The sequence below is a fragment of the Barbus barbus genome, assembly GCF_936440315.1.
Source record: "Barbus barbus genome assembly, chromosome: 32".
NCBI lineage: Eukaryota > Metazoa > Chordata > Actinopteri > Cypriniformes > Cyprinidae > Barbus > Barbus barbus.
This window is the reverse complement of record NC_136760.1, coordinates 7,743,104-8,031,461: the sequence shown is the minus strand read 5'-3', so window position 1 is coordinate 8,031,461 and position 288,358 is coordinate 7,743,104. Positions and strand designations below refer to the sequence as shown.

The 288,358-nt window shown below is 38.6% G+C and overlaps 13 protein-coding genes across 25 annotated transcripts; 6 read left to right on the top strand and 7 right to left on the bottom strand.

Annotated features, from left to right (window-relative positions):
* Window positions 1-4,231: 4,231 nt before the first annotated feature.
* Window positions 4,232-8,038, bottom strand: LOC306852471 (5-hydroxytryptamine receptor 7-like; the record flags this gene model as incomplete). The annotated part of the gene is made up of 2 exons (XM_079389335.1): window positions 4,232-4,985; window positions 7,560-8,038. 2 exons carry the CDS (start codon window positions 8,036-8,038, stop codon window positions 4,232-4,234), a joined length of 1,233 nt encoding a protein of 410 aa, XP_079245461.1.
* Window positions 8,039-77,654: 69,616 nt separating this feature from the next.
* On the top strand, window positions 77,655-88,731 carry pank1b (pantothenate kinase 1b). Of its 3 annotated transcripts, XM_079389556.1 has the most exons (8): window positions 77,655-79,782; window positions 81,507-81,859; window positions 82,069-82,322; window positions 83,297-83,473; window positions 83,562-83,685; window positions 84,117-84,242; window positions 85,685-85,783; window positions 87,394-88,731. In XM_079389556.1, the coding sequence occupies exons 1-7, from the start codon at window positions 79,533-79,535 to the stop codon at window positions 85,742-85,744; spliced, it is 1,344 nt and encodes a 447-aa protein (XP_079245682.1). In that variant the 5' UTR covers window positions 77,655-79,532; the 3' UTR covers window positions 85,745-85,783; window positions 87,394-88,731. The 3 variants fall into 3 exon arrangements, with proteins under 3 accessions (XP_079245682.1, XP_079245681.1, XP_079245683.1); XM_079389555.1 differs by having other exon boundaries at window positions 85,685-88,731; XM_079389557.1 differs by lacking the exon at window positions 77,655-79,782 and adding an exon at window positions 80,481-80,634 and having other exon boundaries at window positions 85,685-88,731.
* A 2,348-nt stretch (window positions 88,732-91,079) lies between these two features.
* Window positions 91,080-100,580, top strand: slc16a12b (solute carrier family 16 member 12b). Of its 5 annotated transcripts, none has more exons than XM_079389317.1 (8): window positions 91,162-91,323; window positions 93,748-93,995; window positions 94,522-94,709; window positions 96,171-96,274; window positions 97,699-97,842; window positions 97,944-98,529; window positions 99,016-99,275; window positions 99,635-100,580. In XM_079389317.1, the coding sequence occupies exons 4-8, from the start codon at window positions 96,265-96,267 to the stop codon at window positions 99,871-99,873; spliced, it is 1,239 nt and encodes a 412-aa protein (XP_079245443.1). In that variant the 5' UTR covers window positions 91,162-91,323; window positions 93,748-93,995; window positions 94,522-94,709; window positions 96,171-96,264; the 3' UTR covers window positions 99,874-100,580. The 5 variants fall into 5 exon arrangements, with proteins under 5 accessions (XP_079245440.1, XP_079245443.1, XP_079245444.1 ...); XM_079389318.1 differs by having other exon boundaries at window positions 93,745-93,995; XM_079389314.1 differs by lacking the exon at window positions 94,522-94,709 and having other exon boundaries at window positions 91,080-91,323.
* Window positions 100,581-100,761: 181 nt separating this feature from the next.
* Window positions 100,762-106,549, bottom strand: LOC306852457 (interferon-induced protein with tetratricopeptide repeats 5-like). The gene is made up of 2 exons (XM_079389311.1): window positions 106,338-106,549; window positions 100,762-104,135 (listed from the first exon to the last, which is right to left on the bottom strand). The coding sequence occupies exons 1-2, from the start codon at window positions 106,349-106,351 to the stop codon at window positions 102,710-102,712; spliced, it is 1,440 nt and encodes a 479-aa protein (XP_079245437.1). The 5' UTR covers window positions 106,352-106,549; the 3' UTR covers window positions 100,762-102,709.
* Window positions 106,550-107,651: 1,102 nt separating this feature from the next.
* On the bottom strand, window positions 107,652-110,599 carry ifit10 (interferon-induced protein with tetratricopeptide repeats 10). Its single transcript, XM_079389312.1, has 2 exons — window positions 109,711-110,599; window positions 107,652-109,353 (listed from the first exon to the last, which is right to left on the bottom strand). Exon 2 carries the CDS (start codon window positions 109,349-109,351, stop codon window positions 107,924-107,926), a length of 1,428 nt encoding a protein of 475 aa, XP_079245438.1. The 5' UTR covers window positions 109,352-109,353; window positions 109,711-110,599; the 3' UTR covers window positions 107,652-107,923.
* ifit9 (interferon-induced protein with tetratricopeptide repeats 9) lies at window positions 110,421-112,905 on the bottom strand. Its single transcript, XM_079389313.1, has 2 exons — window positions 112,822-112,905; window positions 110,421-112,488 (listed from the first exon to the last, which is right to left on the bottom strand). The coding sequence occupies exons 1-2, from the start codon at window positions 112,824-112,826 to the stop codon at window positions 111,069-111,071; spliced, it is 1,425 nt and encodes a 474-aa protein (XP_079245439.1). The 5' UTR covers window positions 112,827-112,905; the 3' UTR covers window positions 110,421-111,068.
* A 1,816-nt stretch (window positions 112,906-114,721) lies between these two features.
* Window positions 114,722-115,850, top strand: LOC306852789 (cholesterol 25-hydroxylase-like protein). Its single transcript, XM_079389868.1, has one exon. The coding sequence runs from the start codon at window positions 114,740-114,742 to the stop codon at window positions 115,499-115,501; it is 762 nt and encodes a 253-aa protein (XP_079245994.1). The 5' UTR covers window positions 114,722-114,739; the 3' UTR covers window positions 115,502-115,850.
* Window positions 115,851-132,108: 16,258 nt separating this feature from the next.
* acta2 (actin alpha 2, smooth muscle) lies at window positions 132,109-144,392 on the top strand. Its single transcript, XM_079389581.1, has 10 exons — window positions 132,109-132,343; window positions 137,983-138,340; window positions 139,775-139,946; window positions 140,223-140,351; window positions 140,915-141,025; window positions 142,224-142,308; window positions 142,393-142,554; window positions 142,743-142,934; window positions 143,027-143,208; window positions 143,865-144,392. Exons 3-10 carry the CDS (start codon window positions 139,818-139,820, stop codon window positions 144,006-144,008), a joined length of 1,134 nt encoding a protein of 377 aa, XP_079245707.1. The 5' UTR covers window positions 132,109-132,343; window positions 137,983-138,340; window positions 139,775-139,817; the 3' UTR covers window positions 144,009-144,392.
* Window positions 144,393-144,993: 601 nt separating this feature from the next.
* On the bottom strand, window positions 144,994-157,157 carry stambpl1 (STAM binding protein-like 1). The gene is made up of 11 exons (XM_079389854.1): window positions 156,543-157,157; window positions 154,881-154,987; window positions 153,771-153,988; window positions 153,490-153,565; window positions 152,397-152,492; window positions 151,973-152,282; window positions 150,987-151,111; window positions 149,687-149,824; window positions 146,800-146,912; window positions 146,378-146,477; window positions 144,994-146,238 (listed from the first exon to the last, which is right to left on the bottom strand). The coding sequence occupies exons 2-11, from the start codon at window positions 154,908-154,910 to the stop codon at window positions 146,182-146,184; spliced, it is 1,263 nt and encodes a 420-aa protein (XP_079245980.1). The 5' UTR covers window positions 154,911-154,987; window positions 156,543-157,157; the 3' UTR covers window positions 144,994-146,181.
* Window positions 157,158-161,016: 3,859 nt separating this feature from the next.
* LOC306851915 (ankyrin repeat domain-containing protein 22-like) lies at window positions 161,017-163,750 on the top strand. 2 transcript variants are annotated; one of them, XM_079388423.1, is made up of 6 exons: window positions 161,017-161,198; window positions 161,840-162,031; window positions 162,236-162,343; window positions 162,598-162,675; window positions 162,774-162,887; window positions 163,284-163,694. In XM_079388423.1, the coding sequence occupies exons 1-6, from the start codon at window positions 161,178-161,180 to the stop codon at window positions 163,359-163,361; spliced, it is 591 nt and encodes a 196-aa protein (XP_079244549.1). In that variant the 5' UTR covers window positions 161,017-161,177; the 3' UTR covers window positions 163,362-163,694. The 2 variants fall into 2 exon arrangements, with proteins under 2 accessions (XP_079244549.1, XP_079244550.1); XM_079388424.1 differs by having other exon boundaries at window positions 161,025-161,198; window positions 162,789-162,887; window positions 163,284-163,750.
* Window positions 163,751-163,754: 4 nt separating this feature from the next.
* LOC306851908 (lysosomal acid lipase/cholesteryl ester hydrolase-like) lies at window positions 163,755-175,660 on the bottom strand. Its single transcript, XM_079388412.1, has 10 exons — window positions 175,536-175,660; window positions 174,533-174,644; window positions 171,424-171,541; window positions 167,954-168,164; window positions 167,412-167,521; window positions 166,507-166,643; window positions 166,044-166,190; window positions 165,885-165,956; window positions 164,838-164,906; window positions 163,755-164,424 (listed from the first exon to the last, which is right to left on the bottom strand). Exons 1-10 carry the CDS (start codon window positions 175,556-175,558, stop codon window positions 164,191-164,193), a joined length of 1,233 nt encoding a protein of 410 aa, XP_079244538.1. The 5' UTR covers window positions 175,559-175,660; the 3' UTR covers window positions 163,755-164,190.
* A 2,084-nt stretch (window positions 175,661-177,744) lies between these two features.
* Window positions 177,745-243,643, top strand: LOC306851914 (renalase-like). Of its 5 annotated transcripts, XM_079388420.1 has the most exons (6): window positions 177,745-177,849; window positions 179,055-179,193; window positions 180,370-180,529; window positions 211,956-212,129; window positions 222,335-222,516; window positions 242,235-243,573. In XM_079388420.1, exons 2-6 carry the CDS (start codon window positions 179,134-179,136, stop codon window positions 242,235-242,237), a joined length of 579 nt encoding a protein of 192 aa, XP_079244546.1. In that variant the 5' UTR covers window positions 177,745-177,849; window positions 179,055-179,133; the 3' UTR covers window positions 242,238-243,573. The 5 variants fall into 5 exon arrangements, with proteins under 5 accessions (XP_079244546.1, XP_079244547.1, XP_079244545.1 ...); XM_079388421.1 differs by lacking the exon at window positions 177,745-177,849 and having other exon boundaries at window positions 178,440-179,193; window positions 180,373-180,529; window positions 242,235-243,643; XM_079388419.1 differs by lacking the exon at window positions 177,745-177,849 and having other exon boundaries at window positions 178,656-179,193.
* A 27,418-nt stretch (window positions 243,644-271,061) lies between these two features.
* On the bottom strand, window positions 271,062-284,202 carry LOC306851907 (phosphatidylinositol 3,4,5-trisphosphate 3-phosphatase and dual-specificity protein phosphatase PTEN-like). 2 transcript variants are annotated; one of them, XM_079388410.1, is made up of 10 exons: window positions 283,501-284,202; window positions 279,080-279,164; window positions 276,983-277,027; window positions 276,661-276,704; window positions 276,307-276,545; window positions 275,251-275,392; window positions 273,881-273,949; window positions 273,354-273,520; window positions 272,187-272,408; window positions 271,062-272,048 (listed from the first exon to the last, which is right to left on the bottom strand). In XM_079388410.1, the coding sequence occupies exons 1-10, from the start codon at window positions 283,577-283,579 to the stop codon at window positions 271,872-271,874; spliced, it is 1,269 nt and encodes a 422-aa protein (XP_079244536.1). In that variant the 5' UTR covers window positions 283,580-284,202; the 3' UTR covers window positions 271,062-271,871. The 2 variants fall into 2 exon arrangements, with proteins under 2 accessions (XP_079244536.1, XP_079244537.1); XM_079388411.1 differs by lacking the exon at window positions 273,881-273,949 and having other exon boundaries at window positions 283,501-284,201.
* Window positions 284,203-288,358: the final 4,156 nt, after the last annotated feature.

Sequence of the window (288,358 nt, the reverse complement as noted above, 5' to 3'; positions counted from 1 at the left end):
TAATGATATAGTCTGATTGTATCAAAGGGCAATACTTTAACTGCCAGGACAGCTGGTCAATTACAGGGAAGGATATGTTCAGGCTCCTGCAAATAAAGCCTCAATGTCAGGCACCATGTAATGTTCAGATTTTTTTAAACGGCCAAAATAGGATGCACAGGTTGCTTAATGAGAATTTCTTGTTAGCCTGTACTTCCCGTTTGTGTGCCAGAGCCCCGATGATGTTGGGCTAATAATATCACCTCCTCTCGCTTTCAGTGCGTTTGGACTGTCCTTCAGGACTGTGTGATTTATTAGTCTTGAGACTTCTTTGTTTCAGAGGTAGGGGCGGAAATCATGTTCACATGGAGTGGCTTATTGTGGGGCCCGCGGTGTACTGAAGAACAGCAGACAGGGGGTCCGAACACTGACAGGGTCATTCTTACTTTCCTTTATAAGTTTAGATTGCAATTATAGTGATGCCAGGTGGAATTAGAGTCATTACCAAAGACATCAAACTGGCGGAGAGTGCTTATATCTATGATAAAACACACCAAAAAGAAACAAATAGTTTGGATGGATATATTGTTTTTGTATGGAATCTCTATTTGATCAGTAGGATGTAATGCATGAAGAATGTAGCTTCCAGAGCTGGATAGCCATACAGAAGATCGGTATCTTTATTATCTTTCCAGGCTGGAAACCATCACTCTTTCATCCTTTGTAAATGGTGTAGGTTGAAGGACGTGTCTGTCTTATTGAACTGATATGTGTGCCGGTGCTTCTGAAACTGGTGGCAATAGATTCACCTTGAAATCTTCCCTGCACTGATATACTGAAATAGATTTCTGAAATATTTATTTGCAGATGGCCAAATTTAAAAGGGTGTGTAATAGATGATTGGATTAAAATGTACAATATTTATAAAGTCTGTAATTAGTAATAATGCAATAATTAGTAAGTAAATCCTCGTTGATTGCACTCATTTTAAGAGAATCAATGTATTTTGAAAAATCCGTGCACTGTTGCCGTGCCAGTGTATGTGTGATAATATAAACCTCACCACAAAATAATGTTTAATACATCATCTTTACTGTGCAAAAAGACATACATTTCTTTTTTATTTAAACTGCATATTGAAACAAGATTTGCACTTCCGGAAGCAAATACCAGTGCTTGCAAGACAGCAAACGTGTTAAGAGTGTTAACAGTTTAAGTACGTTTTTAAGCTAAGTTTTTGTTAGGCTGTTGCCATGACACTCAGGACATTGTGCAAATTATTATATACTATGAATGGTTAAATGTATGCAAGGACAATACATGAAAAAGAATATCAGTTGTAATTCAGTATGTAAATAATACAACAAGGTTCCAACACTGTCAGTTACGATTTGAATTAACTGAACTTTTATTAACTTTTCTTAAACATCACATTAAAAAGAACAAGCCCTAACCTAAATGTTAGACACATATCAAGACAGCGATGCCTTGCAAACACTGCTATTGTTCAGATATTCATATTATTTTTGCCAGACTGCATGGAGAACATGAAAAACAATGGCATCAGCAGCAATAAACCATATCAAAGCTCATATAACAGTGATCACTGCAAGTGTTAAAGTTGACATTTTAAAACGATGCTATACATGTCTAGAATTAAACTACAGGACTACAGTCTCTAACCTCGTAATTTACAATATTAAACTGACAGTTGTCCTCTGTGATTAAAGTACACCGCTATTGCATATCACATTGAAGCCTTAAATCTGAATATATTTGCAGGTACATTGATTCCAAATATTCCCCTGGAAAATGGACAGGAACCAGCCCTCATGCTGTGCCACCGTAGAAGGAAGAACAAGACTGAAAGACTCAGCAGGGCAGCGTGTCACAGCATTCAGAAAGAGGTACAATTTACGGAACAGTCGTTCATGTTCAGTTCAGGTATAACATGAGAACAAAACCTCTTGACCAGTATAGATTCTCTGAAACACTTGGAAAAGATTTCTTGTTTTTCTTTGATTTTGCAATGTGGCCTAGCTAATAACGCCTATAACTTCCTTTGCTTTTTAGTCTTAGATGCTTGACACATTCTTGCTGATGGCATCCCTATTCATTTCCCTTTCTGTACAGAACAAAGTACAATATGTGTCCTCACCATGGATGCATTCAAAGCGTTTCTTTCAAATCCTTATACAATAAGTGTCAGGCCAATAATAAAAACATAATGTGGATTCATGCATGTAGAATAGTCCAAGTGTTCAAATACTAAATCACAAACAAATGTATTTTGTCCTTTTTTTAATTAATTGACCTCTGCAGTTTGTTTGTTGCCCTCGGCATTTTAATGACACACTCACATCATTTCTCTTTCAGGCTTATTATTATTATTATTATCATTTTATTTTATTTTTTTAGGTAGGAATGCATAGGGACAATATTGAGTATTGGTCAATATTCAAGTTTTTTTTTTTTATCTGTCAATGTTAACTATTTATTTGTCTAATTTCTTTATTTTAGATATCATGTCAACTCACGCTCATTTAGGTGAATTTACTTTTTTACCTATTATATTTTTACATCACATTATATATTTTATTATATATTTATTGCTTATTGGCCATGAAATGCAATGTTAACATTGATGCTACTTTGGTTTTATACTATGCATTTACCTTTACAATAGTTTAACTGACTTAGAGCAGTCTGCTATGTTTTCTCAGAGTTGGCCCAAATCTAATATTTTTGTTACCACATGCCTTTTAACAACCTATTTTAATCTCAACTCATCATTCATGTTCAGTACTTTTTCTTATAATATTAATTGTAACTTCATATGCATATAGACGCTTCATATCAAAGAACATCGAATCCGCAGGGCCACTAAGTACATGTTGATGTATTGTTTACCATCTGTTGGCCAAGCATGCTGACAGAAATTAAAGGCACCTGCTCACCCCTGTCTTTCTCACAGCTAGAAGACAATAAATGCCTTGCTTCTAATAATACGACTATTGGTGTGACACTCAGCTTGCTGTCACATTATTAGTGGCAATCACTGATGGTGATTTGGAGGGCAGAAGGGACGGGACTGCAACGAAGTGGAGTGTTCAAGACATCTTTATGTTTGCTTGTACACTGTATACTTTATTCTAGTGTTCTATTTCTCACCCTCTTGTTGTTCAAAACCTGTCAACTTTAAATATTTGTATATGATGTAAGTCAGTAGGATCCAATATGACTTTTGCGACTTACTGAGGAAGTCGTGGCCTAATGGTCGTGGCCTAATGGTTAGAGAGTCGGACTCGTAATCCAAAGGTTGTGGGTTCGAGTCTCGGGCCGGCAGGGATTGTAGGTGGGGGGAGTGAATGTCTAGCGCTCTCTCCACCCTCAATACCACGACTGAGGTGCCCTTGAGCAAGGCACCGAACCCCCAACTGCTCCCCGGGCGCCGCAGCATAAATGGCTGCCCACTGCTCCGGGTGTGTGTTCACGGTGTGTGTGTGTGTTCACTGCTGTGTGTGTGTGTGTGTGCACGTTGGATGGGTTAAATGCAGAGCACGAATTCCGAGTATGGGTCACCATACTTGGCTGAATGTCACTTCACGAAAGTCATACAGGTTTGCAATGACATGAGGGTGAGTAAATGGTGACAGAATTTAGGTTTATGTGTAAGCTATCCTTTTTAAAGTAATCTATGTCCAAAAAAAATATTTATTTCATGCCAACACAGGTTCGTGGTTATTAAGAAGTATTACATATACTGTATGTGATTCTGGAGCACAAAACCAGTCATAAGTAGCACGGGGATATTTGTAGCAATAGCCAACAACACATTGTATGGATCAAAATGATTGATTTTAATTGTATGCCAAAAAACATTAGGATATTAATTAAAGATCATGTTCCGTGAAGATATTTTGTAAATTTCCTATCGGAAAAATATCAAAACTTAATTTTTAACTTGTAATATGCATTGCTAAGGACATAATTTGGACAACTTTAAAGGAGATTTTCTCAGTATTTAGATTTTTTTTTTGCACCCTCAGATTACAAATTTTCAAATTGTTGTATTTTGGCTAAATATTGTCCTATTTACACAAACCATACATAAATGGTAAGCTTATTTATTCAGATATATAAATCTCAATTTGACTTTTATGACTGGTTTTGTAGTCTAGGGTCTCATATAATATAATCACAGAAATAAACAATAAAGAGTCCCTAGAGAGACATGAAGGGTACAGACAGCCTACAGCACCAGGTCAGGTCTCTCAGCTAGTTTCAAAGCCTCTTGCATGCTGGCTGCCGATAGCTTGCGGTTGATGTTCCGATAGCGGCAGCGGATGAGGTTATGGTACGTGGTCCTGAGGTCTCTGTTGAAGAATGCATAAATGAAGGGGTTGATGAGCGAGTTGGCATAGCCCAGCCAAAGCAGTGTCCTCTCCACCCACAAAGGCACGCAGCTACACTGCACCCCGCAGATGAATGGCCGCACTGTAGAAAGCAGGAAGAATGGCAGCCAGCATACGGCGAAAGCCCCCACAACAATCCCGAGGGTGGCCGCTGCCTTCTGCTCTCTTTTGAAGATGGAGATGTTTTTACGGTCATTTTTGAGAAGGCGAGAAAAGCTCACACACTCCTCTACCTCCCTCTGCAGCTTTAGCACCGCAGTCACGCAGTTCACGCTTTCCTCGTCTTCAGCTTTGGGAAAACCAGCAATTGTGTGTTTGGCAGCACTCACCTTTGCCACTCTGTATATCCGGTAGTACATAATGAGCATCACGGACATGGGAATGTAGAAGGCCACAGCGGTGGAGTAGATAGTGTAGCCCACGTCCTGGCTGATCAGACACACATTGTCATCGTTGACATTCTGAGCCCATCCAAACAGTGGGGGTAGGGTGATGGAGGCAGAGAGAAGCCATACAGACAGCACTATTTTGGCCATGCACTTTCCACTCTGTCTCATGGGATACGTCAACGGCTTAGTGATGCCCAGGTACCTGAGAAAATGGATTGGAGAATGGAAAAAATGAAAGAAGGGAAAAAAGGGGACTGTTAAAGTGCATCACTGTCAAAGAATGCATAAATGTGGGCACTTTGGTAGTGACTTTCTTTGTCCTTATTTGGAATAGTACAATCTAACCTTGAAATATCTCCTTGAAAAGAGACCAGAGCTAGTTGTCATAATGAATAAATAGCTATAAAATATGTAAATAGCACAGTAAGGTTTTTAGTCAAACAAGTTTTGTCCAGCAGTGTTTTTTTTACTATTTTTATTCTGTCCTTCAATCTATTATATATATATATTTGTTAGGTAAACAAGTGATTATAAAGGGAGATTTGAACTGCAAGGTTCTCATGAATTGTGTTTTTCAAAAATGATACACTGCAAAAAGTGGTAATCTTTAATTGAGATTTATCTTGAATAGATATATCTGCCTGATTTAACCCATAAAATTAAGTTTATAAGCTTGAAAATAACTTAATGTGTTTAAATTGAGTGATGTTAGATAACAATAATTTTTTATTTGAATAAAACCAGTTCATTTAGATGTTACTATGTTTTTAGTGTATGCTGTCATTTATATTTACTCTCTTTCTCGCTCTCTATATATATTAGATTAGATAAGATAATATTTGTACATCTAAGACAATTGTTAACATTTTTATGGAAAAAAGATTGACTAAAGTTTCAGACTTGGTTAATACTTAATCTAAAACATGGAGGTCAGTGGTGGACATTTGCAATCAGGCTGGTATTAAATCAGTCAGGATGGTTGAGCGGCTCATAGGTGGGTTGAAGGCAGCTCTTCCCTCCACACTCCTCCTGTTTATTAATTGATTTTTGTCCGGAGGGCCTTCTAGAGTGTCTTTTCCTAAGTTATTTGTGTCTCCTAAGGTTTGTGTTGAAGGTGGTCGGGAAGGAAAACTGTTGAAATTTAATAGATTACAAGAGCTTGATTTCCAGGCTGCTGGAAAGAGAGACGTCTATCAGATGTGTATTAAAATCAGCATATTAAAGACAGAAGTGGTCCAAAATGGAGAGGATTTTTAACAATACCTGCTGACCTTTCTCCTTCTTGGAGGCAATTTTATAAGAGTCCTCTACCTAAACGATGTGGGGATTTGCAGTGGAGGCTACTACACTGTGCACTGCCCACTAATTCTCACATTTCTAAATTTAATTTGAATGTTTCGCCATCATGTATCTTCTGTTCTTTACCGGAATCTGTTTTTCATGTTTTCACTGAGTGCTTTAGATTGGCTCCGTTATTTACATTGATAGAAGTTTTACTTGGGAACTTGGGTTTTGTTTTTAACAAGACAGTTTTTATCTATGGATGTAAGTATTCAAGAGCGCACAGACAGTAGTGCACTGTAGCAAACTTTGTAATCGGACAAGCCAAATTAGCCATTTGGAAGTCATGGAGACTGGCTGCTGAAGGACGAAATATAAATATTATTCAGCTTTTTACTGCTTTGGTGGAATCCAGAATAAGAGTGGAGCACAGATTCTTTCAAATGACAAATAACTTGCTTGAGTTTGAGTTTAAATGGTGTGCAAATGGTGCTTTACTGTCAATTTGTGAGGATGGGGAAATAATGTTTAATTGGTGATTTATGGTTGTCTTTTTGAGCAATGACTGTTTATTATTATTATTAGTTTTTTTTGTAAATATATGTATGTGTATGTATGGATGTATATATGTGTGTATAATATAACATATATGTGCCTCCTGAACACATTGCAATGTGATGTGTGGGGTATAATGTAGTGGTGGTTTTATTTGTTTTAATAAAGTGGGTTAAAAGTCAAAAGTCTCTCTCTCTATATATATATATATATATATACAGTACATATCGAGGGGTGAAAACCAGAAGGGTGTAAGTGACATTTTTTGGTGAAATGGAGATATATATATCAAATGAAAGCACTTAATGAGCTCTTTCTACTGGCAAAAGTACTGTCATCCATGAGTGTACAAATGTTTATTATAAACAATTGAAATCAGTACACAAAGTCAGATCAAACTATGGTAAAATTTTTGTTTTGGCTCTCCTGTAAAGTTGGTGAATTGTCACTTACGCCTTTCTGGTTCTCAACCCTCGATAAATGGTTTGACTAACGGTCTGATTAATTAAATTTTTTATAAAAAAAAAAAAAAAAAATTAAATTTTTCCTCGTTTTATAAATTGTTTTGTGTTTCATAATTATTTTAGTGTTTACATTTTCCAGATAATGTGTTTAAATTAGGCTGTTTATCGGCGTGTTCTAGGTATGACTCCACTAAAAGTAAATGTACCTGTATTTTTCTGGTCTATAATGGTGAAAATGTTCAGTAGCTTATTTGTAGTCACACTAAAATACGAGTCTATACAGCAACTGATTTTCAAAAATAAACCATGCTGAGAAATTTTAAATGGAGTAAAAAAAATGTGACAACTTACCCCGGTCTCCTGTACATATAATATACAGACTAAATTAAAGTGTACAGTCATCTACCATTGATCAGTTTAATCAAATTATGCTTGCATCTATTTTTAATAACAGCACCTACATCTGGGAGACCAACCTGTCTATGCTTATGACACATAGTGTCATTATTGAAGCGGTGCAGCACATCACGTCCATGGCGATAAAAACATTACAGAAAACACGACCAAAGATCCACTGTCCTCCTATGAGATCAGTGATGCTGACAAACGGCATTACGACCACCGCAACCGACAGGTCTGCAATGGCCAGAGAAACGATTAAGTAATTAGAAGGTTGCTTCAGTTTCTTCACAAAACATACTGATATGACCACCAACAAATTCCCGCAAACTGTTAAAAAGGTAAGCAAGGTCAGAACCCCTCCGATGAGCACTTTCTCAATATGTCCGTAACTCAGAATCGGCTCTCCGCATCTGGTCTCGTTATCCATGAAACTTGGCGCCGGCAAAGTTGTAGTGGTGTCGCGCATCTTATTAAGAAAACGCACGTCCATCACTTCAGATGTCAAACTAGTCATGAGTGCCTGCACGCGATCCTTCGTCAGCGTCGAAATCATATTGGCTGTTGAGAGCTGTCCTTGGTTCTGAAAAGATATTGCTCTCATTATCCATCAGATATCCAAGTCCCAGTTAAATGCATGATATGTAATAACTTCACACATATGCTGTACTGATGTTCTGGCTCTATCTGTAATAAAAGAAAGAACATCCCATCTACAAGCGAAGAGCCATTCAAGTTGTCGAGATAAGCTCACAGAACGAACCGCGCGTTCTTCACGGCATCTATTTTATTGGCGTCTTGACTGTGCGTAATGACGTGAGATGTTTATGGACGTGACTCTTTAAAAAATAAATGGGTGTGCAGTATTTTCACAGACTGTAGTAATGGGATGTCAAACAGGTCAATATCATCTGTGTAATCATCTATAGGCTAAGCATCACATACATTCAACTTCCATCTAAAAAATGCTGTGTTAAATACAACCCAGCGCTGGGTAAAATATGGACGACCCAGCGATTGGGTTGTTTACCCAGTGGTTGGGTTACTGCCCAGAAGGTTGGGTTAAACATTTAACCCAACTGTTGGCTGAAAACAACCCAGCATGTGTTCTATCCAGTATTTACCCAGCACTGGGTTGTATTTAACCCAGCATTTTTTAGAGTGTACATAGGAATTTTGGGCAAGTGTAAACAAAACAAAACAAAAAAAGCAAATATTTCCTGACACTTTACTTTAAAAAGTCTTTACTACCATCTCATGGCCTACCATAGAATTACAATGACTAATTCTTTGATAACAGTAGCCTAGTATCCATACACTAAAAATGTAAACCACTAAAAGTGAAAAGGTTTAATACTACCATAAGTAAGATACAATTTCATTGCACTTATTTGATCAGTTTGAATTTTAATCTTCTTTAAACTCATAAAATTAAGTAGAACATATTGTAGTTATAATAAGATGAATACTTTTTTTCGGGTAAAAAAAAAATGAAACCTGTGACCTGTGTATGACACACTGTATGAGATGTCTTAATGCAGGATAATTTCAGATAATCATTTAATCATTTAGATTTGCAGAGAAAGCCATAGTATTTGTGAATAATACAGGAGTATTTGTGAATAAGACTAAAACTGGAAGAACACTGAGGCACAGGAACAGTATTTGGCTTCTAGTCATCATTAACTCATGATAGTGTCTTCTGCCTCTACAGAATGACCTCAGCTTACACGATGAGGGAGAATGGCGGTCCCAAAAAACCTGCAGGAGAGAAATAGAGAGGTAAGGCCATGTATTATTCAAGAGGAGTAAAATAAAAAAACATTGGACAGCGAGGGACAGAGAGGACAGGTAAGAAAAAGAGAGGGATGAGTGGCTAGAGAGCAAGGAGAGGGGGAAGGAAACAAGGAAAGAGGCTGGAGAGTAAGTGGGAGGATAAAGAGAGTGACAGGAGATACGTCAAGGACAAGTTTAAATAGGTTCATTTGTGTATTTAAGTAGGCATTGTAGATTCATAATTTATCATGTAATGCCAAACTCAGATTTTAACAACAAATTATGTAGTATTGTGATAATCTATACTTCAGCACAATCAGAACACATTCATCTTTCAAATTAAATTGGGCAGTATTGTCCAAAAAATCACTGAAAAAAAATTATGTGATTGTTTGGTGAGGTTGATGCCAAGAAGTGACAGTATTTTGGTTGTGATGGGCATTATAGGCTCCTCAGCTTCTCTAGACTCTATGGCTCTACATACTTAAAAACTTAAAATATTAATAAACATTTAAATATTTTTAAATACAGCATTTTTTATTTTATTTTAAAAATAATTCCTTACTTCTGTCTTGCTAACGTTTTACACTGTTCACAGTTTACCAGTGGTGGACGAAGTACACAAATCAAGTACTTGAGTAAAAGTACAGATACGTATTATAAAATATTACTCCAGTAAAAGTAAAAGTACTTCTTTTTCAGTTTTACTCGAGTGAAAGTACAAAAGTACTTGATATTTTTAAGTACTTAAGTAACAAAAGTACTGATAGATAGATTTATTTTGCATTTTTATATAGACTGCTTAATTTAATTTTATGTTAGCACATATTTTTATAATCCTACTGCTCAAAATACCTGGGATTAGGACAATATAATTATATTTTCATAATTTGTTTTTTTCTTCACAAACCTTCTCTGTGGTGTTAAAACGCCCCTGGTCAAAGGCCACCAGAGGGCATCACTTCCCACTTATATAACCACTTATATAAGTGGGAAGTGATGCCCATCTGAGGGAAAAAGAAAGGATGTGATGTTCAGAACATGGTTACTAGTGTAGTTACCATATTCTGAACATCGCATCCTTTCTTTTCCCCTCAGATGTAATCTATCTAGGTGGTTGAATAAAAATATTTGGACTTTATATCTAAAAAAATCCCCAACTTAATACCAGCTAGCTTGTTAGCTAGACAGTTAGCATCAGCTAACAATATTTACATTTACATTTACATTTAGTCATTTGGCAGACGCTTTTATCCAAAGCGACTTACAATTGGGGAATACAAAAAGCGATTCATCTTGAAGAGGCAGTCAGACAGAGGAAGTGTTCGTAACACCAAGTCTCAGTCATTGTTCAAATAAGTACAAGCTAGTAGGTGAAGAGAAAGATAGAGGGAAAGTTTTTTTTTTTTTTGAGTTTAGGATGAAGTCAAGTACTGCCGAAAGAGATGAGTTTTCAGTTGTTGCTTGAAGGTTGCCAGGGATCCGGCGTTCCGGATAGGGGTGGGAAGATTATTCCACCAGCCAGGAATGGTGAACGAGAATGTTCTGGAGAGTGATTTTGAGCCTCTCTGTGATGGTACCACAAGGCGTCGCTCACTAGCAGATCTCAAACTTCTGGAGGGGATGTAGGTTCGTAATAGTGAGTGGAAGTAGGAGGGTGCAGAGCCTGTGGTAGATCTGTACGCAAGCATCAGTGACTTGAACTGGATGCGAGCTGCCACTGGTAGCCAGTGCAAGGAGATGAAGAGAGGTGTAACATGCGCTCTTTTGGGCTCGTTGAAGATCAGTCGTGCCGCTGCTTTCTGAATCATTTGTAGAGGTTTGATTGCGTTTGATGGCAGACCAGCCAGAAGAGCATTGCAGTAGTCCAGTCTAGAAACAACAAGGGCCTGGACAAGAAGTTGCGCAGCATGCTCTGTCAGAAAGGGCCTGATCTTTCTGATGTTGTGTAGAGCAAACCTGCAGGAACGAGCAGTCTTTGCAATGTGCTCTTTGAAGGTCAGCTGGTCATCAAAGATTACACCAAGATTTCAGACCGAAGTTGATGGGGTAATCATTGATGAGCCGAACTGAATCGTGAAGTCATGCCGTAGAGTCGGAGTGGCAGGGAAGACCAGAAGTTCCGTCTTTGCCAGGTTGAGCTGTAGGTGATGTTCTTTCATCCACGCCGAGATGTCCGCCAGGCAGCCTGAGATCCGTGCAGCTACCGTTGGGTCATCTGGTTGAAAAGAGAGATAGAGCTGTGTGTCATCGGCGTAGCAGTGATAGGAGAAGCCATGTGCATGTATGATGGGACCCAGCGATGTAGTGTACGTGGAGAAGAGGAGGGGTCCAAGAACCGATCCCTGAGGAACTCCAGTGACCAGTTGATGTGGTTTGGATACCTCCCCTCCCCAGGTCACCCTGAAGGATCTACCGGTGAGATAGGATTCAAACCAGCGAAGTGGAATTCCAGTGATGCCCAGTGATGAGAGTGCAGACAGGAGAATCTGATGATTGACAGTGTCAAAAGCAGCAGAGAGATCCAGCAGAATGAGGACTGACGATTTGGAATCAGCCTTTGCAGTTCGCAGGGCTTCAGTGACTGAGAGTAGCGCAGTCTCTGTTGAATGGCCACTCCTGAAACCTGACTGTTTAGCATCCAGCTTGTTGTACTGTGAAAAAAACCGCGAGAGCTGGTTGAAGACAGCTCGTTCGAGTGTTTTCCCTATGAATGGAAGGAGAGAGACAGGTCTGTAGTTATCTAAAAGAGAAGCATTTAATGTATTTTTTTTTTTGATCAGTGGGGTTACCCGAGCCTGCTTGAATGCTGTGGGGAAGATGCCTGTGAGGAGAGATGTGTTGATAATGTGTGTGAGTGCCGGTAAGAGTGTGGGAGAGATTGTTTGGAGAAGATGTGAGGAGATCGGGTCGAGAGGACATGTTGTAGGATGGCTGGAGAGGAGAAGTTTGGATACTTCTGCCTCGGTGAGGGGACAGAAGGAGAAGATGGGAGCTAGAGCGGTGGATGTGGTTGATCGGAGGTCCTGCGGAGTTGAGAACTGGTTGCTGATTGTTCTAGTTTTGTCTGTGAAAAAAGAGGCAAAGTCATCAGCGGTTATCAAAGTGGTGGGAGGTGGAGGAGGGGGACAGAGGAGAGAATTAAATGTTCTGAAGAGATTACGCATGTCTGGAGCGCTGGTGATCTTGTTGTGGAAATGTGAGGATTTGGCAGTGTGGACTTCAGTAGAGAAAGATGAAAGCAAAGACTGATACCTACTCAGGTCCGACGGATCGTTTGATTTGCGCCATTTTCTCTCTGCCGCTCTGAGTTTGGTCCGATTCTCTCGAAGAACATCGGATAACCAGGGGTTAGAAGGAGCAGCCCGTGCTGGCCTAGAGGAGAGAGGACAGATGTCGTCTAGACAAGAGGTTAAGGTAGAGCATAAAGTGTCAGTGGCTGCATTTACATCCAGAGAAGAGAAATGGGTAGGCGAGGGAAGAGAGGAGGATACTACAGAGGAAAGAAGGGAGGGGGAAAGGGAGCGTAGGTTGCGTCTGAAAGTAACCGGTAAGGGAGATGGTGGCACCTGAGTAGCAAAATGTAAAGTAAATGTAATGAAGAAATGGTCAGAGATATGGAGTGGTTGTACCAGAATGTTATCTGTAGAACAATTGCGTGTATAAATTAAGTCGAGTTGGTTACCAGATTTGTGCGTGCTAGTAGTGGTGAGGCGTTTGAGATCAAATGAAGCTAGGAGTGACTGGAAGTCTGTAGCATAAGGCCTGTCTAGGTGAATGTTGAAATCGCCGAAGACTAAGAGTGGAGTGCCATCCTCCATGAAAGACGACAGCAGTCCGTCCAGCTCGTCTAGGAAGGTTGGTGGTATTTGGCCTGGCGGACGATAGATTACCACAATCTGGAGTCTTATAGGAGCTGTCACAGTAACGGCATGCGATTCAAATGAGTTGAGATTGCCTAGGGGAGAGTGGGTAGAGTATTTCCAATTGTTAGAAATGAGCAAGCCAGTGCCCCCACCCCGGCCAACTTGCCTAGGGGTGTGAGAGAAAGAGAAATTGTGAGAGAGAGCAGCTGGGGTTGCCGTGTCTTCTGGACGGATCCAGGTCTCAGTCAAGCCCAGGATGCTGAGTGTGGAATGTAAGGAAAATGCAGAAATGAAGTCGGCTTTGTTGACAGCTGACTGGCAATTCCAAAGACCTACAGAGAAAGAAAGAGGTGCAGTGGAAGATGTAGAGATTATCTATCTATCTGTAGAGATAGAGTGCGCAGGTTAGCAGGGTTACGTGACCTTCTGCATGTATTTTTAGAGCGAGGTAGAGAGAGAACCGGAATTGTTTGGAAACACATGATAGAGGATAGGAAAGCGTGAGGGAAGATATAAACGATACTTAAGCGTGTGCTCGGTGTCGTTGCTCAGTCAAAGTCGCGCAGGAAAAAGTCGTCTGTCTTTACACTCGTTGGTCTTCACACGAGGGATCAACTAAATACAGTCTAAGAAACTAGAGTGAAAACAGCTGTTGCCGGCTTCTGATCAGCCCAGCCAATGAGGTTAAAGGACTGCTAAATAGCTCAAGACGAAACTAACACTTTGCACAATCACAAAGGCTCGTTCTCAGCTGAGGCGCAAATTATTCTAATTTCCAGTAAGTGCAATTAACAGAGAAAACAATGAAAATGCAGAGTAGAAATAGGTAGGAAACAAACTATTCCTTCCTAGTAGCAAGTAAATTATTTAAACAACAGAACTGCAACCAAGTTATTCACAAACACTTACGCAGCTGTAGTCCGTCTCTTCTGGTGACAAATCGGCTTTCCCCGATAAAATAATTTACTTATTTTCAGTATGGTTATGAATAAACATTCAAATCTGTCTACTCGGCTAGTTGATCTAAACAATATAAAAATTGATACTGATGATGAACAATACAAAAACAGACGTCACATAGGGCTAAATGCCTAGCATTTTAATAAAACTGCTAACTTTACAGCAGCGGGGAATATGAACGTGTAGCCTATGAGTTATTTGATTTAATCTATTATTTTAATGTTTCGTTTTTTGACCTAAAACAGAGATACTGACATGATCTGTGTGCATTCAAGCATTTCAGTGGGCTTAAATAGATCACCCTTTACAGCAGATTGAATTCACAAACAACCGACAGTTTTGACCTAAATATGATTTTCAGTTACAATAATTAAACGTAAAATTCGACATAGTAACGTACTTTTCGCAGCATTAGTTGCGCGGGCGGTTCTCCCGGTTCTTGTGAGTTCAGTTCACTGGAGACTCGCTCTAAACGGATGATTTGAATCAGTGAATTGTCGACTCGAGAACAGCTTTCAATCGGATCATTCCAATTCGTGAATGAATCGTTTGTTGCGATTGGCGAACCGATTTAACAGGTTCATTGAAAAGAATCAGTTTGTTCATGAATCAGACACCGCTTCTGTGTCTCGGACTCGGAGCACGTGATGTATTATTAGGAGTAACGATATGTTTTATGAAATGTAGTGAAGTAAAAAGTACGATCTTATGCTTTGGAATGTAGTGAAGTAAAAGTTACTCAAAATAAAACTACTCCAGTAAAGTACAGATACTTGAAAAATGTACTTAAGTACAGTAACGAAGTAAAATTTACTTCAAAATTTACTCAAGCTACTTCGTTACTGACCACCACTGCAATTTACCAGCCGTTACAAATTAATCCTGGGCAGGCCGGGTTTCAGAACCAGTTCGATGAGGGTAATTCTGAAACTGTATGCAAATTTAGACTGTACTAAAGCATAAAAATAGAATATGTTTGCAAATATTTAGGAAACAAGTTTACATCCAGTTCCACTTTTAAATGGGTGTTCTGTGTTGGAATATCTGTTTTTGTTTTGGTCTGCGTGATTTCACCCACTGCCAATTTACCCAAAAACCCAGGGTATCGAAATATCGAAATTATTGGGTAAAACAATGGATAGTATCCAGCTGCAGCACCACAGATTTCAGGACACATGAGCCAGGCCACCTGTCTGAGGCTGGAAGTGAGGGGCATAAAATAAAATAAAAATCATGGAGAGCACGGTGAGTCTGTAATGTAGTAAAAAGTTAATTTATATATTATGTGTTTATTCACCACACTTGCTTACTTTTTTTTTCATTTCAAATTTGTACATATCAGACCTGTACACACATAATTGTATATATTATATATTGTGTTTTTGCTGTTTTGTACATTGCCTATTTGGATATTTATATTATTCTTTATTATCTGTGTCCTGTCCTGTTGCTGTCTCTCTGTTGCACTGTGGAGCTTCTGGCCAATAAAGCTCATTTTGATTCTGATTCTGATTTATATTATAACTGTTGATTTTGTGCCTGTCTTTCATATTTTATTACTTAAGTTTAAAATTTGTGACATTAATATTCAGTATTGTTCTGAACAATTTGATTACGTTTTAGATTAGGTGTTGTACAACCTGAATTCTGGAAATGTTGGGACGTTTTTTTTATTATTATTATTTGAATAAAATGAAAACTAAATGAATTTCAAATCACATGAGCCAATATTTTATTCACAATCGAACATAGCAATATAACATAACAATTGTTTAAACTGAGAAATTATACAATTTTATGCACAAAATGAGCTCATTTCAAATTTGATGCCTGCTACAGGTCTCAAAATAGATGGGAAGAGGGCATGTTTACCACGGTGTAGCATCTCCTCTTCTTTTCAAAACAGTTTGAAGACGTCTTGGCATCGAGGTTATGAGTTTCTGGAGTTTTGGTGTTGGAATTTGGTCCCGTTCTTGCCTAATATAGGTTTCCAGCTGCTGAAGAGTTTGTGGTTGTCTTTGACGTATTTTTCGTTTAATGATGCGCCAAATGTTCTCTATAGGTGAAAGATCTGGACTGCAGGCAGGCCAATTCAGCACCTGGACTCTTCTACTACGAAGCCATGCTGTTGTAATAGCTGCAGTATGTGGTTTTGCATTGTCCTGCTGAAATACACGTCATCTGGAGGGGAGCATATGTTGCTCTAAAACCTTTATATACCTTTTAGCATTCATAGTGCCTTCCAAAACATGCAAGCTGCCCATACCGTATGCACTTATGCACCCCCATACCATCAGAGATGCTGACATTTGAACTGAATGCTGATGACACACTGGAAGGTCTCCCTCCTCTTTAGCCCGGAGGACAAGGCGTCCATGATTTCCAACAAGAATGTCAAATTTGGACTCGTCTGACCATAGAACACTTTTCCACTTTGAAACAGTCCATTTTAAACGAGTCTTGGCCCAAAGGACACGATGGCGCTTCTGGACCATGTTCACATATGGCTTCCTTTTTGTATGACAGAGCTTTAGTTGGCATCTGCAGATTGCACGCAGATTGTGTTTACAGAAAGTGGTTTCTGGAAGTATTCCTGGGCCCATTTAGTAATGTCAATGACAGAATCATGCCGATGAGTGATGCAGTGTTGTCTGAGGGCCCTAAGACCACGGGCATCCAACAAAGGTCTTCGGCCTTGTCCCTTACGTACAGAGATTTCTCCAGTTTCTCTGAAACTTTTGATGATGTTATGCACTGTAGATGATGGGATTTGCAAAGAAGCGGTGACCGCCAATGGCTGCCCGAGGTGGTGGTGCTGGAGCGATTGTGCAACAGGTGCGACGGAAGGCTCGCTACCATGCTCACGGGTCGAGGAGGGGTGGCTGCCATCCTAGAGGGAGCGGAGGAGTCGGCGCCGTTTGCCAGGAGGCCAGAACCTGCTGCCATCCGCCATGTTGGGGAGGAGCAGGGAACGGGGGACTCGCTGATGGCTGCCCACAAACCGGAGGAGACATCGCCGTCTGCCAGGAGGCAGAGGAGCAGCGAGTCATCCATCAAAGGCTGTCCAGTACCATCGCATGACACCACGAGTGAGAGCCCCTTAGCTGGTTGAGGACCGAGCGGCAGTGTGTCCGGGAACTGAACCAAGAGTTTTTTAGTAGAGTTTTCAGCAACCAGCTCCACCCACGTCCCGCCTTTTTGCCCATTTCTGATTATCCGGGAGTGACGTGCTGCCAAGATGCCGACGACCATCTCCGCGCACTTTGAGCTTCAAAAATGCTCTTCAGAAACCTATGGGTGACATCACGGACACTACGTCCATGTTTTTTCATAGTCTATGCTCTGTTCACGTCACTGAGGGGAAAAAGTTCCGCCCATTTGTGGCGCTCTCTGCCCTATTAGCATAAACACAGCACTGAGTGAGAAGCTGCAGTCCGCCATTACTGGAGACATACAATGCATAAAAAAGTAAATTCACATCTGTAAAGTAGAACGCAGGAGAAGAAGGTTCAACACTCTTCAGCAATAAAAAAACAATGAAGCACAATTTTTAGTTTATCTAAAGCAATTTTTGCTTATTAATATGGTTGAACTGGATCATCAAAGGTCAGCAGCAAAGACATTGGTTAATAAAATTGCAGGTTTGAGTCATATTCTGAGTTTACATTTCACTGTTTTAATTCATTTTGATGAATACTAAATCTGTTTTTTTATGAGTGGGATGAATTAATGCACATTCACATTTAGTCTAGAACTACAGTAACAGCATGTTCACACAGCGCACTGACAGTCAATAAATGGGAAAAAAGTAACTGCCGTTACTTTTACTGCTGTTACTTTTTTGAAAAATATTTTATATTTTTATATATAATATTTGATATTTTCTTGTAAATTAAAAAGTAATGCGTTACTTTACTAGTTACTTGAAAAAAGTAATATTATTACGTAACTCGCGTTACTTGTAATGCGTTACCCCCAACACTGCAGGTAAGAATGTGTTGGTTTGTGTTTTTGATATGCATCAACTCAATATTACAGGTTTTTAAATTAAAGTACCTTTTAAATACCTTGTTAGCTAACACTTCGTCTTGCTGTATTTTGTTAGTTTAGCCAAAGCATCTTCTGAAGTCTACTGAAGGTACAAATATTCATACATGCGTATAACTACAGTTGCAGTGCAGATGCACTGGCAACTTGCTCTCAAGTGTTCACGGACAAAACAAGGTTTTCAGTCATCCAGTGGTTTCTCACTTCTGTCCCTCTGCACAGACAGAAAATGTGGTGAAAAAACAAAGCATTTCCAGATTATAGAACTTACCAAACATTATCTGTGAAGACCATCCCACAGCTAAACAAAAGACCTGTACAGACACACCTTTAGCCCAAACCCAGGATGAGGCTAAACCCCTAGTGGAGTGGGTGCAAACACCTATAGGGATGTCCGCTCCTCAGGAAGCAGGGCTGCTGCTGGCCAAATGTGTGCCCTAAGAAGAATTATATTGTTGTGCCCCCTCCCCCAAATATTATGGATGTTAAAAAAACTACTATGGGATCAAAATAGAACTATATAGAAAAAATAGAAAAGTAAATAAATTGTAATTAAATTGTATTATTTACAAATTACAATTGTAGCTCTAGACCAGTGGTTTTCAAACCTGTCCTGCAAGCACCCCTGCCCTGCACATTTTGTATGTCTCCCTTATCAGACACACCTGATTCAACTCATCAGCTCGTTAGTAGAGACTGCAAGACCTGAATTGGATGTGTCTGACAAGGGAGACATACAAAATGTTCAGGGCAGGGGTGCTTGCAGGACAGGTTTGAAAACCACTGCTCTAGACAGTTACCTATAGCTATTATTTTATTAATACAGTTGTCTGATTGATTTTATAGTTGTCACATTTATGGTCTGTGTTGGTTTTGTTTTACGGCCAGGAGTGCCATTCCCAGCCCCTGACCAGAGTCCAGTGCAGGCTCCAGCCCCTGACCAGAGTCAAGTCATGATCCCTGAAGACATGTTTTAAAGTCTTGTTTTGTCCACAGGAACAGTTTTAATTCGCCTTGTCGGTCTTGCCTTTCCATGGAGACTCGTCTGGGGCATCGCTTCGCTTGTTGCAGATATGGAAGCGATTCATGAGTCCACCCTGTGAGGGCCCCTGACTCTACGTCCAACTCAAGGAGGGCTGTGGTGCTTCTGTCATGCCCAGTATGGGGCTCAGCTTCCGAGCCTAGCCCCTGAAGGGCTCCTGTTCCTGTGGATAGCCCGGGGAGGGCTCCGGAACCCCTATTGAGACCCCTAATTTTCCCCAATTATTATTTTTTTTTTTTGGGGGGGGGGCAACAGTATTGCCAGTAAGTTACTGTAAAATTCCTTTGAAATGTCTAACAGTGCACTATCCAGTGCAAAAACCTCTGCTTTGACAACAGATGGTTGTTCTTAGTGCCTCTGAAGCTAGTATCACGTAGTTATGGAATAACAGACCGGTGTGTAAACTCTCAAAAACTTTAGTTGATCCTGGTAAGCGCTCATTGTCACATTTGTAAGTATGGCGGGCTTTGTTCCTCCATGAAGTGGTTTGGCATCACACCATCTTTGTTTCCATGGTGGAACATTAAAGAACGTGACACACGTCTCCTGGAAATCCTGTATAATTCAACCAATCTGATGATGACTTCAAAACTCCTGAAGAGTTTCCAATTTTGTGTGCCATATGCATCAGACGATCAGCCAATGGTCTGTGAGTGTGACGTCTGAGGCGGAGGCTACTCTGAAGCAGACAAACAGCTGTTCTGACATGTGGAAGTGACTGGTTCTGTCCACATAAGCACACAGTGCATGAACAGGGTACAGTATAGTGAGTGCTTATCAGACCCTCCAGAATTTGTGTCAGGGAAAGCAAATGCTTGGAGGGTTATAGTCTTGTAACGATCGGCCTTATAGGAAGATGTTACAGTGATTAAAAGGGGTCAGATTATACTGTGTGAGGTAAAATAAGTGTTTTAAAAAAGATGAGACAACACCAAAAGTAGAATGAATAAATAGTGTATTTACATATTGCACAAGGAACTTAAAACACAATAAAACTAGAATAACTTAGGCTGTTAAAAGTAGATTGTCCATTTGAATCGTACCCTAAAATAGTCCTTAAGAATCCTAGTGTGTTGAAGTCCCAAGGTAAAAGTGTCCACCGGTGTATACAGTCCAAAGAAAGTGATAATCCAAGATGTGTGAAATACTGGAATGTTAAATTCATAAAATAGCTCCAACGTCCAGCATGTAGGTGTAGGTGGTCAGGGACCCTTTTTGTTTCTCATGCTGCTTGCTTTATACTGGTCTACTTCCTGATTCATGTCATGTGACTGATCACATGACAGGCAGACCCATGAACATTTAAAGACATCCACACATAAAATAATTAAGAGGATTAAAATGGCTAAGATAACATGTAAAACCATTAAAGGAACACTCCACTTTTTTTGGAAATAGGCTCATTTTACAACTCCCCTAGAGATAAACAGTTGAGTTTTACCGTTTTTGAATCCATTCAGCTGATCTCCATGTCTGGCGGTAGCACTTTTAGCTTAGCTTAGCATCGATCATTGAATCGGATTAGACCATTAGCATTTGGTCATCAAAAATGACTAAAGAGTTTTGATAATTTTCCCATTTAAAACTTGACTCTTCTGTAGTTACATCATGCACTAAGACCGACGTAAAATGAAAAGTTGCGATTTTCTAGGCTGATATGGCTAGGAACTGTAGTCTCCTTCCGGCGTAATAATCAAGGAAATTTGCTGCCATACCATGGGTACAGCAGGCACAGTGATATTGCGCAGCGCCTGAAGGTAGTCCCCAGATAGGTAACTAGTTATGATATAGCTGGGGACTGCTTTCAGGCGCTGCGTAATATCTTGTATCTCTGGTCTGTGTTGCCAAATGGTGTCCCTTGCCTGAAACTTAAGGTCCCTCCTCAGTGGAACTGGCCACAAAGGGGCTGCAGGCAGGTCCACTAGCTCCAGAAACCACAGCTGGTTGTGCGGTGCACAGCTTATGGAATGACTCAATGTCTGGGCCCTCCTCATCTAAAGACTTTAAGAGCCTATAGGGGTGCAGCCCAGACATAGCACACACTCATTGTGCAAGTCAGATAGCTTAATGGGCTCACTACAGATGCGCCATCCATGTAGTGACATTCCTCTTTTTGTCTTTTTGCCAGATTGTAGAAGAGGGTTGCTTCTTCTGGAATATCCATCAATCTGCGTTGAGCTATTTTGGTGCTATCAGCAAAAGGGTCACCCTCTCCTCCCTGATTTTGTGCAGCACTAGCCGAAGCGCATTTTAATTTCTTGGGCCAGCAGCTTGACACTACATCTCCCTTCAGGGGAGCATTTTTCAGAGAGAAGAAGAGAGGTCAGTGGATGTTCTCCTCTGACAGTGCGTTCACACCAGACGCGACTTGCGCGAATAAATCGCGCTATTCGCGCGTAGTTGGACGCTTGAACAGTTGGACGCTTGAACACTTGAACGCTTCATTCGTGCGTGAAATTCACTTCATTCGCGCATGAAATTCACTTCACAACAGATGTGAATTCGCGTCATGGGAGGGGCTTCTGCCAGGTGGCTCCAGTCTCGTTGCGAAATGGCTGACATAGATTTTGTTGAGAGGGTAGTTGCACTTTATGTGCTATGGAAACACTGGACGCGTGTATTTCAGCCGAGAATGTAGTTGTTTAAAACTCAAAACTCAAAAATTAACATGTAAATCACTCGCGCTTAATGCTTCATTCGCGTCTGGTGTGAACATACCATGAGGCAAAGAGGTCAATCTCCACTTCTCCTCAGAGGCTCCATATCAAACGCACCGTCTAATCTACACTCTCCATGCACAATGCCTTCCATGGACAGCATTTTCTCCCTGCTCTCTACGCATTCTGTGGGGTGCTGCCTTTTAGCCAATGCTGCAACGGTGCACAGCAGGTACAGCAGGTCAGGCCTATGTACAGCAGGTCTAAGCGGCAAAAGGAGGCTGCTGCTTCCATGAGTCCTAAGTATCTGAATCATTTTTAAGGGGCTGTCTTTTTCCAGTACAAATGTGGTCAGAACATTCACTATGGTCTGAAACAGTTCTGTTGACAGGCATGCGATCATAGAACGCTAATCCAGAACCATTCCCAGGAATGTGATGGACTGTTAAAGCCTGCTCTTCCACATGTTCACAGACAGGCCGATTTATGTAGTGCATTTATGTTGCTAGTGACTTGGAGATGTTGTTCTCCTGCCTGACCTCCATGAAATGAGAAACGAACCGAAAAAAAATAATAAAAAAAAAAAAAAAAAAAAAAATATATATATATATATATATATATATATATATATTAGTGCTGTCAATCGATAAAAAAATTAACAAATTAATCGCATATTTTTCTCAAATTAATCGCGATTAATCCCACCTAACATTAAAGTTTTTAAATATACTTTTATTTTGCAATAATTTCACATTCGATCTTCAAATGTACAATGTACAAACAACATAAAGACAGTATATTTTTTATATTTCTTTAATGGTATCTTTTTTATGATTGAAGGCCACACTGTAAAAAATACAACTTTCGAAAAGTTCTACTAACCAATGTAAAAAAGTAGCCTGAACAAAGAATTTTTAGTAGGAGAAGTCAGTTTAATTTTTTGTGTGAGCTGAACAAAAATACTCTAAGCATGTCGCTAACAAAAGTTGTTTTGTTTACCTTACTTAGATACTCAAGTATTTGTTGTAAGTATTCACAACATATCCAAATGTTCTCCCAACTTTTCAAATTGAGTCATCTGAACAAACAATTTTACATTGAACAACATTGCACAAGTTCCCAGCATGCATTGCAGCTTGAAAACATTTTATGTTAATTATTACTAAAATATTATAATTGTTTTACATTTTACTGGCTTAATTTATGCTCCTGCTGCTGTTGTCACTGTCAGTTAGCTGTCATGTGGATTAGAGTTCATATGTTTACTGATTTAAAATTTGTTGATCCTCACCATGGTTGAGAATCGTATGCTGAGGTACTGTATATGTGCATCTCATTGCAACTTGCTACTTACATTTGTCTATTGACATAAACCTTTGCCTTCAGTATGAAGAGACAAATGCTACCCATGATATGTAGAAAGCTTTGAAAATAAACATATATTTAAAAGAAAGAGGATTGTTAGAAAAGATTAGCATTGCTAAATGCTAAAACATCTTTGGTTGCTGTAACAGATCTTTTAACACTCAGTAAACTGACTTTTATTCATTAGATGAACTAAAGTTTTTAAGTTGTCGGTTGCTAGTTGAGTTAACTTAAAAAGTTGAATGTGATAGGTTGCCTTATTTTTGTGAGTTAGGTCAACTTTTTTTTTTTTTTACAGTGCAGCATCACTGATATCAATACTACTGATGTCTCTATAAAATTGTTTTTCCCCTTAATATTTAACCATTGACTGTAGCCATTCAGCATTACAGTATAATTGAGAGTTATCAGTTTTAACATTTATTAGACTTAACCTCTAATTTAAGTGAACTTAAAACGATCTTCACATGAACCCATTATAATAAATGACATATTTAGCTACCTGTGCCCTTCAGCAGAAATATACAGAAAATGAATACTTACCAAACACTAAATTCTAAATTAAATATAGATGAACCGCTTAAAGCGATAAAAGTTATTGATTTCCTCTTTTTTTCTTTTGTTTTTGGATTAATAGCCATCACAGCAGCAGCTGGTTATTAACTTATTTGCCTGATATTGCTTTAAAAGCTGCTGCTGCTGAACGTGACGCGGATCTGACAAGCATCTTATTTTCTCAAAAATCTCTTTACCTTTTCTGATCCACTTCAGGTCTTAAAGTCTCTAATGAGCGGATTAGTTGAATCGGGTGTTTTAGATGAGAGAGCCAGTGCTGGGATGCCTCAGGACAGTTTTTAAAACCATTTCAGATACATGTTCTTAAATGTGACGCATATATAACATATTGCATGCATGCACACAGTTTTAAGGTAGCTTTAATCGCCTTTTTGGTCCCTTCATGCCTTAACTGACGGCATAACTACGACATTGTATGCAAGTAGTTTCTTTCGCTGTTTGATATGAAATGATACAGGCTACAGCGCGTGCCGGCACCTTTGTACATGTATTTGAAGAGCGCGCGCTACGAGCACAGTGTCTTTTACAAGTTCGTTTGACTCACGCCTGGCGCGGAGGTGAGGTTAGAGCGTGCGTCTGAAACGTCTCCCTATTGATGTGGTCATAAAGACATTCTGCATCTAAATAGACGCAATCCTTTTCAAGAAAAAAAGAGACAGAGGCAGCAGTTGTGAATGGTGTGGCCAACCCTAACCCTGCCCCTGCGTTAATTGCGTTAAATATTTTTAGCGTTAATCTTAAAAAATTAATCGCATACCTTAACACGCTAATTTTTACACCACTAATATATATATTATATATATATATATTTATATATATCGCATGTCAAAGAAGGTGGAGTTCCAGAACACGCCCACCAATTGTGTAATCGCCATGGACTAATGGTAGCTCAAAAGTATTTAGGAGCCTAAATAAATCAGTGTCGCCAATTTAGCAATTTTGTTGCGAGATTTAGTGAATTCCCCACCCCTTTTGAGACTTTTTTCAAAAGTTTAGGGATAAATATATCAACTTCTTGGACAAACCTTATCATCTTGCCCACTGATCTACACTGACCAAAATTATAAATGCAACACTTTTGTTTTTGCCCCCATTTTTCATGAAAACTGCACATGCATTATCATGCTGCAACATGAGGTGATGGTCGTGGATGAGTGGCACAACAATGGGCCTCAGGATCTCGTCACGGTATCTCTGTGCATTCAAAATGCCATCAATAAAATGCACCTGTGTTCGTTGTCCATAACATACGCCTGCCCATACCATAACCCCACCGCCACCATGGACCACTCGATCCACAACGTTGACATCAGCAAACCGTACAGTGAAAATAGGGATTCATCATGAAGAGAACACCTCTCCAAATTTGCCCACTCAAGTCGATTACAACGACGAACTGCAGTCAGGTCGAGACCCCGATGAGGTCGACGAGCATGCAGATGAGCTTCCCTGAGCCAGTTTCTGACAATTTGTACAGAAATTCTTTGGTTATGCAAACCGATTGCTGCAGCAGCTGTCTGGGTGGCTGGTCTCAGACGATCTTGGAGGTGATGATGCTGGATGTGGAGGTCCTGGGCTGGTGTGGTTACACATGGTCTGCGGTTGTGAGGCCGGTTGGATGTACTGCTAAATTGTCTGAAACGCCTTTGGAGACGGCTTATGGTAGAGAAATTATCATTCAATTCACGGGCAACAGCTCTGGTGGACATTCCTGCAGTCTGCATGCCAATTGCACGCTCCCTCAAAACTTGCAACATCTGTGGCATTGTGCTGTGTGATAAAACTGCACATTTTAGAGTGGCCTTTTATTGTGGCCAGCCTAAGGCACACCTGTGCAATAATCATGCTGTCTAATCAGCATCTTGATATGCCACACCCGTGAGGTGGATGGATTATCTTGGCAAAGGAGAAGTGCTCACTAACACAGATTTAGACAGATTTGTGAACAATATTTGAGAGAAAAAGGTCTTTTGTGTACATAGAAAAGTCTTAGATATAGTTCAGCTCATGAATAATGGGGGCAAAAACAAAAGTGTTGTGTTTATAATTTTGGTCAGTGTATATTCATCTTTATATAGATCAGTGAATTTGCCATTATTATGTCATCTAGTAACATTTAGCTACCAGTTTTAGCTGCTTACAATTGAATGCAGTTGGCAACACTGAAACAAACTCCCCCAGAAAGTTTGCTTTGGTGAGCTGTTTCGAACTGCCTGATTTTGATCGAAATTACGTCATATTTGTTTGTTCTTCAATTTCGTTTGAAGTATATTGGGGCCTTTACTCTAGGAGAAAGCTATACATCAATTCTATGCAGTAATGCCGCCGGGTTCTCTGGGCCAGAGCTGATCTCAGATAGTCAAAAAGACAGTGGAAAGTTTTGCTGTACTCAGATGAGTCCACATTTCAACTTGTTTCTGGGAAAAATGGATTTTGAGTTCTCAGTCCCAAAGACCAAAGGGACCATCCAGACTTTCATCAGTGACAGCAAAAGCAATCATCTGTCATGGTATACAGTGCAAATAGCATGGGTGACTTGCAAGGTGTTTGAAGGTACCATTGACTTGGAGGCATATATTGGAGTTATACAGAGAAATATATTGCCGTCAAGATTATGTCTTTCATGGGAAGTCCATGGTTATTAGATCAAGACAATGCCAGCTCTCATTCTGCATGTGCTACAACAGTGTGGTTTCATAGAGACAGTGTGAATGTGTTAGACTGGTCTGCCTGCAGTCCAGATCTGACTCCTATTGAAAATGTATGACCAGTCATGAAAAGGAGAACCAGACAATGACAATCACAGACTGCTGAGCATCTGAAGCCTTGTTTCAAGAGAGACTGGACAAAAATTTTGTTTGCAAAACTTTAACAATTAGTATTCTTAATTCCCAAACAATGAAATACTGTAATTAAAAGGAAAGTTTATGTGACACAGTGTTAAACGTGCCTCTGTCCCAACGTTTTTGGAGTGTGTTGCTGCCATCAAAATCAAAATTTGTTAATATTTACACAATACATTTCTGTTGGTCATTCTTTGGAAATGTTTTCTTTGTACTTTTGTCAATTAAATAAAAGTTAAAGAGAATGAACAAATCACAGATTCTTGATTTTATTGCATTTTTACCAAACGTCCCAAGTTGGAATTGGGGTTGTATTATGCTTCAGTACATACATAATGACATTCATGTACATAATGACAGAAGCAGTTTTTCACTCCTTCCTACTAATTAAAACCTGATTACAGTATGTCTGTCCTCTCTGTAGGTGTATGCCTGAGACATAAAATGTGCAGCAAGTCATAAGGATACAATCAAATAAATGAAGGTGTGAAACTTTTTGTATACAACAAAAAGGCTGAACAGCATGAGCTCTAGACTACTTGAATAAACCAAATCATCAGGAGTCGCTAACAGCATACTCAAGCAGGGATCAGAATAGTCCCCATGAGGCATCCTTATGATGTTAAAACTTATAAACAGAATGAACTCTTAGTATCTATTCTAAAGTGCTAACTACTATAGTAATAGTCGACTAAACATTAGTCAACGAAAAGTTGACCAAAACTAAAATTTTATTGGTCAGTTAGTTGCAGAAAAAAATGGCCCATGTCTATGCAGACAGATCATTAATGACTTGTCCTTGAAGTAATTACAGTACTTTATACAGTAAATGTTCATCATTTATTGACCTAAAATATAGCTTATCATTAAGTAGCAGCAACTTTACGACAAAACATTGTGCTATTGTGAAATAAAAAAAAGCAAACAGCATGTGCTTTCTGTCATCTCAGCCACTGTGAACTGGAGCAAGTCACAAAAATGAACCGAAACTCAGCCTAAGGGGTTACTTGCTTTGCAGATATGAGAAATATATCTAGAGAAAGCTTGAAATGTCAACTTTTAAACAAATCAATTCAAATATAAAACAAAAATTCTCTCATTATATTATCCATATTGAAGGATAATTTCTCTCTTGTAAAGATCAGCCTAACAGGCTGGATTCAAAGTTTAAAATGGGGTAAGATTTTACTGTGGGAGAAGTTTGTAGGTGTTAAAAGAATGACATCAAAGAGAAATATGTTTCAAAAGAATGGTGTATTTACAGTATTCACATGAGACTTTAAAACAACACTATAAAGGCCCCGATATACTTCAAACAAAGTTTGTTTTCGTTCTTCGTTTTGGGGCAAAAAGAACTTTGAAAAGGCTGAGCGACGGTATACTGTTTTTGAACATTACAACACCCCCGCGCTGCTGGAGGCGGGCTGTAGATTAATGTAAACATGTGTTGCGACGCTGTAGCTTATGCCCTAAACACACCAACAATGCAATGATGGTGTATCTAGGTCTTTCATTAAACTGGATAAATTATTACACGTTTTTATATTTTATGTGTTGTCATAATTTGATCAAAACAAAGGTTTGTTATTGTATGTTCTTTTGGCATTTCATTAATTGTATACCTTTTAAATTAGCTTATTGATAGAACAACAACAGCAGCAGCAGTAGTATGGTGTAACATTTATTTGAAACACATGTATTTGGTACTTGCTACCTTTAATTCCTTTCTTTTCATGGCTTTAGAAAACGTGCATCTGATGTTTCTCTACGTCACTTTTTGCATAGCTCCGGGTCATCGACACCCAGCTTCGTTGCAATTTCTTTCTAGGAATTAAATGCTTTCTCTGACCCTTTAAAGTCTCCCCGTGAGCGATTGTACAGGTGCGGATATATTTGTGGCAGTTCAGTTATTCGACACAGTGCATTTATATTGCTAGTGACTTGGAGATGTTGTTCCCCTGCCTGACCTTTGTTAAATGAGACACGAACGGGAAAAAAATTGCACATCAAAGAAGGTGGAGTTCCAGAACACACTGAACGATTGCATAAATGCCATGGACCAATGGTAGCTTAAAGGTGTTTAGAAGCCAAAATGAACCCAAAAATAATAAAGAATACAGTATAATGGAAAACAAACAGAAAAGAACAGTATGTACAAAATAACAAAGTACCTTTCAATAATAAAAAAAACAAAAAAACAACAACATGGATAATAGATAGAAATAGATAGAAAATAAATGTAAGTACTTTAAATTTGGCAGAAAAAAAGAGAGATAGAGGCCATACCAATAAAGATACAAATATATTAAGGGAAAACGTCTCAGGTTACGTATGTAACCATGGTTCCCTGAGAGGGAACGAGACACTGCGTCCTCTAGAGGTCGCTATGGGGAACTCCATCTACGTGACCCGTGTCTGAAGCATATATATAAAAACACCAAATATTGGCCGGCGACAGCCTATGACGTCACTCCCGGTGCGACCACAGTATAAAAGGGCGAAAGCGTCATACACTTCTTCGTCTGAAGATGCATCCGAAGCATGGCCTAAAGTCTAGAGGACGCAGTGTCTCGTTCCCTCTCAGGGAACCATGGTTACATACGTAACCTGAGACGTTCCCTTTCAAGGGAACTTCGAACTGCGTCCTCTAGAGGTCGCTATGGGGAACGATATACCCACGCCGCCATGCTGAGGGGAGTGCATGCCATTCCACAAAGGCGAGCACTAAGCATCAACTCTACCAAAAGGATAAGGGAGTTGTCCCTGGGATGAATTGACGGCTGTCAGTGACATTATCCCCTTCGGCCAAAGGCCTGAGTTGCATACCCCGGAACTCACATGATAGAGGCCGGACCTCCTGGACCCAGGGTAGAGCTCAAGGCTTGGAATCAGAAAAGGGATTCCTTTAAGGGGATACGACCAAGCGCTTAGGATAGTAACTAAGCCTGGCCTGTCACCCAGGGGCTACTGCTTGCTCCTACAAGAGCTCGCTGAAGGAACTGTATCAACAGATCCTTGGTAGTAGCCCCTGTTCAAGTAGTATCACTGGGGATACATAGGTAGAGTGGGGCCCAAGGTGAAAATGGGCCTAACCGACTCAAAGAATGGGTACGAAGCCGCAGCGCGTAACCCATACCATACAGGATTTTAGAAAAGACCGCAAAACACTCGGTGTGCGATCTTACCACAGCGTGGCTTTCAGAAAGTGCACAAAGACTAGCGTGCGCACTTACCATAACATGGATTTGTAAACATCGTTCTTTTCAAATGCTCTGGAGAGAACAGCATGCTCAAAAGGTGACCCTCTATAGTGAGGGGAGCAATGCTAGCTCTACCAAGGCAGAGCTCTGGAGAGCGGAGAACTCAACTCTCAGCATGAGAGGAAACTCAGACGCACAAAAGGGAGCGGCATGCTCATAGGTGACCCTCTATAACGAGGGGAGCAATGCTAGCTCTACCAAGGCAGAGCTCTGGAGAGCGGAGAACTCAACTCTCAGCATGAGAGGAAACTCAGACGCTCAAAAGGGAGCGGCATGCTCATAGGTGACCCTCTATAGAGAGGGGAGCAATGCCAGCTCGACCAACCAGGAGAGCTTGTGAGGGAGCAGCATGCTCATAGGTGACCCTCTAAAATGAGGGGAGCAATGCTAGCTCTACCAAGACAGAGCTCTGGAGAGCAGAGAACTTAACTCTCAGCATGAGAGGAAACTCAGACGCTCAAAAGGGAGCGGCATGCTCATAGGTGACCCTCTATAGAGAGGGGAGCAATGCCAGCTCGACCAACAAGGAGAGCTCGTGAGGGAGCAGCATGCTCATAGGTGACCCTCTATAGTGAGGGGAGCAATGCTAGTTCCACCAAGGCAGAGCTCTGGAGAGCGGAGAACTCAACTCTCAGCATGAGAGGATACTCAGCACATACATAAGTAGAGTGGGGCCTAAGGTGAAAACCGAGGCCTGACCAACTCAAAGAATGGTACGAAGCCTCAGCCTGTAACCCATACCGTACAGGATTTTAGAAAAGACCGCAAAACACTTGGTGTGCAAAACACTTTCAGAAAGTGCACAGAGACTAGCGTGTGCACTTACCATCACATGGATTTTAATAATGTTTCTCACTATCAGATGCTCTCTGGGGGGAACAGCATGCTCATAGGTGACCCTCTCGAGAGGAGCAATGCCAGCTCGACCAACAAGGAGAGCTCGTGAGGGAGCAGCATGCTCATAAGAGACCCTCCATAGTGAGGGGACCAATGCTAGCTCTACCAAGAAAGAGCTCTGGAGAGCGGAGAACTTAACTCTCAGCATGAGAGGGAACTCAGACGCTCATAAGGGAGCGGCATGCTCAAAAGTGACCCTCTAAAAGAGGGGAGCAATGCTATCTCGACCAGCAAAGAGAGCTCCTGAGGGAGCAGCATGCTCACAGGCGACCCTCTAAAATGAGGGGAGCAATGCTAGCTCTACCAAGACAGAGAGGATACTCAGCACATATAAGTAGAGTGGGGCCCAAGGTGAAAAACGGGCCTAACCGACTCAAAAAATGGGCACGAAGCCTCAGCGCGTAACCCATACCATATAGGATTTTAGAAAAGACTGCAAAACACTCGGTGTGCGCTCTTACCACAGCGTGGTTTTTAGAAAAGCGCACAGAGACTAGCGTGCACACTTACCAAATATGGATTTTAGAAACCGTATTGTTCCGATGCTCTCTGGAGGGAGCAGCATGTTCATAGATGACCCTCTAAAATGAGGAGAGCAATGCTAACTCTACCAAGAAAAAGCTCTGGAGAGCGGAGAACTTAACTCTCAACATGAGAGGGAACTCAGACGCTCAGAAGGGAGCGACACGCTCATAAGTGACCCTCTAAATAAGGGGAGCGATGCCAGCTCAGCCAACAAAGAGAGCTCAAAAAGGGAGCAACATGCTCATAAATAACCCTCTAAAGTGAGGAGAGCAATGCTAGCTCTCTATGAGAGCAACCTGACAAGGAGGCCTAAAGACAGGCCTGACGTGCTGAGGTTTCTGAATAACAGAGCTCTGGGAGCGGAGACTCGACTCTCATATGAGAGGAAACTCGGACGCTCAGCAGGGAGCGGCATGCTCATAGGCAACCCTCTATAGTGAGGGGAGCAATGCCAGCTCAACTAACAGGGTAGAGCTCAGAGGGGTACAGCAGCAACGAGGAGCAGGTTGTTAAGTAACAAAGCTCTGGGAGCGGAACTCTACTTACAGCAAAAGAGGGAACTCACACGCTCATACGAGAGCAGTATACTCAAGGTGACCCTCAACAGTGAGGGGAGCAAAAACTAGCTCTACCATGATAAAGCTCTAGAGAGCGGAGAATCTACTCTCAGCATGAGAGCTCAGACACTCAGGAGAGAGCGGCATGCTCATAAATAACCCTCCACATTCTAGGCGAGGGGAGCAAAGCCAGCTCGACCTACAAACAGAGGGATACCTAACAACCCGAACAAGCTGCTGGAAATAGTATCAGGGTAATATGTAGCTGAACAGAAGGCAACAAGGGCTCAGGGAAACTGCTACTTAAAACCCTAATAAGGGTGGGCAGTTCTAAGCTAAACCTCTATGCACCTATTATGGCCTCGTTTGAAGAACAAAAGGGCCAGACTTAGAAAATGCTGCTCCTCAGAGCCAAAGCATTGTAATAAATTCGCTCAGCACCACACCTGATACCAGCCTGCTTTAGTACTGGAAGAAAGGTAGTTCGAATGGTATAAAACACACATACCAGCGAATCTGATAAAAATTGGATCGTACTCACCCATCCATGGATCCCGCGCAGAAGAACAGTCCAGTGTAGGGGCTGAAATAAGGGCACAGGAGGTTCTCACCTAACCTCGGTCAGGTGGTAGAAAACTGAGGTTGAAGGGGAATTAGAGAGGGGAAGATGAGGGCTTTAGATGTACAGGCCCCCTGAGGGAAGGAGAGATGTTCAACTCTTACCCTGGCCTGGGCGAGAGCGTTGCAACGCCCCGTCCGGACCACCTCCCTCAGGTCTTGCTACCTCTCTTTGACCCGCGCCACCCTTGAAGCCCTACCCGCAGGCGGGGAAGGGCACGAGTCGCGACACTAGCCTTCTGTGCCCATCTCTGATCCTCAGATCGGGATGGGCCAGGACCCCTGCGCTGTTTGGGCTCAAACCTGGACCTTCTCGTTTAAATGAAGGTTTTAAAAGCCGCTGAACACGCCTTTGCCTCCCTAAACTTTTGAACCACCGACTCAACGGAGGTACCAAAAAGTACAGAAGGCGAAACCGGAGCATTGAGAAGAAAGCCCTTCTCTCTCTTCCCAATATCTGCCAGGTTCACCCACAGATGTATCTCCGTTACCACCCTGGCCGCCATAGAACTGCCCATAGCAGAGGCGGCCTGCTTAGTGGCTCAAAGAGCTAAATCGGCGGTGCGGCACAGCTCAGCAACCTCGTCAGGTATATATTTTTTTACAAACCTTTTATCCAGGTCTTTCAACAGATCAGCCTGGTATGCCTGAAACACTGCCATAGTGTGTAATGAGGTGACAGCCTGACCTGCTGCTGCGTATGCATTGCCATTCCAGCGTTTTTTTTTTTTTCTCAGATGACGTCAGTGAAATCGCGTCATTGTCATCCAACAGCTCACCCTTGCTCGCGACTGACGAGCGCAAGAAGGAAAACCCCTTCTATAACTCATTGGCGAGAACCACCTGCAAACCCCATGAGCTCATTTTCCTCTGTGCTTCAGCAGCGGAGGGTCCTGAACCGCGGGAAGCAGACGGCTGCCCCTCTTTCCTCGAAAAGAGAGACAGACGAGAACAGAGCTTTTAGAAAAACGCTCGCAGTACGCGCAGCGCGCAAACAAAAGACGCAAAGATCATGTGAGTCATCAAGCATCAGATAACGTGGATACGGATGCACACATCTCTTAACGCCTTGCTAGTGCTCGCATTACAAAAGTAAACCATACTTATCTCGTAAGATGCACGCTTCAAACAAAACAGTCACTGAAGACGAAGAAGAGGATGACGCTTTGTCCCGGCGCCCTTTTATACTGTGGTCGCACCGGGAGTGACGTCATAGGCTGTCGCCGGCCAATATTTGGGCTGCGTCCGAAATCGCATACTTCCCTACTATATAGTATGCGAAAAACAGTATGCGAGGCGAGTAGTATGTCCAAATTCATAGTATTCGAAAAACAGTAGGCGAGAAGTACCCGGATGACCTACTACTTCCGCCCGAATTCTGTAGTAGGCATACGATGGACACTTTACTATCCCATGAGGCCACGCGAGAGGAGGCGTCATATTCGGAAAATGGCGGAAGGCGGCGACGCGGCTGTTTTCAAGTGCAAGTACCTCAGGGACAACGTTGTTTATTGTGGTTAAACTGCACTTGTTTAAAATAATCAAAGTAAACTGCTGATTTATTCAAGTTTAAACGTTGTAAATCGATGAGATTACTTCGTGAATCGGCTGTAAAAGGTTTTTGTTTCTATTCATTCTCTCTCTATATATATATATATGTATGTATGTGTATGCATTCATTCAAGTGTATTCATTGATTCATGCGTCTTTTGTTTGTCCTGTGTATTTTTATATGTATTCATTCATAACAATAAATTACTTTATTTCGTTGCTCCAAAATCAGCCTTTGTCACGGTGTTCATAGACGTGTTTTTATTCTGAGGTAAAACTTGCAAGCTAAATTGGTGATTATACTTGCATTATATGATAAATATTTTATAAGCTGTGGACGAAGGCATGATCTGCAAGAAGCTGACCTATGCCTCCTCTGAGCTGTTGATCCAGTCAACGTTAAAACGGCGATGAAAACGGTAAGAATTATGAGCAACATTGCCGAAGAGTGGGCTCTTTAAATTTCCGCGCTGTTGTGACGACACATGACACGTGACAACATGAACATGGCGGATGTAGTACGTCCGAATTCCATTCATACTACCCTCATTCATACTATATAGAACGTACTGTTTTAACGGTCGAGAAGTACGTTTGAATTCAAAAGTAGTACCTACACAAGTAGTATGCGATTTCGGACGCAGCCTTGGTGTTTTTATATATATATGCTTCAGACACGGGTCACGTAGATGGAGTTCCCCATAGCGACCTCTAGAGGACGCAGTTCGAAGTTCCCTTGAAAGGGAATCTTAAATTTAGCACAAATTCTTGAAGTTTTTAAAGCTTTCTTGTTAACAGACATTGATATTGTATTTAAATACAATTTCAGTTCTTGTTTAAAGATGTTAAAGTGGGGTTTACATTTAGTATATTTACATTTATGGACATAAAACTTTCCAATAAATAACAGAAGGTTTATACAAAAACTTGCATTAAATAGATTCTTATCTTTTGTGTGGCGAGAAATTATGCTTATAAATAAGTTTCCAAGCCAAAAGCATTTGCTGATGATAATTGGAAAGTTTGATAGGGAGTTTACTAATGGAAAAATTACACATTAATAAAAAATTAATTCCACCTAATTGTGAAAAGACATATCGAGGGATTACATTCCAAAAGTTTGCTATGGTGAGCTGTATAGAACTACCAAAACGAACTCAAAACGAACTTTGTTTTGACCTGATTTTGTTTGAAATGACATCTTATCAGTTTGCTCTTCGATTTCATTTGAAGTATATTGGGGCCTTAAAAACAGGAAAACTCAGACTGTTAAAAGCATACAGTCCATTGCACCATAACCTAAAACAGTTCAAGAGTCCTAGTGTGCTGAAATGTCCCAATGTGAGTGTCCACCAGTGTATATAAAGTCCATGAGAAGTGATAATCCAATTGGTTGCAAAGTAGTGACTGGAAAGGTAAGTCCACAGGTTGGTAACTTAGTGGATGCCTGTTTGTTTGGCATGCTGCTCTCTTTATATAAATATTTTCTGCTTCACATGACAGGCCAACCATACATTTCTTAAAGACATACACACTAAAATGTTAAGAGCAATAAAATGGACGTAAGAAAACACGCAAACCAGTTAAAACTCTACTACACATAAAATCATTGCAATAAATAGAGCGGTAAAACATGTCTCTTGTGTGTCAACTTCATCTATGCATCCGACTCTGACTCAGAAAACAGTAGTTTATTAAAAATAATCAAAATATCTCCTTTCTATTTTTTCCAACAAATTCATAGTCATTACGTTTGTGGGTGCTTTGTGGTAAGCTTTATGCATGCACTTGAGTGTTGAATAGGTTATTTATTAAAGGCCCCCAAGTATATATTTAAGCAATTAAATTAATATAAATGTGAGATTAATCGACTAATGGCTTAAATGAATGACTATTAATAGACTAAAAAAATATTTTGTTGGCGGCAGCCCTACTAACTACAGAGTCATTTTAACATCTTTTCTTAAGAGGAGGATAATTTAAGAGGCAAGTCTCAGGAATTGCTCTGGTCCACCTTCTCTGACAATTATCACTTCGACCTTTCTGACCTTTCCATCATCTCTGGGGATGGTTTTCATGCAGGCCACCCTTTAGAGTGGCTATCCTTCAACAAGACAACATCCTCGTCTTGCAGATTCACTGCAAAAAATGGCTCATCTTACTTAGTATTGTTGTCTTGTTTCTAGTCAAAATATCAACAACAAAAAAAAATCTTAAATCAAGATACTTTTACTTGATAAGCAAAATGACTTAAAATATTTAGTCTTATTTCCGGGGGGGGGGGGGGGATTTATTAAATACATTTAGCTTAAAATAAGTAAAATTATCTGCCAGTGGGGTAAGTAAAATGTTCTTATTCTTATCTTGATTTAAGAATTTTTAGATATTTTAACTAGAATCAAGACAAAAATTCTAAGTAAGCCATTTTTTGCAGTGTTTCCATAGCATAAGGGAAAGTTCAGCCATACAAATGGTCACAGTGAGGGAATACTACCATGCTCTTCATTTAAATGGGGAGTCATCTCGATTATCACCAGTGAAGTATGGAGTACCACAAGGATCTGTCCTAGGTCCTCTGCTATTTTCAATATACATGTTGCCCCTTGGTAATATTATTAGAAAATATGGGATTAGTTTTCATTGTTATGCTGATGATACTCAACTATATATCGCAACAAGACCAGATGAAACTTCTAAACTATCTAAGCTAATATATTGTGTAAAAAATGTAAAAGATTGGATGACCAGATAAGACAGAGATATTACTTATTTGATCAAAAATCAGTACACACAATCTCTTGGATTACAATTTGCAACTAGACGGATGTACTGTAACGTCCTCTAAAGTAAAAAATCTGGGTGTTATATTAGACAGCAACTGAAAATCATATTTCCCATGTTACAAAAACAGCATTCTTCCATCTTAGAAACATTGCCAAGCTTCGAAACATGCTACCTGTTTCTGATGCAGAAAAGCTAGTTCATGCATTCATGACCTCTAGACTGGACTATTGTAATGCACTGCTAGGTGGTTGTCCTGCATCTTCAATAAACAAGCTACAGATAGTCCAAAATGCAGCGGCTAGAGTTCTTACCAGGTCAAGAAAATATGATAATACAGGTCCTTCTCAAAAAATAAGCATATTGTGATAAAGTTCATTATTTTCTGTAATGTACTGATAAACATTAGACTTTCATATATTTTAGATTCATTACAACACAACTGAAGTAGTTCAAGCCTTTTATTGTTTTAATATTGATGATTTTGGCATACAGCTCATGAAAACCCAAAATTCCTATCTCAAAAAATTAGCATATCATGAAAAGGTTCTCTAAACGAGCTATTAACCTAATCATCTGAATCAACTAATTAACTCTAAACACCTGCAAAAGATTCCTGAGGCTTTTAAAAACTCCCAGCCTGGTTCATTACTCAAAACCGCAATCATGGGTAAGACTGCCGACCTCACTGCTGTCCAGAAGGCCATCATAGACACCCTCAAGCAAGAGGGTAAGACACAGAAAGAAATTTCTGAACGAATAGGCTGTTCCCAGAGTGCTGTATCAAGGCACCTCAGTGGGAAGTCTGTGGGAAGGAAAAAGTGTGGCAGAAAACGCAGCACAACGAGAAGAGGTGACCGGACCCTGAGGTAGATTGTGGAGAAGGACCGATTCCAGACCTTGGGGGACCTGCGGAAGCAGTGGACTGAGTCTGGAGTAGAAACATCCAGAGCCACCGTGTACAGGCGTGTGCAGGAAATGGGCTACAGGTGCCGCATTCCCCAGGTCAAGCCACTTTTGAACCAGAAACAGCGGCAGAAGCGCCTGACCTGGGCTACAGAGAAGCAGCACTGGACTGTTGCTCAGTGGTCCAAAGTACTTTTTTCGGATGAAAGCAAATTTTGCATGTCATTCGGAAATCTAGGTGCCAGAGTCTGGAGGAAGACTGGGGAGAGGGAAATGCCAAAATGCCTGAAGTCCAGTGTCAAGTACCCACAGTCAGTGATGCTGGTGTTGGTCCACTGTGTTTTATCAAGGGCAGGGTCAATGCAGCTAGCTATCAGGAGATTTTGGAGCACTTCATGCTTCCATCTGCTGAAAAGCTTTATGGAGATGAAGATTTCATTTTTCAGCACGACCTGGCACCTGCTCACAGTGCCAAAACCACTGGTAAATGGTTTACTGACCATGGTATTACTGTGCTCAATTGGCCTGCCAACTCTCCTGACCTGAACCCCATAGAGAATCTGTGGGATATTGTGAAGAGAAAGTTGAGAGACGCAAGACCCAACACTCTGGATGAGCTTAAGGCCGCTATCGAAGCATCCTGGGCCTCCATAACACCTCAGCAGTGCCACAGGCTGATTGCCTCCATGCCACGCCGCATTGAAGCAGTCATTTCTGCAAAAGGATTCCCGACCAAGTATTGAGTGCATAACTGAACATAATTATTTGAAGGTTGACTTTTTTTTGTATTAAAAACACTTTTCTTTTATTGGTCGGATGAAATATGCTAATTTTTTGAGATAGGAATTTTGGGTTTTCATGAGCTGTATGCCAAAATCATCAATATTAAAACAATAAAAGGCTTGAACTACTTCAGTTGTGTTGTAATGAATCTAAAATATATGAAAGTCTAATGTTTATCAGTACATTACAGAAAATAATGAACTTTATCACAATATGCTAATTTTTTGAGAAGGACCTGAATATTACCCCAATTTTACAGTCTCTGCACTGGCTACCTATTCAGTTCCGTATCATTTACAAAATATTATTACTTGCCTATAAGGCCCTAAATTTTCTCATATAATCAAGTCAAATAGTGCTCAACATATTCCATAAAAAGAAAATAAAACATTACATAAATTCAAAACAATATTAGAAGCATAAATGAGAACGTACCTGCATGAATAAAAGAACAGATCGTAACAAGCTTGAATCTGTGGCCTTCTTTCACATTTGTATCGTCAACTTGTGAAAGGGATTATTTTAACCACAAAGCTTGCATACTACTCATGCTTATGAACCCATGAATTCTCTCCAAAAATACATCATATTATTCACACAAACTGTATACATGCTTAAATAAGAGTAAAGTGCATTTTAGAACAAGATTACATGTATTATTACGATGAACAAACCCATATGATACTTTTTAGACGGAGCTTCAGAGCAACCCACCTCTCCTCAAATCGCGCTTCCCGCGAACTGAGGGAGAGCAGGCGGAACCGGAAAACAACACTTAAAGGAACCTCGTACCATAATCTCAATACACCAGCCACTTAAAACAAACGTAACTATGAAAACATGATATCTCAAATAAAATAAATTCAAAAGAATAACTTCGAGAATATAAAAATTAAATAAATATAAAACAATTGATAATTACAAGGAGAGAAATTTTGAGTGAAATTAATATGTCACCCGTTACATTCACCTCCCCTAATTTCACCAAAATTCTGCATGGCCATAAAGAGGATTCAACAGAATCACAATGCAAGAATATCACAGTTACAGCAATGAAAGCTATCTGCCCTAACAGATACAGAAGAATTTGAGGGTGATCAAGCCTCAACCCCTCTTAGTAAAGTATGTTGCCAAGTACACCACACCAACGTAGTCCTATGTATGAAATCCTCACTCACCTAAAATGACCTATGTGCAGCTTAACGGTGAAGAATATCACCCAAATTAGAAAAGGGTAAAGAAAATGGAATGTAAACTCATCTAAAAAAATTAGCATTAAAACAAACTTAAAACTGACTGAGACTTTTTAAGGAATCGGTTTGGCAAGTTTGGCATTTTAAATGGATTTTGGGCCATGGTCTCAATTAGACGGTTGACTCTCTTCACAACTCTACCAGCCCGTGTTGTAAGGTTGCCTCGTTCTTGACCTGGTATCGACACATCTTCACCGACTGAGTCATCCATACCTGGATTGGTATGATCAGGTGTTGCAGATAGACCGCCACCATCAGAAATACCAGAGCCCACTGCCTCATCAGAGAAAATCTGGCTTTGACTGTCTGAGATGGAATCACCACAGTAAGTGTCACCACTGCCATCCTCTTCTTGTTGTATCAGTTCATCAATAGACAGTATATTCTCTGAATTACCCTCATGTGATGCCCATGAACATGTTTTATTTCCAGAGTTATCATCCTCCAAGCAATCAGTGGAATTTGACGATAGGCTCTCACACTCTGAATCATCTGAGCACTCATCAGCCACCGATCCACATGATTTCTCCCCAGGAAGTGACACTGGTAAGAAACTGATGTCCAAGAGCATATTTCGATGAACCACTTTAGTGAGTCCTTTGTCATCCTCCACTTTGTATATGTGTGTTTTAGGGTGACTATCCACGATGGTATACACAGTAGGCTCCCACCTGTCTGCCAACTTCCATTTACCTCTTTCTCCTTTGTTGGCAATCAGCACTCTGTCTCCACGGTTTAAATGTACCCCTTTTATCTTGCGGTTATATATCTTGGTCTGCTTGTTTTGTTCTTGTACAGCATGTTTTTGAGCAATTGCAGCTGCTTCATGAAGATGAGACATCAATGTTGCAGCATAGCTACTATAATCAACTGTTGCAGAATCTCTCAAAACTTGTTTAAACATTACGTCCACGGGTAATCGTGGTACGCGCCCAAACATGAGTTGAAAAGGGGCATAGCCGGTTGTCTCATGTACTGTTGAATTGTAAGCAAAGGTCAAAGTCTGAATCTGTTGTGGCCACTTGTCCTTAGATCTCAAGGGCAATGAACGGAGCATATTTCCCAATGTTCGGTTGAACCGCTCCGTGATGCCATTGCCCATAGGATGATAGGCAGTCGTGCGAGATTTGGAGACCCCAGAAAGTGCCAGTAGTTCAGCAATAAGCTCGCTCTCGAAATTTGTGCCCCGATCCGTATGGATCCGCTCAGGGAACCCATACACACAGAACACTTGATCCCATAACTTCCGAGCAACTTGCTTAGCAGTTTGGTTAATGCAAGGAAAGGCATGTGCGAGCTTGGTGAAATGATCTGTCAAGACCAACACATCCACTGAACGCTGCTTGTTATCCTCTGCACTCCAAAAGTCAAGACAAACCAATTTCATCGGTACAGAAGTTTGGATACTTTCCAGCGGAGCTCGAGCTGCTGGCTCAGGTGTTTTTGCCAGAATACACCTTCTGCAGCACTTGACGTATTCTCTGATTTCATGTTCCATCTTGGGCCAGAAGAAGCGCTGTCTCGCCAAGTGAATCATTCTAGCCTGTCCTTGGTGACCAGCAAGATCATGAAGACCGGCTAAGGCCTTGTCCATCATACATTGAGGAAGAACATACTGGTGGCGTTTCTGTCTGCTAACTGGGTCCTTGGTCACTCTATACAAAACCCCATCCTGGACTTTCAGATGATCCCACTGCTTCATAAGTGCCAAAGCCCTGCAGTCAAACTTGTCTCTCTCTCGTCTAGAAGGGCGTTGTTTACGAAGTACAAAAGGGAGAACTTTCGAAATGGTAGAGTCAAGCTCTTGACTTCCTTGCAGCTCATCGTGAGAAAACCCAAGCAGAGAGACTAGGTTAGCAGCTGCAACCTGTTGAACCGACTGCACCAACTGGACTGCACGTGTAAATGTTGCCGTTTCCCAGTCATCTTGGACATGGCAAAGTGTCTTGACGGCTACTGAGTCACATGGCTGCACATAGCTAAACTGACACTCCACACAACCAGTGAGCTCGCGGCACTCAACCTTCAAGCGAAACACATCCTGAATACCCTCTGCCCTTAACGGCATCAGCTTCAGTGAGTAGACGCTTGTAACTCTCATTCATGAGTCTGTGACTAACAGTTCTCGCAAATGGATCTCTGCTTAAAGTGTCAGCCACAACATTCTTTGTCCCTGCGATATGTTTAATGTCAAAAGAGTAAGGGGCTAGTTTTGAGACCCACCGTTGTTCACAGGCATCAAGTTTTGGCTTAGACATGATGTAAGTAAGTGGATTGTTGTCAGTCCAAACTGTAAAGGTGTGCCCCTTGAGCCAGTGGCTGAACTTTTCGCACACGCTCCACTTCAAAGCCAAAAACTCAAGCCTGTGCGCAGGATAGTTTTTCTGTGATTCACTCAAGGTCTTGCTGGCAAAGGCAATGGGTCTCGCTATTTCTTCCCCTGCTGGAACTTGGGAAAGCACAGCGCCAAGTCCATCTAAAGATGCATCAATGGAGAGAATCAGTGGCTTTGAGAAATCAGGATGTGCAAGAACAACACAGTTCAACAACTTCTCCTTAAGCATGTTGAAAGCGACATCGCACTCCTCCACCCAGTCACCAGGATTCAGCTTCTGAAATGTGCCGACATGCTTCCCAGTTCTCACTTTACCTCTTCTCCTCTGACCCGCAGTTAGAGCAAAGAGGGGCTTGGCAATCGCAGAACAATTAGGAATGAAGTGTTGATAGTAAAAAATAATTCCTAAAAATGACTTGATCCTTCGTGCTGATGGGGTGCAACCATCGTCCTCCATAAGCTGTAACTTGGACATTTCGGATATAACATCTACCTTTGTGGAATCTACAGAAATGCCATTTCCAGAAATAATGTGGCCCAAGAATTTTACTGAATCACGCAAGAAGTGGCACTTCTTAGGGCTCAACTTTAGGCGATGCATCCTAAGCCTGTGGAAAACAATTTCCAGCCTGTTCAAAGCCTCTTCCTCTGTAGGCGCAAACACAAGTAAATCATCCAAATAGCAGAGTAAACTGCTAAAATTCATGTCCCCAAAAATGCTAAGCATCATCCGCATGAACGAAGCTGGACTGTTGCACAGACCCTGAGGCATTCGGTTGTACTCATGTAGCCCCATAGGAGTAACGAAAGCAGTATATTTTTTGTCTTGTTCCCGCATGGGCAAATTATAAAATCCAGAGGTTAAGTCCATTATTACCTCCTAAAGTAATTATTACCTCCTAAAGCAGCTAAACAATCAGACTGATGAGGGAGCGGGTGAGCATCTCTGAGTGTTCTTTCGTTAAGCCACCTGAAGTCCGTACAGATGCGGAGACTTCCATCTTTTTTCCATACAAGCACCAGTGGCGATGCATATTCGCTGACAGATTTTCTAATTATCCCTTGTACCTCCATTTCAGTTAACGCTTGGCGCAGCTTCTGGTAATGAGCAGGAGGGATCCTACGATATGGAAGTCGGAAAGGCCTCTCATCTGTAAGTCGGATACAGTGTTCAAATTCCTTAGCTTCCCCACAATCAAGAGAATGTTTAGAAAACAGATCATTGTAATTCACCAACAACTGTACAAGTTTCTCTTTGGATGCATCCGTGACTTTGCAGAGATCAATATCAATTTCGCCTAACCCAACGTCTTGCAATTTCAAATTTGAAGAACAGTCTGGATTAGCTTGTATCTCTGAACCAACCTCCTGAATCTGTCCAGTGACCTGCAAGACCGGAAAATCCTCAACAGCAAGGCAAGGTGAAACATCTGCCAATTTCCGATTTTTTCTTAGAGTGACAGGTTGGTCTGACAAATTGGTTATCTTCATAGGAACCCACCTGTCACCCCACATAGATGTTATCACCCGAGCTACCATGATGTTTCTTGGCATAGTCTTGGAGGTCGTTGGTTCAATCAAGATGGTGCTTCCTAGGGACAATGGAGTGTTGCTAGGCAGTCTTCCCCACACTAAATGTTCTTGTCTAGCAGCAAGAGTAACAGCATTCTGGAGCTTCACTGTCCCGATCTTGCAAGGGATCTCATCATGTCGCCAGCGTGTGAGATTCGACATCACATCCAAAAAGTGTTCACCCTCTGGTGATAACTGTGTGGCACGTTGTGATATGAAGTCCCAATACTCATCACTGTTCTTCATTTGGCTCACAATGTGCTTTATCAGGTTAGTTCCAAGAATCAAATCATCATGTTGACCTGGGACAACGAGAACAGGAACTCGACAGCGTATGCCATAAACTTTCATACTAACTTCATACACACATTTTGGTTGTGCAGTCCTGCCCCCAACACCCACAAGAATGATGTTCTCAGGAAGTGCTTTTTTGTCCAAGGCAGCATTGTCAGCCAACAACTTTTCTTCAGCTGCCTCACTTAGTGTACAAGACATAGAGCCAGTGTCAAGCATTCCTCTCAAGTGGAAGTGGTCATTTACAATCACAGAAGTATAGAATAAATCATCAAAAGCCATTATTTTCTGCATATTTTGTGCGTATATCACACAAGTACCATCAGACGCTGTATGGCATGCATTCTCATATATCTGCTGTTCCGGATCACTTACGAGGGTTCCATCGTTACCCACACATCCCCTCACCAAATGTGGGTCTAATGGTTTAACGCACCAGCTCCTTGTGACGAGTAGTTTACCTCCGGACTGTGCTGACAACTCCAGTTCGGGCACTCTCTCTTCCTATGTCCATGATCAAAACAAAAAAAGCACAAACCTTCTCTTCTGCAATGTGCTACTGTAGAATGATTCGTGGCTCTGCACACTTTGCAAAACTTCCTTCCTGCATTCTTTATACCTATAAGAATCTACAGGTACAGAGGGGGCTTGCATGTTTTGTTTCAGCACACGATCGAGCAAATTGATAAGCGACTGAGTGCAGCTGTCACTTGTCTGAACTAATGGTGTAAGTGGCAACCCACTTTGACCTGCTGCCACTTTCGGCTCATTCCCAGACATTCCATCATCTAAAAGTGATGCATGGGCATTAGCGGCTACAGTCTTCGCAAAGGTAGAATGGTTAGATTGTGCTTTCATTAGTGCTTTTCTTTCAGCTTGATATTCATCAAGACGTTCTTGTATTTCAGCTGCTGTCCATTTGTCCGCAGTCTTAAACTTTAAGATAGCAGAAAGAGAGTGATCAGGGCAATATTTAACAAACATCATTGTCACTTCACGGTTGGGATCTTCAATACTTCGTCCCTGTCTCCTCAAACACTCATCTGCAATATCGACAGCTTTATTGAGCCGAATCCAATATTCCATAGCAGTCTCTCCCAGAGCAGGTAAGGTACCATAGAAATCAGCTAGTGGCATTGAAGAATATGTCAAGTCGCTGAAATGCTGTTTGAGTATGTCTGTGACAACTTTCGGGTCTCTCTTTGGCTGCAGTGATGGATTGCTACGAAGAGTAATCCTTATTATATCTTTGGCTCTGCCCATTAAGTATGACATGATCTCATCAGCTTGTTCAGCTAGGGGAATACCTTTCTTCTTCAGATAAACATCCATGAGTTCCTCCCACTCATGTACTGTTAATTTGTCAGATCCATCCCCTCTGAAACAAGGAGGTGCCTTTACGTCAGGCTTCATCACCAGCTTCATACCAGTTAAATTGAGAGAAGGTGACTCAATGAGAACTTGGCTCGTTCCCATGCTCGGTGGTTGTTGATTATTGGGATACTCGTCCTTTTCACTCCCTCTTTTTAGCTGATCAGATATCGACTGACCTATTTGTTGAGCAAGCTGTGTGATCAAACTACTCAGGTCAGTGTTACTGTGCTCTCTATTGTGTGAATCAGAACCCTCATACCTATCAGCATCGTGCTCTCTATCGGGATTACGGGTGGAGTAAAAAGCAGGAGAACCAATATTAACTGTCCTTCTGAGTGGAGTATGTTCAAGTTCACCAAAGATACGCCCCCTAGCAAAACCCAATTCAAACCCATCACTAGTGGAGTCATCGGTCTTCTCAATATTTTGAGACATCTTAAGTAGTACCAATCAACAAAAGTAAACAGACCAGATAACAAAAAAAAAATAGTTCACATGAATACACTTCCTTCAAAAAATAATACACCAGAGAATCAAAGAACAATGTTATCACAAAGTCAACCTTGTCAGTCGTATTTTTTTTATTTTTTTTTTGTAAAATGAACTGTCAACCTTTCTTTCTTAATTATGTACAATCCAATGTCCAACCTTTTCCCCTTTTGGCACAGGTACAGGCAGAAGTTGGACGTTCCACAATGCAGCAAACCCCAGCGACCAAACTGGTGTTGATCAAGGAGGATCCATGATGAATCATCAATTAGAAGTCACGGCACCAATGTGACTGGTCTTCAATTAGCTCTGCGTTGTGTGTAGATGAATGGAATCAGGCGATATGAATTACTCAGGACACATTTTATTCTGCATGAATAAAAGAACAGATCGTAACAAGCTTGAATCTGTGGCCTTCTTTCACATTTGTATCGTCAACCTCTCCTCAATCGCGCTTCCCGCGAACTGCTGGCATTTTACAATTTTAACTTTTCTCATATAATCAAGTCAAATAGTGCTCAACATATTCCATAAAAAGAAAATAAAACATTACATAAATTCAAAACAATATTAGAAGCATAAATGAGAACGTACCTGCATGAATAAAAGAACAGATCGTAACAAGCTTGAATCTGTGGCCTTCTTTCACATTTGTATCGTCAACCTATCAGTGAAAGGGATTATTTTAACCACAAAGCTTGCATATTCATGCTTATGAACCCATGAATTCTCTCCAAAAATACATACTTCATATTATTCACACAAACTGTATACATGCTTAAATAAGAGTAAAGTGCATTTTAGAACAAGATTACATGTATTATTACGATGAACAAACCCATATGATACTTTTTAGACGGAGCTTCAGAGCAACCCACCTCTCCTCAATCGCGCTTCCCGCGAACTGAGGGAGAGCAGGCAGAACCGGAAAACAACACTTAAAGGAACCTCGTACCATAATCTCAATACACCAGTCACTTAAAACAAACGTAACTATGAAAACATGATATCTCAAATAAAATAAATTCAAAAGAATAACTTCGAGAATATAAAAATTAAATAAATATAAAACAATTGATAATTACAAGGAGAGAATTTTTTAGTGAAATTAATGTCACCCGTTACACTGATAACGTTCGGCGTTCAGATACACTTTCTCTGTTTAAATCTAGATTAAAGACACATCTCTTTAGCCAAGCATTCACATAATGCATCTTATAATCTTGTAATGCAGTTATATCTGATCAAATGTACATTATTATTATTTTTTAGCTTGGGTTGAACAAATAATTTTTTGCTTAGATGGAACAGCAGCTACGCTAATTATGTCTCTATTTGTTTCTCTGTTTCTGCCACGGTAACTATGAATTACAGAAGCTTCAGTCTGGATCCAACCCTTAAATGATCTGAGATGACCGAACACCTGAGAAAAGATAATGCCAACCCCTCAGAGGACCTCAGAAGATGCCACCGCTCAGACAACATACAGAATTACCAAATGTTGCCATAAGTTAAATATATTAAGGTTCTGCGATATATAAATATATTGTGGAAACTTAATTTCCTGTAGAGCTGCTTTGCAACGATTTGTATCGTAAAAAGCGCTATACAAATAAACTTGAACTTGAAATAAACTTGAACTCTTGTTTGCCTTCCTGGCCATTAATATGCAATTTAAAGTAATAGAATATGTAAGGAATAATTGACGACGGGCACACACTCCGCTTCGCGTCGTGGCCGCATCACCACCTCGGGTGTGCATTATTTTTCTAATAATTCAACGGTCCGGAGTCAATTATTCCGCTTATACTAGGGTTGCCACACCTCAAGACATCGATCAGATTATATATTTCAAGGGATTCGTCCGGTTTTTCTACTTAAATCGCTATTGTGAGTAGGATTATTTCTTCCGCATCTCATCCAACGACTCTTTTGCTAGTTCCAAAACGTCATTTTAAAGCTGGCAATGGAGGCTTGAGCCGTTGATAGCAGACTAATGCAGTTAATAATGAAGTTATTAGAAAGAGAGCGAGAGAGACAGAGACACAGAGAAAGAGAAACAGAGAGAGAGAGAGAGAGAGAGAGAGAGAGAGAGCTTGTATGAATTAGGCTACCTCTGTGTGTCCCTCAACAGTGTTCTGAAGCACCGTCTCTAAACTGTAAGTCTGCTTTAAGATGCAGCGCTGTTATTACCTCGCTAGTGAGAAATGTCATGTGTAGCCTTTAAGTTGCTACACTAGGCTAACTGATAAAATCGTCAGGGCAGCGCTGACAACGATGCGAAGTGATATGGAACTGTAATGCGGCCAAGAAAGCTGCCTGGAACTACGTTCGCCGTGCGTTTCCCTGAAAATAATTGCACACCTCAGAACGTTCGTCAGCCAATCAGATTCAAGCATTCAACGGCCCCGTAGTATAACTATAGACATTGTGAATGGCACATCCCTTATTTGATATTCTTCTTTGCTCTGGTACACTCCATTGAGCTGAGCCTTGTATGATGAATACTCTGAATTCCCTCTGATTAAATCTCTATGTGAACAGCAAGAAGGAATTTAGTCTTTGCATCATCTAGTTGTACTGCGCTTAAAGGCTTCTTGCATATATACCAACCATGGCAGGAAACATGTTTATGTGTGAAGGAATGAGCTATGTGTGTGTCATGCTACAGCTTTGCAGGCTGATGTCCAGCTTGAAAACCTTTCAAAGTGTGAACTTCTGAGGTCTGGTGTGGTAAAAGATGCGTTATGCATGTTGTTACCTCGGGTCGCAATTCTGCATCTGACGTAAAATGAATGAGTTCAACATCTTCCTCAAATAGTTGACAGATTTGTGGATATGAAATGTTGGACCACGGAGCCACACTGACATAGTAAGAGATAGTAAGATAGTAAGCTGTTCAATAATCATCTGCAATGAGATCAGTTTGAATCACTGATCAGTGCCACTGATGTTTCTGAGATGAGTGTCTGCAGCAATAGCTTTAATTGATGCATCACGATATATGCTAACTTTTATTTTCCTGAGCTTGTGAAAGAGAAATTAATATGTAAGGTCTTGAGATCATAACATAACATGCAGGGCTTTACTGTGGCAGTGACATACCTTCATGATAAACGACATTGATAAGAACTACATAACATTTATAAAATTATTGTTAAAAATAACACTTACAGACAATTCAGTTTCAAGCATAAATGAAGATTGGAGATGGATATCATCCATGTCTTCTCTCAAGTGCTACATGTCTGAACAGCATGTGCTCTACTTTAATAAACCAGATTATCACTAGAGGTCGCTAACAGCAAAATCAAGCAGGATCAGAATAGTACATGTATTTGTTCATATTGTACATCTAGCTAGATATACTGTATGCTGTATAAATACAAAATTAAATGCTAATAAACTATTAAATATTAAATTTAAAGTATATTTATTTATTAATTCATTCAATCAATAGTTTTTATTTATAAGGACAATAGACATTAATATTGGTGATATATAAATGTTCCATCAATGTCTGTGTCCCTGAATAAGGTTAGTGTACACCTAAATCTTAAACTGTTCACTAAACTGAAGAATAACATTCTGTACAGCATAATTCCATTCTATACCTGAAAGCGGGGGAACAAGAAACATCAAGAGTTAACCACGTAACCCCACTTCTAGATTACAAGTGTGAAATGTTCCTGGGGTTAAAAGGTGGGGTTTACAACAATGATAACCCGGGTGCAAAGTGCAAAGCCCAAGGGGTTGTTCCAGATGAGCGATCTGGTGACAAACACATGACAAAGGACTGAGGGAACTGAGGGCTATTATACATAAAAGGAGCAATCGATGGGAGGGAGAACAGGTGTGAAACTAAATCAGAAGCCATGGGAACAAATGAGTGGTGGGAAAACTGAGAACAGAGGAAACTAGGTCAAACTAAACATGGCAAAATGGAAACAGGGAGGACAAAACCAAAACACACTGAAAATAAACAGAACAGTGCCTGTAGCACAAAGCCGATTTCAGTTTTTACCCAGGTAAGATTTAATATAGTTTAAGCAATCTCTGAGTTTTCGGGCTTAAGAAGATGGGTTGGTTTTGAGTGGGTTCGTCTCCATGATAACTTGCGTTACACAGCTACCCTGCTCCGGAGCAGGTTGTATTCTGGGTTAGAGTTCTCAAGGGACATATCTGATGCAATGAAGCCTCCCCCGTATCTCTAGCTCCAAAGTAAAGCAGTTACAATTTTAGAGACAAAATTGCCAGATTTTTGTGGCTACTTATCATATTTATATTATATAAATTATAATTGTTTATAATTCATATAATATATTCATATAATTATTACATGAAGTGGCAATTAATTTTAAGCTTGTTAAAGCTTCGGCACTTCAGATTTTCTTTGTTTTCTGCATCGATGCTCCTTGGATTTTGCTGTGCATTGTTGGATTTTTTTTAAGGAGCAAATGTTCCTTAAATGTTCCTTAGTGCACTGGAAGGATTTTGTGATAGACTCCCTGACCCTTCACACACACACACAAAAAAGTTTCTTCAACGGTTCTTTGTGGTAGTTGAGGTGCTATATAGCACCGTTAAGTGGTTCTTTGGCTCGTAATCATAGGGGAACCTCAATCGTTTAGGAGCCTTTCTTGTCTACACCTGCTCCGATGTCGAAACTATGGCAGACTGTTGACAGCTCACTCAGGGTGGCTCTGTGATAAAACATCAGTGTCAATCAACAATCATGGGAGCGGCCTGGGTCTGTGTGACATCACACACCCAAGAATCTGAACGGCTTGATTTGAGAAAGGTGTTATCATTTATCAGGATTTAAAAAAAAAAACACTGGGTGGATTTTTATCATTATAGGGTGGTTGTGTACACACACTGCCAACACACATTTCAGTTCAAACAACATGTAAAAGTGAATTTTGCATTTGATGACCCCTTTAACAGAAAATCTGAAGTGCTGAACATACACTGTGTTCATTTAATAAACTTTGTGACTTGAGATTATATCCAATTATATGTCAACATAAACACATGAGGTTGTTTATATAATCTAGTTTATATTTCTGATTAAAATTTGGTATAACAAACTTTAAACAGCATAAAAATATTTAAAAATATATCAGTCCTGCAAATAAATTATATGTTGATAAATACCATTAATCCCAATGATAAACAGTGGTGATGTTTTATAATGTAAGTATAGTAGCATGTCGACAGAAATTTAGCAATCAGCGTTCTGATGTGTAGTGAGCCAGGGTGCTTACCAGTGGCTGAATTCTTGTGCAAAATACAACCTAGCAAGCTTGGGAGTTGATTGAATCACACCCACAATTGCCCTGCTCCTTTCAGAATCCCCACTTCAAAGACTCTGCTTTGGAGTAAGAACAGAGATGCTCACTTCCAGCTCACCCCAGTTAGACTGCTCATCTGGGTAAACTCAAACCGGTGTGGTGAACAATCAGGTCCAATACTTTTGTTGCTAGGCCTACAGTTTATAGGCTGTAGTGACTTTTTTCTCTGCATCATATCGGGGTTCTGAACACCCTGTCTTGATTTGTTGTGTAGTAATGAACACTTTGATGTTCTCACCTGTAATGCATCAAAGAATTGCCATGGAAGTATCAGCAGTTTCAAAAAGCAACACTAAGCGGTTGAAAAAAACATTAAATATTTAAACTCCTTTTGTCATATGAAATACAATGATGCCAGTCTTCACAAGGTCAATCATTTTCCCAGTCTGTTTAAATTTAGCATATGACCTTGGGAACATGGCTTGACACAACTACAAAAGTTTGGCATATAGATGTTTTGAAACAACTAGTATAATATGCTTGTTCAGTGGTTGTTTTATTCTTTGGATCATGCTTAATGTGATGTCTATGATGTTACTAACATGCTTGACCACATAATTGTTGCTTACATCTATATCTTAATTTAAATGTTTAGCCCTATTTTATTCTTCATAAATTTGCACTTGCCTTTGTAACTACTTCTACTTCTTGAGCTAAGCATGTGTATTCTTGAAGTAAGTTTGGTTGATTATATTCACGTCATCTGTTTGGTACTTGGTTGCATGTTCTTCAGTTCTGCCAAAGAGGCTTGAGACTATTTGCCATTTTCTTATTTCAAAGTCTAAAGATCTATTAGTGACCTCCTGTTTTGACCTTTATCTTAATCGAGCATTCAGAAAACATGCCTAACCATTTATAGTCAGCATTAAATAGCTTTCTTTTTCAATAATCTGTAAATCTGGATAATCTGATCATCTGAATGTACGTCGCAATACGAAAGAAAATATCTGTTGCTGCTTCCATTTCATTGCGACTTTATTTTTTTAATTACAAAAGTATAATTTAACACTGTTAATAAAAATTAAATGATCAGTTATGTAAATGTGATTGCCACCTTAACAAATAATTTCCAGATTGTTTGTGTTGTTGTGATTTGAAATCAGAGTAGTGCTTACCAATCAATGTCATTGGTGAAAGAAACTTATTTCCCTAATATATTTCTGCACAAAGATACTTGACTTCCAGACTAAATGCAGCAAAAACATAAGGCAGCAGACTGAATAAAATAACTTCAAAATAGTTAAAGCTGTGATCTAGACCTGCCATTTGAAGCTGCTTAACTCTCTAATGAATCTAGACATACAGAAATGAAAGCTTTGCTCGCAAGAAGATTTTTAAACTGTTTTTGACTAGCACTGGTCCTCATATACCTTTAACACACTTTTTTTTTTTTTAAATAGCTTATTTGTGTGATTCACAGAAAAAATACATGTTAGACTTGATAGAAACAGCAAAAGAAAGTCTATAAGATAGAAATGAAATAAATTTAATAATGATGACACCAGACACTTCTCTGATACTCAGTTTTAAGACTTATACACAGATACACACCCCAGTCAACACATATATCGTACATTTTTATTCTTTTGCACTTTTATTCCCTTATTTCATACTCTGTGAGATTGTTTTACGGGTGAGACAGTGGCTGTCCTCTACATCAAAAGATAGAAACATCTGAACATCAGGAATTTTACACATATGGGAACTAGCACTTTGGACAGAGACCATCACTCTTAGAAAACCAGAGGAAAATGGTTTTGATTTCATTGCTAATTGAGGTCTCTCAGTTGTTTTATTTAATAAAAATATTTCTCTTAATAACTTATGAGATATAAAAATGTTCTGCTGGGAAACCTGGCATTTATGTGGATGCCAGCTATCCTAAAGATTGCTGCAGACCACGTACGCCCTTTCAAGCCAATGGTGGTCCCTAATGGTACTGGCCTCTTTCAGCAGGATAATGCACCCTGCCACACTCTAAAAATTGTTCAGGAATGGTTCGAGAAACATGGCAGTGATGAGTTCACTGTGCCTGAGTTCACTGTAATGTCTTGGTGCCAGAAACCACAGTATACATTCAGCAGAGCTGTTCTGGCAGCACCTCCACGATATTTTGGCTACAGGTTATTATATTTATATAATATTGTGGCTGGTCAGTGTATGGTTGCAACTGACTGAAGATTACTTCTATCGCGATCATAGCGCCATCTTGAGGCAATGCCACACAATGTTAAAGGTTTACTTTTCACGCTGGTGCTATTGCTTTATTTAGCTTTTTTATTTAAAATGTCTCTTCCAAAATTATGTCAGATTTAAAATAAAAAAATTATGTAAAATTTACTTTGAAAAATAAGTTATTAGAATTACACTAAAAGGCCTTTTACTTTATATAAAAAAGTATAAACCATCAGAAGGCAAGAAGACATGTAGATGTTTTTCAGAAAAGTTTGGATGATGTTAATCATTTATTTATATAATTTACTTAAAAATTGTGTATCAAATATGAGACAGTAGGTTTATAGGGTTAAAGACGTGTTTACATTAGTTTTAACAGGACAAAACAAACAGAATGTCTCATACCATTTAAAAATTATTTTAAGGCTTTGGGTAAATATAAAGTTGAGTTGTTCTTCTCTCAGGTCTTTGCTGAAGGTGTGGAATCCTGGAGTCATCGCGACCTTTATAAAAATATATATTTGTTTCTTCTTGAATAATTTGGCTATTAATCAAAGTTACATTTATGCATGTTAGAAAATAATAAAAAAGTTGAATATGGCTTTAGTCTGCCTTTTTACTCTCTAAACTGCTCTCATTGTGTGTGTGTGTGTGTGTGTGTGTGTGTGTGTGTGTGTGTATGTGTGTGTGTGTGTGTGTGTGTGTGTGTGTGTGTGTGTGTGTGTGTGTAGTTAAATATGATAAGATTCAGGGCAGAGCCCGGCAACCTTGAAGTACAGATAAGTGTTCTCTGCGTATCTGTGTGAATGTCTATCTTTGCGGCTAGATGCAGAGAGAGCCGTCATTTGCCGTCACCCAGATGTTCAGGGTATTCGATATACATCTCTGGAGAGACCTATTGCGTCTTAACACTGATCACTTGTCACCAAAATAATCACTAGAAGATATTCCCTCGAGTTTTACGTCCATGTGTGGAGATTTTCTTAGTTTATCTATGTTTCGACCAACCATAATCTTTCTTACCTATGTATTGATGCAATTAGTGACCTCTGTTAAGAGTATAATTACTGGTGAACTCCATCGCGAGTATTGAAGCTGACTTCTGCTGATGAAACTGTAAACTATTTTCTTCAATAATTTTTTCTTTAATTGGTCGCATCTCTGACTCCTGGTCTTCATTCAACACACCTGGTCATTGGGTCTTAACTGTAAATTCCCCTAGAGCCCTGCACGGGCCTCAAATTTAGGCCCTAGCCCGGCCCTGGCCCGAGACGCTCAGGCCCTAGCCCGGCCCACGTCCGACAGCTTATCAGAATTACCGGCCCGAGTCCGACCCGAGCCCGTCTTTTTTTTCCCCCTTCTCCTAAAACAGTTTATACTACTGTTTCGGCTATTAAAATAGTTCAGTTTTGTGTGTAATGGCAAAATTATTATATTTCGTTTTGTTTTTTTATGAAGTTAATTTAGAAAAACGTTTGGGGCATTTTTGTTCGTTAAACAGCCTATACGTTTTTGTTTTTTTAAAGTAATGACCAAGCGGCCAGCGGCATGAGCTGATCATAGCCTATGTTTGATCAATTTAGCCTTCTCATATCATCACGACTTGCCTAAAATAAAACCTATAGATATACTAAAACAGTTCAAGTATATAACAATGTTTAAACGTTAAACCTTGAGCCCCGTAAAATGGGGAAAGCCGATTAGTCACCAGAAGAGACGGACGACAGCTCACGTAAGTGTTTTGAATAACTTGGTCGCAGTTCTGTTGTTTAAATAATTTACTTGTTACTAGGAAGGAATAGTTTGTTTCCTACCTATTTCTACTCTGCATTTTCGTAGTTTTTTCTGTTTGATTGCACTTACTGGTAATTAGAATAATTTGCGCCTCAGCTGAGAACGAGCCTGTGTGATTGTGCAAAGTGTTTCGTCTTGAGCTATTAGCAGTCCTACCTTATTGGCTGGGCTGATCAGAAGCAGGCAACAGCTGTTTTCACTCTAGTTTCTTAGACTGTATTTATTTGATGGAAGCGTTCAGCCTCCTCGTGTAAAGACCAACGAGTGTAAAGACAGACGACTTTCTCCTGCGCGACTTTGACCGAGCAACGACACCGAGCGCACACTTAAGTATCCTTTTTATCTTCCCTCACGCTTCCCTATCCTCTATCATGTGTTTCCAAACCATTCCGGTTCTCTCTCTACCTCGCTCTAAAAATACATGCAGAAGGTTACGTAACCCTGCTAACCTGCGCACTATCTCTACATCTTCCACTGCACCTCTTTCTTTCTCTGTAGGTCTTTGGAATTGCCAGTCAGCTGTCAACAAAGCCGACTTCATTTCTGCATTTTCCTTACATTCCACACTCAGCATCCTGGGCTTGACTGAGACCTGGATTCGTCCAGAAGACACGGCAACCCCAGCTGCTCTCTCTCTCAATTTCTCTTTCTCTCACACCCCTAGGCAAGTTGGCCGGGGTGGGGGCACTGGCTTGCTCATTTCTAACAATTGGAAATACTCTACTCACTGTCCCCTAGGCAATCTCAACTCATTTGAATCGCATGCCGTTACTGTGACAGCTGCTATAAGACTCCAGATTGTGGTAATCTATCATCCACCGGGCCAAATACCACCAACCTTCCTAGATGACCTGGACGGACTGCTGTCCTCTTTCATGGAGGATGGCACTCCACTCTTGGTCTTTGGCGATTTCAACATTCACCTAGACAGGCCTTATGCTACAGACTTCCAGTCACTCCTAGCTTCATTTGATCTCAAACGCCTCACCACTACTAGCACGCACAAATCAGGTAACCAACTCAACTTAATTTACACACGCAATTGTAGTACAGATAACATTCTGGTACAACCACTACATATCTCTGACCATTTCTTCATTACATTTACTTTACATTTTGCTACCCAGGTGCCACCATCTCCCTTACCGGTTACTTTCAGACGCAACTTTCCCCCTCCCTTCTTTCCTCTATAGTATCCTCCTCTCTTCCCTCGTCTACCCATTTCTCTTCTCTGGATGTAAATGCAGCCACTGACACTTTATGCTCTACCTTAACCTCTTGTCTAGACGACATCTGTCCTCTCTCCTCTAGGCCAGCACGGGCTGCTCCTTCTAACCCCTGGTTATCCGATGTTCTTCGTGAGAATCGGACTAAACTCAGAGCGGCAGAGAGAAAATGGCGCAAATCAAACAATCCGTCGGACCTGAGTAGGTATCAGTCTTTGCTTTCATCTTTCTCTACTGAAGTCCACACTGCCAAATCCTCACATTTCCACAACAAGATCACCAGCGCTCCAGACATGCGTAATCTCTTCAGAACATTTAATTCTCTCCTCTGTCCCCCTCCTCCTCCTCCCACCACTTTGATAACCGCTGATGACTTTGCCTCTTTTTTCACAGACAAAACTAGAACAATCAGTAACCAGTTCTCAACTCCACAGGACCTCCAATCAACCACATCCACTGCTCGAACTCCCATCTTCTCCTTCTGTCCCCTCACCGAGGCAGAAGTATCCAAACTTCTCCTCTCCAGCCATCCTACAACATGTCCTCTCGACCCGATCCCCTCACACCTTCTCCAAACAATCTCTCCCACACTCTTACCGGCACTCACACACATTATCAACACATCTCTCCTCACAGGCATCTTCCCCACAGCATTCAAGCAGGCTCAGGTAACCCCACTGATAAAAAAACCTACATTAAACACTTCTCTTTTAGATAACTACAGACCTGTCTCTCTCCTTCCTTTCATAGGGAAAACACTCGAACGAGTTGTCTTCAACCAGCTCTCGCGGTTTCTTTCACAGTACAACAAACTGGATGCTAAACAGTCAGGTTTCAGGAGTGGCCATTCAACAGAGACTGTGCTACACTCAGTCACTGAAGCCCTGCGAACTGCAAAGGTTGATTCCAAATCGTCAGTCCTCATTCTGCTGGATCTTTCTGCTGCTTTTGACACTGTCAATCATCAGATTCTCCTGTCTACACTCTCATCACTGGGCATCACTGGGATTCCACTTCACTGGTTTGAATCCTATCTCACCGGTAGATCCTTCAGGGTGGCCTGGGGAGGGGAGGTATCCAAACCACATCAACTGGTCACTGGAGTTCCTCAGGGATCGGTTCTTGGACCCCTCCTCTTCTCCACATACACCACATCGCTGGGTCCCATCATACATGCACATGGCTTCTCCTATCACTGCTATGCCGATGACACACAGCTCTATCTCTCTTTTCAACCAGATGACCCAACGGTAGCTGCACGGATCTCAGGCTGCCTGGCGGACATCTCGGCGTGGATGAAAGAACATCACCTACAGCTCAACCTGGCAAAGACGGAACTTCTGGTCTTCCCTGCCACTCCGACTCTACAGCATGACTTCATGATTCAGTTAGGCTCATCAATGATTACCCCATCAACTTCGGTCAGAAATCTTGGTGTAATCTTCGATGACCAGCTGACCTTCAAAGAGCACATTGCAAAGACTGTTCGATCCTGCAGGTTTGCACTACACAACATCAGAAAGATCAGGCCCTTTCTGACAGAGCATGCTGCGCAACTTCTTGTCCAGGCCCTTGTTGTTTCTAGACTGGACTACTGCAATGCTCTTCTGGCTGATCTGCCATCAAACACAATCAAACCTCTACAAATGATTCAGAATGCAGTCGCAGCTCGCATCCAGTTCAAGACACTGATGCTTGCGTATAGAACTACCACAGGCTCAGCACCCTCCTACTTCCACTCACTATTACGAACCTACATCCCCTCCAGAAGTTTGAGATCTGCTAGTGAGCGATGCCTTGTGGTACCATCACAGAGAGGCTCAAAATCACTCTCCAGAACATTCTCGTTCACCATTCCTGGCTGGTGGAATAATCTTCCCACCCCTATCCGGAACGCCGGATCCCTGGCAATCTTCAAGCAACAACTGAAAACTCATCTCTTTCGGCAGTACTTGACTTCATCCTGAACTCAAAAAAAAAAAAAAACTCTTTCCCTCTATCTTTCTGTCCGCTTACTAGCTTGTACTTATTTGAACAATGACTGAGACTTGGTGTTACGAGCACTTCCTCTGTCTGATTGCCTCTTCAAGATTAATCGCTTTTTGTATTCCCCAATTGTAAGTCGCTTTGGATAAAAGCGTCTGCCAAATGACTAAATGTAAATGTAAATGTAAACCTGCGCTATAATAATAATGTGCGCTATATCTAAGTTTGTGCGGAGAGTGGAAGCTAAAGCGCGCTCTGCAGGACATGGAGGCACCAGCAAACACTTGCATTGTTTTCAGTGGAAACAAATTAAAATAGCCTACGCCGTCTTTTTTTTTTTTTTTTTTTGATAAAGGTAAAAGTAATACATCATTCAGACCTGTAAAGGGTCTACTTGTATTTGTGTGCATTCACAATACCAACAAAATGTAGTTATTTTATAAAACAAAGAAAACAAACATGATGCGCTTTCTGCCATCTTGAACAGGAGGGCTTCACAAAAATTAACCGAAGCTGAGCGAATACATGCCTCACAGACATGATAAATATATCTATAGAAAGCTTTAAATTATTACTTAACGAAATTAAAAAATCGAAAACAAAAACTCTTTTATTATAACTTTAATCATAATCAATAAAGATGCATTTCTCTCTAAAGGTGCGTCTAATGAGGAGACGGCAAGCCAGGATCAGCAACTTCATCCTTGCGACACAGACTCAGAAAACATTAGTTTATTAGTAAATAATTCAAATATCCCCTTACTATTTCCCGCAGACACATTCATGGTTATGTTTGCTGGGGTTTTGCAGCAAGCTTTAGCCTATTGCATGAATTTGAACGCAGAAGTATTCAGCGGTGCTGAAGTCACTTGCGCTCGCTGCTGCTGCGGGAAACTAAACACCATCGAGCTGCTCTCAGTCGCGGCAGCACGGTCTCATGTTGTTTCCACCAGCGCGGCAATTTTTTTCATCACTAATCGATGGATGTCTACAATATAAAAATAAGGAGAAACCCAAAACAGGCCCAAGGCACGGCCCGCGTCTGAACTATGATGTGAAAATTGGCCCGAAGCCCGGCCCTAGAGGCGCAAAAAAGTCGGGGCCCGACGGGCCGGGGCCGAAATGCAGGGCTCTAAATTCCCCTACATTGCATCCTCAGTACACATTTACTTAAATTAACTGAAGAATATACGAAGTGCCAACCCAAGATTTAATTTAGATGACCATGTCCATTCGGAATACATCTGCACTGAATACTCAAGTACTAAATACTAATAAATGTGAATTACAGAATTCCCCCTATGTCATCCCAACTAGTCAAACATAGTTGTCTGAACAAAGAATTTCACACTGAACAATATTGAGGTCCCAGCATGCATTACAGCATGAATAACTTGTGTAGTTACTATAATATGATTATTGTTCCCCTTCAATTCGGTCACTCTACATTGCTATGGGAAATACCTTTTCCTCGAATACTACTGAAGCCTTATTGAATCACGCCAGTGAAACTGGCCAATGACATTTAAGCCTGTGAAATATGAGCGGGAATCCCACTCTATATAAGGCAGTGCTTGTACATCAATTCAGAATCTTTTCCTTCAGCCAACCTTCTACGAGAAGCAAGAAGCCTGTCAACAAGACTACTCACTGTGATCTACACGCTGCAGCGGACACGCCTTCTCTTCCCCTGCTGTGTTCAGGTGAGCTTCGGAAGCAAAGATGACTCGCGATTGCCTATCCTGTGCGGAGTTAATCGAATCTTCTGATGGCCACGAATCATGCGTCTTCTGCCTGGGTCGCGCCCACACAGAGGCAGTGCTTGGGGGGTCGGACTGCCCCCAATGCGGAGATATGAGTCTCAGGCTCCATGTGGCCATCGTCCAAGGTGATGAACTCGCCCAACTAGCTCTGCAGCGCTCTTCCTCTGCAGCCTCTTTCGAGCCAAGGAGCAAAGTGCCTAGAGTTTCTGATGCGGATCTGTCAGGATCAGGTGACGAGCCGGCACCGGCTCAGTGCCAACACGCTCCTCACCCCCCTGCTGCAGGTCCCCTTCCAGTGCGCTTCATGACCGCTGATCTCCACCCCTCCCCGAGGCTCAAGATGTGGTGTCTTTGAGGTGGCACTGAAGAGGAGGATGATGCCATTTTGGTGGCAGTGTCTGCGAGAGAGGAATGGTCCAACAGCTCGCTGAATTACACTGCTCCCCACGGCAGCGACGCGGGGGACCTCCATCACAGTGATCTCGAGCTCCTAAGCGTCCTGTCCAAGGCAGTGGATGAGCTCGGTTTGGAGAAGCCATCTGGACGAGTGGTACCTCCAGTCGGATCGCAGCCGAAAAGACACCCCGCGGAGACCAGGCCCCTTTTTCCCCGAGGTGCACAATGAGATAAAAAAGTTGTGGAACCAGTCAGGTGCATAACCCGTGATCCACCCTCTTCTGTGGATGGAGCTGACCAAGTGGGTTATGTCAAACTTGCTCAAGTCTCTGGATGAGGACGGGCCGGACTCTGAAGTGTTCAAAGAGCTCCGACGCGCCACAGATCTGGCCCTCAGAGCGACGAAGGTGACAGCGCAAGCGATTAGTCACTTCCTGCCAAAGCGCACTGGCGTGAAACCTCCTGCGCATTCCCGCTCCTCCTCAGCGCAGCGCGGGAAGACCGCACGCATCTTCTGCTGCACCTCGGCGCGAACATGAGCTGGCGGTGAGGTCAAGATAACCGTGGCCGAAGTGCCATCAGGGCTCGAAGTGCCAGAGACCCCGCCCTGACAGAAACGGCGGGCCACCGCTCCGCTGTGTGTGCTCACCACGCCTGTTGCGGGTGGCGAGAGCAATTGTCATGTTTGTGTTTGGAATGTTCAACTATGCAGTGCAATAAAGTCTAAAAAAATACAAAACTTGCCTCAATATCAGGGCAATTTTCCTCCTCTCACTCCCCTCTCCCTCATCACTCACTCTCACACTCGTGTGGTATTAAACTCCCCGCCCCTCAATGGTGAGTTATCCCTCATGGTGTGCAGTCCGCCTCGCCTGCTGTAACAGTTCACAGAAGCGTGGCGGGCACTGCCAGGGGTATCAGAGTGGGTTATGAAATCAATAAAGAATGGCTACATGCTTCAGTTCTTCCGCAGACCGGCCCGTTTCAACGGTGTGTTAATGTCCACTGTACGGGAGCGGAATGCCTCAGTTCTGTGAGAGGAAATACACAATCTTCTCGCAAAGCGCGTTGTAGAGGCAGTGCCCCTCACAGACCGCGGGAGCGGCTTCTACAGTCGTTATTTTCTGGTGCCAAAAAAGACGGCGGACTCCGCCCAGTCTTGGACCTGAGACCACTGAATCGTGCGCTTTCAAAGCGCTCGTTCAAAATGATTACGCTGAGACAAATCCTCTCACATATCAGGCCGGGAGATTGGTTTATCACCATGGATTTAAAGGATGCTTATTTTCACAATCCGGTAACCCCACGCCTCAGGACGCTTCCTGAGATTTGCATTCGAGGGGATAGCGTAGCAGTTCATGGTCCTGCCCTTCGGCTTATCCCTGGCCCCTCGTGCATTTATGAAATGCATGGATGGTGCTCTCTCTCCTCTGAAGCAGAGTGGAATGCGCATCCTGAACGGATCTCAACGAATGGTTAGTCTTAACCCAATCAGAGAGCACGCTGCTCAGCGACAAGCTCAGACTCCTCGCTCATATTCAGAGCTTAGGGCTGACTGTAAATATACAAAAGAGCATGATGTGACTGAGCCAGAACATCTCCTTTTTAGGAGTGGAGCTGAACTTAATCAATATGCGAGTGCGTCTGTCGGAGGAGCACTCACAAAAACTGATCAGCTCTCTCGCAGTCTTTAAACAAGTGCGCTATCTCCCGCTAAAATGCTTTCAGAGGATGCTCGGCCAGATGGCTACTGCCTCGACAGTGTGCAATCTAGGGCTCCTACATATACGACTGCTTCAGTTCTGGATAAAGAGCCGGGTGCCACAGAACGCATGGCGCACGGGCACCTTGCGCATCAAAGTGACACATGACTGTTTGCATACGCTGACCCCTTGCCGCAATATGACTCTGTATCGCCGGGGTGTTCGTATTGGCCAAGTGATCAGGAGAAAGAATGTTACGACAGATGCATCGAGCACGGGCTGGGGAGCCGTATGTGATGGCAGACCAGCCTTCGAGACATGGTCAGAAACAGAGAAGTCATGGCACATAAACTGTCTGGAGCTCCGTGCTGTACACCTAGCGCTCGAGTGCTTTCTCCCAGACATTCTTCACCATCACGTTCTCATCAGGACGGACAGCATGACAGTGGTAGCATTTATAAATCACCAAGGCGGTGTGAACTCGCGACCACTGCTGTGGCTGGCGAGGGAACTCCTTCTGTGGGCAGATTGACACCTCCTCTCCATCCGTGCGGTACATGTCCCCGGATGCCTGAACTACGGTGCGGATTTACTGTCGAGGGGCAGAGTAATCCATGGGGAGTGGAGATTACACCCTCTGATTTGGAATGTGTTCGGCAGGGCGGAGGTGGATCTCTTCGCATCAGCGGAGAACACTCACTGCCCGCTGTTTTATTTACTGATTCACTCTCCCCTGGGAGTGGATGCGCTAGCTCACAGCTGACCGAAAGTTCGCCAGTATGCCTTTCCTCCAGTGAAACTTCTGCCTCGTGTGCTTTGCAAAATCAGAGAGGAAAAGGAGTCTGTTTTGTTAGTGGCATCGAAATGGCCCAATCAGCTGTGGTTCCCAGAACTGGTGTAGATGCTGGTAGCCCCCCTGTGGACTATCGCACTGAAGAGAGACCTCCTCTCTCAAGCACAAGGAACGATATGGCACCCAAATCCGGAGTCATGGAGCCTTCATGTCTGGCCGCTCGACAGAGCGTTCCAGTAACAGATGCACTTCCTCACCATGTGTTGAACACTATTTCTGAGGCTAGAGCTCCTTCCACGAGGCGTCTTTACGCACATAAATGGAGAGTTTTTTTAAATTGGTGCGTATCGTGGGGCCAAGACCCAGTCAACTGCCCAATACCAATAATTCTTGCCTTCCTCCAAGAGCTATTTGATAGTGATCGTATGCCATCCACATTGAAAGTGTATGTGGCCGCTATAACAGCCTTTCATGCGCACGTCAAAAATTGTCCGATCGGCAGAAATGACCTAATCATGCGATTTTTTTTTTTTTTTAAAGAAGCAAGAAGGCTGAACCCTCCTCGCCCTTCTACGCTACCCACTTGGGACTTGGCACTTGTGGTTGATGCTCTCACGGGACCCCCGCTCGAGCCTATACAATCAGCAAGTTTGCGAGCGCTCTCTCTCAAGGCAGTGCTCCTGCTCACGCTGGCCTCTGTTAAGCGAGTTGGAGACCTGCAGGAGCTTTCAATTGACGGCTCGTGCATTGAATTCGGGCCAGGTGATTGCAGACTCACCTTGAAGCCTAGAAAAGGTTATGTGCCTAAAGTGTTTTCGACTCCATTTAAAGAGCAGGTCATAACACTATCTGCTTTCCACCCCGAAACACCGACTGGGACGGAGCCGCTTAATACACTCCTGCTGTGCCCTGTACGTGCGGTGTGCACTTATATCTAGTGCTCTAGACAGTTCAGACTTTCGGAGCAGCTTTTTGTATGTTTTGGTGGACTCACAAAAGAACTGCCTGTGTCCAAGCAAAGGCTGTCACACTGGATCGTCAACGCAATTGCATTAGCTCTAAGGGCGGAATGTCCTATAGGATTTCGGGCCCACTCAACCCGTGGACTCGCATCCTCCTGGGCCTGGGCAAATGGCATATATATATATATATATATATATATATATATATATATATATATTGTGACGAGTCGGCTGCCTCCCCCCTGTCCATCATCACCACCCCGTCCCATATTCGCCGCCCTTCACCAGGCTCCCGACAGGAGTGGGTGTGTGAGAGAGGAGGGGCGCTGAAACAGCCAGGGCTGGCGGCGTGTGATGAGGCGCACCTGACGTGAATAGAGCCTCATCACCGCCGCCGTTAAATGCCGAACGCGCCTCTCCTCGGGAGACCGGTCTCTTCCCGTGCATGCACGCTGGTGTCCTCGTGGGTCCAGGAAGGGAGCGTCGAGGAGGACTGCCGCACCCATTAGGCGGCTGACGGGCTAGGATGCCGAGCCGCCGAGTCCCCCAGAAGTGCCGGGATCCCGAAGATGGACGAAGCCGCGCCAGAGACGCCGCCGCCACTCGCTCCCGGCCCCGAGAGGGGAGCGCGTGCGGCCACCGGACTCCGCCCCTTCCCTGGACCCTTCCCTCCTGAACACTGCCCTCCTGCACAGCCCCGCAGCACGACGAGGACACCAGATCCCCGTTTATTTTGGACACTTTTCCCCCTTTGGACACTTTATTTTGATATATTGTTTAATAAAAACCTCTCCGAGGCTTGACGCCACGCCCACTGTGTCTGTCGTTGGCGCCTCCCGCCACAGTGGTGGAGAATGCGGGCAGGCGGAGCCTAGACAGCGCAGTTGGGCAACATCTGATGACGTCATCCCCTCTCGCTCGCAAAAAGCCGTGGAACCCGCACGGGGACAGAGGAACGACGGGGACAGCCTCCCAGCCACCGAAGGGGTAAGTGACGTTCTTTCTATTGGTCATTTACCCTGTGGCTGGTTGAGGCTGACAACTAATACCCGGTTTCTCTGTCCCGGTTCCGGCGCGGTGCGAGAGGGAGCGTTGCCCGGAGAGGAATCCCTGCCCCGCCCACTCCGACCGCTGGAGCCTGGTTGAGGAAGGTAGCACTCCTGCGTGGGCAGCGACCCTAGGACGGGGATGTCGCTTGGGGGGGGGAATGTGACGAGTCGGCTGCCTCCCCCCTGTCCATCATCACCACCCCGTCCCATATTCGCCGCCCTTCACCAGGCTCCCGACAGGAGTGGGTGTGTGAGAGAGGAGGGGCGCTGAAACAGCCAGGGCTGGCGGCGTGTGATGAGGCGCACCTGACGTGAATAGAGCCTCATCACCGCCGCCGTTAAATGCCGAACGCGCCTCTCCTCGGGAGACCGGTCTCTTCCCGTGCATGCACGCTGGTGTCCTCGTGGGTCCAGGAAGGGAGCGTCGAGGAGGACTGCCGCACCCGTTAGGCGGCTGACGGGCTAGGATGCCGAGCCGCCGAGTCCCCCAGAAGTGCCGGGATCCCGAAGATGGACGAAGCCGCGCCAGAGACGCCGCCGCCACTCGCTCCCAGCCCCGAGAGGGGAGCGCGTGCGGCCACCGGACTCCGCCCCTTCCCTGGACCCTTCCCTCCTGAACACTGCCCTCCTGCACAGCCCCGCAGCACGACGAGGACACCAGATCCCCGTTTATTTTGGACACTTTTCCCCCTTTGGACACTTTATTTTGATATATTGTTTAATAAAAACCTCTCCGAGGCTTGACGCCACGCCCACTGTGTCTGTCGTTGGCTCCTCCCGCCACAATATATATATATATATATAAATATATATATATATATGTATATATATATATATATATATATATATATATATATATATATATAGATATATAGATATAGTTCACCATGTCTTTTAGGACTTGATCACCATCATACTCTGCTTATTGAGCACAGGCACGACCGTGCATCATAATTGAAAATCCATTGAAATTAAACAAATCTATATGTGAAAGCGCCGAAGCCGCTGCCATTTCACATTCTCTGTTTCATCAGAGTTAACTCCGCCCCTGGTGTGACGCGGCATCGTCTAGCTGCCAAACCCACCCCCCCCCCCCCCCCCCCCCGGCTTTTGCATTGTTGTGAATTAATTAGAATAGAAATGTTTAATTAATCATCTTTAATAATAACAGAAACAGTTTAGTCATTTATAAGGTTGTTCAGCTTTAAGAAAAGTCTACCCATAATGCATAGTGGGCGAGAGCGTGCAGATAGAAAAAAGATAGAGAAGAGAAGTGAGATTGACTCTGTATCTGTGTAACCCTGTTCAAAAACCTTAGTAAGCAGTTCATTTATTTTAATTCAAGTCGTCAGTGGTCATTACTGCTTGTTAAGGAAGAAAAGACACGACAATCTTTGGTGCCGAAACCCGGGATAACTTGCAGACAACATCCGAAATGTCGGAGCGACTTGAAAGACTACTCAGAAAACGGAGAGCTGTACGCGGTTCCACGACGAGACTTTTGCAAGACATAGAAACAGAGATTGGCAAAGATGATCCGATTGTTGACAGATTAAGTGAACTGTTAGCCCTGTTATCTGCAAAAGAGGAAACGCTGCTGGAGTTAGATCGCGAAATAGAGGAGTGTACAGAAATTGATGATTTGGAAAATGAAGTTGTTAATGCGGAGGAGTATGGAGAGCGAGTCATCAGCGCGAAGGCTCGCGTTCAGCGCGTGATGCAGAGAATCCGGGAAAGCACCAACAGCAGGCCGTGTGACGCAGTGCCATTGCAACGCGGACAAACAGTTAAGTTACCCAAGTTAATTATCAGCAAGTTCAGCGGTGAAATTAGCTTGTGGCAAGACTTTTGGAATCAGTTTGAAACCGCTATTCACAGAAACGACGCGCTGAGCAAAACAGAGAAGTTTAATTATTTAAAGACATATGTAACCGGCACTGCTTCAAAGGCAATAGCGGGACTGATGTTGACAGACGGAAATTACGATCATGCGATTGATCTGCTTCAGAATCGGTTCGGAAGGAAGGATCTGCTTATTAATGCGCATATGACCAAGTTGTTGAATCTCTGCCCAGTAAAGAAATCACACGATGTCAGTGCTCTGAGACAACTTTACGATGAATGTGAAGTACAGATCCGTAGCTTAGACTCGCTGGGTGTTGCATCAGAGGCATACGGCAGTCTGCTATGCCCTGTTCTGCTACAGATGATTCCAGACGACATTGCTCTTCAGTACAGTCGCCAAAGAGGAACCAGTGATGAATGGAAGGTCTCAGAAGTTATGGAATTTCTACAGAAAGAGATTCTGAGCAGAGAAAGAGCCATGCAACTGATTAAGCCAGGCAATTCCAAAGACAGCCAGAGCTATCATAAACCATTTAAAAGACCAGACACATCAATTGAAATGAAGCAGAAAAAGCATCACATGCCGTCAGCTGCAGTACTGCAAACCACCAGTCAAAGAATACAGAACTGTCTTTTCTGTGACAGTGCAGCACACAAAACAGAACTGTGTCCAGAAACTGATATTGCTGCACGAAAAGTAAAATTGATGAAACTGGGACTATGCTTTGTTTGTCTTGGTCCAAAGCACATTGCAAGATTCTGTAAAGCCAAGGTGTGCTGTAATGTGTGTGGAGGCAGACATCATAGTGCTGTGTGTGAGAAAGGAGAAACAAACACTTCAGACACTGACTACAAAGATGATGTAGTTTCTTCATTTGCTTCACATTCTGTTAAGATCCAGCCCAATAAACAGAACACTGTGCTTCTTCAGACTGTAAGAGCATGGGCAGAAGGACCTGGTGGACGTAAAAGCATTCGCTGCTTACTGGATGGGGGCAGTCAGAGGAGCTTCATCAGTGAGAACACAGTAAGAGCTTTAAAATTGCCTGTGACGAAGCAAGAAACGTTCACTCTTCATACTTTTGGCTCTGCAGCACCAGTAACATCAAAGCGCAACACAGTTAAAGTCATTCTGCAAAGCATCTGGAACAAAGAGCAGAAGGTGGAAGTAGAAGCACTCGAGACCCCTCAAGTGTGCAGTGCTGTGATGAAGGTTCCAGGTGAGCACATCCAAGCAGAGTTGAAACGAAAAGGCTTGCAGTTGGCAGACTATACAGACCCCAGCACTTGTGATACAGAGTTGTCTATGCTGATTGGTGCAGACTATTATTGGCATATAGTGTCAGGCCAAGTGGAAAGAATCACAGATGCTCTTGTGGCCATTGAGAGCATTTTTGGATGGTCAGTGCAGGGCCCAGTCACAATGTCCAGTCTTTCTGACACAGCATGCATGCACATACAAATTAATGAAGACACGCTGGTCTCAGAACGTCTGAAAGCCTTCTGGGAAATAGAGTCCCTTGGCATTACCATGCAGCAGGCAGACCGCCCTGAAGAAGAGGAGGCTCTTAACATGTTTGAAAAAACAACTCAGTACAAAAACGGGCGATATGAAGTTGAGCTGCCATGGCGACCTGACAAACCAGAACTCCCAGATAACTACAGAATCGCAAGGAAAAGATTTGAAGGGCTTAACAGAAAGTTGCAGTCAGATGTAGTGCTGTATTACAGATATAATGAAGTTGTGAATGATTACCTTGAGCAAGGCATTGTCGAAGACGTGATGGTGTGATGATGGTGTGGGGTGGTGATGGCGCAGTGGATAAGACACGTGCCTTTGGTGTGAGAGACCCGGGTTCGAATCCACTGTGAGACACCAATGTGTCCCTGAGCAAGACACTTAACCCCTAGTTGCTCCAGAGGCGTCTGACATATATAGCAATTGTAAGTCGCTTTGGATAAAAGCGTCAGCTAAATGAATAAATGTAAAATGTAAATTTGATGGAGGATGGATCATCTCCAAACGCTGTAAAGTATTGCATGCCTCATCATGCTGTTCTTCGAGAAGACAAGGTAACAACAAAGCTCAGAGTAGTGTTTGTTGCTTCATCACATGACATTGGCTTTCCATCACTAAATGACTGTCTACTTACTGGTCCTAACCTGAATCCAGATCTGCTCAGCATACTAATAAAATTCAGACTGAATGAGATTGCATTTACCGCAGACATCAAGAAGGCTTTCTTGCAGATTTCTCTTGCTGAGAAGGACAGAGATGCAGTGCGGTTCCTCTGGCTCTCTAAACCACCCCATGAAGACGCAGCTGAGAAGTTGCGTGTGCTACGGATGACTAGAGTGGTGTTTGGAGTGTCCCCCAGCCCATTCCTCCTGGCAGCTACAGTGAGAAAGCATCTGAAGGAATACGAAGACCAACTTCCTGAGGTAGTAAAGATAATAAAAGAATCACTTTATGTTGATGACTTAATCTCGAGTGCAAGTGATGTCGAAAATACCTTCTCCATAACTACTGGTGCAAGGGAGATTATGTATGCAGCTGGCATGGACCTTTGCAAGTGGACAACCAACTGTGCTGCATTGAAGGAGAAATGGAAGACCACAATGAGTGAGTTTGCAGAGGAGACCAAAACGCATGGATCAGTGCTGAAGGTACTAGGCTTGGTATGGAGAACTAAAACAGATGAATTCGTCTTTGACCTGACTGCATTGCTGGTTGCTGTAGCTAAAAGAAAGAATACTAAAAGAAGTGTTCTAAAGCTCTCGACCCAATAGGCTTTCTTACCCCATTCACTGTGCGAGTAAAATGCCTTTTCCAAGAGATGTGGATACGAGGCCTCGGCTGGGATGAGGAGCTCCCCACAGATCTTGCACAAGAATGGCAAGGATGGTGTTCGGAACTTCCACAGATCCACCACATACACATTCCTCGCTGGTATGGAATAAAATCAGTGCACAGACACGTTGCACATCAACTCCACGTGTTTTGTGATGCAAGCGAGAAAGCTTATAGTACTGTCGCTTACCTGCTACGAGTAGCTGATGATGGAGCAAAGACCACATGCCTTGTTGCTTCAAAGTCCAGGGTAGTCTTGAGCTGATGGGAGCAGTGATTGGAGCAAGACTAGGAAACAGTCTGTTAAAGCCTCTGAATATGGAGCTCCATGAAGTTCATATGTGGACAGATTCGATGATTGTGCTGCAGTGGATTCGCAGTCCAGCTCACAAATTAATAGCTCACAAATTCTCGTTTGGCTCTGTTCGAAGGCGGTCGCATTTTTCTTCCCTCCCTCCCTCCTGAACTTCCCTGCTTGCTCTCTAGTATTGTCCTGTCCTTCTTAAGAGACTCTCGCTGCACTATTTACAAAACCGAAATTATGGATCTGATCAACTGGTCTCTCAACGCAATTGACACCATCTTCTCGACTAGGAAAGCGGGATCTGGAGAACCGGAATGTCCCGCTGGGACGTTTGCTGCTGGCTACACGATGGACGCATGGGAGAGATGGCGGGTCGTGTGTCTGGCGGCTCTCTCCGTGGAGGACATTGAAGACATCTTCTTATTCGGAACAATGATAACTGGGTTTCTGCTATTTGGATTAGGCGTTGCCCTAAATTATCAGAAAATTAAGGAGACGGGACTGGCTATCCAAAACCTCTCAAGGCTGCCCGTCATGATGGAGTCTGTAGGCAGAGCGGTCGCCTCTGAAACAGAGGCGATTAACCGCAATATGGGTTCGATCACGGCTAGGCTCTCGGCTTTGGAAAGGAAAATTGATGGACAAGGAGATCAGAATGGACAATGAGAATAGCTGTGAAACTGGAAGACAGCTGTTCGCCCAAAGACAAAACAATCTTATCTCTTTCCGGCTTCCCACAACAGAACGGCTTGGCAAGGCCGCTCTGGTATCAACTCTCCTGTGAATACTGCAGGGAGACGCTCTTTCTTCCATTCCCTCCCCCTATCAAAACACCTTGTTATTGTCGGGCGCTTGTGCTCTGTCCAAGGTCGTTTCCATGGCAATTGCTATGTCGCATCACAACCTGCGAACTGAGTCGACTGGTTTGGAGTGCTGGCGAAACGGATTTCAAGGCATACAAACTCACACGAACTTACACATACACACACTCATACACCTCCCTACCCCCATCCCACGCCTTCGTCGCTTCATCCTGTCAGGTGATAACGGGTCCATGTGTTTGCGCTGAATGGCTGCTGGCCGGATGGCTGTTTCGTCTGAACTAGGATTACTATGCAAGTTATGTTCCTGTGTTGACTGTGCTCCATGCTGAGGTTTTTGTCTGTTCTCACACTGCACTCTCGTTCCGGAACGTAGTGTGAGGACAATTTTTTTCTCCTCTCTTACCTCATGTTATGCTGTATTTCTTCTTCTTCATTGCATTTCGTTGCCTTGTACCTACATGTGCAATGACAATAAATTGAATCCAATCCAATCCAATCCAATCCAAAATGGAAACAGTTTGTGTCAAACCGAGTGTCAGAAATCCAGTCTTTAACCAATCCTGCAATGTGGTCTCACTGTAAAGGCAAGTTCAATCCTGCAGACCTTCCCACCAGAGGTCAGACTGCAGCTAACCTGAAGGAAAGTGAACTGTGGTGGAAAGGACCTTCATTTCTGACTGCATCGAATCTATTGGAAGAGAGCGATGAAGATCAAAGCGATGAAGATGTGACTGAGCTAAAGCAAGGTCAGCAGATCATTGTGCAACTCAGTAGCGGCAGTGATGAAAAGAGAATGGAACCTGTGCTGGATTTACTGAAGTACAGTAAGCTGAAGCGAGTTCTGCGAATCACCGCTTGGATCAAGCGGTTTGTGCACAATGCAAGTTCAAGCTCCAAGATGCGAGGTGAGTTGACTGCTGAGGAAATGTTTGAGGCCGAGAAGTACTGGATAAAGTTGACACAAGATAGCAGCTTTAGTCATGAAATCAATTTGCTGAAAGCTGGTAAGACCCTGAACCCAGATTCAAAAATCAGAGACCTAAAACCTTTCCTTGACAAAGATGAATTGCTCTGTGTTGGAGGCAGACTGCATCAGTCAGACTTCAGTTACAGAGAAAAACATCCATGGATTCTGCCCAACAAAGACAGATATTGTGAGTTGCTGGTTCAGCACAATCATAAATTTATCATGCATTCTGGTCTGAGAGACACACTAGTACAAATTAGAAGTAGATACTGGATTTTGCGAGCCAGACACATTGTGAAAACTATTCTGTCAAAATGTACTGTGTGCAAAAGATTTAAAGCAAAGCCCACACAGCAGGACACTGCTCCATTACCACGAGACAGAATATCAGAGAACCCCCCATTTGAAGTAACTGGCATAGACTTTGCAGGTCCACTGTATGTGAAGAATGATCGTGCACTATGCAAGGCTTATGTTGCTCTGCTCACATGTGCTGTCACGAGAGCAGTGCATTTGGAGCTGGTTTCAAGTCAGTCAACAGAAAGTTTGTTGTTAGCACTTAAGCGATTTGTTTCCAGAAGAGGGCTGTGCAGGGTCATCTATTCGGTCAATGCCAAAACCTTTAAAAGAGCAAACCAAGACCTTAGTGAGCTGTGGAAAGCCATCAAAGATCCACAAATTCTGGAATAATTCTCAGAGAAGGGCATCACTTGGCGTTTCATTGTAGAACGAGCAGCATGGTGGGGTGGATTTTGGGAGAGGCTTGTAAGGTCTGTGAAAACGAGCCTGAGGAAGGTGCTAGGAAAGGCATCACTCACCTTTGAAGAAATGTCTACACTCCTTGCAGAAGTAGAGGCCACACTGAATTCCAGACCCCTCACCTTTGTCAATGAGCTCGACGAGCCGCAGCCACTAACACCAGCACACTTCTTGGTGGGTGAACGACTCACTTCACTGCCTCCAAAATCATTTCTGGCAGACTATGATCATCCCACTGTGAGTAAAGAGGATATGACAAAAAGGTGGAGATACAGAAACCGACTCATGACCAACCTATGGAATCGCTGGAGGAAGGACTATCTACTGGACCTGAAATCTGCACATTCCTGCAACACACAGAAACCTACTGAGTTGAAGATGGGTGACATTGTTCTCATAGGAGATGCCAACATGCCGAGACAAACCTGGAAATTAGGAAAAATTGAAGAGCTGTTCCCAGGCCGAGATGGCAAAGTTAGATCCTGTGCTGTTCGCACATCCACAGGGACTGTGTTAAAGAGACCCATTCAATTGCTTTACGCATTAGAGATTTAAATTGATGAACAGTTGTTCATGGGGGGAGGATGTTGTGAATTAATTAGAATAGAAATGTTTAATTAATCATCTTTAATAATAACAGAAACAGTTTAGTCATTTATAAGGTTGTTCAGCTTTAAGAAAAGTCTACCCATAATGCATAGTGGGCGAGAGCGCGCAGATAGAAAAAAGATAGAGAAGAGAAGTGAGATTGACTCCATGTGTGTGCGCTGTATCTGTGTAATCCTGTTCAAAAACCTCAGTAAACAGTTAATTTATTTTAATTCAAGTCGTCAGTGGTCATTACTGCTTGTTAAGGAAGAAAAGACACGACATGCATGGTTTCAACTAGGTCCTGCAGACCTGAGATGTGTTTACCAAGCGCACCAAATATCATTGCCGCTCTCATTACGGCTCCGAATGTGAAACTTGACATACTTAGTCGAGCAAGGCTCCATCGGGATTTTATACGTTCCCATAGCAATGTAGAGTGACCGAATTGAAGGGGAACGCTCTCGGTTACTCACATAACCTCGGTTCCCCGAAATGAGGGAACGAGACATTGCTCTTATTGCCGTGTCAGTGAGCTCAGGATCTTAGAATGCCAAGTTGCTTCAGTCAAAGATTCTGAAAGAATGACGTACAAGCACTGCCTTATATAGAGTGGGATTCCTGCTCATATTTCGCGCGCTTGAACGCCATTGGCCAGTTTCACTGGCGTGATTCAATAAGGCTTCAGTAGTATTCGAGGTTACCTGAGTAACCGTGAGTAACCATAGTCCTACATCACAAGTGAAATAGTCTGTAAAACTATATAGCCTATGGTTATCAAAATAATAGCTTAATTTATTGTTATTGTTAATAACTTTACTGTAACACACTGTACTTTCACCAAATTCAGTTCACACATCACGGCTCTCCTGCTGGTTATACTACAACACACATTTTGAAAGTAATTGCTTTGGCACATTTTTTATGAATTTTTATTATGAAAAATTAATAACTTTACTGTAACACACTGTACTTTCACCATATTCAGTCAACACATCACTGCCTTCCTGATGGTTATACTACAACACTCATTTGTAAAGTAATTGCTTTGGCATATTTTTTTATGAATTTTTAGTATGAAATATTGTTAATAACTTTACTGTAACACACTGTACTTTCACTAAGTTCAGTTCACACATCACTGCTCTCCTGCTAGTTATACTACAACACTCATTTGTAAAGTAATTGATTTGGCATATTTTTTATGAATTTTATTATGAAAAATTAATAACTTTACTGTAACACACTGTACTTTCACCATATTCAGTCAACACATCACTGCCTTCCTGAAGGTTATACTACAACACTCATTTGTAAAGTAATTGCTTTGGCATATTTTTTAATGAATTTTTAGTATGAAATATTGTTAATAACTTTACTGTAACACACTGTACTTTCACTAAGTTCAGTTCACACATCACTGCTCTCCTGCTAGTTATACTACAACACTCATTTGTAAAGTAATTGATTTGGCACATTTTTTATAAATTAGCATTTTGACAAATTAATAATAACTTTACTGTAACACACTGTACTTTCACCATATTCAGTCCACACATCACTGCTCTCCTGCTGTTTATACTACAACACTCATTTGTAAAGTAATTGCTTTGGCATATTTTGTATTAATTTTTATTATGAAATATTGTTAATACCTTTACTGTAACACACTGTACTTTCACCAAATTCAGTTCACACATCACTGCTCTCCTGCTGGTTATACTACAACACACATTTTGAAAGTAATCGCTTTGGCACATTTTTTATAAATTTTTATTATGAAAAATTGTTAATAAATTTACTGTAACACACTGTACTTTCAACCAATTCAGTTCACACATCACTGCTCTCCTGCTGGTTGTACTTCAAGATTTATTTAGAAAATAAATGTTTTTGCATATTTTCTATAATTGTTCATTAAGAAAAAAATGGTAATAACTTCGTAACAACATAACTTCATGATGTAATAAAATTACTTAAGTTATTAGCTTTGGTTCCACACAGTAGAAAGATGTTATTTCAACTCAGATACCTAATGCAGGATGTACATAACTGAATTGAGTCAACTCAACTAAATTTAAACATTGATATAACTACTTTGAATTAATTTACTAACTGTAGGATGTAGTAGCACATAATGAAAATAAGAATTTAAGAGTTTACCAAAATTATGTTGTTGCCCACTTAACATATTAGAACATTTCACAGTGCCATTAAGCTTGGACTTTGTCTTGTGTTTGCACCTTTCCCTGCCTGTGCTCATTGCCATGGTCACTGATTTGATGCCATTTTATTTAGCTGTGGTGACTTTTATGAGCTGTAAGCTCTGATCATCAAAATAAAATAAAAAAAATGTTTTGAAGTGTTTTACTTTACATGTAATGAATCTAAAATATATGAAAGTTTTACTTTTTGAAATAAGTTGCAAGAAAAAAAAATCACCATATTCTAATTTTCTGAGATGTACCTTCATATATATCATTTAGGACTCGTTTTGTGTTTCTATTTGCTTCTGATTAATCGTAAGCCTCATTTATCCGAAAGTAGGCACCTCAGTTTTTTGAGTGAAAAAAGCATTTTTTAGGAATAATTTTCATAATATGAAATAAAAAATTATGAAAATTTGCACTGTTTCTCACACTAGTGTGATTTTAAATGCTTTTATTTTGTACAAAATTGCACAAAGTCACACTTCAATGGCTGGCCATTGAAAGTGAATTGGGACAAATTAAAGAAACACCTAGTGTTCAGGAGCATATTGTGCTTGCAAACAAAGTCCTTGGACCTGTGCATGTGTGGATGCATTTATACTCAAGCTATCACACACACACCCATCCATCCATTCATACAAACTATTGTATTACACCTATTTCATCCTACCCTGAACTGCATGCAATATGCTTTTATGAATCTGACTTAACTCTCTCTCTCTCTTTCTCTCTCTCTCTCTCTCTCACTCACACACACACACACACATGCTCAAACTGCCTTGTCTTTAGCCTGCATTGACCTCAAAAAGAATCTTTTCTTTCACCACATATTCTAGACAAAACATTATGACAATATGTTTTGAGGCTTTCGTGTTCTCTCAAAGTAAACGAAAGTTTACAATTAAATGCTAGAGCATACAAATGCCTCACAGTGCCTTGCTTGTCATTTACACGAGGAAGAGACAACTGAAGAAGAATTTTACAGTGAAGATGCATTGCAAGATATATTGGAAGAGATAAATATCACTGGACAAGCTGAAAATTTTGCAACAACTGAAAAGGAGCAATCTTCTGATTTTGAGGACCCAGCTGAAGTTGATGTAACGTTCTGGTCGAAGGATGGAAAAAAAAAGATTATTTTGAAGTCAATGCAGGCCAAAGACAAGGCAGTTTGAGCATTTGTGTGCATGTGTGTGTGTGAGAGAGAGAGAGAGAGAGAGAGAGAGAGTTATAATATCAGATTCATAAAAGCATATTGCATACAGTTCAGTGTAGGATGAAATAAGTGTAATATGTGTGTGTGTGTGTGTGTGTGTGTGTGTGTGATAGCGTGAGTATACATGCACCCACTGGTCCAAGGCATTTATGTTTGCAAGCACAACATGCTCCTGAAAACTAGTTGTTTCTCTTACTTTCATTCTTCCCCATTCACTTTCAATGGCCGGCCATTTTTGACAAGTGTGACTTTTTGCAATTTTGTACAAAATAAAAGCATTTAAAAGAAAACTTCCTGATTAAACATTAAAGTACACTAGTGTGAGAAACAGTGCAAATTTTTATAATTTTTTGTTTAATATTGTGAAAATTATTCATAAAAAATGATTTTTTTCACTCAAAAAATGAGGTACCTACTCTCAGATAAATGAGGCCTACGATTAATCAGAAGCAAATAGAAACACAAAACCAGTCCTAAATGAAAGAAAACAAGTTGACAAAAAGATTGAATCCAATATTTGGTGATAATATAGCATAATGACTTTATAAGCAGTTGTTTGGAGTCACAACGAACACAACCAGAGGGTTAATTTGAGACAACAGTTGAGAAAACCTAAAAGGGTGTAGCCGGCTGAAATAACACCATTGTTTGCATGCTTCTATTGATCATAAACTTGTTTTACTTTCTTATGTTGGAATTGTGGAGCATAATAAAATATTAAGTAAACCACAAGAATCATAATGATGAATCATTTTACAAATATGGAGTTATTATTTTAATTGTTATTAGTAATTATGTTGTTATTGTTTTCCTTTTTGGGGGGATGTGATTGTGCCTTGTAGCAGTTCATGATATTATTAGTCCCCCCTATAATGGTTATTTTGGTATCTTCCTTTTCTATTGAGCATTTGTGACCCTGGACCACAAAACCAGTCTTAAGTCGCTGGGCTATATTTGTAGCAATAGCCAAAAATACATTGTATGGGTCAAAATTATTGATTTTTCTTTTATGCCAAAAATCATTAGGACATTAAGTAAAGATCATTGTAACATAAGCTCCCAGACACAGAGGGTAATAAAAGAGTGTTCATGTTTATTGAACAGGTGAGTAACTTAGGCAGTGCAGTGGTGACTGGATGTGAGTGGTAGAATACTGAAGTCGTTGCTTGATAGAGGTGAGTGGTCTAATGAGCCTGTTCCTTTCATCCACAGATATAGAGTTCAGACAGCACGGGGGAGATTCCTGGAGCACACAGATCACGAAGACGCTCAATCTGGCAGGAGAGGAACACACAGGAGGAAGACACAGGAGGTAAGTAGCAGAGGGTACGTTTCATAAGAATATACTCAACGAGACGATGTCTGGAGAGAAGTCCACTTCGTTGTATACGAGATCGGACGCTGGAGTGAATGTAGAGTGTGCTTAAATACTGGGATACTTGATGAGGGTTCCAATGACGTGCAGGTGTGCTCAATGATTAGCGGAGGTGGAATCAGGTGCAGGTGAAAGTGGAGACGGGCCATTCTGTGACAATCATGTTCTGTGAAGATATTTTGTAAATTTCCTACTGTAAATATATTAAAACTTAATTTTTGATTAGTAATATGCATTGCTAAGAACTTATTTGGACAATTTTAAAGGCGATTTTCTCAATATTTCGATTTTTTTGCACCCTCAGATTCCAGATATTCAAATAGTTTTATCTCGGCCAAATATTGTCCTGTACATCAATGGAAAGCTTATTTATTCAGCTTTCAGGTGATGTATAAATCTAAATGTTTAAAAAATGTACCCTTATGACTCGTTTTGTGGTCCAGGGTCACATTTGATTAAATCTACACCTGTGATCAATTTTGTATCTGGCACATTCTGAGGAAGGCAGGCTGGCCGAAATGCATCAGTGTGCAGTGTTTTAGCTAAAAAAAAATTATGTTTCTAGAGTGAACCATGTTTGAATAAAGGCTTTTTAACATTTTGTAAAGATACATTTTTGAACCCAAACAAAGAGCATCTTCTGGGATCATTAAACGGAGGTCCTTTCAGCTCCTAGATTTTTTTCTTCGAATGATTAAGTAAACTTAATCACATAATGTGAGCCAATATAAGAACGTCGATGATCCATGAAAAACTTTCTTTTGTTAGCGCTTGAAAACATTTTCCACCCACACATTAGAAAGAATCTTGCTCTGAATATGAAATCAATTCATAAACTGAATAGGAATTTTTCACATATTCATTAGAATCTGCCAGTGTTGTATGTTTTTTCCTATTACCCACGTAGGTTATTAAGTTATATTGTTCCTCCAGTTTTATTTAATAACTGGTTTAACAACACAGACAAAGTGTATTCATTCATCTTTATGAATAGCTAAAAAAAATCCACGTGAGTGGTGCAAGTGAGACAATATACAGTCTGCGTCCCAATGTGCACACTATCCATCCTAAATTCTATGTGATATTAGTCCTTTTCAGTACTATTTAGGGCAGATAGGGTGGATATAGTATGCACATTGAGACGCAGGGTCAGTTTAAAGTTGCATTTGAACAAGACTTTATTACCAGGTGGCCTAAATATTACTTAAATAAACGTAGGAATTGCAAAAACTTTGTAAGTTTATAAATACCTGTAGGAAACGGTAATAGTAGATCCAAGTAGCCTAGATGCCATTTCTAAGTAGGCGGCTCTAAAACATGACGTTTCATCAAGAGGGCGAGGAGGTGACGTCGCATCTACCGGCTGTTTGACTCGGAAACAGCCACAGATTGTGAAGAAGAAATGACCGACAGTGACCTCAAATAAGATGTTGAAGACCTGTCTACTCTCTTCATCTCTTTATAACACTTAAGCATTTATGTAGAACTCTGATAAAACAATTGTGAATTTGAAGGGCCTTCGAAACGTCGAGTCGGTACGCATCTTTCTGTCTTCCGAGCGTTTTTATTTGCTGCGTAAAATAATGGAAAATGCTGAAACATCCGATCAAAACGGAACGACGCACTACACAAACGGATTTCACACCCTGCAGTCCGATAACAGGGAGGGTATTTCATCTAACCGAGGTGGTCTGGGTGCTAGTGACAGTAGCGGTGGCCATAATGGTATTGAAAATATCCACCATCTTCATCAGGATGTACACAACAATGGTTCGCCTGCGAAGCGCTGCAGACTCCGGAGACGCGTGGATTCGGGAAAGAAGAACAGACCGCGTAAGTCCAGTTTGCAGTGTTTAATTAATGTATTCAATTGAACAATGACAATTATCACAACATACTGTAAATAGCTATTTTAGAGGTAAGGTTCATTTAAAAAGATCCATAGTTTGAGCAGCTAAAGAAACGATTCCAGCGCATTAAACATTTTGTTTTTATTTATTTTGTACAATAAAATCTTGACAGACATTATTTTAGTCATTCGTCATTATAAATAACTGTTATCACTGTACATTACAATCTCCTTTTTTCTATTGGTCAGTGTTTATAGCAAAGAATCTCTTTTTTTCCGCATTTCGTATTTATATTTGTGCCAAGAACGTGAAAAATTAGATTTTTAGTGTCATTAAGTCCCGGAAGTGAACCATTTTGTGTTTTATTTGACTGTTGTTCGCAATTAAAAAATAAATATGAGGCATATTTTAAGAGGAAACGCTGGAATTGTAAACACATTTCACGCTTGGCTGTGTTAAGAGGTTTATTTGTTTTCAAATACCGGGTTATTTAGTGTTGTGAAATCAATGTGATGTTCGCTGTGCGGATTTCATTGGCCAGATGAGAATATGAGGGCGTGGCCAAAACACGCCAGCTATGATGGACATGCGATTTCATCCAATGAGAGGAAAGAATCACATAAAGGGGTGGGGAATCGAACTGGTAGACTTTACAGTAGTTGTGTAATTAACATAAGATTTACTGTTTACACCTGTGAAGTGAGATGAGGACGTTTATTCTTCTGACAGCAGCATTTGAATGATATATACATGTATTGATTAGATCGTTCGTTGCTGTCTTCAATATCCTTTCTGTCTCAACTGCAAAGTATGAAATTAATTGTGAAGAAATCAGGTAAGGTCCTGCGTAATATTATTTAATCAATAAAAGCCGTAAAAACGACATAAAAACTCGGAAATAATTGCGTTTTGTTGGTATTAATTATTCTGCATCTTTTTATCAAGTAGTTGAAGTAATAGCAATCTCCAGAATCTGATAAAGTATTTATAGTTATTCATTATTGATTTTAAATACTGTTTTTGAATATTAATATAAATCTGTCTTAAATGTATATTCCATTGCTTTACTACATTTTGGGTTGTTGGCTGCAAACTGCCGTAACTTCACTTTTTGTCCATTAACTGTTGTAAAGTCACTGGATTCCTGGTGGCTTTGGAGTACTTTGCACTCTGAGACAACACCTTTCGCCTACATGTACATCTGCCAGCTACATTATCATCACTCCCTTTAACTAATCAATGACATAAGAAACTGTTTTCTCCCAAACGCTGCAAAGATATTTCACCGATTCACTATTATAGAAAATACTGAGGTTGTATCAGTAAGATCTAAATGGTTTTTAGTACCCAGAGATTATATTGTACGTTAGACAGATTGTGTGAACCCGATGTGTAACTTTTATTTTGAAGACCACTGTTACCATGGCAACAAAAGGGCCCACAAGTTGCAGTGTGAATAGACAAAAATACTTTTTTTTTTCACTACCAAAGCAGTCATAATCATTCATTAGTCATTAAAATACTTATTGTACTAAATTCTTAAAAACGCCAAAAAAGTATTATATTTTAATTATTACATTGGACATTATAATTTTTTTCACACCTATTTCCCTCACATTCATCAGTACCACACAGTAAGATGCAGGTAATGCTTGTCAAGAAAGAACATGAAAATTTCCCTTTCTAAAACTTGATCTTTTTTTCCAGCTTTTCCATGGTTTGGAATGGATATCGGAGGCACCCTGGTAAAGCTGGTTTACTTTGAGCCCAAGGACATAACTGCTGAAGAAGAACAAGAGGAAGTGGAGAGCCTGAAGAGCATTCGCCGATATCTGACCTCCAACGTGGCCTATGGAAACACAGGTATCCGTGATGTTCACCTGGAATTGAAGAACCTCACCATGTGTGGCAGGAAAGGCAACCTGCACTTCATTCGTTTCCCCACACAAGACATGCACCGCTTCATCCAAATGGGCAGAGACAAGAACTTCTCCAGTCTGCACACCACACTGTGCGCCACGGGTGGGGGCGCATACAAATTTGAGGATGACTTCAGAACGGTATGTGAATGACGATGACATAATGGAATTTATTAAATTTGATTGAATGTAAAAACAATATGTTGCTCTCTAGCAGGCTAGTGTTTTGTTGACATACTATAATGTCTTATCTTACTGCCACTTATCCTGTTACTGCTATCAGGACAATGAATGGCTAACGTTAGCTATACCTATCACATTTATGATTGTGTATTTGCTTCTTCCTGCAGGTGGCTGGTTTGGAGCTGCAGAAGCTGGATGAACTGGACTGTCTTATTCAAGGTCTGCTGTACGTTGACTCAGTTGGGTTCAATGGCCTTCCCGAGTGTTATTTTTTCCAGAATCCCTCCGACCCTGAAAACTGTGTCAAGAGGCCATTTAGCCTGGAGAACCCCTTCCCTATGTTGCTGGTAAACATTGGCTCGGGTGTTAGCATCCTGGCTGTCTATTCCAAGGATGATTACAAGCGAGTCACAGGCACCAGGTGAATTCCGGCATCATGTTTATTCTTGTAGTTAAGCAAACAGGTTCATTTTAGGTTTATGCCTAATTCCATCAATTACATAAGTAAATAAAAGAAGATCTGGCTAATGGCAGATATGCATCTTACTGACCAGATGGCACATTTATCAGATATGTTATCAGAGAACCACAGATGCAGCTTAAACCTGATGATTTATGCACACAGCAGAGAATTGCCAAAGTATGGAGTCCTGCACATGACATGCACATGGTTGTACAAGATATCGTGGCCACAAATGAAAAATTTGTTGCCATGACTTATGAATTACTTTTTTCATTTTAATTACATACTAAATTATTCCCATTTTTAATTAAATGTGACCTAATTTTTTAAAACTAAATTACAATGAGTGAACTAATTAATACAATGTGGCTACAATTGAACTTAAACTAAGGAAATCATTAATAAAATGTGGCCATGAATTAAGTAATAGGAAGAAATTATTGATTTGTGGCTACATTGTTTTTTTTATTATTTCAGGTCATGTGATATTTTTACCAAAATGCAACTGATAAAAAAATTTAATAATATTCTATTCTAACTTGCAATTTTATGTTTGAACCACAGATGGTGATAAAGAGCCTAAAGTTCTATAGTACTATAACTGTAAACTAAATATTATAAATAAAAACCTATTGTACAGTGTAGTTGAGTATAGGTCGATGCCATATCCGCCTAGAAAATCACAACTTTTCATTTTCCGTCAGTCTTAGTACACGATGTACCTACAGAAGAGTCCATTTAATTTAAATAATTAAAAATTACTTATTTTTAATGTAATTTACATTTTTATTATTTTAAAAATATAATTTTTGTATTATTTTGAAATGAAAATTGTTAAATATGTTGTAGAAATAGGATCTGTAATCTACCTACAGTAATGCGACATTTTTTAAATACACCGCCATTCATTTGCTGCATTGGTTGTGATTCAGTTTAGGTGGTGGTACGTTTCTAGGCCTGTGTTGTTTGCTGACTGGCTGTGAGACATTTGAGGAGGCCTTAGAGATGGCAGCTAAAGGGGACAGCACAAATGTGGACAAACTAGTGAAGGACATCTATGGAGGCGATTACGAGCGCTTTGGTCTCCAGGGTTCTGCCGTTGCATCCAGGTATAGACAGATTTGCCGTCATTTTTATGTCATCAAAAATTAAAGAATTAATTAAAGAAGAGTTTTTTTTTTTCCTTTCATTTGTTAGTTTTGGTCATATGATGAGCAAGGAGAAACGTGATAGTATAAGTAAAGAGGACCTGGCCAGGGCCACTCTTGTCACCATCACAAACAACACTGGTTCCATCGCCCGCATGTGTGCGGTGAACGAGGTTTGAAAACATTTTCTCTTAATGCTAAAGCTCATCTGAAGAACTGTTTTTGCGGTTTCTCTTCATATTTCCATTTAGAATAATTGAGTTTTGTTTAGAATACACAAGTTAAATTCAGTGGCCATTACCCTGTGAAATAAACAATATAAAGACCAAGTCTATGGTGCTAAAGATGACCTTGAACTCTGTGTGCTCTGAGCTTCTTTACAGTGTTGTCTTGTGGCATGGAGATCAAGCAGCATTGTACAGGGCTATCACAGCACACTGAACAGCCACAAGATGGATAAATGTTTTGTTTTCTTTTCCTAAAATACTCTGGTGTAAAGTCGAGAACAAGTGGAATGTAGCTATTTCCTCTTTTCTCTTCTTCAGAATTAAAATAGAGCAATATTACTCTTTATTCTAACCGTCTGTTTTTTAATTTTCTTCAGAATATCGATAAAGTGGTTTTTGTTGGGAATTTCCTTCGAATCAACACAGTATCAACTAAGCTGCTAGCCTATGCTATGGACTTCTGGTCTAACGGACAACTGAAAGCCCTTTTCTTAGAACATGAAGTAAGTCTTTTTCCTTTTTAGCACTTGTAATTCCTTACCAGTGCTGGAATCAGTTGGATTGATTATGTTTGTAATATTCTTCTTTATAACCTTCTTTATAGTGGTCAGTCAATATATCAGCCAAGCAAGTATATGTTAAGTATATTTTTAAATGATTGGCTTCAGCCAATAAACACGCCCATATCATTAATGTTTTAATACACATTTTTCTAAATGGTGGTAATATCAACAAAATTACAATTAGGTGCTTTTAAATAGCCAATAAAATCAAAATTTTATTTTTGTGGCTTTCAGCTAACTTTCATACAAAAATATCAATGGTACCAGAAAGGAGTGTGGTGTGAGGATGTAAATATTAGGGAGAAAGATGAAAATGAGCACCTGTTGCATGATGATTTATTAAAAAAAAAAAAATACAACAGGATTGGCCTCCTTTTCTAATTGCGAGTTATTTATGGGTCTATAACAAATGAGAAATATTTTTTAAAAATTAAAAGTAAACAAGGTGCAAGTCCTGTTTATACTGTACATGTCTATTCTGTGATGGTCAGCGGCTGTCACTGCATGACCACTTTGCAGATTAAGTCTTTTAGCTCCCCCTTGTGTCAGTTCCAAAATCTACCCTCTGACCTGTCAAAGGATAATGTTGATTTCTGTTGTCAACTTATTTATCAGAAAATATTAATTAGAAAGTAGTATGTAAAAAAAAAAAAAAGTTGTGTACATCTCTTAAGAGATTTTGTGCATTCAAAGGTTTGGGGTTGGTAAGATTTTTTAAAATGTTTTAAAGGTTTCTTTTGTGCTCACCAAGGCTGTTTGTGAGCGTTTATTTGATCCAAAATACAGAAAATGGTCATATTGTGAAATGTTATTACAGTTTAAAATGACTGTTTTCTATATAAATACACACACACATACATGCATATGTATGTGTATTAATTTAATAAAATAATTTTCTTTACAAAACATTTGAAGAGTAGTGCATAATATGAAGTGAAGTGAAGTGAAGTGACATACTGCCAAGTATGGTGACCCATACTCGGAATTCGTGCTCTGCATTTAACCCATCCAACGTGCACACACACAGCAGTGACCACACACACACCGTGAACACACACCCGGAGCAGTGGGCAGCCATTAATGCTGCGGCGCCCGGGGAGCAGTTGGGGGTTTGGTGCCTTGCTCAAGGGCACCTCAGTCGTGGTATTGAGGGTGGAGAGAGCGCTGTACATTCACTCCCCCCACCTACAATTCCTGCCGGCCGGAGACTCGAACCCGCAACCTTCGGATTACGAGTCCGACTCTCTAACCATTAGGCCACGACTTCCCCCTGTGATATCAGTCACAGATTGCTCATTAGGCCATCATATCACATGAAAGGATATTTATCATTTAAATATATTTATTTAAATATAATGAAATGCTCTGCTTTTTTACTGCAGGGTTATTTTGGAGCTGTTGGTGCCTTCCTAGAGCTACTGAAGATGACTGAAGACTCCTGAGACACTGAGGAAACCCCAACCTTTAATCCAGAAGCTGCTGTAAGATTTCAGGAAAGCCACATCCCCTAATAAGGAAAACCCATTTACTAATGTGACGAGTTTTCATTTCCCTTCAAATCATCTACATGCTGGCCCTTCTATGCTCGTGACAGGAGCAGGTAATCAAGAGGTTGTGATGCAAAAGTGCACCGTTTTCAGTGGTGATAAACTGCACCTCGTGCTAACTGTTCCTTGTCACCATTGCCATAATCCCAGCACAGCTTTGCCTTTGCCGTGTATTGATGATTTGATTGGAAGATGATTTAGGACACTAATGCTTGTGTACTCCCTCTACTCCCTGTTTGTGAGCTTTATGAAAACAATTGTAACACATGAAATGGGTTTGGAGGGGAGTATTATGTGTATTAGGCCTGCTGTATAAAACAGCCTTCCCCAATCCCCTCTGAACAAATCATGCTTTGAACCACAAATCAGATTTATGTTTACACATAGATGAGCAGTCCGTAAGAGTACTCCATTTATACGAGACTTTGCTCTCCCGGTTCTAGTCACATATGAGCATTTATAATACCTGTATTACATTAAAAGTGCTAAGTTGTATTACTAAACTTAAAGTCATTTTGGACACTAAAGCGCGAGGCCAGATTCATAATTCTGACTTTTTTTTTTTTTTTTTTTTTACAATAATACATCAAATACCAATTGAATATCAGTACTTTTCAATTAGATAACGCTTGCATTTGAACACTTTGACAGAATTAGCAAAATGTTGTTTTATCTGCATTGGGCCTTGTATGATTAGTGGATTGTTGACATGAGTAGCTGTTTCTAAGATATCTTTACCTCCTTTTAACCAGTCTGTGTAATGAACAGAGAACATATGCACCTGAGCTGACACTGATTGTGTTGGGACCAAATTGTCTATATTGACTGGAAAACAGCATCTTCTTCAGATGGAGAATTCTCATAGCGCACTACATTCAGTAGAGCAAGTCCTTTCTTACCCTGATAATGATTTATATTCAGTTTTGCAGTCCCAAATGCTGAGATTTCTCTGATCTGAAGGTGTTAACAGTTTACCCTGTGTATATACACTGTAGTGTGCAATGTTTTGTTTTTATTTAATTTGCACAAACCATCTCTTGTCATATTCATGCCATTATGCAGTAATGTCTTAGTTTTCATTTGAGACAGCTAACCAAGACATACATTTAGTCAAACCTCCTCACAAATGCCTTCATCCTTTTAAACCTTTTCAGCTTAAACATCATTTATTACTGAAAATAGTTTGCCTTTTTTTCTCATGTATCAACATGAGAATCTCTAACTATATGCCTAAACACCTTTTAACTCTCTGTATTAATCCTGGACAGCTGGGTCTGACTGTGAACGCTCCAGGTTGTTGTTCAGAACCAGATATATGTTAAACATGTGCTCCTAAAGCTGGAATCCGAAATTCCAAGGCACTATAATCTGTTTAAATATGTAAGATCAGAAACACAAGCACTTCTAAGAGAAAAATGTATTGTCTTTCCCTCCCTATGATCCACACAGCATGACAGCAATTGCATTTGTACCAAATTTTCTAATTTTGCCTCAACACTGTAAATATGAACTAAAAAGTTCATTTAATCCTTTATTTTTAACAGCACCGAGACATTGTGTTGATCATCATGAATGCAAGCAAGACCAAAACTCCTAAAAGGAGGTAATATGAGGAATATTATCATAATACAATTTCTTTTAGAGGATTGTGTCTTTTGTGTCAAAAATAATCACCTATTGTGAGTGTGCTGAACCTACTAAATGCTTAACAAGAGACCTGCGCAGACATTAAAGTGTCTTCTAGCTGCTGGTAAGATCTGTAACAGCACATTAAGCGCACTGCCTCTACATCTGTTCCTTCTGTCTGTTGATTCATGCTTTACTTCCTCTGCTCAGTCCTTAGAATTGCCTTATGCAGCGGGGTGCCATTTTGTCTTTGGATGTCTGGATTATTCACAATGGCACCCCAATATCTCTCTGAGCCACAAAAGTAACTTTCGAGTGTTACGGGGTGCCTTTTACTGATAGAGACGAGGCTTTATCTCTGTATCCTCTGTATTGTTGCTAATGCTGAATCCAGATGTCACTGTATACATGAATCCTTAACAGTATATTTGAGGTGTTTTCTTTTTCTATTTTGAGGGGGTATTGCTTTACCTATGCCACAGCAGACTGAATGCATGTGTCGGTACATTGTATTTTAACTGAGCCAATGCAAAGCATGTAAGCGATTTCTGAACAGGTATGTCATTTCCTTGGACTTGGATGGATAGCTCTATCTAATGTAGTCGAATTGCCTTTCTATCAGGTTTTGTTCTTGTAAACCAGCATAACGCTTGGATCGTATGCAAGCGCATGTTCTTTTCATTGCGCTATATGTTAAATTGTATGAAACCTTTCTCTCCTTTCATAAATGTATTCTGTCTGTCCCAAACTGTATGTGGTTGTTGCCCTGTTTTCAGGAAGCATGTTCTAAATTACCAATGCTGAAGCGCCATTATAAGCATTTTCTAGAGCTAAATTGTGTCTTTCTAAATTCTCATTTTAGATAATTAGATATTAATTTTCCTTGTTAATACTCCTCATTAATGACCTGTCTCCTGACAAACTTGTCTAATGTATGTGATCTGAGTGAATATGTGTAATTCCATACTGAAAATTGTTTTAACTTAAGTTTATTCAGTGTTCAGACAATCATATGAATCTCAAACTGTATCACTACACAAATTTTAAGTGTATTTCTTATGATATAACATTTGATGATGGTCATAGAGAAATCCTTGATTTACTTATGCCTCCTAGGGAATGAAGAAATCATATTGCTGGCTGAAAAATGTCACTAAGAAGTTTTTATATTGGTTTTGATTTACCATGTGAAAAGCTAACTTCATTTGTCAAACTATTTTGTAAATATCTAATAAACGTGTTAATTATGGAAATTGTTTTGCTGTTGTGGCTACTTTTTCATTTCTTTCTTTTCATCAACACTTAGACCAGTTTACTGCATATTCACAAACGAGAGACACATCTATCATTACATAATTATATACACATATCAATTCATTCAAACTACTTTTTCATTTAATATTTTTATTACTTACTATCCCAGTTTTGACGTGCAACTATTCAACTCTTACTGGAAACAAATAGCAATTTCAAGAGGAAAAAGATTTAAAAAATGGTAGACCCTACTGTTTATTCAGGATAAGAAATGTGAAAATTATGCTAGGTGTTTAAATGGTTACGAACCCCAGATCTCTATAGAATTTAATGACAAAATGTGCAATTTGTTAAAAAAAAAATTAATAAATACTTGACACGTGAGAACAGACATGGTTTTTGCAGAAGCAGAAATGTTTGTGTGACACAAAAACAAACCGATTTTTATTTATTTATTTATTTTAACTACTACAATGTCCTTATGGACTGTTTGAATCATAGTTTGGACAGAAATCTCTCAGGTTTAATAAAAATATATCCAGTTTGGAAGATTAATGAAAGTTTGAAAAGTAAATGACAGAATTTTTCATTTTTGAATTAACACTATTTCAGATTGGTCACCCAAGGAATTCAGCTGTTTCATATTTCACTGACAAAAAATTATGTAGGGTTTTGTTTACATAGTATATGTGTGTGTGCTGTGTATATTTAAAATGTAGGCTATATATAAATACACACATGCATGTATATATTTCAGAAAAATATGTTGTTTATATATTTATATATATTATAGAATATGTAAGGTCCACCCATTTGGCCCAAAGAAGGTATCCGATGGTGGAGACGGTTTCCTGCGTGTTCGGTCTTTCCAGTGTGCAAAGTTCTTCAATTTAAGTTAAACTCTATAATCTGACTTCATTTTATTATTTAATCTGACTCCATTTTATTATGACCTCATATTTAGCTTGAAATACAAATTGATTGCTTGTCTATTTCTAATTAGTATTCTTCTGATATTTGATTATTCTAGTTAACTCTTGACTTTATATTTACTCTTTCATTCGGTTGCTCATGTCTCTAACAAGGATGCAACGTAATCTACTAGAGTCAATAATTACAGAGTAAGACAGAATAAGGTCAAATGTAACAATTTATTATCAGTCAGGTAAATACTGTATGTATATGTCAATTACACAGCAATTCAAAGAGATCAAATCATATCAATGCAAAACATCGAATTCTCAAAGATGAATCTATGAGTAAAGGATGCATACCTGACTTTATAGAAATACATAGTGTGAGTATTGAGACACACCACACTATGGGCTTCTGGCTACAGATTCGCCCCGATCCTTTTGCAACATTTCCTTAAGTACTTCAGACCAAGACCAATACCCCCCGAGGTGGAGACAGGAACTAAGAATTGTAATTTGCAATTTAATCAAGTCGAGTAAGCACCTTTTGGGACAGAAGGTAATTTGCATGAAAACCACTAGGAACTGACCCACCCTCTACAGTGAGCAAAATATCTCTGAACTCTTACGGTCTGTATTACCTTTTAGTTTACTTCTTATAAGAATGAGACCATTGTACCAGTCGCCCTGAGACAATTCAAATGATACCAAACATGACTGTAAATATCACTTGCATTAATGCAGAACATTACATTCTACTATTGACCATTCTGAGTGAGTTGAGTGAAGGGAAGGATGGCTGAGGGGAAGAGGGGATGAAAAGGAACTGATGCATATTTCAGAGAGGCGTTTTCCTGCATTTTCTCTCAGTGGTATGTGGAGACAGATGTCTGTATGTTAATGCACTGTGTGTGTGTTGTCCATCTCAGGCGTTCAAAGTGTCTGAGGTTCTGTAATTCTTACAATATAAATATGAAGTAAATATTTTCAAAATATATACGTGCATTTATATATATATAGACAGTGCACGCACATTATGTAGGCTAAACAAAAACTTTTATTTGGGATGCGATTAATCGTTCGACAGCACTACAAGAAATGCCAAGAAACACATTGAATTAAACTTGAAAATTTGATGAAAGACTGAAATGGTATTTTCTTGAAAAAGTGGACCAATAAGCTAATCTTTCATTTAGATCGTGTGCATTATCCCTACACGTCTATTGAATAGTTACAGTATTCTAAATGTATTTATCAGAAATGAAAAACAGGTTGATAGAGTTAGTACTTATGAAATTATAAATTGCTGTATGCTGAGCACGTTTATTAACTGAAACTAGGGCATCTCCCAAGCACATAGTTTTGCAGGCTTGAGAGGGAAATCCACACTTATGCCCTGCCATGCTAAGGCTATTTGCATAATTTTCTTTTCACGTGTACGGGGTGTGCAGTCAAAGGTGAATAGGTTCACAGCTCGCTTGTCTAAACATGTCAGTGTACTCTGGTCTTGATGTTCCCAGTCCGACAACTGCAAACTTCGCTGGTGGAAGCCGCAGGATGTTGATGAACATCATGCAACAACTCAATTAAACGAATGTGCAGAAGAGTTTCAAACGTCTGGACCGGCTCATGTGATTTCAGAGGAGTTGAATGGGGAAAGTTTGGTCGTTTTATACAATGGTAAGTGCCTTTATTTTGTAGCACTTTGAGTGGTTTTTCAAACATCTGGTTTCATCAAGCGAATGACGTGCACTGGTGAATTTATATTGTTAAAAGAAAAACAACACGACATGAAACTTTCTCAGTTTTCTTACTTTAATTATTAGAAGTAATTATTATGCATCTCTAATAACAACAACAATATTAATATATCGTGTTTTAACTATGCCAAACGTAATAATTTGCGATTATTTTTAATCTTCTAAAAACTCTCTAAGGTAACCTGTTTGATAATTAGGCAAATTCATGACAAGATTTGCAGGTGCAAAATGTAATAATAATATAGGCTACTAATAATAATGGGGGACCTTTGGTTGTGGTTCTTTCTACACACATACAATTATTACTGGCATAAAGTTGGCTTGACGTTGGACGTTCGATATTCGCATATTTAGGGACCGTCTCCAAAGTTACATGCGATATTGGTATACATTTTTCTAACTTCAATAGCATATGAGCAGAATAACTTACAGTCATGAAAACAACTGTACACTGTTCATCTAGGTGTCAACTATAATGCACACCTTTTACATTTTTTTTATTTATTAAAATCTACTGTAAATCATATGCAAAAAAAATGCTATTTTTCTGTACCGAATGGGCTCAAGCGCAAATTTAAAGCTCAATAGCATTTGAGGAGAATGGCTTACAGTCATAAAACAAACTATAAACTGTTCATCTAGGTGTCAACTATAATGCACACCTTTTACATTTTTTTTATTTATTAAAATCTACTGTAAATCATATGTAAAATTTCCTATTTTTCACTACCGAATGGCCTCAAGCTCAAATTTAAAGCTCAATAGCATTTGAGGAGAATGGCTTACAGTCATAAAACAAACTATACACTGTTCATCTCGGTGTCAACTATAATGCACACCTTTTACATTTTTTTAAAATGTATTAAAATCTACTGTAAATCATATGTAAAAATTGCTATTTTTCACTTCCGAATGGCCTCAAACGCAAAATATGCCATAATGTAAAGCTCAATAGCATTTCAGCAGAATGACTTACAGTCATAAAAACAGTCGTACACTGTTCATCTAGGTGTCAACTATAATGCACACCTTTTACATTTTTGATATTTATTAAAATCTACTGTAAATCATATGTAAAAATTCCTATTTTTCACAACCGAATGGCCTCAAACGCAAATTTAAAACTCAATAGCATTTGAGGAGAATGGCTTACAGTCATAAAACAAACTATAAACTGTTCATCTACGTGTTAGTTATAATGCACACCGTTTACATTTTTTTTAATTTATTAAAATCTACTGTAAATCATATGTAAAAATTCCTATTTTTCACAACCAAATGGGCTCAAACGCAAATTTAAAGCTCAATAGCATTTCAGCAGAATGACTTAGTCATAAAACAAACAAGTTTACAGTTTGTTTTATGACTGTAAGTCATTCTCCTCAAATGCTATTGAGCTTTAAATTTGCGCTTGAGCCCATTCGGTACAGAAAAATAGCATTTTATTTTGCATATGATTTACAGTAGATTGTAATAAATATCAAAAATGTAAAAGGTGTGCATTATAGTTGTCACCTAGATGAACAGTGTACAGTTGTTTTCATGACTGTAAGTCATTCTGCTCATATGCTATTGAAGTTAGAAAAATGTATACTAATATCGCATGTAACTTTGGAGACGGTCCCTAAATATGCGAATATCGAACGTCCAACGTCAAGCCAACTTTATGCCAGTACAATACTTTGCTATGTACTGACGAAGCATTCTTTAAATATAGGAAGAGGAGAGTAAATAATCCCACAAATTAACAGTTAGACAAGCCTAGAAACAATTAGACAAGCCTAGAAATCTGTTGAGTTGTTTTTCATGTTGCATTGAAATAATGTGCAATTGGTGCTGTTCCCACAGTCGACTGATATCTAGTCATAAACTATACAGTACAAGTTCAGTTGTATAATAAGAGGGGGAAAAACTGCCATCGTCTTATCCTGACAGTGTACATTGTGTACTGTTCATGGCCACATCTTAATGTTTTTACTGTAGCTCCTCATGGCTTCGAAAACTGGATGGTATTTAGAGGAAATAAGCATCTTTTTAATTGGGAAAGAGGGGTCAGAAGGGTCAGGAAGGCAGACTGCAAGGTCTCAACTTAATATGGCAACTCGTCAGCTTAACTGTGGGCTCTCTCTCATAAACACTTTCCATGAATACATTCATGCATCATTTCACTTTTCACTGTGAATCATTTATAAGAGCAAAAAGGAGCCCCAAACCCTGGAAGATGTCTCATTTTCTAAGTACTTACAGAACATGTCCATCACCCTTTGTGCCTGTTAATCATTTTAGCTGAGCTCGTTACTCATTCCAGTCTGTTTTGCTGTCTGTGTCATCTTGCGCTCAGCAGAGTCACTGACCAGGCCTCACATCAGCAGAAGGAATTCCATGACCGGTGTTAGTGTGGCGGCAGAGAGGTGCAACGTGTGTTTGGGACTAGGAGTTTTGGAGTTTGAGGGAAATAAAAGCGTTGGGAAGGACAGACTCCATGGCTCAGGAAAAGAAGAAAGGAGGGGTCCTTCCTCCTGATGGAGGTTGGGGATGGATGATCGTGGCTTGCTGCTTTGTGGTAACTGTTTGCACAAGAGCTGTTACTAGGTAAGCTTTTTGGAAGGTCTATGCTGTTGTACATACCGGTGTAGAACTAGAACAGTTTTAAGCTAACTTTATCGATAGGTGGGGTTTTTCAGCTATAGCTAAACCAAAAGGTTTAACATGATGTTCAGTACCAAATATTGTCATGGATAGTTTCTCAAATGGGTTTAACCTGTTTAATTTGTTTAGTACAGTACATGAGGCACAACTATATTTAGTTAATTCCACGCTGAGAATTACCTAGAATGAGTCACTGGTTCACAAAGTGACAAGTGTGATGTTTCTGAGGCAGCCTTTGAGGTCAGGTTACATTTGACAGACATGTAAACAACTTTCAGGCCTTCACACATGGATATAGATAACACAGTGTTGTTTTTACATCTAATGGCCTGCAACTCTTGGGTGTTTTTACTTATTTGGTTGTTAACCCACTTGTGATATTTTTCTGTAATATGTTTTGAAATTATTTCCTTTTATGCATCTTTGAACAAGCTGTTCTATTCAGCAGTATTTTGCCTTTACCCCTCAGGCAAGGAACGTGCTGAACTGACTACGCCTTATACTTATTTTTTTATTCAATTAAAATGTTCAAGTACATGACTGACATGGAAAGGTGTGAAATGCGAGAACCTGAAGAACAGGTCTGCAAATCCATTAATTATGTGTCACGGAATGCCTGGAGTGGCGTGAAAAGACGGAGTCAGGGTCCAAATGCAGGTAAGGTGCTTTTTTAATGAAACAAAAAGGCCAACACGGCACAAAAAACAAAACAGAAAAGGACTGGGATACGAATGGCAATGCAGTGCATGTATCCCAGACCAGAGCAGACACTAGAAAATAAACAACTACCTTTACCCAGCATACACATGAAATCACAAACACAAAAACATTTAATGGAACCAGGCAGAGTGATGGGAGAGTGGTGTATAAATAGTCCATGACAATGGGGAACAGCTGGGGGTGTAATGAGTGGGACAGGTGTGTGTGATGTGACAGGTGTATGTAATGTGACAGGTGTATGTGTTTACGGGAGATGAGTCCGGGAGGAAGGGAGATGGTGACCTCTGGTGGAGACGGGAAGAACTGCCGGGCCCGGACTCATGACATGACCCCTCCCTTAAGGAACGGCTCCCAGACGTTCCAGCAAAAACTCCCAAAAGTCCGGAGGGAGGTGGAACAGGGGGAGGGATGGCGGGCCAGGCCCGTGCAGCGGAAGAGGGCCCGAAGACACCTCTGTGCCAGGGCGCCAGGGAGGCGCCGGCAGAGCAGGAGGCCAAGGCGGGCAGGCAGAGCAGGAGGACCTCTGCAGTCTCGTGAGCGGGCACCGCCGCCTCGGAAGCCTTGTGAGCGGGCACCGCCGCCCTGGAAAGACCACGAGCAGACCACGCTGCTCGCACCGACATCAGTGGGGGATCCTGCACGCTGTGCATCAGCCCAGGATGCTCCGGAAGCGGGTGCGAGGCACTGGGCGTGGCCGCCGCCGCTGGTGGAAACAAAATAGTTTGTGACCTCTCGCCTCTTAAACAGGGACTCTTTTGACCATTTCTGAAGTCCTGTTGAGATAAGTGGTAATAATCAACTAGAGAAGTACCAGATGATGAAACTCTTTTAGAGCTTAAAGGGCAGCCGGTGGTCTTCGGATAAAAAAAATTGCCTTTTTAACCTCTTCTTTATCTTATGGATTCTCTTCTTTGCCCTTAGCCCGTTTAAAAGCTCTTATCATCCACATGTGTGGTATTTATCTATTGATGTGTGTGTGTCTTAGCTTTGCTGACTGGGTTTTTTTTTACTGCCTGTGGAACAGTTGACTGAAGGACATCTCCTTCTTTGATGGCTGATGGCCAGACACGTCAGTCTTATAGTGGTGGAAGACGTGAGAGTTTCTGGCTGTCATACTCGCACTGAGTGCTCTGACCCGACTGACCTGCATGGTGATCTAGTTTTGTTTGTTCAGGTGCAGAACAGGCACTGCAGAGGCTTGTGCCTCATTACCTCGTCTCAGCACTTCATATCCAGACACCCACGATCCGCTCGGCTGTTCGTTGTTACTGACTGTGAATGGCACTAGACTTTAAAGCATGTTGTTAGTTTGAAGTGTCACAATATGGTCCTTCAAAGACAACAAACATGTTTTGTGTGTGCTTTGTCTGATCAGAGTTGTCTTTTTCTCTCTTCCAGATGCATCTCCATATTCTTCGTTGAGTTTCAGATACACTTTGCAAGAGATTACTCTGGGACGGCATGGATCCATTCATTAGTAGATTGCACAACCATGCTGTGTGGTATGTAATGATCATATTGGACACTAAAGTCATTGTACATTAGTGTATCACAGTCATCATTATTGGCCTGGTCTGAAGTAGGGATTCCGGCAGTTTCAAATTCTCTTTTCTTAATTGGTCACAAAGTTGGTTCATCTGAGACGATACCATTGCATAAGACACTAAAAAAGACCTGCAGCCTGTGGGAGGGTGAAAACATTCTCTTGAAGTCAGCAACACACAGCGAACATCTTGAGAGGACACGTCAGTGTTGCAAGCTTGACCCAAAAAAACAGGCCTGTTTGCTTTCCTTACACCCAGTGCTGTCTGCTGTTGACAGTACAGAAATCTTAAGACTTACATTGCTAATGAAGGGCTATCATTAGACGGCTGACTTGTAAAAAAAAAAGTTAGAAACGTTGTTATTATTTAAAGCTTTTTTGTTTTGCTGACATGTTCTCTTTTCTCACAAGAATGATATGTTTGATATGGGCCATGCAGGAGTCTGTAGAGGCACATAGTTGCATATGAGAGAGGGGCTCATTAGTGGAATATTCACAATATTACGAATATTACAATATTAAGATGATTACCAAATAAAGCATTTTCATCCCATGAGTTCAACATAGAAAAATCACCACTTCTGAGGAAACTGACGACTCGTGGGTTTAATTAAAAAAAATTTTAAATTATATTTCTTGTAATGAATGTTTTGTAATGTAATATTGCAAAATGTGTAATGTAATATTAAAAAATTAGTGGCCATTTCAAACACAGACAAAACAATCTGACGAAATTATGTTTGCTTAGTGGTTGGGAGCCTAACACTTGACATTTTTGATGTGAATGTAAATTTATTCCAGAAATGTGTTTTTGCTGAAGTTTATGCCCTCTTACTGAACAAAAAATCCACATTCATATCTTCTTGTTTCCATCCAGCATTTTTCCAAGAAATATTCTCAGAAATACACAATTTATATTAAATACACAATTATTATAACTATTACAATAACACAATTAATATTGTGAAATACTATTACAATTTAAAACGACTGTTTTCTATTTTTAAATATATTTTCAAATTTTATTCCTGTGATGGCAAAGCTGAATTTTCAGCAGCCTTTATTTCAGTCTTTAGAGTCACATGATCCTTCAGAAATCATTCTAATATGCTGGTTTGGTGCTCAAGAAATCAATTTTGAACAGCATTTATTTAAAATAGAAATCTTTTGTAACTATGTAAAAGTTTCACTGTCACTTTTGTTCAATTTAATCCATCTCTCTGAATACAAATATCAATGTCTATAAAGAAATTGGTCCCAAATTGAATGTATAGTACTGGACGTGGATGGAAACCCATCTTACAGTAAATATTATTTAAAATATGTTTTCAAATTGTTCAATATGATTTGCACAATATGTTTACTCACATGTTTCTTTTGCAGCTCCACTCGGAAGCCTGATCGGGAATCGGTTGTCATGTCGTGTAGCTGTATTACTAGGAGGATTCCTGGCCTCCATAGGTTTAGTCCTCAGCTCCTTCGCAAACAGTCTGGAATATCTTTACCTTACCCTGGGAGTTTTAACTGGTAAGAGCCCTAAAAATAAAACACTGACCTACAGACCTGTATTCTATACTTTCTATATTTCTATATTTATTGTTCTATGTTTTATATTCTTCTTTTTTTAGGGCTTGGCTTCGCCCTTTGCTACACTCCAGCTATTGCCATGGTCGGTATTTATTTCTGTGAGAGGAAGGCTTTGGCTTATGGCATTGCCATGTCTGGGAGTGGCATCGGGACCTTCATCCTGGCCCCAGTAGTGCAGCTGCTAATTGAACACTACTCGTGGCGAGGGGCCCTCCTTATTTTAGGGGGCTTTGTGTCTAACCTGTGTGTATGTGGAGCTCTGTTACGGCCTATCATTCTAAAAGAAGAGGAGGCCTGTCCTCTTCCAGTAGACTCAGAGTGCAAGTATGGTGTTAAGCCGCACAGCGTTCCTACGAGGAAGGCTGTGGATGACAAATTAGAAGTGGACTCTAAACAACGTTGCCTTCAGTTCATGCAGGAATACCACTTTTTGCTCATGCCTGACTTTCTGGTGCTGGCAGGCTCCTTCCTGCTGCTGGCCAGTGGGTGCAGTCTGCCGTTTGTGTACCTTGTACCATACGCGTTGGATGTAGGTGTTGGTCATCAACATGCTGCCTTCCTGATGTCCATACTAGGGGTCATTGACATTGTTGGCAACATCACATTTGGCTGGCTCACTGACAGGAGGTATGTAGTTCTCCCTCTTAAAAAAATCCACTATATGTTGGTTAGGTATGTTTTGAAGTATGGCTGCTGGTTTGTGCTGGTCATGTGCTGGTCATGAGCTGGTCCTAAGCTGGTCCTGAGCACATGACCAGCTAAGAACCAGCTTAAACCAGCTCAAACCAGCAGCCATGCTTCAAAACATACCTAACCATCATATCCAACCATGTAAAACATTTTAACACACATAAAACATTAAACATTAATAACATGAAGTCAGACTACATTTTAATAGATTTCATGTTTTTAGTTTTAAATTTTCATTGACCCAGCTGTGAGTTTAGAGTCCAAATTTACAAGAGTGCACATGTCATGGTTTCTTGTCTGATGAATGATTCATAGAGGTCAAAAAGCTAAAAAAAAAAAAAATGCTCAGGTTTTAGAAAAACAGACAAAGATTGTTGGTTGTTTGCTGATCATGCTGACTAACACTTTCTGTATCTCTCCCAGGTGTCTGAAGAAGTACAGGAATATATGCTACATGTTTGCTGTGGGAATGGAGGGACTATGCTGTTTTTTTATCCCTCTCTTGCGCACATTTGTTTTGCTGGTACCCTTCTCTGTGCTCTATGGGTACTTTGATGGTGCCTATGTTGCCCTCATTCCTGTTGTAACATCAGATGTTGTAGGGACAGCATACCTGTCTTCAGCTCTTGGAGTTGTGTACTTCCTCCACGCTGTTCCCTATCTGGTCTGCCCACCCATTGGAGGTAAGAGCCTCAAATTATTTTATTTCTGTCAGTTCAAAGTTCCATTATAATAATAAACATGTTATTTTTTGTCACATTGAGTGATGAGTTTTTATTTTCTGTGGTAATCAATAACACGCCCTAGGTGCAGTACGTAAAAGTTATGTTAAAAATTACCTGGAATGTTTTTTTAAGCACAATTTTCACTTTGTAATGACAGGTTCTTTTAAAATAGTCCAATAATTGGTTAACTATTAATGGATAGAGACACATTAACCATCCAAACTGTTCCCATTTCACCACATTAAAAGTTATTTTCTTGGAAGGATAAAGGTTACTTTAAAAAAAACCTCTGAACTCTCTTTTTTTTTTTTGCATAGGTTGGTTGGTAGACACCACAGGGACTTACACAGCGACATTCTTTCTGAGTGGGTTTGCCCTGATCTCCAGTTCTCTCCTGCTGTTCTCAGTCGCTGGAATTCGCCGTTGTCAGAGAAACCAAAAGAACAGTCTGAGCAAAAACCCAAAATTGGTGTCATGTGAAGGCAAACTATGTGAAGTAGACTATTATACTTCTAAAGAAAAAGACTTGATGATAATTATACCAGACACTTCATAGCGTTGGGATAACAATTTGTATTTTGTTTTTATCTAGTCCTTTGTTTAATCAAATTTTGTTAGTATATATAGTCAGTATGTTTAATTGACAGAGTAATTGTTTGTGTATAAAAATGCTTATGTACCTCTTATTGACTTTCTGTTCAAAAGAAATGTTCATCTACATTAGAAAACTTAAAAAAAACACATACACACACATCAAGATTTTTATATTTACTCCATCTCTCAAATTTCATAGTAATGTGTAAGCAGTCACCGAGTTTTCCTCTATACAATTACAAATGAAAGTCATTCTAACTGAAGCTCCAGTTGTAGTATGTTATTTAGGTCAGTAGAGGACAGTGCTGATCCCTAGATAATATCTTGACAGTCTGAACAGTTTCATTCAGATATAAATGGTGCATGTCATGGTCTGACATTTTTATTAAGTTATGTATTTTGTTATGATCACAAGTCTGATACAGCTAAGCAGTACATCAATGATTCTTCAGATAACAAATGATTTATAGAGTTTACGAAATTCTGATGTATGTATCATGCTACTAATGCATGGGACTGATACCTAAAGCCTTTAGAATTCAATGTTGACATTCTCAACTAGATGTTTAGTAACAGCTTCAGTAATAGTGAATTACTAAACTATTAGCTGCTAAACAGTAATATAAACTGTTTCATTAGTTTTAAGAACAGACTACATACAACCATTGTAAAAAAATAAAATAAAAAAAACATTTATAGGAAAAGTTTCATATATTTTCAAATTTCAAGATTATGAAGTGTGGTTTACATCAGTTACTGATAAAAGAATTGCCACGGGCCTTTATCAATTTTCTTAACATCCAGTGCACAGAAAGCAGTTTGTTTTTATATTATTTATTTGTTTATATTTGAATTTGTCAAAGTTGCCACGGTACGGCGAAGAAGCGCCGCGAAAAGATGAGGTCAGGGTCCAAGTGCAGGTGACAAGTTTAATCAGGAACAAAAAGGCCAACACGGCACAAAAAACAAAACATAAAAGGACTGGGATACAAAAACGGCAATGAGGTGCGTGTATCCCAGCCCAGAGCAAACACTAGAAACAAAATCACTTTGACACATTTACCAAACAATTAACAAATATCAAATAACAAATACATGAAATAACACTACGCAACCAGCCAGAGTGGTGGGAGAGGGGAGACTAAATAGTCTGTGGCAATGGGGAACAGCTGCGGGTGTCATGAGTGTAACAGGTGTGTGTAATGTGACAGGTGTACGTGATGTGGCAGGTGTACGTGATGTGGCAGGTGTACGTGATTGCGTGAGGTGAGTCCGGGTGGAAGGGAGATGGTGACCTCTGGTGGCGACAGGGAGAAGCGCAGGGCCCGGACTCGTGACAAAAGTAATACACCTTTAAAAGCAATGCAACTATAATTGCACTTAAAGTTAGTTCATCCAAAAATGAAATTCTGTCATCGTGTTCCCAATCTGTATTATTTTTTCTTCTGTGGAACATATAAGAAGATGAAGTGCAAAACAACAAATACATTTAGTGACATTCAAATCAACCAGCAGGTGCTCATGAATAATTACCATCATAAGAACTTGTCAACATGTAAAAAGGTAAGAAAACAGAAAAACACCCAAAAGCTAACAGAGGAACAAAAATGTAACTTAAAAAAAAAAAAAAGTACAACTGCAATATCAACCATATATATCATCCATAACCACTCCTTGCTGCTTTTAGCCACTGTAATCAACAATACCCAGTATTTTAAACAAAGCCCCAATAGTAGGATAAGTATCAATGGACAATATTTATTATCAATAACATTATCTGATTCAATGGACACATACATTTCTCTGTATCTTCAGCTCCTTGAAATCTCATACTTTCATTAAAACTTTTTGTATACCTAATTAAGGGATTAAATATCCAGAGTCTATTATGCAATAAAGATAATAAGTTCAATAACAAACTCCAAGTGAAACAGCATAATGGCCTTATTAAGAAGCAACTTGTTAAGAGGCAAGGAAACAAATACAGAGAAAAGATGAGTAAATTATAATCAGAAGATTTAACACCTGACATACAGTTTCCTAAAAACGAAGTACGCCATCAAAATCAATATGAATGAAAAGAAATACCACTGCAAAATCTATATGACTTAAGATGAACAGGGCTGCATTAGTTTTAGTTTTTTATAGCTGAATAGATCCGAATACATTCTACTATTCTGAAAGACTGTATTACAACAGGTGCTTTTTTTTGCCTTAGAGCACAATATACTATAATTAAGACTGAATAAATCAAAAAGATTTGTAAAGTAAAAAGTAACATTTAAAAAATAACAATAACTCGTTTCATATTAAGCCTTGTTCACTATATTCGCACTAGTTTAAATCTGTTTCTGAGCATTTTCACACAGAATTCATGAATTATCAAGTGTGCAAAAATACATTCTGAATATATGACAAAATTTAGGCCCAATAGCCTACAATATAAAACTATATTTAAAAAGCTTTTGTCTTCAACCGGTTTTGAGAATGCCATACTCAAAGACCCACCCCCAACATGAACTCAGGAGGCAGTGTGTGAGAAAGAGAGAAAACTAGCAACAAAATGTGGGCCTATATGGAAAAGCCTTATTTGCACATCGTTTGGGAATGAGACTCACTCCCTCATTTGGAACCACCTAAATTCATTAACATTTGAATAAGAGTAACAAAATGTGTAGTAACAAAAATACACAAATAATGCCTTATTTGTGTATTTTTGTTACTACAAATTTTGTTACTCTTATTCAAATGTTAATTGTTTTTCCATTAACAATTAATTATGCATCCTTGTAGAAAGTTTATATTTCACAATTAATCTCAGAAAGATTACTGAGGGACTCATTATTCTCTTCATTGCCAGAAGTGGCAGCGTAGCTCTTGGTGTCCCCAAACATTTCCCATTTAATTTGATAAATGATTCCCAGTATTTCATTTGCCTTCAAATTATCTGGGTTATCTTTGATATATCGCTGGGCAATGTACATCAGTTTCTTTGCGCTTCTATCCCCCTCACTAGTATGTGGACTCATTTCCAAACACTGCTTGTAGTGTCTGATTGCTAAGTCCTCACGTCTGTTACTATACTGCTGGAACTCAGCATAGAAATAATGTACTACATGCACACTATCATTTTTCTCTCTAGCTGTTTTAAATGTTCTGTCAAACATTTTCTCTGCCTTTGGTAGATCACGTTTCTCTCCATATTGAAGTGCAAGCTCACTCATGGCAATGATAAAGGAAGCTTTTAGAGAAGTTGCCTTTTCTAAATAGTAAATGCACTGATTTCGTGCATTATTTATCTCTGTCTTATTTACTCCTCGTTTTTCTTTCTGTAAATTAATTTTCTTGGTCTTGTAGCACATTGCCAACTGATGGTGTATGAAACCTGAGTTTGGTGATGTTTCAAGTAATTTCTTTAGCACTTCAATTGACCTGTCTACAGATCCTTGATTCCTGAAGTATTTCCCAACATATCTTATGACATGTGGATGTTCTGGAGAGCCTTTCAGAGCTGTCTCTACCAGTTTCTCAGATTCATTCATCAACTCTTTGGAACATAACAAAAGTTTAACTCCCAGAAGAACTCTAGAGGCATTATCATCTGGGTCGATGTCGATGGTCTGTCTCAGCTGCTTGATTGCAGGTGAATCCACAGTGCATAATGGACCAGCTTCAGTGCGAAACAGAGTTTTTGCATAACCAGCATTCCACTCGCTATGTTCTGGATCCAGTTCCACAGCCTTCTGAAAAACTTCTGCGGCTTTGTCATAATATTTGCGAGAGAATTTAAGATAGGCCCACCCCTTCTCACCAAGCACCTCTGGAAAGGGGGAAAGCTCATCTGAAAATTTTTCATTTATCTTCTGAAGTTTCATCAGGTAACTTTCACTCTCTGTGTAGTTCTTCATATGGTAGTTTATCCAGGCAAAATTTCCATAGGTGACAATCAGAGTCTTGTCACAGTTGTCACCGAGGTTTTCTTTAATGAGTGTCTCAGAATTCATCAGGTGAGTAAGGGCCTCTTCATTACGCCCAAGAAGAAATTTCACATATCCTAAAGAGCAGTTAGTTCGTGCAACTCCTAGCTCCCTCCCTAGACCCATCTTGACCTGTTCCTCAAGCCTATTGAGGATATCCGTCAAGACCAAATCCTCTTTTTTAATGTCCCATGTGAAGTGACACTCCAGTTGATCCAGTTTCGATTGTAAACTGTCCTGGATTGAACTAACAAGAAAACAAATCAATTGGTTAAAAGAATAAAAATAACTGATTTTGCCTTTTAACAGAATGTCTTCAAGCAGCACCCATGTGAACACCCACCCACTTAAATATATAGTTTTAAATAATATATAACAAAAATACTGTTTATTAAATATTGTTTATTAAATAATAATAATACCACCACAGACAAAAACGTCTGTCTGAATGTTCATATGTAGTGACAGCTTTCCACAGTAATTAATTACACACACACACACACATTTATATATTTATACATTATATAATTCAAAGTGCTTTAGAGTGACAGAAGAAACTCTTGAACTCCACAAGCACACAGAGTGATAAATTTGGCCAGGATGCCAAGACTACACTCCTATAGTCATTTAGGGAAACACCCTGGGTTTTTTAAATAACCAGAGAGTGTCAGGACCTCTGCTTAAAAAAATCATTTAAACTGCAGGGACTTTTATAGTAGGCTGTATATCCTACCACAATACTAGTAAATTTGGGTGAAGAGCGCATGCCCCCTGCTGACTGCATTAACACCTTGACTTATCCACCAGTGACCTCAGAATTCTCCCGTGCAGGGATTGACCAGTCCCAGTGCTTAATGACAAAGCTGTCTAAATAAATAAATGTGAAATACATTTACAAAGAACTGTAAAAACAAACACACACTTAAATAAATATTTCTACTTGCATTTCCTTATGTATTTTTTTTTTCAAAAGAAATTCCAACATTCAAGCTATGAGGCCTTTGAGTAGTGTAAGTCTATGAAAGAATGGCTTAGAAGTGGGTAATATGGCCAACATCTTATATCCTGGTATAAGTAATTTAATATCATGGTAACTGTTTTGCATAGTATATAGGATGAACCATAGACTGCAAGGATGAACAAACAAACTCTTTTCTGGATAAAACAATTAATGCATGAAGCATGCGCAACAGCTCAGTCTACCGATCATCTTGCATAATCATATTTGATCAGTGTGTTTGAAACAACTGATCTAATTATTATTATTTATTTATTTTTATTTTCTAATTTTTTAAAAAAGATTTATTTTTGACAAAAGCCTTTTATTGTGATAGGATAGTTTAGAGTTGACAGGAAGCGAATTGGGAAAGAGAGAGGGGACCAAGATCAGGAAAGGTCCTCGAACCGTGCTGTATGTCGGCACACTGCCCACAAGGCTATCGGCGCTGACCATTTTTGCTAATTATGCAAAGCTTTTTAAAGCTTCTTTCTTCTCAAAGTCGCAACTCTGAGGTCGATTGCTACGTCTGTAGTAAACACGCCCCCTTCATTAACATATGGACAAATAAATGAGGAAATATAAATGTGAAAACAAATTAATGTGGAAATAAATACATGTGGAAATAAAAGTGGAAATAGGCTATATATAAATAAATGAAAAAGTAAAATAATATAATCATACATAAGGAAATAAAAGTGAAAATACTAATTTATTTTTATTATTTTACATCTATCTATCTATCTATCTATCTATCTATCTATCTATCTATCTATCTATCTATCTATCTATCTATCGGCATGCAGCTTCCAAAGGTTTCAACAGAAATCAGGAGAGAGCTGCAGCGTCATAGTTGCTGGTAATGAGTTCTTCCTGATCAGACATTTTACTTTTACATTTTACATATAACAAGTAGATAAAGATTGTGTGGTTGTTATATCAAATGGAGCAAGAGAGCCATTCTGATTCAAATAATACACTTTTATTTAACATTCATCATAAACTTGACATGAAATTATAATTTATTACCGCATGTTTATATTTTTTATATATATTTTTTTTTTGTCTAGTAAACCCTATATTGTTACACGGAGACAACTTTTCTGTCGCCTCAGGGGGGTGATGGTCCTCAAAATGGTATTCAAAGTTAATTTCTCATATTTCTCGTCTCACTCTCCCTTAATACAAAGCTATTAATAAACTACTACACATTTAATAAAATAAAATAACACAGTACTGTTATTATGGGAACTGAGACTGAAGTAGCCATAATCTGAACAGTTGTTGAACAACAAACTTGAGCAGATTTCTGTTCTAATACCTTTACTCGGGTCTTCCCGGACAGAATACAAATCTTTCCAGCTGTTGTTATCATTAGGCTACCGTTCGCCATTTAGTTTCAGATAATCAAGACAGACACATCTTTAGTTCATATTTCGAAAATGCACTCACCTCATCTCTGACATCCTTTGACTTGGAGCTTGTGGAAAAGTATACGGATGATGTTTACTAGCTCTGCTCAGTATGCAGTTTAGCAGCTTATTTTCATTTCCTGAAAGATGCGTGACTTGTACCCGTTCAGTTGCCAGTTTCGGTTTCCGAGACGCACAAAAGGCATATACAATCCAGAAACATCATGCTTTCTAGGAACTACTCATGACATCCTAAAATAAATTACATTCATACATTGTACTTTGCTTGTTCCAGTTGCTGAAAATCCTGCATTCCACTCATCCATAAAAGTTTCATGGCAACATGAGACCCAGGCCTTCTCGGCAAGCACTTAATGATGAAAGACATGTGAAACTATTATAATAATAAACACCATAAGTTTCTCATAAATTAATAAGCTTGCCTTTGGGCCTAATCACGATTGTGCTCATAACAAATGAGCTATTTTTGACTTATTTTCTCATATCCCATGTGATGGGTCAGCTAGTTAGTTTGGTTCAGCTGCACTGAGTAAGAAGTTTAAAGTGATAGTTCACTCAAAAATGAAAATTCTGTCATCATTTTCTCACCCACAAGCTGTTCCAGACCTGTATGATTTCTTTCTTCTGCTGAATACAAAATAAGACATTTTGAGAAATGTTGTTGTGGTCCACTTAGACTTAAGTCATATTAGCATATTAAAACATTTATTTTATATGCATTTTGTGTACTTGAAGAAGAGCTGTAAAACTTGTCATCATGATGCTAAAATACTTAAAAGAACAATGGTAAATGCAACAGGCTTATGGCATGGCCTTTTCATTAAGGACCTGCAGAAATTGTGCTACAATGAAAAATCAACATGAGTTTAAATGCTGCATGTCTCCATTGAAAAAAGAAAAAAAAAAACGTAGAAAGATTTACTTTTACTACAGTGCAGACTTTGTGCCAGAATGAAATGTGATCCACACCTCACAATGTAATCAAATACACAAGTGTGTTACACTCTGCAGCTGACAAGTTAAATATTAGGGACACAATTGAACGTCCTTGGGTCAGACTGCTATTTACATTGTATTGCTGTCTAATGGTTGAGGTGGCTGGATCATAGGTTTAAATGTAAATGTTTTATTTTACCAGTACCTGATATATTTTTATTTCATGAAAGGAACGTATAGCATAAAATTAGGCTACTTAACAATCATTATTCTCACATAGGGATCTGAAAATAAGCTATTTACCTTTTTATAAGCCCACATTACCTGTGGAATAGGTTTTGATTTGTACAAAAAAAAACAGCTTGATAAAAACAGACAAACAAACAAGCATTATATACATTATGAATTTTATTTAAACTTTTAAGCTTAGTGTAAAGTGACATTAGGGTAATGACAGTTTATAAATAATGTGAAATATTTTTAGCCATTAATCATAGAACATAAACATAAAGATGCAGTATATTATACATTTTCTGATCACTTTTTTCTTACTTAATCTCCATTATACAGTTATAGACTAAATAACCATAAAGTGTCAGTACATGTAGCACACCCAAATGCGTATTGTATAATACATCTGATAGTGTAAACACATAATATATGATGACTTTACTGTAAGGACAGCCTGAGTGCACTAAGATTACTGAGGAACTCATTGTTGTCTTCATAACTCAGAGCTTTCTCATAGCACTCAATGGCTTGAAGTTTCTCCCCTTTTATCTTATGAAGGAACCCTAGTATCCCATAAGCCTCTCCTGCCAGTGAGTTTCTATTAATTCGTTTGTCAGCGATCTTCTTTAAACGGTTGGCACTTCTCCTCCCTTCGACCGAATCCGGGCTCATCTTCAGACATTCCATGTAGTGTTTGATAGCTAACTGCTCACATCTGTGGCTGTACAGCTGGAAATCAGCATAATAAAAATTGACCACATGTAGATTGTCGTTTTTCTCTTCGGCTGCTTTGAAAGTGACCTGAAACAGCTCCTCAGCCTGCGACATGTCATGGTTTTCTCCGTACAGCAGCGCTAGATCGCTCATTGCAGAAATGAAGGAGGCCGACAGGCTGGTGGCCTTTTCTAAATGATAGATGCATTGATCGCGAATCTGTTGAACTCTTGACCCTTTGGCATGGTGACTTCCCTCCTGCTGCAGTTGGATTTTCTTCAGTTTATAGCAAAGAGCTAACTGATGGTGTATGAAACTTGAATTGGGTGAGCTTTCAAGCGCTCGCTTCAAAAGAGCAATTGACCTGTCCACACTTCCTAGTTTTCTGAAGAATTTTGCAACATATCTCATGACATGTGGGTGATCAGGAGATCTTTCTAAAGCCTTCTCTACCAAACTTTCAGCCTCTCTATTCCTCTTGTAAATAATCAGTCGCATGCTTAAGAGGACTTTGAGAACATCATCATCTGGATTTGTCTCAATGGCCCGTTTCAGTTGCTTTATTGTAGGTGAATCCTCCAAAGATAAACTCTCGTATTCGGTGCGATACAGAGCAATGGCATAACCAGCATTCCATTCACCTTCCTCAGGTTCCAGATCTAAAGCCTTCTTGAAACATAGTTTGGCTCTGTCGTAATATTTGTGTGAGAATTTAAGAAAAGTCCATCCCTTCTCCCCAAGCACCTCTGGAACAGATGAAAACTCAGTTGGAAAGGTTTCATTTATCTCCTGAAGCTTCTTCAGATAGCTTTCACATTCTGTGTAGTTCCTCATGTGATAGCTTAACCAGGCAAGGTTTCCATAAGTGACAATGAGTGCTCTGTGAAATTCATCCCCATGGCATTCCATGTGTAGCTCCACAGATGTCATGAGGTTGTTATGTGCCTCCTCAGGAAACCCCAGAAGGAACCGAACATATGCTAGAGCACTGTAAGTTCGGGCAAGTCCTTCTTTCTTTACGGGGTCCAACTTCATCTGTTCTTCCAGTCTATTGAGAAGATCATTTAGATCTATATCATCTTTGATCAGAGCCCAGGTGAAGTGGCATTCCAGCTGGTGAAGTTTTGTTCTCAGAGTTCTGTCCGGATCCATATCTGGTAAAAGTGAAAAAAAAAAAAGTGGTAAAAGTCATTCTCAATTCTTATATATATATATATATATATATATATATATTTATTTATTTATTTAAAAATGCAAAAACTGTCCAATATAACTTTTAAAATATATTTACGTTAATGTATTTTTGGTCATTTTAGTAATATATGTTTTATTTAAATGTATTTATTCTGGTCAAAATATATTTTGAAAAAAGTACATTTATTAAAAATGTAATTTTAAAATTGGAAATGCATTTTCTTGCCTCTTGAAATATATATTAAATATTAAATAGCTTTGCAAAAACCACTGTAGACCAACTGAAAAAACCTTTGTAATTGTAAGCATTCACTTACCTTATCTAGGACGTCTGTACGATAAATGTTTCAGAATCTACTTGATGAGGAAGGTTGTTCAGGCTTTATTGACCTCGCCTACAGATGGGAGTGTTAAACTCAGAATGAAAACTGAAACCTTGGCAGAAGAGGAAGGGAAAGAGAGATTGCAAAGACAGAGAGCTAAGGCTGCATAAAATGAAATGTAATATTTGGTAGTTAAATGAAGGCTGTGTAAACCAGTCATGTTTCTTTAGCATATGTATTTCTTTTACTGTCACTTTCAGCTAAGAGACAATGACAATAAAACTGTACATAAAAATCTTTTTTTGTTGTTGTTTTGTTTATTTTTATTATATATATTTTATTTAGGGGAAGTCGTGGACTAATGGTTAGAGAGTCGGACTCGTAATCCAAAGGTTGTGGGTTCGAGTCTCGGGCCGGCAGGGATTGTAGGTGGAGGGAGTGAATGTCCAGCGCTCTCTCTACCCTCAATACCACGACTGAGGTGCCCTTGAGCAAGGCACCGAACCCCCAACTGCTCCCCGGGCGCCGCAGCATAAATGGCTGCCCACTGCTCCGGGTGTGTGTTCACGGTGTGTGTGTGTGTTCACTGCTGTGTGTGTGCACATTGGATGGGTTAAATGCAGAGCACGAATTCCGAGTATGGGTCACCATACTTGGCCATATGTCACTTCACTTCACTATAATGACGTGTATATATAAACACACACACACACACACACACATATACATGACATTGTTTAAAGTAAAAGTAAGTTTGCTACTGACTCACTCATAAAGACCACCATCTATTCTAGATGGTCTTGTCACCATCTAGTTGTGTAACAATGTCACCTGCACTGAAGTCAAAATCCAGCACCCAGAATGTTTCTCAATTTCAAATATTATTAAATACTACTATTATTTATATAAACATTGTTCAGCCACTGACAATATATATTTATAATATACACATGCATACATACATACATATATATATATATATATATATATATATATTTCCACTTTTTTGTACTATTCTAGCTTATACACAGCATTGTATTCTTCATTTGTCTCTTTGGATAAAAGCATCTGATAAAAGAATGAATGTAAATGAATAAGTGCGCATTAAAAGCATTACAGTAAGTCAGGGGTGTCCAAGCCTGTTCCTGGGGATCTACTTTCCTGTAGAGTTCAGCTCCAACCCTGATCAAACACAACTGAACCAACTAATTAGGATCTGAAGGAGCACTTGATAATAACAGACAGGTGTGTTTGATCAGGGTTGGAACTGAACTCTGCAGGAAGGTAGATCTCCAGGAACAGGGTTGGGCACCCCTGCAGTAAGTTTTTTGATAAAAGTATGTATAAGAAAGTTAAAATTTCAGTCCCTTTGCAAAGTTTTTTGACAGCTCATCAGTATGTGAACAGTGCTGATTGGCTCTCCGCAGATACTCGTTTGCTTGTGTCTCCTGCTTGTCTTCAGAGGATATAAAAGCCAAAATCTCGAATGCTTCTCTGACTTTCTGCCTGGTATTGAGATTCCTCTCTGCGATTAGTTTGAGCTTCTTGCCAGATTGTTTTCTTTCGTAGCTGTCGATAGGAATCATGTATGCTGACTTGAACTGACTGATGGCTTGGTCTTCAAACTTTTTCTTGTAGAGCAAGAATACACCATAGGATGTGTAGCAGTGCTGCTTATCAGACTCACTGAGAGCCTTGTCATCTAACAAGCTGCGGAAAATCTTCTCGGCCTGTTCAAGTTGCCGATTCTCCCCATAGGCCTCTGCTAAATTTACTTTGGCATAAATATTGTTAGGTTTCAGCTCTACAGACTTTGAGAAGTGCTGGATACATTCAGCCACCTTAGCAGATTTCTGAGCAACAGGAACGCGTCTACCGGGCCTCCTCTCCTCCAACATCTGAATAAGCAGCTGTTTATGGCAAAGGCCAATTTGATGGTGCAGGAAGGAAGAGTTTGGGGCCTGCTTCACTGCCCTAGTGAGGACAGACAGTGATTCTTTAATGGAGCCCTCTGCCCTGAAATATTTAGCCACATATCTGGTGACTTGTGGGACGTCAGGAGACAACCTGAGGGCCTCTTTTATAAGGTTCTGGGCTTCCTGTCTCCTTAACCTCTGGAGTTTCAGAGCCAAAAGTACCATGATCTCAGTGTTTGTGGGCTCCAGGCTGAGAGCCTTTCTTAGCTGTTCAGTGACTGTTCCAGTGTCTTCTGCTTTGTTCATGCCGTCTATCCTGTAAAGCACTATTGCGTAGCCTACATTAAAAAACATGTTGTCTGGTTCTGCCTCAAGAGCCTTAGAGAAACTCTCTTTTGCTTGCTCATAGAACGTTCCTCCAAGTCTCAGAAAGCTCCAGCCTTTCTCACCATGTACTACGGGCAAGCTGCAGGTGTAATCTGATGAACCTGGTATGTCCTTGCATATACTTTTCATCTTGTTCAAGTAATCTTCCACATCATTTAGCCTCTGCAAGTGATAGTGTACCCATGCAAAACTGGAGAACGTCACAAGGAACTCAGCTTTCTTTCTCTGGTCTTCCCTTAATGCCAGTTCCGCCTTTTGAAGGTAATCCAGTGCATTCTCAGTTTTACCCTCCAGGTGGCTAATAAAAGCCAGAAGGTTGAAATATGTAGCATGATACTTTTGTGGATAAAATCTGATCCTATCACGAAGTCTGTCTGGTAAGCTGTTCAAATCCCTTATGTCTGATTTTTCTACTCCCCATGTAAAAAGACACTCCAGCTGCCTGAGTTTAGCTTCCATGTCTTTGTTGCTGGAGACATGAGGAAAAGAAATTGTTTCTTATAAGTTTCTTTTATAATATAGGCTACCCCTGATCATTTTTCAATGGTATGGACATTGCAAAACAAATTTAGATTGAAAGTTTAGATATGTTATGAAAAAAATATGACCGCTACGAGATCAACTGAGGAACATGCAAATGACCTATTGACTAAACGCAAAGACTATTTGCTACAGGGTGATTTTAGGCGTGTTTTAGACACGTTTGCTTAAGATTAGTCAGAACATGCGGAGTCAATAGGCTACATTTAAACTGCACGTTTGGTTAAATGTGTTATTTACAGTAGGTTCTATTCACTCCTACCTCATTTTATATTTCAGGATGCGTTCTTTCCCTTCGACCTGCGTATTGATAGATTCGATGTCACGAAAACGAAACTAAAAAGGCAGAGATAGGTTTCGCTTTCGTGATACGCTGTGAAAGCAGACGTGTTGCTCTAAATTCAAATCACTTTTGATTTTTGTTTGTCATAAACCCATAATGAAATAAAAGTATATTATTTACTTATATATATACTGCCGTTCAAAAGTTATGCAATCGCAAACAAACAAATAAGTAAATAGAGCGATTATAAATATATATTGCCCCTGCAAATGCTCTATTTACTTATTTTACTTATTTATTTGTTTGTTTGTTATCGTATAGGCCTAACTTTTGAACGGCAATACACACACACACACACACACACACAGACACTTTTATTATTATTATTATTCACATATATATATATATATATATATATATATATATATATATATATATGTATGTGTGTGTGTACCAGTTTTTCTATGCAGGTGGGGACTTAAACCTGAATACACACAGACACATGGGGACTCGTGTCACGGTGGGGACCTAAATTGAGGTTCCAATGGGTAAACAAGCTAATACATCACACAGAATGAAGTTTTTTGAAAATCTAAAAATGCAGAAAGTTTCCTGTAAGGGGTATGTACAGGTGTAGGGTTGGTGTAGGGCAATAGAATATATATTTGGAAAAAAAATAGTGAAGACAATTAAGAAAGAATTTCTTGCTGATTACCATCTGACATGTTAAGGGCTAAAACAATAAAATTGTGTTTTTAGTTAAACTTCTAAATTAATTTTTTTTTAACAAAAATAAAGAGACCATTGACACTTTTTTTTTTTTTTTTTTTTTAGCTTCAGTCCTTTAAAAATGTGATAAACATTACATTTGTATCATTAAATTGTCATCAGTGGGTATGTTTGTTTTATAACAAGTTCTGTGTAAAACCCCCTTTAAACCAATCCCATTTTGTCCGTTATGGGGTTGAGAAAAAAGGTGTCTAAATTGAAAAAAAAAATTAAAATAATAAAAGTTATTTAATACCTGAAGCTTAAAGACTTGAAGAAGTTTGATATTATGCCTAATGATGTGGGGTATTTTGAAAACGAATTAGTTGAAAAAATATATTCCAGGTTGTCCTATAAAAATTTTAAAATTATGAATAAATATTATAATATATATAGAGAGGGGGTATAATGTATAATACGAGCATAATCAGAGCGTGTCAAACAAATAAAAAACAATCTTGATAACACGAGTGTCGCAGCAGCACTTACCTCTTAAAAACAGCAGACGGCGGTGTTTATCTAATAAAACCGGAATAACTTAGTCTCATTGCTGTTCCTGGAGAGATACTCTTAGTGAAGTTGAAAGTGACAAATGGAAATTGAATATTAGCTGTCATATTTTGTAGGATTAATAGATAACCAATATAAATTGGGACTGCGCGAGATGAACTGCTTGAGCTGCTATCTAAACCGAAAAACAGTGCCATCTCCTAATGGTAAATTCGTTTACAGGTTCTGAATTTTACCACTCATTTGTGTCGTTTATTTATTTATTCACTGTGATTCAACGCACTGTCTTTCCATCATCGTTTATATTATAGTTTTTATTTATTTATTTATTTTTTATTTTTTTTATTTTTTTGTAGGCTAACAAACAATTTTCTGTCTCTATAGTTGCCTCTTGCAGGATTTTTATATTTATGGATTTATATAGTTTCCTATCTGATTAAAATGACAAAACTCTCAAAATACTCTCTCTGAGATCATTGCAAAATATTCTGGAATTTCCAACAGGAAGAACCATTTTAGGAGAGTTGAAGCACATGCATGTGGAAAGGGGGCGGGACTGTATGCTTTATAAGCGCGCAAAAAAACATGTGCTGCCATTCAGAAGCAGAACTGAAAAGAAATGACAATGTTTGGACTACAGTACCTCTGGGACAGCATTCTGCAGTACGAGGCCGTGCTAAGGTCTCCATATTTCCCAGTTCTCTTCTCAATTACAGTCTACCTAAGCTTCTGCCTGCCTTTTGTCCTTCTGGATGTCCTATCACCTAGGGTAGCACTGATAAGGAGATACAAGATTCAACAGAAAACCAGCGTGTCTTGGACGATGATGTGGAACTGTCTCGCACTCTCGCTCTACAACCATGCCATGTACATCTTCCCACTGAGTGTCCTGCACTGGTACTGGAGACCTGTCAGCTACTCAGCCACGGCACCTGGGCTCCTGCGAGTCATCTGGGACCTTGCTGCCTGCCTGCTTCTCTTTGACTTCCAGTACTTTGTATGGCATCTGCTGCATCACAAAGTACCTTGGCTCTACCGCACTTTCCATAAGGTGCATCACAAATACACGTCCACCTTCGCTCTGGCCACTGAGTACTCAGGGGCTTGGGAGACTCTGTCGTTGGGTTTCTTCGCTGCTGTGAATCCTATGTTACTGGGGGTTCATCCTATGACAGAGATGCTTTTCCATATGCTGAACATGTGGCTGTCAATTGAGGACCACTGTGGCTATGACCTGCCATGGGCAACACACAGACTGGTGCCTTTTGGACTGTATGGAGGAGCTCCTCACCATGATGTCCACCATCAGAAGTTTAAGTCCAACTATGCTCCGTACTTCACTCACTGGGACAAGCTCTTTGGGACACTGCGCTCTGAATGAACTGAGCAAATGGAACAAACTAAATGTCTTTTTTGTAAAAAGTGCATTACCATTCTATGAATGAATACCATTGACTCTAAGACTTTTTTTTTTTTAAAGTTCCTTTATAATTCATGTGTGTTAAATTAATGTACTCATTTATTTATTTAATGTCTGTATTTAAGTATGCTATGTCTAAGGACTATTTGAAGTATATTTGTTAACCTTAACCTAATATGTTTTATTTATTTTGTGTTGATACTGAATGTTTTAAACTGGAACATGAAGAACAAATCTAACTTATGGCAATAAAGCTATAAATATTAATTATATGTTTGTGTTTTCATTTTGCATATAAAGAAAATTATGTAACTATATATCATGACTTATGTTACAATTTTTTTTCTCAGAATAACGTATGGCTAAATTGATTTGGGGAAGTTAGCTAAAACATTTTTTAAAATAACCCAATAGTAATGACACATAAAATTAATTAATTCTCAATATGTATTAAAATTGTATTCAATAATTCAAATATTTAACCAACAAATAATGACTAACGTAAGACACTGAAATTACACATGGGTACATTATTTATCTTATTAATGAAAAAAACTGAATGAATTACATACAGTATGTGCAGATACATTATGAAACCATGCCAAATAACAGTGAAAATGACATGCACTGCAATCTTTTTAAATCATGCTTTACAAATAATGAAATACGACTATGTTATGGGCTCAGGTCTAGCAATTGTGGCCCTGGAACTGTTTCTATTAACAGGAAAAAATAAATATGAGAAATTATCAGATTCAGATTTTAATTTTGCTACAAAAAAAATGTCCCAGTTAGGAAAAGATCTTAAAATGCTAAACCAAAACCATCTAAAATAATAATTATCAGTCACTGAGTTGTAATTTTGGTATTATTAACTCACAGTTCCTGTAGCTCATGCCTCTAGAGAGAGTGTGTGTGTGTTATTACAATGGACATCCTGAAAAACACAATGGAGAATTTCCCAAGTCATGTGAGAATTCCCAGAATTGCTATAATTCCCGTCAATCGCTAAGTGAAATCCAAGCATGTTTTTGTTCTTTGCTTCTGGTGATTGAGTTCATATTTATTATTTGATCAAATCTACTGTGGATGTCCTTAAACCAGTGGTTTAAAGTGGTTCAAATTCAATTCCTGGAGGGCCACAGCTCTGCAGAGTTTAGCTCCAACCAGCTCCAACTCACACCTGTTTGAAAGCTTCTAGTAATCCTGAAGACCTTGGATCAGGTGTGTTTGATTAGGGCTGCAGCAAAACTGTGCAGAGCTGTGGCCCACCAGGAATTGAGATTGAGACCAATGCCTTAAACAGTATTTGGAGACCTTTGCACACTTAACTAATGTCTAAAGTATCCAGATACCGGGGACACTGTATGTAGACTTTATTATTGTGAACTCTCTTCTAGTCCATATTTACTTCCGTGAAGATCATTATAATGTTCTCACACTTTATTTATTTATATTTATGACATGTGTTTGTATGACAGCTTATACATATTTTTACACCAATGAAAATCAGCAGAATTTCCAATCATCCTTGTGGAACCTGTTTATCTTCATACATGCTTTTCTGCTGCTTCTAGCGGTTTGTGCAGTAATCTTAAAAAACTGGCTACCTTATTAGTTTGAGTTTCATGTGTGGGAAGAAGACATTGTATGCTTAAATGACAATCACTAACTGTGAATTTAAGAGGAAATAACATATTTAAGTACGCAGCTGTCAATTATCATCATTATGTTAATAATATCTGCATTCAGCATTCTTTAACAGATCTCAAATACATTTGTACATATTTTTGTTTATCATACAAAAATCACAACAGTGGCTGCCAGAACTTTGCTATAAAAATACAAGAATTATGGCATTTTGGTGGACCTGTATGTGCCATTAAATGATTTAATTTAAATATGCTAACATATTTGAGCTGTTATTATCTGTTTTGCTGTAAAAATGTGCTATTAATAACATAATGGAAGGATTAAAGTTCATCAGATTAAGGCCTCCATCATTGCTGGCCAATAATAACAAAAAAGTACAGGGTTACTCACACAAATACAAAACACTATTATGGTAACATGTATCACACAAAATTAATGCAATAAACATTAAATGGATGTGTATTATAACAGAAAACACTACAGTTTACATAAATTATAATAAAAATTAACTTTTTTTCATTCTAAATAAATGTGATGTTTTATGCTGGGAATGTTCTTTTCCTTGTTAATTATAAGGGTATTCAAACTTTTTTATTTAAAATATGTCTTAAAATATTTTACTGACAATGTATTACCTTCTTGAGTATAATACAAACACATACTCTTTAGTGGTAACAAATATTTTACAGTTAAATTATACGTCTTTTAAGATATAATTTTACCATATTGTATATGATAATATAACTTTTGACATTCTTTTTCAGTTTAAATCACTAACAATCATGGTGTAGTTCATGGCTGCATTTCAATATTTCAATAACAACATTCAAAAATCAATCAAATATTTCAAATAGAATGCATGGTTTGTAATTTTTTGTGTGAGTTTTCTGCAATAAATTATGAATACCTGTAAGAAAAGAGATCAGTGCTTGTATACCATGTCTGCTTTCTGTTCATGTGCAGTTTCCAGGAGTATGGGGGACTCCGACGTGAGGTCACACATCCTTTTTAGCAGACAAAACCCAAACCTTTTTTTTTTTTTAAAAAAAAGATAAAATCAGTTCTGATGAATCGTGTCATATCAGAGAATATGAAACTGTAAAATTGATTTGCTAATGACCTGAAAAGCATTTGAAAACTTTGATGTTTTAAGCAGAAACAATCACTGATCTACAGGAGAAATTTCAAAAGTCAGACAGACAAGGACAGCTATTCTTAACCACAAAAGTGAAAGAGGAAAAAGAACAAGAAGAAACAGCAAAAGTGAGAGTATGCTAAAAATGATTTTCCTCTCAAGAAAAAAATTTAACTACACACATCCTCCTTGATCATGAAGCTTGCATAATACTCAGAGAACAAAAGGTTGGATTTTGATCTTGCCTTTGGGGATACTGAATCAAAAAGACGTATTGTGCAACTTCCTGTACAAGTTCAGACAGACAGTTTTGTAAAAGGAGATCTGGCTCCTACGTTCCAATCTGAGGACACAAAGATATGCATTATAAAGACTTTTTAGATTTTGACATTTAGACATTTTAAAACTGCATTATATTACCAAGTGCATGTACAAGCAATGTTGATGCTAACCAAGATCAGTCAAACAGAAGGTTTACAATATTAGGTTTAACCTAAGCTAATTCTAAGAAGCAATGATAAGAAGGTAAAATCCAGGTAAATGTATCCTGTCCCTTCTAATTAAAATATTTAATTTCAAATAATGACTTTGCAATGAAATCATCCTTACAAAGTAGGCTATGTAAATACACGTATATAAAACTACATATGTTATTATAGGTCAGGCTTAAAATGTAACACAACATACCCGGGTTTCACAGACAAGGCTTAAGCCTAGACTAAGATGTAAATCAGAGCTGTTTCAAATGAAAGCAACTTGTACTGACTGGTCTTAAAATATATCAGTGCCTTTGTTTTGTCTCAAGATGGACACCAACAATGTTTTTTTCTAAGGCACTTTTATAAAAACTACTTAAAGGTCTTAATTGATCTATGGCCTAATCCTGGCTTAGTCTAAGCCCTTTACTTGATAAAGGTTGGGGACCCCTGATTTAATGTGTACAGGGATGCTGAAAGAGCAAATATCTCTCACACTTTCCACTGCATGATAGTGATCAATAGGTAATGGGTAGATAGTCCCTATAACTGATTATGTGAACTGTACCAAATGTCAGTGCAGAATTCTTGAGTAAATTGGGGTTTTGTTGTGGGCAGGAAACATATCTTATAGACCTCAGGGGAAAAAACACTGGTGCTCAACTAAACAGTGGTATGATCTGACAAAACCCATAAATTGTGTATTAAATACTATTGTGTATAGTAAATACTTGAAGAAAATTAAGACAGAATTATAACAGAATTTTTAACTTTACAACAAAAATGGGGTATTTGTCCTCAGACAAATACAATTCAACAGAAAATGAATAATGTGTATGTAATGTCCATTCGCAAGGGGGTTTCCAGAGTCAACTCGCCTCAAGCATTTAATGGGTTGTGATATCCACCATATAAATTATTGCTATAAAAAAATACAAGCAATATGGCAATTTGGTGGACCTGTATGCTGTGTCATTTAATGATTTAATGTTAATTTGCTAACGTTTTTGAGCTGTCGCAATCTGTTTTGCTGTAGAATGTGCTTTTAATAGCGTAAAGCTCTAAGCTCATAGGCCTCATCAAGGTGACGAGTCTGCTTACAGACAGGAGGTTGAGCAGCTGGCTGTCTGGTGCAGTCTTAACAACCTGGAGCTGAACACGCTCAAAACTGTGGAGATGATAGTGGACTTCAGGAGAAACCCCCCTGCTCTCCCCCCACTCACCATCATGAACAGCACTGTGACTTCAGTAGAGTCATTCAGATTCCTGGGAACCACCATCTCCCAGGACCTGAAGTGGGACAATCACATTGACTCTATTGCGAAAAAGGCCCAGCAGAGGCTGTATTTCCTCTGCCAGCTAAGGAAGTTCAACCTGCCTCAGGAGCTGCTGAAACAGTTCTACTCTGCAATCATCGAGTCTGTCCTATGTTCTTCTATAACTGTTTGGTTTGGTTCAGCTACCAAAACAGACATCAGAAGACTACAACGGACAGTTAGGACTGCTGAGAGAATTATCGGCGCCCCTCTGCCCAGCCTCCAAGAACTTTACACCTCCAGAGTGAGGAAAAGGGCTAAGAAAGTCACTCTGGACCCCTCACACCCAGCTCACTCTCTCTTTGTACTGTTGCCCTCTGGCCGGCGCTACAGATCACTGAGCACCAGAACAGCCAGACACAAGAACAGTTTTTTTCCCCAGGCCGTATCCCACCTGAACAACACATAACACACCCCGGTACTGTACATCCGTAAATAACTCATCAAACCTTCATCTGTACATAGGACACATGCACGTTCACAGTTCTGTCTATGGTCATGTCTCTTTTCTGTATAGTTTTATTTTTATTACTATTGTTATTCTTAATTATTGTATATTCTCTTCATTAGTGTTCTTTATCACCTTAATTATATGTGGTCTGCACTATGTTTGTACTTTCTGTACTGGAAGCTCATAACACCAAGACAAATTCCTTGTGTGTGCAAACACACTAGGCAATAAAGCTCTTTCTGATTCTGATTCTGATTCTGAAAGGAAGAACTAAAGTTCATCAGATTAGGGCCTCCATCACTGATAGCCAGTAATAACAAAAAAGTACAGGGTTATTCACCCAAATACAATGGCATTATGGTAACACGTATCACACTAAATTTATGCAATAAACATTAACTGAATAACATATTGCAAACTTCATATTACTAACCCAAAATTTGTATTCAAATACTGATATATAGTAAAATACTATAGTAAAATTCTTAATTCTAAAGACAGCAGTTTTCAATTGTAATTTAAAAGTGGGGGTATTTGTCCCCAGACAAGTAATAATCAACAGAAATGATTAATGCGTGTGTAATATCCATGCGCAAGGGGGTTTCCAGAGTCAGGGCCAACTGGCCTCAGGCATTTAATGAGTTATACACACTGTTGCCAACTAGTTTTCAGAATAAGTTGCTAAAGGAAGGTTGATTTGTTGCTAAAAGTTGCTAACTGATGTTGTGATGTCACTGCGCTATGATGTCATTACGTAATCACGACGTAAAATTATAAATTATATCACTGCACCAAATCTCAGCAAAAAATATGTTCATTTAGGTTTGTTCGTAAAATAATATAAATGCATAATACATTATTAAAATGTAAATAAGAATTGTTAAATACCTTGGAGTTTGAAATAAAGTTTGGAGACAATAATCATCACCTGCCTGTGCTAACGTCAGTTTCTTATTATGAAATGAGGAACTTGTGATGTGAGCAATGATCATGCTTCTGTACGAATACATGAATCTGCCAAAAGAGTTCATCATAACCAAAAGTGCCGCAGAGAACACACACACTCCAAAAAAACTCAAAAAAATACTCATTTCCAGGCCCAAGGAGATTTCATTTGATTTATTGGCATGCACATCTGGAGCAGCAAATCAAGTTTCTACAGGCATTTTACAGTTTAATTACTAATACATTAAAATGTTTAAACTTGTTTCATTGTCACTCAAAACCTGTATTATGAAAAACACTTTTCACAGGAAACTTTAGTCATTCAGAAATTTGACCCATAAAATACCTCAGTATTGTAGAAAGGATGTGTTAATCCATATCAAAACAGACAGCATGCCTTGAACATGCACATGTAGATGCACTAGATAGTGTTCATATTACACCTCAGTTGAAAGTGGATGATGGCAAACTGATCCGAAGATATTCACAGATATAGCTGAGCCCACTGTGTGCCTTTTTCATGCTTAGTGAGCACTTTCACACCATGATTCTTTGGTAAGTGTAAAAAAAAAAGGGATTACTAGACAGGATATGAGCCATGCCAAGTCCTTAATGAAATCCATGCAGCAGATAAACAAACGCCTTTGAGTTTCTTGGATATGGCAACACTTATGCATCACAGATTTACAACTTAATGCCATAAAGTATTTCTCAGAGAACAACAGGGGTGGGGGATGAGGGTTAAGTCAAAGGCTGTGTCTGAAATTGCCAATCTACATTTTTCTGTCAGGGTGCGCTGGGAACGAAGGAGCGAGGAGACGTAGGAATTCTTTAGAAAACACATCTTTAATATCAAGTTGTCATTGGAAGCCGGTGCAGGGCAGGATACTGGAGAGGCCTCCAGGGTGGATCAGGGGTCTTGGACGGCCATGGTGGATCAGGGGACTTGGGAAGCCATGGCGGGTCAGGGGACTCGGGAGGCCATGGCGGGTCAGGGGAGTCCGGGAGCCATGGCGGAACTGGGGACCCAGGCGGCCATGGCGGATCAGAGGAGTCCGGGAGCCATGGCGGATCAGGGGAGTCCGGGCGGCCATGGCGGATCAGAGTAGTCCGGGAGCCATGGCGGATCAGGGGAGTCCGGGCGGCCGTGGCGGATCAGGGGACTCGGGCGGCCATGGTGGGACAGGGGATTCGATCTCCCGCGAACGGCGGGCTTGGGTGAGCGGGAGTGACGACTTCCATGCCGCGGAGAGGGCAAAAAGGCAAACAAAAACTTGGAAAAATGGTGAAAACAAAACGAGGAACTCACTTCTTTTGTAGGTCTGCTGTTATGTTAGGGTGCGCGGGGAATGAATGAGCAAGGAGACGTAGGAATTCTTTAGAAACACAAATCTTTAATATCAAATGTAGAAGACATTCAAGGAAGACATTTAACAGCAGACACAGGACTTATAAACAGGGAGCATAATCAGGAAGAACAGAAACAGGTGGAGTAATTAATCAGAAACCATGGAAACTAATAATCAAAATGGGGGCCCGGAACTAACCAAATAAGGGCAAAAGGGAACTAAACGGGAACACACACGTGACATTTTCCTAAAGCCAACTGCATTTTAAATTAGGGGAGGCACTTTTTGGGGAAGTTGCATTCAAAAAGTCAATAACAAATTACAAAGTTGTGAGACAAATAATCGTTATCTCTCAGTGACTGAACGAGCTGTATATTTTCCTTCATGTTCAAGAAATGCAGCTATTACCAGAGAACCAGAGAGAGATGTTAGCACCATACAAAATGGTTAATCAATTGTATTTGTTTGCTTTATTGTATATAATTGTATTTGTTTATAATTATTATTAGGACTGTCTTCTTTTTCCCTCTTTTGTTGTTGTTGTTTCCCTTTTCTTTTATATTACTTTGGTGATGTAGCTAATTATATTCTGTATACATATACTTAAAATGCTTTGAAATAACTGAAATGATTTGTCAAGGAATGCAGTGAAGACTTGCCTAGGACTGCTTTAGCCTTGTGTTCCATTTTCCTAAAAATAATTTTTCTTCCAATAATTATCAAGTAACAGTGAACACCTTGATTAGCTGGTTCAGGTATGTTCGGCTGGGGTTGGAGCTGAACTCTGAAGGACGACAGCAGGGTTGGAGACCGCTGGTATATCATATTTGATATATGAGGCCTCTAAAACATCAGTGTGACCAAAACTTTGCTGAAAAACTACTACATGTCTTCTGGTCTCTGATTGATAGTCATACTGTTTTAGCACGTAACGGCTGTTTAGTTTAATTCTAAACCTTCAGGTCATGGTATACGTTGTCACAATCATTATTTTTTTTTTTTATTTGTATAGTGCTTTTTACAATCCAGTTTATGTCAAAGCAGCTTTACAGTATTAAACACGGTCATGTCTTGTTTAGTTTCATAGTTTCATTGTCATGTTCTGTTACGTTTCTAGGTCATGGTTGTCTTTGTCTCCGTCTTTGCCTGAGTTCTCGTTCATTTGTTACCAAGGTTTACAATTAGTTTCTCACCTGTTTCCTGTTTCTTTCATTGCCTCTCTTAGTGTATTTAAGCCTTCTGTTTCCTCAGTTCAGAATTCTGCATTAACATCTACGTTTATGTGAATGTACCGTATTTTCCTAGTGTTCCTCCACACCCCTTTTGTCTTATGCAAGCCCTTTCTACAAACCTCTGTTAAACCATCTCTTTGTAATACTGTAGCCAACGCTTAGTGTGCATGATGTTTTTTTTCAATAGCAAAAGTAGTTTTTAACTATAGCTGAAAAGAGCGCGTCACACCTCTGTTCATCAGGAAGAGTTTGCACTGGCTACCAATAGCCGTTAGCATAAAATTCATAGCATTGATGTTTGCCTACAAAACAACCACTTCAGACTTCACTTTAATTCACTACTTCAGACTTGTGTGCCCTCTAGAAGCGTATATGTTCTGCAAGTGAATGGAACATTATAGTGCCATCCCAAAGAGGCACAAAATCACTTTCACTGAGTTTTACTTTAACGGTTCCCTGCTGGTTGAACGACCTGCCCAATTCAATTTGAGCAGCTGAGTATTTATTTTAAAAACTTAACCTTCTGTTCTATCTACTTATTTATTCTTATTATTTATTATAAAGAAAAAAAAACTTGCTACAAACGGGACTTGTCACAACACTTACATAATATTGCTCTTTTGCAATAATAATTAAATATATCAAGACATTTATTGAACTGAGGTTTACCAATAATTGTTTTAAAGAAAAATCAGATTAAAACATAAGTATCAAATATGATACAACAAGCTTTTGAGTAATTTTTATTTGTACATCTCTTAATCATCTTTGTATTGTATTGTATTGCATAATATGTTTTGCCCCCCCCCCCCCCACATTGAAAACTACTTCGACCATAAAACTTCACCATAAATATCATCTTAATTAACAAGATATTGCGTGAAAACTGATATAGGTAGTGTTTTTATTTAGATAGTCTGTTATAGTCTACGAAGATCTTGTTATAGCTATCACTTAATCTGGGATAAAGAAAATAAACACTTTTACATCTTTAAAGTAATAAATCATAAACCTGTTTGTTCACCAGATGAGGAACTCCTTTAAAAGAAGATCATTCAAATTGAGGAACCTAATGACAACAAAACCACAAATGAAAAGGGAAAACAATGAGTGTTTAAGGTTGAACAGCCTTAAGGTTCCAAACCGCAATGGAATCTATAAATATATCGTGGGTAACTCCAAAAGTTTACACCCAGTTTAATCATAGGTGCGTTATTTTTGGTCAATGAGTAAAATCAGATCAATGCAAACACATGATGCAACAGTAAAACACACCCTAACTGACATATACTGAGTGCTAACTTTTTCAGCACAAAAATATTAGGACATTTTTTTACTCTCATAGAGAATAATCACTGTATAATTTACTGAGGTGTGATGCTACTGTAAACTCACTCCAAGAAGAAAAATCATTACTGGGTCAGATCATGACATGAAAGTGCCTCGGGGGCCAATTATCCATCAGTGCTCATACACCAAGGGCTGTAATCAGACATTTCTGTCATTGGTGATGGGGCCCTCTATATCACCCTGTACCCCCAGGCCTTTGTTGCTATGTTTTCACTACTTCCTGACTGACATTTGTACGAGATTGACATGTGTAATGATTATAGCCCATCAACGCTATCTCACGACCAATTCATACAAATTTTATGAGGTGGCTAATTCGTATCATACGATTTTGTACGATTTGTCTAAACCGCAGTGACAGGTAGGTTTAGGGATGGGGGTTAGGTGTAGGTCATTCGTACAAATTCATACGAATTAGCCACCTCGTAAAATATGTACAAACTGTCGTGAGATCGGGCTGGATAACCCCCTGTAACTGGTTATGTGACCTGTCACAAATGTCATTACATACCAAGCCTTGAATATCTAGATTTTTTTGTAGACGCACAATCTAAAGACCTGCAGGGGGAAAACATGTAATACTTAAAATGGGGTTTGATCCAACAAAAATAATCCTGTAATAAACCTTATAAACTTCAGTAGTGGAAAATTAAGATGTGTCAAACCATCAGTCATGTCAAAGCAGCAGTCAGGCGACTCAAAGAGGCTTTTATTTTAGTACAAAATGTGAATGAAGGGTGTGATAGAGTTCATGAAACGTCACCCAGTCCAAAGACGTACATTAAAAGCTTTACTTCTGCTTTTTTCAGTCAGCCTTTAGGGCAACTTGAACTGTGTAAAACCAGAACTAGTAGAATCATATTTTGCATGGTTGTGAAAGGTATTAGTCATTTAAACTTATTTGTCAAGTTTCTAATTATCAGTTTAGAAAATTCCGTTACTTATGGGGTATTAATTAGGGTGGAAGCAGCAATTCAAACTAAGACACTAGATTTTACTGTACAGTAATTCTAGTTATGGAGACTTAAATGCTTTGAGTCTTGAATCAGAATTCCAATGTTAAGGCCGATTCACACCGCACAGACAAACGCCAACAAACTCCAACAAACAAGCTGACTCAAGTTGGCTGTTGGATTTAGAATCTTATGAAAAATAACTGTCATGTTCACACTGCACCAACAGACACCGACCAACTCTATATCTATAAGCATGTTAAGTCAGGTGAAAACAAACTCCAGCCAACTCCAACCAACACCAACATTGGTAACACACTGATCGAACAAACTCCAACAGAGTGTGTTGGCGTTTGTCTGTGCGGTGTGAATTGGCCTTTCGACTGCTGATTTCCAGAGAAGATATGGACTAACCAATGTTTGCTAACCATTAGCCCACTGCTACTCCAACCATACTCTCTCCACCAGCTCACTAACTTTCTGTCTGGTTATGTTGAATTCATCTACATCTCTAACCCCTCACCAATAGTTGTATGTTAAAAATGCTTATTTGAATATCCTCAAAATATAGTCACTATAAATCTCTATTTACTATTCATTTATTTATAATTATTACTCATTTCCCCATTTGTTTTATGCTATCACACACTTTATATTACACATGTACAGATGTGTCAAATGAATTAGAATTAAATATTGGTGACACAGACCAGTACTTCAACTTTATCTCAGCTATGAGGAACTGACTCTGTCCCTGATAAGCAGTCTGTTACTAATTCAAATAGAACCCATAGAAATTAGTCAAAATGTTTTAAATACCCAAGTTCCATTTCAGCTGAAGGTAAAATGTGGTCACATGAAGAAACTGTGAGAGCAAGAGAGAGTAACACGAGAGAAAATAGTTTGATGAATAGTTTAACTAAATGTTGCTAGTCAGACTTTTTTATATGGACCTTAACATTCGCTTGTTTTTGACCAACACTCACTTTATCTGCACCTTTTATATATGTCTTTTGTTATTGATTTTGTCTCTAAAACACTTGTTTGGCATTCATTGATCACACTAAAATATTCATTCCCAGCACTCTAAAAAAAATTTACTCTAAAATTTTTTTACGTTCTCTCAGATATTATATTAATAATTGTAGCCTACTAAGTATAACTACTTGGTTTTGCCAACTTTTAATTTGTTTGTTCACTAAATGCAAAATACCTCATTCAGTAAATTTGTCAGGACAACAACTGATTTCTTGTCCAACATTTTTTTTACAAATAAATTTATCATTTTAATAGCCATGCATATAGTCTTATATGACACTTAATATATTATGTGAACTATACTAATTTTGTTTGTGAAGAAACAATCATCCACAGATAACCAAGATGTAGTTTTATCTGAGCATACTATAGGCCTCAACATTTGACACACAAACCTCAGTGACAATAAACTAATTTAAAAAAGTGAGCTCCTTACGTCACAACACAACATAAAACTAACAATAATAACAAAACAACAACAAAAATATAAATGAATTCAGCAAACAACAATGATCCTTTAACCGTATAATTTATTAATGTTGTAATGCATACTGGGAACTCACAAACCCCTCTTTGTTCATACAACTGTGTTTGACTGGTTGGGACAACATTTTAGGGAATTCTGTTGGTCTGACATGGGTTTTTATGTAGTTTGAAAAAAAATGCATTATAGTATTTGAGACTTTTGCAAACTGGAAAATATGTTTGTTTTTTTACAGTGAGACTGTGTTATCTGTGTGTTTGCTACACATTGTGAATTTCAGTTTGAGAATTGTGGTATGTTTTGTCGTGACGTATTGTCAAGTATGGTGACCCATACTCGAAATTGGTGCTCTGCGTTTAACCCATCCAAGTGCACACACACAGCAGTGAGTAGTGAACAAATGCACACACACACACACACACACACACACACACCGTGAACACACACCCGGAGCAGTGGGCAGCCATGCTGCAGCGCCCGGGGAGCAGTTGGGGGTTCAGTGCCTTGCTCAAGGGCACCTCAGTCGTGGTATTGAGGGTGGAGAGAGCGCTGTACATTCACTCCCCCCACCTACAATCCCTGCCGGCCGGGGACTCGAACCCGCAACCTTTCGATTACGAGTCCGACTCTCTAACCATTAGGCCACGACTTCCCCCATTTCCCACATTTATAATGTGTTAATAACACATTATATAATAATAAAGAGAAATAAAGAGACATGCAGAAAGCTCTATGGTTGATAGAATGTAATATTGATATAAATCAAAGCAACCTTGTCCTAACTTGTTCTTCTTGAGACTTGCATTCTGGCGGCAATAGGAGATAAGCTTATCACACATACTGATTCACACTGCTTACTTGCATCAGTTCAAGGCTCACTCTATGTAATTTACTGAAAGTTAATATGAGCCCAATAAGAAATGTTAGGTGGGCTGAAGTATGTTATTGAGCAATCTGATCTGGCGATGGAGGTGACAGTACAGAGGAAAGAGAGTTATGGCAAGACAAACAAATGACTTACAGTGATGTGTTAAGATAAATGTATTTGTGAGGAACAGAAACCGCAAGTTATATTGTTAACAATAAATGACCATATCCCTTCTGACAGATCCAAGGATTATCACAACAGTTTGATACACTGCATAAGGCGATTTTTTTTAATTATTTATATCTCTACCACAATTTATTTTATATTATAGAATGTTTTAATTTACTGGGTTCTGTCTATACCATGAATGGATGCTCAATTGTGCTTTTCTCTTTAATAGGAATAGTTATTTTAACAATAATATAATACACATAAACTTAATATTTTTGTAATATTTTTGTGTACAGCATAATGTTGTGAAGCACTGCATTTAAAACAGGTGAATTAATTTTTTAAATTTAAAAAATGTGTAAGTTTTAAAAGTGACAAATTTTAATATCTGCCATTCATCAATTATCTGCTTATTTGGCAAGAATTATAATATCAGTTCATATCTAGTTGCCCTTTCCCAGTTTGATATGCAAAAACAAAAGCACATGTTAATCCATTCATAAAGTGGTTCCCTTGTGGAATAAATAAATAAATACAACATATACAATTTTGTAAAATGTAATAAAAAATGAATCTGTTATTTGTTTATTCTCTTTAGCCTTCATTTAACTGACATAAGTACAGCAAAAAGATTTCCAATGTTTTCACTGACCAGCTTAATTGTATTTTGTAAATATAAACAAATTTTTATTTTGATGGCTGCAACACGTTCCAAAAAAGTTGGGACAGAGGCAAAATAAGTGAAAAGATTATAGAATATCCAAGTTAAACTGTTTTGAAACAGTCCACAATACACGGGCCACTTTGTGCAAATTTCATGGGATAAGTGTCAAACAAATCAGAAATCTAATTTCTCAATGTAAAATTACAAAGAAATTGGGTCTTTCACCAACTACCATATATAATATTGTGAAAATATTCAGGGAATCCAGAGAAATCTCAGTACATGTATGGCAAGGCAAGAAACTTTAGGTGAATGTGCATGACCTCTGATGGCATTGCATAAGAAACCGCCATGCTGCGGTGTTAATATAGCTTCATGGGCTCAGGAGTACTTTCAGAAAACTGCTGACATAACACAGTCTGCCACTGCATCAATAAATGCAACTTAAATCGCTGTTACTCTAGGAGAAAGCTATATATATAAATTCTATGCAGTGATGTTGTGGGTTCTCTCAACGCTATCTCACCACCAATTCGTAAGTATTTTACGAGGTGGCTAATTCGTACGACCTCACTCGTATGATTTTGTGCGATTTGTCTAAACCCCAGTGACGGGTAGGTTTAGGGTCGAGGTCATTTGTACAAATTCATACAAATTGGCAACTCGTAAAATACGTACGATTTAGCAAAAATCATATGAATTTGTACAAGTGAGGTCGTATGAATTCTTACGAATTAGCCACCTCATAAAATATGTACGAATTGCCGTGAGATCAGGCTGGTTCTCTGGGCCAGAGCTCATCTCAGATAGTCAAAAAGACAGTGGAAATGTGTGGTGTGTTCAGAAGAGTTCACCTTTCAGCTTGTTCTTGGGAAAAATTTATTTCAACAGCAAAAATCAAATGGGGCCATGGGACCAAAGGGACCATCCAGACTTTCATCAGCGACAGATGTAAATGCAAATGTCTGTCATGGTATGGGGGTGCATGGTGACTGGTATATGTGCGATGCTATTATTGACATTGAGGCATATACTGGGATTGTACAGAGACACATACTGCGGTCACGATGACGTCTTTCATAGGAAGTCCATCATTATTAGATCAAGACATGCATGTCTCATGTGGCATGTGCTACAACAGCGTGGTTTCGTAGACACATGTGGATGTGACTGATCTGACTCTTATTGAAAATATAAGCCCATCATGAAAAGGAGAATCAGACAATAACGGCTACGGACTGATGAGCAGCTGTCTTGTATCAAGCAAAAATTTTGCATGCAAAAATCTAACAAGTAGTATCCTCAATTCTCAAATGATTAAACATTGTAATTTGTTTATATTTACAAAATTCGATTAAGTTGGTTAGTGAAAACATTGGAAATCTTTTCTTTGTACTTTTGTCAATTAAATAAAGTTTAAAGAGAATTAACAAATCACTGATTCTTGATTTTTACATTTTATAAAATGTCCCAACGTTTTTGGAATTGGGGTTGTAAATAAAAATTTTAATTATTAAAATGATTAAAAGAAAAAACTGTAGAGCTATCTAAATATTTCTCTATTTGTTTGAATGAACCAATACATATAGGGGCTTTACAGTTGAAACAGTGGCATGTGGTCTGCTTAAAACATTATTAAATGTGCCACTGGACAAAGTTTCGGCAATATCGTAATGGTCTTTGGCCTACATTTAAATAGATTTTAAATTCCCTTCAATACTTTTTTCCACACTAAGAAAACCACAATGTAAGATAGAAACAGAGAGGAAATCAAGCAGATCTACATAATTACCACAGAATATGAATATACTAATGTCTTCCGTCCTGTCTCTAATATTTTCCTTCCGATGTGTGACGTAAGAGCTCAGTCCATTTTCAATGCAAAGTTTAAAGAGGGTTAAGGTAAAATAATATGTGCCCTCAAGCACAATAGTTTGTTATTGTTTTTCTCAGGTACTGGTGTAAAATTTTGTAGGCTGTGTGTATTCTGTTGGGTTGGATTCCTTGTAATGACTTGTTCTGGCATATTTTTCACGGGTAGTTTGTGGTGTCTTTGTACATGTCACAACCGCATTCATGCATTTCCTGCTGGTTTAAACCAGACTGGCTCATCTAGGTCAAAGGATTATTACAAACGGCAAATTTGTAATATTTATAAATGTTAAAAATTAAACATTAAAAATGATGGTTTGGAATTAAAAATTCAGACGGCTTAGTACATAAACAGGCCTATTCAAAGTAGGGGTGGGGGGGGGGCACATTTCATTATGATTAGGCCTATTAGATTATATAGCCTACACTCAAAAACCTTTCTCAGACACATGCGTTTCAGTTGTATGACAAATTTCCATCAAATTGTTTTATTTTATTTTTAAAAATGTATTTAAAATAGTGCGCATGCTATACACTCAAAATAAATGTACAGTATAAATATATTTGTAGGCTATCAGATTTACAAAGATCTGGAAATCCCAAAGCACGTTACATCGGTCCTCCTTCAGAGTGTCACACGGAGGATGAATGGAGCGCCCCGAGAGGATCTTCGTTTAGGTGCAGCTTGATGATTCACGTGATAAAGCGAAACTGTTCTTTCAAGTCTGCGAAGTAATCGCCTTTCATCACTGTTTAACCTGAAGGGAAAGTCCATGACGCGTGCGCTTTCTATTGACGGTTTCCTTTTCACAGCGTGATGAAATACTTGGAAACAACACGCCATGTGTAAGTCAGACAAACATCGGCACTAAAAAAAGTGCGTTTTTTTTATATTATAGAATAGTGGCAATAATTTGTTAAATAAATAGGGGAGACCGGAGTTAGTAGGCTTTATCTCAGCAACTGTGCAACACAAAATAAAATATTTATTTGAGAATTAAACTTAAACTTCAATATCTTCATAGTTTGCTAGTTGTTGTGTAACAAAGTGGTAGGCTTCCTATTAAACCATAAAGGATAAGGCTGTTTTTTCTCTCTCTCGATGTCTGGCCAGGGCAAGTTGCTATAATGCTATAAATATTATTTACAATATTCAGTGGATAAAATAGCGGTTTGATATTTTTGTGCAGTGGCAGATTTTCTTATGGCAACCTACCCCATGTGTGACCCCATGTGTTGATGTGTGTTCAGTGAATGATAGAAATTGTTTTAGCTAATAGTTTAAAGTATGTGGCTACATAAAATATTCAAAATTCAGAAATATTCACTAGAGTTAAGTGTGACAACTAGCCCCGTTTGACTAGTTTCATATTCATATGTTTATAGGATAAAGTATTAGCAAACATTTTTCTGATGCACGAAAAAGTCACACAAAAAGATGTCTGAAAATAATTGCCACAAGGGGGCAAAACAGGAATGCATGCAGTGAGTGGACATTAATATTTGGTGGTTTATGAGTAACTGAAATGTGGTTTAAGAAAATGTATTAGTAGAAGGAAGCAGTTTGCCATATAATAGGCTGATTGAATTTATTGCTTGCTTCTAAGGCATAGGCTGCTGTTTAAAAAAATGTAAATAAAAAATCCCTCTGTCTCTGCCTTTAGGTTCTCGTTTTATCTTTCACATACTTTCAAAGTTTTAAAGGGTTGAATCATCAGTGGGGAGTTTTTAAACGAGAAATGACATAAGGATTGTGAGATTGAGGAACTGTGATAGTGCACAGCATTGCACACAGCTGTCATAAGACATTCCAGAGCTGCTTGCGAGGAGATGCATGTTGATGCTAGGTGTCCAATAAGACACAGGCTGGACTCCATTAAGAGCACAGCTGCTTTGCCATTTTCGGTCAAAGCACATTCCAAACGAGCAGAGGTTTTGTCCACCGCCCAGTAGCAAACTCTTCTACACGTTGCTACTGATAATAATTTAGCTTAGTTCATTAATGTATAAAAAGTATAACCCAAAAACAAAAAAATATGTTAACACTCGTGTTGATCAAAATCTGTATGACTTTCTTTGTCTTTGTAACATAAAATTACAAAATTTAAAGAATTTTTCAAGTGTTTTTGTCTATACAAAGTCAAAGAGATCCAAAACAACACTAGACTTCACTGAATTTCATTTTATTAACATGAAAAAAGAAGCATTCTTCAAAATATGTATGCTCTGATGTTCCACATAAGACAGAAAGTCATACAGCTTTGGAACAACATAAGGATGAAGTTAATTTTTGTATTAATTGTCCCTTTAATGCATTTAATTACAGACTTGGCTTGAAATGCTGGTTCATTTTGTACCAAGAAGGTGTGGTTGACTTACTGATGAAGGGAGAAAAACACACTTTTAAGCATTTAAGAAACATTTAACATTTAAGAAAGCATTTAATAATTGGCCCAGTCTACGTAAGTGTTTGATATAAAATGTAAAAAAAAAAAAAAAAAAAACACAGCTGTTATAATTATTTAGTTGGTAAAGTTGTATGATGCAAATGTAAAAAACAAACAAAAAAAAAAAGAGTAAAAAAAAGATTGTCTTCATGCCAAAATCTATTTTCACATACTAGTCCTTATACTTTTAGTTTGAATCTTACTGTACTTCCAAAACAGAATACAAGGCAGTGGGATGGGAGTCAGAAATACATCTAAACATGGCAATGATGCTGCAAAGTTCAAGGATTGATAAGGATATCTACAAATCGCTTTTTACAGGGTGTGCAAACATTTCTCTTCCTCTGGCCTTTCCCCTATCCAAGGGGTCTTCCTCCATACACACGGACAGAGACAATTGTGTACAACATACACTGTATTTCTCTGCAGCTGACCGTGTTTTGTGTGATTTCCCAGACCACACCTTCAGAGGGGTCATTTCTTCCTTTACATGCCTCTGAGTGCAGTGGACTGCCAAGATTTTCTTTTTTACAGAACAATTCCTTTTTTGGTGCGACAAGGCTGCGCGTACTGCAGAAGGGGAAGGGGAAAGCGAGCTCTTTCCTTGAATGAGGACAACCTAGCAGAAAATGGCCTAAACTGAGACAGACGCATTCTGCGAGTTTGTTTACTTGAGAATAATCCCGAACTGAGTTCTTCCCAAGAATGTATACAAAAAGAAATAGCACAGGTCAGACCTGCCTAAAGTGAACTGGTGTTGCATCACAGGCTGCTTTCGTTTCTTTAGGCTGTCATCCGTGTGAACTTTCCATTTAAATTGAATACATTTGTTCACTGTTACTCTGTTATTTAATCAAAAGCATTCCATTGAGTTTTTACATTGTAGGTTTGAGCCAGAATGTCACGTGATCCAACGGCAGATAGAAAGAAATTAAACAACTGAAACTGTCATAGTAATTAGTGTCTAAGAAACGAAAGTCCCTTAAAGCTCTAATGATAGGGCAGTGGTTCTCAAACTTTTTACACCAAGTACCACCTCAGAAAATATTTGGCTTTCCAAGTACCACCATTATGACCAACATTAAAATGCAGTACCACTATGCACAGTTAAAAACAACAACAACAATAAAAACAATCCGTTTTATTCCTAATTAAAATATTTATTATTGTCAGCCTCTTAAAACATTGTAAATACACAGTTTGAACATTAACACTGCACTGTGCTTACAATTAAATAAAAAACTTAATTAAATTAAAATATATTGTACTTAAAAGTTAAATAAAAACTGTACTGTACTTAAAAGTTTAAAAACGGTACTTAAAGATTAAATGAAAATGTACCGTACTTAACATTTATGTACAGTAACTTACAGTTTTTATTTAACTTTTAAGTAGCTACAATACATTTTCATTTATTCTTTAAGTACAGTACATTTTTTATTTAACTTTTAAATAAAAAAAGTACTTGATTAAAAAGAAAAAAATAACACAAGCTGAATGTGTAGCTAAAGTAACGACAATCAGGCCGCAAAAGCCAGCTGAAAACGCCCAGCTCTGAGCGCTTGAACGGCGAACGCGACCAGTATAAAAGCCTCGTCAGTTTGGGAAGGTGCGCGCGCAGCCAGCGGAGACGGGCGAAAGTATAAATTCAACTTGAGAGGGCAGCGTATTTTAGTTTTGTTTTTTCAGTTGAGACGCTGTGGTTGCTATGATATGGAATATCCGCTGAAGTAATATGGTAGACGCATCGCGAATGAAATATTCTCCAAGCACTATTTTTCATAACAATATTATGGTACTCCGGAGGGTGTGACGGTATTAGTCCCGCCCCTCCTCCGCTGTGATTGGTTAGCTGACTAAAAAGTGACAGTGATGACCGCTAAGTTTTTACCCAAACTTAACTTAGCGCCCGAGTGCTCAGCATGAAAAAGACGCTCCCATTTAAAACAATTTTAAAAAAATTGTTAGCCTTGGGCAAAAAACAAAACAAAAAACGCTTTGGTGGACACGCAGCCTAATTTATATTTAATTTAGAGATTCCTCTGCATACCACTAGAGGAAGCTCACGTACCACTAGTCGTACGCGTACCACACTTTGAGAACCTGATATAGAGCTTCATGAGTGTATTTTTAGCATTTCAGGAGTCAACAGGCAAGGCAACTGGTTGGTTGATTAAAGGGGTAGTTCACCCCAAAATGAAAATTCTGTCATTAATTACTCACCCTCGTGTCGTTCCAAACCCGTAAGACCTTCGTTCATCTTCGGAACACAAATTAAGATGTTTTTGATGAAATCGGAGAGCTATCTGACCCTCCATAGACAGCAACACAACTGAAACGTTCCCAGGTCCAGAAATGTAGTAAATACATCGGTTAAACAGTCCATGGGACATCAGTGGCTCAAATTCAGTTTTGTGATGCTACCAGAATACTTTTTTTGTGCAAAGAAAACAAAAATAACATAATTTACCTAACCATTCTTCTCCCCCGAGGTACGTAGTCTGCCATTTTAGAGAGTATCGCAACGCATATGCACACTTTCCCCGAAGCGTAAACAATGCTTAATACGCAGATTACGTTAATGCGTGCACTTTCCCCCCGAATGTAAACAACACTGATTACCTCAAATGCGTTCTTGGGTACTCTCCAAAATGGCTGAAGATATAACTCTGGGGAGAAGAATGGTTGAGTAAATTATGTTATTTTTGTTTTCTTTGCACAAAAAAAGTATTCTCGTAGCATCGCAAAACTGAATTTGAGCCACTGATGTCACATGGACTGTTTTACAGATTTATTTACTACGTTTCTGGACCTGGAAACATTTCAGTTGTGTTGCTGTCTATGGAGGGTCAGATAGCTCTCCGATTTCATCAAAAACATCTTAATTTGTGTTCTGAAGATGAACGAAGGTCTTACGGGTTTAGAACGACATGAGGGTGAGTAATTAATGACAGAATTTTCATTTTGGGGTGAACTAACCCTTTAAATATCTCTATTGGTCTACTTCCTTCTGTAACTAGATCTTATCTTGTATTTATCTTATTTTTTGTCACCTTAATGTAGGACTCAGTACACTGTATAAAAGAAAAAAAAAAAAAAAAAAACTTTTCAAAGTTATAAATAAAACAAAGATTATTGGAAGATCAGATCAGAATTTCATGTTTAATTCAATGTGTTACTTGTCATTTTTTTTGTAATTAATAGCAGTTTCTGAGTTAAAATTTGTTGCACCAAACAAATACTGTAGGTCCAAACAAGATTTCTCAGGCTGAAAATTTTGTCAGCATTAATTTTCCAGAAGATGATGATTCAAAATAAAAACAGACCATAAAAGAGCTGCTATCATTCTCCAATAAGATTCATACATTTTCTGTGATTTCATCTTCTGTCATTAGACACATCTTTCTTGAGAAAACAAATCTGATTTCCTCTACATAGGACTTTTTAGCACTGATTGTCATGCTTTAGTTTACTGCTCTTCTTGTGTTCTTTTCCTTAAAATGGGTTTTTGTAGTTTACACAACCCCACAGAAATCTTTTTAGAAGGCCTGTTGTCACAGTTGAAGCTTGTGAGTTGGTGCCACACACATTCATGTTATCTATCTTTTTTGTTTTGTTTAGTTTTGTTTTGTTGTAAATACTTTTATTCAGTAATAATGCAAAATAATCACAATTATGTTACAAAAGATTTCCATTTTTTATTCTATTAATCAAAGAATCCTATAAAAAGTGTATCACGGTTTCCACAAAAATACTAAACAACTATTTTCAACATTGATAATATCAAGAAATTTTAGCTTTGCCATCACATGAATAAATTGCATTTTAAGATATATTTAAAATAGAGAGTTCTTTCAAAAACATTGCCAACTCTTACTGACCCCAAACTGCTCAACAGAAAGAAGTAACCTAAAAAGGGTACCACTTTTTGTGGCATTTTTACTACATGTTACTTTGAACTTTCCCACTCCCAAGTGCTTGTAGAGTGTGACCTAACCCCGTAATGACGTGATCTCAGCTCTTCTTTCTCTGTTTCAGGTGCGGGCTGTGATATGTGTCTGTAGTAGAGCAGGGCAGCTCTGTGTTTATGTTCCTGCATGGTGAGGTACCCAAAATTTCCAAGGAGAAAAAAAAAGGAAAAGTGCCATTGGAATGCCCTGAGTGATGAGGCAGGAGGCCGCCCTGCTGCCTCCCGGATTGGAGTGTTTTCTCCCAGTCATCCCTATAAGGCTTTAGTGGAGCGAGGCTACCGATCTGAGTGCAGCCCAGGCTCCTTGTTTGGGATGTGGGAGGGTGCAGTGAGCAGGGATGGGAACTACATAAGTACACCACAAGTCAGTGAGTGGTACACCATCACCAAGTGGCTAAATCCCCCCCCCGGCCCAGCACTGTCAGGGTAAGTGTCATTCATCTCGCCTCACACCACTCACATCCTCTCTCTTTTTGTCTCTCGATCTCCATCTCTTTCTGTCCATCCGGCTTTGTGCTTTGCAAGAGTTACCTGATGCTGATAGACTCAAATGAGGTTTTGTCAAGCTTTAAGCACTTGAACTTGAAACATGTTGAAACTGTTGTTTAGAAAAATGATTTCTGCACAAGTGTAAGCTGCTTTTATAGTGTTTTGAGTGTTTTGTGAGAATAGATTAATCTTAATTTAAATTAATATTATTGTGTATTGAGAGGTGTTTCCAAGGATTAGCACAGTGGAATGATTTTCTTTTTGCAGATTTACCAATCAAAGGATAGTACTGAACGTGTTTATGTTTAAGAGGAACTAATATGCACATATATGTCAAAGTCATCTTTATTTTAGCATCTGTAATGTGATTGTATGATGATGCTGATTGTTAAAGGCTGTGAGTTGACAGTGAAGACTTAGAATTTAGGACAAGTGTGGAAGCCCATTTGATTTGTGAGGTTTATGACTAAATATGGTTCTTCTGGACCACTGACCCATCCCCTATTTTCCTCACCCACTCTCTTTTTTTATAAAGTACTGTAGACAGGCAGAGACAGAGGGAGGGAGAGACCAAAGAGAGACATGCTTCTCCATCATTTCCAAATTAGGAAGTTTTCCCATGGTGCACTCAGTAAGGGCTGCAGGATGGACTTAAAGGAGATGTGTGTGTGTGTGTGTGTGTGTGTGTGTGTGTGTACACACATTTTCCTTAAGTTTCACCAAAGTTTTAACGATATTTAAACCAATTCTGTTTTTCCTTAATGCTTTCCCCCAAAAGAAGAAGAAAAAGCATGAATCAGTTTATGAATGGACTTACCTGGTACACCTTACATTCTTTGCAGTATTCCTTTTCACGTTTTTTTATCTGCATTTGAACGTCTACTGTCAGTGTTTTAAATGTTAACTGTACGCACCAAGGGTCTGAGAGTAACGCAATTTCAATTCTCTGTATGTATGTGCCGTACATGTGGAAGAATTGACAATAAAGCAGACTTGACTTGACTTGACTTCAGTGGGTGTGCACACAAACTCCCGCCTACACACGTACACGGTTATTTCAAATGAAGTACACATACCATTGACTTCTGTTTTTATATTAAGCCAATTATAATGACTAATGACTATTCTTACCCTAAAAGAAAACTTTTAAATTTTTGCAATAACGTGTATTTATTTAATTTAGAAATACTTTTTCCAATTTAGGACAGATCCAAAATGTCTCTTAAAGGGGATTTAGCTTCTTTCTTGGATCCATTTTTTCCCCATACTGTAGCTAAATATCGCTCATGCTTGACATTAGCTATTACACTTCAAGACAAATTGCTCATAAGTATGTATACAGTATAGCATTAATAATGAACTTTCTTGTAGTGATTGTCTCCTGTAGGAGTAAGGAAGGAAATCGGAGCTGAAAATGTGTGACGACGAGGAAAGCACTGCCCTTGTGTGTGACAATGGATCAGGACTGTGTAAGGCAGGCTTCGCCGGGGATGATGCTCCCAGAGCGGTGTTCCCCTCCATAGTGGGTCGTCCCAGACACCAGGTGAGCATCCTTCAACACACCACTAGGGGCGATAAGCACTGCAGTCACTCACAGGCAACATCAATGAATACATTTTAAAGGAAACAGCAACATAAAATGTATTTTAGTATATTTGTCTTGATCTGCTTCCAAATGGTTTGTGGAAAGGTTGACTACAGCCCCGATTGTCTGCATTGTACAAGATTATAAAGACAGAATTAACTAGAACTTACTCTCACTTTTCTGGGGGTTGTTTATTGTATGACTTCTGTGTGACCAGTTTTGCGTTTTCTTTAGGGAGTGATGGTGGGAATGGGGCAGAAAGATAGTTATGTTGGTGATGAGGCGCAAAGCAAAAGGGGAATCCTGACCCTCAAGTACCCTATCGAGCACGGCATCATCACAAACTGGGACGACATGGAAAAAGTAAGCAGATCTTATCATCAAGCCAATAGACATCAAACCAAAACAATATGAGTGCGAATAAGGAGGAACTGTAAACAGTCTACCAAAAATATCTCTTATCTCTCCATGAACATGCCTTATTGTGCTTCATGCTTAAATTTATCCTCTGTGATATTTCCATAATACATTTCCATATTACATAAAATAGGCAGCATTTGCTATGCGTCAGATGCACCTACATCACCTCTAGTCTCGACACATCCATTCTCTACACCTACGTCTATCAAAAGCATTTTTCCAAATAACTCCAGCTATTCCCACTAATGATTCACGCTGTAACGATGTCCCGCATTTCATGCCACATGGTGTTATCATTCAACACATGTACGCAACAGATGGTATTATTCACTATCTGTCTTGGCCCACGCAGGACCTCCTGATTGTGATCTGTTTGTTAAACTGTAATTATGAGAATCAGCTTTCACTCTCTACACAAAGTGATTCATTTGCCCATCTATTATACTAATTGTGCATTTCATGTGACAGTGGTTTGTTCATTAATGTCCATTGTTTATGTTCACCAGATCTGGCATCACTCTTTCTACAATGAGCTCCGTGTGGCTCCAGAGGAGCACCCCACTCTGCTGACAGAAGCCCCTCTCAATCCCAAAGCCAACAGGGAAAAGATGACCCAGGTTTGAGCTGAATTCAAGGTCGATTAAGAAAGTTGATCTGTAGTATATAAAACAGACAAGCATTTGCTTTAACTCCACCAAACCTCATTTAAGCCTTCAGGGTCTTGAGATGTTATCAGGTACGCCTACAGCAGTATCACCAGACAGAGGGTGAATTCACTTGTGTGCGGTATTTTAGAACAAAAGCCTTTTGTCAGTGATACAGTTATACAGAAAGAACATAAAAATAAACTATTGTGATTAACATTATTTTGCACAACATAAATTACACAGTGCCAAACCACAAATGTTCAATGTAAGTAATTATTTAACTGCTGCGATTGTCAGTAGTAAAAATAAAAAACCCACTGTGGCTTTGGTAGTAGAAGAAAATTCCCCCACGGTGGCTTCAAAATGCATGTTTGCTGTATATCTAGGTTGTAGAATAAAATATGAAAGTTGATTCATGTAAACCAAAGACCTTATTGACCTTATATTTCATTTATAATTAAAAATAATAAAAAAAAAAAAATCCTAGGCAATTCCCAGGGGCACAAAATTCAATTAAATGTCACACGATTCTTCAAAAATCCTTGTAATATGCTGATTTGGTCCTCAAGAAACATTTCTTCTTCATACGCAGGAGTCAAAAACAGATGAAAACAGATGATACATTTTTTTCATGATCCTTTGATGACTAAAAAGTTCAAAGGAGCAATATTTATTTTAAAGGTAATCTTTTGTATCATTAGAAATGTCTTTACTTTCACTTTTGATTATTTGAAAAAATTATAATATTGATTAATAATAAAAAAATAATAATAATTACCAGAGGGCAGTAGTTATGATATGTTCAGATTACTTCAAACTGGCAACTTGTCTATTCAAACTGATCATCAACAAAATTCATACAGTTTGTCATTTGTTTAGGGAAACAGCTACACTAGTTGTGCTGTTTTTGATTACCTAAAAATAACAGCTAATTTGTTTGTAATATTTAGACTGGTCATGTTGTATGTTTGTTTTTGCGTGCAGAGAGTGATGACAATTCTATAAAAAGACACTTTTATACAGTATACACATAGAGTGAGTCAATCCATTGGGATTGTCAAAAAGAAGATTAATCAGAAAATCAATATTTTTACTGTTCAGTAAAACCAAAAGCACTTGGTTGATTGTTGGCTCTGTTAGTAAACACAGTGCTGGTCTCACTTTGCAGATCATGTTTGAGACCTTCAATGTTCCAGCCATGTATGTAGCTATCCAAGCCGTGCTGTCCCTCTATGCTTCTGGACGTACAACAGGTCAGTTTACCTGTCAAACAGGTCATAGCTCACATGTGACTTATGCTGCTGTGCATTACCAAGCACTTTATTCTTGTTGAACAGGCATCGTCCTTGACTCTGGTGATGGTGTCACCCACAACGTGCCCATTTATGAGGGCTACGCTCTTCCGCATGCCATTATGCGTTTGGACTTGGCCGGCCGTGATCTCACTGACTACCTCATGAAGATCCTAACTGAACGAGGCTACTCATTCGTCACCACTGGTGAGTTTGGACATGTAGAGAACCCGCATAATGATTTGAAATATATTTCTTTTTTTATTTAAAGATTTATGGCTAAAACAAGAAACTACTGACAATGGGATAGGGGAAAAAAGCTTAATATGTGTTCTAATTAGTATCATTTAAATATTTCAGTTTAACAAATTACTATTCTCATGTGTCTTGTATAGCTGAAAGAGAAATTGTCCGAGACATCAAAGAGAAGTTGTGCTATGTGGCGCTGGATTTTGAGAATGAGATGGCCACTGCAGCCTCTTCCTCATCCCTGGAGAAGAGCTATGAGCTTCCCGATGGACAGGTCATCACCATTGGCAATGAGAGGTTCCGCTGCCCTGAGACACTCTTCCAGCCGTCCTTCATTGGTGATATCTCATTCCTCTTTCTTCACTTCTCTTTTCAAATGATGGATTCAGAGCACGATGGTATAAATGCATTGATTTGCGCTTATTGTTAGGAATGGAATCTGCTGGCATCCATGAAACCACTTACAACAGCATCATGAAATGCGACATTGATATCCGTAAGGACCTGTATGCCAACAACGTGTTGTCTGGTGGTACCACCATGTACCCTGGCATTGCAGACAGGATGCAGAAGGAGATCACCGCTTTGGCCCCCAGCACCATGAAGATCAAGGTCAGCACAGGCAGATTATGTATATCTGATTGGATCATTAATAAGTACCATCGCAGTTTCTCATTTAACCGTGGTTATTGTTAACTTATCAAAAAAAGTCAAGTCAATTCACCCTTATTTATATAGCACTTTATACAGTGAATATTGTTTCAAAGCAGCTTTACAGTAATAAACAGGACAATGCTGTTTTAATAACGAGATCAATTCAAATTCTTCTGCAAAGCAGCTCTAAAAAACATACTGTCAATAACTTTATTAATTATGAAACAAGCTCATTTCAGCTATAAGCAGCTTTACAGAAGGCCACAATGTTGTTATTCAGCTCAATTCAGTTCAGTGTTGGTTTAATTCAGTTCAATGAAAGCGTTGATGTTATATTCATTAGTTATGAAACAAATTCAACAATAAAAACTGGTTTAAAAACATTAACTGAAATAGAATATTTGAAAAAACTTATTTCAGCTTGTTGCCAAAGAAACAGTTTAAGTTGAAGTACTAAAATAGCTAAAACTGAAATAAAAATGAATGAAAATTATATAGACATAATTACTAAAGTTCTACCTAAATTAAAATGAAAACAGAAAATAAAGTAAAAACTAGTATAAATTATTAACTATATCAACAATACTAAAAGTCCACTGCTTCTACCTTGTCAGATAATCGCCCCACCTGAGCGCAAGTACTCGGTTTGGATTGGCGGCTCCATCCTGGCCTCCCTCTCCACCTTCCAGCAGATGTGGATAAGCAAGCAGGAGTATGACGAGGCCGGGCCATCCATCGTGCATCGCAAGTGCTTCTAAAGGACACCTCCAACTCCCTCCCGTTCCCCTAATTCTGCTATTGCTTCATAGCTTGTAAACTGTGAACGTACCCTTTACTTCCCTCTATTGCTTTGTCTTTGCACTGCCCGCATCTGTTTGAATGTTTTGATTTAATTATGCCATGACAATATAGTGTTGTTCTCAATGGGTTAAAAAGCTTGATTGTGCTACCAACACGAAATAGTTGGGAGATTCCTTGGGGTAGTGAGAATCCAGAGATGAGGAGAGGGTGTCGAGGAACAGGGCTCATTCTCCCTTTTGTGTTCAAATGCTACGAGGTAACACAACTGCATGTCAGCTATCAGGCAGTCTGTATGGATATCATATGATAACTCCATGAAGGAATAAAGCTCTGCAATAATAAACTGTGTTTCACTTCTTTTGTTTCTGCCACAAATTACACAGCTCAGGAGTAATATTTGCCAAATACAAATGATCTAAATTATATATATTTTTTTATTAATCATTTTAAGAAGTATAAATAATTCTATATACTTGCAGTCACTGTGATTTAGTTAAAACTTTCGTATACACAGGGTTTCATGATCATGGAAAACCTGGAAATATTTAAAATGATGAATTTCAGGCCTGAAAAACTGATGTAAATGAATAAAATTTTAAAAGGTAGATCTAGTTGATCTCTATAATCTTTAATCAGCTTGTGCTTTTGAGTGAAAGTTCTGTTCAAGGAAACTACTATTCTTTGTATCTATCAGTGTCATCAAAATGCTTATTATTTTAAAATGGGAAGATGTTAATTTAATGAAATGTTTAATTAAATGTCATCAACAATCAAATGCACATCATGATATGTTGAAGCATGTATGAGCAATAATTAACCTGTGATGAATCATGCTAATTTTTGCTTCTCATTTCATCACTATATGCATCTGTTAGCTTGGGAAGGTGATGAAGTTTCCCACTCTAAATCAGTTACAGATAATAAAAAAATAAACATTGTCATGCTGTTTCAAAGCAGAGGCTGTTTTGCTTTTATTAAGAAATGCGCTGAGGAAAAAATGGTGCTTGTACATAATCATTGTACTCTCTTGAGCACAAGACCCACAACAGCACAGCACATCTCAGTGGAGCCACTGGCACACAGCCACACACTGACGAAACAACCCAATGCCACATTGTACAAGAAAAACAAGTTATAGTCAACACTCTCTGAACTGCATCAATCAGTTCACAATTTATCATAAATTGAATTTCATCTTCCGCTGGTGATAAAAAGTTTCTTTCTCAAACCATAAACACAGAGGAGACAAAAATCAAGTTGTTAAAATGAGGGAATGTAACCCTGAGATCAGTGCATTCACGGCCCTCTGGTAACGTCTCTTAGGTTTCTTTGCTTATTCGGTTACGGGAACTTTAGTGTGGTCTAAAGAGATCCCAATCTTGTTTATACTTTTCAAGAGTCAGTTCCCTTGTAATTAGATCCACATTGGAAATAATGCTGAAGCTGGAAATTAAAACAGCTCACTGGCCAACGTCATATTGCATCATTAGGCTGAAGTTGGAAAAGACAGAAATCCTTTAGCCTGAAATTATCTGAACTGACTGTATATACAAAGAATAATTATTAACCATCCAACCACAAAAATGATAGTAATACCTAGAAAGGCCTAGAAATTACTCTTGTAGCAATTAATTTTATTTTTGTACTGGCAGCATACACAAAACTAGAAAATTCAGTTAGGTTTAAAAAGAAACTTAATTTCTTCAGTGTATATTCAGTGTTAGAATGAGAACTGCAAGTGATATCACTGGATATCAAAAGGCAAATCACACACACACACACACACACAACTTCCTTTTAAAATGTCCTGAAATCAATTCACATTGCAGCAGCTTCATACTATAGTATGCCTTGATAAAGGACACCCCCTTGAGGTCAAAGACAACACAAAATCTTTGAAAAACACCTGGCCACGAACAAAAAGCGCATGATGACCTAAAAAACATAAAACACCATTGGAACATCTCAGTAACTTCACTAAACCTGCTCACAGCAAACTGTGTAGCAGAGGGATTCTGTTTCACAGTACCTTTTTGTAAAATAAATAAATACAAAAAAGCCTTCAAGTAAAGAAAGATATAAATATTCTCAATGGTTTGCCGATACTGAAATATTTCCTCTCTTCCTCTGTCACCTGAGGTCCAGAACTGTCGTTTTCGAGTCCTTCACCACAACATGCTTGCAAATCTGCAAATAGAAAAAAAATTATGTTTCACTTCTCTAAAGGTGTTTCTAGTTTGATATCAACATTTGATATAACATTTGAAACAGAAGGCACATATAGCTGTTGATTTTCATATTCACAGAAGGAACTGAGGGTTCTTACAGTGAACAGAGGAGGGTCTTTAGAGTGGGGGTGAAAACCTTTCAATCTGCATCCAGCCACTTCTCCCATTCCAGCACTGGTGAGTCGAAACACTCCCGTGCTGAAGAAGCAAAATGACACACATATTAAATGATCTCAATGATAGTAAAAATAAATAAATAAAAAATTATATTCATAGTCTAATGTGAGTCATTCGTTAAATTTATTTGAGTTCATTCAATGTTTTTTAACAACCAAAATACTGAAATGATTCATGGACGTTTAAATGATAAACAATTGTTAAACAATCAAACATCTACTGTTAAAAAATAAATTAATCTGCATTAATTTGATGTAGCACTTTAGAGGCAGATGAAAAAAAAAGCCTTTAGGTGGTGTGAATTCAATGGAGGGTGTGGGAGTTCTGTAAGTGTTATACTCACTCATTGTGTTTAGGTGCACAAACAATAGCGATGGCCTCAGGTAGCATGAGCTGATAAGAGCTGTGTGTGTGTAGATCCACGCTGGAGAGGAACGCCGTCTGTGTCGGGTGTGTCTATGAGCCAAAAAATATTCAAATTAACATTTAGTAGTCTTTGTTCTTATGTGTCACGGTTTGGTTTCTGTTTAGTTCCCTGTTTTGCCCATATTTGGTTTTCCCAGTCATTAGTTAATTATCTATCATCCCCATCACCTGTGTTTGATTAATTATCTCGTTTGTGCCTTTGTCCCAATCCCTTTAAAGGTCCTGAGTTCTCCACATGGTTTTGTCCGATCTTAAGTTAACCAGTGTCATAAGTGTGTTGATGCTGTTAAATAAAGAAGACTCCTTTTGTTTACTCCTTCGTTGTGCGGATTTATTGCTACAACCACCAGACCATAACAGAAGATCGGACCGTTACCGAAGACATGATGAGGAGGAGGTTAGTTTTGGTTCCCCGGAAGGGAGCTCCGGAGATCCTCGGCTCGCTTCCTCCGTACGCCGCGAGCTTTTGGTTTCCGGCCGCGGCGAAGAGGATTCCGCCTACCGCAAAGGCGATGATGATTCCGCCCGCGGCGAAGAGGATACCGCTGCAAGTGGCGATGAACGTTACGCCGTCCGCGGCGAAGATGGTTCCGCCGCCTACTACAGCTCACCCCGAGCCGCCGAGGGAGGAAATTCAGGTGCCGGTGCGAATACTGATAGTGTATGAGGGAATGTCTTGGACTCCAGTGCCTGCTCCTCGCCAGTGCCCTCCAGTGCCTGCTCCTCGCAAGTACTCTCCTGCGTCTCCGCTGGTCCCGCCCAGCTCTCCTTCGTCTCCGCTGGTTCCGTCCAGCTCCGCGCCTCCCGTGCGCCCTCAAATGTCCGCGCTGCAAGAGCGTCCTCCTGCGTCTCCGCTGGTCCCGTCCAGCTCTCCTTCGTCTCCGCTGGTTCTGTCCAGCTCCGCACCTCCCGTGCGCCCCCAAGAGTCCGCTCCTCCAGAGCACTCCACAGAGTCTGCTCCTTCCGTTGGGCCCCTAGAGGGGAACATCCCCCAAAAACATTTGGGGAGGGGGGCAATATAGTCTCTGCCTGTGTGGCCGGGCCAAGGGCCAAGGCCACTGAGCTCCCTGATCCACCTTGGGCTCCCAAAAGAATTATACCGCCATGGCCATCCAAGTTCCCTGACCTGCCAGGGCGTCCCGAGTCTCCTGATCCACCATGGCTCCCCGAGTCTCCAGTCCCGCCATGGCCGTCCAGGCTCCCTGATCCGCCATGGCATCCCGTGTCGCCGGATCCGCCATGGCATCCCGTGTCGCCGGATCCACCATGGCCTCCCGAGTCTCCAGTCCCGCCATGGCTCCCCGAGTCTCCAGTCCCGCCATGGCCGTCCAGGCTCCCTGATCCGCCATGGCATCCCGTGTCGCCGGATCCGCCATGGCCTCCCGAGTCTCCAGGTCCGCCCTGGAGGCTTCCCTTGTCTCCTCCCTGTCCTGGTCCTGGTCCAGCTCCAGCCTCCAGGGCGCACCCCCCCCCCACGATGTTACTGTTACGGTGCGGGACGCACCTTCCGGGAGGGGGGGCGATATCTGTCACGGTTTGGTTTCTGTTTAGTTCCCCGTTTTGCCCATATTTGGCTTTCCCAGTCATTAGTCAATTATCTATCATCCCCATCACCTGTGTTTGATTAATTATCTCGTTTGTGCCTTTGTCCCAATCCCTTTAAAGGTCCTGAGTTCTCCACATGGTTTTGTCCGATCTTAAGTTAACCAATATCATAAGTGTGTTGATGCTGTTAAATAAAGAAGACTCCTTTTGTTTACTCCTTCGTTGTGCGGATTTATTGCTACAATCATCAGACCATAATATTATGCAGCCATGAAATAATTGACCGTGAAAAATTATCACCAGTTGACCTGGAGACAAAGAATAAAATTTCAGTGAATTGTTAAACAGTTTCCATGGTGATCCTTAGCCCCATCATGTTTGATTATTCAAATAATAAATTAATACAGTTGGGTACAGAATCAGTTTAAGTACATGGTCTGCCACTTTACCATTTTGTATTTGTATATGTTTATTTTTCCTGTGGTGACAAAGCTCAGTGTTAAGCAGCCATTGCTCCAGTCTTCAGTGTCACATGATCCTTTAGAAATCATTATAACATGCTGATTTGGTGCCAAAGAAACATTTTTTTTTTACTAATATCAGTTCAATGAACAATATTTTTTAAACAGAAATGTTGTGTAACATTATACATTTCTTACATCTTTACTGAATAAAATAATGAATTCATACATATACGTATATACAGTATATATAAAAATCTAACTGACCCCAAACAATTGAACAGTAGTGTATATACACCACTAGCCTACTTTAAAGGTTTCATTTAAAAATGACCAGGCATAATTTTTTTGCATTTTGTCTACAAATTTTGGAGTAGGGGTTCAACGGATCACAAAACTCACGGTTTGGATAATATTATGGATTAGATCATTCCTTTAAAATATTACGTAAAGATCATTTTAGTTGCTTTTGGGAAATGCACCCCTGGTCCTTACGGATCACAGACCAACTATGATTCCTTGAATCCCTATTTTGGAGGGTACACTCTTATTACAAGCAAAAAGTATAATCAAATTAGCCAAAATATTCTCAAAATGAAAACACAAGAGGATTAGGATGTGAACAATGGCTGCTCAAAATCTGTGAAAATATGTGGCATTTTCTGCAGGCTCAGATTCTGTGTGGGTCTAAAAAAAATTGGTCACAGCAAGATTTTCACCTGCCAAAGGTGTGAAAAAAAAGGTGCACAGCTCTAATTTTAGAAAATACGTGACAAGCTGGAAAAGAGAGACACCTACATGGATCCAGCCTAGGGTCAGAAGGTTATGATGGTCCTGATAGCTGAACAGCTCTTCCACGTTCTCCATGTCACAGTAGTCAGGGCCAGCGGACTGCTTGGGGACGATCACATGGGTCAGCACAAACTCATTGTGCGTCTGCGGGAGAACAAAACAGATTTTATCACATCATATCACGAGGTCACAGCGTCCCACAATCACACTATGCATCCTCTGACACAAACCGAACAAAAAGACCAATTCATTCTATATGGGAGCTGAGTAACAGCTAGGGGTCGCTAAAGATTTATAAGGAGTCGCCAAACTCACTCTAGATTGAGGGTTAGTCACAGGGATGCAACAGTTACAGTTTGAAGAAAAATACCCAAATGTTAAAATTTCCATTTAGTATTTTAATTATTATTAAACTATTCAAAAAATTAATCACTGTCCAACATTACCAAAGTTTGCAACAGTCTTATGCAGTATGCAGAGTTTTGTTTTGTGTGAAAATATGAAGGAAGGCAGTGGAAGGTTTTACAGAGGGAAATTACATGAACATTTTTAATTGGTTGATGGAAAATAAGCTAATTTGCATTCAAAAAATCTAAACAATTTGGATAATAAAGAATCAAGAATTATTAACAGAGTAGAAAAAAATACATATAATCATTCAGCATTTCTTTAAAATGGTTTTAAGTCTGAAATGAGAAGTTTATCATTTTATAATCCATTTTTGTCAAAATTAGATAACGTTATTTTTCAAATTTAAAATCCAGCCATCAATGTTAATATCGTTATTTTAGATTTTCCGCTGTTGTTGCAATTATTAAAAACTTAAAATCATTAAAAATGTTGAATATTAAAATAGGGGTCCCCTGGAAAAAAGATGGGAATGACTGCCATAGAGGACTGTGGGACAGACAGTTAAAGCAAGTGATGAAATTGCCTTCCTCTCAGCGTTTTTCATCTCTGATTTGTCTGAGGTTGAGGGTTTTTCCTCTTTGTACAATTTCTGCAAGATTCAGATGGATTGCAGGTGGTTGGTGAATAAGACACTGAAATTCTTTTGTGGTGAAAGTATGAGGAAGTCCACTACCACACCTAATATTTACAAGGATTGTGGAACACCGAAGCTCCTAGTTTTACAGTGAATGAGAAAGGCAGTATAGAACTAGCCAAAATATAAGCACAATTGAGCTTTAACACTCCACAAACCATTTACACTCACTCCAGGAAAGAATTAGGAAAAATCAGCAAATTCATGAACAAAATAAATCTCCACCCACAAAGAGGAGGTAGGCTCCTGCTGAGGCCTTACCAGTTTTCCACAGAGAACTCCACACGTCTCAATTCCTCTCGCCGTGTTACTGTCAGCCAGCAGAAGGAACCTGTAAGTCAAGTCTCGTGGGATTAAAACCTGCCTCAGGCCTTCGACACGCTGATCTAGAAACACACAAGAACATACTGTAATACTGCAAACAACACAAGTAAAACATAATGTACTAATGCAAAATAAACCCCTTCAGGATCATTAAAAGCTTTCTTTCTAGCATTCTGAAGTGGTTTATTTTGCGATAACGACTATCTGACTGTACATTATCCCTGTTATTAGGGCTACTAACCTAATAAATACACTACCGATCAAAATTAAGCTTTTTATTCAGGCATGGTGCATTAAATTGATCAAAGATGTAAAGTCTTTGTAATCCTCATTTGTAAGTCGCTTTGGATAAAAGCGTCTGCTAAATGACTAAATGTAAATGTAAATGTAAAGACATATACAGTACAACACAACAAACGACTTCAATTTTAAATACATTTTTATGTTGAACTTTCTATCCATCAAAGAATCCTGAAAAAATGTATCAGTTTCACACAAAAGTATTAAGCGCAACTGTGTTCAACATTTTTTGAGCACCAAATCAGCCTGTTAGAATGAATTTCTGAAGACTGGAGTCAAGACTGAAAGTAATAGTTTGCAATCACCGGAATAAATGACATTTTAAAATATAACATTTCAAATTGTAATAATATTTGATAATAGTACTGTTTTTAATGTACTTTTTTATTGTACAAATAAATGCAGCCTTGGTGAGCATACGATAAATTCTTTTTACAAAATTTACCCCAAACTTTTAAATGGCAGTGTAAAAACATTAACATGAATTGTTTGATTATATACGAATATATACCTAGCAATGTGCAGTTTAACAATTAAAAAAACACAACTGAATAATCAGAGAGCTGGGTAATAAATTACTAAAATTATTAACAGGCAAATATGAGCTAGATGAGGGCACTCACTTTTTACAGCTGCTAAGGTGGCTGCCGGTTTGGGGACAGGGGCCGCTGGTTTGTTATGATTGGGGTCAAGGCGCACATGGTTCCTTGGGGTCTGGGATAAACAGGACCCGTCGGTTTGTTCAGGCACTTTGGGGACAGCCTCATCCCTGCGACTGGCCAGCTCTTGTCTACGCAGTTGGTCCTCGAAGTAGCGGAACTGCTCGGACTCGATTTGCATCTTCCTGAGCTGTGCTACACGTTGCCGTTCCTCCTCCAACATAGACATCTTTTGCAGTCGTTCACTACACATGTCAACAGCCATGGCTTGAGCCTGCAAAAACATTCACACATCATGATTAATATTTACAATAAATGAAATGAATCTGAAATTTTATTAACAGGTAATTTCATCAGCAGAGAATGAGAAGTACTCTGTCGAATGTACCTGACTCTTCAGATATTCACTGTGTTCTTTGCTGTATTTCTCATGGAGAAGTCTCTTCAATTGGTCCTTTCGTGGAAAGGCCACTTCCTGCAATTTCTGAACATAATGAACAGGTAATGGACAAGCATTAGGGGTTGTGTTACAAACAGCAAGAGTACCAGATCAATATGCGCTAAAGCTTTCAGGGACATAATGATTTTTTTAAAAGTTCGGAATAGAGATACTTAAACCAATTACTCATTTTTTTTTAAATTCAGGGACCATAAGCACACATTAAGATCGTTAGGTTAAAGACCCCGTGAAATAAAAATGTGAGTTTTGTGGCTTTTAGCCACTGTCTATTTTACCTCCAAAAACTAGTGAATAGATGACTGCACTGCAGTTGTTAGTTCAGTATAAACCTGTAGAATAGGAATTCCTCTATAGCAATACTACTTGCCATCAACTAGCAGTAGCAACAAGCAATTCATGACTGACCTATACCTCAGACTATTAGTTTGAAAAAAAAGGACACAATCTTTGATATATGTCACATCGTAACTTCAAATACATTGCCATAAAACAAGGCACAATGAAAGCTTTGAAACATCCATGATAAAAAATAAATGGTTACACTTTATTTTAAGATGTCCTTGTTACAGTGTAATTATACATTTAAGTAATATTAATTAAACATGTGTACTTACTATATGGTTACGGTTAGGATTAGAGTTTGGCTTCTAGGGTCACTTGCATGTAACTGCACAATTTATTGTTATACTAATAGTAAGTACATGTAACGTGTAACAATGACACCTTAAAATAAAGTGTTCCCAAAATAAATAAATACTGTTTTAATCAGACTATTTCTCTTAAACAATGATTGATACATCAGGTGACTAGGAAGAACCTTTTGACTGAAGTTAGTTTCATGTCACTATGCTGAAATGAAAGCAGAACATGTGCCCACACAAGGCAAACCCACCATGTGAGCAGCTGGGAGCCTGACAATTCCTCGAGCCAAGGTAATTGAGCATGACACTAATCAGATTTACAGTGGGCTGAGAGCCACAGGGCTCCATTAGTTCCAATGAGTAACATGCCAGGGACTTACCTTCATTATCACTTGTTTCTCAGGGACGTTGCACTGCTGATAGTCCCTGTGACTGGGGAGTTTCTCAACAAATAAACTGCACAAGAGTGAAATAGGAAAATAAAGTTGAGGACTGATTGCCATGGATTAGAAAATAGACATTTCATGACAGGTCTGAAGACAAAACAAATATGGGCCAAGATGCTGGGATAGTCTCCAGCATTCCTGTGACCCTAAATACTGAAGGTATTAAATACTAAATACCAGTAGTGATATTAAATAAAATGGATAATAAAACATACGTTATGAACTTGTTGTAGAGGACAAAGGCATTCTCCAGACTGCCCTCCTCTAGATAAACTGCTGCCATACGCTCCATCTCTACGCCAGAGCGGAAGTAGCGTCTCGGGGCGATGTCTTCATTTATTTCAATGTTATAGCCCATTTTGCTGAGGGCCCGCACACGCTCGACCGCTGGCAGAGTAATGTCAGTGTGATCTGGCTCGGCCGCTAACTTCTTCTGCAAACGGAGAGGACAACAAAAACCATGAGAATACAGAGCAGTGACCTAATGCGCAAGAGTTTTACTAAACTACGAAATACTATTGCTGATAAAAACATACAGCGATGTTATTTTGGACAATTTAGCCCTCTATTCTAAATATTTTTTTCCTTATATAGCCTATTTTGCATGCTGAAATTTTTCTAGATGTCTGACAGGCGTCAATCTGATGAGCTATTTTCTAGCTCCGCTAAATAAAATTGCTCTAGATAGGCAAACTGAACTAGGATCGGTCCCCATACACCAGAGGCACAGAACATTTGGTCCCAGAGACATCACAGGCCTCTGATAAACACAACATAAGCTCTGTTCATCACCCAGCTTGAGCGAACCGGAACACCCAGCAGCACCCACGCTGAGTTCACTTCCAGCTCTCATACTAATGACTAAACAGAGCCTCTGTTTTAGGGTCACTGAAAAGAGTGGGCGTCTTATCAACATGCAGCAGGACATTTATGTACTCCAACGAGGGACTGCCGAGTTGTTACACTTGTTGGACATGACAGCTTGCTAAACTTTTGAACAGTATGGGCACAAAAATCTGCAAATGTTGGTGTGGAGCCACATTAAAAATCTCTGCGCTATTGTTGGAGAATAGGATTCTGGGTGGCAAGAATAAGAAGCCTATGTTTGATCACACATTCACGAAGAGGGGAAGTGAAGTGTGAAGGGGGCTGCATCCGTTCCTTCCCTCTCGCCCACTCCAGGATGGAGGGATCTGAATGACGGAGCAGCTGCAATGGGAATACTAATGGCAGTGAGTCAGAGGAAGCCATTCTGTCCCTGTGACCCACCTCCAAGTAATATCAGCTGCCCCCCATCCCCCCACCCCCCACACAACGCCACTCACCAGTGTGCTGAAACTGAAGCCCTGGTCCATGGTGAGTTTACAACGTTGGCTGGCAGGCTTCAATCCTCCCTATGCATATATCTGTCATCTCCCAAGACGATTCCGAGCTGAGGAGCAAGAAACATCATATCTGGTATTACAGCAGTGCTATTAAGAGGCCGCTGGGTCGATACAGTCTTTGTTTTCAGTTCCTCAACACTAGCTTTGGCTACAACTCTATGCTGTAGAATTCCTAGCCTATTCTTCCTAATCTATTAACACGGTTACCTTGGCCTGTATATTTCCATGGGGATTATCGAATATAATTCACCATCTCGGTCCAAATAACACGGTTATTTGTTCCAGAATCTGTGTTACAGTTGCTATGATATCTTGTTACCATGCAGCAAAATATGGTGACTCATGGATATCTTCAGCTGTGAAAAAAAATCCTTGGTGAGCTTTTTCATTTTGCACAAAGCTGGGTACATATTGGACTGTTTCAATCTCTTTTACTATTTGAAAGCTGAGTACAGCAAATTGCAAATTAACAAATGGAAAAACTATCATCACCATAGAATAAATTGTTCTGATTAACAAAGCCATGGCAATTTAAAGTACACTGCAATCTTATTTTAACAGTGCATCTAAAGGACATGTGATAGATTTAACACTGAGCAATCTCTGATCATTAGAGCCTTGCATAATGTCAATTTGCATTTGATTATAAAATAAGCAGCAGAGATTATATGGATATAATAGATGTGTATTCATTTTCAGGTAATGCTTAAGTAGTACATAATGACTCGATTTCACATGTCTCAATACTAGCAAAAGGATTTTAAGCTTCATAAATGGTTAAAAAAAGCCAAAAATACCAAAACATTTTTTAGAAAAATACAAATAATGGGATGTTTTATAGACTGAAATAATAGCTCTCCCAGACAGCTGAAGTCTAAAGAGGGTTTATACAGTAAAAACACAAGCGTTTTCAAGGAGGGATGAACGGTTCTTCAACATATTTTAAGATCCAGGTAAATCAAACCACAGTCCACATCTGCAAACATGTTCGTGCTATGTAAAAATATAATCTTTACGACTGTGTCTCAAACAATGTCTAACGATTAAATTATTAACATAATGACTGTTTCTACTGTTACAATATTCCTGAAATGTATTGTAAAAGTTTATGAAGAACTCATTCCTCATTCAGGCTCTAATATAATATGTATATATATGTATTTGTAATTAAATACATTATTTTAACAGTGATGACTCTAGGTAAAAGTAATAATACACTAAAGTAACTTTTTTATACTTTCCAATCTCCTCTGATTCATGACTTGTAACTTCTGCTTTTCTCTGTCACTATAAACTTATGATACAAATGTATTTTATATGATGAACATCTAAAGTGCTCAAAATTGGAGCTCCTCCAAAAAACAATCAATATCAGACGTCAAGCCAAAATCCTACAGCACATATATGATCATCATAATCATACAGATCATACTAATAATATGACTTTATCAGTAAACCAGTCACAATGATCAGGTCAGTGATACCCACCTGACAAGATTACAACAATTTCGATATAAACATTAAATAGTAAAAAACAGTAATGATCACAGGTCTAAATTAAGATTTTAAGAATTAAATGTATAAATACAATAAAATCCTCACCTGTAGGTGAAGAGCTGCTGTGATCCCATGCTCCACATTCCTACAATCGTCACATGTGGCACATGCTAGAATTCAGCTCGAAAACAGACAGCTCGCGTAAATAAAAGAGCAGGTTTTTTTATTATTGTCTAAAACTCTCGGGCTTTTGCCTTTGTGCCTCATGGAAGCTTTGTTCTTTTGGCATGGATATGCGCGCAAGGCTAAAATGGCTGATTGCTGTCTTTCAGAGCGAATAACCCTGCGATGTCAGATGGTTCGCCCGGAGCTCTGCGAGTCAGATAAATGCTGCTGTAGCAGCGGTGCTTTTGCTGGCTATGTATCAAAACCTCACCAGCAGCCTATCTAGTCAGCATCCGGATTCTTCTCTGATGCCCAAACGCTAGATTTGAGCCGCAACCACTGTGACAGCTAAAGAGGGTGGGAATGACTGGACGTCTGTAAAGGTAGATGCATATCATGACATTTACAAGCTTTTACTTGCATAAACAGATAACGTTAGACACTCTCAGACATTACATTATTCTCAAGCATTGACCAGTTACAGAGTCTATAATTCACATTCTAAAGACACTGCAGCCTAACACGTTCTTCTCGAATTGTTTGCATTTATTTTGTGAATTTTTTACGCCACACAGAAAAAAACTGATTGTTTGTATATTTTTATCCACCAGATGGGGCACTCCTCCGAATTGCCATATTACATCTGCCTACCAGGACTACTGATTCTATCTATAAGACAAAGAAAATCTCTTAAAATAATAAACATAGGCTACGTGTAAACCAAAGCCCGTTTTTGCAAAAGTTGAGTAAAAGTATGATTCTGTAAATCATAACAAACTACGGAAGTTCTAAGCGGCCATGCATTATTATAATTTTTCTGTCTTGTTTTCTCGTGATCACGACTTAATTTTCTCGTGATCTCGACATAACGAAAGTTGTTTTGTCGTTATCACGACTTAATTTTCTGTATTCGGCATGAGAAAATGCTATAGAAGCAGCATCATCGCAGCATCATGGATGATCGCTTATACTTTGATCAGGCACTCACTCAAACTGAAATAGCTCTGTGTCTGTCAGTGATTGACGACTTACACATAAGTGTTCGACACTTGAGAAGGAGGCTGTCGGGTCTGCAACTTTATCGTCGAAGAAAATATAGCGACCCTGATTTTCTCACGATAGCTACAATTACGTCGTGAGAAAACGGTTTTTACGTTGAGATCAACAACTTTCGTTATGTCGAGATAATGACAAAACAACTTTCGTTATGTCGAGATCACGAGAAAATTAAGTCGTGATAACGACAAAACAACTTTCGTTATATCACGAGAAAACAAGACAGAAAAATTATAATAATGCATGGGCGCTTAGAACTTCCATAACAAACAGTGCTGCAATCCCTTGTGAAAAAGAAGTGCACTTAAGTATACTTTTATAAAGTGTACTTATACTAATATACTTTAAAAGAACACACATAAGTGCAAATTAAATGTCATTTTCGACGCTTAAATACATTGCATTTGTAATTAACTTCAAATGCATCACATTTTAAAGTGATATTAAATGCAATAAGTTGAACTTTCGAGTAACTTTTTAAACCACTTAAGTGGTATTTTTTAGTACATTTTTATATGTACTTTCATAACTGTTTCTAGTGTCTTTAAAATATAGTTTAGTGTACTACTAATGTACTGACAAGCAATGTTAACTAAAATGTACTTTTATGTCAGTTAACAATACACTTAAGCATGAATTACATGTAATATTTTCGACCACCTAAATGCATGTTATTTGTAATTGATTGCAAATATATTACATTTACATTTATTCATTTAGCTGACGCTTTTATCCAAAGCGACTTACAATTGCTATATATATGTCAGAGGTCGCACGCCTCTGGAGCAACTAGGGGGTTAAGTGTCTTGCTCAGGGACACATTGGTGTCTCACAGTGGATTTGAACCCGGGTCTCTCACACCAAAGGCATGTGTCTTATCCACTGCGCCATCACCACCCACGGCTGTAATTTAAATATTACAGTTTAAAATTACATTAAATGCAATTAGTTGAACTTTTGAGTGATATTTTTGAACCACTTAAGTGGGACTTTAGTATATTTTATATGCACTTTGAAATATGATAAATATGTACTTCTCAATAAGCAATTAATGTGAACTGAAATGACATTTAAGTATATTTTAATGTACTTCAATGCTACTTATCTCTGGAAATGAAGTTATAATTTAGTATAGGCTATTTAAAATTTTATTTAAAAAAAACTCTTAATTACCTAGTTACAATCAATACAAACAAAATAAAAACCCACTACATTTGACAAAAATCTCTAAAACAAATACACAAAAATGCTTTTTGCTTATATGCACAAGAAAAACCCAACACTGTACACAGCTGCAGCACTTTAACTGACTTATTAGAAAGAGTCTGTCTCTTACGGGGCTGACAAGACGTGAGACGTGCGGATCCATTTGCAAAGCTTTATTGTAAAACGTGGTCATACAGGCAGGGTCGGGAGACAGCAAACAGGTATGGCAGAGGCAAGACAGAGCAATCCGTGGAACAAGCGAGGGTTGACGATCGGCGTACAATATCCAGACGGCAAGGCAGAGAGATAATCCAATAAACACGGGCAGGGTCAGACTCGGCAAGATAAACAAGGCAAGACTCGGAAAACTAAGACCAGAAAACGCTTCGTAGTGTAGCTAGGCTAGACAATACTCGGCGGTGAAACAGAGAAAGTCCAAGGCTTATAAAGTGTGTGTGTGATGGGTGATAGTTCACAGCTGTGAGTGAAATCAGGGTAATGAGAGATTGGTGCCAGCTGTGTGTAGTAAGTGCAATGTATGATGGGAAATGGAGTTCAATGTGCTGTGTAGTGTGAAAGTCCATGTGGTGAGCGGGTGACCTCTGGTGGTGAATGAATGGAATTGCACGGACCAGATTCGTGACACTGGAGAACAATGCAAAATCAATTACATACAAAAGTACCTAATCTTGCCATCATAGAAAACATCATTCTGTGTGATGTATAAGCCTGTTTCCTCATTGGGGACCTAAAAATGTCCACAAGGCCAAAATTTACTGGTATTACTATCCTTGTGGAGTCATTTGGTCTCCATAACGTATAGGATTACTAACACACAAACACTTAATACAAAAAAAAAAAAAAAATTATCATTCATTAAACAAATAAGACCTTATTATTGTAAAACAATACCAAACTGTGTTAATAGTACCCCCGGTTTCACAGACAAGGCTTAAGACCAGCCCCAGACTAAAATGTAATTCTGAGCTGTTTCGACTAAAAGAAACTTGCACTGACTGATCTTTAAACATATCAGTGTCTTTGTTTTGTCCTAAGATGCACACGAGTAATGTTTTTTCTAAGGCATGTTAATGAAAATGACTTAAATGTCCTAATTGAACTATGGCCTAATCTTGGTTGTGAAACCAGGCCATAAATTCTCAAGCCTTTACTAGCACCAACATTAAACAGGACCAAAAGGTTTCTTCTAAAATCTTACTCCAGCATTAGTGAATGCAAGTTTGACTAAATAAATAAAGTTTTTTTTCTTGGAAAGTTTTTTTTATAAATATGGAAGGGATTATTTCTAAAATAGTAATGTTTGTCCTGCATATTACAATAATTTATGGCCGCTTCGCTTAATTTAGTCATGGTTAAATTTTTAAGCATCCATCAGTGCGAATGAGTGCTGTAATTGAGGAGAAAGACAACAGGCTTATGGACCACAAAACCAGTCATAAGGGTCCATTTTTTTAAAATTGAGATTTATACACCTTCTGAAAGCTTAATAAGCCTTCCATTGGTGTGTGGTTTGTTAGGATAGGACAATATTTGGCTGAGATAAAACTATTTGAAAATCTGGAATCTGAGGATGCAAAACAATCTAAATAGGCCTATTGAGAAATCACCTTTAAAGTTGTCCAAATGAAGTTCTTAGCAATGCATGTTACTAATCAAAAATAAAATTTTGCTATATTTGCGGTAGGAAATTTACAAAATATCTGCATGGAACATATGTCTTTACTTAATATCATATAATGATTTTTGACATAAAAGAAAAATTTATAATTTTGACCCATACGATGTATTGTTAGCTATTACTACAAATATACCCTACTTATGACTGGTTTTGTGGTCCAGGGTCACATAATTTACCGGTAAATTAATGACAAAGTTTTTCAGTAAAAAAAAAAAAAATTAAATAAAAAAATACTACTATCACAATTTTAAAATTAAAATTTTAGTCAGAGACATTATTCTCTAATAAAGTGTGGAGGGCTAAAGACAGGCAGATGTACAGTCAGTATACCAGATAAGAATTTGTTGGTTTCTTACATATCCATTCACAGACAGTATGGCTAGTGGGTGTTAATGGACGGGAATCCACCGCTACACACCTGGACGGCACTGATTGCGTCATGACGTATGCGTCATTGTTACATGACCACACCCTTCTCTGAGGCCCTGTGTCACGCAGCTCGCAAGGTAGAAAGCAAACAAGTTAGCAAACGGCTGTTAGTGTTTTACCCTCAGAGCCCGCATTAAGGATTTACAAGTTTAATTTCGTTACCCTTCAGGGACAGAGGAAGCCAAATGGGAATATTTTACTCAGAGGTGAGTAACTCCTTTGAAACGTGTCTTCATCTTCCTTTCTTTAGAAAACAGCTGACTTGGCTCATATAACTGATGATGATTATGATAATCCACTGATCGTGTTATGCTAAATTTAATCTCTAACAACTTAATGAGTTTCGTTTCAACATAATGTTTTCTACTGACTAAAAAAAATAATTGCTTATTTTAACTTTTGAGCCACGCCAATGCCAAATAACTGTCCTCTTCTCAGACACTTTATCACACAGTTTCACATTGTACCAGAGAATCATATTTTTCTTTTTCTTTTTTTATGGCACTGCTGTTGTTATTTTCATTATGGTGTGACCTTCTAGATCTTCAGCCCTTAAAATACATATGTTTACTTGTCTGTGAAAAGGCAAATACTTTACTGTTTATGTAACTTTATGTAAAGTGTTTGTTTTTAAAGGGTGTGTTTGTGTGTTACGTTATCTGTCATGCTTAGGATGTCACCAGACTTGTTTTGCTCATGCTGATATAAAGCCATGTTTCAGGCCAAAATCACATGCCACCTTAATTATACTTTAGTTGTCAGTCTTATTAAATGTTTTAGGCATAGGATAATTAATTGTTTCATGTGCTTGTTTCTAATCATATTTTGTGCTACTTTCTTTCCATAGCCAATGTGTCAGGCAGCTTATGACGATGACATCCACAAGTTGCAAAAACTGATCTCAAAAGATCCCAAAAATTTAAATGTTCGAGATGAAGGAACGGGAGACACACCGATCATAGCCGCCTGTAGACAGGGACACCTCAGGACTGTCAAATACCTTCTAGATTACAATGCAAATGTGTCTATTAGAAATAAGGTATTGCATAAGTGAGAAGACTGAATATAGGCCTTTTTGAATCCTGCTTATCGTAATATTGCTGCAGTTGTTGTTATGAGTCTAATGCACAATGATTCATTTGTTTTTCTGACTCACCCTGTGGTACATTTTTATTAATGATTGTTTATTTTGTGCGGTCAACTTGCTTGTTTAAACATATCTATGTGTGTGTTCTTCCTTTAGAAAGATAGGACTTGTTTGCACTATGCCACGAGAAGAACATTTTCCTTCCTGGACTACTTGATGATTGCCATATTAATGCCGATCTTGTTAATTGGTTATCTTATTATGGTAGGTTATCCCTCAGTCATGGCATTTCTGGAAGAGACTAGTTACTGTCTGAAAAAAAATTTAAATTGAAAATTAATTTTTACCTGTTGAGATCAGGTGTTTCCCTGAGATTAGTGTACAGGAATAGAAAGTGTTTTGTGGTGTTTTATATGTGTTCTTGTCGATCACTTATGTAATCTGACTTAAATGTATGACTGATCTAAATTTGTTTAATTAGACAATATTAAAGCATTGCACATTTTATCTCTCAAAAGGAAGAGAAGCAAAGAAAAAATGTGAAATTGATGGAGCTTCTGTTGGCCACTAAGGTGGAAGTAAATGCTGTAGACTATGTAAGTAGAACAGTCATAACATTTTGTTTTTTCAGTGGGAAATTAGGTAAGAAATAATTATCATGCTAAAAAGGATGTTCATGGTATAATTTGTGCAGCTTTGCTTTTTTCAGAAGGGGAACACAGGACTTCACTATGCATGTCAAAGAAAAAGTCAAAGGATCATTCCATTGTTACTGGAGAAAAATGCAGATGTTTCAGTACTGAACAAAGTAAGTTAATTATTTATAGCAAGTATTTCAACATGAACTTCTACTGTATATAGAGATCCGCAATCTTACTGAATAAGATCCTTATTAAAGTAACGGTAAAAATGTTTATCTCTCTACACAGTAGATAAGGTGAAAATGAAGAAAGTAGTGACAGGTGACAGACAGGTGTTGCACTGTATTTAGCAGCAAACCATTATTTTAATGTCAACTGAGAACTTGGTAAGGGAATGTTAATTGTAACTGAAAGTAATAAAGTGTTTTAGAGAAATTACATTTGCTGAGACTGACAGGATTTGAAACTGGTGTTGATCTGTGATGTGAAACAAGCATTTTTTTTCTGTTAAACACATTGTGTGACTCTTTTAATAGTTTGACATGTTGTTTCTGTCTTCACAGAATCATGAAACCCCACTAGATATTGCAAAGAGACTACAGTTCCACAAAATTGTTGCAATGTTAACAAAATCAATGTGAGTATTAATAGATGACATGAGAGAAGAGACTTGTTTCATGTGCAGCAGCAGTGGGGTCCTTTACAATTCACCAGCTGAGTTTAAGATTGGGTTTTCACCAATTGTCACAATTTTTTACACTTTGAACCGCACATTGTTGCACTTGATGTTATAAGACATGCATTTCTTAGATGAAAGATGTATTTAAGCATATTTGATTTAGTTTTTTCATTTGATTACTCATTTGTGTTGTTGATTTTCTTATATTGTATATTGATCATTTAATGTACTGTATATGTATTTTCAGTTTGTTTTAAAGTATTAAAGTTTGTGTTTTTTATCACTGTAAGATTTCAAATGGATTTGGATTGTGTCAAACTGTTGGTTTAAAAGTTAAACCTCTCATTAAGCAAAATTACTTTTTGTATGCATATTTTCTGCATCAATGTATGTTTATTTCCAGTCATGTTTTACAAAATCAGTCTATTACGTGACAAGGCCACAAGACAGGTCATGAAATACTACAGTATAGTGAGATTGAGGATGTAGTGGTTAGTAAAAGCTAAAGTAAAAAAAAAAAACATTAAGTGCATGTCCTTTGAAAGACATTAAAAGGCAACCCCTGGTCATGAGTGTAAAACTCTGTCTCTGGGTAATGTCTCAAAGGCTTAGCTCAGTTTGTAATATCAAATTTACATTCACAAATTGCAGATTCGGTTGCCAGCACCTCAAACAAATGGGTTCATCTGCTTACAGAAAGAATAAACAAAGAGATACAGAAGTATTAGCTCAAGCTCAAGGAATATTTAAAAAACTGCTGATAAAACTTGCTTCTCTATCAAAATGTCTCTTCACACATTCTCCCTCAACATTTCGATCATTTTGTTGTACATCTCTTGTGGGGCATCCAAACCCCAGATGAAATCCAGGTGCTCCCAGTGTTTAATGTCACGGTGGTACACCAATTTGGGTATCTGTGTTAGCAGTAGAGCCACGTCCTGAGGATCTGCCAGAGTGTCCTGTCCACCAGACCACAAGGCTGTGGGTACTGTCATGTCCCGCACGTTGTACAGGGGAGGGGTCGACTGATAATGGAGAAGCAGGAAGAGACATTAACACTTCAAGCACTGCTCAGTTCTGACTCAGAGTGACAGCAAACATGACACGTTCATCCTCATGAGAGTATTTAAAAAATGCCCTAGATAAGCAAGTTGGTATAGTTAGTGGTGAAACTAGCTTAAAGGGAAATTATGTTGTCATTTAGTCATCGTTTCCAAACCTGTATGACTTTGTCTCTTCTGTGGAACACAAAAGAGGATACAGTATTTTGAAGAATGTTGGTAACTAAACAGTTTCGGTTTTGGAAGTCAGCAGGAGGCTGTTTGGTGTTCAGCAGAAGAAAGCAATGTGTATATATACATGAGGGTGTGTAAATGATAACAGCCTTTTAATTTTTGGGTCCCTTTAAGGGCAGAAATAGTCAAGTCCTCAATGTTACCTGATTATAATGTGCCATATTTCCAGCTTTTCCATAATCATATGCCATAAGCTTACTGGATTTCACAGCCTGTATAAAGAATACAAGAAATGTATTTAAGAACAGGTAAAATTAAGTAAAATGTTCAGATGTTTGATAGTGCCTTTTGTATCAAAGAGCAGTCTTTGTGTTGCTTTAATTGGAGCATGTTGGTATTTGTTGGATCAGTGTGAACATGGCAGTTGTTTCTTAACATAAATCCAACAGACATCTATGCATTTTTTGAGTTACTCCCGTTTGGTGGGGCAGTGTGAACCAGCCCTATGACATACAGAGTAAGGTGTAGTCTGCATTTAATTATCTTTACAAGGAATTGCTGCAACGTAGAATTACAGTCTTACTGAATTACTCAGCGTTTTGCCATATCTACAAAGGTTGTGTTCACAATGGAGTCCTGTCCATCCACTTTAAAGTTTCCAAATAGTGGCAATGATAATATATATATATACACACACTATATTGCCAAAAGTATTGGGTCACCCCCTTCTAATGAACGTGTTTGACTACTTTAATAATTAATGTTAAAGCATATAATGATATTCTAGGGAATTGTGTGCTTCTAATTTTATAGCAACAGTTTGGACAGGACCCTTTTCTATTCTAACATGACAGTGCCTCTGTGTATAAGACACGGTTCAAAAAGACATGATTGATTCAGTCAGTGTGGAAGAACTTGACTGGTCTGCAGAAAGAATTGGTATATATATATATATATATAGAGAGAGAGAGAGAGAGAGAGAGTGCATTTGAGAACACATGCAAGGCAATGTGGTCGAGCAGGTGCAAAACGTCCCTATTGAAACACCTCAATGCTTCTCTGCTCTGTCACTTCACACTGATATTTCACTCTGAGACAGATTAAGGAACTGTTGCAACTTCTGGTGGTTGTGTTTTCACTCATTTTGAGGAAATAATGTGGAGATGTTTTAAAATGTATTGCAGGTGGAGAGGGACATTTCATAAGGCACATAGAAACTGGGTTTTTTTTTTTTGTAATTTTTTTTTTACCTGAGCCCAATGAACCATGTTCTGGACTGAGGTTCCTGCTGGGCAGTGTGTTGTGTACACAGGTGTTCTGCTCTGAAAGAGAGATGAAGGAACTCGTGAAGGAACATTCTCAAATTCACTGACATTAAAATGCATGATCTAACAAAGCGAGTGCTATACCATGTTCAGGTTCTTCTCATCAAAACCACAGAGAAGAAAGAAGACGTTCCCGCACAGCACACTCAAAGGCTTTCTGCTGCAGAACTCAGTGGCAAAAAACTTAATCAACTCATTCTGAGGAAAGAAGTCCTTTCGTCCGAAGAGATCCTATAAATGTAAAAAAAAAAAATGTAGAACATATTATTCTAAAAAATTATCATCATAGGTGTAAATAACCTTAAAAAATATAAACTCACTTCCATGACCTTCATTTGTAAGGAAAACACTTTTTTATTGACTACTGATTAATTTTGAATGTGTAAAAGAGTTTAGATATTAAGGCATCACAAGAGCAAAAGAATACAGTATGTAATACATATATAATTAAAATGTGTAATTTAGAATACACTATTTTATCCAATATTTGGCAGCTGCCTAGGTAGGCAACATAGTAGTTTTCTAGTTTCTGGAACAAAATGCTCACCCAAATGAGAAACTCTGGAATAACAGACAATTTGCTCATGGGGCTTTTGGTCAACCCCACTGTGGCGACAGGAGCCAGAGCAAAGAACATCTTGATTTTGCTGGCCAGCTCCGGCATTGTGGAGAAAGCAATGAACGCTGAGAAGCAAGAATAGGAAGTTATGCATCAACATTTCAAGAAGAAATACATATATAATATAAAATAATATGTGACCCTGGACCACAAAACCAGTCTTAAGTGTCAATTTTTCGAAATTGACATTTAAACATCATCGGAAAGCTGAATAAATAAGCTTTCCATTGATGTATGGTTTGTTAGAATCTGACAATATTTGGCCGAGATACAACTATTTCAAAATCTGGAATCTGAGGGTGCAAAAAAAATCTAAATATGAGAAAATAACCTTTAAATTTGTCCAAATTATGTTCTTAGCAATGCATATTACTAATCAAAAATGAAGTTTTGATATATTTATGGTAAGAAATTTACAAAATATATTCATGGAACATGATCTTTACTTAATATCCTAATGATTTTTGGCATAAAAGAAAAATGGATAATTTTGACCCATACAATGTATTTTTGGCTATTGCTACAAATATACCCCAGCGACTCAAGAATGGTTCTGTGGTACAGGGTCCCATATATAAATAAATGTACTATAAATATAAAAATATATTAGGCTTGGAATCACATCATGCATAGCAAAAAGTGTGAAGTACTGTAGCTGCTGAGCTGTGAGATATTCCCACACGATACCGTATGATAATGCATTTGTCTACTGTCAGTGTGAGAAGATGCATAATGCACAACACATCTCTGAGCATATTTTGTAGACCAGTGATTTGATGAATAGCAGATCAAAATAATAAATCACTCTAAAATGCTTAGAGAATATGTGATACCTATAGTGGTTCCCTGGGAATGGCCCACATAAAAGATTTGCTCCTGGCCAGTGGTCTTTGTAATGAAGTTTATCACTGCAGGAAGATCCTTCTTAGCCAGTTCATCATGACTGGCTCACACACAAACACAAAAACAAAAAAACATTTTTTTTTTAGTTCTGTATTCTGGCTGATATATTATCAACCCAACAGAGAATTCCAAAGAATAAGAACTAGATCTGCATTTCCCGAAGGAAATACCAAAGTATGCAAGGCAAAAACAAGAGTAATGTCAAAATTTTAAGTATGACTAGGTTTCAAGCTCTGCACACAAGTATCAGCTGAAAAGAGGAAATAAATGCTTGAATAAATACAAGGAAGACTTACAAGAAAAATATTTATATTTCATGTAAACTGCTCTTTTGAAATTAAAGAACCCTGAAAAAATTTATCACAGTTTACACAGTTTTATCTTAAATGTCTTAAAAAGTAAAAAGGTTGGTTTTTGATGAGAAAGTGTAAACCACATGCTAAGCGCTTTCATAAAAATGTTGTTCTTGTACCTGAACTGCCAGTATTCTTTCTGTTTAGGGTCAAGGCTGACATGTTTTCTGGACCAGGTGTTCCCACGGCTGTTGCCTATCCACACATCAAATCCAGCATCGGCTAACAAGAAGCCCAGGCTGGTGTTGGGCAGGTTTGTCACCCAATTACTTCCAGCAGCAAGAAGACCATGTTGGAGGAACACTACGGGCTTGGCTTCTGAAATATGAATTAAGAGACCAAAAAAATGTCACTTCAGTGGATGTAAATTGAATCAAATATACTCGTATTTATTTTTAGAGATTACATGTTTAGCCAGCAGAGGGAGTATGTGCATTAGCTTTATACTGATAATGCCATTCTTTCTTTTTTGGGAACTTTATTGTGAATATCTTTCAGAAACAGGATGTGAGCTGGTCCTCTTAGTAGCACAAACAGACCTTGAGCTGATAGCATTGTTTGACTTCATACCAGCCATTCCTTCTACCCCCCTCAAACCCTGCAATTCGCACAGCAAGACTTTGGAAGTGGTGTGGAGCTGGAGACTTTACATTTTACATAACTGCAGAATAATCCAAGGGGAGCAACTGCACAATGAGTCAGATTGGTTTTATAGGAAATGAAGTTCAAAGGAAATCACTGCTTCAGACCTAATATATGAATCTGTTTGTGCTGATTGTGAGAAATTTAATACAATTTTCAGGAAAAGTTTCATTTAAATGACTCGAGTCATCAAGCAAAAAAATCATATATTTTTTCTTACACCTTGAATACAAGTGAGTGTACACATCTTAGATATTATTTTCCTTTTAAATATATTTTTAAATGTAAAAACTTGTTTTTACAAATATGATCAATTATTAATCTTAATCCTGCCTTCTCATAAAACTCAAATTCTCTGATATTTTAAGAGACTAATACGCTGTCATGGGGTTTCTAATTGTTTGTTGCAGTACATGATTTGATTTGGCAGACAAGGTTTTTCTAATATTAATTATGAGTGAAGCAATTTTGTTAAAAATCACAATTTTATCTAATAATAAAACCAATAATCATCTTTTTAAAAGATGACCCTGGCATTTTTACTCCAAAGTTGTTACGGAAGAGTTGTATTAAAGTCACTGTGTGTACGGATTGCCTTTTGAAAGTGTTTTTGAATGAATTACTAGATCTGGAGAAAAGAACGAGAGTGTATTTTCTCACTAGGTGCTAAAAAGTATTGTCATTCCTTGGTGTTCTTTCGTGCCATGCAGCACAGTGTCTCGTGTGACTTGGAGAACTGGGACAGCAGGAAATGAGTTGCATATCCCATGTGCCACCTCAGAGCTTCAGTGCTTCTCACAACCAACGTCACACCACTCAGCACCAGCCATCCACTAAAAACAAACAGCTTGATGGCTCTTTACTTATCATATTTCTGAATTTATTATTAACGTTTACCAGTTCTCTGCACACACAGCTTTAAGATCACCATAAAGCAAAAACGTCTCACAGGGTTTGTCTTGTTAACGTGGTCTTCAAAATTCCCCGTCTTCCTGATTAAGTACGGTTATAAATGTACAGAACAGATTTCCACACGTTCATTTGCATAAACCAATTTTATTCTGAAGGTCAAACAGAAGAACGCAGCCAACAACGCTCTTAATCTAATACAATGAGTGAAAAGCAAAGATGCACAAGGCCAAAGTTTCTCAAAGGCCCTCAAATCCTCCAGCAGAGGGATTTGTGTCGGGGAAATGTATTCTCATTTAGAAAAACATGAGACATTGTGTTAGCACAGCGAGGGAGAGTGGAAGCTGATGTATCGCTGTTGAATTGGTTTTCCGCTCCAGTGGCATCCCTGGCGAGATTAGTGTGACAGCATGAGCTTTAGAGATCTCTCTGCTCATTAATGAAATATGGGGAGCGCTAAATATCAAACTGAATACTGATTCCAGAAGCACTATTGTACAGGGCCGAGAATATTAACACCATAATAACACTCATCTGAAATTAACCGATTTCAGCCTGATTTATCATCACAGAGATTCCTTTGTTTTTCAGCTGATAACGTCATAGCTGGTATTGATTTATTCTACAGACACCTACAATAATACTTGCTGATACATACAAAAAATTGATCAATGGCAGATATTTAGTTTTATACTATTTTTTCTAAATAATTTAAAAATAAAACTGTTAACTAATCAAATGTATTATAGTCCATATAAATTAAGCATCACAAAATTTTAAAGTAAAATGTGAAAAATTATATTCATTTTAAGATTCATTTTGCTGAAGATAAAATTTACTTGTGATTTTTAATTAAGTGTTTTTTATATATTGTTATATATACACTCCCCTCCAAAAGTATTGGGACAGTGCGGCCAATTCCTTTATTTTTGCTGTAGACTGAAAACATTTGGGTTTGACATCAAAAGATGAATATCAGACAAGAGAATTACATGCCGGCGTTTATTTCCAGGTATTTACATCTGGATCTGACACACAACTTAGAAGATATCACCTTTAGTTTGAACCCACCCATTTTTCATAAAATGTACAAAAATCAACTTTGTGTTTCAAGTTTTTCCGCAAGTAATAAAAGTATGAAAAACAGTAAACAAGTTTCACCCAAATTTAATTTGTCTTTTAATTAATGAAATTTAAACATAACATTTTTTTGGTAAATAAAGGAAATTTACTATTAAAATAAAAATATGGAAGAAATATAGTGTGATTATTTCTTTAAAAAATAAAGATTTATTAGTTTTTTCAACAGTAGTAATAGTATCACATACATTCTACTAAATAATAGCAATATATTTCTGGCACAATGTCTTTAAGATAAACTTGTATTTTGACGGGTCCGTCCGCATTTTCTGCATTGCGTAAATCATAGGGCCGTATGTGTCAAGAACCGGGTTGACCGGGTACACCAGTACTTAAAAAAACCTGGTCCTGTGACGTTTTCATTTTTTTCGACTTGACTTGGTACCGAAGTACCGGGTCTTTTGATAACACTACTCCCAATATAAAACAAGAAAATAACACTAACTAAATTAATTTATGAAACAGGATCTTCTAACCTCACACCATCACAAGAGGTCATGAGCTCTTGATATTCATGGGAAGAAAACCCTAAGAAGACATCATGTGTGGGTTGCGTTATACGAGCGTGTTACAGGAGGTCCTCCTCCATACAACACTGACTCATCTAAAACCACTTCTCTCCCCTCTTTAAATTACTACGTGACTATTAAAAACCACGGGATGTTAAGATGTTAAGGTTCAGCTGTTCATGTGACAGTGTATGTCTCATAATGGCTTCACAAGTGAACCAGTGAATGTGAGAATTCAGAGTTCATCTTACAGACATTATTCCTCTTTCAGACGGCCACTTTAGTGAGGACAAAAAGCTCCCATCTTTAATAATTCACGCTAACCCAAGCCATACAGAAACATAAATGGGCTCATTCAAATCTTTTGGCACGCCAGCTCAAACCTTTACCTTGTTCATCCTTGTTTTTGACCCCATGTGGGATTCGGTTGACGCTCAGGATGTACTCATCCTCAGTGACCACTTCAAATTCTTCAGCTGGGTAGCCCCAGTGTCTGATGATCTCACTCTACAAGAGACAAACACAATGGTGAGCAATGGGCAAAGTCCATGAGAAGCATGACAGCATGGAGAAATCAATAGAAACACACCTCCATGTAAGATAAATGAGATTAAATAGGACAGCAAACACATTCCTTCTCTCTTTAGACTATGCAACACTTCAAAATAGCACAAGTATTGTTCTATTCCAATGAAAGCAGTATAATGTCATCCATTTGAAGCAGAAATATAAGATCTAAGGATTTTTTAAGAATAGCTACATTTCTTCTTTGCTAAGGTCTACAATAAATGTCATCAACGTGGCAGTATTTTAAAATGTAATGAAAATAGAAAACACCAGTTCAGCTTAAATTCTTAGTTTAGTCATTTGTCTTTTCAAGAGCACAATTATTTCAGCTGTATGGTGTCACACTGCTCCTCCTCCTCCAGATATGAGATAAATTATCATCAGAGACTTCAAAGAAACTGTGTGAGCTTGTTGGTTCCAGGCCTGCCATGCAATCTCCCCATGCATAATTAAAGGCTCTGCAATTTCCCACTCCCCTTGGGTCTACTGTCTGCTCATTGTACTTTAGGCCACTTAAGGATAAACCCACTGCTGGCTCAACACACATTATGGAGAGAGTAAGCACTGGGGGATGTGCTTCTCTCTCTCTCTCTCTCTTTCGCTCTCTCTTCTTCTCGTATTCGTCCTTTTTTCATGTTGAAATAGTGTGTGTTGGAAACAATAAATATTTTGTGCACTTCTGCGGAGTGAAAATGCAAAAGGAAAGTATGATGAAATGCAGAATGTGACCAACTACTGAAAATATGGACAACAAGCTCCTTTCTACATTATTCATTCATTCACTTTTTAGCAGTCCAGCATAGCAACACTTAACTAATAGGTATTTACACACTTTAAAAATTACACACTTCACTTTTCTTATGTAGTTTTTTTCCCCCAGTAAATCTTCTCTCTGATCATGTATAGACTTCTCCAGCCATTCAGTCCACTTATACACTTCCAATTACTTTCAATTGCCTGCAAGCTGACATTCAGATCTGCCTCCATCCAATCAACAACTGATGCATAGAACCAACCCCCTGCCCAACATTTTTCCTTTTCTAATATTCTTTTTCACTGAGATATACATCACAATCCAAATATCTGTTACTACTTTTGTTACATCGTGACTTTGAAGGGAAGGTTCACCCAAAAATAAAAAATCTGTAATTTTTTAAATCATCCTGTACATTTTTATGTTTTCTTTGGAAAACAAAATGATTATTGCATGGCTTCAGAAAATATGGAATATGGTGTACAAGTCATATGGATTGTCTTTTTTTATACCTATGGATCTAGACAGACATTGCCACTAAAAACTGTTATTGTATGGAAAAGAACTGTGTACAGAGTATTTAAATTCTCCCATCAAGATCAAATGAAGAAATATATATTTCTTGAATATATGTTTGGGTAAACACTTCTTTTAAGCCCAAGTGACAAATTTTGAAGGCTCAATAGTCTCCTTGTGAAAGCAAGTAGGTGAAACACAGTGTTTAAAAACCAGTTATTGTATTAAAACCAACAAATCACCGTCTTATCAGCATTTCTGCAAATGGTTACTTGGCCTGTGCAAATTGTCAAACAATGATTATGAGATATCATTATTTAAACCAAGAAATCTTGTTTCATATCTAACCAAACATGAAAGTGCAAGAATGTCACTTAGAGTGCAATTTCCTTTCAGAGTCCGTGGGAAAATATGTTACATAAAGCTAATATCAATTATGAAAAATAAAAATAGCTGAACTGGTGAATTATGTTTCTCTTCCCTGTTTCACATACTGAAAAAAATATAATTTGAAACACTTATGAACCAAGATCTAACCCTAATAAAAAAAAAAAAACATAAATAAAAAATGCTATAATTAACTTAAAACACATTTATTCCATACTAAGTATGATGATGATGATGTACTTTAAACCATTAACATATTTATTGAAATATCACTTAAGACTTATACAAAATGATTTCTTTATTGCAGATTGCACTTAACATTTCTTAATATTAAGCCTAAAATGTGTTTTAATATCACATTGTATAAGGATTGTGATTTCAGATATCAGTTTTTAAATGCAAGATATTTAAAGTGTACCCGAAGTATACTTTCATTAGTTCCACAATCAAATACTTCTAAGTATATTTTTATTTGGTCTTCAACACTACTTCCGCACAATTAAAGTGCATTAAGAACAAAATTTGTTTTTACAATTTAGCAGACTTTAAGTATACCAAAAGTACAACAGGGTATTTTTATTAAGCACATACAGGTAAATATGTAAATGTATTTCAAATACATTTTAGTATTTTTTTTCCCACTAGGGGAATATTCACTTTTACAAGTGTATTCAGCTTCCAAGAGCCACACTGAATCATGGAAGGACAAAGTGCAAAATGTATTTTCTTATAGAGATGGTCAACTAATGAATCCACTTCTCTTTAGAGCATGTGACAAAAATGTAGTGCAAAGTTCACTTAATAAGACATGACATTCAAAGGTCACCTAAAGCAGTAAAAGCTAGAAAAATTGACATTTTTGTCTACATGGTGCATTTTATGTACGTCTGTTATGCTGTTATAAAAATCTCATTGATTTACATTACAAGCTATGAGAATTTCATCTTATTTTTTGGCCATATATAACAACATCTGCACCAAATTGCATCATTTTTTCTTAGCTTGGGTTTATGAATAAAATTGATGTCTTTTTCTACTTTGAGCACAAGCTCTATATTCACACTATATTACAATTCAGTGATTTGTAATATAGTAAACTACTGAATTGTTGACTTTGTTGGATGTCATTGCGATGTGATTAATGGAAAAAAAGTAACCCAATTTACCTGAATTTATTCTCTGGCGTTTTAGCACTTATTGACAACTTGCTGGACAGTAGTGAAGAACACTAATTGCAGCTTATTACATGTTATTTTTAGCTACTGGCTACTTACAATGTTCATATTTACTTCAGGGTCCAGTCCAGTCTTGTCCTCAACAGGCGGCCTGCACTGAATGAGCCCAAATGTAAGCAGTACCAGAGACAACACCAACCACGACATCTTTCTGTCAAACATTCACAAACAGTGAATTAACATACGAAAATTAACCATGGTCTTACCACAAATAAAACCAAAACACCATGGTTATTATATATAACCACAAATTAACTATGGTTTTGCTACACTAACCATAGTTTAACCATGGTATTTGTAGTAAAACTGTGGTTATACAAATGGCAATCAATACGCCAAAAAAAAAAAACACTTTTACTACAATAAAACCATAGTTAATTTTGTAAGGGTGGGTCTACCAAGAAACACTAAACTAAACCATTGTTAAAAAAGCTATGCTAATCTTCAGCAGCAATAGATTGTTTAGTGTTGCTCAACATGTAAGGATACATAACATGAAAATATAGCTAAATCTTTGTTCAGAAAAAACAAACTGAACATCACTACTATACTTTATCTCATGAGAGCAGGAATCAAATACAAAAATTTGTTTGGAAAATGCTTACTTTTTTAAAAATGTAAACATTTATGTCACCAGAAGACATTGTATAAGGTAGGTTATTACATGTGTTTATGCACATTACAGTTAAAGCGAGGTTTAAATGTTTCATTTTACAACCCTTTGTGTTCACAAAACGAAAGCACGCAGCACATCTGAATGGGTTTGAATGACAGGTAACCAAGCCAATGCATTTGACAAAATAGTTAACTTAGTCGCTGCAAACAAAACGTATAAATCACACCTTCATCTTAACACACTTCACTGTACAGTAAATTCGTTTATTGCTAATTAATTGAGTCGCAACAAAGTAATTCCTTGCAGCTCATTAATAAACAGGATCGTTTTAAGCTGATCGAGACTAATGATCTGATGGAGTGTGTTTATTAAATGGTTATAAGCACCGAATAACGAAAAAATACAAGCTTATTTAGTGAAACTCACCCAACTTCTGTTGAGACCTCCATCAAAGTGAGGAGCCTCAGCTGACCACACACTGATCACGATCAAAATGCATCAGCTGACAATGACACCATGACCTGATCACTGTTCTTGGACGCCTTTAATCAATCAGTGCCCCTCCCGAAGAAGTGCCATTCATTTCTGTAATAGCTGCTTTCTTCCAAGAACTTAGAACTTATAAAATTATAACTTGTGCATTGCAATATTAAATATTTTAAATTGCTGTAAATACAGCATACATTATAAATACATTTGAGTTCTTCAATGTACCTGTAAAAATTGCAAATAACTTTATTATTATTTTTCTGTTTGGACATGTTGTGCATAAACATCAGTCAAATATTAAAAAACGAAGGGAATGTTTTGGTTGGCCAACTCAAACGTTTCAGCCTTTAATAATTCTTAAAGGGACAGTGTGCTAAATCGTGTGTGCTCTTCAAACGAGCAAGATCGCTTTGTTATTTTACATAAGCAGTTTTTATGTACCTTTTCTAAAAATGTCTCGAGTTCTAATAGTTGGTGCTGGACTTACAGGCAGTTTATGTGCCTGTCTGCTGCGGAGGGAGCTGCCAAACAAAGTAAATATAAGTTAGTCGTGTGGGACAAATCCGGGGTGCAGGTTAGCATCTTATCTGTTTTCACTCACAGAATGTTTATTTTATGTACTGATGTGACATACTTTATTGAGTGGCGGGTGTCTCGTGTGTTTAAATCATTGAATTAGAAGTATGTGCAACAAACTGTCATTCATTAAGGTTAAACACAATTCAAACGCTGCTAAACTGGTGACCTGCTGATGATCTATAAAGGTGGAAAGTCAGCAGACAATAAGCAGATATAATACGAGGTAACTTCAACTTTATTATTGAAAGTTTTCGTCGTCAAATTCCTTATTGACTCTTCGCCTGAAAGAGCAGACTGAGCAAGTCCTCATGGTTTTTCAATGCACGATAAACAATGGAGGTAAGTTTTGGACTTTGTCCTTTGATTGACAGGACAGGCCCATATTGATTAGATTGTGGATGATTAGATGTTAATAAAACAAAATAGTTAGTAATTAATTAATGCCGTTTTTTTACTCAATATTGGTAAAAACTACAAATGTGGTTGGAATACATAATCATACAAGACCAGTGCTTACTGACAATGAAAGGTTTGTACACCAAACAATAAATAAAAAAAATACTCACCCTCATGTCATTCATGCATTCAAAGTCAATTTCACCAAAACTTCCAAAATAGAATTTGAAAGTATTCCATATTGAGCAGCTTAATTCAAGTCTTCTAAAGAGACACATGACTTTAAATGAGGAACAGGTTTAATTTAGGCATTTCTTTACATTTAAACGTTGATCAACATGCAAAGAGAACATCAAATATGTTAAATGGAAGATCAAACATTCTTGTTTTGGTTTTGGAACAATTCTAGTAGTTTTTAAATCAAGTATTTGGCCTGTATTTTGGAAATAATAATAAAAAATCCCCAAAATATAAGCATACACAATGTTTTTTGCATAAGCATTTTTATTGCAGTTAATTTAGGTTTTTCATATTATTTACACAATATAGGCTATATATGAGAAATTAAGTTTATCATAGACAAAGTGAGCTGCTCTGAGGAGAATTAGTTTTTTAAAGCTCACTTCTATAGATCAGTGCTGAACTGCACTGTGGGCCTCTAAATACTGAATGCCTTTATAAGTGTTTTACTAGGGCTAATGAGATGTAGAAATATCCCAAGACCATGAAGAAGAGTGTTCTGACATGAATGTGTCTGACTTTTAGCCTTTCAGCTTTTTTGCAAAGGCAAGTCAAAATGTTCTTGGATACTTAATTATATTGGTATTATCTCTTACAATGTTTTAAAATGTTCCGAAACTCAATTATAAATATCAACATAATAAAGGAGAAAACACAATGTTATGATGCTTTGAATATATCATATCTGATATAACCACTTATTTATGATATATATATTTTGTATTTTACAATATTTACTGTACAGTTTGTGTGATAGTGGTGTAATTACTCATGTTTTATGTATTTACACTGATGCTAAATCAATGTATGTTTTCATTCAGATGTTTAATTTATCTATAGTATTTAAAAAGCATAATTTCATGTGTCATATTGATTTGACCTGCTGATATTTTGAATAGATGTTGATGATATTTTGCGTTTATGTTATAGGGGGGAGAATGTCCACAAGCAGAAGTCCAAATGATCCTTCATGCACAGTTGATCTTGATGCTCAATATATAAGTGCCACACCGTACTACGCTCGTATTCACAGCAGGTATGCTTCTTCTCTGAACTAGCCTATAATGCTGACATGGCATTAAGTAAATATATACTACTACTCTTCTCTGAACTGTATCTGATCTGTTATAGTGTCGGCTTCATTTTATGCGTTTAAAAGTTTACAGTTTTTTCATTTTAATTACGTGAAAATAAATTTTTGGATCTTGTAGTGACTTAAAGCTTTTTTCGTGTATTTTTAGTTTTTTTGAAGAACTCTTAGCACAAGACATTTTAAAACCTCTCATTGCTCCTGTTGAAGGCATGATGTTAAAGGAAGAAGAAATTGTGAATTATGTGACACCCCATGGAGTCTCCTCCATCATTTACATTTAGTCATTTGGCAGACGCTTTTATCCAAAGCGACTTTCAATTGGGGAATACAAAAAGCGATTAATCTTGAAGAGGCAATCAGACAGAGGAAGTGCTCGTAACACCAAGTCTCCGTCATTGTTCAAATAAGTACAAGCTAGTAAGCGGAGAGAAAGATAGAGGAAAGAGTTTTTTTTTGTTTGTTTTTTGAGTTTAGGATGAAGTCAAGTACTGCCGAAAGAGATGAGTTTTCAGTTGTTGCTTGAATATTGCCAGGGATCCGGCGTTCCGGATAGGGATGGGAAGATTATTCCACCAGCCAGGAATGGTGAACGAGAATGTTCTGGAGAGTGATTTTGAGCCTCTCTGTGATGGTACCACAAGGCGTCGCTCACTAGCAGATCTCAGACTTCTGGAGGGGATGTAGGTTCGTAATAGTGAGTGGAAGTAGGAGGGTGCTGAGCCTGTGGTAGTTCTGTACGCAAGCATCAGTGTCTTGAACTGGATGCGAGCTGCCACTGGTAGCCAGTGCAAGGAGATGAAGAGAGGTGTAACATGCGCTCTTTTGGGCTCGTTGAAGATCAGTCGTGCCGCTGCATTCTGAATCATTTGTAGAGGTTTGATTGTGTTTGATGGCAGACCAACCAAAAGAGCATTGCAGTAGTCCAGTCTAGAAAGAACAAGGGCCTGGACAAGAAGTTGTGCAGCATGCTCTGTCAGAAAGGGCCTGATCTTTATGATGTTGTGTAGTGCAAACCTGCAGGATCGAGCAGTCTTTGCAATGTGCTCTTTGAAGGTCAGCTGGTCATCAAAGATTACACCAAGATTTCAGACCGAAGTTGATGGGGTAATCATTGATGAGCCTAACTGAATCGTGAAGTCATGCCGTAGAGTCGGAGTGGCAGGGAAGACCAGAAGTTCCGTCTTTGCCAGGTTGAGCTGTAGGTGATGTTCTTTCATCCACGCCGAGATGTCCGCCAGGCAGCCTGAGATCCGTGCAGCTACCATCATCAAACACTATCTCAGTCAGGTAAATCATTTGTGTTTAACTACTTCTGCTGATTTTTTTCTTCTCGTTTTGCTTCAAGTCATACTGATATTCACGACTATTCAAAATTTTGGGGTCACCAAGTTTTTTTTATTTTTATGAAATTAATACTTATTCAGCAAGGATGCATTAAATGACAGTATATTTAAATAGAAAACAGTTAATTTAAACTGTAAAAATATCTCCTGTATTTTTATTCAAATAAATGCAGCTTTGTGAGCATAATAGTCTTTTAAGCCATGCAAACCATCAAAAATGCCAGGCAATTTTTTATAATAAAATGTCTACATTTTATTTAAAACATGTATTAAAATAGCAAAAATAACATTCGCTGCAGCGTTTTCCATCAGAGAAATTTCACACAGAAATGCTTTTTATATATTTACACAATCCGAGAAGCAAGACGGATTTAATAACCGATTTTATCGCTGTTCATAAAGCAGCTGTTTTTCATCAGCTGTTTAATGATAGAAATGTGTTGCCAGAAAATTATTTTTGGGTCAGCAAGACCCGAGTCATCCAGCTGTTGTTCCTTCTACATGTTACCTTTCTAGCAATATGTCTGATTTCCTAGAGAGAGCGCAGAAGAATTTGGCCAGACCATGCAAGCTGATTTATGAACTCAGAGATCACGACTCTTAGTCAATAATCTTTAAAAACAGTTCAGGATGTTTTGATATTGTGCATGTGCTGGAACAAAGAACTAAAAGCAGCAGTCAGATGGAAGTGCTTTAATATATGCAGCAACACACAGTTATTTCAGCAATAAGATCAGCAAAACAGTAAGGGATTTACGTGAAAAGTGAATTATGTGTATTTGCACTCTATTTATCACCATTGACCTGATATTGGTATCATATACTGCTGTCAACATTGTTCTGTCACCTTTTGTGATAAACGATTTCTTAATTCACATAAGATGCAGGCCTATTTTCCATGTAACTCTGGGTTTCTTTTCACGATTGCTCTTGTATCTGTAGATGAGCGATCATGTAGAACTATTTGCATGTGCTACCAAATCTTCTCAAGGATACATAATCTGACCTTTCTTTTGTCTGACTTTCTTTGGAATTCTTTCTTTCCATGTTTTTCCTTTTTGTTTCCTTTTACTTGTTTTGCTATGTGCAACATTGCCAAATGTGCTCCTCCGCACTCAAGCAGGAGCAGACGTGCTCTACGACCGACACGTCACTCACATTCACTGGAAAGACACTGGATGGGAAGTGTGTCGCAAAGGGGGAACACCAGAGTGGTTTGACAGTGGTTTTAACCATGCCAGTACCCCAGATACTTCAGCTGCAAGGAGATGTGGGATCTTGTGAGTACATTACCACACTGTACTGTACATACACATATACTGTACACACACGTGTTGGCTTTAAATTTGAAATATGACTTTTGCTTTTGCTGTCTGCCATTGTTGCTGTTAAAAGGTATCCCCATGAAGTCACATTTTATTATTTTATATAATAAAGTATAATGGAGCTGAATTAACATTCCTAATAATGAAATTAAGAGTTTATTTGCAAAAACAGATAACTCTGTTTTTATTCATTTTCATAAATCATGTTTTTATTGTGCGTTATTGTGTTAGTTAGCTGTATTTTTTAGTTATTATTATTTAATCGAAACAACACCACTACAGTTTGATTGATATTAATTGGAATTCAGGATAAAAAAAACAAACATGATTTTTCAACATTTTTTAAAAATGGAGTTATCTGTTTTTGCAAATGAACTCTTCAAAAATTCCCTTTAATGCATTGTGGACAGATGTATTTTTAGTTATAGAAATCTGCCCCTTAGTATTTTTTACCTGCCTGAATCTCCTGGAATGAAAGAGAAAAGTAGAAGATACCTGTAATGCTTCACCATTTTTGTCAGCCATTTGAATTGGCTTTGTCTTTAATTAAAACACACACACAGACACACAACTTTTAGGGTCAAAGGTCATCTCCTATGGTGGTTTGGATGTGTCTTCATATCCTAAATGCCTAAAAATGTTTGAACCATCTGTCACGTTGACCTCACCATTGGTTTTCATGCAATTTGCCAAAAATCTGAAAATTTAAAATCTTTATTGTAGTTTGTAAAGCACTAAAATGTGAGATACATGAGAAGTTAATAATTTTATGACTCAATATTGAAGACACGTCTGAATTATCGAAGCAAAATTCACTGTTTCTTTATAGTTGATTTATAGATATTTTTGTTTGTTAGTTTGGATCTCAATTACTAGATTTTTGCAGCACCGAACATTTTACCTTCAAAAGGGTTTGAGAAGGGATTAGTTCTGTCTGTTTTTACACAAATCTTTATTGTTTTTTTATAGTGTTGATTCTTAGCAAATTCATGGAAACCAGTAGAGTCAAATCCAACACCAAAGTTGTGCACAGTTGTTTTAACATAACAGGTGGGTTGAACAATAGCCAGATTGCGTGTTCAATAATATCAGATCTGCTTTCAAATGCACACGTCAACCTCTCCTTTACATCCATTCAGACATTCCCTGGGCCGGTGGGCTTCAGAGACCCCATATTGTCATCTTAAACTGTTTTCCAGCTGCCTCACGGCTGCAGGTTAGCATCAGGGTCCAAATTGGTATTCTCAGTATGACGTGTTTGTTAAGTCCTTAAGTAGAAATATGGAAATGGAAGAGTCAGATCTGGGCCTTCTGGGTGTTGCAGCTTCTGAAAAACTGTGAGTAATGTAGGGTGTGAGGAGAAAGTCACAGGCTGAGAAAAAGCTGCATCGCAAATTAAGGGATGAATGAAAAATGGAATGAGACAGCTGAAAATGGTGGAGGAGTTACTAGCGAAAAAACTGTACTCTACATAGTTGTGGTGGCACGCACAGAGCAGCAGAAGTAGGGCAGAGGCAGATGGGTGTCTACGCCGTTGATACGCTATGAAACGGCTGCGCTAGAGCAGCTGAAAAATTAATCTGAAGTGGTCTGGATGGAGATGGAGGCCATGTGATTAATGTCACAGTGCAGTTGCACAGGACTCCACATAACCCAATACAAGAAGAGGGTCGGAACTGTAAGAGGGCCATAAGATGTGAAAAAAAATTTAAAGCTCACACACAAATTGTTGGCCAGTTTTCTTCTTAAATTCCCTTCAGAGTTGGAGGTGAGAATTTTTTCCATAGAGATTATGTTGATTTATTGTTTGGCAGGCTGAAGTCAATGTAGGCTCTCATTTAACTGCTTCTCTGAAAAATCATAGTTATTTTAAAGCCACTTCAACAAGACATGGCTTTTTGGACTCTTTTAAGTGTTATTCTGTTTTGTGTCATGACTGATTTTAGTGTGAGAAAACCCATGTGTTCAGAAAAACACTACTCCTGGGAAACATATTACAGCCATTTCTTGAAATTCCTAAAACCCTTCTGATCTTTCATTTTTAGTGTGTTTTTCATTTGTGACTTTTTTTTCTCTTCTGCGTACATCTTTGTTTTCCTAGAACATATTAGCATATTCGGTTGGAGATTTTGTAACTTTTATGACCTAGCTGAATCTGTATTCTTTTTTTTTGTATTCATAATTTTAAATAAAAGTAAAGAGTGTAAAGACCATCGACTCTACCGTGCGCCTCCACAGGGCTAGGACATGCCCGGTGGATAAAGGATATAAGCATCGCTTTTTATTTTTATTTTATTTATTTATGTTTTCCCTTTTTATGTTTACTATTGAAATGTTGTTGTATGCATTTGTCAATTTTATTTAATTTCTGTATTTTCTTAAATGGGTGTGTATAGATTATTTACAGAGTGTTAACTTGTAGTTTTAGTTACTTTTTCTTATTTGTAAGTCGCTTTGGATAAAAGCATCTGCTAAATGACTAAAAGTAAAAGTAAAAAAGTAAGTAAATGAGTCATCTAGCAGAGGTGTACTTTGTATATTTGGCTTCTTCATAATTTTAGATGTAGTTGGGACTGATTTATGACAAGAGCTGATTATCCAGGGAAAATTGTTTAAATATGTGTAATTACTACAACATTAGGCAGATCAAATATCATTCCAAATTTTGGCCCAAGTAAGATTTATTTAATTTAATTTATTTATTTAAAGAAGTTAAGTCTATTTTTTTATCTTTTTTTTTTTTTTTATCATGGTTTCCACAAAAGTAGCACAACAGGAATAAATTACCATTTAAAATGTATTAAACGAGAGAACAGTTTTTTTTATTGTAATAATATTTCACAATATTACTGTTTTACTGTATTTTTATCTAATAAATGCAGCTTTGGTGAGCATAAGAGACATCTTTGAAAAACATTTGTAAAAATCTTACCAACCCACAAACTTTTAAGCTATAGTAAAAAGACTAGAAAGGTTGAGAAAAATCTTTATTTTCTCGGAGATGATGGAACCAACCAACACATTAATAAAACGTGTTCATTTTGTCTTCATTGTCCTGTTTGCCATGATGTCACTGTGTTAGTGGTACTATTTGTAGTGACGGCTGCTGGACAGTTGGGGGCAGCAGGCAGGTATGAGCCACTGGCACTTGCAGAGATGCAATCTGGAAATAATTTTCACAGATTGGAGCTGCATGTGCAAAAAAAATGGATGCCTCACACTTCATCACAGCATGATTCCACAGAAGTGTCTATTGACCTCAATTTTTCTAATATGTGTGAAAATAATTATGAATGCAAAAGCAATTTGATTGGAATTGTTTTAATGCTGTTTTTAGAGGTTAAAAGAATGACATAAGGAACTCTAACACTAAATTAAGAGAATAAGTTTTGCTTTTATTTTTAATACTTGCATTGTTCACGCCAACATTTGGTTATCCTTACCTTCTTTGTCAGATAAGAACAAGAACAGTCTCAAAAAAAGAATCTGCGATTCCGCAGATAATAATGAAATGACATTTTAATGACTATATTTTTTAATGGCTATATTATATAAAATGACAATGGTTTTATTTTGTATCATAGACTTGCAAAAATATTTATTGCAGGTTATTATTATAAGTTGTATTTTTGATGAAGTAGATAATTCTTCAATGTAGCGGCATAGTGATTCACATGAAAATGATTCATTTTCCACATGAATTTTGTGTATTCTTTGCTTTTAGCAAGGTTTGTTAATGACTCTTTTAATTATTTATTTTACATACATTTTGACAGGATTTTCAGGGGTTGATCTTGAACAGTTCTTTATATGGCTGTTACATCCGCTCAGAGTTTGTGTGTGGTTATACAGTATTTGTAGAATAGCCATAGAAACCGATGAAATCCAGAACAGCCATATTTCTTTTAACCTGAATGCAGTGACAATCACGTCCTTCCATTCAACAGACGTTTGGTTTTCCCAGTGGCTTTCCATGTGCAGGGGAAATGAGGAGGAAATATGAGCGTGTATCATTTGCAAAAGATGAATTAACTCAATGCATGATGCTGGGTTGTGGGCTGTGGTGTGCCTGATGTGGATCGGAGCCCTCCCTGGACTTGACTCTGATTTGTTTCCTCTAATATATTACTGAACATTTCGGGTTAGCGGTTTGACTGGGGTTATGGAACATAAGTTTGGGCCAGAGGTGCTTTGCCAACTCTGATGCATTCAGTTGCTGCCAACTTCCTGACACATTCTGCTCTCTTTTTGGCCAGAAATTACCCTCCTTAATGTTTGGATGTTTTTGATCATATTCTGCAACACTTTCTTCCTTAATTTGTTCATTCTAGCTGTCTGCTGTCACTGACGTGCTCCCCCAGCTGCCAGAAATTAATATGAGAGAGTGGAATGCAGCTTTTGCAAGCGCTGGCACAGTCCCTTTGAATTGGAGTGACATGACATGTTTGAGTGCTCTCAGACCTCTGATTTCCTCCATAGTAACTCCACAATCACATTAGGGACCTTTTCTAGCTTAGGAAACATGCCACATGCATACACATGCATACACACACACCCTAACCCTGCACATGTACTTACACAAACTAAGGAGTGTGCATTTTTTAACATAAAACACTGGGTCTGGCTCTTCCTGCGCATCAGAGGATGTAATCTATGACAGGTGGTTGGGCCGGTTCTCCAGCGACGCAGTAAGAGGCTGAATAAGTACATTTCAAAATTAGAATCTGATCAGCATTCACTTCCACTTTGGCAGGCTTGTTTAAGCCTATGCAGAACCATTTCTGCTTTTGTGGTTAAAGACAGAGAAGACCCTAAAGAGGAAGTTGACTCAATGCCTGCAAAAACGGTTTAGATTGTCTGTTCTTTCTCCAGTGTTAAAAGCTGAGTAAATGCTTCCCAAACCGTGTTATTGTTCATTATATAGGTGCATCTCAATAAATTAGAATGTCGTGAAAAAGTTCATTTTTTCTTGTAAGTTATTTCAGAAAGTGAAACTTTCATATATTTTAGATTTATTGCATGTAAAGTAAAACATTTCAAAAAATTTTTATTTTAATTTTGATGATTAGAGCTTACAGCTCATGAAAATAAAAAATCAGTATCTCAAGATATTACAATATTTACATTTGATTTTCAATTAATGACCATCCCTACAGTATAAATTCTGGGTATCTCTTGTTCTTTGAAGCCACAATAATGGGGAAGACTGCTGACTTGGCAATGATCCAGAAGACAATCATTGATGCCCTCCACAAAGAGGGTAAGTTACAGAGGGTCATTACTGAAAGGGGTGGCAGTTTACAGAGCGCTGTATCAAAGCATATTAAATGCAAAGTTGACTGGAAGGAAGAATTTGGATAGGAAAAGGTGCACAAGCAACAGGGATGACTGCAAGCTTGAGAATACTGTCAAGCAAAGCCGATTCAAACACTTAGGAGAGCTTCACAAGGAGCAAACTAAAGCTGGAGTCAGTGCATCAAGAGTCGCTGGAGTCAGTGCATCAAGAGTCACCACGCTCAGACATCTTCAGGAAAAGAGCTACCAAGCCACTTCTGAACCAGAGACAACGTCAGAAGAATCTTACCTGGGCTGTGCAGAAAAAGAACTAGACTGTTGCTCAGTGGTCCAAAGTCCTCTTTTCAGATGAAAGTCAATTTTGCATTTAATTTGGAAATCAAGGTCCCAGAGTCTGGTGGAAGAGTGGAGAGGCACAGAATCCATGTTGCTTGAAGTCCAGTGTGAAGTTTCCACAGTCAGTGATGATTTGGGTTGCCATGTGATCTGCTGGTGTTGGTCCACTGTGTTTTCTGAAGTTCACAGTCAACGCAGCCATCTACCAGGAAATTTTAGAGCACTTCATGCTTCCTTCTGCTGACAAGCTTTATGGAGATGCTGATTTCATTTTCAGATTATAGAGAATCTGGGGGGTATTGTCAAGAGGAAGATGAGACACCAGACCCAACAATGCAGATGACCTGAAGGCCACTATCATAGCAACCTGGGCTTCCATACCACCTCAGCAGTGCCACAAACTGATCAATTCCTTGCCACGCTGAATTGAGGCAGTAATTAAAGCAAAAGGAGCCCCTGCCAAGTATTGAGTACATATACAGTAAATGAACATACTTTCCAGAAGGCCAACAATTCACTAAAAATGTTTTTTTTATTGGTCTTATGACGTATTCTAATTTGTTGAGATAGTGAATTGGTGGGTTTTTGTTAAATGTGAGCCTAAATCATCACAATTAAAAGAGCCAAAGACTTAAACTACTTCAGTCTGTGTGCACTGAATTTATTTAATACACGAGTTTGTAACATTTAAGGTTACAAAAGATTTCTGTTTTAAATAAATGGTGTTCTTTATAACTTTCTGTTCATTAAAGAATCTGGTCTGTTTCCACACAAAAAATATTAAGCACTGTTTTCACTTCTTTTCTGTTTTTATAAATGAAAATAATAAGAAACGTTTCACCAAATCGGCTAATTAGACTGACTTCTAAAGGATCATGTGACAGAAAACTGGAGTAATGGCTGCTGAAAATTTACCATCAAAGTAAAAAAATGACATTTTAAAACATTAAAGTAGAAAATATCACAATATTACTGTTTTTACTGTATTTCTCATCAAATAAATTGTTCAGTACAAGAGACTTGTTTCAAAAACACGATCAAATCTTAACTTTTGAACTATAGTAGTGTACCTCCATGTGCTCATTCTCTGCTGCGAAAGCAAAGCATATTTCTTTTTAGACATTTTTATTTTATTGATTGATCGATCAGTTGATTGTTATATATTGTCGTCACGATTCCAAGCACACTACCTCCAAAGTTGAAGTTCCCCTTCCAAGTGCCGAATGACCACTTTTAACCTCGTTAAATGAGATTAAAGCTGTGAATCATAACTCCTCATTCACTCAATGACAGTTTATGGGCCACTTCTAAATGCATTTATGCAAACTGCATCTTGATAGTTAAGGATGACAAAGGCAATATTGATGTCTGCATATAGGAGTCATTGACTCAATTGCCCGTTCTGTTACTCTCAATGAGTGATGGTGTGCCCACACCCTTTCCTATTGTGTGCTTTTACTTCCTGTCTGGCCCATGTGCAGGTTTGTCAGAGTGCACCGAACTTAGCAAGCCTTTGTGCTTATAAGTGATTACGTCATTGTGCTGAAATAGGGCATTTTTGCAGCTAGCCTCTGTGTGGCGGGCAGTTACACTCGTGCATATCTTTTCCACGGCCCAGATCCCCTGACAGCCTTGAAACTCTGCTGATGTTGAGAAACATGATTCTTCATTTCTAATGAAATTAAAGCTCTATTTTTGGCAGTCTCTCCCTCTCTCTCGTGTGGTAATCAGTCTCCCTGGCTGCGTTATTTGATTTGGTGTCTGGCTGTGCGAGATAGGTAGCATGCTGATTATTTCCCTTTTTTACAGTTGCCTTTAAAGAGCGGTTGTTAATCAGCAGATATTATAAAAGGCATGACAGGATGCGTCGTTAAACTTAAACTGGTGCTTCTTTTGTTCCCCGCCACCAAACATAAATATCCAAGCTTTTCATTTGGCTAGCAATTACCTTGATCTCCTCCCATGCTCAGAATACAATAAATGTGTCAAGTTACATCATCCTCCTCTTGGTTAGAGATTCTCTTTTTGTCTCTCATCGAGTGGCTGTCTGGGTCTGCTGCTTTCAAATCTGGAGTGATGTAATCCCTTGTTCTGACTCCTGACAGAAAGGCACGCTTATTTCCCCTGCACTGTCTGGGTGTTGTGCGCTAAATGGATACTTAGTCCTCCTCTCTCCACGGCTCTCTCAAAGGCACTCAGGAGACCAAACAATAGAGGGATAGCGGTTTTAGTTTTTTTCTCGTCACTCCGTCTCTCTTTATAATTGGGTCGCTTAACCCCATCAAAGTAGCACTTGGTTTGTTGTTGACAGTTGCGGTGTGGTGCCTTTGTTTTGTGAGTCACCTTTTGACGTATTTCTGATTTGCATGACTGATTTGACAGATCATGTCCATTTTGAATGAAAATAATGGTGGGTAGTGCTAAGAAAAATGTATTTACCATTGGTGATTAGCAGTTAATTTAGATTAATACGAGTTAGAATAGGAGTGCCACTTAAAAATAAAACAAAGAAATCATTTATCAGTGTATCAGTTTTTAAGTAAATGACATCAATTGACATATTTAAAACATTTCTTTCATATTTAAAGTAATTATAATTGTAAAAAGTAATTGTTAAATAGTTACTTAATTGTTAAATAGTTACTCTAGTAAATACTGCATCTGTGTATGTAAAATATATTTTAAAATATATATTTTAATAGATTTTTCTTTATGTGTTTACTTTTATGTTAATGTGGTGGACATGTGTGAGAAGTGCATGTCTTGAAATTCAGTCATAAGTTCATTGGTCCTTTTTTTGTTAAAATGATTAAAAAAACTGGCCAATGCAAACTAATTTTTTTTTACTCTTATTAAGGAATTAACATTGTAAACGTGAATTTATATGAATGTTTCTACATCTCTATATATTTGTGAAATTGAAAAGGGATTTATAGTTTGTTTTTGTTTTTTTGTTTTTTTTTACATTTTACTACACTTAAACATTAAAGGCTTAGTTTACCAAAAGTGCAAATTCTGTCATCATTTACAAATTCTCTGTGTGTGTGTGTGTGTGTGTGTGTGCATGTTTATGTGGTTTATGAGGACACAAATTTGTATAATGACATGGGTATGACAGAGGTATTACAATATGAAGGTGGTTTATGAGGACACTGCCTATGTCCCCGTAATTCAAAAGGCTTAAAAAACATACTAAATGCTGTTTTTTTGAAAATCTAAAAACGCACAAAGTCTCCTGTGAGGGCTAAGTTTAGGTGTAGGGTTGGTGTAGGGCAATAGCACACACAGTTTGTTCAGTATAAAAACCATTACGCCTATGGAGAGTCCCCATAAACCACAAAAACCAATGTGTGTGTGTGTGTGTGTGTGTGTGTGAGAGAGAGGTAAAGTAGGTCATATAGGTTTGGAATGACATTTGCATTCAGAGTTAGCATTTTTGAGTAAACTGTTCCTTTATTTAAGTAAATCATTTTAAAGATGACATGAAACAGAAGTTGTTATTGTATTTTCTTTATTTATTTTGACATATATTCGAATGAAACTGCTTCTCAAACAAGAAAAAATATAGGGTGGGATTTAATTTGGTCCATCGGAAATTGATTGGATCTTTGGATCATTGCATTTAGCAATTGCTATTTGCTATCTTAAGTGAGTGACAGGTTGAGACACACATCATCATAGAAGAGAAGAGATGTCGTTGCAAGAGGGAGAGGAAGTTATTTTGATTAAAGATTAGGAGGGCACATGATAAAACATTAATAATGTGCACAGATCAATCTCGATGTCTTGATAATGTGCACAGATCAATCAGTGTTTCTTGATTAATAAACACTGCAGTAATCCATAAGAAAATAAGAAATTTGATTTCATGGTGACTCTTTATGTTATTATATTTTTATATTAATTTTATATTAATTATTGATTTATTTACCTTTTTTAATTAATAAACTGATTTTTTTTTTCCAATTGAAACTCCAACTGTAGAGAACAAAACTTGTTTAAGGATGTCAATAATAACATACTTCACACACATTTGTTGCAGAAACATTTTTTTTGCATGCGTTTCAATGTATTTTCATACAAACCTCATTCAGGAAACTCTGCATAAAAAGAGGAAGATGTAAGGTGCTCAAAGCTAAAATTAGAGTCACACCAAGAAAAGAAGATACCATAGTCAAGCATGTGAGAAATTGAGCCCAAACCTCAGAGTTGTGAGTGTAAAATCCTCCGCTGCCTGAAGAGGCTCACTGTGACTTCAGAGGCTTGAGATAATCTCACCCCTGGTGTGCCAAGAGTGAATGCCATTTTTGGGTAGTGCCATGATCTGTTTTTGGATTAGAACAGAAGATGAATGAGCAGTGAATTGCTCTCTAAATTAAGAGGAATTTGTGATGCAGAGAAAGAGCTTCTTTTGACAAGGCCGGGAAAGGCTCTGGCTAAGTCGTGCTCCTAATAGCAGTTCCCTTGCCAAGTCATCTTAAAACTGAAATGATCTTTTATGATTAATGGCGGCTCTTGCACATTTGCATGTCAGTTCTCTGCTTCGTCTGTTTCATCATGCACTCCCGGTTTAACTTCAGCTATACTGCACAAAAAAGAACTGTCTTCCCTTATAAAATAGAGCCTGTTCTGTGAGATACTAAAGAGTTATTGTTTTCCGTTTAAATAAAGGAAGAATGTGTGTTTTACACTGATTAGTCATACATTTGAGGAAGCTCATAGTACAACATTCTTATAATGTTTTTGTAAAAACTGTTTGTACACTCTTCTCTTAGACCCACCTTAAAATGTTACTTGCTGACCAATACTGCCTTAGCAACTGTTGTCAACTGCCCTTTGTCAAACAGCCTTTTGTTATTTTTAAAGAAGGCTCAGATCTGTTATAGACTGTACCTTTGTTTTAGCAACCCAGGCTCATTGGAAAAACATGCCACTCACTACAGTTTTTGCAAAATTATTTTTTTTTATATTTAATTCATGGCAGTAAAACGGCAACAACTTTTACTCCTTTTTACACAAGTTATGATTATAGGGAAGCTTATTGATTTAATGACACACTACCATATTGCATGATTTGTAAATTAATACGTTTTGATGAATGCATCACATAACCAGCTCCAAATGTAATTGCGCTTTTGATATAAACTTGATGTAAACTTGCTCTGTAGCTCACTTGGTACAGCATTGCACTTGCAATTTGAAGAGCTCTGGTATGAGTCTAGTGAAATGTGAGTCATGATAAAAATAAAAAAAACACTGTTGGTAAGGTTTTGGTGATATGTTATTTACAAACCCGATTATAGAGCACTTTTCACATTTTCGAACTGACTCAATATGTACAAGCAACTTTTCATAAAAGTTGCCATATTCACATTAATTTGTTTCTGATAAAACTGAACACACATTTAGTGCCACTTCCCTGACATTTCACTTTGAAAGGGTCATAAAACATACAAGAAGCAACGTAATGTAATTTTGTAGTCATGTCACCACAGGCACGTTTTTCCAATGAGCCTGGAAAGGATTTTAGATAGTTTCAAAAATGTTGTATTACATCCAGAAAGCTGAGTTGTAGCACTCCTGAAGTAATTTACTATAATTTAGATAACCAAATTGATTGCATTGCCACACTAAAGCAGCTTTTATTTGCTCTCTGAATGAGTCTGGGATTAGAAATGGGATGTATTGATTTCCTATACCACATCACTGAAGGTCCACTGTAGCGCCAGACACACTATACACATTTATGATGAAAGCTCTTAGCATCGTCCATTAGATAAAAACAGACTTTTACGCTGTAACATGGATTTCAGCTCGCCATGTTGGGACAAAATATTCTGTAAAAGAAACATGCCACCTTTGACCTACTGCATATAACCTGTGGCTTGACGTCAACACCGAAGCCCTCAGGTAGCTGCCCTAAATGTCTCTGTTTGGTCCCAAATTACATTTGAGCTATCTATGAAACAAACCGCTCGGACATGCTGGCAATCGCATTGTTTATCTAGCAGATATTTCAGCTGACATCAGAGCGGTTTCGTCTTCATTTACCTGGCTACACAAAAGTGTCCATTATTGCCCTGTTTGCAGGGAAACCGAAAAAAAGTCCCTCCAGGAAAAAAACATTCATAAACATTCCTGAAAACCTGTGCTGCTTTAAAGTGGCCTGCATCTGTGGAGGCACATCCGTCTCTCTAGCGGCCAGGGCTCAAAGTCCGGATATAAAGAGCTGAGAAGTTTTCATTTATAGCATCGGCCAAAGCCTGCGATTTATGGATGATCTGTAGTTGGCCAACAGAATCCTCAGTGTTCTGGGCCAGTGCTGTAGCAGAAAACCTGGATATGTGCTATAGTGAGGGCCATTATCTCTAATGTGTCTATAAGCTTCTTTAATACATGGAGAACATTCTCCGGAACATCTTGTTGTAGATGAATTACAGCACACATTTAGGTTTTTTACACATTTAATCACATTTGGCAGACAAATGAAAAGACTGAGCATGTGTTAAAGACTTCAAAACCAAAAGTGCCATCATCTGAAGTTGGTTTGCTTTTCAGGCTAAGACTTGAAGGGCGAAACCTCATCCACAGGATCAGCATTTAAGTAAATCCAGCCTAAATGGAGGCCTTTTTATAAGTCACCTTTAATGAAATCACATCGCAAATAAGAGTGGTGATTTATCACTGTTTGTATGCTAAATGTTTTCAGACAACTTGGAGGCATCTGTAATGCTGCTGGCCTTCACTTTAATTGTATACATGAAGTAAAGTGCTTTCGCATCCAGGTGGTTTGGCAGCGCTAGCTTCAGCTTGCCTTGGCACCAAGAGTACATATCTCATCGGCTTTATTTTTTCAAGTGGCTCGAATATAACATGGCTCTCGTGAGCAGTTAGAAAAGCAATTCAGGCATCTTCCCACCCAACGTGCTGTACATCATCCCAATCACTTGTCATGGGAGCAAATGTGTGTTGAAATGTGGTTCATTAGGAGCTCCGGTTAATGATGGACCTCTTGCTCCTGTGCAAAGCCCCTTTAAATCTGAATGGTGTCAGTCCCCCTCCACTTCACCCAGACTAATAAATACTTCTAATTGTTGGACACAGTTCACCAACAAGTGCATTAAAGGTTAACTAAACAACATTTGACTCCCTTTTTTTGTTTTGTTTAATTTTTTTCTCTCTCTTACTTTTTATTTTCGTGAAGCTTTCCAGAACCTCTCAGGCAAATATTAAATCAACCTTTAAAGGGCTGAGAGATCATAAATTGGGAAATGGTTCAGCTCTCTTGTGCACTCCGTGTAGCCTTCCAGTATGCTGTGCTGCTGTGTGGTGTCCCAGAGGGTAGCAGCAAAGGCCAACCCTTCCAGGGAACAATGATGAATGCTTGGGAGTTGGTGCGTTTGCAACAATGTTGCTGTAACGAGGCGAAGTGCAAGCTTTTATTTATAAACATAGTCAATAAACAGGCAGGGTAAAACAACGGCAAACATGTATGGTACGGGCAAAACACAGAGCAATCCTAGGACTAGCGAGAGTCGACGATCGGCGAACAATATCCAACAGGGCAAGGCAGAGAGATAATCCAGGTATACAAGCAGTAGTCCAAGAAAGGTACAAACAGAGTCCAAACGGCAAGGCAAAGGGTAAATCCAGGAAACACGGGCAAGAATCAAAACACTAGAAAAACACACAAGGCAAGACTATGACAACAAAGTGGGTTCCGTATCGCAGCTAAAACTAGGAGAGTTATAAATGCAGAGCAATACTGGAACTAAACAGAAAAACACAGAATGGCTCGGTAAGGCAGCTAACACTAGGGGAGTGATAAACGCAATACAATACTCGGCAGAGAGGAAGAGGAAGTCCATGGTTTTAGTAGGGTGTGTGATAGTTCTCAGGTGTGAGCGTGATTAGTGCAATCAGCTGTATATGTGTCGTCAGTGCAATGGATGATGGGAATTGTAGTTTGTGGGTGAAGTGCAACAGTAGTGTGGTTCAAGAGTCAATGTGATGGAAGAGTGACCTCTGGTGGTGAGTAAACAGAAGTCCACAGACCAGATTCGTGACAGAGCCCCCCCCCCAGATGCCACAAACTCAGAACAAACCAGGAGGGCGGTGGAGCGGAGGCGGAACAGGGGGAGGGACGGAGGGCCAGGTCCGTGAGGAAGTGAAGAGACCCAGAACTGAGGCAAAGCCGGCAGAGCAGGGCACCATGCTCGGGGAGCAGATGTGGCAGAAGACCTCCATGGCGGAGCAGGAGTCCACCAGTGTAGAGCAGACAGGGCAGAACACCTCCATGGCGGAGCAGGAGCCCACCAAGTTGGTGTAGACGGAGCAGAAGGCCTCAGCGGCGGAGTAGACGGAGCAGGCGCCCACCGGGGCGGAGCAGATGACCTTCAGACCTGAACAGAAGACCACCACGGCGTAAAAGAAGACCACCAGAGTGGGACAAAAAGACCACCAGAGTGAGACAGCCAACCTCCACGGCGGAGCAGACAGAGCAGGAGAGCACCATGACGGATCAGGAAAACACCACGACGGATCAGCAGAGCACCACGGCGGAACAGGAGAACACCACGACGGATCAGGAACCCATAGCAGAGAAAACTGAGACACAAGAGACAGACATAGCATCTACGGTCTCAAAGGCCGAGGCAGGGAATACAAGAAGTTCATCCACAGATTCCCTGGTTACAACTGAGCGGACACTTAATTCACCATAGAGCTTATTGGTGAAAACTGGGCTAACAAGCAGTCCAAACTCTTGATTCATTGCCTGGAATGGGACAGGAAGACAGTTCAAAATCATGCTCTTTGACTGAAACTGGACAGGCGGACAATTCACCCTCAGGTTCATTAGATGAATAAGGACAGACAGATCTGAAGTCTGAAGAGTTCATTAACAGAACCTGGCAAGACAGTTCAAAATCAGATACATTAGATTAGATAAATGGACAATTCAAAATCAGCCACCAAGGCTGGTTCAGCACAGGACGAGAGTTCAGAGATGGCCTCCTCGGCCGGTTCAGAACAGGACAAACATTCATAAGTGGCCTCTGTAGCCACGACAAGACAGGACGAGAATTCAGGGACAGCCCTTTTGGCTGCAACAGGACAGGCAAAGAGTTCACAGACAGCCTCCATAGCCGTGACAGGGCAGGACAAGGATTCACAGACGGCCTCCATAGCCGTGATAGGGCAGGACAAGGATTCACACACGGCCTCCATAGCCGTGACAGGGCAGGACAAGGATTCGCAGATGGCCTTCATAGCCATGACAGGGCAGGACAAGGATTCATAGACGGCCTCCATAGCCGTGACAGGACAGGACGAGGATTCATAGGTGGTTACCACTGACACCTCTGAAGGCTCTGCACCAGATGCCGCCACCTCTGGAGGTTCAACAGTGGTAACATCAGGGAACAGGTAGAGTTCATTAACGGGACAGGTACAGTGCTCATCTACAGTTCCTCCGACCGTGATATGATGGGCTGGACATGAATTGCTGGGTGCCACCACCGTGCAAGGAACTGAAGAGAGTACCGCCGCTTCAGGAGGTTCTGCAGCATTAACTGCCAGCTTTGGAGAGACTGCAGCAGGTACCATCACTTTGGGGAACGCGGCAACAAGCGCCACTACCTCAGGAGGTTCTGCAGTATCAGCCGCCACCTCTGAAGACATAATAGTGGCCACCGTTACCTCTGGGAGTTCTATGGTGGTGTACGCAGCCCAAACACAACATTAAGCGATCCCCATGATGGAAAACGCTTCGGACAGGGGAATTAGTGCAGGAACAGGAGGGATACCAGATTCACGTGCAGACACCAGTGGTGCATCCCTCACACTGGACACCAGACTAAGATACCGAAAGACTGACCCCGAATATCTGGGTGTGACAGACAGAACGTGACAAGACTCTGGCTGCTCAGCTGTGATGTGACGTGGTTCTGGATGGTTAGCGGTGACGTGACGTGGTTCTGGATGGTTAGCGGTGACGTGACGTGGTTCTGGATGGTTAGCGGTGACGTGAAGAGACTGGCAGATCAGCGGTGATGTGACGTGGTTCTGGATGGTTAGCGGTGACGTGAAGAGACTCTGGCAGATCAGCGGTGACGTGAAGAGACTCTGGCAGATCAGCGGAGACGTGGTGAGACTCTGGCAGATCAGCGGAGATGTGGTGAGACTCTGGCAGATCAGCGGAGACGTGGTGAGACTCTGGCAGATCAGCGGTGACGTGAAGAGACTCTGGATGGTCAGCGGAGATGTCACTAAACTCACGATGATCAATGGTGACTTGACTTGGCTCATGACTGGCAGCAATGGCATGACGGGGTGTTGTTGTGTCTGCCATTTTGCGATCAGGTTCCGCTGTTGCCGCCATTTTGTGAGCGCACTCTGGTGCAGCCACCATTTCAGTCAAAGATGCGTGTCGCGTTCCTCCTCCGCGAGGAATGTGAATGGAGAGCCAACACACAACAAAGCATAGTCCATAAACTGACAGAGTGATGAACGCGGACCCTCGCGTCTAAGCTTAGACCGAAGGGGTTGATTTATGCCATCACAGAAAATCTCTATCAAAATAATGTCTGGTAAATCTGAATAGTGAGAAATGGCTAAAAATTCTCGAATAAGGCTTTCCAACGATCGTGTGTCTTGCTTAATAGCAAATAATATGTGTGTTGTGTCCATACCTAGCCAATGTTCCTCTGAACAGTTGCTGGATCCTTGTGTGGCCAAGTATTCTGTAACGGGGCGAACAAGACGTGAGACGTGCGGATCCAAGTGCAAGCTTTTATTTATAAACATAGTCAATAAACAAGCAGGGTCAAACAACGGCAAACAGGTATGGTACGGGCAATCCTAGGGCTAGCGAGAGCCGACGATCGGCGAACAATATCCAACAGGGCAAGGCAGAGAGATAATCCAGGTATACGAGCAGTAGTCCAAGAGAGGTGCAAACAGAGTCCAAACGGCAAGGCAAAGGGTAAATCCAGGAAACACGGGCAAGAATCAAAACACTAAAAAAAACACACAAGGCAAGACTATGACAACAAAGTGGGTTCTGTATCGCAGCTACAACTAGGAGAGTTATAAATGCAGAACAATACTGGAACTAAACAGAAAAACACAGAATGGCTCGGTAAGGCAGCTAACACTAGGGGAGTGATAAACGCAATACAATACTCGGCAGAGAGGAAGAGGAAGTCCATGGTTTATGTAGGGTGTGTGATAGTTCTCAGGTGTGAGCGTGATTAGTGCAATCAGCTGTATATGTGTCGTCAGTGCAATGGATGATGGGAAATGTAGTTTGTGGGTGAAGTGCAACGGTAGTGTGGTGCAAGAGTCAATGTGATGGAGGAGTGACCTCTCGTGGTGAGTAAACATAAGTCCACAGACCAGATTCGTGACAGTTGCCTCAAACAATCAAACAATGCCAATATGAAAAAATGACCACCCAAATTCAAAAATAAACTTGTTTTGAATTTCTGTGCATGCTGGATGTGGCGTTTCATTCCGTATTTAAGCTTGAATCAACCCAGTATGACATTTATCATATCGCCAAATCTGTATACAATCTATGTTGCTGCTTATTCTCAAAGAAAAAACCAACATTGCCATTTTGTGAATGCTGTTTCTACTGAATCATTCTAAATGAAAGTAATATAATGAGACAAAAAGTCATACAGGCTTGGAACAACATGAGGGTAAGTTAAAAGGATATTCCGCTCAAAAATGTCAATTCTCTCATCATTTACTCATTCTCATGCTGTTCCAGAAGTATACTGTGTGACTTTCTATCTTCAAATTAACACAAATTAAGATTTTTTTTTTAAATAATCTTGCTCTACGACTCCATATAATGCCAGTGAATGAAACCTCCAAAGTTGATGCTTCAAAAACCACACAAAAATTAACATGATGGTAATCCATACAACCCCAGTAGATTGCCTCTTATGTCAACTAAATGGATGTCAACTTATTTATATTCTCTTAAACCTGAAATACACTACACTAATTTTTGCCCTGATTTTGCTTTACAGTTTGGAGAAGTTGACATTAGTTGCCAAAGGTCAGAGCCAGTCTGCAGATTTGATTTGACTGATTTAACCTGTTAACGTTTACCAGAGCGACGGCGCACTGAAGCGTTTTTTTCCCCACTAGTTTAATGTTTATGAATGAATTTAACTTGAAAGAATATCATTAATCTTGACAAACTATATATCATTCTGAAGGTCTAAGCCTCAAGCATCGACGACAGATCGCTGTTTTCCGATGGAAAGCTTATAAGGAATGTATTTCCTACATTTGTGTAAGCAGTACACATCAAAACATGCAGAATAAAAAAGCAGTACGTACCAGATTCATTGTAATAACGAGTCACAAACGCGTCCACTGCTGAAATCCCAGTTTAGTCAGACAGGTAAGGGTCCACAGAACAACATCCAGTGAGCACTTTTAGTCCAGCGAAACAATAACATTGTAATAAGGATTAATATTCCTTTGTTTACATTTCATTTCTTCGGGAGAGTTATTGTTCGCGTCCGTTATGGAATAAATTACACTCAAAAACAGCGTCTTGGTGGTAAAAAAACAACACGGTGCTGTAGCATACAGTTTTACAAACAGAATGAGACCGTCCACAGAAAAAAAAGTCTCAGAAAAGCGGAATATAGATTATTTGAATTTGGCGCTCTCTCCTGAAAGCGTGACGCACGCTGTGACGCAGCTGTCATCTGAGCGGGGTAAAACTTAGCGATCTGCTTTATCCATAAAAAACTGTTTTTTTTTTCTTCTACATTTTTTATATGTGTGTGTGGGGAATGTGGCCGTATCTGCATGATTATCATATGTATGGACGGACATCAGCGTGTTTATTACCGACTCTATGACGGCTGTCATTGTGATTCAATGATCAGCTATTATTGATTATATGGCCCATCTGTATGATTATCATCTGTATGAACGCACATCAGCGTGTGATTACTGACTGTATGACCATGTCTGCCAATATCACTTCATGTCTGGTAATCAGAATACTTCAGTATACATACTATATACAAAGCAATTTTTTTCTATTTTTTCCTTTATTATTACTCAAATGATTATTTTTGTATTTTTTAGTGCTCAAATAAATCCCTTATATGATGTCTAAAATTCTGTCTATTATTTTATAATTGAAAAAATATGCAGGAATATGTATAATGACTAAAATAGTTTGTATAATTCTGCAATCCATTTGGTGGTTATTTTTCCTTAAACAGGGGGGTGGGAGGACCATAAATAGTTTCAGAAAAAATATTGCAGGAATCTCATTTTTCATGGTATCTTCTTCAATTTTGAAATATAAACTCATAAGACATGTGGCGTTCAATCCATTACTTTTCTGGATTGCTCCAGGACTTATTACATGTATTTGTATATGAAATAAAAAACATTCAGTGGGGAAAAATATTTTTCAAGGCACGTCAGTGTCTATAACTTTTTATCTTTTTGAGCATTATCAACTCTGGATGATGGATAGTAAAGCCCAGAGTGTCTTCTTTCCAAAGATACCTAATTTGTTTGTGTAGCACACTTTATCAGGAACTGTTACCATTTTAATTTAGGTAGGTTATTTTCACCTGTGAGGCCCACAATGGGGGGCGAAGGTTAACAGGTTAATAGAAAATCACGTAATGTATGATGGTCACAGACTCTGATTATTTTTAGCTTTAGACTATGATTCCATCCAGACAGTCAGTTAATATTTAAAGTCTGTTTATGAATTATTTACATAGACGTTCATTGTGGAAGAGCTTAAAGAGGGAAAAAAACTGAGCTTAATTTGAGCAGCAGCAACTTTTAATTAATAAATATTACATGAAATTTAAAGGACAAGATTTTGCAAAATAAATAATCTAGGTCATGTGTTAAATTTATAAATAATTTAATATGAACAACTATTATTGACAATACCTATGAAATTATACTTTTTCTTATTGATGTCACACTGAAGCTGTGTGATTTTCATAGTAGTGTACCCTTTAAACTCACTTTAAAATAATATGAAATCTTTAAAAAATTGCAGCAGTGTAGAACCACAGACCAGCAATAAAGTGTAAATTTATAATATTATGGATTTAAAAGTACAAGCCAGTAATGCCTGTGAAATAATATATTAGTGTAGCACACAATACAGCTAGTCAGCTAACTATGTTCTCTAGCATCTGTGCTATGTTGCTAAAACTGTTTTGGATCTAACTGTAATTAATTCCCACATCAAGTTCCAGGTTATAATATGTAAAAGTCTAAACATTAATCTCTTAATTTTGCAGTAAGTAGTGAAACATCCAAAATAAAGGCTTAAACATCTAAAAAAAAGAAAAAGAAAAAAAGCACATTTAAGAAGTTACACTTCTGGTGAAAGTTTTCAGACAGCTTTCAAAATGGCCACTAGGCATTGTGAACACACGAATACCCATATCCCAGTGTGCAATGGTCTGACTTGAAATTACAGGAGGTATACAGTAACAAACACATCAATTGCTTAAGACATCAAGTAGGAAATTTTCTTTTCATAAGCTTTACTAATATGAGCTTAATAGGTATGCTTACCCTAAATGTCAGTTTGTGTTCCACAGAAGAAACAAAAGCATGTACATTTGGGATGGCATGAGGGGGGGTAAATTATGAGAGGATTTTCATTTTTGGTGGAGTACCCCTTTAATAATAATAGATATTTTATTTTGGGATGAACGACTGACATCGCTTCACAGTAGACCCTTATTTTTCACAATGGTCCCTTTTGTAATCGCTTCTCCAGCATTGAACACCAAAGAGACCAAACTTTACTTGACCATGGGACAGTCATACCTCCTAAAAGGGTTTAAATCACATCCCCTGACACCCTAACACTGATGTCTCCAATTAGGGCAATCATTGACAAGGGAAAAAAAACTTGATCCCCAAGACCCATTTCTTAAGGGAATATTCACAGTCCCAGATGACTTTGTGTGCTTAGAAATGACACATTAGTAGCCAAAATATGCACTTTGTTTTGTGAGAAAATGCGCTTTATCGTAATTCATCACCTTCTCTCTTTTACCTCTCATTGATTGCCTGTGAACCAGAGATGTTGTTGCAAAATAACTAAATAAGATATAATAAGATTTATATTTTCAAGCCAAGCAGCATTTATGATGTGTAACCAGCCCACCAAATAACATGCAGCTAGGGGTGTGCGATATGACGATTTTTGATCGTGGACGATAAAAATGTCTCCACGATCTGCTTTTTAAGAAATATCGTAGTATCGTGCTACAGCACACATTATGTCAAATACAGTTCTGGCGCCGCCGTCTCTATATACTGTACAACACGACATACAGCAGTAGAGTTACTCTGACAGGACACTGCACTTATTTGCGATCGCAAAAGTACATTATTTGCACACAAGTCTTGCTGGTTAAATGTTTAATTCGCGTGCTGGTCTGACGTGCGCTTTTACTGAGTGCATACACCTGAAGCACGCGCACTAAAAAGCCTGTCTAACAGCGCCTGATTACTCAACTAAGGCTGTGTCCAAATTCAGGGTCTGCATCCTCCTTAGGATCCTTCCTACCCGGTTGAAGGAGGAGGGATCCTCCGACGTCCGCAAAACCCGGAAGTCGGTGTTTGTGAATTTGGACAGCCTACCCTTCTTTCAGTTCCCTCCCTTACCCGTTGCTCATATCCTGTCGCCTAGCAACCGTGACAGCGCCAAGCAAGAAGCGGGAAAATGGACAAACAAAGAGTTATTCTCCTCATTTTAATTCTTTTGGAAGAAATAAAGCAATTAAATAAATACTTTCTTTGATCGTTGTCGGAGAGTTTTTTATATCAGACTACAAGACAGTCACATCCAGGTAAGCCATTATAGCCTATTTTTATTTGTTTTTAAGTATTCTACTAATTTCTCCTACAAATTCATTGAGCCGAAGCATAAACTTTAGCTTGTTTTGTCAGAGAAACTCCTCTCCCACTCCGCTACCGCTCGCTTCGTCCGCCATTACGCTCTGCCGAAAAGAATTATGGGATAGGTAGGACGGGAAAGGATCCACCACACCCATCCTTCCAATTCGGGGAAAAGGAGGACGTATTTGTGGGCCGCATTTGAAGGATCCTACGAATTTGGACAGCCTTCGTCGCGGCGCTGTGACGTAACATCCTTCAAATGAGTACTCCGAAGGATGCAGACCCTGAATTTGGACACAGCCTAAGTTATCTTTTGCGCTAATACTGTCAAAACACACAAGGTTTACATATAGACTCAGTTGGTTATCTCTAAAATGAAAGTAAATAGTTAAGAGAGAAACGGATGCGTGCCTGTATATTAGATGCGTGCAGCTCTTAAAGGGACAGGACACTAAACATGCTGTCGACTGTCATTAAAGGGACAGTTCACCCTAAAATTTAATTTCTGTCATTATTTACTCACTCACATGTTTCCCAAACTTCTATTAATTTCTTGTGCTGAACCCAAAATAAGATATTTTGAAGAATGAGGGTAACCAAACAGTTGCTGGTCCACACTGAATTTGATAGTAGGAAACAAAAATCCTATGGAAGTCACTGTGGACCAGCAACTGTTTGGTTTTGCACCTTCTTCAAAATAGCATTTATGTTCAGCAGAAGAAAGAAACTCATTCAGGTTTAAAACAACTTTTGAGTAAATGATGGTATAAAAATAAAACATCATGACAGAATTGATAAACGGATGACAGAATATTTATTTTTGGGGGAACTATTCATTTAACGTTAACAAAACAACAAAACGCAAAGAGAAAAATCACTCACTATTCTTGACTGAAAATCTTTAATACAGTTGCTTTAGGAATCAGTCTATCTAGTGTTTTATTTTTATATTTGTTCATTTAATTTCATTGAATGCTCTGCTAAATACACCTATTGTACCTGAAAATAAAGCACTGTTTGTTTTATTTGTATGTTATGTGTATTTGTAATGTGCATCTTTGTTCTTATTTTTTAATAAGAAAGATAAAATAATGACAAAGATTTTTTATCTTCGCCCACTTTGGCCTAAATATCTGCCATGCATCTTTGTCTTTCTAGTTTGGCTGTAATGCTCAGACAACTTGTAAAACCAAAATAGTAAAACTAACATGACAAAGAATTGTGATAAAATCGTGATATTTCTAAAAACAATTGTGATATGATATTTTTCCCATATCGCCCACCCTACATGTAGCCCTGCATGAAATCACAACCCAGATTGTTTACATGCGAATAACACTTTTCATCAGCCTCATTGTTATGTTAACTATTGCTAATTATATCCACACAAACTCATTTGAAAACGGCACATTTAATTGTTCCAAAATAGAGGCTTCCTGGTAGAAGTAGGAATAAAAAATGTCTCTTCAAAAGCTCAGTGAGCTATCTTGCTGTCTACTGCCTACATAGGCAGCTATCTAGGGAGCATTTTGAAACTGAATCTCATGAGTGACTGATTTGAAACTTTGTAGTAATGTAGTATTTATATTTAATTAAATTTCAATGTTAATTAAGTATTAATAATAAACATTTATATTTATTTTTATGTTTTAATTCTACGGTTATGATCATCTTGCACTGTCCACCATATTGGATTGATTTTTCTTTGCTGAACATTTTGTGATTACCTTCGGCACTACTTTAGAATTTGCCAAAACAATGTATCTTAGAAGGCAGGATTATCATGCTCCCTACATTTTGGCACAGTCCTTTAATTGGTAGCGTGCCTTAAACGCTTTATAATGCTTCCGCCATAGAACGCTAGCTAGGTTTTGGAACAGTGCTAGGTTCTACGTGCCAAAAGAAATGCAATTGTGTATATTTATATTATGTTTCTGAATATTCTCATCGCTGTAAACATTCTGCATTCATTCTGAGAGACAAGAGGATTGTCATGTATAGACTGAACATTAGAATTTGGATGTGGGTAAGGTTGAACACCTATTCAAGTTCAGATACTCATCTCTGGAAGCCACAGCATTACTGTGCATGAGTAATTTGAGATCCATTGTGTGTGTGGAAGTGTGTTTGTGTGTAGATGTAATGCAGATGTGCATAACTACCTGGGCTTGAGCCAGATTCACTCCCACAGGTTCCTTTGGGTCCTTACTTTTCTAATCACCCCGTAGCTCAGTAATTCTCCACCCACTTATGCGAATGCACACACACTCAAAAACACATTTACACACACTTACACACACATGCACGTGCTTATGAGAGGAAGCTTTATAAGGAAGCCTCATATCTCATGCTTTAGCATGAGGCCACCAGACCTTTGGTACTGTGCACACAACTTCTGCATTTTATTTGCAAGTTTTTTTTTTTGTGGATTTTCTGTTGGATAAGAGATCAAAACTACCACCTTTTTGCTATCTTCTTATTCATGTATAATTAACTGAGATGTTAGATGTCTTAACATGTTCCCGACATGATATGCTGCCATTTTTGAGTTAAAAGTTCATTAGTGACTTAGATGAATTATGTAAATTCAGTCACTTTGCAGACACATATTGTAAGACTCACTGTATTGATTAAGAATCGCTCTGTCAACAAGCTGAGTTTCGTGAACGTTTCAACCACTCCCACATCAAAGAACCAGGGGTCGCAAGTGCAGGGTTCAACACATGCCCCCGAGCGGCCAACTGGAAAATGTTAACCTTCTCGTCCCAGAGCTACACGCACACATGCTCACAGATACTGATGTAGTCACTCTCACAGCAAAACACGTGTCAATGACTAGCCTCAGGTTCCTGCTGTAGAGCAGCAGACAGTTTGCTTTTTCAGGTTAGACGAGCAAAACGCTCACAGTCAGGTGACGGCTAACTTACAGGTATTTACTGGGAGTAACTGGAAATCCAGGCTTTTGTCTCTTAGTGTGCTTTCAAATGTGCTGCATATGTGTGACGGAAATTTAAAAGCAGGTGGTGGTTAGCATTGCCCTGTTTTCCTTTTTCATTTATTTAAACTACTGTTGAAAAGTTTGGGGTCAGTAAGATTTTTTAAAGAAATTAATGTTTTTATTCAGCAAAGACTGAATGAATAATTTATTCAGTAAATGCTTTTGCATTGTTAGATTTCTTTTAAATAAATGCTGCTCTTTTGAACTTTCTATTTATCAAAAAATCCTGAGATATATCACAAAATATTAAACACCACAACTTTTTCAACATTTAATTTCTGAAGAATCATGTGACACTGACAACTGGAGTAATTGCTGCAGAAAATTCAGCTTTGCATCGCAGGAATACATTTCATTTTGAAATATACTGTATCAAGATACAAAAGAGTTACTTTGAATTATAATATTTCACAATATTACAGTTTTTTACTGAATTTGATGTAAATAAATATAGCATTGATGGGTATAAGAGATTTATTTAATAAACATTTTTTAAATCCTGCCACTATGTGTTCACATAGCAGAAAAATGTGGTATGTTCACTTTCTTAATGTGGTAGTTAACCTAAAAGTACAGACTAACCAAACTCGCTCTCAAAATTTGGTCGTGAGTTCTGAAAATTGATCATCCGCAAATTTATCATAATCATTTGTTTATTTGTATGGCTTGTATGGCTTTAAGTCACATTTTTTGATTAACTTTCTCTTTAAATTTTCATAACTTTGTGTGAACAGATCCTGGTTAGGATACTACACAAATGCTACAAACTACACTCATTTAATGATTAGATTACCATTGGAAGATGCTTTTGGTTAATTCAGATTTGACAAATAAAGTCTAACTCTGTTGGACTCATTTATTTGATAATGTTTTGATAAAACTTTTTAGTATTATGGAAGTCACCATATTTTATATTTACTTTAATGTGCACAATACATCGGTACCATATCGGTTATCAGCACTATCACTTTTCTACTTGTAAGGTCTGATATTGGATAGTTCATTGTTCAAGTTAAATCGATGTATTTTTACATTTAGATTAGATTTGCCTTCATCTAATGCCCCCTAAATGCTAATCTTCAAAAACCTTAAAATGTAAAATAACTTTAAAGTAAACATGAAAGTACATTAAAGTTTGTATCTGTCAATATACAGTAGTCAAAATTTGAAGTGGATCTTTCACCAAAGTTGTCCTAAAACACAACCAAAATGTGTTCTTGTCTTAGGACAACTTTGATGAACTTCTCTGATCCATTTCAAATGTTGACTACTGTAGTTACACATAGGGCTGCAACAACTAATCGATAAAATCGATTATTATCGATTATGAAAATCATCGACAACGATTCTCATTATCGATTAATCGGGTCTGCCCACAGTGCACGTCCAACTTCAGCTGGTTAGTCAAATTACGGCACTGAATAATGCATTTCTATGGACAAAATGCATCTAAAAATAGTGGAGGAAACAGAATGAGATTCTGCCGGAGAAGCACGTGATCCAAGCTGCCCAAAACATGATAATTCTTTATTTTAAGCTTTAAGTTAATGCATAAGAGTAATGGCTTGCCCTGTCAGGCGCTTTGACAGATGCGTGTGCGTCCTCAGCGCAAAAACGTTCAGTTTACGGTCATATCCTTATCTATAAATGCCACAAATTCACGCGAGCATATCCATTTTTGCATAAAGGTCCGTCCTGACAGTCTGTGTTTAGTTTAAAATACCGAATGAGCACCGGCGCGGCGGGCGCGCGCACGCGCGTCAGACGGACAGAACACAGTAGAGAGGGAGACAATTAATAGGCTTTTCAGCGCAAACATATCCATTGTGCTGAATTATCTGTTGTTGAAAGTTAATTTAAGGTTTAAAATAAATTAAAATATTTTATGAGAGTAGGAACTTTAAAGGGATAACAGCGTGTAATTGTCTGTCTGAATATAAACATGAGACGCTCCATAACGGCCTTTTACAGGATAAAGAAATGACGAGGTGACTGATCAAAGTAGTTCCTGCAGAACATTACTCTTACCTGTTGGTTAACACTGAGTTTGTGTTTTTATTCGTCTTTATTATTATCTTTATTATTTTAATTTTTAATAGAGGTTTAAACTATATTCAATTTTTACAATGCTTAACAAATTTATGTAAGTTTTTTAACAATGTGTTTATGTAAGGTTTGTGCCACTGCTGCTCTAAAGTAACAGTATTGGTGATAACCAAAATCATTTTTCGGCTTTCTGTACTGGTTAGTACTCCAATATGTGTAAGCTCTTTAGTAACAGTAGTAGGCTATTTTTAATGCTATAATATCATTATTGCTGTTATCTATGAAAGAAAACCAGAGCACTTATTTTTTCTTGTATTTTTTATTTGAGTATTTTTTTTTCGCGATACCCAATTGCAGTCAAAAAGTACATAAACAATACCAGCAAGAATGCAAGCTGTTATGAGGCCATTTTTTATTATTATGTCTAATAAATGACAATAACATTTTTAAATTTAAACAAATTTTTGACAAATTTCTAAAATATGTTTTCTCTTTATTATGCTAAGTGGTCTAATAAATTAAGCACTGTATGTTTTCATAGCATTCAGTTGTCACGTTTGTTTGAAGGACGTTGGGCAGAATGTGGAATAGTGTTTTTTTTGGCCAATATTTTTTTTAATCCGATTAATCGATTAATCGAAAGAATAATCGGCCAACTAATCGATTATCAAAATAATCGTTAGTTGCAGCCCTAGTTACACAGAAATGTACTGTAAATGCAGCTTAAATTTGGTTAATATTTTCATGTGGGTGATATTTGACTTGCTCCTGATAGCTGTTGTATGAAAAGGGCAGTTTCAGAATCACATCGGTCAGTAAATACAGTTTCCAAACACTGATTTTGTGAATGTAGCCTGTGTGAGGTTGATCCTGCACATACGGCATAGCTGTCAGAAGCCCCTCCGCTTTGCCCTGCTTACACAGATTGGAGATTTATAAACTCCAGACAGATGTAAAGCAGACTCTAAAGTGGTGACAAGTGTCTGAAGAGGAAGAGGACATCAGGTGTGTGTGTGTATATGGCCCTTCAAGTGAATGTTCTTTCGTGTAAGGTATGTCTCATGTTGAGGCTATGCAGGGCTCACTTACAGAGCACTGTAAAGAGTTTTTTTCCCCTCTTCTTCAGGATATTGAAAGAACTTGACTGTTTGGGTAGATTTCTGCTCATGTGGATTTGTTAGTCTTTCGACCGGAGGATGTGTCAGGGAAGGAGGCTAAAGATCACAGATGTGTGTAATGAAATCAAATCCCTCTGGTCTAAACTAAGAGGAAATTTTTACTGAAGTACTCACTAGTGCTCTCATTGCACATTAGTGCCATTACTTATCATTAAGCAAGCAAACCATCAGAGTGAGCGGACAAAGGATATCCATCTTTTATAAAGAAGTGGAAAACGTAAAACTGCACATTGCAGTGAATAATTTATTACCTACTTTAGTAAAAAAAGCACACATTGTCTCTCCATAGGCTGCATGGGACAACTGGGAGAAGAAAAGGGGGTAAATATTCCACCAGGTGAACATCATTTGTACAGGTGGATGTATAATTCAGCTTGTCATTTCAAGTCTAGCTAAAGCAAACTCTTGCCTACTTTGTAGGAACAATTTGTAGGAACAAAAAGAATGAGGCTTGATTAAAGGACAGCCACACACTAAAAGACCTCTAGGAATTATTGCTTAAAAGACTTTGCTTGAAGTGCACTGCTCAAAAGCATTTCAAATATATTTTTTCCCCCTATTTTGTTTTTCTCAAAATAATATTAAAAAAATGGACTACATTAAAACTGAAACTCTAAACAAAAAAGTGAATTTTGCATTACAGCATTATAATGTACAGTATGAAAAATATTCCTGCTTTCAGTTTTTCAAGAATAATTATATAATTATATTTCAAGAATAGTGTTAGATTACAGAAAAGGTAATATAAATTGAAAAATAGAAGCAGTAAGCATGAACAATTAAATAGACAACATTGGCTGAAATAGTATGGATATAAATTGTATTTCTTAGACAGTGATCAAATTTAAGCAAGTTTTTTTGACACTGACCGTGTGAATGAGCGTCAGTCATTAAAGCAAAAAGGGATCATACAAGATATAAAGAAATACTGAAATGTATGCCCTAGTGAAAAAAATATACTAAAATGCTTTTGAAATACATATATTTTGTGCTAAGTATACTATAAATAAATGTACATATTTATATGCTTAATCAAAATACCCTGCAATTATAATTTTGGTATACTGAACTTGTATTCTTAAAGTCTGCTAAACTGGAACAAATAATTTTGTGCTTAATGTACTTTAATTGTGTGGAAGTAGAGATCCAAATAAAGATATACTTAAGTATATTTGATTGTGCTAAAGTGGAAATACTTCAGGTAAACTTTAAATACCTTGCATTTAAAGACTGATATTATACAAAGATCATACAATCCTTAGTAATTGTAAATGTGTAAAACACATGTAAGGAATAATACTAAGAAATGTGCATAGTGCCTTAAAGAAATACTCCAAATAATGTTTAATTATAATTTTATGTCAGTAAGCCTTAAGTGATACATCATTAAATATGTTAATAATTTTGAAGTATGCTTAGTATGAAATAAATGTATTTTAAATGCATTATTGCATAGTTTTTTTTTTTTTTTTTTTTTTACATTTCATTGTAATAGTTACGTTGATATCATTTGTAATGAAAAAAATTAAATACAGTGTCTAAAATAGTATGATTTTAACCAGAGAAGAAAGCAGTTTGATTATTCTTTGCTTTGATCTTTCTCTCAGTTCAGCTGGTTTGTGAGCTCTGAACATGTGATTGAGCTGAAATCTAGAAGACCCACAGTACAAACCTGTCAGAGGTAATTGTGCTGCCAACCTGAGCGTGCAGGAAGAGGGTGGGGGTAATGTAGGGCAGTATCCACTTTACACCATGACTCAGAGCTTTACTTACCGTGTAGCAGCCAGAAAATACATAGCCTGTACTATTCTTTTTTGAAAGCACAGCTCTAAAAACATCTCAATAGTTGTGGCTAAGCTAGTCATTGAGACCCCTAAATAGGTGGTCTCGTTTTACTTGAAATGGAAGTCATAGCTTTTTGAAAAAGGATGATTCATTAATGTGCATCTGCACTCATTGTCCAGCTCTAGTGAAAGTGATTTCTTAATGTGGTAAAAAGCGTTCTCATATCTGTATTAGGTAACCGTTCCCGCATCAAGATCTTTTATGCCGATTAACAATGGTGTGTTCTGTAACCAGATTCCATTACCATGAGGAAAAAAAAGAAAGGATTCAGGATTTATGGATTCAGCTGACAGGGTTTGCGTTATCCCTGGGCTTTCCATGCTCAGATGCCGCAGCAGATTGTCTCTGTACCAAGGGGCACATTTACATGCTCCTAATCTCCCCCAGATGTTCTGCAATGACACAGACAGTGATAAAAGGGACATGTCCGGGGACAGTCATGTGACCGTTTCACCTCTATTGTCGTATTCTATCAGCATCAGTTGGTTGCTTCCTAATCGAACTAACAGTTGGTGGAGCGTTTCTTGTGACAACAAAATTACAGCAGCGGTTGACAGTGTTATGGGGGTTTGTGTGGCATCACTGTCATTCACCGAGCCACACAACCAGAAAGCAAGCAAGTATTTTCATACGATTGTTTTTCTATATAAATACATGCTAGACGATGTGTTGGACTGTTGCACTTGTGTCTCACGTTATTTACAGCATGTCACACATGACTTGCTAAAGCTTCTAAAAAAGTGGCGCTATAGTTAAAATAAGTTCAAATTTTACGTTTTTTTCCCCATATAAATCAATATATAAAAAATAATGTTGTTTGCTTAATATTAATTTTAATAATTGTTAATAAAATTTATTTCTAGTCGTTTTGTGTTATTTTTGCTGTTTAATGTATATTTATGGCAAATTATAGGACTACATTTATGCCAAAAGCAAGACAATTAAGTCATTTTAAAAAAGTCATTTTGACTAAAGTCACTTGTTGACACTGACACTGCCCTTTGGAACTAAATCACACATGTGCGAAGGGAAAATTATGAGTTAGCATTCTGTTCATCACTTTTCACCAAACATCTGTTTGTTGCTTCAGGGGGGGAAGATACTGCTCAGATAGACTAATGTTGATCAGCTCTCTCTGTCGGTTGTCCGTGAAAGCGCTTTCTTCCTTACTCGAAACAGGGGTGTCTTTGAGTAGAAATATGCATTTGATTGCACAAGGGCTGACCTTTGACCTGCACTACACTCAGTACCTGTGGGCCCTAAATAACTAAAGCAGGCCTTAGTGTGACTGCTTGTTTCCAATAAATAACAGATGTTCCAGACAGGAAACAAGGACAGCATTTTTCTAAAAAAGAGCCCCACATGCTGAAGCGTGTCCAAAGAGCCCCACATGCTGAAGCGTGTCCATCCACTGCATTCTCATTAAAGTGTCTCTCACTGTCCATTTTAACCTCCACCCGGCTCATCTCATCTGCAGAAGGGACTTGTTGGTTGTGTTTTATAGCCCTACGCTTCAACCACACATCTATCTCCGTGCTCTTGTCACACTAACCCAGGTGTGTTATCAGACCTGGTGCTGTAGAAGCTCTGTGAGTTGACGGCACAGTGTTTCTCTCATTTGATCTGTCCGATGTGAATGCTACAGGCCTATTCTTCACAAGCAGAAGTGCTGGCGGCTGTCTAGAGAGATGAACTAACCAAGGCCCAGAGGCTTCATCCTGTGCTTCTGTGTTTGTGTGTCTCTGTGCAGTGATGGGGGAGAATCAGAGGAGGATGCTGGAGGCTGTCATCTACTCTTCCCGCTACGCACTTGGACTCTTCTTCAAAGCCGACACACAAATCGACGTCCCTTGGGTGGCCAAGTACGTCTCCAATAATCCCTGCATTCGCTTCATCGCCATAGATGATAAAAAGCGCAATTTAGGTCAGTGCATTCATATTTTCCTCCTCCCATCTCCAACTCCCTCTCTGACATGTTTCGTTCTGTTTCTCTGCCTTTTCTGATTCTTTCGCTGTGTTTCATGTGTCAGGATCTTTGCAACATTTTTCAAATCCAGACTGCTGCCGATTGACTTTTACTCATGGTCATGGTCATAATCAGTTTCAGACACAGACAGAAGTGACACAGTTTAGATGGTGTCACTGCTTTTCTATTTTATTTTTGTGGGGTGGGGGTGGGGTTGACACTCTCTGTAGAGCTCAGAAACAGGTTTGAGTTTGTGCCACACATCTAGGGAAGTGTTCAGAAAAAAATTCTGCTTCATTGAAGGGTCACAAATGCATGTAGTCTCTGTTACCCTTAATGGAAGAAGTTTGAAACAACCAGGATTCTTCTTAGAGCTGGCCTCCTGGCCAAACTGAGCAATTGATGGAAAAGGGCTTTGGTTAGAGTGGTGACGAAGAACCCGATGGTCACTCTAGTTGAGCTCCATAATCATATGTGGAGATAGGAGAAATCTACAGAAGGACAAACATCACTGCAACACTCCACCGATCTGGGCTTTATGGCGGTGTGGCCAAACTCAATACTGTCCTCAGTGAAGACAAAAGAAAACACACTTGGAATTTACGAAAAAGCACCTAAAGGACCCTCAGACTCTGAGAAACAAGATTCCCTTTTGAGGGAACTTCGAACTGCGTCCTCTAGGGGTCGCTATGGGGAACGCCGTCAGCATGACCCGTGTTTGAAGCATACATACAAGAACACCATATGTTGGCCGGCGACAGCCTATGACGTCACTAACGGAGCGACCACAGTATAAAGGGGCGCCGGGAAAAGCGTCATCCTCTTCTTCGTCTTCAGTGACTGTTTTGTTTGAAGCGTGCATTCTATGGGTAAGAACGTTTTTTTACTCTTGTCATGGCAAGCACTAGCAAGGCATTTAAGAGATGTGTGCATCAGTGTCCTCGTTATTTGATACCTAATGACACACATTTTTTGATGAAAAAGCTCCGCTCTCGTCTGTCTCTCTTTTCGAGAAAGGATGGGCAGCCGTCTGCCTTCCGCGGTTCAGGACCCGGCCGTTGCCGAGGCACGGAGGAGACTGGGCTCGTGTGGCTCGCAGGCAGATCTCACCAATGAGTTAGAGAGGGGGCTTTCCTTCTCGCGCTCGTCGGTCGCGAACGAGTGCGAGCCGCTGGATGATGATGACGCGATCTCGCTGACATCATCTGACTCAGCGGCTAGTGCTCTGCTGGGTTCTGCCCAGGAAGAGCAGGAGATGTCTGAGGGCGAAGAAGTTGAGACTGAGCCCTCTCAATCCTTGAGGCTTGACTTGCCGTGGAAGCGGGCCAGAATGGTGGCACCGCGGGGTCGTCTCGATGAGCGTTATCTCTCTGGCCATAGCCCGCCAGCTCGAGTGAGCCTTCCATTCCTTCCTGATCTCCATACAGAGGTTGAGAGGGAGTGGAAAAAGCCGTTTTCCTCTCGCATTCATAGATTCCAGTATACTAGTTATGCTAATACTGAGGGGATGCGTGAAAGCGGGTATGAGCAGATGCCCCCTATAGAAGAGACGCTAGCTAGCTATCTCTCTATGGGCGAGACATCCTCTCTCAAGGCTCCTTCCTTGCCATCTAAGCCCCTTCAAGATACATCTCGCTTAAATGGCAGGGCATATGCAGCAGCAGGTCAGGCTGTCACTTCGTTGCACACTATGGTGGTGCTTCAGGCGGGTCAAAGAGAGGTAGGCAAGACCTGAGGGAGGTGATCCAGACGAGACGTTCTCAACGCTCTCGTCCAGACAAGAGTAAAATTTGAACATCTACTCCCTTCCCTCAGGAGGCCTGTACATCTGCCCTCATCTTCCCCTCTCTAATTCTCCTGCAACCACCTTTAACTCCACCTGACCGAGGTTAGGTGAGAACCTCCTGCGCTCACATTGCAGTCTCTATGCTAGACCTATGATGTTTTGGTTAGGTTCTATGTTTCATAGAAACTACCTTACTGATGGTCCGGACCCGAGGCCCCTTCAGACTTCGCCTCCAGGACTGTTCTTATGCACGGGAACCACGGATGGGTGAGTACGATCCATTTCTATAAGTTCGCTGGTACGTTGTGTTTTAAAAGCCTAAACTACTAGCCATTCTTTGCAGTATTTGCAGAGCTCTAATTCAGTAACTTCAGGTTGAATAGACTCCCTGTTAAGTTGCTCGCTACACTAGGTCTCTGGGTTTGTCTAGTTACAGCCTCTGTGACTCCCTAGAACGGTGTTTACAATCCATGTTATGGTGAGTGCGCACGCTAGTCTCCGTGGATTTCACAAAGTGCACATTGTGGTAAGATCGCACATCAAGTGTTTTGCATTCTTTATAAAAACCTGTACGGTAGGGGTTACACGCTGCCGCTTTGTGCCCTTTCTTTCTTCGGCCCCACTCTACCTATTTCTCCCAATGTTTCTGGGCTTGAACAGAGGGGTGTTACCGAGGGTCTGTTGAGACAGTTTCCTCAGCGAGCTTGTGCAGAGCAAGCGGTAGCACCTGGGTGACAGGCCAGGACCTAGCTATTATCCTAGGCATTTGGCCGTATCCCCTTGAAGGAATCTTTTTCCCGGCGCTCCTTTATACGGTAGTCACGCCGGTAGTGACGTCATAGGCTGTCGCCGGCCAACATATGGTGTTTTTGTATGTATATATTTACATTTACATTTAGTCATTTGGCAGACGCTTTTATCCAAAGCGACTTACAATTGGGGAATACAAAAAGCGATTCATCTTGAAGAGGCAATCAGACAGAGGAAGTGCTCGTAACACCAAGTCTCAGTCATTGTTCAAATAAGTACAAGCTAGTAAGGAATGAGGTATGAATACTTATGCAGTGTACTTATTTGAGTTATTATTTTTAATTAATTTACAAAGTTGTGACAATTCTGTTTTTGCTTTGTCAATATGGTGTATGGAGTGTAGATTGATGTGGGGGGGGGGGGGGTAATTTAAAGCAGTTTAACATAAGGCAGCGACATAACAAAATGTGAAAAAAAGAAGGTGTATGAATACATTCGCAAGGCACTGTACCTGAATTTCTGCATAAAATAAACTAGTTAGTTCATCCAAGGGTTCAAATTTTTTTTCACCCTAAACTGTGAATGTTTACACAGTGTGTCGGGAAATGACTTAAAAACATATCACTGTTTGTGCCTTATTTATTGTGGTTTGGTTTGGTTTGTTTTGTTTCCGAATACATTGTTTTCTATAAGTGTACGCACACACTGGCAGCACCACTCGGAGTCTGTCCACGGTGCCCAGCTATGACTAAGAAAGCTTTTCTAAATCCTGCCACACTACAGAGCGCCACGTACATAGTTTTCCATTAAATTACATTATATTTGTCCCAAAACACTGTTAATGTGCATAATGATTTCACCCTAGCCTGTAAGATTGTGTTTTGTGCATTTTTCACCAACGGTTTATCTTGCCCTTTCTCTTTATGTTTGCTTTGTTTTTTCAAACACCAAACCACCAATTCTTCAGTGCCAACGTTTGCCTTTTTGGTGATTAGATTCACTGTTTTGGACTGCCACCTTGGACCATGTCTGGTGTGCAATACCTGTGAGTTGGTCTAGCCACCCACAACACAACGTGGCACTGCCTTTCTCATCCGGCGCACAAACCCTTTTAGTAGGTTTTCTGTGTGAACAGCAGACTGTGAGGCAGTTCACTAGATTTTGGAAACATAGCTCATATGTATTCTAGATGTGTGCGTATATGAGTTTACTGTGTGTGTGCAACTAAATAAAGCTTTTGCTTTTGAAGAATTTGCATGTGATTTGTGTTTGTGAGTTTTTCCTCACCAAACCTGTGTCAGTTCATGACAGTGTATCTTCAGGGGCCCGGTGGAAATAGTCTTGTGAAAACAGCCTCTGCACCTGTTACCTTTCATTCACTCCAGTGTTTCCGAGGGCAACATCATAATTAAGGGGAGCTGTTAAATTTTGCATTCTGCTGCGCTGTTTTTTTAGGCCGACACGCTCCTTCCAGCCTCCTCAGCCTTCACGCGGCCATGCTTTAATCTTCATTTTCATTTCTGTAATGTGTTTTGCTTGTAGTTCCAGTAAAGTAGGTCTTAGTCTGATCTCACAGAGCACCCCAAGCTCTCTTTGAAAACTTTTTGGCAGGCCGCTAATGATAAGCTATTACTGTGTTCCTGAACGTCTGGTGAAAACCCATTTGTGCCATTCAGTAAATGTGGAATGAGCTAGATCTGGGCTGGATGATGGTTTCCCAAAAACAGAACTGGTTCATAATTGATATGAATTTGATTACATATGAAGTCTGAAACTTTCTTAGCAAAATGACAAACAAAAAGAACTATTCACAGAGGATTAATTTTTGAAAGGATGTTTAAGTTATAATTATGAACATACCAAAAAATTTACTTTTTATTAAAATCACTGGACTATAAAAAGCTTAAGACGTTTCGGTGTCTATCCAAACACCTTCATCAGTTGTAAAAAAACAGGAAGTAACTTGTAACAAATATATACACAAAAGTCACTTGATCAACAGACCTATAGAGGTTATATGACTACTAGATTAAATGTGTAACACATGCCAGAATAGATGGTGTTACAGCTCATGATGGTGCCCCTACTCTCCGAACGGAGCACCCCAATCTCTCCTTGCAGCGTCGTGGCACCGTTTCCAGAACAGCATCTTAGGCGTGGGACAGATGGTGTCTCAAACCCCCTCCCCATTCAAAGAGGGACGCTCCACCTTTGCATGAATTGCTTCCTTTATGCCTTTTTCAAACCACCTCTCTTCTCTATCCAGAATTCTCACCTCATGGTCGTGAAAATGGTGTTTCTTTTGTTGTAAATGTAAGAAGACTGCTGAATCCTGCACAGAAGAATTTGCACATCTATGCTGAGCCATGCGTCGATAAAGTGGTTGTTTTGTTTCTCCTATGTATAAATCCACACACTCCTCACTATACTCAACGGCATATACAACATTACTTCTTTGATGTTTAGGAATCCGGTCCTTAGGATGGACCAAAGTTGTCTCAAAGTAGTCATTGGTTTGAAATACACAGGAATCTTATGCTTGGAGAAAACCCTTCTGAACTTCTCAGATACTCCAGCCACATAAGGGATAACAACATGTTTTTTTCGGAAATAATGTCTCCTTTGTTCTGTTCTGACTGTTTCACCTCCCTTTTTCGTTTTGTTTGAGTTTTGATAAATGTCCAATTTGGGTAACCACATTTCTTTAATGCTTGTTTGATGTGATTATTCTCTTGTTCTCTGGCCTCTGGAAATGTGGGTATACTCTCCGCTCGATTTTGCAAGGTGCGAATCACACCCAATTTTTGTTCTAATGGTTGTGAATCAAACAGAAGATACTGGTCCATATGAGTGGGTTTACGGTACACCTCCACATGTAATCTTCTGTCTTCACCCACTCTTATAGCACAATCCAAGAAAGGAAGTTTGTTGTCCAACATCTCCTCTTTGGTGAACTTGATATTTATATCTACTGAATTAATGTGCTCAGAGAACACATTAATCTCCCTTCTCTTAATCTTCACCCATGTATCGTCTACATATCTGAACCAGTGGCTTGGAATCTCCCCACTATACGTGTCCAAAGCTTTTCTTTCCACTTCCTTCATGTACAGATCAGCCACTATAGGTGACACTGGGGAACCCATTGCACATAAAAGCTTCTGTCGATAAAACTCATCTTTGTACTGGAAATGTGTTGTGTTTAAACACAATTCCAACAGTGAACCAATCTCTTCCGGACTCAGTGGTGTTCTCTCACCCAGTGCATGGTCCTGACTCAACCTCTCTTTTACGATTTCAATCACCTGGGCTGTCGGCACACATGTAAACAATGATGTAACATCATATAACACCATAGTCTCATCTGACTCCAAGGAGAGTCCTTTGATTTTATCCACAATATCCTTAGAATTCTGTATATGCCGTTCCGTCTTACCCACCAACGGTTTCAAAACCATGGCAAAATATTTAGCCACATTATAAGTAACCAAATTAATACTACTCGCCACTGGTCTGAGTGGAACACCCTCCTTATGTATTTTTGGTAATCCATATATACAAGGAGTACTTTCACCAGGGTACAGACAAAAATACAATTTCTGATCTATGGATTGTTGCTTCTCCAACGACTGTAAACAACTGATGACTTGCTTCTTATATTTCCCCGTAGGATCATGTTTCAACTGTTCATATGTATTGCTATCATTACGAAGAAGTACCTTTTCACGATAGTCCTCCGTATTCAAAACTACTGTACATCTCCCCTTATCTGCTGGAAGGATTGTGATGTTTTGATCCTTACTTAACAAAGTTACAGCTTGTTTCTCTTGTTTACTCAGATTATGAACATAGAACATCTGTCATTTCATGTACTCATTCCATTCCATGGGATCGCTGTAGTTAATACTAATGTGTCTAGATGTGGGCGTTACAGACGTTAATGTTCTCTGGACGTGATTAATTGTCTAATTAAAACATTATGTATATAATTAAAAGAGGAAATTGGAGGAATAGTTCACTCCGTAATGAAAATCCTGTTATTTTTACTCACCCTCATGACTATCCTAATAGGTCTGACTTTCTTTCGTGTGTGGAATACAAAAAGAGAATTGTGCTGGTTTCTCTTTTCATTGCAGTTTGTCCCTATGGGAACAGAGTCTTTCAAGCTTCAAAAAGAATGCAAAACACCGTAGAGGTAAAATTGTAAAGTGGTCCATACAATTTGTCTGCTATGTTCACATATTCTATATATCTTCCGACTGACTGATAATCCTTCGCTTTAGTGAGCTGCTGTAAGTCATTGAATTGAACTCAAGAACCAAATCAGTCAAATTTGTAAAAGAATTATTCAAGTTGGATTTGTGAGCTGTATTGAGTGAAAACATTGAACCTCTCAAGGACAACTAGGCCTAAATCTACTTTTATAGTTCTTTTGGATTTTTTTTGGCATATTCAATATAAAGGAAAACCGCTTTTATCCTACAACATGTCTTCATTTATATAATGTCATACAGGTTTGAAATGACAGTATATAAACGTGAGTGAATTATGTGGTTGTGTTGAAGAATCTTCTAACATAAAAGTTACACTTCAGTAATTTGTAGTTGGGATTTTAGTCGGACATGATAAATTCATTACACAAGTGAAGGGATTACCAAGTTAGTTTTTATTAGTCTACTGATTGTGGAGTGTTCATCTCATGAACTGTTTTAATGAACTTATTTATCAAAAGTACCATTCATTCCTTATGGATAAAAAGTTTTAATGAGAAACAAAGTACTGATTCCACTTTTAATTCATATGTAATTCATGTTTTTTTTTTCTTTTTTCTGTCAGGCAAAAAAAAGCAATTTCCTATTTACCCTGTGAACTTTGTGACAAGCTCTTCCCCCACCAAGAAATAAGTGACTCAACCAGCGGGCACAATGCCAGCCCTCTACCCATGCTCCATGACCTCTCTCTCTCTCTCTTGCACAGTCACATTCTGGCACATGCACACTTACAAATAAACACTCACACTCTTTTTTGTAAGGGAAGGTCTCACTCTCTCTCTCACCCTCTGCTTCACCTTTTCCCTTCCTCTCTACCTGGCGGTGTGCCAAACACATATATAGTCTGACTGCTCTGCAAACGGAAAATGAACATGTCTCTGTGTTTCAGCCTAGTACTGATATTCATACTGGTCAGCCAAAGCCAACCTTGACTGGTTAGAACAATAATTTCAACTCTTATCTCTTCAGATACTAAGCTCTTTTTAACGAAACAACACTCCATGATTTTGAAGTTAAGACTTCCATTGATAAATTTGGCTGATTTAAAGTGAAATGTGAAAGTTATGTGGAGCTCTCTTGGCTTGTAAACTCTTACATAAGCAAGTGAACACACTGAAAAAATGACTTCCTCTTTTCCCTCACTTAAACCATGCCAGCTTTGCAGCTAATATCTGAAACCCTTTCCTGCATCCTCAAACAGTGTGTTCTTATTGTGCATGATTTCATGTTTGTATTTAATATAACAAAAATGTCTGTTAAGCCATTTAGATGTAATCAAAAACCTAATTAATAAACAAAAAAGTAAAAAAATAGTATTTTTAATTGAACAAGGATTCACTAAATTGATCTAAAGTGAAGGAATTTTACATTGTTAACAAAAAATTATATTATATAATTATATTAGAAATATTTCTGAAGGATCATAAAAAAACTGGAATAAGTGCTGCTGAAAATTCAGCTTTGTCACCACGAATAAGTTGAATTTTAAAATATATTAAAATATAATATTGTTTTACTGTAATTCTGATCAAATAAATGCAGCCTTGGTGAGCATAACTTTCTTTCAAAACAATTAAACATCTTACCGTCCCCAGACATTTGAAGTGTACATGCAGATATATAATTTCATGACCTTATGTTTTGGACAAGGATTTATATCTATCCATTTTCTTCTATCATTCATCCAACGGAGGCACTTGATTTCTCACGTGTACCTCCTCTGTTGACACAGTCTGTTACCTGTGGTGGTATTGACTTAACCAGCTTTTTGTACAGGCTTTTCACACTTGAAAATGTGAACTCAGGGTCATTCTTAACTTTAGCTCAAATTCTCTTGTACTGTACATTATCCTGGGTAGTCAGGTTTCAAGATTTCACACTGTACATTTTATAAACTGGGTTATGTATTGCATATTTATAAGGTTAATCATTTTGCAAATACAACATGCAACCACTTTGTTTTAATAACTGCTTGTCCATCTGTTGGAAATGTTGCCATGTAGTTTTGCTCAGGCTATCTGGTCTTCTGAAACAAAAACACAAACTTAAACCAACTGTTGAGTGAAGTGTAAACGCTGTTAGTTAAAAAAATAATAATCTTTATTTATTATTCCTTGAGGCATTTTATCCACAACTATACTTTCAGGAATACTCAATTTCGTTAGTCCAATATTATTTAAAGGCCAGGCATGAGAATAACATGTGAATGTGATTTGCCTGACTTTTTCCACATTTATTCCAACATTTATGCCAGTGGTCATGATTTAAATGGCTCATCATTCTCTGTTGGTCCATAAAAATTTGCTAAACAAAATAGATCTTACTAAAGTATAAGGCCCCTCCCCACAGGTGATCCATAAAGTCAATCTGTTACCCTGTGAATCTGCCAGAGGCCTTAATATTAAGTTTTAGCCAGTCTCTGTGGTCTTATTCAGACCTAGCCCTCGTTCCTCAAGTGTTGATCAATGATGGCTTTCAGCATCTTCATCCTACTTGGAGTCATTGGGCCAAATCACTCCAGCTGCTCAAACACAACCCCAATGTTTATGGAGCCCAATAAAGCATGATTTCCTCCAATCATATTAAATGTGTGTTTTAAAACGGTGTCATTAGAGAAATGACTACACTATGTTCAAGGCTAATATATCAGGTCTGGTCTCAGTCAGGGGTCGTGTCTCTGGCAATGGGCTTGGCCCGTAAAGCATTAGATCATGGGGTTTGGTGTGCCCATAGATGATATCACTGAGAAACCATCGTCTGGAGAAGAGAAAGCTGGAAACTGATACTTAACACTACTCATGCTAACCTGTTATGACTAACAAGTAAAGCTGTTCATGTCACATTCACAGTGAATATGAAAGAGCTAGCTTGATTTGTTAAAGGGATAATTCACACAAATTATCGGTTACTAAATCCAAACCTATATGGACACAAAAGAAGATATTTTGAGAAGTCTCTCAGTGTTTTTGTCCATGGGATCCAATGATGTTTAGTCCCCATTGGCAAAATGATTTGAAATATTCTTCCAAATATCTTCTTTTTATGTTCCACAGAAGAAAGAAAGGTTTGGAATGACATGATGGTAAGTAAATGTTGACAGTTTTGGTGCACTGTCTCTTTAAAAAACATCAGATTAAATCATAGAAAAGTATTTTTTTCCAAGTTATAAAAAAACATGTATGGCATTTTCTGCTGTCTGTGCTGTTATCTAACTCTCATTTCTTCCTCCGTTTGAAATTTTCCCCTTTCTCTGTCTTTCTCTCACTGTAGCACTCAATGTGGGATCTGTGTATGTTTGTGAATGACTTCATAAGCAGCCACATGTGATCTTGATAAACTGTGTGTATCTTTGGCAGCTTTGAAGGCCTGCGGAGTCGGACCTTCTGTGGTGGTGCACACTAGTGTGCCCTTTGGAATCCAACACCTGGAGGAGGAGAAGGATGTGGTACAGGCCATCATCCTAGAAGAGCTGGAAAAGGTGATGCCAGATCTACCTCAACCTGACAGCATCAAGTGTCAGAAGTGGAGATACTCCCAGGTGAGACAACATTAGTCTGTGTGTGAGAATTTGACTAAGAAACTCAAATGTACTCTACCATTTAAAAATTTGAAGTCAGTCAGATTTGCATGAAAGAAATGAATACACACTCTATGCTCTTTTTCAAAATTACTTCAGAATTACTTGGCCTGAAACAGAGTTCACTTTGACTTTTTTTTTTTTTTTTTTTATGCAAACAAACATGCTATTTACAGGTGACAAATCAAATACAGAGTAACCACAGTCAACAAAACATACATGACAGCCAACATGGTTTGTATGAGTGTGTGTGTGTGTGTGTGTGTGTGTGTGTGACTGGGTGTTGAGGTTGGAAGTATAACTAAACAAAAAAATAAAAAAAATAAAAAAAGAAAGTACAACAGTAATGATAACAGTAATAATAATAGTAACATTAACAAAAATTAGACGATAGTAATTAACTTAAAAAAATAAATAAATGGGGGGAAAGTTGGAGGATTAGAAAGAGGACAAAATAGTAATAATAATAATAATGGTAGTAATCAGTATTAATAACAAAATAATAATAATATTAATAATAGAGAGAAAATAATAATAATCAAGCTAAAAAGAGTAAGGCTGCCTCTGGGCCCTCCGTGGGCAAGGCATAGTTTAGGCCCAGGACGAGCCATCTAGGAGAGGAGCTGCAGGGCACAAGGACCAAAGTCTCACCCCCGGCCGCCACTCACATGCCATGTTTACCTTACATATGTACTGTATATGTATTGTTAAGTGTATGATGCATTAAAAAAGTGTGACGTGCAGTGTGGAGCCAGCCCAGTGCAAAGCCCAGGCCCCCATGCTCACGTCCCACTTACCCTGTGTGTGTCTGATATACATGTATGCATTTTTTTTTTTTTTTCCCCTCTTCTCCTCCCTCTCCTTCCTCCTCACTCGTCTTCCCTTGCTTGTTTTAAAATAGATGTATGTATACCGTCTAGTGATGCATTAAAAGAAACAAGGCATGTAGTGCTGAACCTGCCAGAGGCAAGAAAACCAGGCCAAAGCTGGTACAGGTTGGAGATGCAAGGCCCCCGGCCCCCGGCTCCCGGCCCCACAGCACACCCACCAACCACACAGGCCCACAGCCAACCGAGGCCCAGAGGCGTGAAAAGAGAAAGAGAAAAGAAAAGAAAAAAAAGAAAAAATAAATAAAAGTCATAATAAAAATGCAGAGAGCAGAAAGCGACCGTAAGAAAGGATAGAGAAAGAGAAAAAAAAATAATAATAATAATATTAATAATAGAAAAATATTTTTATAAGTTTTTGATTTAGTTTGATATTAGCCTTTGTTGCTACCTCTTCCTAACCCCCCTCCCCCAAAATCTTATGTAGATATTGATGAATAGTGTGTTGTTGAGGGTGGCTTCAGACAGAGAGGGTCAACGGATTCATGATTGATGGAAGTTTATGAGAGATAACAAAGAGGGGTTCAATTCTGTTGTATTATTTTGAGTGGAAGGTTTTCCATGGAGATGTAGTCTGTTATTAAGTTTTTCCAAGATTAAATATGTATGTTATTCCTCGATTTCCAGTTCATGAGGATAGTTTTCTTGGCGATAGTTAGAGCCACTAAGAGTAATTTACTATCTGTATCGTTTGAGTTGATTATGGATGTGTCACCTAATATACAGAGGGAAGGAGACAATGGGATGTGACATCCCATATGGTTGGATAGTGACTCAGTAACATTTTCCCAAAATTCTTTAACTGGGGTGCAATGCCACAAGGCGTGAAGATAGGTGTCTGCGGTGTTTTGTGTACAGTGTGAGCATGTTTCTGAAGTAAAACCCATTTTAAATAATTTTCGTCCAGTAAGGTGAAATCTATGAAGTACTTTATATTGTATAAATTGAAGATTGGCATTTTTCGTCATGAAGTAAATGTTTTTGCAGATTTGTGTCCAGAAAGTGGAATCGGGGGCAATAGATAAATCTGATTCCCATTTAACATTTGGTATACCTAATGTATTGTCCGATTTTGATATATTTCTGTATATTTTGGAGAGTAATTTTTTAGAAGAAGAAATATTTAATAGCGCTGATATTGGGAGGGGGAGGTCTAGATTAATTGTCCTAGTGTCAATTTTTGATTGAATTGATGATTTGATGTGTTAGTATTCCAAAAAACAATTGCTCCCAATGCCGTATCTCTGAACCAAGTGGGAGAATGGTGCCAGGTTATTATTATGAAAGATATGCTGAAGTTGTGTGATTCCCTTTTCTGCCCATGTGCGTAAATTGAGTGGCTTCTTGTTAGCTGTAAAATCTGGGTTATTCCAAATTGGGGTGTATTTAGATGGTGCAAGAGGAGAGTTTGTGATTTGATGGGATTTCCACCAGGCTGTCAGAGCTGCTGCTATTGTCGGCATTTTAAAACAGTGATGCTTTTTGATTGTCTGATTGTAGAAGGGTAAATCTGAAGTATTAATGTCCTTACAAATTGTTTGTTCAACATCTAGCCATGTGCTTGCTGATGGGTTAGGTTGAATCCATTTGTGTATATTTTAGAGCTGATTGGCCAGAAAGTAGTGGTAAAAATGTGGTGCTTCCAGTCCTCTGTTTCTGTAGGGTGGTCAATTTGATTCTTGGGGTCTTGTTTTTCCAGTAAAATTTGGTAATTATTGAATCTAGTGATTTAAATGAGGAAAGGGTGGGTTGTGTTGGTGTCATTGTAAATAAATAGTTTAATTTAGGGAGTATAGTAATTTTATTTGCTGATATTCTGCCCATAATAGATAGTGGTAGGTTCATCCAGCGTTGAAGATCCTCGTCTATTGTTTTAAGTAGTGGAGTGTAGTTGAGTCCAAACAGCTCTTACAGCCTGGGGGAAACATTAATACCTAGATATTTGATATGATCGGTGCACAGAGGAATTGGTGATGTATGGGATGTCACATCCAAACTGGTGGAATGTAATGAAAGTATTCAGAGATATTTGAAAAAGAGTCAATGAGTTTAATCGTTTCTTGTAATGATGATGGAGGATCTTGTAAATATAATAATATATCATCAGCGTAAAGACTTATTTTGTGGTGTATATTTAGTGTTTGAATACCTTTTATGTTGCCGTTTTGACGGATGGCTGCTGCTAATGGTTCAATGAAAATGGTCAAAAGTGAGGGGAGAGTGGACTTTGACTTTAGATATCTTGAGAGAGAGAGATTTATTGATTCTTAAACTGGGGCACTGAAAGCAGTTCCATAATAAAAAACATTATTTAGTCAGTATTATCATCGCCCATTACATCCCATCCTTGGTCAGTCCTTTATAATTTATATATAGTTCATCATTTTGATTTATATTTCATCTAATTTCTTTTAGTTATTTTATGATCTGCTACATTTTGAATGATATCTTTGTAAGGGTCCACTGTAGTCTGTGGGAAAATATATATATATATATATATATATATATATATATATATAACAAGAGTGAAACAGAGATGTTTTGGCTTATTCAGGCAAGTGCTACTAATAAAATCCTCCCTTCTATACAGAAGACATTCATTTTTAATTAAGCCAAGCTGATAGAGTCTTCAAATCGCTCTACTGATTGAAGAGAATCTTCTACTCTGCAAAAAATCTTCTTAAGCATTTTTGTCCTTTTGCCAACAAAAAAAATCTAAACTAAATAAGATTTACTCAAAAAGAAAAACTGCATAACATATTAAGGCCAGTTTTCAAATATTAAGACCCGTTTTATTCTTTGACAAATATTTGAGTTCAGCATAAGCCTCATTAAATTTTTTTTTAGAGTTCTACTTAAAACAAGTAATAAGCTTAAAAGACACATTACCTGTTTGTTATCCTGTCTAGTTTTGCTTCTCTAATAAATAAGGAATAAAAAATATATTTTTACTAGATAACAGACAAAATACACATTAAGAAAAAACTAGTTTAACTTTTTCAAAAGAGGCTTGGTAGATTCACACACATAGAAATCCATACTCTCCCCCCACTCACTTGGCTCACACACACACAATCTTTCAGTAGTACTTTATGCATTCACACATTGTGTGGGACTGCGCCCTTTCTTGCACGGTTGCATTCTCTCTCACACACACACACACACACACACACACACACACACAGACGTTCTCTTTCGAAGCCCCCACACTCTCAGCTCCTCTGTGACACGCAGCACTGGGCCTCAGTTTGTGGTCAGAGGACATAGAACATCTGCGTGGGAGCGCTGAGCTCGATGAGTGCCAGAGAGTGGGCCAAGGCCCGTTTAGACTGCAAAGGCAGGAACACAAAATAATAGTTACTCGCACATGCACACACACACACACACATACACACCTGTGCACGTGCCAGTTCCTGGTCAAACACACAGAGGGCATGGAGCAGGAGTCGTCTTACAGTCATTTGCCGCATCACAGTTTGCTGAGCATAAACCGGCAACACACACTCGCACTCACCACATGTCAAAATCATTGACTTCTCTGGACTGGCTGGAAAGACTCTTCATGTGTCATGACTTTCAATCTACTGTAAATGCAGACTGCTTTTTTTTTCAACAGACACTACATTGTTGGAGCACAGAACATGTGTATTCCTTTATTATGACTCATGCTTTATAATACATAACTTCAATTCATAATTAAAAGGCATGGTGGATAATGCACACACAACCTCAGTCATTAACATCTGGTGTGGTCTAGGTGTAACATTAATCAAATTTTTATAATGTGAAGGATTTAGGACTGTCAGTTAAATGTTGATTTAGTGTGATTAATAAAACATACAATAAGTAAAAAAAAAAAGATTATATCCAAAGACATTGTTTAGAAACAATAGTGTTAAAAATAATTAGTGTTTTAAAAGAGAATAATTAAAATAACAAATAGTAATATGAATTCACCGTGACAGAGAAGTGTCAGCAAAAGGAATAAACCTAATACATTTTAGTTTAATCAAGTTGCAACCATACATATCACGCAGCCCTTAGTCAGTCTGGATTTTATTTTCTTGTACATCTCATAGTTTTATTCATGAGGGCAAAGGCCTCAGCTTCTACCAAGTTATGGGGGAATTTGTGCCACAATATTAGAGTTTATTGTATCTGTATCAGTAAAACTAAAAATATAATAAAAATACCTAACTACATAATACTAGTATTGTTAGAAATTGCAACAATATAAAAATAGAAATATAATACATTTATACATTTAAAATTTTAATTAAAACAGTAAATAAACAATAATATCCTGGCCAGAGGAGAACTGCCCCCAGACTGAGCCTGGTTTCTCCCAAGGTTTTTTTCTCCATTCTGTCACAGAGGGAGTTTTGGTTCCTTGCCGCTGTCGCCTCTGGCTTGCTCAGTTGGGGACACTTAATTTCTAGTGATTATCGTCAATTTGATTTTGCAGATACTATTTAAACTAAACTGAGCTAGACAATGACTTCAGTATCTCTGAATTCAGTAATGAAATGCCTTTAACTGAAAATTAAGTTTTTAATCTTATTATTATACATTACTGACACTCTATCCTCCAATTTGATACTGTTAAGTGCTTTGACACAATCTGTATTGTTAAAAGCGCTATATAAATAAAGGTGACTTTACTTGACTATTGGACACACAATCTTTAACACCACCATCACAAAATATCAAAAGCCAAACCTTTCAAAAATTGATAAGCTTATTTATATTCCTATTGTAAATGGGCCATTTTTGGGTCACTGCTATAAAAAAAAAGTTGCCATGACTATTTCATAACTTAATGGCTGTGAAAAGTGTCGGTTCTGCAACTTTAAAGGGAAAAAAATTAGAGAATTAGTTATTAATTGATTGCTTTAAGAGACAGTTTTGTCATTATTTACACCTTAATCGATTTCCAAGCCTTTATGACAGACCTTTCATTTTGGGGTGAATTATCCCGTTAGGAGTTTGTCGTAGCCAGGCCCTGTAGTTTGATGCACCAAAGTTCAGACACACTGGATCTTTAATGTCTGAATGTACACCAGAGGAATGCGGAGTAAAGCAGATTTAAGGAGGTTAAGCAGTTCAGCCTTTCTTACTTCAGCGTACCTCTGAAATAAACCAAACAATTTGTTCTTGGCCATGTTTCAGGCCAAACGTTTATCAATTGATTTACACACAGATTACCATTTAAAGATACAAGAGGGGAGGGGGAGTTTGGACAGAATGATAGCGCTCGGTCTGTAAGATGCCTAGTGAAAACCCAGGAAATGGACACTATTTCCTTGGCTCTAGTGCATTGCACCTCAATGTTTATCTGGTGGAGGGTTGGGGCCGGCCGAAGCCTTTGTAATGGGCCGTGCAGGGAATGTGTTTACTCTCAGTATTCATTTACATGCTGCATTTCTACATTTAAACATTGTACAGAGACACTGCTCTAGCTGTGGCTCTTTTCGAGTTATCTGCAAACATGGGTCAGATTTACAGTGAGGACCTGTATCACTGACTGCTGACTGTAGAATACATACATCATTTTAATGAGCTACAGAGGCAGTTTATAAAGAAGATCAACCCAGATATATAGTTTACAGTGCAACATGTCTGTCCACTGTAAATATTAATATATAAAAAGCTACAGAGTTACAGCACATGCAAAATATACAGAGCAGCCACAAACTAACTTTCTAGTGCTTAACTTTAAAAACTAACTTACAAATGCTTAACTTTCGAAAACTTTCAGATGCACAACTTTAAAAAACTAACTTTCAAAAAACTTTTTCAAAACTTTTTTTTACATTTTGTATTTATTTATTTTACTTTAAACCAGGGCTTTGACAAACTTTGCTTTTCTAGTTATAAGCTGGGTTGCACACAGGTCACACATGCCATGCGCTCTTTAAAACCCACAACCCACAGAGACAGCGAATATCATCCAAATTCTGCTCATTTTACCATAAAGTCTATTCTTGACTCTGGTTAACCCAATGAAGGCACCTCCGCTGCTATTAAAAGCTCTATATTTAACCAAATCTATTAACAGCCCTTTCCCTCCCCCACCTCTTGTGAGAATCTCCCTTATGAGGAAACAAAGCTACAGAACAAGCAGGGGCGTCATGCACCTAGAACTGTAAATCCTGATAGTCTAGTGCTGTCATTTTGTCAATATGTCATGCACATATTCTGTAGTTTATCAAAATGAATGAGTTTAAACCATCAGCATGAGTGCAAGTTAGGATGATTGGCAAAACGAATTTTTACAAAAACCTGACACTGAAACAGATATATAATCTCATTAAATTCTTGAAGTCTTTGGTGAGTTGTGCTGACAAATTGCATATGAATGGACAGTCTGTCAGCCGTCTTCTCCTTTTGTGCCTTATAGATGATTAAAACTCTGTTTGTACTTTAGGCAAAATAGTATTGCCGCAATATTTTCCACTGTTGTTGAAAAAGAGCCTGGAGTCCTAAAGCCACAGTTTTGTTTTCCTGATATTGAGTAAATATTTGTCCATCTAAAGACTTTGTGCTATAATCAGTTTAAAATTTTCCATGGGCCACATTCAGTTGTCAAACAGGTCTGTTAGGTGCATTCAGAAGTGTGCTGTATTTTAGTACTGTCATGCAAGCCGACTGACTCCACACCATCTTGCCAACCGTTGCTATCTAAGATCTCTTGAGATTATTCAAAACATCACAACTAACTCCACCCTCACAGTCACCACTCAGATATCATTGGTAGATAGTCATTGGTTTCAATACTTTCAATTACAATTGTTTACAGAGTAAGATGCTTAGCTTAGTTCATTGCTTTAAAATATGATATATATATATATATATATAAATATATGTAAATAACAAGTGGCATGAAATGACGTACACATCCCTGCTCAAAGAGAGAACAGGCCCCTTTTTTTAATGAAACTAAGGGTAAACAGCTCTGTTCCATATCAGAAAAAAATGAGGTTGCATCAGTTATTGGACGCCCAGTCACTCAATTTTGTTGTTCTCTAATTAGGTGACAAGATCGGTGGCTCATTGCCCAGGGCAGATGACACTGCACACCAGTGGGAATTTCTTTAAGACTGCAAGGGAAGCTCGGCTTCCCCTATAATGTCTAAAAATTAATGGTCAAATATGTACTATTGTGTTAACATTTTATTGATAAAAAATGCGTTAGAACACGTTCATCTCGAAGACGAGTTCGTTCAGAATCAGCTACATATAGCAGGTGACTCGATTTCCTTCTTATACATTCCCGTAGCATCAGTGTATTTGCCTGTTGAAGCTCAGCGTCCATTGACTTCTATGGGGCTGCTTTGAACAGTTTTTTTCAGTGCTTTGAAACTAGACGCTCATTGGATAAATGCTGCGATTATGTCCCGCCCCCGGACGCTCAGCATCTCTGGGGGTGAATGGAGGAGTGGGCGGGGCTGGACTCCGGGCTTCTGCGTGATGATTGGAGGGTCTGTCGAAAGACTGCATCTCCTTTTGATTGACAGCGATTGTGTCCTATAAGAAGTCATTGAAGCTATTCGAGCTTCGAGTCCCATAGCGAATTTTTGCAAGTGTAGTCGAAAGACAAACTGCTGCAACCTATTTCTTGGTATTTGCTTGGTGAAATTGCCAGTTTTCATCATAACAGGAGAAAGCGGTGTGATTACTTGGTGTTCCTTAACCCACCGGTGCGGGCTGTCTCGTTTTTTTGTTTGACGCGAAACTAACTAAAATACTCCACGAGTTTTGATCTTACAGATGAGAGTAAGGTATCATTTGAAACTGCAAAGGGTCTACTTTTAGTTGTGTATAGTCATAATAACAACAAAACAATGTGCTTTTAAAAAATAGAGAAAGTAAACGGGGTGCGTTCTCTGCCGTCTCTGTCACACAGACACGTAAATAAAACAACACGAATCTCCGCGAATACTCGCCTCAAATACATGAGAAATATATGTATAGAAAGCTTGAAATATCTACTTTTAAATGAAGTCACGTCCAAAACAAATATTCTATGTTAAAGTAATCCATATGAAACCAACACAATGTACAGTTTTTCTGTCTCAACTCATTATATCTAATGCTGTCAGCAGAAGCAAACGAGTTCATCCCGGATACTTTCTGTTTCTGGAAGAAGATCTGCTGAGAGAAATAACCCAGAATTTCTAAATGTGGTGTTGTTTTTTCCCCTTCAGAGCACATAAACTATATACACTATGAAAATGCCAGGTGCAAAAGCTTGGAGTCAGTATATATAGAAATTAAAACTTTTATTTAGCACACAAGTGATGATAAAGACATGTATCATGTTACAAACGATGCTGTTCTTCTGAACTTTCTATTCATAAAAAAAAAAAAAAATCTTAGCTCTTTTCAACAACAATAATAATAAGAATAATAATATTTTTTTAGCAGCAAATCAGAATAGAATGATTTCTGAAGAATCATGTGACTGGAGTAATGATGCTAAAAAGTCAGCTTTGATTGTTCCTAATAAAATGTTTAACTGCACTCACAAGTGAATCTTGTGAGTTATTTTGTGTGATTAGCTAAATATATTCTTAATAAACTACAAAAAAAAAAAAAATATATATATATATATATATATATATATATATATATATATATATATATATATATATATATATATATATATATATTATTTTGTCCTCATATTCCTTCTTGTAACTCTTCCTCTCAGTCACATACTTGACTAAACGGCTCATTATGAAGCTCATTATGCAGGCCTGTCTTCTCAGGTGTGAATGTGAAGGTTGACGCCTTCTCGCATAGACCCTTTTTACTCAAAAAGTGTCTTAGGAAATTTAAATCAATATATTGTTTTCTGTGAGCAAATAAACAAGATGATTTTCACATTATTTTGAAGCAAAAATTCTAGGCTACAAGATCCAGTTCTCAGAAGTCTTGTGAACAAATGTTCTGTATGTGTTTTATGGCCTTATTTTAGTGACTTCAAAATGTTAGTTTTTCACTAACCACACATAAACGTTGCTTTCTCGAAAACAAAATCAAGTACATAAATGCTGCTAACATATTATTGTGGGCTTCACCCACTCCAATTTCGACGGCTGCATCGAGTCTGCCCTGAAGGTCTTTGGGGTTCTGAAGTCTTCTCTCTGAAACGGGGTTGGGAAAGTATTCCTTTATTTTGGGTTTTTCCTATGGAGGATGGCACACTGAATTAGATTTAAGCCCCTCCCCACAGGAAGATGGATGTACTGCACAAAGCACAGTAGAACTGTCTCACCTGTGTCTGCAGACATGCATTTTGTTACAAAAACCAATTATACCGTCTGTGCCGGATGCTGAGGATTAGAGGACAACAGAGCACTGTGCAAGTTCAGTTGTGACTGAGGCAGATGCCTCGTACTGGCTTTCATACAATTTCTTGAACTATGGTTTTCTGATGTGTAGCAAATATTATGAATGCGTTCAGGTACTGTCAGCCTTCTCCTCTGATAGTCTCAGATTAATAAAGTAATTAAAACATGCTTAAAATGGTCTCTCATGTGGGTAGTTGACATTCTGTGACGTGACATGCTACACTCCAAACTATTATGGTATTGTGCTTTTTATCATTAAAATTATATGTCATTATTATTATTTAATCATAATTGTATTTGAATTAATTTTAATATTTACATTTTAATTATTTTTTAATAATTAAAATAAAATAACAATCCTTTTATACTAACATTAATACCTTGTATTATTTGAAAGACTATATAAGACTAATTAGTTTAATTAAAAGTTTGTTTGTCAAATTGCAAGATCATGTAAAATTAACTAGCAAAGGCAAAAAGGTTATTAAAATGAGAAAACTTATAGGTATAACACCTAAAATAAACAATTTCTCAGTAACAGAGTAAAAGTAAGTTTTAAATAATTGTGGGAAATAAAGTAATGATTGTGAGGAAATCACAATTGAGAGAAATAGTTAAATATGACCCTAGTGAAAAATAAATATACTAAAAAGTAAATGCATTTATTTCATGCTAAGTACACTAAAAATACATTTACTAATAAAATACCCTGCACTTGTACTTTTAGTATACTAAACTGGTATACTTAAAGTCTGCTGGAATGGAACAACTAATTTTGTACTTAATGCATTTGAATGATTTTAATAATAATTTAATACATTTCACTGCTGGTTATACTCTGTATAATTGTGTATGTGACAAATAAAAATCTTGAATCTTGTGCAGAAGTAGTACTGAAGTCCAACTAAAGATATACTGAGGTTTATTTGATTGCGCTAAAGTGGAACTATTGCAAGTATACTTCAGGTACACTTAAATATCTTGCATTTAAAGACTGATAGTATTCAAAGATAATACAATCATAATACATTGTATACAAATACAATGACATTAGAACACATTTTAAGCTTAATATTAAGGAATGTGCATTGTGCACATGTAGTACTCCAAATATTATTTCATATGTCAGAAAATGTTTATATATTTTAACTATACTTAGTATGAAATAAATGTTACTTTTTTACTAGGGGAGCTATAAAAGTCTTTTTGTCGGACAAAAAGTTGCCTGTTAGAAATAAAGTAAATGTAAAAGTAATTATAAAATATAAAGTTGAAATTTGTAGATAGGAATTCACAATTATGGGACAAATTTGCAGTCGTGAAATAAAGTCGTCATTTATTTTTTTTATATTTATTTTTTACCAAGGCAGAAATGGATGTATGAAAATTCATGAAAATTTTAACCTACAGTTTTGAAGTTTATTAAAATATGTCATGCATCAACCACCCTTGTGTAAGTGTGTGTTTGCTCTGGGTGTTTGATTGCATAGCCTGGGAAGAGCTCATAGATCATTTGTGCAAATCAGACTCATCTTGCATTTGGTTTTTGAGCGCAGGAGTGGGGGAAAAGTTGGCCCAGCTCGGCTGCCACCCCCTACTGCTCTGTGTGCAGTAATTCTGCTTAGATGAGCGAGAGCAGCCATTGACCGACTTGTGCAGTTTAGTGCTGCTGCATCTGGGCCATAATCTGGGACAAAATGTTTGGCAGGCAGTCTGGAGAGAGAGTCGCTCGTAATCCAGCCGGGTGGGCCCGGGGCCCACTGCACAGCTGGGCCTGCCTCATTCTCTTTCTTGACCTTTCCCTTTCTCTCTTTCTTTATCGGTTACTCCCCCACTTCAAACTGCTCTTCTCACTACTAATATTAGCCTCTGTGACCTTACCAGGATTATATTACTCCCCTCCTGACATACAGCACACTATATCATCAATACAACGTCAACAAGCCATCTCAAAATGGATGGGTAGACTCGTGTACACTTTGCATTTATCATGCATCCAGTCGCTCAGCTTGCTTTCACTGTTTTCTAAAGGTACAGTCTTTTTTTAAAGCAAATTCACTGAATTGACAGATATGAAGCTGATTCTGTGCATCTCTATACTATTGAAGTTAGAAAATAGGCTCCATTTTAACTGACTTTTCACATGATCTCATACTTTCAGACCTACTGTATATATGAGTACATTTTCTGAATATCTTTTGTTTGTGTCCTGCTTTGAAGAGATTGACCATGTGCTGCTGTGATTTTTCAATAAAAAGCAACCATCCATGTCTTCCACCTTAAACAAATACCAAGGCCAGGCTTCAGCAAGTTTCAAGTATTTCATGCGTTAGTATGGCAATACTTTCAGGAACAAAGTTATCGAGAGCAACATGTTGGAAAGGCAAGTCTCCAGCTTGCTTTGATTTAAAGGAATTAAAAAGCAAAGGTCACACAGATAAAGCTCATCCTTTCCGCTTTATTATATATGAATAAAAACCTTGATCTGCGAGAAAGAAACAGAGCGGCAGAGAGAAAGAGGGAGGCTTTACTCTTAATGGATACATTATTCATACAAGTCATCCTGCAAGGAATAGAGCTCAGCTGCCTGGGTTGCAAAAGCCTTGCCACAATGTTGCATCAGCCACCTCGCTTTCATTAATACGCACATTACCGTCTAGGGGTCTTTGATCTTTTTTTAGCAGTCGATAAAAAAGAATAGGCTATGGTTGAACACTCCATTGCAGGGTTGAAATTGTTAGTGATTTGATTTGGGTTGAGGATGTCGGTCCTAAAAGGCAGATGGACAGGCGTCGGGGTAATTATGAGCTGGCACATGTCGTGGCACTCTCATGCTACACAGTCAGGCAAAGCCTTTGTTTTGCTGCCAAGGCTCTTTTCAAATGTTCCCCTGACTCCTTACGCTTCTTACTTTCATCCCTGTCTGAAATCTTCTTGCTCCCTTTTACTTTTATCCTCTTTGTTCATCCCTGGTGACATTTCGCATGCTCACGAAGGTCCCTCCAGACTCTTTCTCTTCCCCCTTGACTGTTCATCAGTCCCCCCTTTCTAACCACGCACGCCGTAAAGCCGCAGAGCGCGTTGCCACAGACACGAGGATCATAGCTCCACTGACCTAATTTTATAGGCTATTCTGACGGAGCGTGGCTGCTGTGCATTCTGGGTATCTGATTTGCATTTTTGCTAAGTCACTGGCAGATGGCACCAGAGGTTGACGAGATAGCGGTAGGCTAATCCCTACCCAGTTGACACAGACACACACATATAATCCTCCTCGGCATCATACACAATCCCATCCCCCACTCTGAGGCAGATGAATGGCGGTCATATGTCCTCTTTAGGTAGACCCCCACCAGAGCCGGATGAAAGCGCTGGCATCATATCAGAAGTGCGTAGGCCCTCACTCACATTGAGAATGGAAAGACATTTGTAGCTGGATTCAAGGGCATCACTAATAAGATTTTCCCCCTTCATATTTGGTTAGAGGGAGAGATGTTTTCTGGGAGGAAATTAAAGAAGATAGTGCCTGGGTTTAGGGATATGAGGATCCTGTTTGTGTGTGTGTGTGTGTGTGTGTGTGTGTGTGTGTGTGCAAGAGGCAGACAGGAGATTGGGATGTTTAGACTCCTCTCCCTCTCTCACATCTCTTGGGAGCTCAGGCTTGTTTAATTAGAGGGGTGGGGCTACGGGTAATGGCAGCTGACGTCATTGCCCTCTCTTCTCGCTCTCCCACTTCTCCTCACAGGCCCAACAGCATGCCTTTCTCAGCAATCAATATGCCCAAAAGCTCTCTATTGATCTGGGAGGGACGGCTTCACTCACATGGCAGCGAACTACCCTTAGCAAAAGGATGTAATACACTAAATTGAGGCAGAAATCTGTACCAAAGTCATGTAGAGTCTGAAGGAGTCATCTCTAGTAGCCAAAAATCAGAGGCAGTCTGCAGATTTTGGTCGGTCAGAATTGACAGATTTTGAGGGAAATCACGTAGCGTATGATGGGCACAGACTTGAAAGTCAATCGTTTAGTGTTTGATGTCCTGTTTTTCTCTGTAACCATTTACAAAGCCGGCAAGTGTATGATGCCTAGTGTTTTCGAATCTGCTCAGAACAGTCACGTTATGTATTCAGCCTTCAAGCAACCAACCCATGCTCATTGGAAATACGTGCCTGTGGTATAATTTCTGCAAAGTTATATTTCCTTTATTATGTTGGTTGTTGTAAAGTACCCACACTGACTAAACCCTACCCTAAACCTAAATGATAGCATTAACAAAAGCAAACATGAGATAAAAACACAGTTGCTGAAGCAACCATGCCATTTTTTGCTTGCTTGTTCAAGTCTTTGAGCTCTTTCACCATGTTTCACAGGTCTCGTACCAAAGCTGTACCATGTAAGCTACCAAGCAACTTTATGTTACCTAGTTATGCTATTCAATCATCAACATGTATTTATATCATGCACTGTTTTGTAACATTGTATTTTACAAGGAACTATGCGAAAATAAGTCTTTATTAATCGACAATCAGACCTGTAACCATGGTTTGTGTGAATTTCAACTGGAAATTGCAGTGAACTAAAATGTACAGTATAGGCAAGTTTTTTTTTTGTAGGTTTGCAAAAATGTAGAGAGAGGCATGTACTGTATATACAGTCAGGTCCATAAATATTGGGACATTGACACAATTCTAACATTTTTGGCTCTATACACCACCACAATGAATTTCAAATGAAACGAACAAGATGTGCTTTAACTGCAGACTGTCAGCTTTAATTTGAGGGTATTTACATCCAAATCAGGTGAACGGTGTAGGAATTACAACAGTTTGCATATGTGCCTCCCACTTGTTAAGGGACCAAAAGTAATGGGACAGAATAATAATCATAAATCAAACTTTCACTTTTTAATACTTGGTTGCAAATCCTTTGCAGTCAATTACAGCCTGAAGTCTGGAACGCATAGACATCACCAGACGCTGGGTTTCATCCCTGGTGATGCTCTGCCAGGCCTCTACTGCAACCGTCTTCAGTTCCTGCTTGTTCTTGGGGCATTTTCCCTTCAGTTTTGTCTTCAGCAAGTGAAATGCATGCTCAATCGGATTCAGGTCAGGTGATTGACTTGGCCATTGCATAAGTCCACTTCTTTCCCTTCAAAAACTCTTTGGTTGCCCAAAAATGAAAATTCTTTTATTTATTACAATTTATTAAACCGTTACAATTCGTTCCAAACCTGTGAGACCTTCGTTTATCTTCGGAACACAAATTAAGATATTTTTGATGCATTCCGAGAGCTCTCTGACCCTCCCATATAGATCAATGTAATTAACGCGATCAAGGCTCAGAAACATAGCAAGGAGATCGTTAAAATAATCCATGTGACATCAGTGGTTCATCTGTAATTTTACGAAGCTACGAGAATACTTTTTGTGTGCAAAGAAAACAAAAATAATGATTTTATTCAACATTTCGTCCCCTCCACATCACCTTGTAGCGCCATCAAACCATAAACAGTGTTTCCACGTACGGTGCTGCTGACACAGGACAGTATACGTTGGAGGGTGAGTAATGACAGAATTTTCATTTTTGCATGAACTATCTCTTTAATATCCCATGAGGCCACAGGAGAGGAGTTATGAATGGCAGTGAAGCGACGCTACATGACAAATGTAGTACGTCAGGATTTCATTCATTCTACACACATTTGTGCTTAAATGTTCAAATGTAATGATGAAGAGCAGCATTTAAATAAATAGTAACATAATGTTTTTAAAATTGTTGTAATAGCATTTTATGATCCTGTTAGTCCAAAAAAAAAGATAGCTACTCATTTTCATTCTCACTCTTCTTAAAAATGCAGTTAAGTTAGTAGCTTTGCAACTTCTCAGTACTGATAGCAGCATGCCAGCTGTCAATCTGGTATCAGCAGCTACACATTAAACTGTCATTTCTGTCCACTGTTCTGCCCAAAGAATGGCTCAGAAAGCTAGACATCAAGGTGACTTGAGCACAACCCGTCCAACTTGTGCAAGCCTCCTGCCTGGGCTCTTCTCAGGAATTGTTTTGAGAGTGCAGAGAGTCATTAACAACCCTTATGCTTTGCGCAACGCTAGCAGGATGCACGCCATCTGTAGCTTGTGAAATGGTGCCACACCACAAAGTAGGCCTTGTCAGGGAAATGTCCGTCCCTATAGGATGGAAAAATCACAAATGAGATCTCTTTAATATCTCAATTGTTTTAGCAGCAGGAAGAGTGATGCAGTTGCTCCATACTTTTACAACAATTATTTTATTTGCATTTATATTTTTCCTAAATTTATTTTTGTTGCACACATATTTTAAATTTGGTAACTTAACATAAGGAACATTTCATATATGTATTGCCACATGGAGAAAAATAATCTTTATATAATCTATGTTATGTTGCAATAAAATTATTAGTCAACCTGCATTTTATTTATGCAAAAGCCAGTTTTTACTGTTATTTAGCACCTGATGAGTGTTCATTTTGTACCCTAGAAATTTTAGGAGAATCATCTGAGAGAAAGTTGGTAATTTAATCATATCTGAAAGCATACAATTTTTCTCCGGGTTCTTGTTTTTCCCTTGTTAGTGCTTCTTTGTATCACCTGCAAATCCTGTCTGTTTTGGCATCAAGTTCACAAATGCATATTTGAGTACATGAAATGGTGAACATTTTACTGTAGCATCAAAGGTCTGGTTGTGTTGTCATCATAAAAACATTCTCAGATCAGCGAGCATGGACAACAGATGGGCTCAGAGCTCCAGCATGTCGGGGATGGACAGGCACTGACCACTGCCCCACAGGAAGTGATGGCTTAAAGCCCTCTGTTCAGTGCTGATGTACAGCCCAAGCTGTACAGGAACCTTGTAAAGATCTCCTCTAAGTGTGCAGATCAGGAGCGTACACTGTTACCTTTGGGCAGATGCTGAATCGGTGGTTTGTATGAAACCTTGAAAAGGGTTTTGCCGTTAAAGTAGGTTGTGGTGGAGGCTGTGTTGGAGGGTACATGCATGGTATGCACTTAATGAGTATTCGTGCATATGAATTGGACTCAGACGTTATGCAAGACTATATGTGTCTGGTATGTACTCAGTGACAGGTTAAGTGTATGTTAAATTGCCTAACCTCTTGTGGGAGGAGAAGAGGACTGAGAGGACTGGTTGTACATGTACTGCGGCAGTGGCACACCCTAACCTTTAACTTCTAGGGGAAGTGTGCACACTCTCACTCTCAGGGGAGTGGAGTCAAGTCACACACACACAAATTAATGTCTGTGAGCCTGAAACGCCACACGGCTCACTTACTGACTGCAGCCAGACAGTTTTACTCATTAAAGTTGTTCCGTTTTGTTTTTTTCTAGGATAATCTAAGATTATAGGTTTGTTTTCCATTTAACTTAAGTTTGTTAAAGTTTGTTTTGTTATTAACTAACAATTTTTGAATACATCTCTAAAATAAAGTAAAAATGGCAGGGTGAAAAAAACTGTCCTGATATTATAAATGATAAATGCTATAAATATAAATGATTATAAAATGTCATGTGATGCAACTCCCCAAGGTATAATTATAATTAGAAATTAATAACACTTTATTAATTAAAATACCTTAAAATATATTTTAAAAAGTTTTTTAAATATATATACGTGTGTGTGTGTGTGTGTGTGTGTGTGTGTGTTTGTGTGTGTGTATATATATATATATATATATATATATATATATATATATATATATATATATATATATACAATATACAGAGTTTAGGGGCATTTTATCTCTAATGGACATTCAGAAATATATATTAAATGTTAAATGATAGATTAAAAAACGTTCACCACTGGAGCTTTTTTTTGTCACCCGTATGAATTTCTGACCCTGGTCAGGACCTACTTTAACTTCCTGAAAGTAAAAAGAAGTTGGCCTACCAATGCGCTCTGAGTGCTATTTGCTCAGCGCTAGACATTTTACAGTCTTTCTCTCATTAATCAGCTTTATAAAGGGCCTGTGTGTAGAAGGAAGAGTGTGTTATTTGGCCAGAGGCATGAGCAGGACAATCTAACGCTTGGCTAAAGCCTTTTCAGCTCAGATTAGATGCTCTTTATTATACACAATAGGCCTCCCCTAGTTGTAAATCTGTTACAGCTTCGGACTTTAGACTGCAGAAAAGAGGGCAGAAATCTGGGAGAGCTGGCGCGAACACTTCTGCTCATTTTGGGGCTGAGTGGGGGAAGGGAGCGTGAGCCTGGGAGGCACAGCCAATCAGATGTGAGGACACATCTATTGCTTTGTTTTGACTGGTCACATACATTTCCCATCATTTTCCTCTCCTCAATGCCACAGAAACATTCAATATTTTCAGCCTGGTCTCATATGCAGTGTATTATTCATTTAGATGTTCAAAGGTATATTGCTTTCAATAGAATGGAGCGTGTATATTGCATTTCAGACAGCCTTGAGTATATTAAACAGTCAGACGGAGTCTATGGAGAAGAATTCAATCGCTTCTGTTCAGTCTTCTAAAGTTTTCTGGCACTGTCTAAACTTATCTGAACCCGACTAGAATCCTGATGTAGTTGTTTTGGTTGAGACTTTGATGAGGATATTATACCCTAGTCTGAAAATTAAACTCATCCTTCAAGTACATTTGATTGTGTACCGAACATTCACTGTATAAGGCTATAGAGAATTTGTTTTGTTTTGGTAATTAACTTGTGGGCACTGTAAACTTTACTTATCTTTACTCAAAATGTATGTCTTATTCCATCTTGGAGAATGATACAGCACAAGTAGTGACATAAATGCAAAGGATTATTCAAGTGTGACATAACGAACCCAGAACTTTCTCTCTTTATCCATCTCACTTTTCCATTTAGATAATTCAATAATAGGATATATTAAGTGGGACAAGGACATATGTCAAATTAAAATTCTGTCATCATTTGTTCCAAACTTGTATGAATTTCTTTCTACTATTGAACATGGAAGAATATATTTTGGAATATGTTGATAACCAAATATTTTCTGGTAGATAGTGACTTCCATAGCATGGAAAAAAAGCCAGCAGCCAAATGTTTGGTTACCAACATTTTTTAAAATATCTCCTTTTGTGTTCATTTTGGGGTGAACTATTTCTTTAATACAATGGTGGCATAAATCATAAGTTAATATTTCATTATATTTTTACCACACCACACAACAACCTTTTTTTTAAAGTCTGTAATCTTAAACTTTTTTGAAAATGGTATAAAATGTTTTAAAAATCACATGAAACCAATATAAATGTAAAGATTACAAGAACTTGGCACATGTATTTTAAACTAGATTTCATTCACCAAATCAAAGCAGGCACATTTAGGCCACTGTTGGATAAACAGCCTTTTGCTCAAACTCTGTTTGTTTTCTTTCCTTTTTCAACAGTAATGTCGTCATAGATACGGATGTTTTGGATTAGTCAACTAATGGACAACTCATCATGGATTTTTGGTCATGGACTTTCTCTCTGATTTTTTGACTTTTTGGATATTGAACCAAGGGGATTTCACAGTTCACCTCTACAGTAGCTACTGCTTTTTGGGTTACAAGTCAGCCAAGAGGGAGTTTTTTTTTCCCCTGCACGAATTAAAGAGGGGAAAATCTACAGAATGGGCTTAAACCTGGTTACATTTGTTAAACAAAGCTAAAAATGGTAAAATTAGGTAAACCGGATGGCAATATTAGGACCAAGATTATCACAGTTGCCATAATAATTTGTCATTCTATTACAGAACTCACGCGTTTACTTACACATTCAGCAAAACGGCATGGTTTAGATACTCCTCCAATATTCTGTTAGGGATTTGTTCTGACCGCATGCTGTTAAGAAAGACACATTATCTTTATTGAAGTAAAGTAATTAGGACATGTAAGGAGAGTGGGGGTAAGAAAAGGAAAGAATGCAACAGCATGGGAGGGAGAGGGACTGTATCATGGTTTACCCGCTGCAGTGGCAGACTCTGGGGCTTTTATGGCTGTGGGAAAGGCCAGGAGGTCACACAAATTTCGTCAGACATCATTTTTTTTAGAGAAAGAGATTTCAGCATATTTTTTCCCTCCACATGCTGTGTTTACTTTCATCCACTTCCCACTGCGTGGCTCCACTACAGTCTGGGGAATATGTGCTCTACGTTTGTACACCCCTTCCCTGCCTTTGCCTTTGGTTGAGTGGGTCAGAATCCATGAACATGGTACTTCAGGGGCTACATTCACACAAAACTATGCTTGTTGTTGTTGGGGTTTTTTCAAGTCCACACATACCCTAGTAAAAAGATATATATTTAAAATACATTTATTTGATACTAAGTATGGTTAAAATCTGTTAACATATTTACTGACATATCGCTTGTAATTAAACTTTATTGGGAGTACTACTTGTGCACAATGCATATTTCTTTATATTCAGCCTAAAATGTATTATAATGTCACTACTGATGAGGATTGTATGATCTTTGAATGATATCTGTATTTAAATGCAAGATATTTCTTGCAATAGTTTCACATTAGCACAATCAAATATATTTCAGTATATCTTTAGTTGGACTTCAGTACTACTTCCACACAATTAAAGTGCATGAAGTACACAATTAGTTGCAAGTTCCAAGTGTATATAAATATAGAAGTATAGAAGTATATAAATTGGCTATAACTGCTGGACAAGCTGTACGTGCAATAAAGAGCTGCTTCATTGTTGGCAAATAAAGAAATTTGTTTTGTTTCATGCAATAGATTGTAGGAAAATATCCACCTCATCCAGCACTTTTTTGTTTTTTGTGAATGAATATATTTTGTGTGAAAACCCCCTGCAGAAGATTCTTTGTGTGAGTGAAGTGTCCAAATGAATCGAACAGTTTCTGACATGTTGCAAACCCATTTCGAGACAAGTCACCTTTATAGCACTTTATACAATACAGATTGTGTCAAAGCATTAAACAGGAAAATAGTATGTCGATAATGCAAGAGGACAATAGTAAACACTTCCATTTAAAGTCGGTTCAGTTTTATTCAGATTAGGTCAAAAGAGTGATTTATTCACAAATCTGGCATCTTTCACTAGAGCTTCTTTACCGAAGAATCTGAACCGCCCCCATAGCTGAGTTTCCATAATTGCTTCTGCTATTTCCTGTTTATCTCTGTGAAGATGCTTTGACACAATTTATATAGTATGAAGCGCTTTAGAGATAAAGGTGACTTGACTAGCATCATTAGCAGAAGCGCCCCACTCTTGGTAGAATCCTTCCTCTCTGGTGTAATGATGGACCTGGGAGATTTTTTGCGAAAAGGCAAGAAGAAGTGGTCTTAAGTTTCATGAGATAGGACATGGCTTCAATGTGACTGGAAATCTCATTAGCAAACAACTCAGGAATAACAATGTGGTCGCTGGACTGTAAAACCCTCTGATCAGAGTGCAAAAGCCCAGCTACGTTCCACATCCCCCACGGACATTAATATTAAAACAATCTCCCTCTCCGAGAAGCGGCATTAATGACCGGCAAAGTAATTATCCTTCAGACAAACTGCAATCTCGACTTTCTCAGCTCATGCGAAGAGGGGCGGTTCGGAGGACCCTGCGACCCAGGCATTGGTCGTACTTAGAAGAATCGTGTAGCGCTTTGATCAGTCCCAACTTCCTGCGATGATGAATCTCTCATTTGCTCTTGTCCCGCGTCGAGGCCTGGATGGAAGTCTTTGGGGGCGTTAAACAAACAACAGTGGGGGTGGAGGAGTTGCTGAATTTGGAGAGTGAGAGCGAGAAGCTCAGCGGCTGTTTTGATGGCTTACACAGATGTTTGTCATCCCTAAAGAGTGGAGGCTTTCCCACCTCTGCCCCCGCTCCTCTCACAGGCTCTTGCACCTGAGAGCGAGTGTGTTCATGTGTGAGAATAAAAGACAGAGGATAGGACTGGCCACAGGGCGGAGAACAGCCACAGGGTGTCTGGAAAAGTGGGTTAACCCATATCTGGCCCCACTGCCTCTGCTGGGATAAACCGCACAGACCATCATAATCAGATACACGCAAAAACTCATAAAAATATGCTTGCATGTGCTGTTTTGTTACTTATAACTAGGCTATTCTAAAAGGCGACTAAAGCTGAATTAGCATGTCCTGATTCAATTTAAATAATTTAAAAAGAGTACTTGAGAACATCTTTTTTTGTTTTCTTTTGTCCAGTTATTTTCATGTTATGGCGCACTAATGGCAGTAAATGTATGTGCTATTATTAAATTAAATATTTAGATATATGTGAATATTTTATAATATATAGATTTGCTAAAGATTATATTTGTCAGGGTTGTGGGGAGAGAGGATGAGGCGAGGACTCAGTACTGCAGAGAAAGGGCTTTTATTAATAATAAAAATAAACAAAACCAACCAAAACTACCCCGTAGGGGAAAAACAGGACAGCTGGCAGGCTTGGCAAGGCAGGATCAGCACATGACAGGGGAGCATACGACGACGAACTGGCTGAAAACACAAGGGGATTATAAAGGGAGCAAATGAGGAGGGTAATGAGGTAATGGGTGGGGCAAATTAACCAATAATCAGGAAACAAGGTGGGTGGGGTCAAGACAATTGACGAGAGCACATGGCACATAGAACTAAACAAGACCAGCCATGTGCTCAAACAAAACAAAAACACAAGCACATGGCCAGCAAAACAAATCACTAGCCATGTGCAAAACAGGACAGGAACACACAGCGAATGAGAAGATTCATAAGCCGCGTGTTCACAAAAAACAAACATGAAAGCACGCAGCCAGTGAAAAAACACCAACTGCGTGCAACACAGAGCAAAACAAAATGAGAACAAAACACACACACACACACACACACAGAGGAGGCACGGCCAGAGCGAACTCGAAATCGCACGCTCCCACAGCGAGAACAAGCCTGGAGCGTGAGTGTCCGAACCCCGACACGAAACCAGAACAGAGTCTGAACAAGACAGGAGTGCCGGGATCCGAACACCACGCCCCAACATGAAACAGAACAGCAGACAAGAGAGCGCGCAGCTCGAGCACACTCGAAGCTGCGCGCTCATCAGAAAACAAGACAAGAAGGGCGTGTCAGGGCTCCGTCACAAAACCATGAATAAACTAGACCGAAGTGACAGAACCCTGACAATATTTAACTATGTAATTAAATTATTAGTATTTTTAAAGATATTATTATTAGTAGTATTAATTTACAAAATGAAAAAAACATTCAACTTGATTCATTAAGTGAACGGTCAGTTGCTCCAGGAACATGATTAATAATAATTTTCATCTTAAATGGGTGATGTGCATCTTCTGATATGATACTGTGTGTGTAATGCTAAAGTAAATACATGTGGGTGGACATATCTCTGCCGTCCAGCGCGTCAGGAAGCAGCAGGCAGAGCAGCGATGATCCTGTAAACACCGTGTCGGGGGATGAGGTTCGGAGGGCGCTAAAGAAAGTGAACGTCAGGAAAGCAGCCGGACCTGATGGGATAACCGGCCGTGTTCTGAGGTCCTGCGCCGATCAGCTCGCTGGTTTGTTCACTTCCATCTTTAATGAGTCCCTTGCTACCTCCGTGGTTCCCACCTCATTCAAAAAATCTGTCATTTTCCCTTTGCCAAAGAACAATAAACCCTCTTGCCTGAATGACTATCGCCCAGTTGCCCTCACATCTATAGTCATGAAGGTTTTTGAGAGACTTGTAAAGAGCCACATCTGCTCCTCCATACCTGATACTTTGGACCCTCTTCAGTTTGCCTATCACCCAAACAGATCTACTGACGATGCCATCTCTCACGTCCTCCACTCTTCCCTCACACACTTGGACAGCAACAATGGAAATTATGTAAGGCTGCTATTCATTGACTATAGCTCAGCTTTCAATACTATAGTCCCCATCAAGCTGGCATCTAAACTCACAGACCTCGGCCTAAACTCCTCACTCTGTGACTGGATTCAAGACTTCCTCATCGGCAGACCTCAGGTGGTGAAAGTTGGCCAGTTCACCTCAAACCCCATCACCCTGAACGTAGGAGCCCCACAGGGCTGTGTCCTGAGTCCCCTGCTCTACTCTCTCTACATGCATGACTGTGTGTCCTCTCACAGCTCCACATCTATTGTCAAATTCGCTGATGATACTGTGGTTCTGGGCCTCATCTCCAACAACGATGAGGCCGCTTACTTGGACGAGGTAGAGAGTCTCACATCATGGTGCCAGGACAACTGTCTCTCTCTGAATGTGAGCAAAACTAAAGAGCTGATCATGGACTTTAGGAAGAGACAGCAGCAGCCCTACACTCCTCTTATGATCAGTGGGACCCCTGTGGAGAGGGTGAGTAACTTCAAGTACCTCGGTGTAAACATCTCCGAGAACCTGACTTGGACTACACACATCCAAACACAGGTTAAGAAAGCCAGGCAAAGACTGTACCATCTGCGACAGCTGAGGAAATTCAGGGTCTCACCAGCAATCCTGAAAACTTTCTATTCAGGGACCATAGAAAGTGTACTGACTCAGTGCATCTCAGTGTGGTATGGAAACAGCTCCAATCAGGACTGCAAAGCACTACAGAGAGTTGTGCGCTTAGCTGAACACATCTCAGGTTCTGCTCTCCCCTCTCTGCAGGACTGTCAAAATAATCAAGGACTCAAATAACCCTGGTAACCGACTATTCACTTTGCTTCCATCTGGTAAGCGCTTCCGTAGCCTGATGGCAAAAACTGAGAGACTTAGGAGGAGCTTCTTGCCCCAGGCCATCAGACTCCTAAACTCTAACTCTGTGTCATAACATCACATGACTCCATGTAAATATCACCATATCAATAGCTATTCATAATTTTTCTCTACCTCATATTGCTGCTATTTTAATACCCTGGACAACTTTTTGCACATTCTTTTTGCACATTCCTCTTATTACGACGTGGGAAGTCGTGGCCTAATGGTTAGAGAGTCGGACTTGTAATCCGAAGGTTGTGGGTTCGAGTCTCCGGCCGGCAGGAATTGTAGGTGGGGGGAGTGAATGTCCAGCGCTCTCTCCACCCTCAATACCACGACTGAGGTGCCCTTGAGCAAGGCACCGAACCCCCAACTGCTCCCCGGGCGCCGCAGCATAAATGGCTGCCCACTGCTCCGGGTGTATGTTCACGGTGTGTGTGTGTTCACTGCTGTGTGTGTGCACGTTGGATGGGTTAAATGCAGAGCACGAATTCCGAGTATGGGTCACCATACTTGGCTGAATGTCACTTCACTTTCACTTTCACTATTTAAGTCAAAAACATACTGACCTGTACTGACCTGCACATTTATATTTATATTTATATTTATATTTTTTATCTTTTATTTAATTTTATTCTCTTATTTTTTCTACTTTTCTTTTTCTTAATATCTGTATACTTTATAATTGCACTGTCCTTGGAGCGGACCTGACCTACATTTCACTGCTGGTTATACCCTGTATAATTGTGTATGTGACAAATAAAAATCTTGAATCTTGAATCTTGTCCTAAGAACTTTCTTTCAAGAAAATAATCTCTAAGCAGAGCTGTCAGCCTCGTGGATTAAATATATAAAGTTCTTATTTTGCCATTTGTTTTATCACTCAAATGTGGTATAGGTCAGATGGGGACTGTTGTATTGACCTGACAGATGTGACGCTGCCAAACAAGAAATCAATAAAGACCTCTAAGCACCATGTGTTGTGGCATTTTAGTGAAGTGAAGTGACATACTGCCAAGTATGGTGACCCATACTCGGAATTCGTGCTCTGCATTTAACCCATCCAACGTGCACACACACAGCAGTGAACACACACACACCGTGAACACACACCCGGAGCAGTGGGCAGCCATTTATGCTGCGGCGCCCGGGGAGCAGTTGGGGGTTCGGTGCCTTGCTCAAGGGCACCTCAGTCGTGGTATTGAGGGTGGAGAGAGCGCTGTACATTCACTCCCCCCACCTACAATCCCTGCCGGCCCGAGACTCGAACCCGCAACCTTTGGATTACGAGTCCAACTCTCTAACCATTAGGCTTGATTTATTTGCTGCTTTCCATATTATATTTAATCTGAAACACATTGTAAACACACATTTAATAAAGTTGCGGATTGTAAAAATGTCAAAATATGTTTGGCTTGCATTATCTGCACATTATTAAATTCATTATTATTCAAAAGAATCAGCAGAGCTTGCTGCATGAAAGACTGCGACTGATAGATCTTCAGCATACTTTCTCATCCCAAAAACATAACATTTTTAGTGCTGTTATGAACGCAGCCAGACAACAAGGGTAAGTAATAACACTGTGACTTTTATTTCTAGGTGCGGGTGCAGGAGATCGTGGTAAGAGGTGAGTGGCTTCCAAGTGGACAGTGTGGATGTGTCCGATAGTCGTTCTGACTTCCTGCTTTACAGGTTCGAGGCTCGGGGCAGAGGATGAGGACCGGAATCCGAGGACGCCGTTCTCAGACGAGGCAGGTCTGGAGACAGAGGAGACAACGAGGCGGAGAACAGGAGGTAAGTCTAAGAGGTAAATGTATATAAAGTATACTCATCGATCCGTGGGATGCGGGAGTAGAGTCCACGTTGTACAAACAAGATCGGACACTGGCGTGAAGGTGGTGAGTGGTTTTATAGTGCTCTTGATGCGGGTGGTGACGAGGTGCAGGTGCGTGTGATTAGTAATCAGGTGAGGTTGATCGAGGGAGCTGACTGGCGGGAGAGCCTGGCCGTGCTGTTACAAGTGCATAGTGTAAGGTGAATGCAGCACTATGAAATAAATAGTTTGACTTCTGATTGGATAACCCATGTTTACAGCCGTTGCAAAATGCAAATAGTTATGTTTATGTGCAAAGTATGTTGCTTGGCAATTGTAAGCAGACTACATGTACAGCATCAAGTAACATGTCTGTCCACAATAAAAAAAGAACATATTTAATGTTTAATATGGGATTTTTGCCATGGTCATGAATAGATAGAATTAAAATGTTTACATATGTCGCTTAATGCATCTGATTAACAATATTAGGCTAATAAGATAAATTACTTTGTGGAAAGATTGTTTAAATTGATGTAACTATTATGGAACACTTTTTTCACACTGCCATTGCCATCTGTTTTGTGGTTCCATTATTGGTATGCTTTTAGGTTTTTTAAAAATAAATGACATTATAAATAAATCGCTTTTGTGAAACAGCTTGACTCTTTCTTTTAATCTTATTCTTTCTTCCCCCTCCAGCCCCCTCTCACTCCCACACTAAACAACACGCTCTCTGCATCCAGAGGGTCTGGTCAGCGGCCCAACAGATGGTAGTTAAGAGGCTGGTTGTAAAGATACTTATTATTTTGTGTCGGGGCTAAAAGGTTTCATCTCACTGGTTGTTACTTTGGTTTATCCGAACTAAATCCGTGGTATTGTTCTACTGGCCATTTAATCTGGGTATGCTCTCCCTGACTAAAACCTCTTTAACCCTTTCACATGCTCATGTATGTGCGTAAGACCCCCTCTGACATCCTCATTAATCCCTGCCACCACCCTCCACCCCCTGCACACTTGACCTTCAAAGCCACTCTCATATTTCTTACAAAAAAGAGACAGAAAACGGCTTTTGAGTCTTTGGGAATAAAAGTCTGTAATGTTTAGCAGTTGTTATCCTCTAAATGTATTGAAGAAATAGTTGCTGTCATTATTTAATTTCCCCATGTTGTTTCAAACCCATATGCTGTTATTGTTTTGGTTAATTCTATTCTAAACATGTGGACACCAGAAATGCCAAGTAAGGCAAAGGAACATGTATATGTACTAGTATGTTAGCATCCTTTAAATTATAAACAGCTTTTGTATGAAAAACACCTTCAAAAAAATCCAGTTTGACTTGTTTTCATATGTTTGATGCTCTTTCCAAACACGAGACCTACACGCTGTTTCTTTCTATTTTTGGTGCACTTGCAGTGAACTTTGAAACACACGTGGATCGGGGAGGTTGTATGAATTGTCAGGGGAGTGTTGGAGTTCAGCCGGGACCCGAGTTATTTCGGTTCATCCTGGTTTTAAGGGCACAGAGTCATGCATAGATCCGGCTGTGTTAATCTGAAGCTGGGTGGATGTGCTCATCTAGACAAAAGACAGTTTATTCTAATGTTTACAAGTTGATCATCTAATGTTCAAGTTTGTTCAAAACTGTTTTTTTTTTTTTTCAGCCAGTTATTCACCCGTCTATTTGTGATTATTTTTTATCAATGTTAACTCAATTAATACATTTCATAATTTTACAAATTAATTTTAAATAATTTACGCTATACAAATAGAATGAATTAATTCAAATTATGTTGATAAATTTATTTTTTATAAATAGTATTGTAATACAGCGCTAAAATATGTATATGACCTGTTTAACTGTAATTTGTGTACCTACCATATAAAAAAACGTGATTTTAATGGTAAAAAACTGTGAAAATGCTACAGTAAAATTTACAGGGAAAAACTGTAAACTGACATTCCCAGAATTCCCTGCGTTGCATTTCAAATTTTGTTTGATTTTGATGTTTTTTCTTTGAAATTACTGTTTCTTCTTATTGTATGTTACATCTAATGTTGTTAAATTAATGTTTATTGCATATTTCAGTTGAATCACCATGATGGTGTTTAGTGTTCGTGTGAATGACACTGTGCACCATCAATATATGTTATTATTTAAAATCTGTTTGTGATTGGCTTTGGTTCATCATGTGACTTTCTCATAACCACCTGCATTTGGTGGTTATCAGTGTATTTCAAAGGTATAAAACAGATTTCAGTACTTCAGTAGGTTGGTATATATCAGTTAATGAAATTACGGTATTTAACTGTAAATTAAATTAAAACCGTAAAACCTAAAATGTTATTACCGTATTTTTTACGGTATAATTCCGGCAACCACAGCTGCTGTTTTTTTACTGTAAATTTTACTGAAAAAATTACCAAGTGGGATTTTTAGACGGATTGCACAAACACGCTTTTCACTAAAGTTTGCTGAGATAATGACAACCTGTTCAGAATCAACTAAAAATTATTTTTCCACGAGATATTAGCTGATTATGTCTGTGTGAATATCTGCTAAACTAGTTTGTTACCAAACTATTTTAAACTATTTGCAAAAGAATGTGTTTGACAGCTCATCGGGCCCCGCTAAAGAGTGTTGTAGGAAAAGGTTATTTACAATATCATCACTATTTAGGAGTTTGAAGATAAACAGCACAAGTTCTGGCCCATTACCGTCTGTAACAGTTGAACCCTCCAGTTTCTGATGGTGCTTTATGGTCTGAAGCAGACTACAACACAAACACACATCTTTCCGTCGTGAGTTTTTAGTGGTATTTATCCACCTGCAGAGGCTGTAAAGGTCTGCTGCGTTGCTTCTATGCATTGCCTTCATGTGCGACTCATCCCATGACCTCTGGTAACAGTGTTGGCCAACATCTCATTGGCCTGAGTGGAGAGCACACAAGTATACAGGCCTCCTTCGGCCTTGTGGGGGGAAAAAAGATCCTTTTATAGCCCGGCCAAAGCAAACAGAGCAAATGAGCAGAATAAGAAGAACACACTGAATGTACATTATTAGGTCAAACTAGTGAATGTAGAATTTCAAAATATTTGATGTTTCCGAATGCCTCCTTTTTTGCATCTAATAACACAATCCAACAGCTGAGCTCAGCAAAAGATCCATGTTTAGATATAAACATCCTTCAGTTTTGATTTATGAAGTCTTTTAACATTAAGGTTTCTTTTGCAGTAATTTTCAGAGGTCTTTGTGTCAGACTAACATTTCATTTTGTCTTTTTTTGTTAGATCGCATTAAATACAATGTATCAATGTATAATTAAAAAAAATAATGCTTACTTAGAAAAAAATACAGTTTTGGAGGAAAAAAACAGAAAATGACAGAATTGTTTTTCGCCAATTTTCAAACGTCCTTGACCCAAATTAAAATATCATAAATGCATCATAAATCACATGTGTAAATCAAGGTAAATGTTACTTGTAAACAGTATATTTGTATTGTGCATTTCTCCAATTAAGATATATTTGTCAAAAAAGCGATGATCATTTTTTTGTCTTTAGGATGCATAAAATCCTAGCTATGAAATTAGTGAGTTCAAACTGGAGATATGGTGGAAATTACATATTTTGGTTTGTTGCATAAAATAAAATTCTCTTCATGTAAATTAATTATTGGACATTAATTTGTAGGACATTGTTAGGAGACAAATTAGTCAAACTGTAAAAAGTATGTGCTCTTTAAAAGTCTACAAGAAACCCATCTGGCTGGATACAAAACTCAAAGCAGCAGTATAATAAAAGATCACTTCTGTTTTTTTTTTTTTCGTTATAATTTTCATAGATAAAAAGTTTGATGTCCCATCCATTCCATGGGTTGTTTGATACAGGTTAATCCATCCTTGATAATTTACATGATCAGTGTTGTTTTTTTCCCCCTCTGCCCTTGTTTAATTTCCTCTTCCTGCTTTATTCTTGGCTTAATCCAAACGAAAGACAGCTGTGCAGTGGAGCAAGGGGGCGGGTTATATGAGAGAAAGTGACCTCTTCAACTGTTTTAACTGATTGTGGGAACCAGAATGTGTGGTGGTGTGTAGCACTATCGATGCAAGGCGGCATGTCAGCCTTGTTTCCAGCCTTCTGTGTGTGATTTCAGGCCAGGTTAATGCCTAGGTTACAGGCTGTAGACCTCTAGCTCTATATATTATATATATGCATACAGTACCCATGTAAAGCATGTGTATATGTACCCATGCTTTGCTATATATACTATATAGCAAATCTGCTAAATGACAATAAGACATTAAGATGCTAAGGTATTAATTATTATTATAAACATTAACATCATGATTTTCTGTATAGCTATTTTGAAATAATGTGTGAAGAGTGCTATACAAAATAAGTAGTACTGCTAGTACTGCTAAATTCACCATGTGTACTACTGCATGTACAATATGAGAGAAATTTTATTTTTATGCCTTTGTTTATCTAATCAATAAGTTGTTCAGTAAACCCATATGGCAGAAGTGTTGCTATTTGTTTATCTCTCTTTTAAAATCGAAGGAAGTGACTAAACTTTTATAAGGCAACAGACCTGAAAAAATAAAAAGTAGCTTGAGTAAATATAGATTAAGCACCCAAGCAGTGGGAAGAAGTGAATTTCTGAAGACTTTGGGGACGAGGAAGAGAAAACAACTGACTCATTGAGGGTTCAGTGAACTTCGTATTTAAATATGGATCCTTTGTCTCTTTTTCATCTTCCCTTTCTTTGTTTTTTTTTCCACATACAGAGTTTTTGATCAAATGCTTCTGCAAGGTCATTCCTTCATAAAATGAGAAAGAAGATAGATTTTTATACATCCTAAGTTCATGTTGTCCGTAGTGCAGTCTTGTGGAGAACTTGAAGGGCTCCCCAGGGGAAGCTTCGATTCTGTGTCTGCTCTCTTCTGGCCTTGTTCTGGCTTCTTAACGGGAGGGAAAAGCGACTGTACCATGTCCCCTCACCTCCACACGGTCATTAAGTTCAGGGCACAGGGTGAGCCCTAAACAGGCTGGCCCAGACAGGACATCTATCTCTCCCAGCAAGGCTCTGGAGACCGCAGGGACCTTCTCCCAGATGGGCTTCAGAAGAATCCACTCCCATAGCAGATGGTACAATATTGTAGCCTGGTCTTTATGTCCATCGAGTGGCTGGTCCAAGTATACTATCTCAACAACTGTTCTTGAGAATAGTTACTTTATAGCACGCCTTTAAGCTAAGCTTTTAAAAACTAATGATGTACACTGCAGTCGCCAGGCTGTAACAGCATCCCAGATTCCAATATTTTAGCAATTCAGAAAGATGAATTTAGATTTAACAGTTCAGAGAGGCCATGAGAGAGGATTTGTGAATGGCAGTTTAGCAACACAACCGATGCCAGGTCACGCTAATACACACGTTGATACCATAGAAAACTTACATTTTAGGCTCTTATTCAAGTACTTATTTAAAAGAAGTACCTTTAGAAAGTATGCGATTTTGGACACACGCCTGGTATGAATGATTTACTGATTCAATGATCCATTGCTGTTAGAGGGAAACATTAAAATTAATTATGACAAATCTCAGCCTGTTTCTATCATAGCTATTAAATGGCATCAGATGACTTGAACAAGTCATATGGACCACTTTTGTTAATTTGTATCATTTCTGGAAATTGTAAAAAAAAAAAAAAGAAAAGAGCAAACAGCGCATTATTAAAAATTCACTTTTTGTGTTTCACAAATGAGAGCACGTCAGTCAGGTTCAGAATGGCATGAGGGTGAATTTTCACTTTTGAATGAAGTATCCCTCTTTTTTTTAAAGAAAACTCAGTAACACTTTAGTATAGGGACCTATTCTCACTATTAACTAGTTGCTTATTAGCATGTCTATAATTAACATATTGGCTGTTTATTAGTACTTATAAAGCTGCATTGCCATATTCTACATCCCTAATCCTACCCAATACCTAAACTTAACAACTACCTTACAATCCATTAATAAGCAGCAAATTAGGAGTTTATTGAGGCAAAAGTCATGTTAATAGCGAGAATTGGACTTTAAAATAAAGTCTGACCTCAGACAAACACCTTGAGAGGTATTGGTTGCTATTAGTAAGGACATTCATATCATGATTCTCTATTTAAAAATGACTAAACTGTATCATATTAGACCACAAAGATGGCAATGAGATTGTATTAATTGTAGGACAGCCTCAAAACTCTCAGACAGAGATCACTTTTAAGAGTGCAGATGAGGAAATTTGATCTACGGCTTTATTTTTGCTGCATGAATTGAGAAGTGCAAAGCAAAGCACTGCTGTTATACATGTAATTATATAACAGATGTAACAATCAAACAATTTAATGAAATATAAAAGAAAATGCTTTTCGTCAACTTTGAGACCACACGCAACCTTAGCCTTCAGCAAACAATGACTATTATTTTTTCAATAACCCCAGACTAGCTGTTTATTTGATAGATTAAGCCAAAACAATAGAGGCTGAACATTATGTTCAGTTTGTACTCAGCACTTTTTAAAGGGAAGGACTTGATTCATTACAGATGGTTACAATAATATTTGAGGGCAAGCGTCACCAAGTCAGACCAACAGTGGTGGCACAGGAGCAGCCAAGATATATTGTGAACACTAAACTTGCTAAAAATCAGTCAGTGGAGATTATATTCCCTGACGTATTAATGATCCATAAGAAAATGCTTAAAGTAAAGAAAAAAGTGTATTGTATACACTTATCATTTCTTATTTCTTCCTCTATTAAGAACTGGACATGTTGTACACTGGTTTCATGGGATTCATCCAACATTTCTCAACTTTTCTATGAATTTTCAAGAATAATTTATTATTCATTAGCACAATTCGGCTCTATATATCCTTTGAAATGAATGGCTACAACCAACACAGAAAAATACAAAAACATTATTGCGCATTTTTTAATGTCAAATATCTATCTGTCTATACCTTGATGATCCCAAATTTTTGAACACTATTGAGATTATATGTAATTTCAGGCATAATTTCACATTTAAGACACATTTTCTGAATAAATAAGCAAAAACCAAAAGGTCTTATGATTATTCCAGTTCTCCAATTCATATGAACTGACTGACCTGTGGTGAATCACACTTACTCTCTGTTAGAGATGAGTAAGCTCCTCATTCAAATAATACTTTGTTACAGTACTTAAGTAGGCTACAGATACTCCCAAAAAATACTTGAGTTTTTATATTTCAGCCAACTTTTACTTTTACTCCGATACATTTCCCCGAAGCATATTCGTAACAAAATAGTCAGAAGAACACAGACTGCAGGAAAGCAGGTTTGAGAATCAGTGGTCTGTTTGTAAGTTAGAACAGCTTTGCTCTTCTGCAAACCGTGCAAACAAGTGCGCGCACAATCGCGGATGATTCATTTTCCACTCAAAGTGGAGTCTGGGGTGTGTGATATACAGTATATCTTCTGCAATAATAGGGTAAGTTTTGTTGTAATGATGTGTGATCTGACATTATCAAGTAGGCTATATCAGAAGGGAGGTGCCAAGATGGTGTCTGTGTAGTCGTACTTCTGTTGTCTCTTATAAACCTTCGTGCAAAACTTGATCTCTTTTGACCTTCCTTAATGTTTAGCATTACTGATACTAATGTAAATATATTCTGAAGAATTCTGAGACATTTTTAAGCCGGAGCGGAAAATTTTTACCTCTTTTTTTGCCTAAAGAACGTGTGTTGCGGCCTTCTGAGCACATTATTCGAATCTCACGTGAGTGAAACATACATAAGAAAACCTGTAGGAATGGCGGACAGTGTGAAGCGTGTGCATGACTATACTAAATCCACTCCTGAAGAAGATCCAAGTATGGATTGTGCGCCACTTTCAGACACCCCGATCAACAGCCCTCTTACGAAAGTGCGGCGCAATCTTCCGAACCCTCAAACGCAGCTATCCTGGAGGCGATCGAGAGGCTAGGAAAAAAGCAAGATATCTTCATGGAGAAGTTACTGGAAATTGAAAGGTCGGTTGCTTCTAATTCGACCCTGATATCTGAACTTGCAGTCAAAGTTGATTCAGTTACCGATAAATCAGAGAGGGCTGTAGTTAAAACTGATGAGTTGGGTGTTCAAGTAGCGGCTGTAACTGCTGAAAATAAACAACTGTGGGAAAAAGTTGACGACCTGGATGCATACAAAAGACGATGGAACCTGAAAATCTCTGGTGTTCCGGAGGAGGCAGGAGAAAACGTGAAAATGGTCGCAATGGATATTTTCTCTGGGATTGAGGGAAGCTCTGCAGGCATCCATTGATGTTGCACACAGAATCGGTCCGAGAGATGCAGACGCGTTTCCACGGAGGATTATTGTGCAGTTTCTGTCACGTACCCATCGAGATCGCATTTGGTTGGACTCAAAAAACTCAGAAGTCCTCAAGCAGAAAGGCATCAAAATCACAGAAGACCTGACACAACGAACGAGAGAGGCAAGGAATAAACTGTGGCCGCTGGTAAATCAAGCCAGGAAAGAAGGAAAACGAGCAGGGTTCAAGGGCTCGTTTGCAATTATTGACGGAAAGAAGATTACAGCGGATAGCATGTGAATTATGTTAACGTTTGCGCTTAATCCCGCTTGAGGAGGACTGGAAATTGACTTCGAATGTATTCTACAGGCACGACTGTGAACTGGCAAAAAAGATTTTTGTTTTTGTTTTCTCATGGCACTTTCTGTTGAAATATCAGGATGTAATTTTCCCTGAACCATTTGATGCTTAAGTGTGGAAGGTTACAAAGATAGGTTTTGCTCTTAAATCCTTTCTTACCTAGTTATTTCCCTTGCCTTAGGGCAGATTGTTCTTCTTGTTCTTATTCAATGTACCTGAATTTTTCTTGTTTTTCTCTTAATGTTCGGGGGATTCGTGACCTTACTAAACGAAAAGCCTTATTTTTATTTTGTAGTTCTAAAAGAAGAGGTTTATTTTTTACAGGAAACTCACTCTACTGCTAATGATGAGTCGTTTTGGTCTGCACAGTGGGGAGGTAAAGCTTTATTTTCACATGGGTCTACTCATTCTGGGGGAGTCTGGGAGATTCTCGAGTCACACTTTTCGCAAGAGGGCAGATGGATAATTGCTATAGTTCAATCTGGAGAGGCTGTCTTTATTTTTTGTAATGTATATGGCTTCAACAATTCAAATTTAAACCAAATTCTTTTTCAATCTTTATCTAATAAATTGGTTACTTTAAAATTTAAATTTCCTTCAGCAGCAGTTATTGTGGGGGGAGATTTCAATGAGGCCCCTGATCTGCATTTAGATAGATTCCCCCCGAGACTCAGTGTCAGTAATGTTAATTTAGTTATAAATGATCTTTGTAGCAGCCTTGATCTGCTAGATGTTTACAGACACGTCCATGGAAACAATGTCTCCTCATTTACATGGTTTAAAGCAGACATGTCACAAAAATCTAGAATAGACCTCTGGCTTATATCTGACTGTCTAATTCCCTTCATTAGTTCCTGTAACATTTCTCCTGCCCCTTTAACGGATCATGCTTGTATCGATCTTGAAATATCCGAGATGCATAATAAGTTTAAGAGACGTCCAGGATACTGGAAACTGAATACGGCTTTATTACATAACTCTATATATTGGTTAGGTATTAAAAATATAGTTGAGAAATTTAAAGTTAATTCAGGCTCTGCTATTGCAAAATGGGAACTTTTTAAGTGAGTGTCGGAGATTCTCTATACAGTTTGGCAAACAGCTTTCTAAGGCAAAGGAGTCAAGAAGCTCTGCAATCATAAAGGAAATAAATGATATTTTATGTCTGTCCTCTCCTAGTGAGCAGGACAAGGAGAAGTTATATTTATTGAAGGAAGATCTTGATGTTCTTTATGCAGAGAAGGCCAAAGGCGCATTTGTTAGATCAAGGGCAAAATGGTTAGAATTTGGAGAAAGGAATTCAACATATTTTTTTAATTTAGAAAAAAGAAGAACTTAAAAGAACTTAAAAATAATTTCAGCCCTTGACGTTAATGGTATTCTCACTTCTGATGAAGCCAAAATTTCTAAATTTGTAGCTGACTTTTATCAGGAACTCTATAGTTCTTCTTTTCACTCGGAGTCATCTAATCAATTTTTCTTTGCGGTGGAACAGTTTATTCCAAATATAAGTGAAAACAGATCGTGGTGAATTATCAGAATCGATGAAGCAAGGCCTAATAACTTTAATACCTAAATCAAATAAAGATAACAAGTTTTTAGATAATTGGCGCCCTATAACCTTGCTTAATTCTGATTATAAATTATTAGCTTCTTTATTTGCAAGGAGACTAAACCTTGTTTAGAAGAAGTTATCTCACTCACACAATCTGGCTTCATGAAGGGTCGACACATTTCAAATAATATTCGTCTTGTTTTAGATCTCTTAGATTACTCGGAGCTGGTTAATGATGATGCACTTATTTTGTTTTTAGATTTCTATAAGGCGTTTGATACAGTAGAGCATGCCTTTATGTATGAAGCCTTAAGACATTTCGGTTTTGGCCCTAAATTTGTGAAAACTGTACAGACTCTGTATAAAAGACATCACTAGTAATGTGTCTTTGTCTTCTGGAACGTCACCACGTTTTGCCATTGGGAGAGGAATTAGGCAAGGTTGCCCTATTTCCCCCTTCTTGTTTTTGTTAGTTGCAGAGCTTCTTAATCTTTATACAGTGAATTGTTCAAATATTGAGGGCATCCAAATTGTAGATCGAACTATTTTGATTAGTCAACTCGCAGACGAATCATGTATTTTCCTAAAAGACAAAAGACAGGTCCCTATTATATTAGAAGCCTTAAAACTGTTTTCGCGTGCCTCTGTTAACCAGAATAAATCTGAGATTATGACAATTCATCACTCTGATATATCAGATGTATGTGGAGTTAAGGTAAAACAAACAGTTAGATATCTTGGTATTATAATTAATAAATGTTCATCTGAAAGAAATGAATCTAATTTTTCTAAATGTTTACTTAAAGCAAAAACTGTTTTTAATTGCTGGTCATCCATGGGCGAGTTCTGCTCTCCAAGGCTGAGGGAATTTCGAGGCTGGTATATCCTGCTCTGTCTTTGTATGTTAACCCTAAAATGTGCTCAGATATTGACAGGGCTTTATTTAAGTTTATTTGGAAAAACAGAACTGAATGTGAAAAGAAAAACTGTTATTAGAACTTTTTCAGAGGGTGGGCTTAATGTCCTTGATTTTAGTACTCTTAATATTATTTTTTAAATCATTTGGATTAAACATTGCTTGGCCCAGAGTACATCTATATGGTTTCATATCCCCTGTTTGTTCTTTGAAAAGTGTGGTGGGTTATCCTTTCTACTATCATGTGACTTCAAATACAGTAAACTTCCCATAAAATTATCTAACTTTCATAAGCAATCACTAGAAGCATGGAAATGAGCCTTTAATCATAATTTCTCTCCACATTCATGCATACTATGGAATAACCAATTTGTGTTGTCTAAAAACAAGAGTAGCCTATATTTAAAAAAGAATGGTTTGATAAAGGGATTATTTCTTTCAGATTTATTGAATACTGATGGTGAGATTTATACTTATCAGCTATTTCTTTCTTCCTCAGGGATTAAATCTTCCTGTAGAGATTATAATTTGGTCGTGAAAAGCATTTCCCATAAACTGCTTCACCTTGTGAAAATACATCTCAGTTATAATTCAGCTGTCCGTCAAATTCCAAACCTTGTTATAGGAGGTGTTAATATAATGGCTATTAAGTGTAATAATTCACACATTAGAAAATGTCTTACTCGAGATGTCAGCTGTTACCCAAAAGCACTCATTAAATGGAAACAATTCTATTTCATTCCTTCCTCTGAAAAAATATGGTCGGCAACTAATAAATTTGTACTGCCAAATAAGGTAAAGGAATCACATTTTAAGATATTGCATAGGTACTATCCCTGTAACACTTTTATTAACAAGTTTAGAAAAGATGTCTCACCAAAATGTTCATTTTGTAACTTAGAAAATGAAACACTTATACACTTGTTTTGTAACTGTAAATATTCTGAAGACTTTTGGAAGCAGGTATCGATGTTGGTTTTTGATATATTTTACAAAATATTTAAAATAGATGAATCTATGATCTTATTTTTGAACTGTAATACTGGATCGGATGTAGTTGATAACACTTTAAAGGTGATAATTCTTCTTGGGAAGTTCCATATAAAGCAAAAATTACATCGATTAGTCCCTCATTTAAGTGTTTTTGTAAAGAACTTAATATATTTTATGACTCATTGACTTCAATTACCAGAAACAAGAAATGTATAAAAACATCTCTCATATTAAAAAATGTTATTTGTAAAATGTAATGCTTTACCGTACATCATATATATTTGTTATATGTATCCCCCATGTTCTTATTTATTTTTGGTTGTTTTTTTTGTGTGTTTTATATGCGAGTTATGCTTGAAGTTATGTACTTTTGTATAATAAAAAAAAAAAAACAATTAAGAAAAACAAAAGTAGGCTATATCATCAAATCACACACAGAGTGCACGCACTTGATCTATTAATGTATTAAAAAATTCCAGGCACTCTAAATTGTAGACGGCAAAAATGCTTCTGTATGCTTTTTATATTTATATAATATAGTTCACTTCTAAATTTTGCACATATCACCTGGACTATATCTATATCACACAAAGAGTACCGTTTTTCTGCAGATATCAGCATGAATACATTTAATAATCAAGTCCAGTAAGCAATAAGTGACTTACATTTTAGACGTATTGCTTGTTTTTGCTAAATTTTGCCAAAGAAAATAGTTCCAAACAAAGATCACAGCACTGTTTTGCGTCTCTGAGCAATGGACGGTGTACTTATTGAATGAATGCGCTTTTTGAGCGAATCGGTTGAATAAATGATTCAGTGATTCACTCATTAACACAGTCAAATGCTCTGTTCCTGAATGAATCAGTCGTTTGAATGAATCGGTTGAATCTCAATGACTCACTCATTAATGGTCACTTGCTGTCACCAAAGTCTTTGCTGTCACCTACTAGCAGTTTTAATTTCACATTTTGACTTTTTTTCATGTTTTAAATTATTTCAAATATCAGTATTCGATGTTTTATGTTAAAAACACAACATTAGGCCTATTTATGCATCTGTAACTGCAGTTTAAATGCATCCATGTCCCCTGTGAGATACATTAAACTGTGTAAATAAATACATCTTAATGCTATTTCAGATGCAGATTCCAGAAATGTTTTCTTATGTTGGAATGAAAGACACTAAGTACCGGATGAAGTGCTTCTTATTCTTACCCAAAAATACAAAATGGAAGAAAGAGTTCAAACTGAACACAATCTTGCTACTAAAGCTGTAGGAATATTTGTATTTATATATATTTATTTGCTTCTTTTCCATTTTGCATTTACTTGTACTTTTACTTTCAATACTTAAGTACGTTTAAGATTTTTAAAAATACTTTTCATACTTAAGTACAATAAATATCATATACTTTAAGACTTTTACTCAAGTAATATTCTAAACGAAGACTTCAACTTCTACCAAAGTCATTTTTTGGTAAGATACCTGTACTTTTACTTGAGTATGGCTTTCGGGTACTTTATACACCACTGCACACACACATACACACACGCGCGCACACACACACACACACATGCACACACACACAAATACACACACACACAAACACAGGATGCCTTATGCTTTTAAAGGTTCATCCAAGGAGTTTACAGATTTGACTAAGTAAGTTTACAGTTTATGTAATGCTGTACTATGGGAAACAGTGATCATCTGATCAACAATTTATCATGTCTCTTCCCTTTCTCCCTCAAACACACAGACACATACACAGGATGTCATAACTATATAGGCCTATAGTTTTAAGATTCATCAGTGTGGATTATAGTTTTATTAATAAATTACACTTTTCAGAAGTTTTTAATGTGTCAACTCTCACTCTTTCCTACCTATTATTATATGGCTTTAGTGCTTTTATGGAATAGGAGCTGGTATACATATTCAAGAGCGTGCAAAGATGGGTAGTATTTTGATCGTATGTTGTGGACCGGTCTGGGCCAAAATGCCAGGGCCGATTTTTTGTCCCAGTCCAGCCCTGGTAATGACGGAGGTGCCAGACAGGCTGAGAGGTCTCCATTTTTCTGTCTTTCTGAGCTCAGTCATTTTGGCAGTGGAAGTGCTGATGACTGTGCAATCTCTTGGCTGGAGACAGAGAGGAACAAGGCCCACCTGTCTGTCTGTCAGCAGACCCTCCACTCTAGCCATCCAGCCGGCCAAGGCACACTCCATTACGTTCAGGCCAGTGGCCTCTAACTGGCTTCTCTGTCTCATGCCTGTATCCAGAGCTGTGGATGAGAGGACAGATCATATCTTTTATTGCCCTCTTGTTCCAGTCCTCCACAAGGCATCGTATGTCATAGATGAATGTGTGGTTCACCAAAAAAAAAGGATTTTCCAACAAAATATCTAAACATCCTTAAAACAAGATAAATTTACTTTTTTCAATAAAAATATTCAAATTTATAAACTATAATAATTTCTATTACTGTAATAATAGTAATAATATAATAATTTTAATTATACAGTAGATATAGATGTTGTCTGGCCAATCAAGCACAGTAATATCATGGTCAGCAAACCACTTGGAAGTGGTTTTGGCACTGTGGGCAGGTGCTAAAGTCCTGCTGGAAAAGGAAATCAGCATCTCCATAAAACTTGTCAGTAGATGGAAGCATAAATTGCTCCACAATCTCCTGGTAGACAGCTGCAATGACTTTGGACTTGACAAAACACAATGGACCAACACCAGCAGAAGTCACGGCACCCTAAATCATCTCTGACTTCGGAAACTTCACACTGGACTTCAAGCAGCTTGGATTCTGTGCCTCTCCAGTCTTCCTCCAGACTCCTGACTATGATTTCCAAATGAAATGCAAAATTTACTTTTCTCTGAAAAGAGGACTTCGAGTTCTTTTCTCCGTAGCCCAGGTAAGACGCTTCTGACATTGTTTTAGTTTGAGAAGTGGCTTGGTAGCCTTTTTCCTGAAGATGTCTGAGTGTGGTGACTCTTGATGCACTGACTCCAGCTTCAGTCCACTCCTTGTGAAACTCTCCCAAGTGTTTGAATTGGCTTTCCTTGACAGTATTCTCAAGCTTGTGGTCATCCCTGTTGCTTGTGCACCTTTTCCTACCCAATTTCTTCCTTCCAGTCAACTTTGCATTTAATATGCTTTGATACAGCGCTCTGTAAACTGCCACACCTTTCAGTAATGACCCTCTGTGACTTACCCTCTTTGTGGAGGGGGTCAATGATTGTCTTCTGGACCATTGCCAAGTCAGCAGTCTTCCCCATAATTGTGGTTTCAAAGAACAAGAGATACCTGGAATTTATACTGTAGGGATGGTCATTAATTGAAACTCAAATATAAATATTCTATTATTTTGAGATACTGGATTTTTGACTTTCATGCGCTGTAAGCTCTAATCATAAAAATTAAAATAAAAACTTTGTTACGAATCTAGAATATATGAAAGTTTACAATAAAATGATCTTTTTCATGATATTCTAATTTTTTTAGATGCACCTGTAAATATTAAATAACTATAATATTTAAATGTAGATTTTTTTCAGAGAATATATCTTGAATTATTATTATTATTATTAATGTTACTAGTAATAATAATAATAATGAGCAGTATTTTGTAAAAACATTTTCATGTAATATATCTTTAATGATATGATGATGATGATAAAACAATAATTGGTGTATATATCTTAAATTATGGTGATGATGATTATGACAATGATGATTATGATGAAGAAGATGATGATGGTGATGATGATTATTGGTGTTGTTATGTTACTATTATTAACAACAATAATAACAATTATTATTATTATGCTTAAAACAAAAACTGTGGAGTGAGACAAATTACCTTAGTATAAGATACATTTTCTGAAAACAATTATATTGTGCAAAATACAAATACTTTAGGGGGGGAAATGTTCTTGCTTTAAGAATTTTTAAATGTTTTTATTGGAAAAAGACAAAAATACTGATCAAGAAAAAATGGCAGTGTTCTGGAGTATTCTGAATGGGAGGGTTATGTATTGGTATGTCACAGATTTATCATGCATGTGAGACCCAACCGCAGCATGCTGTAAGTACAAACACCGTCTGATGCTGGTCTTCATGCTGGAAGACACTGAAGTAAATACAGCTTATGCAAGGCTGTCCGACAGCACATCTCACAATGAGATGCTTGTGACAGGCTGGAAATGGTCTATTCTGTTTCATTCTTTTATTTGCAGCTGTCTTACGAGTTAAGGTAACACTTTCTATTTAAGCAGACTTTCCCCAGTTCCCAAATAGCAGCGTTTTTCCGTCTCTGTAGCCACTAAGGCAGGAGCGTGTGGGAGGCGGTTATGTCATGCTCCTCTTGGGGAGTTACCATGCTGCTGGTGTTGTTAGATAACTGCGGCACAGCCCTGAGCTTCAGTCAACTTCACTGAGAAGAAAAACAGGACTTCAAATCCATCTGTTACATCTGATGATCAGGGCCACGAGTGGAAAACATACCGCAAAACCAGCATTGCCATCAGGCCTGCCTGTTTAACATGTTTATAAATGTGACTTAAGTAACCACCGCTTATAAAATTCCTAATGTTCATGCATTTTTTTGTTTGGGTCCTGACACCTGGTCATGGTAGCATCAAATGACATGAATGTACTGTATGTGTAAAAACCCAAAACAATGCAGATATGTGTCCGAGAAAGAGAGAAATAAAAGCAAAAGCGTGACACTGTGATTCATCACGAGATTGTCAAGCATGGCAGATAATGGCCATCATGATGTGGTCACAATGTGAATGTGGAAAGGGGAGGCGGTGTTGAAACATTTACTTCTCTTTTTGATTTCTGATCTGAGCTGAGTGTGTCCTGGGTCACTGCCATCTCAAAATTTGCTAATAGGGTAAGACAAATAAAGTTAGTGTACAGTAATAATGTAATATATATCTCGGAGTAGCAGCTTATTTGAGTCACATGTGTCACGTGGTGAAATCTAAAGGGGATTCTCTATTAAATTATGTTTTTAAAATAGCATAAAATCTTAGCTTAAAGAAGAGAACAATATGAACTTGATGAAAACAAACCTTGACCTTGAATAACAACATGCTAAATTCGAATGATTTCTTCTTTAAAGGGTTTGTCACGCCACATTTATTGCAAACAGGAGAGACGGCGCTATCAAAGATCAGTGAAGACGACAAGCTCATCAGTCTGTACATTAAACCAATTTCTCTTGGAAATGAGTGAGATTCATGCACGCAGGCTATGTAAGCAGCGTCTCTGTGGCTCCCGTAGGGCCGACAGTGAGGCCTTTATTTATAGATAACAGGGTAGAAGGGTAAATCAGAGGTCATTAACATTAACAGATCTCCAGTCAGGCTACAGACAGTGTGGTTTGAGGTTTTCGCTTGGATCTCTTTTTAAACCTAATAGAGATATATTTAAAATCAAAGTTTATTTTCTGGGCACAAAGATGTATCCCATACGGCAGTTTATTTACAGAAGGTTATAAATATTTCTTCGTTCTGTTGAGAAAATCTAAATAGTCCCCAAGAGCAGTTTTAGAGAAGTTAAAGAGAGAGAGAGGAAAAAAAATAAAACAGAACTACAGTTGGGCAAAAAAGTATTTAGTCAGCCACCAATTGTGCAAGTTCTCCCACTTAAAAAGATGAGAGAGGCCTGTAATTTTCATCATAGGTACACTTCAACTATGAGAGACAGAATGGGGGGAAAGAATCCAAGTCAGCCACCAACTTGCACATACTTTTTTGCCCAACTGTACATTCGTTTTCCTGAATTTTTTCTCAGCTGACATGAAAAGCACCTTCAGCATGAGACTGAAGTCATGAGTTCAGCCAGAACTAGAGCTGTAATGGGCAGCTTGCAACAAAAACCATGTGGCCTACTCAAGTAAAACAGTCATCACACTAATGCATTCTGCCAGAAAAAGCAAGACTAGATTACCCAACAGAATTTTCATACAAGTGAGATAATCATTTCATTTCAGTAACAAGTATACATGTACTTGAGTGAAAACTGATGATTTGTGGTTATATGAACATTACAGCTTCAATATAGGGCTCCTTCAAGAAATATTCCAAGTTCAATACTCAATTGACAGCTATTGTTAAATATTTCTTGATGACCACTTTTCTTTAAAAAAAGACGTTCATTTGCAAAAACAGATAACTTTTTTTTTCTTCAAAAATCGTGTTTTTTGTTATGTTTTTATTGTGCTAGCTGTATTTAGTTATTTTAACCTAATGAAAATAACTCAACTGCAGTTAGATTGAGATTAATTTGAACGCACAATGAAAAAGAAATAGTTGAAAACTGAGTTATTGTTGGAGTTATCTGCTTTTGCAACAAAAACAAAATCTAGGTTACAATGAGAAACTTACAATGGAAATGAATGGGGCCAACTTGTAAGTGTACAAATAAACACTGTTTTATGCAATATAACATTATTTTAGTGTGAAAGAATCACTTGCTAAACTTGCAAATGCAATTAAGTTTTAAAACGTAAAATAATTTTAAAGAATTTAAAGAATACACTAAGTTCTGTATAATCTTGATCTTTGCTTCTCATAACCTTGAGAATGAGGGAATCAAAATACATTTGTGGTAATCAACAAATGCTAGAAAGAAAGAAAAACCTCCAATGCCATGCAACTACGAATTCAGATCGACAAATATTGAATGCTATCAAAAACAACAAACTGACAAGAATGAGACTTTATTGGATTTATGTGGAGTTTATAACACTAAGATAAAGGGCAGTTTACACATACAATTACAAACAAACGTGATTTGTATGAGCAACATGATTACCTGTACAATATTTCATACATGGTTGGTTTGTTTATTCTCAGTGCATAGGCATTACACACAGAGCAACTGTTGCACAGCACAATAGTATCTGAACAGGCTGAAACGGAGTAAGGCTGTTTTCTTAAGAGACTGAAAATATACTGCGTTTACATTACATGAACGTAAAAACCCTCTGGAGAGAAGAATGATTTCTAATGGAGCATGGCCGAAGCCCAAAGGGCCCCCTGCTGCAAGTCTAGCTGGACGATTTAGTGCAGAGTACCACCCCATCTATCCATCCAACCGTCTGCATGCATGACACGATGTCCTACGACAGTTTTTAAAGTGAGTACTTTTTCCTTTAACTGTAAACGAGAGGCACTTTGTGGCAACCACAGGCATCATAACAACATATTGCACAAATCAGCTACGAAAGAGTGAAGTGAAACATACACTGGCACCTTTGAAGACGTTTCGTTTTTCATTAAAGCTGAAAATGAATTTTTCATGCTGCCTGTGAGCTCCACACACCCGTGCCATGTACAAGATGTCTGAGGGTCTGCGTATAAAGGTACTGTGGCTAAATTGTCAAAATGCCAAGGGATGCGTCTCACTGCAGGGACGGATCTGAGGCTTAAAAGGATAGTTCACCTAAAAATTTACATTCATCATTTACTCACTCTCATGCGCTAATAAAATCTGGTGGTGATATTGCTAGTAAATATCATAAATAACTACTAAGAAATGGCACGTAACAATTAAATTTAAACAACAGTATTTTCGTGTCAAATATTCTCCATTCTTACAGCGTGTTGTTCCAAAACTGTATTTATCCATATAATAAACTAAATGGTGGAACCCAACTGACTTTCATTGTGTGGACAAAAACATTCTTCAAAATATATGTGTTCATATAGGTTTGGAAAGACACTAGGGTGAGTATATTTAGGTGAACTCTCCCTTTAAAATTCAAGTTAATCATGTGATACTCGAGTAAACCGCTAAACATCTAAAACACATCAGCGTACATGTAGAGGGACTATGGGAAATATCTGCAGAGGGTCATTGCCAGAATGTGAACGAATACTTTCATCAATAGTCGCTTTATTCATTTTTTTTTTCTATTTTATGCTTTCTTAAAAAAAAAAGAAAAGAAATTCAGTCCATAAAAACACATTTGATTCTATTGGGATGCACTGAGACAATATTAACGTCTTTTCATTTCACTTCTATTCTACTACTTTTGATTGCTGTAAAGCATTTCCAGAAAACAAAAATGACGAAATTAAACAATCAAACAAAAAAAAATACTGTGGACCGCTGACTGAAACCCTGCAAAGACCTGTAACAGTGCAAATGTCTAGTACAATATGTTGCTCTATTATAGTAGCTTTAAATAAGTCAGTGCTTGGGCAGAATGGTAGGTATCAAAGCAGTAGAAGAGTAAGCATTGTCAACTTCAAGTAAGGCAAAGAATACCTCCCGTGGGCCCTGCCTCCTCCTCTGAGCACAATGAAAATCATAACACAAAAATGATTAAGCTTAATTTTGGCAGGTTTTCAGTGATGTGATAAAATGTAAACAAAATGAGAATCCTTGATAGGCTTGCTTTTATTCCTGGATTGGTTAGTGTACAATCTCATAAAGGAAGGCCCAGTCTCCTCATGTTAGGGAAACTTATTTTTTCTCTAAACGAAGGCGAGATGTACGGTGGGCTGGTGAGAAGAGTGAAGCCTGAACGTTATCAGTACAAGAAAGGCAGCTTACTCACTACCCTTAGTGAAGATTCTTGCCCAAGAGACTGAGAATTTTTTTTTTTTTTTTGTCTGGCCACATCAGCCAGATGTTAAAAAAGATTTGGCATGCTTAAAAGAAAATTATACATTTAAATATTCTCATATATAGGGCTTTAATATTTCTGAAGCAAGCACAAGACTGTGTAAAATCCGTAGCTGCACTATGCTCATTCCAAAGGGAATGAGGCCTGTTCAAAAAAAAAAAAAAAAAAAAAAAAAAGAGAGAAAAAGAAAAAAAGAACTAGCTAGTGAGGGACATCAAATTGTTAGAAACTAACAACGCACCGCAGGGCATTTGAATGCTTGCACCATGAAGTTCTTTGCTCCAAAATGACTGTACTATACATTGAGAGCTTACTTTAGCAAGCACCATTGCTGGATAAATGATCCAGATTTCATTAGATCATGCACGATAAGGCTACAAACATGTTATAGGGAGCCAAAACTCTGATGTCTGACACAGCCAGGAAGAAAGAAAAACAATGTAAACGCTGTTGAAATCTAATCAAAACTTGCATCCAAGGTTGATACATTCAGAAAAGGGCTTCTCCATGTTGACATGCATTACACGAGATGCTGTACACCATCAAACCCGTTCTGACCAGAGATCACTGTAGTTAACCGTGGCCACAGAGCCCTCAAGCAAGATTGATCCGTATCCCACAACATACTGAAGACAAATTTTAGGACTGATGCTACCTTGATCTCAAAGCATGACCCTTTAAGAAGTGAAACAGAAAACAAAAGCATTCTGTGAGAGCTGATTTAAACAAGTGCCAATTTTGAAAGGGAAACTTGTCATTTATATCAGTGAAGTGTCACTGAATGTCTGTTTATAGATTAATATCCCATCTGCAGAAGAGTGATTTTCTTCTTCCCAAATACAATCAAATTGTAAATGATTTTAGAAACCTTTTTTTTTTTTTTTAGAAAAACATTGTATACTATTTATTCGACAACATGGAAACTGATTCCAATAACATGCACACCTTCGATCAACATTATTGCAACACAATTGTTTCCCTGTTGTGTTGTATGTATATTTGCATTAAAAAAAAGAAATAATAATAATAATAATAATAATAATACATGGTGGAGCTATACGTTGCGTTTTCTGCCAAGGTGTCATGTAATTTAGTAGAATCATTACCACCTCCATTCTAGTAGTAGTAATAATGATGAAAGCAGACTAAAAATGGCAAGAGATGCAGTTTCCACTGCACAGCAGAGCCCGACTGACACGTGGTGGCCTTCCAGCAGCATGAGAAGCGTTTCACAGTAGGTAGGACAGACTAGAGAAGGACAGACATGGGGGCATGAATGTTGATTAAAGCACTGGCCTAGGTTTCAACAGGTTGATGGAGCAGCGAATTTCAAACTCCACTGAATTTCTCCCATAAACGATCTCCCATCCTGACTGGGTTTCCTTTCTCGTGTTACGGCATGAACATGCATTTACATAATAGCTACTGACGCTGTTTTCCATGGAACATCAGTGTTGATACTTCATGGAGCAGGGTGAATGAACAAAATAAAACTTGCTTAGCATTTTTGTCCCTACAACTGGTGGCGTTTGAGAGACGTGTGTCCTAATTCTGCTTGGGGGAAAAATTAAAGAAAGAAGAAGAAAAAAAAAAGGGGGGTGGAAAAAAAAGTACTTGCTTTCAGTTCATATTCAAGTTTTCTCCTTTATACAACTATTACGTATGGTTTCTTTTTTTCTTCCCATAAAAATATTTCAAACTTTAGTAATCTGTTCTTCATCATACTGTTCATTTTCAGGGTCTGAGTCTGTTGTGTCAGAATACCGGTAATGGTCCGGTTCATTATCGCTAACATCCGGTGTTACAGATGTAGAAGTGCTGGCCTCCGAGTTGGATGGTTCCTCCACTGGTTTTGTGAAGTACAGCTTCACCTAATGGGGAAAAAAAGCACAATTTAGCCATTTAAACATTTGTAGCTTGGAACATTAAAACTCTGGATGAGCCTACCACCAGTTTAATGCCTTAATGAACAGCAATTGGAAGGCGATGAGCAAGTGTGCTTAACACACCTTGAAGTTTGGAGAGAAGTATCTGTTGGCTTTATCCTTATTGGCTTTATCCAAGTTGTTCTTGGTTAAAGTCAGGATTAGATAATCCTTGTCATTCTCTCCCCGTTCCGTGGTTTGGATCCCATCCAGTTCCTTCACTAAACCTCCGTTTTCAACCTTCTCCGAGCTCTCATCTGGTTCAGGGATGAAGAAGGTGTTCACCCAGAAGTGAAACATCTTATCCTGGTTAACAAAACAAATCATATTATAAAATAAGGCTTCATTTACAACAAGTTTTTATTTGTATATCGCTTTCACAATACACATTACTTCAAAGCAGCTTTAGAAGAAATTCATGATGTAAATGTTTATAATAGCCTTATAATCCACACTGAGCAGTTTAGAGTTGAGTTTACAATGATATAAACTGAGATTTGCCTTGTAGTATCTGTTCTGACATGAGACTTACTTAATAATCTCAGATACAGCCTGTGGTTTACACCCATCCCTTTCATTAAAGTATTTAAGTCAATATATAATGGAAAAAAATATATAAATTACTATATGGTTATGTAATATATAACACATTAAACTCAATGTCCAGAAAAAAGATCTACATAATGATATATCATTACTGTAATATATTATTACTCATGCTACGATAAGATTTTTTCATACTGCCCAACCCTGGTAGAAACCATTTTGTTGCTGATGCCAGACTTACTCATTTGTTATGAATAATCTTATCTTTCGCTTCAATCAAGTTCAAAATAAAAATGTATGTAATAAATTGAGATCAAGTACCTTATTTCTATTCATTCATTTTCATTTCCCTCCATTTGTAGCATTTAGAGCACATTTATCACCAAGTAATCAAAAGATTTTTATTTTATTTTTTATAAAGCATAATACATGCCATTATATTCCATATACTAAAACAACATTTAGGTTGAATTTGAAGCATAATAAGCACTATATTGTGATCTATACTGATACCATGATATAAATAATTCATACTGTGATAAGATTTAGGACATACGACAAAAAACTGCATGAAATACTTGGGTAAAGAATAAACCTAATCCATCCTCAATCTTAACTAACATCACATTTACAACTATGTAGCAATAAAGTAAAGCAATACTGATCTGTAGGAGCACTATGGGCCATTTGGGAACTGACACATACTTTTTTCATCATCTTGTTCTGCTTGTGGAAGAACTCCACCTTGATGTCTCCACACACAGGCAACGGCTGCGCAAAATCAAAGTACATGTACTTCTCCTCTCGCCTTGTGTGCACTGGGTTAGACGTGTGGATTTTCACCTTCAGCTGGTACACCACAAACTGAGGATCTGCAAAATAAAACAATGTGTAATTGCTCTACCAGCCTTGTGCGCCAAACTAAATGTGAGCTTATGCATATATGTTAACATAAAACAGAAGAAAAGCATAGAGGAAAACAACAGGATAGAAACAGCAGAAATATTGATACAGAAGAGACAAAATAACAGTGGTACACTAAGGGCCCTATTCTGAGAGCAGCTGACCCTGGAACACGCTTCCCATCTCCCTCAGATGAGGCATTACAAACATCCACCCAAAAGTGGCGCTAGGTGCTTTTACTTGTACATGGCAAACACATTTTACAGAGCAACACTGGCTAGTCTAACAGAACTGAAAATGAGAAACATTTTAGAAAAAGCTGATGTTACCCCAATGCCAATTGGTTTTTCTGAACCCATGCGGAATCTGCTCACTCTTGCTTTTTACAGCAGAATCCCCTTGGAGAAAAAGAAGGAGATTAAAGACTGTCCAGTGGCCTGGCCAGAGCAAGAGAGGGCACTATGAGGGGAAGAAACGTTTAAACAGAGCTAACACACACTCATGCAACACAGGTAGACTGGGCTGAACTAAAATATTAAATGGCCATCAAAGACTCTATGAAGGAAACCATAAGTGCAACACCACTGAGAAGCCCTTCGCCGATGAAGTGCACTCTTAAAAAAATAAAAATAAATTCACATAACAGAGATGTTACAAACAAGTACAAAAATAAAATATAATGGAGGATAAAGTTCAGATTTCACACAGCAGGTTGTCTAAAGCATTATGAATGATCCGGTTCAGAAGCTGTGGACCGCGTAGAGCAGGCTTGGTGTCACCAAGAGTGTGTTCAGAATAGGGCCCGGAGGAGGTACAGTCAGAGACAGAGAGACATGGATGCTACAGCGCCACTGGACAAACTCGCACTCCAGGTAAAGAATAGGCCTGGAAAATCTTTACACGTTCCTGCCACTTTTCATTGAAGATATCAAGACTAAGTGGCTAAAGCACATATAATATGGTTAAACGTCTAGGTGCATAGAAAAAGGCAGGAGTTTGAATTTGTAGGAAAGAATTTACAGCAGTTGAAGCAAAAAGGAAAGGTGCAAGCAGCCATGAACACTGCATGTGAAAGCAGCCTCTCAGCACAGTTACGATGAAGAAGTGTACGGGGGGGGGGGCTTGATTTCCAGTTACAGAGACTCTGTATACACCTGGTATTAATGTCTGTTGCTAAAACACACACATAAATGGAGGACAAAAACTTTCACTGAACAGCTACAGAAATTCACGATGTTAATGTTAGTAATGCCTTAATGCCATATTGTCCACATTTAGAGGTTTAGAGCTGGGCAATAAAACAAAGACAGTTTAACTTTACTAAACAGTGTGATTTACTATGTGCATCTTACTGAAACAGACCCAGACCCAGACCCACGTTGCATTTGTATGGTAAATACTAATGCTTTCAAGGGCCTCCAACTCACCCATCCACCACGCACCAACTTAAAATTAAGTTTTAATTAAGTTTTAAACATTGCCGGTTACATGTAACTTTAAAAGAAAATAATGCCTAATCACAAGTTGGAAAAGTCCATACTTGTCACATAATACACATGCAAGATACATGTAATACCAGGTGTGAACACCAATGTCTCACCTAAGCACATGAGATTGTCCGAAACGGATGACAATACAAAGTATGAACAAGTGTCAGAAAGAAGAAAAAAAAAAAAAAAAAAGGAAAGAGCTCACTTACTGGAGGTCCCTCCACTGAACATAGGCACAGTCTCAAACACCATCTTGTGAAACAGCAAGGCCACTGGTTTGTACTCCAGCTTATTCTTCAGAAGGTAGCTATAGTAGTACACATATCGCCTCTGACTGGGAATAGTTACTCCCTGTGAAACAGCAAACCGGCAGTGTTAATGCAAACGTCTCCTCCTTGGCCTCAACAACACAACACATTGGCATCATACTTCTGTAAAAGGGTGCAGCAGTTGGGTTCCAGAAGTAAAAATCCCACCCTTTTACTCCAAAGGGGAATTTATTTTAACAATTACTTACAAACCTTTAAAAGTCATCTGCAAGGTTGTTAATTTATGTTTTGTTTATACCATCAGCCCACATTATTCTAAATTAATTTTTTAATAATCATCTAACAGAATTCCTGGTTTAAACAAACTACATGACCCATGATACTGTCAAGAAATCTCAACCAATCAGAGAATCGAAAAAAGCAAACTGTGCCCAAGGACTACATAGCACCCACCCACACAAAGCACTGCGAAGGACGTAATAGTCAGTCTCCCTAAGCTCTCAAACGTCATACCAAGTATTTTTGTATATAAATATACATTTTTAATACAAATTTTGCAATAAATGTAAAATATTTTCTATAAAATCAACATCTTTAAAATCAATAATTTTATATTTCTCCATCATGTTTAAATTTCATTAGGTCATTTGCAATGCTTCATAGGATTGTAGTTCTTTCCCTCAATAAAGTACACAGTCTTGTACCTTTGCCTTTTTGTTTGATATTCAAATACTTTTTCGCTTCAAATCTGTTTGTAAGGTTGTGATTCACCACTTTTTTTTTTTATTCTCTATAGGGGGGATGATGTAGGTCATCTACCTACCACGACTTGACAGGTTCGAAACACATTTGACTATAATATTACTATCATGATAGTAATATACCTGCCTACATCAGTATGGACTTTTAAAATGTAACCTTGTGATTGACATCTCTATACAAAAACTTAAAATTCAAATCTTGAAAGAAAACACAAAGCAAAAATATATACATCACCTTCTTGTCTCTGGTTCTAACTTCACCATAGAAGTCCAGAGCCTCTTGTGCTTTTTTGAATTTGCCTCGGTGTAACAAGTACGCACATATCATGACACCCGTGCGTCCCTTTCCAGCTTTGCAGTGAATGGCAGCCACATGATTGTCATTTTCACTGAGCCACTTATCCAGATCTTCACAGAAAGGTTTAATGAGTTCTAGCTGAGGAGGATTGTGATCCTCAAACGGATACTGTGCAACTGCAAGAGAAAAATAAAAAGTTCATCAAGACCTTCATCATTACCAAACAAAAACTGACATCACATTTACAAAACCATCTGTAAATGGCAGACTTGTGCAATCTAAGTATCATACCTCTGCAGTTAAATTTGGCAGTATCATAATGTCTTTCCGCACATCTAAAAAAAACACAAAAAAACCGATAAGTACAGAAGTTCAATGTAACATTTCTACTAAGAACTTTGCATCAATGCCAAAACCAACAGAACATACACAGCTAAATAACAGCCCTATGTGCATTGACAATGTCCTCCGTTCACAATGATCAAAAAGCTTATTTTTCTTTAATGTTCAATTGAATACCATTGCAGCTTTTCTACTTTTAACAGCAAACTGGAGGAAATGTTCTAGCAGTAAAAGCATTTTACAGAACTGAAGCTGTTTGAAACACACTTACAGATTATATATCTTGTAATGATTTTTATGCTTTGAATCCAGGAATCTGCAGAAAGAGGACAACAATTACTTTCCCAGACAATCACAGTTAGTTTTGGTTAAAGGAAAAAGGAAAATACTAAAATTTGTGTTCCGTTTTAAAACACAAAGTTTTGTGAAAACCACTGGAGAGATTTCTGTCACTCCACTGAAAATCACTCCAAATGTTTGATGCTTCAAGAGGTTCATAAAAGACATAACGTTATGCACCATAATTGATAAATTCAATCCAAGCTCATATTCACATAGAAACACTGATCAACGCACATACATAAAACATATTGAATAGACAGTGGTTATTTGCACTAAGTGTAAATACCGATAGAGGCTATTTACACTAATTGAAAACAGCATATTTTCTTAGCGATGGAAGATATTATGTGCAAACAACAATGAATTCTATTTACACTAAGTGAAAACAGTGTAAATAGCATATAATTAAAAAATACTACTAAGTGCAAATAGCTATTTGCACAGTATAAATAGCAGAAAATCCTGCTATTTTAACAACTTAATGCAAATAGTGGTAATTGTCTGCATCTCAGCATTGTAGTACATTGTAAAACAGTATGCAATAACGAGTGTAAATTATAATTTTAATTCAAATTATTAAATGGATGTCACTTTATTGGGCCAATAAAGCCCCACACGTTGGTGGGCTAAGTTAGTGTAAATAGCCTCTGCCAACAAGGTGGGCTATTTGCACTAAGTGTAAATAGACACTCCATATTGAATATGGTAAACGGAAGCTCAACGGTAACTGCTCGATGTGCGAGAACCAACCTCACTGGTTCTTGCAGAAGCTCAAATGTGCTTGCCTGACATGTGACCTAACCTCATTTCTTCTTCCCTTTACCATATTTGATGTGCTTCATCCATCCAACAATAATCAATGTTTATATATGAATAAAAATCTAAATGAAATCTTTTATTACAAAATTAAAACATTATAAAGGGATCACTTCTCTTCAGAATTTTTTTTTTATTAAACCGCTTGATTCATATGGATTTTTTAACATTATGAACTTTTTGAAGTGTCAAAGTTTTGGTTGAATGGCAGGACGACAATCTCTTAGGTTTAATTAAATTATCTTCATTTGTATTTAGCATACGTCTTTCTAAAATGACAAAAGGCTGAAAAAAAAGGTTGTGTGGAAAGCTATTATATAGAGATGGTTTTGGTGTGTTTTATGCAAATGACTAACCTGTGGCATGCAGCTGTCAGATGTCAGACAATTATATTACAATTATACAATTACAATTATTACAATTTTTTTGTTTACAATACAAATATTTGGATAACAATATAAGATGACAAAGACATTCTCAATCACCATTTAATTAACTGTATGTAAAAGGAACTGTCTGATCTCTGATTCAACATTCTGACTTCTTTTGTAAACTTTTATTCAGACCATAATCGCTCTTAAAACACCTTATAGCATTACAATAACCACAGAAGTCTATTGCTATATTAAGCTTTAATTTAAAAGGTAAAAGCGGTAGGCCTAATTCTAACTGAAAGAGACACAGTGACTGACAGTTTTATCTTGTTAAATTCTACAAAGCTGCTTGGTTTAAAAGCAATCTACTGTATAAAGTGCTATGTAAATTAGCATGACGTCACTGGACTTTACTGGAGTGCGGAACTGCAGAGCTGGTGCAAACCTCCACATCACTATGATCAGATGCTTGTCAATAATGTCAACTAATCGTTTCAGCCTTACAGTATAGCCATGTGTTGTGAATTAGTTTGAATGTGCATGTAAATCTACGCTATTATCAGTGCATGAGACCCAATGTCACCAAGGAACTATAAATGACTAGAAAAAAAAAAAAAGTCCAATGCACTGAATTGTTGGTGGAACTTAAATACATTATTTTAAATATTTTTTGCACAATCAAGGGCAAGATTTACAGTCAAGCGATTAAAATCAAAAATGCATTTATTCATATGACTATAAAATGGCATATTGAATGAGACACAGTCTAACATAAGAATTACAGACAATTGTTATACTGACAAAATTTCCAAAGAATATAAAAAGCGAATACTTACCGGACTACATCATCTATGTTGTTTCTGTAGACACCCTCAAGTCTTTCAGCAGGAAAGCCCATTGCTATAATGTTAGGATAAATATCTAGATAGCAGAGTTAAGGAAATCTAGACTCTTTCTAGGAAAACTGATATGGACGGGAGGAAAAAAAACTACAATCATCTGATTAAATATGAACCCATTTATAAAGTCCACTGGCCACTTGTCTTAGAAAATTATACCAACCAGTTAAACACATATCCAAAACATAGACAGCGTTGGTGAACAATACAGAGCAGCTAAATGACGCCACAAGGAGCAGGAAAACTTGAGAGAACTTATGTTTCCAGTTTCAGTTGAGAACTTATGCATTTCCACTAAAATAGCGCTTTACTTTTTAGTTGTGCAATGAGAGGTCAGATAACAGCATTCTGGGTAATACAGAACAGATGGCTCTCACTGTAAGAGACCAATGCATAAGACCTCTAACCCAGAGGGCCACACAGGGGCACTAAATAAATCACACTGTGCCTCAGCCCAGCCTGGAATCACTTTCCTTCTTCACATTTCCATAACGAGTGCATCACTTCTTCAGCCTGACATATACTTTTAGACCTTTATTTTCAAAGATGATCTAATCAGATGAACTGGTGTCAAAGCAATTCTATCAATACAGGTCCTTCTCAAAAAATTAGCATATTGTGATAAAATTCATTATTTTCTGTAATGTACTGATAAACATTAGACTTTCATATATTTTAGATTCATTACAACACAACTGAAGTAGTTCAAGCCTTTTATTGTTTTAATATTGATGATTTTGGCATACAGCTCATGAAAGCCCAAAATTCCTATCTCAAAAAATTAGCATATTTCATCCGACCAATAAAAGAAAAGTGTTTTTAATACAAAAAAAAGTCAACCTTCAAATAATTATGTTCAGTTATGCACTCAATACTTGGTCGGGAATCCTTTTGCAGAAATGACTGCTTCAATGCGGCGTGGCATGGAGGCAATCAGCCTGTGGCACTGCTGAGGTGTTATGGAGGCCCAGGATGCTTCGATAGCGGCCTTAAGCTCATCCAGAGTGTTGGGTCTTGCGTCTCTCAACTTTCTCTTCACAATATCCCACAGATTCTCTATGGGGTTCAGGTCAGGAGAGTTGGCAGGCCAATTGAGCACAGTAATACCATGGTCAGTAAACCATTTACCAGTGGTTTTGGCACTATGAGCAGGTGCCAGGTCGTGCTGAAAAATGAAATCTTCATCTCCATAAAGCTTTTCAGCAGATGGAAGCATGAAGTGCTCCAAAATCTCCTGATAGCTAGCTGCATTGACCCTGCCCTTGATAAAACACAGTGGACCAACACCAGCATCACTGATTGTGGGTACTTGACACTGGACTTCAGGCATTTTGGCATTTCCCTCTCCCCAGTCTTCCTCCAGACTCTGGCACCTTGATTTCCGAATGACATGCAAAATTTGCTTTCATCCGAAAAAAGTACTTTGGACCACTGAGCAACAGTCCAGTGCTGCTTCTCTGTAGCCCAGGTCAGGCGCTTCTGCCACTGTTTCTGGTTCAAAAGTGGCTTGACCTGGGGAATGCGGCACCTGTAGCCCATTTCCTGCACACGCCTGTACACGGTGGCTCTGGATGTTTCTACTCCAGACTCAGTCCACTGCTTCCGCAGGTCCCCCAAGGTCTGGAATCGGTCCTTCTCCACAATCTTCCTCAGGGTCCGGTCACCTCTTCTCGTTGTGCTGCGTTTTCTGCCACACTTTTTCCTTCCCACAGACTTCCCACTGAGGTGCCTTGAAACAGCACTCTGGGAACAGCCTATTCGTTCAGAAATTTCTTTCTGTGTCTTACCCTCTTGCTTGAGGGTGTCAATGATGGCCTTCTGGACAGCAGTCAGGTCGGCAGTCTTACCCATGATTGCGGTTTTGAGTAATGAACCAGGCTGGGAGTTTTTAAAAGCCTCAGGAATCTTTTGCAGGTGTTTAGAGTTAATTAGTTGATTCAGATGATTAGGTTGATAGCTCGTTTAGAGAACCTTTTCATGATATGCTAATTTTTTGAGATAGGAATTTTGGGTTTTCATGAGCTGTATGCCAAAATCATCAATATTAAAACAATAAAAGGCTTGAACTACTTCAGTTGTGTGTAATGAATCTAAAATATATGAAAGTCTGTTTATCAGTACATTACAGAAAATAATGAACTTTATCACAATATGCTCATTTTTTGAGAAGGACCTGTATTTATCAAAACGAGACTCACAATTGTTTAAATTACTTCAACAATTTAACTCTGGAAATACAACAAAACCTTTTTGGTCATGGTGATTGTGACCATATCTCTTAAGATAAATGCCATGCATAAATAACTAGCTATAAATATGATGCATTGAATGAGGCAACCATGCCTCATTCACTCTCACTGGACATAAAAGTAATTGAAGGTATGACAATAAAAACTGTCATTGTTGGACAGTTTCGAACAGAACTGTCACTTGTCCAATCAAGTGAGTGCTGAACTGACATTACGTCGCACATTGGTGTTTTTTGTTTGTTTTGTTTTTTGTCTTGCAGACATAAAATGATCAACAAACCTTTTAATGAAAACTGAAAACGTATTGGAAATAAATGGATCAAATAAAATCAAACCTAAAAAAAACGTGTACATGGAGAGCAATAGCTGTGCAGATACAGTAAGGCCAGTTCCTCTATCCAGAAATGCTTTAGGCAACTTTTAGTCTAATCTTGGCTAACTTCACAGAAGTTAAAGAAAAAAATGAAGTCTTAAATTTAGTAAACATATTTCATAACGAATGATCAAAGGATGTATTTCATCAAATGAAGAGCTTGTATTGTCACCAATCATTGCCGTAGATGGTGTTGGCTCAGTAAGATAAAAAGGGACTGAATGAAATCACTGTCCATATTTATCCTTTCAAAACTTCTGTAAGAACAAGGAGTTCTACATTCCACCTCAACACACTGTGTGTTGTAAATGCAATGAGTGCATAGCATGATGCAATGCAATATAGTGATCCCACACACCATCTAAGCAGGCAGGGGCAAATCAACGTCCATGCAATCAATTCATTCACAGGCTACTCGTGTAATACACCAGCTCTGAAGCAAAACAGCATCCTTGTTTAGTGTAAATACACTGAACATTTCAAAATTCTTGACAAAACATGCACCAAGGCCTACCAGATTCATACTGCCCTTGTTATAGCGCTAAACGGAAAAATAATTGCACCTCTTCAATGATTGGATCCTGCCCTCCAACTGTCCTTCCAGTCCTGTTTCTTAGTGTTTGGTACACCTGCCTTTTTGAATACTACAGGACAACGAATGGGACAGTGAGGTTAACATGACTACAGTTAAACGTCAGGTTTGGTGTTAATGTTCAATATCACTGAATCCTGCTGAAATAAAACGAGCAATCAAACCACTTATGCTTTGCACTTCATCTGTAAGGATGTAATGCACCTGATCAAAGTCATAACAAAACCAACAATGTACATCCATACAATACCTGTGCCTTTACAAAACGCAAATGACATTGACATATGGCACATAACAGTGAGCAGGCATCAGTGACGTCTCTAAAATGCAGCTCAACAGGGAGAGTCTTCTTTAACAGGACTGCACGGATCTCTTCCTGCGATTACGAAAAAGGCATACTTCACATACTAAAACATTTCCTTTTGTACGCAAGCGTGAACTCATTTTTGCTCAATCAAAACTACACCAAATTGAACGCGATACCCATTTTCTGCGAGCAGCTGATGCAATGTCTCTTTGTGTGACACTGCTTGTGCATCTGTCATCTCATCCATCGCATTATGTAAGCCAGCGAGTCCTCTACGCGACGCATTTTTTGTTTTAAAAGCCCAAACTGCAGTTTTGGTGCGAGAAGCCTCGAGTTAAAATGAACGCGTTTTGTGTGCTGGATTACAGATTAGCAGCCAATCGATAGATCAGATTACATAAAAAGGGAAAATTACATTTTACAACCAACTGGCGTTGCTTATTTTGTAGTTTGCACATGCAACTAGCCCATAACAACTGTACAGATTAAACGAGTGCGCGTGCAGTCTGTTGATTTTCTGTCCGCTCGTTAATTTGGTTAAATCGAGAACTGACATGAATCTAAACGGCGCTGGCATCGACTTGATCCAGATACAGAAACTTATAAATCTAGATAATGTCAAACTCCAGTCGCCGACTAGGTACAAGTGCCAATAGTTTGTGCAAAAAAATACAATAAATAATTTAAAATAAACAAACGCTCATCCCGTCTGTATCATCCTATCAAGCGTTAGAGATTTCTAGGTTTAGAACAAGATGCAAGCCATTACCTTCACAGCAGACACTGGTTTCTACACAATAGACAGAACAGGGACATTTGATTGATCAAAGAGGATACAGGTCAAGTCCAAATCGAATCCATCTTCCTGGTATCTATATTTGTTCCGACTGACAAATTCCTTTATGATCGCAGCCATGGCTGTGACAGGGGTCTTTAAGGTTTTTAGTGCGAGTGAGAGTATTGTTGCCTTCAGACGATCAGTCAACGTAACGCTCTGCTCGTTTCGCAGTCCCCCTGCTAGCTAGAAAGGAGTCTGCTGTGGATCTCTCATCAAGGGCCTCGCTCCAAACCACCACAGGCCCGGCTTCCAAAATGCCCTCCTCAGCTCAGACGAGCCCCGGGTGAAAAGATAAGCGACGTCCCACGTCTCAAACTGTAGAATTTCTAGTGCACGACAAGTCTCTGTTCGCACCGTAGCCGCCGTGATTGAACGGAAAGGCGGAGAGAGGGTTCTCTCCGTGAGTTTCCACTTCAAGAACGGTTGTCAAAGCCCCGCTCGCGCTCCGTCTAGCCGCTAGCTTCGACGGCTAGCGCGCTAGCTCGTCTACCCATCCTTAAAAAAATAAAAGCCATCGAACCTTGCAACAACCCGCGATGCCCAGGTTCCAACACATGAAATGAAAGGTGACAGCCTCCACCAAGAAATTAAAAAGTCGATATTTAAATGTCACGTAGGAGCGGTATCACGCCGGGTCCTTTTCCTTCCCTTCTCCTCTGTTAAACTCTCAAACTTCCATCATGGCTTCCCATTGAAAAGGGGTGACGTTCGGCCAACATATTCATACGCCGTGCCAAATAGTTCCACGAATGCAGTATTTTATGAATATACCAATGATTTATCTGTTTCAGTATGTAGATACACACATTATTAGGTACAAATATTTAACTGTTATGACATTAAATTATAAAATACATTTTTTTTTTTTTTTTTTTTTTTTAGGTGCAGCAAGCGGAAGAATACACAAACGAACTACTTTTTGTTCCAGGGTCACGTGTGCACAGAAATGAGGGAAGTTTCCAATATTTTATATCAGATTTCAAGTCAGTGTGTTGGTATTACACACCAGCATTCTCGCTTCCTTTTTTGAAATAATTATTTATTGGTTTGACACATAATGACTGAAAAGAACAACAAGAAATTTATATTTTTTGAAAAACTACAGTATACGGGGGAAAATATCCGAATGCGCGTAGTCCCTCACCAATGCCTCTACTACCCTGCTGCAATAGAAGGCAGGAAATTGTTGAAATGCTTACGCAAGCAGAAAAGTAAGTTACTGCATAAAGGCACAAGCACACTATTTGGTAATTATAAAATAATGATAGAAAATTAATTGCGCCAGCGATTATGCAAATGTACTTTTCCATGTAGTAATGTTATAGGCGTGTTCTGTACCATTTGCTCAAATGTGCATTTAGCCCCCAAGAAAGGAGATGGAAGGTTCTAGCTGCGTTTCAGATGGCAACTCTTTATTGTACAGCGCCATCTGTCAGAATAATCTAGAAAGAAAGTTCGTGGATATTACAATGACACATTCTCCATTCTCCTGTTTTTCGAGTACAACCCCTTTCTAAATGTTTTTGAAAAGATCCCTCCTTTTTAAACCTGTTTGAAGGAAATGTTAAGTAGCAACAGTGTATAAGCAAGTTTTCCCATTTTTTATTCTTTGACAATCATTGGACCGTATAAAAACCAATCAATGAAATGAAATAAAGACCATCAACTCTACCGTGCGACTCCACCGGGCAGGGACACCGGCAAGGGATAGAAGTATCGCTTTTTATTTTAGTTTTTTCATTTATATGTTTAGTATTGAAATGTTGTTATATGCATGTGTCAATTTTATTTAATTTCTTTATTTTCTTAAATATGTGGGTATATAGCTATTTATAGAGTTGTAACTTTTGGTTTTGGTTACTTTTTCTTATTTGTAAGTCGCTTTGGACAAACGCGTCTGCTAAATGACAAAAGTAAAGTAAGTAAGTAAAGTAAAAATAGATACATTTTAAGAGTTTTATTTGGTAATTATTTTGCTTTTATCCGTGGATGTAATATATCTCATAATCAGTGTTGGGGGTGCATTACAAGTAACGCGAGTTACGTAATAATATTACTTTTTTCAAGTAACTAGTAAAGTAACGCATTACTTTTTAATTTACAAGAAAATATCTGAGTTACTTTTTCAAAAAAGTAACGCCAGTTACTTTTTCCCCATTTATTGACTGACAGTGCGCTGTCATTCTGTTACTGTAGTTCTAGACTAAATGTGAATGTGCCTTAATTCATCCCACTCGCAAAAAACTGATTTAGTATTTATGAAAATGATTTAAAACAGTGAAATGCAAACTCAGAATATGACGCAAAAAGAATATGCATCAGAATATGATCCAGTTCAACCATACTAAGCAGCAAAAATGACTTTAGATAAACTAACAATTGTACTTCATTGTTTTTTTATTGCTGAAGAGTGTTGAACCTTCTTCTCCTGCGTTCTACTGCACAGACGTGAATTTACTCTTCCTTCAGCCTGAGGTCTATTCATTACACTTTTTGGTGTGAAAGGGCTTTTACATTTGCTATGATTAGAACTTTCTTGTATTAAAAACAAGCCCTGCTCATATTTAAAAGTAACGCAAAAGTAACGTAACACATTACTTTCCATAAAAAGTAACTAAGTAACGTAATTAGTTTACTTTTTTAGGGAGTAACGCAATATTGTAATGCATTACTTTTAAAAGTAACTTTCCCCAACACTGCTCATAATATATGTACAGATTACACCTATTTTTTCTTATTTTCGAAGAGATGTTGCAGTTTTGTCCTTCTCTTATATTATAGCAATATCAACAACAACAATTCTTCCAAATTTATTCCCGGAATTTGGTGTATTTTTATACGTTTGGTCCTTTGCATATGACCCAGTTTATGCCTAATTTACACGTTATTTATGATTTATTAGTATGTTAGATATCTATCTGGAATTAAGCCATTCCACCTTTATGGTCTGCTATTTTTTATGCTTATTCCATTTGCCGTTGAATAATAGCTTCCTGTATTGTTAAACAATGACAGCTCTTCTTAGCCAGGAGAGGGTAGTGGTGCGCAGAGACGCGTAAAGATGATCTGATTCCCAATTCATCTCTAGCCAGTGTGTATCAGAAGAGTAGGTATTGATACATAGGCTACTATGTCATAAAATTGCATCTTGAAACCATGGAGCCCTTTTATTTTATTTTCAGTTTAGTTGATTTATTGTTATGGTATTGTGGAGAATGCTTTGAATTGTTTCCTCAGTCTACGTTTGTAAATATTTCAGACGGTAAACAAACAAATAAACCACTGAGACCTTTTTCGCACAGGTGCATCTTGACATAGTAAACCGACATTTGCCTATCAACCATCTTAATCATCACCGTGAACATCCTAATATAGCCTACTCTACTTGGGCTAATACAAGTTCTAAGACAGTTCTTCCTAGAAAAAAATAATCCATCCAACTTGACGTGTGTCTTTCATGCAGAGAACTCGGCATGCATAATGTATAATAATGCAAATAATGCCAAATGTTTTGCCACTGTGCTGTTTTGTCACTGCATCTTTATAAAAGTTCACAATGTTTTTCACAGATTAAATAACATAACACGGACACCATTAAACAACTTTTAAAAAATATATATATAACAGTGTCTTTGACCATACAACAAGAACTAAGTAGTTTTTTTTTTCTTATTTGCATAATTCAAACAGAAAGCGTATTCTATTTTTATATCTATTTCCAAAGCGCACATCATCACTAAGTGTAACTAGGTCTCGTCGCAACACAGTTGAAGGCAAGCATTTCCAAAACAAAACCATTAACGTCACATTTCTGGTAAGTGACCTCTTTGTTACGAGTGTAACGAGAAAATATGATTTACCTCGCTTTCTTTGTTTATTTTCTGCATGAAGGCTAAGTGTGTTTGTGTTACGGGGCTGACGAGACGTGAGACGTGCGGATCCATGTGCAAAGCTTTATTATAAAACATGGTCATACAGGCAGGGTCGGGAGACAGCAAACAGGTATGGCAGAGGCAAGACAGAGCAATCCGTGGAGCAAGCGTGGGTCGATGATCGGCGAACAGTATCCAAAGGGGCAAGGCAGAGAGATAATCCAGAGACGAGACAAATAATCCAAACGGGGAGCGAACAGAGTCCAAACGGCAGAGGCTAAGGGTAAATCCAGGAAACACGGGCAGGGTCAGACACGGCAGGAAAACAAGGCAAGACTAGGACTAGAATAATGGCTCTGTAGAGTTGCTATCGCTGGGTTAGTGATAAACGCTAATACTCGGCCCTGAGCAAGAGCAAGTCCCAGGCTTATATGGTGTGTGGTAGTGATTGGAAAATGGTGATCATGTGTGGGCGAAATAGTGAACAGCTGTGAATGTCGTCAGTGCAAAGGATTATGGGAAATGGAGTCCAGTGTGTTGTGAGTGAAAAAGTCAATGTGGTGAACGGGTGACCTCTAGTGGTGGTTGACCGGGAGAGCATGGACCAGATTCGTGACATAGCCCCCCCCCCAAAGAGCGGCTTCCAGACGCTCCCAAACAATCCAGGAGGGCGGTGGAGCAGAGGCGGAACAGGGGGAGGGACGGAGGGCCAGGCCCGCGAGGAAGTGGGAAGACCGGGGACTGAGGCAGAACCGGCAGAGCAGGAAACCAGGGCGGAGCCAGAGGCCAGGGCGGAGCAGACGGGACCGGAGCCCACCAGGGCGGAGCGGACGGGACCGGAGCCCACCAGGGCGGAGCGGACGGGACCGGAGCCCACCAGGGCGGAGCAGGCGACCACCAGCCCCGAGCAGAGGACCACCACAGGGAGGCAGACAGGGCAGGAACCCATGACAGAGACTGGGATCTGGGGAGAACAAGGACAGAC

What these genes read in the sequence shown, in the direction of transcription:
- pank1b (XM_079389556.1), top strand. Translation starts at nt 79,533, where the DNA reads ATGGAAAATGCTGAAACATCCGATCAAAACGGAACGACGCACTACACA. An exon ending in GGTTCTGCCGTTGCATCCAG is followed by an intron (nt 83,474 to 83,561) that starts GTATAGACAGAT and finishes TTCATTTGTTAG; the next exon opens with TTTTGGTCATATGATGAGCA. An exon ending in GCATGTGTGCGGTGAACGAG is followed by an intron (nt 83,686 to 84,116) that starts GTTTGAAAACAT and finishes AATTTTCTTCAG; the next exon opens with AATATCGATAAAGTGGTTTT.
- slc16a12b (XM_079389314.1), top strand. Translation starts at nt 93,886, where the DNA reads ATGGCTCAGGAAAAGAAGAAAGGAGGGGTCCTTCCTCCTGATGGAGGT. An exon ending in TTGCACAACCATGCTGTGTG is followed by an intron (nt 96,275 to 97,698) that starts GTATGTAATGAT and finishes TTTCTTTTGCAG; the next exon opens with CTCCACTCGGAAGCCTGATC. An exon ending in GGCTGGCTCACTGACAGGAG is followed by an intron (nt 98,530 to 99,015) that starts GTATGTAGTTCT and finishes TATCTCTCCCAG; the next exon opens with GTGTCTGAAGAAGTACAGGA.
- ifit10 (XM_079389312.1), bottom strand. Translation starts at nt 109,351, where the DNA reads ATGGATCCGGACAGAACTCTGAGAACAAAACTTCACCAGCTGGAATGC.
- LOC306852789 (XM_079389868.1), top strand. Translation starts at nt 114,740, where the DNA reads ATGACAATGTTTGGACTACAGTACCTCTGGGACAGCATTCTGCAGTAC.
- acta2 (XM_079389581.1), top strand. Translation starts at nt 139,818, where the DNA reads ATGTGTGACGACGAGGAAAGCACTGCCCTTGTGTGTGACAATGGATCA. An exon ending in CTACTCATTCGTCACCACTG is followed by an intron (nt 142,555 to 142,742) that starts GTGAGTTTGGAC and finishes TGTCTTGTATAG; the next exon opens with CTGAAAGAGAAATTGTCCGA. An exon ending in CCAGCACCATGAAGATCAAG is followed by an intron (nt 143,209 to 143,864) that starts GTCAGCACAGGC and finishes CTACCTTGTCAG; the next exon opens with ATAATCGCCCCACCTGAGCG.
- stambpl1 (XM_079389854.1), bottom strand. Translation starts at nt 154,910, where the DNA reads ATGGACCAGGGCTTCAGTTTCAGCACACTG. An exon ending in TGTGCACCTAAACACAATGA is followed by an intron (nt 146,478 to 146,799) that starts GTGAGTATAACA and finishes TTGCTTCTTCAG; the next exon opens with CACGGGAGTGTTTCGACTCA. An exon ending in AAGACCCTCCTCTGTTCACT is followed by an intron (nt 146,239 to 146,377) that starts GTAAGAACCCTC and finishes TTCTATTTGCAG; the next exon opens with ATTTGCAAGCATGTTGTGGT.
- LOC306851915 (XM_079388423.1), top strand. Translation starts at nt 161,178, where the DNA reads ATGGGAATATTTTACTCAGAG. An exon ending in AAGTAAATGCTGTAGACTAT is followed by an intron (nt 162,676 to 162,773) that starts GTAAGTAGAACA and finishes TAATTTGTGCAG; the next exon opens with CTTTGCTTTTTTCAGAAGGG. An exon ending in ATGTTTCAGTACTGAACAAA is followed by an intron (nt 162,888 to 163,283) that starts GTAAGTTAATTA and finishes CTGTCTTCACAG; the next exon opens with AATCATGAAACCCCACTAGA.
- LOC306851908 (XM_079388412.1), bottom strand. Translation starts at nt 175,558, where the DNA reads ATGGAGGTCTCAACAGAAGTTGG. An exon ending in CTGAAGTAAATATGAACATT is followed by an intron (nt 171,542 to 174,532) that starts GTAAGTAGCCAG and finishes TGTCTCTTGTAG; the next exon opens with AGTGAGATCATCAGACACTG. An exon ending in ATGAGAAGAACCTGAACATG is followed by an intron (nt 165,957 to 166,043) that starts GTATAGCACTCG and finishes TCTCTCTTTCAG; the next exon opens with AGCAGAACACCTGTGTACAC.
- LOC306851914 (XM_079388418.1), top strand. Translation starts at nt 180,295, where the DNA reads ATGTTTTTCCTTTTTGTTTCCTTTTACTTGTTTTGCTATGTGCAACAT. An exon ending in GCAAGGAGATGTGGGATCTT is followed by an intron (nt 180,530 to 211,955) that starts GTGAGTACATTA and finishes GTCTCTGTGCAG; the next exon opens with TGATGGGGGAGAATCAGAGG. An exon ending in TGATAAAAAGCGCAATTTAG is followed by an intron (nt 212,130 to 222,334) that starts GTCAGTGCATTC and finishes TATCTTTGGCAG; the next exon opens with CTTTGAAGGCCTGCGGAGTC.
- LOC306851907 (XM_079388410.1), bottom strand. Translation starts at nt 283,579, where the DNA reads ATGGCTGCGATCATAAAGGAATTTGTCAGTCGGAACAAATATAGATAC. An exon ending in TGCCAAATTTAACTGCAGAG is followed by an intron (nt 276,546 to 276,660) that starts GTATGATACTTA and finishes TTTCTCTTGCAG; the next exon opens with TTGCACAGTATCCGTTTGAG. An exon ending in TTAGAACCAGAGACAAGAAG is followed by an intron (nt 275,393 to 276,306) that starts GTGATGTATATA and finishes GCTGTTTCACAG; the next exon opens with GGAGTAACTATTCCCAGTCA.